This window comes from Melanotaenia boesemani, chromosome 17 (assembly GCF_017639745.1).
Source record: "Melanotaenia boesemani isolate fMelBoe1 chromosome 17, fMelBoe1.pri, whole genome shotgun sequence".
Lineage (NCBI taxonomy): Eukaryota > Metazoa > Chordata > Actinopteri > Atheriniformes > Melanotaeniidae > Melanotaenia > Melanotaenia boesemani.
The window spans coordinates 10114555-10402912 of NC_055698.1; the positions used below are offsets into that span (position 1 = coordinate 10114555).

General features: G+C 38.5%; 9 protein-coding genes across 17 annotated transcripts; 3 read left to right on the forward strand and 6 right to left on the reverse strand.

Moving 5' to 3' along the window:
* Positions 1-1293: 1293 nt before the first annotated feature.
* Positions 1294-5179, reverse strand: heyl (hes related family bHLH transcription factor with YRPW motif like). Its single transcript, XM_042011346.1, has 5 exons — positions 4687-5179; positions 2942-3008; positions 2780-2863; positions 2565-2646; positions 1294-2387 (listed from the first exon to the last, which is right to left on the reverse strand). The coding sequence occupies exons 1-5, from the start codon at positions 4764-4766 to the stop codon at positions 1708-1710; spliced, it is 993 nt and encodes a 330-aa protein (XP_041867280.1). The 5' UTR covers positions 4767-5179; the 3' UTR covers positions 1294-1707.
* Positions 5180-21447: 16268 nt separating this feature from the next.
* Positions 21448-27169, forward strand: zbtb8b (zinc finger and BTB domain containing 8B). The gene is made up of 5 exons (XM_042012449.1): positions 21448-21548; positions 22046-22239; positions 23919-24843; positions 25793-25971; positions 26511-27169. The coding sequence occupies exons 2-5, from the start codon at positions 22066-22068 to the stop codon at positions 26823-26825; spliced, it is 1593 nt and encodes a 530-aa protein (XP_041868383.1). The 5' UTR covers positions 21448-21548; positions 22046-22065; the 3' UTR covers positions 26826-27169.
* Positions 27170-28016: 847 nt separating this feature from the next.
* Positions 28017-34445, forward strand: LOC121657080 (tissue alpha-L-fucosidase-like). The gene is made up of 8 exons (XM_042012450.1): positions 28017-28533; positions 28632-28766; positions 29489-29626; positions 29747-29852; positions 29964-30164; positions 30345-30535; positions 33776-33875; positions 33977-34445. Exons 1-8 carry the CDS (start codon positions 28193-28195, stop codon positions 34109-34111), a joined length of 1347 nt encoding a protein of 448 aa, XP_041868384.1. The 5' UTR covers positions 28017-28192; the 3' UTR covers positions 34112-34445.
* A 4196-nt stretch (positions 34446-38641) lies between these two features.
* dlgap3 (discs, large (Drosophila) homolog-associated protein 3) lies at positions 38642-126960 on the reverse strand. Of its 2 annotated transcripts, XM_041967099.1 has the most exons (14): positions 126879-126960; positions 102199-102265; positions 58812-59968; positions 53200-53414; positions 51195-51297; positions 50901-51117; positions 48355-48366; positions 47722-48257; positions 46902-46996; positions 45767-45986; positions 44571-44865; positions 44396-44487; positions 44158-44301; positions 38642-43566 (listed from the first exon to the last, which is right to left on the reverse strand). In XM_041967099.1, exons 3-14 carry the CDS (start codon positions 59892-59894, stop codon positions 43252-43254), a joined length of 3327 nt encoding a protein of 1108 aa, XP_041823033.1. In that variant the 5' UTR covers positions 59895-59968; positions 102199-102265; positions 126879-126960; the 3' UTR covers positions 38642-43251. The 2 variants fall into 2 exon arrangements, with proteins under 2 accessions (XP_041823033.1, XP_041823034.1); XM_041967100.1 differs by lacking the exon at positions 48355-48366.
* A 60167-nt stretch (positions 126961-187127) lies between these two features.
* Positions 187128-191969, forward strand: gja4 (gap junction protein alpha 4). Of its 2 annotated transcripts, XM_041967394.1 has the most exons (3): positions 187128-187517; positions 188347-188494; positions 189678-191969. In XM_041967394.1, the coding sequence occupies exon 3, from the start codon at positions 189687-189689 to the stop codon at positions 190794-190796; it is 1110 nt and encodes a 369-aa protein (XP_041823328.1). In that variant the 5' UTR covers positions 187128-187517; positions 188347-188494; positions 189678-189686; the 3' UTR covers positions 190797-191969. The 2 variants fall into 2 exon arrangements, with proteins under 2 accessions (XP_041823328.1, XP_041823327.1); XM_041967393.1 differs by lacking the exon at positions 188347-188494 and having other exon boundaries at positions 189678-191968.
* Positions 191970-200231: 8262 nt separating this feature from the next.
* Positions 200232-202674, reverse strand: smim12 (small integral membrane protein 12). The gene is made up of 2 exons (XM_041967372.1): positions 202558-202674; positions 200232-201313 (listed from the first exon to the last, which is right to left on the reverse strand). Exon 2 carries the CDS (start codon positions 201289-201291, stop codon positions 201016-201018), a length of 276 nt encoding a protein of 91 aa, XP_041823306.1. The 5' UTR covers positions 201292-201313; positions 202558-202674; the 3' UTR covers positions 200232-201015.
* A 2957-nt stretch (positions 202675-205631) lies between these two features.
* On the reverse strand, positions 205632-211177 carry pef1 (penta-EF-hand domain containing 1). The gene is made up of 5 exons (XM_041966884.1): positions 211072-211177; positions 208792-209026; positions 207605-207760; positions 206820-206963; positions 205632-206739 (listed from the first exon to the last, which is right to left on the reverse strand). The coding sequence occupies exons 1-5, from the start codon at positions 211090-211092 to the stop codon at positions 206510-206512; spliced, it is 786 nt and encodes a 261-aa protein (XP_041822818.1). The 5' UTR covers positions 211093-211177; the 3' UTR covers positions 205632-206509.
* An 882-nt stretch (positions 211178-212059) lies between these two features.
* gjb9b (gap junction protein beta 9b) lies at positions 212060-217758 on the reverse strand. 7 transcript variants are annotated; one of them, XM_041966883.1, is made up of 4 exons: positions 217656-217746; positions 216470-216565; positions 213176-213574; positions 212060-212910 (listed from the first exon to the last, which is right to left on the reverse strand). In XM_041966883.1, exons 3-4 carry the CDS (start codon positions 213563-213565, stop codon positions 212476-212478), a joined length of 825 nt encoding a protein of 274 aa, XP_041822817.1. In that variant the 5' UTR covers positions 213566-213574; positions 216470-216565; positions 217656-217746; the 3' UTR covers positions 212060-212475. The 7 variants fall into 7 exon arrangements, with proteins under 7 accessions (XP_041822817.1, XP_041822812.1, XP_041822815.1 ...); XM_041966878.1 differs by having other exon boundaries at positions 213176-213665; XM_041966881.1 differs by lacking the exon at positions 216470-216565 and having other exon boundaries at positions 217656-217758.
* A 12013-nt stretch (positions 217759-229771) lies between these two features.
* LOC121628055 lies at positions 229772-231102 on the reverse strand (the record flags this gene model as incomplete). Its single annotated transcript, XM_041966954.1, has 2 exons — positions 230655-231102; positions 229772-230334 (listed from the first exon to the last, which is right to left on the reverse strand). Coding segments are annotated over exons 1-2 (900 nt in total), but the record flags the coding sequence as incomplete, so codon positions are not given.
* Positions 231103-288358: the final 57256 nt, after the last annotated feature.

Below are 288358 nucleotides of genomic sequence, written 5' to 3' on the forward strand. Positions count from 1 at the left end.
CTCCTCATTGCACCCGCCTCACCTCCCCTCCCCCGTGGGAAACCCAGTGCAGTGTGACTGTGGTTGTCCTTCCTGGAAGCTGTGGTGGTGACACTGGCTCCTTCACTCAGAGGCTGGAATAGAGCTAGCCAGATTTTGTGTGTGTGTGTGTGCTGTCTGCGTGTGCAACTATGTGCGTGCACATGCACCCTCCACAAACATTCCACCACCATACCGTCCGTCTGACCGCCGGCCGGCCTCGCACGAAAGCCACGCCGTCACCGTGGTTCAGTCCTGACGCCAGCCCTGAATACTCGCATTACACACACGACATAAACAAAACACTCAGTAAGGCACACACACACACACAAAGAGAATGAAAGCGCATGTGACTGCTTCAAACACACACTTGCACACTCACTCAAATAAACAATATGCACTTGCGGAACACACACATTTTTGGACCACAGACCACAAGCATTGCATCCTGAAGTAGATCAAAGCGCTCGCCTGCAGTAAACACAAGACTCTTCTCTCATCCCTGGCGAGCAACTTTGGTGAATACAACCCAATTACAGTCATCTTCTAGAGGAACAACTCTTTGCAAGTTTCATTCATCACCATTATGGGGTGTGTTGTGTGCTCTATGTGTGCTGGCGAACTTTTCATGATTCACACCATTTCTTAAACTTTCTCAATTCCTCTATTCTCTGTGTAACCCCGTCTCCTTCCTCCCACCCCCACCCTGTTATTGAACATCTACACTGGATCAGTCACTCAACCACAGTCCTTCAGATCCTTTTCTTTGTTTCCCCCCTCTCTGCATCCCTCCCTCTTGCCCTCGTCTTTACTGTCTGTCCATTGTTAAGGAGACAGTGGCGCAGACAAACAGGGAGAGAAGATATCCGTTGGTGTACCACAAGATTGGATAGAAAGAATGGCAAAGAGACAGCGGAGAAGAGAAAGATACATGGGCTGATATGAGGGTGATGTTAATTACAGGGGAATGCCAATTAGAGGGCGCAGTGATAGGTCTGTTTGCCTCGCCGTGGCATCCCAAAAACATCACCATCTCCCACCATGTTTATCCTCCGCAGCCACGAGACCACAGCTCCCATCTGCCATCACTGGAGACAGCTTACATGCTCAGAGGGGTTACGGCTGGAGAGCATGCAGGCAATGTTTGCAGACATGACAGATATGGACAAATGGGAAACATAGTGGGATTTTTTGTATCGATGGTACCTGCAAATACATGCTTATATTTGCATCAAAAAGTAAAAATAAAGACAGAATACATGAGTCAAGGTAAAGGCATGTTGTCTTTAAAGAGCTTTTATCAAACAATCTTCAGAAATGGAAAGTGTGATCAAATGTATAAATGTTTTAGAGAAAATAAAAGAAATATCACAGTTCAAAGATCAGTAAAAACTCAACCTCACAATGTTGAGCTTATTACTGTATGGCTCTGCTGGACACTGTGTGTATAAATGTCAAGCAAGAATATGAAGCATTCTAATCTATTCCTTTACATTCCTTCATTATTCCATCATATGTGATTGTAATCATGTGAAACTTCACTCATCCTCTGATATGGCTTTTAGTGCCCCTTAAAAGCAGAGACAGTCATCAAAGTTCAATGTCCCCCATACTTGCTACATAGGAGCACATTGGAGCTCCATGACCACTTTAAAAAGTTTGTTTGGAAAAGAAAATTAAAGTTGATCCTCAAAAAGCTCCAATCTCAGTCCCCCATCCTGGACCAGCCTTGGCTGAGCCACTCAAGCCCCTGCGTTGGGCTGTGGGAGACCCCAGGGGTGCAAAGGGCCTGAAAGAGACTTGTGGAGGGGCAGAAGATGATGATGTAGAGGAGGGTGTAGAAGAAGAAGAAGAGGAGGGAGTTTGGGGAGGTAGAGGTGAGGCCCTGGTGGTGCTGTGAGGAGACGGTTGAGTTGGTCTGGAGGAGCCCAGGGATGGAGACGCCGTGAGGGAGGTCACCCTGTGGACAGAGGCCAGAGCTGCTGGTGCGAGGAGCGGTGGTGCGCCTTGCTGGCAGCCAGCCAGAGGGGCAAGGCGGAGGGAGGCAGGTGATGGGTAGCTCCCCAGTAGGGCGAGCTCTCTTCGCCCACCAGGGAATGGAGGCGAGGACGGGGCTGGCGAGCCTGGGGCGAGCTGAGGGAAAGGGGCCCACGGCCAAGGAGAAATAGGCATGGTGGAAGAAGGGGCTGACTGTAGGAAGAGGGGGTCTAGCTCACTTGCACAGTGGGAGAGATGGGAAACGAGGCGAGCTCCAATCGGGTCTGGGGATTCCCCCTCCATTGAGCTAAGGTACCGAACCACCTCTCCAACACATTCTCTGAAGCCCAGGGTTCTGTAGTCGACTGCAAGAGCTCTCGCATCAAAGTATCCTGAAAATAAAAAACAGAATCTAGTCACACAGTGATGAAATGTTATAGTATGTCACTGGTCATAAAATTGACACCATCTTTTGTTGTTTATTGAAAAGAAAAACAATAAAAATGTGTTCTATCATAGGTTTTAATGTCCCAGCATTGTTTTAAGGGATTTTGTTTCTCTGATTGTACCTTTTCCTCCCATGGCATGCAACAATTTGAGATGGTCCACAGTCATCTGCAGAATCTCTGCTTTCTCCAACTTTGAGGAACCCTTCAGGAAAAATAAACAACATTTTAATCATTGCCATGCTGAGTTATAGCTGTTCCATTTCTTTATATCACTATCTAATTGTGACAGACTTCCTGGATTATTTCCAAGGAATGCTATACTCATAAGCAGCTACCTGTTTCTCAAAAGCACTGGGTACCAGCCTCCGCAGCTCTGACAAGCTGTGGTTGATTCGGTCTCTGCGCCTTTTCTCTATGATCTACAGAAGGAAAAAAGAGCGTCAGAAACTATCAAAGAAACAGGACTAAAACAGATGAAGATCCAAGGTTCTACTTACCCCTCTTCTCTTCTTTCTGGCCAGAATTTGTGAGGCGCTGCCTGGAGACATGGACCCAGTGACTGGGCTGTATCGTGGAGACAGAAGAAAAAGAAAAAGAAGATGAGAGCCTTGCATTGGCATAAAGGGAAAACGTGGTAACTTTGAATCTCCTGCATATTGTTATTATTACCCTCCTTAATGTGACACAGAGACAGGATGGCACATCAGCTCCCTTCAATCTAATTTGTTTTTGGGGCACAGAACAGCGCAGGAGAGGAGGGAAGATGAGATTGTTTTTAGTTTAATGCATTTTTGGAAATTATTCTCAGTGAGCTGACATGCTGTTCTCCTTTCCATCTGAGGAAAAAGCACTTTTAGAAAGATGATTATATAGCCTCTGGGCGATGCTTTTGTTCGCATAGGGCTCCAATATGCAGCATGGGAGCTGAGCTCCTCCGAGTACAGTCATTCAATGTGGATTGTGTTTGTTTGTGAACTCTCATCTTACAGGCCTGAAAGAGCTTGACAGCTTGGAGTTTCCTTCAAACTGCACCAACAGAGACTTATTGCATTTCTATTAGATTTTAACATGAGCACTGCCAATTCAGCTGAGTGTTTTTGTTTAGGTTTATGTTTGATGGGTCTGACACACAGCAATTCAGTTTATCAAAACCGTCTTCAGCCTTACTGGCTTGCCTAGAGTTTGTGATGTAGCTGGTGAGCGTCTGTGAGAGAGTTTTAGTTTTTGTATGCCAATACATGTTCATGAATATTTCCTAGAATCCAGATGTTTGCATCTCTAGCCAAGGAATGTGACTAATTTGCCTTAAAGTTAAATGATTTAATTACTTTTAAAGAGAGCGTCCAGCATTCACTGTAATATTTTAGTCTTTATCAGTCGTTTTTCACACCTCTGAAACAAGTTACATATAATGGACTACTGTTAAATAAGCTGTTTTTGCAGATCAGATTTGTGTTCAAATGTTCTTTTTCTGTAAAACTTCTGAATTTGTGCCTTTATGCACAGAGAATGCAAACATTAAATATCCATGTTTTCTGTGTAATCTTACAACAAAACTGTCTACATGGTGGCATCACATCATTTAATGTTTTTTAAAAGGATATTTCAAAATATTCTTGATGTAGAGGTTCTCCATTTTTTATGGTTTTCTGTTTTATGAGAACTTAAAGATATTTTTTAACACAAAAATAAGTTGTAAAAGCAGGTCAACCCATAACATTTAATTAATAAATCGCAAAGACTTTACTAATGTATTTGATTTATTGCCCATAGTAAATATAAAGACAATGCAATTTTTCCTGTTCTCATCTTTTCTCCATGTTTCCCACAAAACAGGCCTCATATAGATTTTAACTTACACTTTTGTAAAGCATTTCATTTACTGACAGATGTGTACTTGAATAGATTTTTTTATAAAAGTAATTTGAAAAAAATCTCTCTAGATAGTCTTTGCACTTTTCAGATTATCGCTACTTGTGAAATTCTGCCGGGCATATAAAAACTTCAAACAATATGGAAAACATTGCTATAAACACATGTTTTTATATACATGAGTTTGAAGGAGCTTTAAAAACGGACTCTTTTCCCTCAGCCTTTGAACTTGCATGGTGATGTGTAAAACCCACGTCTTGCAGACATGTTTAGAGTATCTTGAGCCACTAAGTGTGGCAGTGTAATTTTCCTGTAATGTATGATTGGAGGCAACGTGTTCCAGCCTCAGGTGTGGTTGGTGGATGCTCACCAATAGCTGTCTTCTTGTCCCACGTCAATGAACTCGTCTGTGTCTGAGTCCGGGGAGCTGTAGTCATGAGGTCTCTTCATTTCTCCGGCCTTTCGTCCCTCGTTGGATGGATGACGATCAGTGCTTTATGTAGGATGGATAGATGTATGGATCTTGTTGGTCACCTTCTCCGCTTTCTTGAAACCTCTGAGACTCAGTGGAGCGTCTCCCCCCGTGCTCCTCACTCTGGCTCTCTTGCGCTCTTATGTATAAAAAGCCGTGTTGCTCTTTGTTACTTCTTGTCGCTTGTGTTTCTTTTGTTGTTTCTTCTTGGGTCTTCTGTCCTTTTCTGTGGGAGTCAGTTGTGCCACTTGATCAACCCCCAGGGGCCCATGACAACTAAGAAAATTCACAAGCTGCTTTAGTCTTTTACTCCATCAGTGGCATCCAATCATAGTCTATTTCCCTGTTATGTCTCTCTTGGCTCACTTTGTCCGTCACAGCCACCCAATGACAAAATAGGACTTTGGCAGTTGGGGCAGGGTTGCCAGTTTCGGCTCCCCCGCCTCCTCTCCCTGTCCCTCCTCCCTCCCTTTAATCTACCCTTCCCTGGCTCGTTGCCCTCCTTCCTTTCCACCACACCCCCCTCAGTCCCATCTTTCCACCCCTTTGCGCAGTCATCCTCAGTCAATTAGCCTCCAATCTCATCCTGCTCTCCTTCCTTCCTATTTTTTATCCTACTTTCTTTCTCTCAGCTCCTTTTAATTATGCTGCTTTGTTGAACAATGGCAGCAGGAGGGAGTAAAGGAAAGAGGTGAGGACTGTGGGAATTATGGACTGTGAAAGCACTTCAGCATCTTCAGGGAGTGTTGGGATGATGCACAAAGTCGGAAGCTCACACTGGTGACCCAGAAACCAGAGATCTTAACTACTTTCTGGAAGTATTTCAGTATTAAAGAAGCAACAGGTATTAGTTTTCTTTTTCATTACCCTGAAGTACCCAAGTTCAAAGAAAAAACCAGAAGGCTTAATCATGCAATAGCTTTATATTGGCTTTGGAAAATGCAGATTTGGACCCAGACTTAGCTGCATTTTCTTTATCCAGAAGTACAACATCAAGAAAGAGCTGAACTAAGGCATTTAAACCCAAATTCTTCCAATATGTTTCCCTCCATCCTGTGTGGCTGCCAGCGTGATCAGAGATGAGGGCGAGTAGCAAGGGGTCAAGTGTGGAATCAGCCCAGTGAGTGTCTGAACATCTGTGCTCTTCGCCGGACAAGATAGCGCTCTCTATACAATCACACTCACTCGCACATACGGCTCCTCGCAACACTTAGCACTGGGTTCCGCTGCCACCGTGGGAAGATTGCTGGTACAGATTGCCATGGAAACATGAGACCCAGGCGCCGGTTGTTAGGAGCGATGCCTGACTGACCCAGCACTGTGCACATATGTGTATGTGAAAGACGGAGAGAGGCCAAGTGGCATGCCCCCTTCCACACAATACCCAGCTGAGTGTGTCTCTTCCTGCCTGGCAGACTGGAAGGGTGTGTTAGTTTAAACATACTACAATGCATGAGTGCAAGATCTTTGTATAGACTTTTTGAGTAAGTAAGTTGTCTTTTTGGGACATAATTTGTTTCTGTAAGTTCTAATGAGCTCCTACAATTCCAAACCCTGATTGTAGAAAATTTGGGAATTTTTTTTATAAAATGCAGCAAAAACTTTATTGTGTTATCTTACCTTACATACCAACCTTACCGTGTAAATGTAAACAGATGAACAATTTGACACTACTGACACATTCAAAAAGTTGTCATAAAGGTGTGTTTAACATTGTGTTAGATCACTCTTTAAACTACACTTGGAAACTATAGATAATAATTGTTTGATTTTGACAAAAGACATTTCTTTTTATTATTGCTTATAACAAGATTCCAGTCCCTCACCAGTCACTTTCATCATGACATGTAGCACATTTTCACTTGAAGACAGATCTGAACTGCAGGCAGACCAGTCATGTACACGCATTCTGTGTCTTACCTTAATAACTACTGATCTGAGAGTAAAAGACTCTTTATGGCAGAATTTGTCGCATAAAATGTCCATTTCTGCGTTAATGGTACCCAAACACATATATGAGTACAAAATGTCATGGACACCGAAGCGCCTACCTTCACTGATTTTTACATCTTGCACTCATGACAGCCTTGATGGTCTTTTCCATGTTTGGTACATAGAACTAGGCATTTTTTTATTTTATGTGGTGCCCACACCAGTTTTAAAATTTGTTTAGGTCTCTTTAAATACAATGAGTGTTAAGGCCAAATAAATAAAGTATATATAATTAAGTTGGGCAATGAACACACTTGAAATCATTACCTCTGTACTTGTGTCTCTTAAATAACAGCTCAGTATAATTAAGAAATTAAAGATTTTAGTTTTTGTTTTATTCTAGAAAAGCTCCCAACTTTATCTGGAAATGGATTTTTTGGATGTTTCAAATATTCAAATATTATCTTTTTAAACTGCATTCTCTTCCTTGCTTTTTACAAGGCGTCTTGTGTTACTCCAGTTTTCTCTTCTTTTTTCTTTGGTTTATGCTTTGCTTCTTCTTTATTTACAGCGGTTTCAAGTTTTCCTTCACTACCAACATATTGTCACATCACGTGTAAGACAGTAAACTAAATTAAAACATGTGCATGAGCGTGTGTTTGCAGAACTCAAGTGTGAGTCATCAGTGGCCATCATTAGACGACGGGTGGGGGCTCGTAGCATGGTGAAGTGTGAGTCAGGACAAAGAGAAATCCCTTTTCTTCCCCCTCCCACCCCATCCACATATCCTTTTATTACCAATCGCTCTTTGATTCAGATCTGGATCTCATTTCAGCATCAGAAAACTGGAAAACAAATAGAGAGAGAGAGACTAAAAAAAAAAAAGACATCGATGAAGTCAGGCCTCAGTCGTCTCTGTTGTTATTTTTATCACAGCCCTTTTATCACTCCATCTCTCCATCCCTTCAGAGATTAACTTTCCTCTTTCTGGTTTCTGCTCTTATGATGCTGTGGATGCCTCTCAGCTGTTCCACGATTAGGCAAGTTCCATGAAAAACACTTAAGAAGTGGAATGTAATTAAGAAGATGGATGAATAAATAAATAGATTAATCGTTAAAATGGTTTCATGGTGAGGGGGTATGGAAAGACAGCGACAGAGACCAAGATGAGGAAGAAAGAAAGAGAGAGATGGACAGAAAGCTGGCACTGGATGGTGGGATGGAATTCTGAGAGATTTCTGGCGATCTTTGGTCGGCCACTTCAAGTTCTCTCCCTCCCTTCCCACCAAACCACAACAAGACGAAGTCCCTTATTGAAATTAACAAGCTCATACTTTTACAATTTGTGCACACACGCACAGCTCAAGTATGAACGTGTGAATGTTTAAGAACATATATGCACACACAAGGTCTCAACAGATTCATGCAAGCACACACGCAACTCCCTCACACGAATATGAACTGTGCATACCCACAATTTATAAGGCCCAAACACTCAGCTGCAATTATTGTTTCTGATGCATGACTACTCCTATTGTTTGAAAGTCTGTGAGGTGGAACTAGCTCAGTAGAGTATGTGTTTGTGTCTTTTTCTCTGCATTCATGTCGAACCAAATAACTGATCAGATACAGTGTCTTACTGCATAGTTTACTTTATTTGTTCTCTGTGTTTCAGCTACAGAAAACTTTCTTTTCCTTATGGGCAAAAGTGGGTGAAATCTATTTCTTCTCTAAATTGTAGATATTTAATTGTCAAAAGCCTTTTTTGTGAGCTCTTAAACATCCAAATGAGCCTATACAATACCCATCTCTGCAAAAGCTTTCTAAAATGAAGCATTTGTTTGAATTTTTAAGAGACATAATACAGTACAAAAGATTTGTTTTTAGGGCTTTTACTGGCCAACTTACTGTGACTGCAGAAGAAAGTGTTAAACACCGTGATCATTGCAGTCACATCGATCAGGAGTATATGTTGGAAAACCATTGTCACTCAGCAAAATCCACTACTGCATCCAGAGATAGATCCTGAAACTGTATCAGACAAAAAGGAAGTCAAATATCAACTTGGCAGAAGCACTGCTGAGTTCCCTGTGCATGAGCTCATCTAAGATGAACAGACAGTGAACACGTGTTCTGTGGTTAGATAAGTCCACGTTTCACTAGCTTTTAGGAAAACACTGACATCTGCTTCGTTACACCAAAGACAAGAAAATAACCATCAAGTGTGTAAAAGCCAGCATCTGTGATGGTATGGAAATGCATCAGTGTTCATGGCATTTGGTAACTTGCAGTAATGTCAATGTGCATATTGCAGTTCTGGAAAAATGTTTGCAACCATCGAGGAAGCATCTTTTGTATGGGTTTATTTCAGCACACTGACTTATACCAGCGTTGTTTTACAGGCACAGGATTTGTTTGTGTTTTACTGGCCTACATGAATTTAATATCTGTCTCTATTGAAAATGTATGAAGCAGCATGAAGAAGAGAATCAGACAGCAATGACTGCAGACTGTTAAGCAGCTGGAATCTTGTATTCACTTGTACTTGTGTCTGTTAAACAAAGATTTAGAAAAAATTAAGAAATTGCAGATATAGGCTTTTGTTGAAAAAAAAAAGAACTTCTGAAAACAGATTTGCACAGAGAAGCAGACTTTATTTAACTTCTCATAAAAGTGCAAATTACAAAATTCCTGATTCAAAAATGGCTCATAAAAATACTAGTGATATTATTTAAATTGTGAAATATAAATTTCACAGTTTGTCTGGAACTGAATGAATTGTAGCAGTGTCTGTGAACATGCCTTTTAAATTATTAGGTGTCTCAAAATATCACCAAATGCCATGAAATTGCATTCAGCCAATGAAATGTTTGTTTACTGTCTAGAAGCCCTGTCTACAGGCCAAATGTGGTCAAAGAAGCTCAGCATGCTGCCCTGCTGCATGCAAGTGCTACTGACAAATACCCTTATCATCAGTTGATTCCTTGTTAGTATGAATTCATTATAATAGTCGGTCTGTGGCAAGTCGCTCGGTCACTGGAATCAAGATTGGACTGGCATGGGAACTGGCACCAGAGTAGTTTGGCGCTCTCCAGGCTGGACCCATGAGGGAATTAATGTCCTCTCCAGACACATAAGGAATGCCAGGGACTTGTGGCTCTGGCTGCTTGGCTGTTTCCACCAGTCCTGAAAAATAACCTGAATATATGAGGCATTTCTGTGGAATGCTGTGTTTCTCCATTGCATCCAATGAGATGCATTGTGTTTTAATGATCAGACTGATCCAATATGTGGAGGGAGTAAACCATCAGAGAGAAGCATGTTTGGGGTAGTGGCTGGCTGCTGTGATTTGATGTGTCAGGAGGACAGGAGGGCTGCAGCCATGGTTCATGCTGTTTGTAAGAGAGCGAGAGACACAGAAAGAGAACAGAGAGAGGGAGGTCTCCCTCTTCAATCCCTCTCCTCCCCTCTTCTCTATGAAAAGATAAATAAAGAGGCTAAAAGCCGAGGAGAAGAAGCAGAAAGGAGCTTTTGTGGCTTCCGAGTGGAGTCTCTTTCATGGCGGTTCCCACAGCACTGGGCCTGTGATGACATTCACCATGTTTCACACACACGCTGATGGACCCTGTGACTGCGGTGACTTTCGCTGGTGCCGGGCCCCAGACGGGACGGCGAGGGCCCCAAGAGCCACAGGCAACCATTGTGCTGTCGCCGCGGAAACCAGTCTCTTTATGTCAGACATGTTTTTCTGTTTGTTTTCTTTTTTATGTCTTTAATGTGGGCAAGGGGGGAATGTTTCCCCTCTCCTCTGCCCCCTCCCCAACACTGCTCTGTGTTATTCCCCCCAATACTCATCTTCCTTCTCCTCCCACCGATCCAACTAGATTTGTTTCTCCTCTTCACCTCCCCTTCCTCTCTTATGTTGCCTCCCCCCTGTTTTCCCCCTGGAGATCATCATTTGTAAAGCTCTTTGCTTAGACAGCCCATATCTTTGTCGTAGTGTTGCGGCCTCTCTCTCACTCAACTCCTTTTTATCTATACTTCATGAGGTTTTGGCACAAACCAGCACTTTTTTGGCCTCTTGCTTAAAAAAAAAAATGTGCACAACCCCAAAATAACAAAACATCTCTCCAAATGACTGCTGCCTTTCCCACGCTGCGCCAATTTTCTTCATAAGATTAAACAAACTTACCAATAACAAAAATGAAAGAAAAAATGACGAGGAGGGAGTTCAGACAAAAGAATCTGGATATGATTTAGGTCTCAGAAAAGCTAGCGGAGGATGCCCTAAAGTCATTCAATGCAAAAAAACAAACCTGAAAAAGCCAACTGTTACTATTTTTAAGCACTTCAAGAATGTAGTTTGGTGCCATGACTCAAAGGCACGCTGGCTCTCCTCCGTAATCAGTCCTTTCTGACTGCACTCCTCCGCCACATCACACACAGGATGCAATCTTTTATGAACCACAGAGCAAGTGGCGGGGAAACGGGGGAAAGTGAAAAATAAAAGAGTTCAAGGCTAATCCGCTCTGTCCCCTCCCTGAGCCACACATGTGACTGTGTCTCAGTTGATGAGTAGGGGGGTTAAAGATTCAACTTATAATAGCAACTGTTAAACTAATGCTGCTCAAGATTTTTTCTTTTTTAACTTAGAAAGCTATAATTCAAGTTTATGGAGGAGGAACATTTTTATAGCATGCTGTCATATGATGCTGACTTCCTCCATCAGCAGAGTCGAAGGGTGAGTTTAAAATAGAAAAGCTAAGCAGCCGCTTCAGGCATGTACATGAAATTTGGAGGAATGAGCGAGAGGTTCAGAGGAGTCTTTTGAATTCATCAACCTTTGGACTGCAGCTCTTTGACAGCCTCTCACTTTGCCAAATCCCTCATATAACTTTACACCTCAGATTACATCCCTATCAGGGAAGGCATCCTGCCGACACCTCGTTCTGACGGCAGCTCTAAAGAGCGAATATAAGCCCTTAAAAACCTGCACAAAAACTTGCCGCCAGTGCACTGCTGGGGTCATTTTTAGAGTTCCAAGAAGGGGATTATGGTGAGTGTGGTTGGAAAGAAAGGAACACTTTGATGAGTGAAGGATGTGATTTATGACGGACATAATTTTTATTATTTTTCCCCCCAAAGTCTTGGTGGTAGCATTTATTAATAAAATTTCTCCGAACTCATAGAAGGGATCCATTGACCGATGATTATAGATCTCTTTTGTTTTTTCTTCTCTTTGTTTATTGACTGATGCCAAACTATTAAATTAGATCAAATGGGAAAAATCTATTAAAAAAAGCATGTAAAGGGGATGTTTCTATTTCATAAGCTTAACCAAATATTTCTTATTAAATAAACTTGCAGTCCTGATAACCTTAAGTCTATCAACACAACCAGACTAGTGAATTTAATTCTAAACTATTTATTAAACTACATTAATATATATTTTTATTTGGACAGTGAAAATATGGTTTGTAGTGATTCTTGACATTACATTTTAACAACACACCCCCCAAAAATATTAGCATATGAAAAGTTACGGTTGTATACAACAGTTTTCACACAATTTCACATTCGCCTTTAAAGGCTTTATAATGTAGGAATGGCACCGATGAGCGTTGAGTGAACTGTGGTCAGTGTCCTGGAGCAATAGACCATCTCACACACACACATGCCAGAACAACAACAACACACAACACTTAGACTTGCAAACAAAAACACATATTTTTGAGAAACAGATTTCTTCCTTCCTTTGTTGAAAAAAAAAACATGCTTCACAAAAACATCTCCTTCCTTAAAGAAATGCAAAACAGAACCAGAACAACGCAAGTTACACCTTGCCAGCTAACTGTGGGCAGCGTTGGGCACAAAGGGTCCATATTTGCCTCATTATTGTCCAGACCGCTTGTATTGACAAGCCAGCGTCATTTGTTGTCATACTTGACCTTCCCTTGCAAATATTCTGTGTGCAGCAACTTTTCTGACAGCACCAACAAGCTGCTTACAATAGCCTTCCTCTCATTATGTGGGTGAAGCAGCTCACTCAAATACAACAAAGAAAACCATACAACAACAACCAGTTTATTCTCAAGGCTGTCCCACAACTAGAGATCTGATCACATCTCATATGAAACCAGTGACAATGTCAGCTGGTTCTGTGCTGGAATATTTTGAGGGGAACTCTATTGCATTTCCTAATGCCTCCATTTCTTCCATATAGCTAAAGAGTGACTATACATTTATGTGTAGACTTTTAAAAGGTCTGGTTGACAAGGTCAGCACAGCACTTTAGCTGTTTGGTCAGTATTAAGAGCTATTTAGATGACCCACTTTTAAATCAATGGGTTCAGATGTTGTGATGTTATTTTCAACTAGTCATTGTACGCTCATTTTGTCCAAACCAGCCGTTGTGAGGTTATGTTGTCTTGACTAGTCACTATACAGCTGTCTAAGATGTTCGCACTTCTTCTGTGAAGCTGAAGCTTCACCTTTAACCGTTTGGTGCATAGTGTCCACTACAGTGGACACATATTCAAAGGCTATTTTTAAATGTATGTATGAGTGTGGATCGTACATTAGCAACTTCATTGGACATTAGTGAGTCACCAATACTCTGCCACGTATAAAGAATAACTGCATTTGATATAGTATATATACATACATTGTAATTACAAAGTTTACCTCAGTGATAAACAGGACAAGAAAATGATCCAGGTGTTTTTGTTTGAGAACACTATATAAAATAAATTTGTTTATACAGAATATCAAACTATGGAAACTAAACTCTGACATTCTGTATGTCAAAGTTTAATTTCTATAGTGCTGTGTCATGAAAAGATATACTAAAATATTTGCAAAAATGTATGGGTTGTACTCACTTATGTGAGATGCTGTATAAAAACTATGAAAAGGTTCAGTTAGCATCTTATATGTGACTATAATTCAACTAATGTGTTGTGAGTCAGTTCTTTCTATAAATTAGGTCCAAAAAGTATTGCATGGTGCTAGTGGTGTCATGGGAACGGAGTTAAACGACTAATTCCTTCAAATTTTAATGTAAGGATGATAGATTTCACTCCAGAGCCAATTACTGGCTAAGTACTGTATAAAAATGTACAGATGGGTTTAATGACATCTACATTAGCTTTTTATCTAGATTTCAAACTTTTAAAACGTTGATTCTTAGCAACTGTGCATTAAATTTGTGTGTTCTTGTAGCAAGAGGATGGTGTTATACACTGGGTTGCTAACTGCAAACAAAACTTCTAGGAATAAGAACCTAAAGATTCACCTGGGCAATATCTGGTCTCATTGTCCCAGCATCTTGTCCCAAATGCTCACTGACTATTTTGCATCACCTTTTCTTATGCAAACCTTCACAATAAGAGCTGGATAGCTCAGTTCAGTTACCAGGGCATCCGTCTCCCATCCGGGAGACCTGAGGAGACCTACAGGGGACGATTATTAAAACCTTCCAGCTGGGTCCTTAGGCAAAACCATTAATGCTACTGCCTAACCACCTTCAGATGTAAGTCGCTTTGGAGAAAAGCATCTGCTAAATGACTGTAGAACAGAACAAGAACAATATGTATTTTAAAAAAAAAACTGTAATAAAAAAATTAATTCATAAACAAATAAATTAACATGTACGTTACCGCACATTCATCAGTACTTAACCTTAAGGCTAACTATAAGTTACAAACACTAACCCTTGTAAAATTGCAACACATAGTGTTTGTACTCCAATCAAAATGGCAATTAAAGTCATTCTTGTGAAAAAGCACTGGCTGAAACTTTAAAAGATCATTCTGTGCTCAGTGAGAACAATAAAATGAATACAACACTGTTTGGTCAAACCTGTGAAGGCTATTTTGTCCTTGCTACATGGAAAACATCAACCAGCCACTCGGAGCTGCACAGCAATGAAGATTAAATAAACAACCTTGAGCTCCAAAATCGAGACTTTTCTCTGGGATTCACAAACTCAATAAAAAAAATAATAATAAACAAATAAATAAAAAGTTAATTTTTAGTCACTTACAGTATAACACTTATGTGAAAGAGCTTTAATGTCTTTAATGTCCTATTAAAACAAATATCAGCAACTACTTATTTTGATTTAATAGAAAATAATCACAAATAAAGCTTCATTATTCTTTCATTATACTCAGTGTTGTGCAGGCTACATTTGGCAGACCATTACAATGAAACTAAAAACAAATCTTATGAAAAACTTGACTCAAGCCACAATGCCACACTGATACATTAATGTAAAAAGACATTAAAGCTCTTTCACACATTCAGAAAGGCAAAGATGCTCCAAGTTAGCTTCAAACACGCTATGCATGCTTGGGTACAAACACACGCTGCTTTTCTCAGACATGAAAACTTGTTTGAGGTCAAAGCTCCAGAAGCTAACTGTATATAGTACAGGAGGCTTTGATCTTTGGACTTGGCTGTGGCAAAGACATCCAGCCAGCGCTGAGGCCCTGCGTTACCGGAAGCTTGTGGTCTAGTACAGCACCGTTTGTCAGTCAGCTCTGGGGCTATATATACAATAAAAAAAAGTCTTGCAGATTTATTTCAGACTCATACATTTCCTCTCCACTGAAAGAAGAAAGGACCTAGAAAAAGACAGATGTCTACAGAATCCTGAGGAACATTAAGTGATAATTACAGAGAGATAGGGAGGCAGGGAGAAATGAGGTTTCTCCCTCTTGCTTTTCTCTTCCTCTTAATCTGCCACCACAGAGAGTGGCGTCTCCAAACTTAAGAGGGGCGCCCACTGTATTAGACCTCCAATGATTGGCTATGATTGCATTATCTGATCCCATGAGGGATAAAAGGACAGCAATACACTCACCACATGCCTGCATTTCATTGCTCAACGATCACTGCCTCCTCAGAAGTCAAACATGTCCTTCTTTGAATACTTCTTTACACTTGAAACCATACAAGAAAATATGATTCAAATTCAAACATTGTCTTTATCTTTTTCAAGTTAGTTTTCTTAGACATTCAATCACGTACACACATATTTACACTCATACTCCAGTATGTACTCGACTTCACCACCAGTCCACCGCACTCCTCTCAAAACTCTTTGATCCACGGTCGAGGGTCCTCTCCGCGGTGCCTCTGTCTGAATTCCAGAGATTCTGGGATAATTCAAACGTTTCACGACACATACTTGGTCCCCCCAGGAGACAGTGGCGGAGATGGAAAATGCCACCATGGTCCCCGGCTCACTCTCCCTCCATTGTCTCTACTCTTTAATCAGGCCCTCTCTGTGGCTCGCGCTGCCACCGTGGTGTGTTGTCTCAGCCTGGGAAAATGCCGCCCTAAGTGGCTGTTATGTGCTGAGGCACAGACCACAGGGACCCAGAGGGGTGCTGCTGGAGCCCTCTGTGCCAGCCGTGGGTCTCAGAGTGGCTAACACGCACAATGAGTGAGGTCCCGAGTTTGGATGCAACCTTACATAAAGGCGATCGCTACATCTATTTACTTTTTGTCTGGGCTTCCATCAGTAAATCATACACCATCATAATCATAGGCATGACCCAAAACCCAATCATAAATCATCAATGTTATTTGTACTTAAGGGATTGCTGGGTGTAAACCAGCATTAAACTGTCACACAGAGATGGTAGTATTGTAGTAACTTCAGTATGATTGCCTGGCTGTGAAAGGTCTGTAGAGAGGGAGTTTCCTGCCATGAAGTCAACAAATGACCAAAACAAAGGCCTTATGTTTCCCTGAGTCACCGCGAAAAGAAGGTCAGTACCCAGAACTAGCACACAGTTCAACCCATTTCAGTTTTGTTTTGGGACAGACTCGTGTCAGGGATGGGCAGCTTGGTCAACTCCCATGTGGTCTTGCATTCAGCTGGACACAACGCTTCCATCAGGTCAGGTTTATAAGGACTGAACGAAGCCCTGCATTTTTTCTTTCTTTTTTTTATAAGCATGAATAGAATTTTTATGAGGTGCTATAAATTTCATTTTCCAAAAGAGAGTGAGTGTGGAGGCTCATGTACGCCTATCCTGTGGTTTCTCTAGGCCAACACAAAGCCTTTGTATTTGCTCTGTTCGCCATGGGAAAATATCTGAAACAAATAAGTTGCCTGGTCGGCACCCATCAGTGTAAAAACACTTCTAAAGACTGTGGATTGTGCTGAGAGGGTGTGGTGCCCTCTGAAGGAACTACTTGTTTACTTTTACTGTGTCTGAAAATAAAAGAAAAGAACTATTTTCTCTCTGAGAAAGCCAAATAAACAAGTATTCTTGAGCAGACAATATAGGCAGGCGCAAGCCGCCGGCGGTTGGACAGCAGCAGCCTGGACTGAGCGGGGAGGGTGATGCTTCGCCTCCAACTTCATCATCATCACAGCCATTATCAATATCAGTGAGTTTATGCAGGGAAAGAAAGACTTTGAATGCCTTTTTTTTTATTTCCACAGATAAAAAAAATTCTAAGATTTTCACTTTTACGTTTATTTTTTCTAAAATAATAGCTGTTATTATAGAAGACCTCCCTAGCACATCCATCCTTTCATTTATTCATTACTCTGAATTACTGAGACATTGGTCAACTTAATTATGGCAGCTGATGTTACATATTACACTGTACAAAACACTAACATTTAATCAATCAAAAACTCTATTATTAAATTCACAACGTTGGCATTTGAGTTGTCAGTTATGCATTGCAAATTATACACTTCATTTCATAAATCTGCATCCTTCATGGGAGCATAAGAGGGTAAAATTCATAAGCATGCTGTCAAAGAATTGGGCTCCCTGTGTAAGGTGTAAATGAGAAAGGTAATTAATTACTTTAAAAATATTTAAAACCATTTGAATTAAAATGAGGCAACATTTATTTCAGCTGCCCCGTATACAGAGGCTGCACCGTCTTGAAACAACAGAGCCAGGTTTGGATCCCAGGCTGAAGCTGTGCATGCATTTCCCTTCTCTCTCTGATCTCCTTTCCTGTTGAGCTACTGTTAAGGATTTTTTTTTTCATTGTTAAATTGTTTGTCAATTGTTTTATGAAATGTACTGTTTATCTATTCTGTATTTACTGTTACCTGCCCAGGGACTGCACATGTAAATTAGCTTTTAGCTAACTCTGGTTAAATCGTGATTGTGCATTGTACCAAATAAACAATAAATTCAAATTCAAGGATAATAAATAAATAAAAAGCTGCATACAATTAAAAAAAAAGTAAAATCTTTAAAAATAAATAAAAATGTGCAAAAAGACCAGATAAGATGTTGAAACTCAGACTGCTTTTTAGAAAATTGTGACCATTCAAGTTTAATGCCAGAGGTAGCATCACTTCTTCTTTTAGCACTTTTTTCGATTTTTGTTTCACTTTTGTTTATTTATTTATTTTTTACCAACACTCATAAGCATTTGGGTGCTTTGGAGACCAGTTTCTGTAAGAAATGTTTCCATATTCATATTCATGTGATATAGGATTTTTTAGCTTTTCCACTCTTCAGGGCCTCCTTAGTCATATTTCTATTTTATAATGCTGGTAAATTGTTTCCATCAGAGACACATCTAAGCCATTGTTTATCAGCCTTTGTAGAAAATGGTAAAAAGTTCATCTTATGAATAAAATTTAGAATGTGCATAAATAATCTGTAGTTGTCAGACATGTGCAAGCCAGTCATACACATATGAGTAAGAATGAACTGCTAATAAATCCCACATGTTCCTAAGCACAATGCTTGTGTCCGTTCATGGTCATTTGCATTGAGGAAATGCCCTGGTGACAACACAGCTCTTTAGAAATCACATAGAAATCTGCACGGTAACTTTTTTTTAACTTATCTTGCTTTTAATAATTTTAATGTAATTTATTATTTTATTGTGATTATGTGTTGATGCCTTTTACTGTTCTAAATATCTGTAATGTCTTTGTTTTATGTAAAGCACTTCGAATTGTCCTGTACATGAAATGTGCTATACAAATAAACTGCCTTGCCTTGCCTTGTGCATCCTTCCTGAGGTAATGGAGAGGAAAGAGAGAGAGAGAGAGAGAGAGAGAGCGAGAGAGAGAGAGAGAGAGAATTATTTTCTGCTGAACAAAACATCGTTTCAAGTCATGTTGGCATTTATTTATAAGGTCTATTTCATGCATGAGGCAACACCATGCTTTAAATAAATTAAAACAAAGATTTGAAACACACTTATAAAAGTGCAAGAGAAGAAAATAAGCAGAATTTAACAACTCACTTGTACAAAACACTGCATTTAAGTAAGAAAAATATAAATGGTTTAATAAACAGAAGAAAAATACAGGTTGAATGTTGGATGACAGAAGGAAGCACAGTTAATCTTTTAGGCTCAAGGGAATGAATTAAAGAAATAAAAAATAAAAAAAAAGAAAACCCAAAAGGTTAGACATCAAATTCAATTAAAAAAATTGTGCCACTTTGATGAGCTATATTTACAACCGAAGGATAAGACACCCACCCCCAAAGCATGCACTCCTGATGAGGCTCTTTCCCATTTGATTTCAGCTTGCTGTTTATTTGTCTGGGTAATGGGAATATATTTTGGGCCCAGAGAAATTATAGCATTCCAAAAAAGATGGCATAGCTTAGTGATTACTGGGAAATGCCCAAATTTGTGTCCCACCTCAGGTTGGTGACCAAAAACCTTCTTGCATTTTCACTGCAGTATTTTCTGTGCAGTTAATGCAAGAAGGTTTTTAAACTGTTTAGTTAAAATCCCTGCTTTAAATTTTCAAATACCTGTCTGTTACAAGTGTTTTGTGTATGTTTTTACACAAATTATCCTGGAATTAAAAGCAGATTAAGCTAGTTTAGCTGTTAGTTTAGTCCAAAACATTAATTTTTTATCAACAGTGTCTCTTCACAGATGTGCAAGTTATCAGGAGTGCTGCCTTTTGAAGCAGACTTAAAGTCCAAGCAGCATACGCAGAAAGGCTGTACATGTGTTGAATGTTGATACCAAAGTCAAGTGACTGAAAGAGCATCACTATGTTTGTCTTGAAGTAGTATGTGCAACTGTGTAAAAGGCTGGAATCATTGTATTGCTGTGCAACAGCGTTATGACCTATTAAATTAGTTCTTTAGAGTAAGAAGCAAGTTAAATTCATAATAGTTGAGCATGCACTTGATGAATGTCTCAGATCTTTACTGTAGTGGTCTGTTTTTAACTTCATTCATTCATTCATTCATTCATTCATTCATTCATTCATTCATTCATTCATTCATTCATTCATTCATTCATTCATTCATTCATTCATTCACTCATTCATTCATTCATACATTCATTGTTTGTTCTCATTATTCAGCTTCACTATTACTGCTAATCCCTTATCAAGCGGGGTCATTTTGGCAAAAACGCCTGTAATATGACCTCTCCAAATTAGAATTACTGCTGTTATTGAACCCTCTGGATTGTAAGGCTTGGGCTCTTTGTAAAGGTACCACTCTCTAGTTTCAGCCGCTGCAATCAGAATCACTGTAAGTATTATTGATAAAAAAAGTTATACACTTTAAAACACACAGAAAAAAATATTTTTTTTGTCCTTGCCTAACCTGTAGGGACAGAATGAGACCAATCTTGATAGGAAATATTGATGTTTGACCTATAGAGAGCCCTCAAAGGTAAGGAAAGTCAACATTTAAACTTTCTGCTTTTCTGTAAAAAATGCTTTAGTGTTAGCGCTGTGGTTGTTGCGTGTCAAAATGGTTTATATCATTGGAAAGACGAGACTTTGAGCTTTCATTTGATGTGTATATTGTGGGCATTCATGACGGAGGGGCTTGCACACATGGCTGCAATGTTGTTGATTAGTAGTCATGTACCGTGACCGGTACGTCTGCATCGTAAGGGGTTAAACAGGTTCTTTGCACAACATGATATATAATTAATTTATGAAAGCAAAAAATTTTAAAAAAGCACAAAAAAGAAAATAGTTAACATGTTTGAAAAAGAGTGAGAAGAAGCATAGCTTGTTGGCTTCCACCCTTTCGTAAAACTAAAATGTAACACGCACATATATACATATGTATATATATGCACACACACACACACACTTAACACATTCATCCCTAAAACTCTCAGAGTCATTCTCTCTATATTGCAGCTGGTCCATGGTCTTGGAGTTAAAAATAAATCAATTAGTTAATTCAGAAACCTACTTAAAAGTGACACTGGCTATCAAGGTAGCTGTTTAGTCACTGATATGGTGTTACACTGAATCTGTGTGTTTTGTAATATTATATTAAGTACTTGTGTTTCAGCGTTACTAAATATTACTGTATAAGGACAAAATTGCTTTAAAGCTCAGAAATGTTTTTAGGTTACAGTATATAAAATAATTCACAGAGAGATTTTGACATTTTAGAGAACCCATTCCCATTTTTTTCTCTCCTGAAAAACTAACTTCCATTTATACTTGATTTTAATTTAACATTTTAACCTTTTGTTCTTCTTCTTCTTCTTCTTCTTCTTCTTATTATTATTATTATTATTACTATTATTATTATTATTATTAATTTCCATTTCAAACTGAGGGTATAAATTAGTTACACGTCATTCATTTCTGTCTTTTGTTTTACGTTAAACTTTTTCCAAACAATTTGTGATCTACTTCAAGGTCTACGTCATCACGTTCACGGGTGACTCTTCAGTCGGCCGCTGATTGGATGAACAAACAACGTTGCTCTTTACTGAAAGCGGAAGTTTTGGGTTGTGGTAGATATGGAACAATAAGCTTTGCTAATCGCTATCTTTATTTTACTGTAACCTCGTTGTTTTTTAGCAGCGTAATTACACAGGTGAGTAATAATTGAGTGCCTTTTATTTCACGATGTGTTGGAATGCTTTATAAAGTACACTTTGTCTAATATATGTACCTTCTCTTTTGGTGATGTTAGAAACAAGGTACATAACGCTAGCTACAGTTGTTAGCTTGTTAGCAAGCAGAGCGAACCCCATTTTCCCCCTTTGTGTTATGTTTGGGCAAATGTTTTTATGTGAAATCCGGAGCAGCCTGTCGCATATTTAAATTTTAAATGTTGCCTAAACTCCACAATTAAACCTAATGAGTATTTGCTATGTTTACTCACTGGAAGGTCTTCCAAGTAACCCATTATTCCTTACAATTACTGCAGTAACATTTGAATACCTAAATTATGCTGATTGTCAATAGTGCTACTGAATTGTGGTTTTAATAGTTATAATTTAAAAATTGGCACTAAAGCGCTAGATGTTCAGTATGTGAAGTTTTTGTTTCTCATGATAACCCTCTACGTCCGTCACTTTTTCATGACAGAGCCAAGTGGACGTGTAAACATGGAGGTGCCTTGTTATCTACCCAAACTTTTGTGTGAGCTCAATGAGCAGCGAAAACGCGACTTCTTCTGTGACTGCAGTATCCTTGTGGAAGGCCGTGTTTTCAAAGCCCACCGTAATGTGTTGTTTGCTGGGAGCGGCTATTTTCGGGCTCTTCTGGTTCACTATCTGCAGGTGAGGATGCCAGTGGTTTTTAGGAAATGTGGGGAACTAGCTTGTTTTAAATATATAAATCAAACAATTTGCTTCATGCACTTTACTGTTACTTGGTAAAATCATTCTTCAAGTCCTCTATTTGGTTCAGACCTTGAGTTTTCAGCCATACTTTGAGAGCATAAATCAGAAATTGGTGGGTAAGTATTGATCATTAATCCAATCCTGAATTAAAAGTAAGCACATTGTGATACAATGAATGAATGAATGAATAAATATTTATTATTGTATCTGGCTGTCCAACACAGCCTGTCTCTTATGGTATACATTTGCAAATAACACATTTTATTCCTGTGCGATCACGCCAACACACTAATACATAACAATAAACAAACAATAAACAACATACAACTTTGAAGTAACACAAATAAATAAAAAAAAAGTAAATATTTAACTATGATATATCATCAGAGCCACAACTGTGCATAAGTTGCCTGTTTTCCTCTATTCCAGGCACTTTCAGTTACATCACTATCTAAATAGAGACTTACATGTGTTGATACTTTGGCAAAGAGTATATTTTCTTTGCCTGTGTGGTCCATCTATTTTGCTTCTGTCCATATTTCCCAGTTCTGTGGGAATCAATTGGCATACTTTTTTCATACCATTTATCCAGTTCATCTTGCTTCTAAGCAGTAACATCTAATTTTCCAATCAGTTTCTCTATTGCCTTATGAGCCATATTGAAGTTTTAAAAAGACTCAGGCACATCTCTCCTAATACGTCTTTGAGAAGCTGGTATATGACTGTTGCGATACATTTTTAGTTCACTATTCACCTGAACAATCTTTGCATATTACAGCATGCAGGATTTGCATGTTTACCTTACATATATGTATGTTGCCAAGCTATTTCTCAACCTGTGTTTACACAGAACATAAAAAAGAAATCCGTCTGTTTCCCTGCCATGACTGTCATATTGTTCTCTTCTACCCTATTTCCATCAAAGTGATTCCGGTGCTGGTTTGAAGCCAGTGTCAACCTTTAAACCAGTTGGCTGTCTGGCTTTTTGCCTTTAACCACCAAACAAACTGGTGCTAAACTAACATGAATACTTTGCTTGTCTAGACCAAACAGAATTGAATATGTTTTCAACTGAATTTATAAACAGCATTTGTAACTAGGTTTTCAAATATGGTCTGTGTTTTAATATCTGGAAACAGGATTTTTCCAGATCTGGCAAGCATTTGGAAACTAAAGAGCTTTCAGAAACACAGACTGTTGTTTGCTACAGCATTTAGAAACTTTGTTTTCAGAGAAAACTAGACAAGGATATTGCAAAGATAAACTGTGGTCATCTGTAGGAACACAGAATACATCAGAGGAAGGATCAAACAAGGTATTGGAACACGTATAAAAAGATGTAATGACATGGCTCTGTTGTGACTGCCTGTGGAAAGCAAAACCAAAACAGTCTTTTGACGATTTTTAAGGTCAAACCAGCTCTGAACTGTCTCCAGCTTTAGCCCAGCACAGAGTTCAAATTGCTTGAACAGGGGTGTTCATATTTTTTGTGTTAAAGTTCTTCTGCAGAGCTTTTAACATTTGGTGAACTCTGTAAAGAAAAAATGAAAACAGGATTTGGCCCACATTGCGGTTTTTGTGTTTTGTCTCAGACTTCTAAATGGATGTTTTTTCAGGACAATGGACAGCGCTACAGCACAGCTTCCTTGGACATTGTGACCGCTGATGCTTTCTCTATCATCCTGGACTTCCTCTACTCTGGCCGCTTGGCCTTGAACAGGAGCAACGTCATTGAGGTGATGTCAGCTGCCAGCTACCTCCAAATGACTGATCTGGTGAACTTCTGTAAAGAATATATCCGCTCATCTTTGGAAATTTGCAGTAAGGAGAAAGAAAGGGACACAGAGAAAGAGAAACAGGCAGAGAATGGAGCAGTGGGGCCTGCGGACAGTGGCACTCCTACTGCAACCATCTCCAGTGGTGCAGGAGTTCCAGAGACCCATTCACAAGCTGCAGAGGCAGATAGAGGGTCAGGTTTAGGTCCAGGATCTGCAACATCAGCTAGGACCTCTCTTTCTGTTACTGTAACAACCCCTCCAGGCTCCAGCAGAGACATGGACAGTGCCTACTCTTCTAGGGAGGGGTTTGCATCTGGAAGTGAAGGACAGAAGGGACATATGGATCAAACTAATCTCTCATCTTCCTCATCCTCTGCTTTGACTCCAGAGTTGGTGAACCCTAAGATAGAGTATGACCCTGATGAGGAATTAATGGAGTCCCCCGACACTAAAGACCTTACCTCATATCCTGGTCCTTCTCTGCATAATACCCATCATACTAGGTTACTTGCCACAAGTCCCTCCCCCTCTAATGAGCGCTCCCTTTCAGGATACAGCCCTTCCTTTAATACCAGGCAGCTTATGGAGATGTTGGCCAGAGGTGAAGGCCCCAGAGGCCCCAGCCCTTTGGGAGACAGAGTAGCTCCACGCTTTACCCAGGGACTGGGTAGCAGTGCAGGAGCAAGCAGAATGGATGAAAGTTTAAGCTTCGTGGGATCATCTATAATGGAGATCCAGTCTGACTGGCTTGGAGAGGAAACAGGTAATTACCAGGGTCATTCTGACCCTATAAAATAAATGAGCATGGACAGCATTAACACTAGAGTTCGGACTGATCCGATCTAAGGTCGACATCGGGTACTGATATTGACTAGATGTCTGAATTGGATATCAGATTGAATTCCCTAAACTACCTCACCGGTCCCATGTTTACAAGATTTTACCATGCACCTGCATCTCCAAGTCTGATTGGGAATGGGTTGGCTTTGCTAATTAAGCGTGTCTCTAACTTGTAGATGTTTTAGTCTGGAAACATTAAAAACAAGACAGCAGATTGTAATGTGTGTACAGCCACATTTTGCAGGGTAAAAAGTTGTTTAGCTAGAAAATAAACAGCAAACACTGGTTTGAAGTGTAAACTTCCAGCAGACAATGTGAAAACTGAACGGATTAGTCCACCGAAAAGTTGCCCCAATTCATCATTCTGACCAATCAGTCTGTCAAGGGAAATCTGAAAAAGTCCGCCAGCTAAAATACTGTATTCCTGCATGACAATGCAACTGAGATGAAGAATGTCAAGGAAGATGTGGTCATTTTTAACTTGGGTTGTTTTGCTCAAAGACAGCAGCTTGTTTAGCATGACAGGTTTACTTTACAAAGGTTTTTCTTATAAATAAATTTTAGACATTTAAATTGGATTCATTTTTCTTATCAGTTGCCCCCTTTTATAAGTAATGCATGGTTCACTACAGCCTAAATAAACCTCACACAGTAACAACTGCAATAATAACAATAATCACAGTAATGTTTCCATAAACTGATAGGAAATTATCGTATCAGCAGATATCCAATTTCAGATATCCGATCAGAACCCTAAAAACGCAGATCAGTGATCGTCAATTAACACCTCTTCTGTGCCAGATACATGAAATAAATTCTTCACCAAAAGACTGAACTGAATTCAAATGAAAGTTATCTTTCTCCTCGTGCAGGTGATGGCTTGGTGGTGCCAGTGAAACTCCACAAATGCCCTTTCTGCCCGTACACTGCCAAGCAGAAGGGGATCATGAAGAGACACATACGCTGCCACACAGGAGAGAGGCCGTTCCCCTGTCCCATGTGTGGCAAGAGGTTCACACGACAGGAGCACCTTCGCACTCATGCCCTTAGTGTAAGAACGTGGTGTAGATGTGTCATTTGTGCACTTTGGTTTTGATTTGTCAGCCTGCAAGTTCCCATACAGATAATGGACATTTATTCAGACTTTTTTTTTTTGCTTTACATACTAAATCATATATCATCTTTATTTATTATGATTAACTTATAATTTTGGGTAGCCAAACTATTTACAGTAAATATATCAGCATTTTCAAAGATTGCTTATCTTTAAGTTGTGGTTCAAAACTTCTAAACAAGGTTTTATCTATTTATAAAAAGTCACATTCATTTAATTTATCTAAACACATCAGAAATAGATCTAAGTTACTGTAGGAGATGCCATAGCGATACTTGCATGTTTACAGATTAATTGCCCCATTAGGTCATTGCTCCAGGGGATTAACTTGTCTTAAATAGGAACAATAAGATAGTTGACTTAAAATGGTGTTAATTCAGTAACTGTGAGCAGTTACGTGTAATCTGTAATTAGCCATCTCAATGTCTAATGTGCCATCAGAATGTTTTTTATGCCCACTGTGTTGCCATCTACAGGTCCACAGACACTACTGGCCAGTATCATGCAAGAGCTGTAGGCGAACCTTCACCGGGTCAGATGTTTCACCGGGACTCAGACGCTTCGGGATCTGCGACAGCTGCAATTGCGTGACCACCACTCATGATGACTCTGCTCCGGTTCACCCCTCCAGCCAACCTGAGCCCCTGGAGCGTTCTGAGGGGGGGACAGATTGGTCCAGTTTTATGGACGATGTGGATGAGGTGGAGGTGGGCCGAGTGGAGGACTTAGTGGAAAAACAGATGCTTGAAAGACAGCTGGCTGTCTGCAATGATGTAGGTCACACACTGTGAATTCACAACCCACTTAAAAAGCCTTTACATGAATGTTTGCCATCTTACTGATGTTAAATGATTACTGTAAGATTACTTATTTATTGACCCATTTGCATAAAAATATCCAGTCCATCTGATTCTTGACAATAATGTGTTCTGCTGATTTACCTATAAGCAGGAGAGATTCAGGATTTTTGACTTGAAAAATTAGCCAAAGTGATGAAAACCACATTTGTCTGTATGTGTTGTAAATAAAGAGAATGTGCCTGCTAGTTGAATAGGATAGAGGAAGTAGCCAGTTACATGTTGTGTGCACAATACAATTTGTACATTAAATAAAAACTTTGTTGGTCAACTGTGAACAAAGAACTGACTTTGATTATTTTTATTTATTTATTGCTATTTTTCTTTATTTAATTCACTGATAATCATGACTAAATCGCTGCCCTCACATGTGACTGCATGAAGCATAATGTTTGCCTGTGCTGCCCTCTAGCGGCGGACACCCTACTTTTAATTTATTTTTTTTATACACCCTGTTTTAATGCAGGAATTGAACATGATCCACAAATGAATTACATATCGCAGGATATTAATTATTAATTACATATATTGTGCAAAATATGATATTTAATACGCAAAATGTAAAATGTGGCTGAATTGTTTTTCTTTTTTTTTTATTGTAAATGTAGTTATACAAACATTTAGGCATGCAGGATATGTTGGGCAAATAAGGAAGTATGTTCAAAGCACAAGGCAAAACTAAAACATGCATTCATGCCATTATGATTACCTTAAAAAGTCTTCATTTTATTTTTATTTATTTTTCATATTTCATGCATTTGAAAGCAGCTAGATAATTTTCTACAAGGTATCTTTTGAACACATTGAAAAAGGCTTTACTTTTTAAAATTAGAGCAACGAATGAAATATTTTGAGAGCAATAGCAAATTATTTATAGCATAGTCCGCTTTTCAGTCCTTCAGGTTGATCCCAAATATGTTGTCCAAAATTAGTTACTTAAGATGAAATCAAGTCCAGCAAGTCACCCCAAAATGTTTTTGTGCGGATACACTGAAAGAAAAGATGGTTCGTGGTTTCTGATTCACAGAAAACACAATTGTTGTTGATGTTTTCAGTTTATGCACGTCGAACATTTTTTTCCGCATTTCTCGCAGTTAAACAAAGTCACGTGATAGTCCATGTGATCGCTATCATATGATGAGGAAATAATTTACCTGGGTATTAAAGTGTAATGTAGCTGCCTGGGTGAGAAGACTTGAAAGTGGAGTTTCTGGAGGTATATTTTACTAAACTGCGGCACCTCTTTGCGCCATCAAGTTTCCCAAACGGCTGAAAGAGTTCCAGGTGGACCGACTTGTACAATGATCGCCGCTTTTCTCTTCCTTGTCGGTTTGGTGTCTCAAACTGCGGCTCACTACACCCCGGACTGGACCAGTTTGGATGCCAGGCCGCTCCCGTCGTGGTATGATGAAGCCAAGCTGGGGATTTTCATCCACTGGGGTGTGTTTTCTGTTCCGGGCTTTAACAGCGAGTGGTTCTGGTGGCACTGGCAGGGCCAGCAGCCTCCAGACTCAAAGTGCGTGAGCTATATGACCAAGAACTACCCACCTGGGTTCAGCTACCCGGAGTTTGCCCCTCAGTTTCACGCGCAGTTCTTTAACCCAGAGGCGTGGGCTGATATTTTCAAAGCCTCTGGTGCAAAGTGAGTTGCTATTTTCTGAAGCTATCATCCTTCTGCTGCTTTATTACACCTGGACAAGCAGAAATAGAAAACTCACGTTTGTACCATGTTTCTTACAGATATGTTGTCCTAACTGCCAAACACCATGAGGGCTTTACCAATTGGGGGTCTCCAAACTCTTGGAACTGGAATTCTGTTGACACTGGTCCTCACAGGGACCTGGTGGGAGATCTGGGAGAAGCTGTGCGCAACAGGTGCGTCCATAGACAAGTTTACTGTTGGCAACCATGAGCTGTTTTTAATTGCAGGCTCTGACATACAGAAATTACACTCAGAAGCACATTTGTTGCATGAACAAGTGCTTTCATGTTTATGTAACTGCAGGAAATCAAATAATTTTTCATACATTGGTGTGAACAACTGATTGGTGAGTTTTACATACCAGTAAGACAAAAAAAAAAAAAAAAAAAAACTTACTAAAAAAGGTACTGGGTCACCCATGATGCAGAGCGAAGATGCTTTTCATTTGCAAACTGGAGAACAGAGCTTGAAAAATGTCCACTAGAGGTGTAGCAGTGTGGTGGTGCTGTTTCTGCATCTTTATCTACAACAGTTTATTCTGCATGCAAACAGGGATCAGGAGGAAACTGAGGAATTGTGAGTGATGGATTTCTAGATTCAAGAAGGTGGAATACTTCAACTACCGCCTTGAGCTTTTTAAACTGGTTCACTGTCAAAGAAACGTTTCCTGTGAACATGTACAAACTCTAGATTGTCAAAAGACAGATGTGTCAGTGTGAGATAAACTTTAGCAGCTTTTTTTGTGGATACAAGTAGTAAACTGCTTTTAGTGCACCAAGCCATTCAGGATAAATTATTCTTCTCTGTTTTGGTAATCTCTCTGCAGGGACTATGAGGTTTAATGAATTCATAATGTTCATGTTGGCAAATTTTAAAGGTTTCTTTCTGTATTTAGGTCTTTGCACTATGGACTCTACAACTCCTTGTATGAGTGGTTCCACCCTTTCTATCTGAATGACAAGAAGAATGGATTCAAAACACAAGATTTTGTGATGCATAAGCTGCTTCCAGAGCTTTATAACATGGTTGTAAGGTATGTAATGTGCAACAGAAATGCAGCTGAACACAGCATTTCTGTTTTTATTTCTTCCAACTTGCGTCTCTGTGATGTTAGAACATTTAAAGCATTCCCTTTGAACCTTTCACCTTGCAGGTATCGCCCTGAAGTGATTTGGTCTGATGGGGATTGGGAGGCACCTGACACCTACTGGAACTCCACCAATTTCCTGGCCTGGCTCTACAATGAGAGCCCTGTTAAAGTTAGTGTGTTTATGATTAGGAAGTAATGGTGCTTCGTTTAAAACATTAAATCAGAGTATGTTCGTTTTTATGGTTGTATTGTGCACCTACCTTAATCTTCCCTGTTTTAGGACACTGTTGTGACCAATGACCGATGGGGAGCTGGCTGTGCCTGCACACATGGTGGCTACTATAACTGCCAAGACAAGTACACTCCAGGCCAGCTGCCAAAGCACAAGTGGGAAAAATGCACATCTGTGGACATGTTGTCTTGGGGTTATCGTCGAAACATGAGGCTTAAAGAACTGATGGATTTGCCTACTATCATTCATGTAAGGATACAAGATATTTTCTAATTGATTACTAAATTTTAAAGCATGGTTAAAGTTTTTTTTTTTTTTTTTAAACATATGGGTGTCATATGTATTATTAATTTCTCCTTATGAGTCCAGCTGTTATGAGGTGAGTAGATGCACATAGAAAAGTTTGAAGAATCTTTCCATTGACTGCAGGATCTGGTCAGCACTGTGGCTCTTGGAGGCAACTATCTTCTCAACGTGGGTCCCACAGCTGATGGGATGATCCCAGCTGTGTTTGAGGAGAGGCTCAGGGGTGTTGGAGCTTGGATTGAGATCAATGGTGAGGCTATCTATGCCTCCAAACCCTGGAGGGTTCAAACAGAAAACAGCACAGTACCTGTCTGGTAAGAAAAGTTATACCCCCGAGCCCTAATAATCTGTTTTTTTGTCTGTTGGTGTTGTGTTAAACTGATTGTTATAGTTTGGTAGAATTGATTTATAGAAACATTTTCTTCAGTAAATCCATCTTCTATTAATCAAATTAAGTTAACAAGTGATTTTTTAAAAGTACAGTCCCATTTCCAAGACTATGCATGCCTCTTGTTGTTTAATATATTTTGAGAAAATGCAAACTTCTGTATCATTTTAGATTGTTTTTGTGATTTTTAAAATTTCTAAAGCCTTCTGAAGTTAAGACCATACGCTGACGTTGTCTTCTATACAGATTCTAGTCAGTTGTAAGCCATGGCTAAAGCCAGAGAACTTTGTGAGGATGCCAGCTTGCTCATTATAGCTGCTTATAAGACTGTGAAAGGTTATGAAGCCATGTCAGTGGGTCACCAGGTGACAAAGAAATTCCACACTATAAAGATCTTAAAGGGAAAGTTGGGAAGCCACAGATGTGGTTTCTCCTCGTACATTGGACTCTTTTTTTTTTAAGATCCATTGGGATGAGTATTCATGGCAATAAAAAAAATGAGTGAAATGGTGAAATTCTATACTTATTAAAAAGAAATCAAAGAGGATGCAGAGGAGGAGCTAAGCAGAGATAAAAAGCAGAGCATATTCAAAATGTTTTTCCAATCACTCTGTTACAAAATAAGAGGTCATTAGCTGACAAAATGGACAAGCCTTAAACACTAACAAGGACACAGAAGAATACAGAGAAAGCAGCATTATGTGTTTAGCTGAGACCTGGCTTCGAGAACAGCAGAAAGCTAAAAGGAAGAAGTATTGAAGTTTTTTTGTTTTTTTTACCTGGACATGTTACAGTAAAGAAAAGGTCTGCACACTGGAGATCAAACTGTTAGCAGTCCTTTTATTTTGCAATAATCAAGATAAAAAAGTTGGTTCTGTAATGGGGACTGATCTAGAGCTGCTTGAGCTGATTTTACAGAGGAAATGTTGCACAGATGGCAATTCATTACACTGTCTACACAAAACAGTGTGGAGACTGTGTTCAGTCAGAGGCTTCTTCAAGTATGCTGCAAGATGTAAAGATACAGGAAGTCATTCCTGCTAACAGCTATTGCCCTCAGGAACAATATGATTGATAATTAATTCTTTCTAAGAAAGAAATCAAAAACAACAGAAAAAGATTTCCACTCAGTTAATTAAGAGTATTTTCATTTAATGTAACACCTTAAACTTACCTTTCTAGAAACCAACTGAGGACTCCACTTCTTCTAAGCGGATGCAGAAAATGTCAGTTAGTGTTTTAGATGGTCAATTGGATAAAGAAGGAAGGAAGGATGATGTGTGAACACTGGTAGATGACTTGTGTTATGCTGAAGACCTAAGAAAACTGTACTCATCATTGAAGAAAGGTTGTGTGGATCTAATTCTCTTTGAGCTCTTTGTGTCTAGTTTTTTACTTTTTCAGCCACAGGGCCATGCAAACGTTTAATGTGAAGGGCATTGTGAGAATAGAGGATGAAATTAGGATTTGAGAGGAAGGAATTGGAAAGTCTATAGAAAAACTTCTGCTTGAGCAGCACTGCGACATAGTTCATTTATGAGTTCAGTCAGAGGCTTCTTCAGCTTTGCTTTAATAAAAAATGGCCCCGGACAGTGACTACTAATAATGAATACTGGCTTTTTAAAAACACAGCAGTAACAATTTATTGTTTTTTATGGATTGATAAAGTAAATTTAATTTCATTCATTTATTTCACTGGACCATACAAGAAGAAAATGACTAGAAAAATACAACTTTGTCAAGAGTGTTAAGAAATGGTGAACAAAGAAGATGATAAACTTGACAGATTGCTGCAGACATCCCGGACCTGAGAACAATACACTAAAACCTGAGGGGTTTACAATAAGATGAGATTAGTGGCTTAATGAGGTATATTAAGCTGAAAGTCAGAGTTTAGTGTCACAAAGGTGGTTGTCTTTTATAACCTCACTAGATCACAAATTGCTGTGGAGCAGTTTCTAATCAGTTTAAATGGTCTGAAAAAAGCAATATCTTTCATCGCTTCATGAGACAGACAGAAAAATCAATGTCAACTAAAGTTCAGCTGTTCAGGTCCAAAGAGTGTTAAACATTGTTAAACCCTACTCTATATATCCAAACTTATCAAGCCTGACATAGTGCATCGAAGTAGCTTTGAAATAACAGTATAACAAGTAGGTTATTTTACATTACCATGGTAACCACGCTTTTAGATACTGAGAATGACATGACATGACACAGAGAATGAGCTTTAAGGCCGTATAAAATACCAGTTTTTTATGGCTGATTTAACTAACAGATTAGAAAATAAATCATTCCAAGCTGATGTAGCAGAGAATATTTTATCACTAAAACTTGACTGATTGATTGAACCATTGATTTGGTCATAGTGATGGGAAGTCTGGCTCTTTTCAAAGATTAAACTCTCTTGGTTGACTCCTAAATGACTTTTCATGTAGTTTCACACCCATCTTATATTTTAGCATAATTTGGTGATTAGAAATGACTTGTGTATTGTTTAGCTTTATTTTTATTTTTATGCTTTTGTTTAAAAACTAAAAAGATAAAAAATGCTTGGCCCAGAACAGAACTATTTTGCAGGGTCTGTGATGGGTGGGGGATTTTTAGATGTTTGTGGATGTTCTGCTCTGGTGAATATTTTAAAATGACAAATTCTGCACTTGGGTTTGCAGTAGTATAACTGAAAAGCTGCCAGATGCTGCTTGTCAGAATTTCCTCATTTCTTAAATTTTTTCAGACAAGCTTTCATTTAAATCCAACCCCCCCCCCCCCCATCTCTGTTGCTTTGTATGGCCTGTACTACTACACTCAACTTCTTCAGAGCTTTTGTTCCCCTGCCTTCTTTCAAATAATGGTATGGTCCTAGTCTGTCCTTGCATGTGATTGGCTGCAGGGTGTGCCTAATAAAATAAAGTCCCACCCCTCTCTGCATGGATTCTCAGCAGAGCTGAGCAGGAGTGGCTGAAGATTCACCTCTTCCCGATGGGAGTCTGCTTTTCATGGTCATTAGAAAGAAAAATAAAAATAAAAGAAAAAGAAGAAAAACATAGCTTAGCAAAGAAACATTATAACCAGATATAGCAGTACCTGTTACATCTGAGTTCAAAATTCAAAAGTAAACAATGCACAATGATGATTAATGAAGTGTTGTTCTACATTTTTCTAGGTATACATCTAAAGATGCCATTGTCTATGCCATTATGACGGCAAAACCACCAAACCTCACAGTGCAACTGTTGATACCCAAAACATCAGCAGCCACAAAGGTAAAAGTTGGGACAACAGTTCGTTTTGACTTATACTTTGGGAGTGATATGTCATATTTAAGCTATTAAGAAAAAAAATCACTGTCTTTTCTCCCATCCAGGTGACCCTGCTAGGGACTCCTACACCTTTATCCTGGGGTCCTCTTAACCCCGGAGGTGGCCTTACCATCCTTCTTCCCGAGCTGCCTTATAGTCCTGGCCAAGCATGGACACTCAAACTGGAGGGTGTCCAGTGAGGTTTAAACTCCTCCAGTGTTGACCAGATGAGATTTTATGCTTTGAATTTGGTAAACTCATGTTATTTTTATGTTTGTAGGATCATGGAATAATATAAAGGGAAACTTTTGGTTAATGGGTTGGCATTTTTGAATGAATGGGATGCTCCACTTCAGTGATTTCTCTGTTAAGGGCTAAATGATTCATGCATCACCACCTCTTAATAATCTTATTATGAATGAATGGAATCTGTTGTTCAGCTCGTGTTTTCTGTTGAAAATGAAAGATCACCTTTAAAAAAACACAATTTTATAAATTTTTAAAATGTTGGAATAAAATATATTTTGAATTCTTTTTTTGTTGTTGTCATTTTAATATTAGAAACTAAATTTCTGTCATCTTGCCTGACATTTAGAAACCTCAAGCGCTTTTTGCATGAGTGAATAAGTAGGTGTTTTAGATGCAATCACATGAGAACAAGATACCATGAGTGCTACTACATGACTACTCTGATGTTCTGTGCAGCACTTGTTAGCTTTTGCAATAACCACCTCCCCCCTGCTGTGCCTCTGGAGGTCATTTCTCATTCATCTTTTACTCTTTGATATATTTTTTAACTACTCTATTTTACTGAAACATGCTACTATTACCCTGAGGTTACTGCTGCATGTTCTTAAGTCTCAACTGGATGCCTTATAATTAGCAGTTGCTGTAATGTGAATAGGCAAAAATATCAAACCCTCAGTGTGTCAGTTACTGATTAAACCTTTCTGATTTAAGAATTCCCTGAGGGATTACACATTCCACCCAAAATGGAAGCATTAAATAGTTCTCTCTTCTCTCCTCTAACCTTTCTTATTAGGTGTATGAGGTCTGTATTTTATTTGCATTGCAAATTCCTCCAAGTAGAGAGAGCGAGAGATGCACAAAGAATGCAAATTTGCTTTAAAAAGTCCTTTTTGACCTCAGGTTTGCATTTATTGACAAAAGGCTTTTAAGTTAATTCATCAGCACACTAAAGAAATCCATAAATAAAGAAATTTACTCATTGGTTTAACCTGTCTGAGAAGTCTCTGTTTCTAAAAACACTCATACAAATATATTCACTCATTTGTCTATATTTCATCCAATAGTTATTTGGGGGGACTGCAGCTAGCCTGGATTAGTAACGCCGCCCTCCTACCCTCTACCTGCTCCCCTAGAGTTAACACACTGAAATGTAAAAAGAGAGTTTGCTGTGTTTTAGGTTGGGGGCTAGTTCTTATTCATATCTGAGAATTAAAATCTTGTGAAAGCTTTATGGCATATTCAGGTTTTTATAGTCAATACAAACTGAAAGAAAAAACAAAAGGTTTTTGTTTGTGTGCCATAGGTTTAAAAACATGTAAATTATTGAGCTATTCAGAGGAAAAATATCCAGCTTTCCCATCTTTTTCTTCTCCCAGCTTCATCTTAAAATCATGAAGCATTGGTTCTTACTTCATTTGCTTTACTAATGACAACAATGTCCTCATTGGTATTTACACTCCACTACACCTTGCTAGTACCAAGATGGACTTCCTTTTGCCTTTAGAACTGCCTCAATTCATGGCACACATTTAACAAGATGTTGAAAACATTCTTCAGAGATTTTGCTCCATATTGATATAGCGTCACACAGGTGCTGCAGATTTGTCAGCTGTACATCCACAAAGACTGTTCCACCACAACCCAAAGGTGGAGATAATTTCACATGGTGCATTATCCTGCTGCAAGTAACCATCAGAAGATGGGTATACTGTGGTAGACATGGTGAGCAATACTCAGGTAGACTGTGGTGTTTAAATGATGCTTAGTTGGTACTAAGAGACCTAGTGTTCTAAGAAAATATCCACCACGCCATCATGCTACCACTAGAAGCCTCAGCTGAATATACAATGCTAGATTGACCCATGCTCTCATGCTGTTACCACTACATTCTGACCATCTGAATGTTGTTGCTGAAATGGAAATGTATAATACCAGGCATTGGTTTTTTTTCTATCTTCTGAACCTGTATGAACTGTAGCCTCACTTTCCTGTTCTTAGATGACAGGAGTGACACTCAGTGTGGACTTTTACTGCTGTAGCCCATCTACTTCAAGGTGCTTTCAGAGATGGTAATTGATTATTTGAGTTCCTGTTTTTATTCATCTCTTTTTTTTCTAAAATGCTCAGATCAGCCAGTCTGGCACCAACAACCATGCTACCTTTAAAGTCACTTTAAAGGGGGAGTACACTCAAAAATGTTTTTTTTTTTGAGCTATTAACAACACAGTATTAATCAATTGTGATGAAATCCCATATACTGTGGATGAAATTAGTATTTTTTTAAATTTATTTTAAAAACGGGATTTTGTGGGTAAAAAAAATAGCTCATAACGCCCTCTATAGGTTAAAATAAGGTTGTTTTTTTGTAACATAGAGAGGTTATTTACGTCACAAAATTTTTTTAAAAACCCCAAAGCCCCCTTCCTCTAGATGCCTACAGACAGGTCCTCGCCTAGCAGGCATAGAAAGCCATGCCCACCGACACATATGAAAGGAAGTGAGTTTATCTGGTGTAGATTTACTAGCTTCAGACTTCTATTCTTTCACAGAGTTTCTGATGAAATATTCCTGCAATGGGACAGCTTTGTGCTTAAAGGGGTGTAAAAATAACACCGGACTTGATTCTTTACTTGCTGATCCTCATCTGGTGACAGACAACAGCTCAAATCGTAGCAGCGGCAACTTACAGCACTTCCTGCAGCTGCCGCGAGTCTCCACAGCTTTCCAGTCTGCTTCTGACAGGCCAGCACAACGATGCTAACCAGTCAGACTGATATGGTTCAGGACCACCTCGTTCTTGTGTAGCTGAGGGGATTCAGGAGGGAAAAAGTCTTCCACCTCAGTACCACTCTGTGGCATAGGTGCTTTGTGAATCTCACTTTGCATCTTGCCAGTGAGCTGAGCTGCTGTCTGTCAATCATTTCTGCCTGTATATCCTGACCTGCCCACTCTTTGCTCAATGATCACCCCAAACCTCCCACCCCAGCCCTTGAGGTTTTAGGCATTTTTCAAATTCAGCAGTGGATGGAGTTACAGACAAAGTAAAGGTTTGTAGTCACCCTTTAATCCCCTTTCTTTACTATTATGATGCTTGGTTTGAACTTCAGAAAGTTTTCAATTCAGTGCATTGAGTTGCTGCCATGTGACTGGCTGATTAGCTATTTGTGTTAAGAAGCTATTGCTGATGAGTATGTTGTCCACTTAAGAAAGAAAAGAGCTACTAATGCCACACCATCACAATAATTCTAGATTTTTGTATATTTGTTCTGGAAATTGAGTTCTTTTTACCTGCACTATTCAGGATTTATGTTCTGTAAAATCATTAGAGACTAAGTGAAAATCATTTAAATTGAGATATGTAACTGACTCATTGCTTAAAACATTTAGAAGAATCAACACACAAGAAAGACAAATGAGACACAGCACCACCCTCATTTCACTCGCTAAAATAGCTTTATAATAATCATATTAATAGTAATAATATAAGCCATTAGAAAATGTTTAGACAACGTTGACAGTGTTACATTCTGTGTTGGGGTAAACCACGTCACAGTGTGCCATCTCTCTGGGCTTCAGCGCTATCAGACGTGCTCCTTTTGACACATCCATAGATAGATCCATAAAACATAAGAGATCAAGAAATAAATATTTTTATGTACAAAATGAGGAACATAATCATGATTTACACCACGCAGTGTCCTCCACCAACATCTGGCATGTATTCAGACTGCACTCCTCCTGGTCACCACTGGTGCTCTCATGCATTTTGTGTATATGGTTGTGGCTTTATGAAAGTCTGTATACTATGGTGACTCTATTGCTATGCTCCAGTCAATTCTTTTAACAGGAGAGATTGAGAGAAAAAAAACAAAACATAACAAACAAACAAAAAAAAAACATATTGTTTGTATTTACAATATGCTGTCTTGGCACTGAGTCGAAGGTGTATAAAACAAGTAAACTCATGAATAAAACTGAGCTTAGAGACAAAAAAGCTTCTATAACAAACCTGCGCGATTAAAAATCTGGAGATAAAAGAGGAGGAGCGAGAGTGCAGATTGAGGGGCTATTTCATCATTGCTACATTAAAGAACAGAATAAAGAGGTGGAAGTGTCTGTATTGGTTTGATGTCCGACTTGATTTCCTCATCGGGCAGCACTAAGAGTTCAGAGTGGAAAAAAAGCACATGGAGAAAGAGGGTATGATAATTTTGGATCTACCATTTTACAAAACTTACTTCCCTCTTCCTTCCTCTGATTGAGTGTGCATCATTTATTCCAGAGAAAAAATTTCTTCCCAGAGTTATTGTCAATCTGCTTTTCTTCTACTCCATCTCCTTAGTAGCAGCAATTTATTTAACTCATCATAGATTAATATATTTTTTGTTACTGTACACAAGACTTGCCCTTGAATAGCCTACAGAACAATGTTTACCCATAGCTATAAGTGACAACACCATTTTGATAATGAAAGCAATGGCAATAATTAATCCTTTTAATGACAATAATCATACTTATAATAATCATATTTGTAATAGCAGTATATGTAATATTGAGAAGAGCAATGTTCATTTGTAACAGGTATTTACAGTTTTGGGAACATGGCGATGACAGGGTATATTTATATATATATATCTCTATACTTTTTTTTTTTAATTACACAGTAATTGTTCAGTTGTCTCTTTCCCTCATGATTAGCTGTGTGTGTCCTGTGAAGCCACAATATAGTGTTAATGCACACATACACGCACAAACAGGATTACACTTCAGTGCTAAAGGCACATTGGAGTTTCAGTTTAACATCTGCTTGGGATTTGAGCTGCTCTGGAGCCAGAAGGGGGGCAAAACATTTCAAGTAAATTTGAGCAAAGTATTAATGATCTAATTCTCTATTCGTTACATTAGACAGAGTCTAATTATTCTCCGCGCTTGTCATGAACAGCCACTAAGTGTGTATACAGTGAGTAATTCTCTGTTAATGGTGTAGTCTGCCATTAATACACTCATTCAAGTCTTACTTACTCACAGGGGAGATTATGCTTGTATGCAGTCCTGCACAATCTTATCTAATTGATATGAGACCAATTAAACAGGTTCCCATACATAATTTAAATCTAAACATTTTCCATTTGTGTGTTTTAATGGCACCTGAGTGGACACTAAGGCTTCCTCCCTTTTCTACAAATACGTAGGTGGAATGAGGATGCTGTTAAATGAGCCAAAGCAATTTTGTGGAAATAGCATATAAAATATTGTTTAAATATGATAGCTATATAATTTTAGATGAGTGAATTTAAATATTGTTACAGGCTCCTAATCTCTCACTGTAGCTACCATGTGTATCAGCTACTGCTAATGCTACCACACTGCTGATGCTACTGTTGCTAATAAATAAAAAGTCACTGAAATGCTGCTAATGACGAGTAAATGGTCATAAAATAATATCTACTGTAGTAACTGGACCATGTTTCTGAGAGTGAATCAGTGTTAAATTTAAAAATACTAAAACAATGATAGTAAATGCTCAAAGCTGTATGTAGCGTGAATTAGCATGAACTAGCTGCTTAGCTTTCCCAACATTGGAAAGTTTTAGCTTTTCCCCCAGAGCAGCTCTGCCTCACAGGCATGGTAAATTAAAACTCAAATCTGCTGCTGCTACACCCTTCAAACTCAGGTCTGTTGCAGTTACACAGTATACAGCACACACACAATTCGGCTACAATTAAGTTGCTGCCTCGGCCATCATCTCACCGCACTCACCATTCTAGGAAAAATAGCTGAAAGCAAATTTGGGCTCAAATGGCGAGCGAGTTTCTCTTTGTTCCTGCAGCACTGATTTGGCCCTGTATTTTCAGGATCTTGTCATGGTGTTAGGAGAATCCCCTGAGGACAGAGGCCTGGGTTGGGTTAGGAGACACTGCTGCTTAGAAAACTGAGGTACTCAGAGTTGACTTGTCTGTCTGGCTGTCCACTTGGGGTTCCTGCACTTCTACAAAAGAGCAGAAAGTGTTGAGATAGTAGTCTGTCTGATGTGTTGATGAGTGTTCGGGGTTTAGACTTTGCGGATATATGACAACAATATACCATGGAAATCACAACCACAAAAACTGTGTTTGCAGTGGACCTGTTTCAAGGCAAGGTGGCTGACTGACACCTCAACTAGTGAAAAAAGTATAGAGGAAAAAGTCAGCGAAAATTAAATAGTTGTTGTTGCTACTGTTGATAGATGTCCAACAAATGCCTCCTTGATTCCTGGAGTCCCTCAAGGCCATCTTGTAATGGAAAGACCTTGCCATCCCCTTGAATAGTAGGACTGAGGATTGTAAGGGTGGAGTCAAGAGTCCTTCACAGTGGCATAACAGTATTAAAGCAGTTCTTTGTGCTTTGTTTGGTGAGGGCTATGTCAAACACCACTGAGATGTCATCAAGTTTGCGGGTAAGAGAGAAGAAGAGGTGATGGGATTAAAGGCTGTTCTACAACCCACACTGCTGCAGATTCACCACGCCCTAACTTTTCCCATTGTCAGAGCAGCTTGTTTTACAAGGAGGTTGTTGTATTGATCTGTGGAGGTTCAATACAATACATCGGTTGTTGTTTCCAAGGATGTTATTGTCTCTAAAAGGATAAAACTGTTGTATAAACAAGTGACTCAGTGTAATAACTGCTCTGCAAAATCCTGTCAACTTTTTTTTTTTCAGTCACAAAAGAAAAGATTAATCAGCTAAAAAATTTGCCTCCCTTGTGTCAGTTGAAAACGAGATTCTGCTTAATTTTTCAAAGGAGGCTGTCACAAAACATGCAGTATTAACAATAAATGTACCAGTCTTGTGTGTGTGTGCGTGTATTGCAAGTCAATATTAGGGAGATAAAGAATATCGGTACAATAAAAAGATTTTCTTTAACAATATTTTCTGCGGATTTCATATTTTTCTATTTACATATCTTTTTATATAGTCATATTGTAAACCGTGTTAAAAGGAAACCTCCACATATAGCTGGTTAGGCACATGTAGTTGGTTCTAAAGAGGAAATCCAGAGAGGGGATACAGCAGTACATGTTGTGAGAACCACAGACAGATAATATAGTAGGCCTAAGAAGGATCATACTTGGCAATTAACGTTCTTGCCAGTTATACCCTGTGAACCTGACACACAATTTCAAGATAATAATAGATGTTTGAAATTCTTTTTCACACGTCTGGATATGTCACACAGCTTTAGTATAACACAATGCTATAATCTATCATCATAATACTGCAGTATTTCACATTTGATATATGATTTTTGTACATATACTGTACTCAATAATCTCTACTAATCTAGAAATGTAGATTATATTATAAAATATACATCTCCCATTAAAATATTCCATTTGGCCAACATATTCCATCTCTAAAAACAAACAAAAAAAAAAAAAAAAAAAATGAAAAGAAAGAAAAAGGTCATGCTTAAAAATTCTAATATTGTGTTTTCTCTCTTCAAAAAGGCAGATTCTGACTTTTTAGAATTCACTGGGCGTTACACAGCTCTTCACATCCAGTAATTGCAGTGCATTCACACACAAGTTGTTACACAACAACCATACAAAATACCTACACTTTGAATGACCTGCTCTGACATACATCTATAAATGTGACCCTTTAAAAACTGATAACTCATGCAAAATTCTATAAGAAATGCTGTGTGGTGTGACTTCAGGGGGTTAATTAACTGGAAAGGAAACACGCAAAGCAACAAACAAACACAACTTCATTCAAATTAAGTGTTGCATCTTTTCTATAATTTCCCCACTGTTGGTGTTTGATGGGCTTTGGTGAGCTCTTTGGAAGAGCTCTGGAGGGACTTCTTTCAACCAAATAAATCGTTTAAAACAAGGTTGAGCCTGCTTAAGACTTTGGCAGTTCTCCCTCTTTGATTTTGTTTTCAAATGCTTTCTTAATTAAATACAAACGCAGCAAGTAAAGTCCACTCAAGCAATATTCAAGAGCAGGAGAAGAATTAGGAAAAGAGATTCATTGATCTTCTTTCATGGCTGTTTGATCGAGGAGTTTGTTAATTCCTGACTGTACAGACGGCTGTTGCTAGTATGGATCCTTATTTGACCACTTGGTGGTGCTTCAGTCTCACAGTGAAAAGGAGGGCTCTTAACTTAGTCATGAAAATGCAAAAATGCATCCCCCTACAAAACTCCCAGAACCCCCTCCACTGAACATGTGAAACTTCAGAGAGACTACATAGGAAGCAAACAGCTCTGTATATTCTTTTTGTCTGTGATGCTACTCTGTTGGCCAACATGAGCGTACCCTCCACATACAAATACCACGTATGCTTGAAAAGCCTCACTGCTCCTTGCTGAGGGTAGTCAATGTATACATAGAATGAGTGGAATGAAAGAAAAAGGCAAAATATTTTAATATTCTTTAACTGAACATCTGTGTGGACAGATGGTGCCTGGGTATAAGGTGCCATTTGTGTTTGGGCTGTGGATGTTTGGGGAAGATATTCTTTGGAGGTAACCCAACCATCTGACTTTAAGAGCATTTTAAACTGATGCAGAGAAATCCATGTCGATTCTCCCATACTGGTGGCATCAGTGAAAAGTATGGATTGTGAATCAGAAATCCCCACAAATGTCACATGGATCTGTTTTTGCCAAACAGCATCAGGGATCCACACAGGGAGATATTGTCAGAGGTCTTGTGCCTGTTAAGCCCTTTATTTTCTGTGATGGAGATGTGCTAGGTGAACACGCACAGGCATGCTACTACTGCGTGAACTTCTGTTAAAAAAGAGTGGACTGTTTCTCGTCAGCCAAAATGATAATAAAAAAGAATCTCAGAGACATTAAAGATGTCTGTAGGTCTTCTGCTAGCTACCATTTAAAGTCTAGGCCTCTGTGTTGGTACAACGCCAGAATTTCAAGACACTAAAATGGCTGTCATTGCTTGTTTAATAGGTGATAACTGAATCTAATGGAAACTGCAGAGGGGAAGAGTATAGCACATAAACAGCAATGACTTGCAGAAGATCTAAATTTTGCAAACGTCTAGGGAGGGAGGGAAAGACGAGCTTGGCACCCGAGCTTTGTATTCAGAGTCGAGTCTGAGCTTCAGGGATGTAGATCTCAATACTATCAGCGCTCTCTGTGGCTGAGTTCTGCCTGAAGGAGGCGGTACGCTTGGTCTGCAGCAGCCTTCTTCTCGCCTCTGTCCTCTGACGGTCCACGAGGTCCAGAGACTTCTCCCTGATAGGAAGGGTGTGTCCTCCTACGCGTGGCACCACCAGGCCTCCTGGCCCGCTTCCTCCACCTCCAGCTCCCCCGTCTCCTACGCTATCGGCTCGAAGGCTGCCACTCACCCCGCCTGCTGGCTTCTTTGGTAACGGGGGAGGAAGTTTCTTATCCTCCTAGCCCATCAATGATGAGTTGTAGATATAAATGTAGATGAAATGGACAGTGGATTTGTTGTGATTGGTGGTTTTTTAAAAAAAAGGTGATTTTGTATAAAAAAGGAAAAATGTTGTACATTTTGGAAGGAAAAATAAAAAAAATAAAAACAACAAGAAAATGGGAAACATTACCACAAAGACAAACACAATGACAAAAAATATTTCAGCATGCATTGGTGTTGGATGAAAGGTATGAAAGGACATGAAATTGGAGAAGAAAACAAAGGTAAGGTAAGAAAAGAAAGAGAACAGAAACAATTTTTAGTTTGTTATACAGAATTATCTTGTTGATCAGAAAATAATAGACATTCTTTTTCCCAATAAAATGAAAAAAAGAAGAAAAAAGCAAAGGGGAAAAAATTCTACCACTTTAACACCCTACAGTCTTTTAGGTATTTCAGTCCAGTTCCTTTTACTGTTCTGTATTCTTACAGGCTGCAAAGGCTTGGAAGGCACAACCATCTGTGCTACTCGTCTGCAGACAGCCGTCTTAGCTCTGTGAGAGCACTGCAGGGACACCAGGGTTGTCTGAACCCCCGGGTCTCTCACCTTCTTCTCAGGAAGCCTCCAACCAGAGTCTTTTAGCCTCTGGAGATCCTGAAACTTAACCCTGACGTCTTCTATGTTGAGCTGGAGCAAGTCCCAGAAGGCTGCCAGGTCCTGAGATGTGGGTTGGGGGTAAGCTGATGGGTCCTGAGTGGGCAGGGAGATGGAGCATAGCATGTAATGCCTGGCAGATTTATACAGTCTGTTGTCATGATTTTGCATGCAATCGAACAAAACTTACCACACTCTGTTGGCAGAGGCGGAAGAACTGTGGCACTTTATGAGACATGAGCATTTGGGCACTGCCAACTGCATTTCGAATAAGCTCAAGAACTAGGGAGGAAACAGTCCATTTAAGTTCAGAAATCTGAGAATTACTTTTTCATATTTATCTCTGATCCTCTGTGGAAACTTACTCTCCTCTGGAAGTTCATTCTCCTCTGCCTCTCTTTCCATGTTCTGGCACCAGCCCTCCATCCTTTCCACCTCCGTCTGCAGGAGGCGTAAAAAGAACTCTCCATCTCTCATGCATGGCGAGGCTCGGCCTGAGTCGGGCAGACTTCTCGGACCCTCCAGTGACGGTGTCCCTGCCCAAGCTCGCTCAGAGGGAAGGGGCAAAGGAGAATGGGACCGAGGAGGCAAGTGTGGGTGCTGGTGGGGCCTTGGGTCTGATTGGCAACTTTCTGTAGTGTAGCCACCCTGAATAAAATCCTGGCATAAAATATGACAGTTTATTTTTATATATTACATTTGATCCCATCCTTATTGAGTATTTATCTCATAAAGAATTTTCACTGAAACCCATAAAACCCCATGAGAGTGAATCAGAAAATTTACATATGCTGTTTCACTAATGCAACATGGAATGAATGTGGACACAGATGTTATTAAACCACAACATGACCTGAGAGTACATACTTGTGACTCAGTTATCATCCCATCTCTTAATAGATTTAGAAAACCCACTATGCTCATTTAAACCTTTATTTCTGCGACGCTGCATGGCATTGCAGCCACGTTTTGCTTTATCCACTGAGTCACATGCCAGAAAGCTGATATCAACACACCAACCATTTTGAAGGCACAACGTGGCTGATTCAGTAAAGAAACACGAGAGGACATTATCAAAGAAAGAGAGGAAAATAAAGAGAGAAAGAGACAGAGCAAAAAAACAAACTTTTCCTGGCTGGAAAGAGCTCCCAGTACTTGTAGGACGCAAGATGGATGCCCAATTAGCCTTCAATGGAGGGCGTGTCACTAAGAAAATCTGCAAAAGTTCTGCAGTGCATCCTTAATATATGAGATGAACAGGTTTTCCATTAATGCATTTTTTCTATTTTTTTCCACCTGATGGAATATGACTTGTTCTAAGATAACAATGCCAGGATTCATCAGACTGAAATTGCGAAGAGAGTGGTTGAGGGAACATTTGTTCACTTTCTTCTTTTTTAATTCATCCACTGAATTAAAGCATTAATAGGAAGTTAAACATTGTTCTCTGATAAAAAGTATTAAACAAAACCCCTTGAAAAAGATACTTTAGTTAATTTAAAAAAAAAGAAAAATGGTGAAAAGCATTAAATTTGAACACTTTATCTAGGAAAGGACCCACCTCTCTGTATGCCCACTGTCCCTGTGTGTGGACGGTGCGGAGGCTCTCGGTGTACTGGCTCACAGACTCAGGCTCTGATGAATGCCTTTGGAATGAGCAACCAAACTGGAGACTCTTGTCCTGTGTTGGCACAGCAATGCTGAGCCCTGGGAAGCCCTCGGGGTCCAGGTCGGCTTGCACGCTCGCTGTCACGCTGTTGGAGCGTTTGACACGAGCCCGTCTGCAAGACAAGAGAGTCATAGGAGGCCCGGAGTCATGTAATCACACAGAGCATTGCACAAATAAGGCTTTCTCAAATGTTTTTTTTTTTTCTCCTCTTAATTGCACATTCTAATGTGAGCAGGCCTGTGCTGTCCCTGCCATCACTACCACTTGCTCAGCTGTGATAATTCCTGCTAAATCCTCTGGCATATGACGCATCAGTGTGTGCAAATATCATGTCAGCAGGCTCACTGATGAGTGTTTACTCTGTTGCAACTTTATAACCCACCTTCCCTCATCCATCTTTGCAGTCTGATGAAGGAGCATGACTAAGATTTACATTACTGACCTCCTGTTTTCCCTCCAGATGTCCTACTGTCATTTTTGATGACTGCAGGAGGTGGGGGATATTATTAACAGGTGCATGATCACACACTGTTAAACATTCAGGTGTATGTAATCATGTGTTTGCATGCATGTGTGCAAATCTGACTCGTAAGCACAACTGGATATAATTAGATAAGCGCTGAGTCACGTGTAAAGTCGTGTTGGGTGTATAATTTGCAGTAGTCATAGTTACTGTCACTAAGAACGAAAAATGAGACATTCTTTAAAAGAAGTGTGACTGAGTTCAAGCTGTGATGCCTGATGAAATGTTAAATTAATTCATAGGAGCCAGAACAGAAATCAGCTATGGATTGTTGCACTGTTGGGTGTTCAGGAAGATGAAGGCTTTTTCACATTATAGATTAAAATTATTCACATAAATAAGCATAAAAAGATAAACAGTTTTTGACAAAATCATGAATTTCGAGGTAAAAAGCAAGAAAATAAACAAATAACCAACTTAGTTAGAAGTTATGCACATGCTAAAATGTCAAGAACTCAAGTCAGAGAGAATTTATGAAAATGAAGACATTTTTGCTTCTTTTACCTTTTCTCATCTTCCACTTGGACTCCTATAGAGTGCACCTCTGTAAGAGCCTTGCCCTCTGCGTCTGAATCTGACAGAGTCTCTGAGCTGTCCACCTGTAAATAAGAAACACCTACGACAGTCAATGTTGAAACACACAATCTGAAGATATAAGCAAATGTATTATAGTAGTAATGAAATGTTTTGGGAAAAATGTAACTCAGCCCACAGCTTTTTAAAATCTTTAATACACAATTGATTTTCAAAATGTTAATATACTAAAAAGAGCTGTAACTGCTGTGTGTGTGAGTTTTTGTTAGGTATGTGTGCAAGTCTGTTAATGCAGATGATTATTCATAGAGACTTTGGTAAATCTCAGGGGGAAATTTTGCAGGTCACAAAACTGTGACCATTAAATTAAAAACATCTTCAAGTGAAAAAATAAAATATTACAATGGCTCTCTGAGTGCTTCTAGAGTCCTTTATCTTTCAGCTGAGTCTTTAGCTTTCCTAAGCAACTGAACTTCTTTTCTTTGGTTCTTGAAGACATTTCACCTCATCCGAAAGGCTGCTTCAGTTCTAACTAGGTGGTGGGGGATATTTGACTTTTGCCTCTGAAGAAGCTGAGAAGATAAAAGTTGAAACGTTTTCAAGAACCTCAAAAAAAAAAAAAAAAAAAAAATTCAGTTGAATTTGAAAGATTTATAATTTTACTTCTTTTGTTATATTTTTGAGGGGCGCAACTGATTGTCCTTAGTAAATAAACATAAATAAAACAAAAAACAAAAACGAGGAAGATATTTGTAAACAATTTTAATACAGGAAAACTATTCACTTTCACCTGCACAGCTATGGATGGCCTCCACTTTCTGCCCCCTCGCCCATCGTCCTGTCCTACCGGTTTGCTCAGCATTATGCTGTTCTGAGGCATAGATGTTGTCTTCCCCAGGCTGCCTATGACCCTGTCTCTCTCCCGAGCTGGCCTCGGTGGCCCCTCCAGCAGGCTGTCAGCCGAGCAGCTGTGTTTGGCCCTCACGCCAACACCTGGGCCCCCTGCGTAGGGCACCAGCTCCCTCGAACCCCGGATACCATCTAGACTCTCTGCAGAGTTACTGTGCTGACGGGAACGCCCTGGACCACCAGATGTGTAGTAGCCTCCTCTGGAGGTGCGTCCTGAGGGTCCATCAGAGCTACCGAGGTCCACGGAGTTGCTGTGCTGCTTCGGGCGCCCGGTGCCAGAGCCTGGAGCCATCTGTCCGCTGCTCTGGAAATAAGCATCCTGGGTGGATTCAGTGCTGCTCTGGGCTCGCACCGAAAGTGAAGACTTTGACATGCGAGGTGGGAGTGGGGGAGGAGCACCTTTACGATAAGGAAAGACTGAAGTATAAGAAGAGCAGGGGAAGAGGAAGACACAGGTATAGATGGCAGTTAAAAGAAATTATGCCAACAAGGAGTGGGGTTGGCAGGTACTTACAGAAGGGACAGACTAACAGGAGAATGTGACAGGAGAGTCAAACAGGTGGAAAAAAAGAAGAGATTTGTTGAAGTAAAAAGGAAAACCAAGAAGAGAGAAAACATCCTAAGTGTTAATGAAAATGTCACCACAAGATATAACAGGCTCAACTCAAATGAGGTGATTTTGTACATTAAAAAAAATCAGATTTTGGATTTAATTTTAGCGTGAGAAATAGCGACGTGGTGAAGGTAACAGACATGACAGAGGTGACAAAAGCAAACCTCTTCCCCTGAGCCAACTTAACTCTGCTTCTTAAAAAGATAAAGCAAATTCCTGAGAGAAACACTGAAGCCAATCTGCAGAAGCTGTCTCTTCCTTCTCTCTCACAGCTTCTTAAAATCTATATAGGCCAACACAATTTATTTTCAAAATATAAATATGCTAGGTAGTGCTCTAACTCCCATGTGTGTGACTTTTTGCTGGATGTGTGGGTGTGTGTGTTAATGTAGATGATCCTTCGAAGAGACTTTAATAAATCTCAGGGGGGATTTGCAGGAAACTAAGAAATGTGATACCTGCAAGGAACCAAATTGGCTCCACTGTACAAACAAATGTCTACAAATACATACAGTCCCACACATACACACACACATTATCACTAATTCACAGTCTTGTGAAAAATAAAGCACACTGTCTTTTTTTCAAGGGTTTTCTGTATCAGGACATAATGAAATATCATCTGTTCCTCACCAGTTCTACAACCTCAGAGAACCATAAACCCATAACATACCATGCCGATTATTGTCCACTTCACAAAAACTAAGCCAAAATCCCAAAGCTGTGAGTGAATTTGCTGCTTCCATAAAAACAAAGAAGATCAGAAGCGGTACATGCTGCTAATCAAATGCACTTTATTAATTGATAATCTTCCGTGTGAGCGCCTCCATAGAAGCAGAGGTTTTGACAGTTTACTGGTTTTTGTATCAACACAGTGTTAAAGAGGGAAGACAAAAGCAATGGGCCTCAATCACCAACCGTTCTTACAAGAACGGGCCTAAGGTCTTGGCTAGAAACATTTTATCAAGACTGTGGTAGCCATGAAAATCTGTGTATTCTAGATTTGTTCTTCGGTAAGAACAAAGTCTAAAAACAGAGGAGTACTCACAAACTTTTAAGTGTCGATGTGCTTGAACAAAGTCAGCGTTTGAGACTTGTTCAGCTCATAAAATACTTTAAAATATTTCATTTTATTACTAGCCATCTATAACATCACTGCTGCAACACACGTGTGCACTAAAGCACTTTTGCCAGATGTGTTTCCTTAACTGCAAGAAATATCACTCTAATAATGTCCAAGTCACTTGCAACTCCCAAAAACAGCCCCATAATGTGGTCTTTAATGAATAAAATTTATAGCAACAGTGATTTGTTTTATTAGAAGTTGGAGGTTATGCCCTGACCCTTCTGGTTAATAACACCACTTACCAACCTTCAGACTCATCTGGAGGTTTTATTTCATCAGATGCACCACTCGCTCCATCAGCAGACTACATCTTAAAAGGAGTGTGGATGTGTTTGAACACAGCAGGTGGTAATTTTCTTTACAAACTGTAGAAGGGAGATGAAAATGTATGCTATGGTGTACTACTTCCACCTTTAGCCACTACATCATGAGAATGTGCATATTCTGACATGCTAATGGGACCATACTGCAGGCTCACTGTCCAAGTTGGGAATAACTAATGTGACCAAACACAGTTTAGCAGCACAAACACCTCATCACATTGTCAACAAACACGGTGGTGTAGGATTGATAATTTGGACTTGTTTTGCTGCCATGGGATCTGGACATCTTGCAGTCATTGATTAACCATGAACTCCCCTAGATACCAAAGTATTCTGGAGTCAAATGTGAGGCCAACTGGTTTAAACTAGATCATGCAACAATACAGTAAGTCCAGACATTGAGGTGTTCTTTTTGTTCATGACTGTATATATTTTATATACAAATAAACAACAACAAATATATATATATATATATATATATATATATATATACATACAGAAATGCAGACAGAGAGAGAGAGCAAGAGAGAAAGCAGCAGGAGATCCTTGGCTATCGTATCTATTACTGAGGCTGAGAAACTTGCATTCACACAAGAAAGAGATGAGACAGAAAACAGAGAGAGAGAAAAGAGAGAACAAAGAGCATGAACTATAACATACATACAGATTTATGCCAAATGCATGCAAACATATACCAAAACTGAGAAGAAAGCTACAGTAATGAAGTGAGATCATTAGAGACTGAACAAACAGAGAGAGGAAAAGAAAGACTGAGAATTAAAAATGGATGCACGCGTTGCACATTGCATACAGCTGTGCAGTGAGAGAGAGTGAAGGTTTCTGCATAGATTTGCTTTTGTCAAGGGGACCAAACACAGGCTGTCATAAAATTCCCTCTCCCGCTGTGTCTCCCACCAAGTTCCTGCCACATAAAAAGGCACTGCACATCATTCCACCACATAATCAAGCATACCAAGGCGACTGTACTACACACTCACCGGCCCCACCCTTGATGCTTCCCTGGGGGCCAGACATGGAGAAGACAGAGAGGCAGTCGTCGTCCTGGGAACAGCCAGCCTGGATGGCGCGGACGTAGCTGTGGCTGCGAGTGCGAAACACACCTGGAAGATCCAGAGCTTCGACGGCTTGAGACTCCACCTCCCCAAACATGGTCTCACAAACGGCCTCAAACTGATGGTTCAGTGTGTCACCCAGCTATAGAGGTGAAGGAAAGGAAGATATTTCTTATGTCATATTTAAATTTCACATCTTCAAATTATAATGTAATTTACCTGTGAGCTGGTCAAAGACCGGGTGTAACTGCGAGAGCGGGTGTGGGTTTTGGGTGCAGTTCTGCTGTTAGGGTAGGAATCTGTACACTGCTTGCAGGAGTACCTGAGATTTACACAGAGAACATTATCAAGTTACTGTGATACAGCGAATCAACAATTTTTATTCATTTGATGCTACACTGGCAGTAAAATCTTCAGCCATTTGGTTTACTATTTTAGTCAATGTTTGTAACACACACAGCGCACCATTTGTTTAGCCGCAACTATCACGTAAAATTTCAATGAGTCACGCTGTATCACCAGCTGGGCTTTTACTGCATTCCTATGACATTCAGGGCAGCAAAATGGGATTTTTTAAAAATATTTCAGCAATTTATCATAATGTAATGCAAGTGTATGCAAGTGTAGATAGATACACAGATTACCTACAGACACACACACACACACACACACATATATATATATATATATATATATATATTGTGTTATATAGTGTGTTTTCTCCATAAGTAGTTACAGTTTGTTGCAGAAAGAAGAACAAAGTGTGACACACTCAGACCTTACAAGCATCTGTCTTTCATTCAGTTAACTCCTTTTCTGCCCTGGGGCTTTCAAGAGCAGCCTTTTCCAGACACAGAAATATGTTTCTTAATATCTTAAACAAAACAGATGGTCAAACAGGTAAGCAGCATCTGGTGAAAGACTACCAAGATATTGGAAATGTAGAATGCAGGATTTATTTGTTAATTTTTTGTAGCTTCACTCATACGAGAGGACTAAAAGTAGGAGATAAGGATATGTGTAAGGATACAAGTAAGGATGCAGGCATTGGGAAATGATGCATTAAATACTATTGAAAAACATTGTTTTTGAGGTTAAAATACAATTTTAAGAAGCCTGGAAGTCACCTTTATTCTTCAATACAGCCTAAATACTTGAAGACATTCTGTTTTTTTTTTTTGTTGTTGTTGTTTAGAAATTTCTTTCATTTTCAGAAACATTCTTGAAGGACGCACTGCAGATGATGCTGAGATATGCCAATTTTTCAGATAAAAGCCCTACATTGTTGGTGCCATGAACACTATTTAATATGTTTAACTGTTTTTTTTTGGCCACTAATGTAAATAGAAAAACTGGAAACAGAAGATGCATCCTTTGCTTTTGTTGTCTGTTATGTGTAGACACAACACTGGTCCATCCCTTGAGTTTGGTGTCCTCAATGCAAATGTCAATGTTAAGTGGATTCACAGGATAAAAGAACACATCCCTCTGGAAATGGTGATTGGCAAAGAAGCAGACTGAGTGAAAAAGTAGCCGATTTTAAAGAAAAACTTTTAAAGAACTTCAGAAAGCCTGAATAACGATTGTTAAAGAACATTTTAAAAGATGAAAAGAAAGTCTGGCTCCTTAAGCGTAAAGCAAGCTTATCACAAAACTTAAAAACGTGATTATTTCTCCTCTTTAATACCAGCAGTTGGTACGATGACACATAACCTGAGCAACATGCCTAAATGTGTGGGGAGAGCTTTTATATAGTATGTCTTATTTTTTCAATTAAGATAATAAGCAAACATTTTTATCACCGCAGGTTTAAATAGTTTAATTTTGTTACACTAATTTACTTTCAGTTTTAAAGTTTTAAAGCAATCAAAGACACAAGTCTGGAGCTGCTTTAGGCTTGTCTTCCAAATCTACGATATATCAGTGTTATGTAAAAATATCTCCATGGTAAAATGTAAGGTCACTAATGAAGAAAACCACTTACCTTTTTTTTCTCCCTGCAAGTTTGTGTTTGTTTTTCTTTTGTACAAATACTTACACATTACCATTTGCATATTCTACCATCACTACTTCTAAGGCATCTGAGTAGTTCCTATTAACTATTTTGTCCATGTTCTCTTTTTTTCACAATAATTTAAACTTTTATAGCCGAGATTTGTAAATTTAATTGGAAGCTTTGGGGCTCTGTTTTGCAGCAGTAACATTTGTATTTGTGGCCTTTGACCTTTGATCCATGCTGATAGACCGTCTGAAGGCTTCCCTCTGGGCGATCAGCGTGGACTTAGGCGACGCTTTGGGGCTTGTGTCTGAGTCGGCACTATCGTCATCCCCCATGGCCTTGATGTAGCTGCCGCTTCTCATCCGACGGCATGGAATTTCCCCTCCGCTGTCCATTGCTCCGCCCCCACCATATCCACCTCCCCAGTCTTCTGAAGGGACCTGAGACACATTCAGATTCACCCAAACGTTCACATAGTCAAAAATGACCAACTTATATTGATTTATCAAAAAATACAAAATGTAGTGAGTAGTGATATGAGACTTATGAAGATTTCTAGTAGGATTCTGTAAAAACATGTTAAAAGGGTTAAAATATGTTAAAGTAAGTATTCATTCCGCTTTGACACCAGTTAGCCACAATGGAATATAATCAGTCTGGAGATATTGAAATGTTTTCATTGCAATTTTTTGGCAGTTTTCACAGTTTAAAGACAGAAATATGTTTCATTGCTGAAAAATATTTCACACATCAGACGTTGGATTGTCAAACACACACACCACCTCGACCAGCCATGCTCGTGCACACAATGAAAGCAGAAACATGCACAGATGTGCATACATGGAAAATGATGTCAGAAAAGGGAGAGAGAAAATGGACAAAGGGACTTACAGAAAGAGAGAAACTCTGACAGCTGGAGAAACACTGACAGAAAAATAAAAACAGAGTAAGCAAGAAGCTGACAGATGGAGAGCAAATAAATAAATATCCAGAAAGTCAAGTAAAAAGAGCCGAGAGGACTGCAAACAGAATGTAGGGAGGTAGCAAACACTGAGAGCAGACATATTGTACAGGGCAACAGAATATGAAACAGAAGAGCACAATGACAGACTTCAGAGCGCTGAGGGCAGGAAAGCAGAGAAAATGATTTCCTGCTGGGAAAACAAAATGAGACACACATGTACACATCAAGACAAAAAAATGAGAAAAGAGTCAAAATATGGAAAACTGATGAGGCCATGAAATTAAAGAACTACGCAAGCAATGAAGCAATCTTCAAGTTACTTAAATGTTGATTTTTGTGACAATGCAGTTATGATATCAGGGTTTTAATAGAGCAAAGCGACACTCTGGAAATCCTTTATTCATCTACAAGGACTCACAATCAGCTGCTTTTTAATCACACACACACAAACATGAGTGAAAAAAAAAACATAAAAAGATTATTCATAAATCATGCTTCAACATTGAGTGGCTTTAATGGGTATAAGACATGCAGAAACCAGCCAGCTGTATGTGGAATATGGGAAGTCGATGGATGTTCCTGTGAGTGAAGATATGTATTTACACCCAAAACAGGACAAAGAGTGTTTGTTTTTCTTCTTTCCATGACATCAGCCTGTAAACACAACGATTTGATTTGAAACAGAAGTCATGTAAATATCTGCTTTCTGTATCTGACTGTGTGGATTGTAGTAAGACAACTGCAAAATGGGCAGTGTTGGAAAGAGCTACTGTGCATGCTGAAAAAAAAAAAAGTATGTGTTAGAGGTTAATGGGTTGAATGAAAAAATGACTAACCACAAGAAAATAAAAAGTCTCCAGAATCAGGTGATGGATCTCTGTGCATTTGTTGTAATGACTGGCCCTCTCTTACATCTTCACAAGTGTATCTTTAATCAACAACATTTTAGATAGTTACACCTTTTGCCTTGCACTTACAATTTATTTACTTTAAGGACCATGTTGTTCAACATATGGGTGTACATGTGCATATGTATTCCATTGAATCCCACTTTTTGTCTTGTATCACGAAAGCAACATAGAGTATACACAGCTTCTTATGCTTTTCAGCCTTTCAGTAGTTGCTTATACGGTGAGTTTTGCTTTTTCACAAAACCATGTGGCCAGATGAAAACACCTACTCATACTGCCACACACAGACAGTCAGGGCCCTGGGCTGGCGTCCAGCTGAGTGTGTGTTTTTAAGGTCATCACTTAAAAGATGATTCAGCCTAATCTCCTGATTCCTGTGGCCTTCCACTATCTCTCTCATTTCCTCATTGAGTTCTTTCTCTCCTCTCACGTTGCCCCTTGGCTACCATCACCTGCTTTATCTCTTTTCGATTCCTGAGCTTGCTTTTGTTATCTCTGCATCCCCTTACCTTGCTCTCCTTGAGCCTCTATCTTTTCCCTCTTTCCCCTTTACCTCCTCTGCCTTCATTTCCCTCTCACTACATATTCTCATTTTTTTAATCGTTTCTTATCTATCACTCACAGGCCAAGGGGAATAGGAGGGGAGAGGCTTAGGGAATTGGAGTGTCAGGCTCTGATGCCACACATTGTGATTGGCGTTGACGCTGCAGGAGAAGACCTTGCACATGTTACTCTGCATCTGACCAATGTAATTCAAACTTGTGAAAATTCACTCAGTTTCTTTTCTTTCTTTTTTTTCTTTTCAGAAAACCTGATTGACGATCTAGGGTAGAACCTAAAGTAAGGACATGCTTATATGTAACAAGAACTGTCCCAGACTAGCAAGAAAAATCTCAAGCAGATCTAAAATATATTTCAGTGTCACTTTGTGTTTCTGCACATACTTTTTTAATAAAGTGAGGTGTAAAGAAATCATTGTTAAATAAAGTTAGAATATTTAAACAATGAACTTATTATCAGCTTTTCAGATATTGGGGAAAATTAATGAATGCTTTTCTCCAGACACAAATTAAAATAATACATTTTGTACAACTTAAAATAGCTTTGTCTCATTTAGCATTCCGGATTTGTGACTAGGCAAACTGTATATGTTGCAGGGGTGAGAAAACACCAACCATGGTCCACCAGAGAAGACACAACACAGCTGGGCATACACTGAGTGCAGAGGGAGACGTGTACAGTACAATAGAGGTACCACACTAAAACCACTGACAAGCCTAACCACTGATGAACTGACTTGTAACTGACAGGCTACTCGTTTGAAATGAGAAAGCATCTATTCAACCTTGGGAGCAACTCGTGCATCTGAGCAACACCCGCAACTGCCTTGGCTGGGCATTAGCATGTAAATCCATCAGACACAGAGCTGTATTAGCATGCATTTGAAATGTTTAGTGACCTGGTGAAGTCACACTGTGTTCCATTTGAAGTCAGAACTCAGAGCTGGGAGTGATGTGTTCCAGTTAAGCATGTTACAGTCGTAACTTGGAAAACCAGTAGAATTTATTTTGTTGTACTCTGTAAGTTAACTATTATTAGCAATGCAAGCTATTAAGCGATACGCTCATTTGACATACAAACAATAGCAGCCACTGATAGAGGTGCTAATAAATGGTATATTTTTACCAGTTTGTGTGGGGCAGCCATGTTGGATTTTTTAAAATTTGGGTAAAGGCCCATTTATGCTTATAACTGAGCCTTAATGATTTCCAATTTCATATAGAACACACAGCAACAGAGGACTCTATTCCTTTTAGAGAAGTTTTATGTTGAACTATCATTGTAACAACCATTACAAATATCAGGCTCTTTAGCTTTTAAATTAACTGCAATCACCAGTAGGTTATTAGCTTTGTCTTTCTACCAGCTGATCATAGCTGTATCAAAACAGTATAATTGAAGGCAGCTGAACCTCTTCGAAGAGCTGAAATATGATTAAAAAAATTACTCAAGAAAAGAGAAGTGACGCTAATAGTGGGTCCCCCCTCAATTTTCTGACTTTTATCATCTTGTGAAAGGTGAATCATTGCGACAAAAAGTCTAATATTATATATTACATGGCTCTGTGTTAAAGGGAAAAGTCTTTGTTAATTGTCATTACAAGCATCCTTAAAGAGGTATTGTAGTGATAGAAGTTATTTGATATATTTAAGAGAAAGAAGTTTTCAATTTTGAATTGTTGCTTCAAAATTGTACCTGTGCTGTTGTTTCTCCCCAGGTCTCGTCCTGGAGGAACAGATCTGAACAACTCTGCATCTGAAGTTCAAGGCAGCAGCCAGCTCTGAAGTCTTGGTTCTCTCTGGCTAACCTCAGCACATTTAAACGTAACACAATATTTTCTCAATACACCGTCTCTCGATTCCTCCCAAGAGTGATGGTGACGCCTAGAGATACAAGAAAAGCTGCAGAAGTGAAGTTCATTTTGTGTCCTGAGGTGTGAATGTGATGCTACCCTAAAGTACATGGGCAAATTGTGTAAGGTTTATCCTTTGAGAACAGCCACACACACAACAGTCTCTCTCTTCTATCAGCAGACCTCAGCTGTGTCTAAAGGATGAGAGTTGGAAAAACACCAGGGACTCCTGTGGCTACCTGCTGTTTCTGTAGAAACACAGTCTGCGTGGTAGAACTACCTCAACACAGTTGGAGGTTTATGTGTATTTTTCTGTGTGTTTGTGCTCTCAGTGGCCTTTTCAGGTGTACTCTCTGCTACAGCATTTTGCTTTGTCACTTTAGAAAGATTTGCGTCTACAAAAGGCATGAGTGGGAACTGGAAAAATTCCAGATTTTAGATTAACGCATGCAAGTTGGAGTGGGAAACAGACTTTTTGGAAAACAGAGTGGTTATTTTTATGTTGATGATCAATCTTATCAAACAGCAAAATATCAAGACAGTCAATCAGGTTCCGTGAGGTCAAGTATTTTACATTTAATGCTTTTAGCTAGGGGGTACTCTTATTACACATTGTGTATGCGCAATTTTCCTCATTTTTAAAGAACATGCTGTTGTTCTGAATTTTAAAGCTATTAACACAGTAAAAACCTGTGAATAAACTGATGAGGGGTGCCCTTATTGCAGGGATAAAGCCATTGTGCTTAGGTTAAATAGATATTTTGCAATGACAGGCTTGTTTTCACTGCAGGATCAAAATTGTAGTATCTAAGCACCCCAACTTGTTGGCTATTTGACACAAATGGAAATACCAGTTAGTTTCAAGGCTGGTGACACAGATACTGCCCTTGTAGGACCTCTTTCAGCCTTGTTTATGAGAGAAAAAGTTCCTATCCCCAGCTTGTAAAATTGCTGGGTTGTGCTTGACCCCTATTGTTTACCCTTGGAACGAATGTCATTTTTCTATTTGAAGCAAGACACAGAAAGGCTGTAAAGCCCTAAACACAGTAGATTATATTTTGGAGGGGAGCACCACTTCCTGAGTTCCAACAAACAGATTGGTACATTGGCCGCTGTGTTTTTTGCTTTCTTGGCTTAAGGTAGCGGCAGCCAAACAACTTGTGACTTCAAGATGATAGTTCACAAGTAAGAGGATTTTTCAAGTTCCTGTGGGGCAAACATAACCCTGACTTGTGTAACTGTAGCAGGCGGACATCCAGGAGAAAATTACTGAATAAATGTGGCTTTCCTCTCCTTGGTAAATTGCTTTTTAACACTGCTTCATTTTTTTGGCCATACCCATTTAACCCATATTGCTCTTTCAGCTTACCTGAATGCTCCCAGCCAATGGGTCATCCCATTGGAAAGTGCAGATTATGGATCAACCTGCGGATCATTGCTACTATCAATGACGAGTGTCAGACAGTTTACTTGTACGACACTTTCTCTGTGTCTGAGGTACTGAAACTGGATATAGTTTACATTTGTTGATATGTAGGTGTACACAAACCTGGAGATAGTGGAAGGTTCTCTCCTTCATCTTGTTTTCAACGGGTACCAGGGCTTTGTCATAACCTCCTCCCCTGCTTGAAGGATAAACCTCTCTGGCCTGACTCACTGTCATGGCCGACCAAGTGCTCCTCTTCAGTGAGTGACCTTGGTGCCCATGAGGCCCTCCTCCCTCACTCCCAGTCAGAGCCAAAGTGTTGCAGGCCATACATTCGCCTGATCCGGGACCAACACCTCGCTCCTTAGGTTTCTTCATGGTTAGCTCCTGAATGGCAGCATCCAGGCTCTCGTGTCCACTGGGATACCCCCGTCTACCGCTGACCAAGAAGCTGCTGTCGCTGTCCAGGTTGTCGTCAGAGCTCCACCAGCCTGCGGTCCTGCTGCGATGGCGTCTGCCTGACTCATGCCGTGAGTCTCCACTCTTGCTCCGCTCTCGAGACTTGTTCCTCCTAGTTGAGCGAGACTGGTGGCCCGAGTAGTGGCTCTCTTCCCCTCCACTTCTGTGGCCTCCCCCTCTCTCCCCTCGGTATTCCCCACCACCCCTTGTGCCATTGTACTCCCGTTTGGATGGTGCTTCCAGAGAATGGGACTTGGCAAAGAGGCGCTGCACTGAGTTGACCAAATGGCGGATGCGTGAGGGGCTCTCGCTGCGTGGCTCAGCACCCCCGCTAGCATTGCGTTGGTACTGCAGTGTGTGGAAGCCATCAGGATGGAAGGGCACCTGCTTTTCAAACTGATCCATCAGGTTTGGGGGAATGCGGTGCATCTTCCCTCCATGGCCTGAGGATAGGCACTCTTCACAAGAATCAAACGACTGGAGAGGTGGGTGCTGACTGGGGTGGGATCGAGGAAAGGTGCCACCTCCAGAGTGGCTATGGGAGTGTGAGTGTGCGTGTGAGTGGGAGTGATGCCTTTCCAGTGCCAGAGCCTCAGCTGGACCTCCTGGAGGGTAATAGTGACCATCACTGTGACCATGGTAGTAGTCTCTGCCCGGGCCGTCACAGTCCTCTGGCGTGCAGTGGCAGGGGCCTCCACCGCCGGAGGAGTGCTGAGACATGCTACGGCTGACATGGTACCCTTTCATAGGCACCGGGGCATGGTGGGCCGTCCGGGCCGAAAGGGGGCGCTGTGGGCGTGACAGGGCTGCACCGGTCTCACCTGGAAAATAAGAAGAATTATTTTGGCTTTATAAACATAGTATTCACGACTTATCATTGCAATGAGTAATATTCTGTTGTGTCAATAGACAGCACAACTGTGAGATAACCAGGAAGCTTGGCTGACAGTTATTTTGAGAGAAAAAATGATAAAAGACAAAGAGAATACAAAGCATAAAGGGAATTTAATCTGCATTTGAAAGTACATAAAAACAAAAGTATGATTCTTTTAAAATATGATTCCCATGTGAGTACAGTTATCAAAAACAGTTTCTAAACTGTATCTGTTTGTTTGAGTCGGGGAGGTGCAGTGGTGTGAAACTTGTGCTTTGACTTAAAAATTAATCACAACACAAAGAAATGAAATTATCTGATTGATGTCCACAGTGCCTTCTTTTTTTTTTTACATAAAGTGGGTCCATGAATTTAAAGTGACAACAAGGATGTTATTTTTTTCCCTGATGAACATTTTATTGATAGTACACTAGTACACACATAACAAAAGACAAACAATGCCTGGATGAGTGTTCACCCCACAAGCCGCAAGATGCGATCACCGATACCTTTCTTCTTCACATTCATCTTACAGACTGCTTTGCTAATAAGTCAAGAACACAGTGTGTTTTCGTCCTTCTCAGTGTCTTTTCTTTAGATTCTGCCTCATTCTCTTGTTTAGCACCTCTGGCTCCTCTCTGCTTTTTATTGTTTCATTCCCATCCTTGCGCTCCTTTTTGCCCGTCTTTACTTCATCCAGGTCTGCAGGAAGTGTCTGAGCATTTTCATGATTTACAGCTGAGGTGTGTTTATTGATCACTTGCATCGTAATGTAAAGAAGATACGAGTGTCAGAAACCTTCCAAACTGACACATAAATGTCTGTACAAACCATTACAGGGTGATTACTAAACTGCAACAGCTATGAAGTGCAACACACAAAAACACAAACACAACAAGGAAAATGTCTAAACTTCACAAAATAGTGACATTTTCAAAAAAATGTGTTTTTCAGAATGATGCTTTGTTTTTATGTTTTCTTGGTGTTTTTGTGAGGCTGTCTATGTCAGAAATATATCTGACAAATGTTGTAGTCTGTTTTTTCTTTGTTTTAAGTTATTTTAAAAGTTGGTTTAAAAATGAAAACTGTGTTTCTTTCATTTTATATAAACTTAGCACACAAAGTAAGGATTTTTGTATTTGGGTAATGATTTCTTCACTTTTATAATACCAACTGGCGTTGTATTATACATCATTGGAAAGCCTGATTAGTCATCTTTACAACCAGGTATAACTTGTAAGGATCTTGCTTCTGCTGAATGAGCAACACAGCTAAATGTGTGGGTGTGTTGTACACACAAGACTGACGAACACAAACATGCTAATAGTGTTTTAACAGCTTCTGGTAGAGGATTGGGAAACCATCCCACAGTAAAATGTGACCAAGCTGGTGACCAGATTGAGAAGAAGATACCCAGCTGTTGTGGCTGCATTTGGATCTTCTACACTCTACTGATGTCCCTGACAGTGTAAAATTAATTAAGTGTAAAAATGGCCAATGTCTTGCTTTTTTCTTATTGCTGTGGGAAAATGCAATCATTTAATTCACAAAAAATCTCATGAGACTGAATACCAAAAGGAGAATTTTGGAAGGGATTTTGCCACATTTTTTGGGGGGAATTACCCACACATTTAGCTGTGTTGCTCATTCCACAGAAGCCCAATCCTTACAAAATTAGACCTTGTTTTAAAGGTGACTAATCAGGCTTTCAAATGATGTATACTACATCACCAAAGAAATAATAGGCCAAACACTAATTTCCTTAATTTTTTTATGCTGTTTACATTGTTGTGTGTTTAATTGTGTTACTTAACCTGTTTTTGATTTAAAGAAAAAGTGCTTTTTAATTTAACTTGTGTTTCTCAAATGCTGTGTTTCATGAAGGGCTGTTTTGTCTTTTTTTTTTTTAAGTGTAACTACACCCTCTACTTTTTGCCTAACTCCACCCACTGTCGAATTTGAAAAATGTCTGAAACTGCAAATTTTGGGGTGATCAGCGTGCTGAGAGTGTGCGGGTCAGGGTACACAGGCAGAAATGATTGACAGACAGCAGCTCAGCTCACTAGCAAGATGCAGAGCAAGGTTTACAAAGCACCTACGCCACAGAGCGTCTTTGAGGTGGAAGACTTTTCCCCTCCTGAATCTCCTCAGCTACACATGAACAAAGTGGTCCTGAACCGTATCAGTCTGAGCTGTTAGCGCTGTTATGCTGAAGTGTCAGCAGCTCCAGCAGACTGGAAAGCTGTGGAGACTCGCAGCAGGTTGTGGCAGCTGCAAGAAGTGCTGCTGTAAGTTGCTGCTGCTAAAATTACAGCTGCTCTCTGTCGCCAGATGAGGATCAGCAGGTAAAGAATAAAGTCCGGTGTTACTTTTACACCCCTCAAAAACTCAAATCCGTCCCATCTGCGGAATATTTAATCAGAAACTCAGTGAAAGAATAGAAGTCTAAAACTAGCAAATCTACATCAAATAAGCTCACGTCCCTTTTATACATAGGCGTGGTTTTCTATGCCTGCAAGGTGAGGACCCATCTGTTTGTATTTAGAGGAAGGGGGCTGTGGGGTTTTTAAAATGTTCTCATTATGTAGATAACCTCTCTGTGTCATGAAAAACATAACCTGGTTTTACAGTGTAGAGGTGTTATGAGCCATTTTTACCCACAAAATCCTGTTTTTAAAATAAACAAAAAAATACAAATTTTATTAACAGTACATGTGATTTTTATCACAATTATTTAAATCTTGGTTGTTTACTGCTCAAAAAACACATTTTTGGTTGTACTACCCTTTTAACTGATATCCTGTTTTGTGAAATGCTGTAGCTGTTTTCTTCCTGCTTTTAAACATTTTTCCTGCAAGCTTTTGGGGTTTTATTTTAAAGGTATTTTGTTCTTTGAAAAAGTATTTTTCTTTAAGTTTGGTCATTTGGTTTTGTTGTTTTCTTTAGTAAAAAATGAATGAATGAGTCACAGTGTCCAGGTGACCAAGATAAAAGCAATCAGCTGGTGCCTGAGAAAAATACAGGTAATGCAGAGAATGTGATCTTCCCCACAAAGCAAACACATTGAGTGAAATCACCACAAATTGTCAGGATGCAGCAAGGATGTGGCACAATGTAGGCCTTATCATCCCCATGATCTGGCTGCTGTAAGTACTAGTAAGTGGAATGTAAACAGGACAGAGATTACTTTTGGATTGCTTTCTCCTCAGCACATTGATAACAACTGAGATTACATTCTACATGTGGTAATCATACTTTATTGGGCTGACATTAAATGCCTCTGATGTAATCACATCCTCTATTAACCACCTCTTCACTGACTATATAATGAATCACAGACACACAACTGGTTCATAATGCCTGCAAGCATTTCCTGCCATTTCTAAATTTGATTAGATTAAGATGAAATTAGTTGATGAGAGCCAAAATGGAGCTGTTCAACTGGATCAGATTCTCTGGGCTCCTGCGAGTATACTTGCACATGCTTGCTTTCACATAGATATGAGAGTTTGGGGGGGACAGATGCTGGGATAATCATTAAATAAAGCATGGCCTGTTTGCCTTGACTGGATGAGTGAGAAGTGCAACAGAGAAAGCTCACCCACAGCTAGCTGTGTCATTGATGTGGCCGTGACGATGGGCCTCTTCAAGTCTGATTCCTACCGTGAACTGATTTCAGACAGCCGTAGCCCCTTGGTGGACCGTGCCACCTCTCATTATTAGAGTGTATGTTTCTTTGAAAAATATTTAATCAATGAGGATTTGGCTTTCACTGGTCAACACTAACTGCCTGAAACACCTTGTTTGTGGTTAAGCTTCTCTTTCCACTGCTTATTTACATCATCATTAATAATCTCCATTTAGGGATTAATAAAGTATTTGAAGTATTTTTTTATTTTAATTTCATCACCATAATACAGCTGCATATAATCTGCTTGGAGGCAAGTTTGACTCTGTTCAAATAAACATTTGAGCTGACTAGCTGACTAGCGTTCTATCATCGTGGTCTAATCAGAGCAGAGTGGCCTGACTGGGAGGCCAACGGTTAATGCTGCCTTGCAGTGGTGGGTTAGTGGTGATTGCCTGGGGCACTGGGGTGGGTGATGATCATGTTGAGTGGCTGTCTGCAGGGTGGGTGGTTCTCAGGCTTAAGGGGTCCTGGGAAATGGACCCTGCCTGCCTCTGGGTGGCCATCACCCAACCACCTGGGGACTGTGCTTCATGGCATCAAAAACTCTGGCTGGGGCCTTCCTCTGTCATCTTCTGGGCACATGCATTATCATCCCTGTGGAGGCTGGCTGGGATTCGTGCTCCAGGGTGGCTGCTGGTCTCCCAGGTCCTTGGGGTGACCCTGGTGTGCCACTGATATTTGCAGGGGCTCAATCGTACAATAACACTCATCCACTAATCATTCCTGATATTTTGGCCCCACATTTACTACCCTGCTAATTTGTTGTTGTAATTCATGTTTTTTTTCCAGCTTGTCTGTCTTTTTATAGGTGCTCCCGATTATTGTCAGCTTTGTTTTTATTGCAGATGCCGTAGTTTGTTTTCTGTTTCCTTACAGGTGTAGCAGCTGTTTGTCTGGATTTTCTGTTTTGAGTAAACAGCTGATGTTGTTGCTTTATTTCTGGTGTATTTATGTCTCCTTTTTTTAGGAGCGCCTTAAACATTTTTTTTCGTGAAATGTGCCATCTTCATTTATTCTTTATCAATAACACATATACTGAAATTTACACATCCTAACAAATTCCACATGTATTCCCTTTACAATGTTTCTAACAGTATTCAAACAGACCTTATGGTTGCTAAACATACTACAATTTTTTAACAGAAGCCTAAAAGAGAGACATGGTGGACTCAAGAGATTAACATTATGTCTCTAATTAAAAGCAGGTAATTTTTTTTATAGTTTGTGTGATGGAGCTAGCTAAAAAGTGCCCAAACTGGAGATATGATGTGGGTAGGTATTTAGTTAAACCAACATTGCCAGCAGTGTCAGTGGATTCACTGCCAACTCATAGACAATACTAATTAAATATTTTAAATATATACTGAGGAGCATTAATGTGAATGGTGCTGTCTCTGTATATAGCAAATAAACTTAAATTCCCTCCTTATAGGTCAGAAAGTTGATGTATTTTCAGATGACAGTATATTTTTCAGTGCTTTAACAGTGGCTAAACTTTAAGTTTGAACACTATATATAATAAGTTGTTAAATCAGAATTTTTGCAGTGTATGTTACCAATGCGAGTGTGTCTTTATGTATAGAAAGCGAAGTGAGCAGTGCTCAGCCTGAAGTAATAAATTAAACCATGTTTTGTTTATTATGGAGTCTTTGGCTTTGGAGCATGCTGCCAGCTAGGGGGTTGTCAGTCATTGTGACACACATACCGTACACAAGCCTGAATTTATGACTGTGCAGATACTGACAACAGGCACATACGCACAGATAGACAACCAAAGGGATATAAAAGACATGAATGAATGTTGGCTGTCGCTTATTTTTATGTTCTTCTTTCTGTCATCCTGTCTTCTTCCCTTGCAGTCTTTCCTCCTGACCTACTTCTATCCATCCTCCAGTCATGTCTCAATCCGCCACAGCTCTCATTCGTTCATCGTTTTATTTATTTATTTTTTTCACCTGTCAGTCCGTCTGGATCTGCGCCTGCCATCCTTTTTCCTGAGTTAATTAGAAAGTTTGTTTCCATTCTATGCATCTTGAACTCAACTCATCAATCAAACAGTGGTCTCTATTATGCATTTCTTGATAGACAATAGTGGATTATAGTTTCAAGTTTACATATTTTTTTCTTTTGTTCTCTTTCAGCCTCCCTTGCTGCTGCAATTTTTGACATCTCTTCAAACAGAGAAAATTGCAATGTGATTGCACTTTAATTATTGGAGCTGATCCTATATCCCTCACTTCCTCTTGTCCTTCTTTCTTTCTTTTTTTTTTTTTTGGACATTTATATTGCCCTTTGCTTTCCTTCCTTTCTCAGTGTCACTTGAAATGTTGAGAAACGGCTCAGTCGGAGCTGTTCAACATGCTTTTGCTGTTTAACAATGCTTGGAGTCGATGGGGATTGTTACAGAGACTTCAGTCTGGAGCAGTTTCATTTTAATATTCATGCGATCATGCCAGCTGCTCTGACCCAGTTTGCAACAGCTGAGTCTGCCTGCTCTTTGTGGTCTCTGTGAGTACTGGGTCAAAAGGTGTTTCGCTTCAGTGGAATACTGTAAACTCAACATCTGGAAAAGCGGACTTGATTAATGCTTTCTGATACTTGCTTTTGTTCTTCTGGAAGCATTGCTCAAAGAAATTAATAGTAGATTTGCATGAAGATCAGTGGGCAGGAACTTACAGAGCTAATTACTGAGCCTTTTAATTAGATGTAAATGATAATCCAGTTCTATAAAATACAAAATTTGCAGCAATAATAATTTTGCCAGAAAACACTTATGCTTTACATTTAACAAAAAGACTCAGCAAGACATAGGACATATTAATTAAGAGTCACACAGATATTAATGGGTGATTTTGGAAGTATACGAGCTACATCTTTGTCTCTCCCGATTGATTTTGGTTTAGTACAATAGATATTTAGTACAATAGAATTTAGTACTATATATATATATATATATATATATATATATATATATATATATATATATATATATATATATATATAAAACAAACAAACAAAAAAAAAACACAGGGTTTGACTTTGAAATAATAAAATACACTGAGTTTTGTAAGCTTGAAATAATCTTATCTCTTGAAGGTTACCCTGTGCTAACTAAAGACAGCACTAACCAGTAACACCTCACAATTTTAGAGGTTTTGCTCAATACCTGTTCTACATTGAGAATAGGCTATTTATTGTCTCAGTGTGAGACAATTAACTGTAATTATGTCTTATTTGAAAACTAAAACTAGCCAAACAGGGAATCTTCAGTTTAGCTAAACTTAGCTTAGCCTAGCATACATACTGGAAAAAGCTGTAGCCTACAGATTCTTTTTAAAAGTAACTAAATCAGAATCTTATTCCTTTAATTCATAAGAAAAATAAACAAACAACCAAAAAATCCCTAAAACATTATATTCAGGGGGTATATGCAACTAACTAGTTAAAATTAATGCAAACTGTCAGAAGTTAGACCTTAGTATCATTATACACATGTTTATGTACTTTGCTAACAGACAGCAGAGCTTAATAGGAGACAATAGCAGACAATAGTTGTGATGAGTCATTATTTTTTTCTAAATGGGCGAACTCTGCAAGGTGGCTATTGTGTGTCTGAATACTGTCTTTGTTTGACTGCAGATACAATGAACCTTGCTACAGCATGGTCAAAAGCAGATATGTCAACCCATTTATGAACACGAGGGTAAACTGCACAAGATTCTTACAGAATTGTGGTCAAACAATAGTAAAGTTTTCATTAGCATGGTTTCTATCTATATGTGCCATTACAGAAGACATCAAAGATACAATTAACAGCCAGCACACTGTGAGCCCAGAATGGAGAGCGGGACAGACAATAGTGAGATGTGTGAAATGGGTTTGGCTCATCTCTGTGTTTGGCGTACTCCTCCTTCTGTCCAGGCCAAAGGCATGCATGCTAAGAAACATGCAGAAGAGCCTGAGTTGCGTTTCTCAGCTTTTTGCCATGAATGATCTATTTTAATTTATCCACAGTTTTTCTCTGACAAGGACTCCCACACATGTCACACACGCAGTATGCTCTTCTGTAGCAGCTGGGCGACTGCCATAGCTAAATCATCATGATCTAGGGAAAATCAAGGATGATGGGAAAGATGAAATATTTTAAGGGTGACCCATGAAAGAAAAATAAGAGTGCGACACTGAGTGAGCTGCAGCTCATCAGCTGTGAACGTACAGAGAAAAGGGGAAAGCAGATATGGAATAAGTAAGAAGAAAATTAGGATACAGATGTGTTTAATGGTTTGACATATTTTTGGACATAAATTTGGAATGACACAAGCAGCAAGCTCTTTGCTGGGAAGTATCAAGTGAACATACAAAGATGATGGTGCAGACATGTGACCTTACACTTAGGTTAGCGGTTGGTAAAGGTAGCCGTCATCTCAGTGAGGGGGGGAAATATAATCATAATAACCATAAATAAATAAATGAAAATGAAAGAGTAAGGGAAGCAAAAAGCCACCAAGAAAGAAAAAAGGGTAATGTTGGGAGTTTGATAGTAAATGTGTGTGGATCTGTGGGATGGGGTCGCCTCATGGCGGTGGGTCAGTGGGCCAGATTGTTCTGGGGTGGGCTGGGTGGGGGTTGGGGGATTGTAGAAGGAGCCACTGGGATAGGGTTAAGGGTGAGGCAGAGAGGTTGGTGTGTGCATGTGTATGTGTAGGTCTGTGTGTGTGAATATGTGCCAGATTGAGCGGGATATAGGTGAGTATGTGGGGAGGGATCACATGCATTTGTGGAGAGGCCTGGGTGGGCCCGGGGGTAGTGGGTCGTGGGTCTGGGCTCACTGTAGTGCAAGGCAGAAGGGTAGGGGTGGCTGCCTCTGGGCTCTTGGGGCTCGGGGTCCTTTGCTCTGGCCTCCCTGGGTGGCTGGTGCCTCACGTAATCATTACTCTTTTTTTTTTCTGTCCCCTCTGGACAGGTCCAGCAAGATTACATAAATTCCATAAATCAAGATAAATAAGATAAACAATATATTTACATAAATAAGGAAATAAAAAAAATCTGATTATCAAGAGGACCCTTATACCCATAATGGCAAAGTAAATTTACTTGGCACAACACAGCAGCCAGATCATATTGCTACAGTGCTGGACAAGACGAATTTAAAAAAAAGGATACAGATGTATTCATTGGTTTTATACATTTTTAGAATAAATTTAAAATGACACAAGCAGCAAGGTTTTTGGTGGGAAGTATCAAGTTAACATACAAAGATGATGGTGCAGATATGTGGCCTTACATTTAGGTTGGCTGCTAAAGGTAGCTGTCATCTCAGTGAGGGGGGAAATATAATCATAATAACCATAAACAAAGAAATAAATAAAGATGAAAGAGTGAGGGAAGCAAAAATACACCAGGAAAGACAAAGGGAAATGTTGGAATGAAAAGCAGTGGAGGGTTTGATAGTAAATGTGTGTGCAACAGGGATATAAATGATGGGCACAGCACAGGGGAAATCTGCTCCCATCATAAGGGCAGAATTGAATAGTGCCTAGGGGGCATTTCCTGTCAGTCAAACTCCTCCTCTTGCCCTGTTTCCCTTCTCTCATTCTTCCTACATTCTTCAAATCTTCTTTTCCTTCTTCTCACTTGACACCCTGTATTTACACTTCTACTGGATACTTGAGTAGAAACTGGGTCCAACGCTTGCAGGGTTGGCACAGTATTTTTTTCAATAGCATATTTCAGTTAATTCTCAGGGTAATTTTTCTTTGTCTGGGATTTTTTATGGTAGCAGTACATAATATTTGCAAACTTACAAACATAAAGAAAATGTAAGTAAAAATCAACACAATAAACTTAATACCAGAATCCTGTTATTAGCATTAGTCTCATGTCAGGCCCTGCAATGAACTTGCTTTTTACTTTCTGCTAGGTTGGTCTTAAACATGACAAATGATGTGGCTAGGTTTAAGAATCGCAAATGAATGGTTAGGGTAAGGTAAACTTCATGGCTTGTCTCTCTCACATCTATTGCTACTACTATTTCTTTACTACTACTATTAAACCAGTATTAAGGCTTATTCATGCTCCCTTTCTGTACGTAAATTTATATTTCTGTTTCAAATGTTGTCAGATATAATTGCACACATACTCCCACGCATCTTTTATTTTGTCATGGTTCTTTGACAATACATCCACTACAGGGCAGTGCAGATTTACAGTTCATCTACACATTTCAATGCTACTTTCAGACAAAAACATGGCAACGGTAAAGAAGATTATGATAATCTAATGCCCATTTACAGAAATATACATATAAAAAAGCAACAGACTAGATAGAGCAGTTTGTGTGGCCATAAAATACACGGCGACTTCTACTTCTTTGTTCCTTTAACACTGCTGGCTGTTTTGACTGCACACCATAGTTGGTTCAAAGAAATACAATGAGACATTATTGGAGAAAATGAGGAAAAGAAAAAGAGAAAGTAACAGCGCAAGAGCCAATATTGGACTCATATTTTTGGCTGAGGAGAGTTCAGAGCAGAGACAGATGCAAGACCAATGCCAAATTAGCTATTGTTGGGGGGCACCAAAGTGCAAAAATCTGCCAAGGTTCAGTAATGCCGCTTTAAGACCCAGCTGATTCAAAGTTTCAGCCAGCTATTCTTCTTTTAAAGGCAAAGTTGGCCCAGACAGTAAAACCCATCATCTAGAAGCAAGGCTGTAGTGAAAATATCACAGCAGGGAAACAGTCTGGAAAATACTTACAAGAATATCAAAAGCTGCTTAAAAGCACAAGTGAGTTAGCGTATATTTCCTGTCCCTCTGATGCTACTTCTGTGGTGTAGCAGTGCCCTTTTCTCAGGAATTAGACCTTCTGTGTAGGAAGAAGACCACAGCAAGTCCAGTTTGCTTCCTGCACTGGTAAAAACAGCTGTGGAATGGGTCTATTAATTTATTCAATAATAGATGCATTGAGCATAATCAACCATTAACACTACCAATGTCAGTTTTGTGCTTGTGATATAAAATTCTTTTTAATTCCCTATGATCTTGCCATTGTAACTAAATCACACTGATTATATTATAGACATTAGTCCTATTCATTACAATAAAGCCAATTGGCTGATTTTTTTGCACTTTGGTGCCCCCTAACAAAGTATTTTGGCATCTATCTGTTAGTCTTGTCAAGTTTGTTCTGTCTGTCTTGTCTGTTTCCTGTTCTGGCTTGTCTGCTTTATTTTGAAATTCCTAACTCTCCTCTCGTTTCAGGTGCCTTTCCTTCCTGCCATTATGTCTCCTGTTGTGCGAGTCTGTCCAGCCCCGATTGATTTCACCTGCGACCCATTATCACCCATGTCTATATTGTCTGTGTTTTCCCCTGTCTTGTTGCCAGATTGTTGTTTCATGCTTAGAGTATCTTGTCCAGTATAATCAAACCTGTTAGACAGATCCAGCCATTGGGAAAATTGTGTAAATAAACTGATAAAAGATCTACCTTTTGCCAGTTGTCCTGCTTTTGGGTAGCCTGCCTGAGCTACTCATTACACTATTTTGCATCCTGTCTCATATTTGAGTTCTCTCCAGCCAATAAAAGTCAGTCTGTGACTGACTCTTGCTTATCTTTTACTCTGTCATGCTCTCTCTTCCTTTCCCAGTTGTCCTGTTGCATTTCTTTGCTTAGCCATGTGTTGATAGGCAGCTGCTGGCATATGAAGCGGTGCCGTAAAGCAACATAAAGCACTCTAAGGTGAGGCCCCGTGATGGAAAAAAAAACGTGCTGAAGAGTAGTTTCTCTATCTAGGGACAATCAGTCACAGAAAATCCTGTGATTAGGCTGCATGGCGGTGTGGTGGTTAAAATTGTTGCCTCACAGCTAGAAGGTTCTTGATTGGAATAAGTAGGTATAGAAATGGATGGATGGAGTCCTGCACAATTAAAATTTTTATCGTTATCCAGCAATAAATATAAGAAATGCTTTTTTTAAACTCATTGTCCTCTTACTTTCCTCCAAAGTAAAAGCTATCAAGATGTCTTACATTAATCAGTTTGACTCTTTAAACTTGATGAAAAAGACACACTTCATATAAAGATTAACATTTATACTAATGATAACAGCCTCAGAAGGCTTCTAACTGTGACTTAATGAGGGAAAACACCAACACTGCTTAGCAGAGTGCTGCTCACTTGTGCTTAGCCTTTTTTACTCTATGCCTCAGATAACATGAGAGGGGTAAACATAGATCCAGCATGATGAGAGAAAAGCCTAACAGACTATACATCAGGCCCTCACCTTCTGCTGGAGAGTCCTCCAACACACCTATGTACAGTAGATGAACAGTTAAGTGGAATTTGATTTTATTGTTCGACTATTGCAGTCTGTGATGCAAAAAAACTCAAACCTAAAAGCAGGTTTTTTTTCCTTTCTCAGGGGAATTTAGAAGTTATCAATTTTTGGGGAACATTAGGTGTCCAAGCAACATGTTTTGCCACCTCATTTGAAAAGTGAACAAAATCTCTGGTCAATCAGGAATATTTTATTATCAGTATTTTTTTTAATATCACCCTTCTTTTTGAAAACTGCCTTAATCCTATAGTACATGGAAGCATTTGCCAAATCAGCTACACGTACAGCTCCCATAATTCTGTTCGAACAGGTATTCATCTTCTCTTGCTTTAAATCTCACATCTGAAAAGGGCTCACAAGTCCTGAGTAGGTTTAAGTCCAATGTAGAAGAAGAATTATGCTGTCATTTTTCAGACATTTGATAGCAAAGGCACTGGAGTAATCCAAAGTAATGGGGCTTTGTTCTCCATGATAATCATGACCTTATCTAGCTATCAGAAACTGGAAAAGGGCTTGGAAGCTGAAAAGTCCAAATAACTTTGCATTAATGATAGCAACCCTTCGCAGTGCTCCACGTGACCCTCTCTTCACCATGCTAGAGCCTGATTCAAGTGGCAGGTTTGTTTTGGCTCAGTATCAACACTTGAGATAATTCCTGACTCTTATTCAGTGGTAGTCACGTAAAAGCCTTCTTTATGGTGTCTTTCATTACTTTATGCTTTGTGCTGCTAGACATTATAGGTAAGCTCAATTTCTTCACTATGATGATAATGGGTGGGTGGGGGAGGGGTGGGGGTGTAAAAGGCTCTTGATAGATTGTTTCCAGCTGTTAATCTAAAGCCTTTTAATCTCCTTTCTTGTATCGCCTCTCCTCAGTTCATATTTAGGATGCTTTTCATTATCATAATGGTCCTTCTCTCACCCCCAACTGGGATCTCTTCCTTGTGTTTTGGCTTTAGGATGTAAGACAGATGTGAGGAAGGACTCATCAGGGTTTCTTTGCTCTAAACTCCTCCAGAGACATCCTTTCTAGCTTACTTCACTGGATATTTTCGTAATTGTAGGATTCTCCATTGTGGCAAAGGGGCAACAATATGAGGAAGAAGATGCGAAAAAGCACAGTTTAGTTTAGTTTGAATTTTCCCTATCTCATGATGAACCTTCACAACAAGTACTAAAGTCCCAAAATGTTTCTGTTTTAAAGAATGAAGTCAAAGTCTTTGCCTTAACTTGTCAATGTTAAAAGAGAATACATTTTCCTTGGAAATGTGAACATTTATGCTCAAGTTACAGATGCACAAAACTCTATCTACTGAGGATGAATGTTTAATATTATCAAACACAACAGAGGAGAATTTTTGCTGACTTTAAGGATTTTCAAGACAAAATAAGGAACTGTCAGTACATCTAAATAAAGGTGGGACTGACAGTTTCTCACAAGAAAGCCTAATCCACAGCAAAATGTATGAGAGCAAAGAAAAAAATAAAATAAATAAATAAAAAATAAAACAAAATCTGAAAAAATACTCACAAATGCATTGCTGTGGATTACTCTGGTGGATTTATACACTGATCCCCGAAACATTACATTTCAAGCTCCTCCAAATGCTGCACATATATGTTGAATACAGCTGTGTCCAAGGATGCAAATCACAGACAGAGAAGTGGAGGGTTGGACACATACGTACTTCTAATCAGCTGACTCTAGTGTTGCTAGGTAACTTGGCAAACTGGGTTACTACATGTGGAACGTATTTGCATAAATCTCACATGGGTGTTCATACACCACAAGGAGCTGATAGAGATTGAAAGGCTGATTGAATGACAGCGTATTGCTGCCTAGAGGGATCAGTAAAGGTGATCAGCCCCCCCATGTTGAAACAATGCTAAAAATGCAACTTGACTTATTTGTGTGTTAAGCTGGAAATGTTGGGCATGAAAATGGAGGGACATTTAAAATGCAAATACAGTATATTTGCAAAACGTATATATATGTATATTTGCATAATATATGTACAGTATGTTTGTGTGTGGCAGCTTTTGTTGGTGCTTTGATGTAGGATTGTCATTTACAATACCCTGAGGGCAAAGCCGAAACAGAGCTAGCAAACTTTATTCCTTTCATTTCCCTATTTTTACTTCTCAGTATTATCCCTAGTTCACCTCCGCTCTTCCATCTTTCTCTCTTATTCTCCTCGCAACATCTTATTAGGGATAATTAATATCACTGGTTAAAGTGCAGCATACAGTCTGGAGAACTCCAATGATGAACATATGGAAGAAGCTTAATAACACCTAATCTCATTAAGGTGCAAAAAATAAATAAATAAATACAATAATAATAATAAAGTGGAAGTACTGTATATACATAATTCAGTTAAAAGATGGGCTTGGCTTGTTATCCAATTTTTCACATGCTGCACGACTCAATAGTTGGATGGATTTCTTGCATGCATGCATACTAGTTTAAGACATCCAACACAAAAAATGTATCTCATGTGGAGAGGTGTAGCCGTACAAATAGGTGCGAAGTGACAGGCAAGGAAAACGCTGCTCTCTGGTAGAGATAGTGTGTACTGTTTTCCTCTGCTATCTTGTTACGCTAGATTGTCCCCATCCAGCAATAGAAGCAGAGTCACCGAACAGTACCATCCCCAATGAAAACACAGGCACATACACACCAAAAACAGCTCCACAGGGCGAACACAGTGCCTTCGCCAGGTATTGACTGAAGAGTTCTAATTAGGTTTAACATTTAGTTTTGTACTCTAAACTTGATTTAAAAAGGATTAAAAGTTCTTATTTTATAGAAACCAAAGATCTAGTTCCCTAATCAAAGTAAGGTAAGTAAATTTATTCTAGCACTTTTCACAGAAAGAAGCACAAAGTACTTCATAGTGAAATATCTTTAAAAATGTAAACTAGATGAGGTATTTAGTCCCAGCTTGCACTTATATTTAAATATGTGACTTTTATCTAAAGTGTCATTATGTTGATACTTTGACTATTATTTATTTAATTTGTTTGCTGTGGTTCTGTGTTCAGTTGTTCATTTAAATTTTTGATTAAAATGTTAAACAATAGTAGCTGTATTTCTTGGAATGAAAAAAATAATGGATAAAAATAGGGGTCTTTAATACTGAAGTAAAGTTTACCAACACACAACCCATTATAATCGAAAAATTAAACCAAAACAGAAGCTCAGAAAGAAACCAAATGAAAAACCATTTGGTAGCTATAGGAGCCAAATCTTTTAAGGGACTCGAGGAAAACTAGTAGAGTCTTTGAAAAAAGTCGAAATTCCCATCACTACTCTTTTAGGGCACTGATTTGTGTTATGCTAAATGCTCAAGTTAGTATGCTAACATCCTGAGACACTACTTGCTAGCATGATGATCATTAGCAAGTAAAATCCTTTACCTGGCTTAGGTTCTAAACGTCTACAAATTAGTATTAATCACAAAGGTACGATTTATGTTTTATTAGTTCCATTAGTCAATGTTGTGCAGGTTCATGCTTGTCATGAACCAGTTCAAAGGTTTGTTCATTCAGTTTAAAATGAATAGTTTATGTTCATAGTTCACTATTTTAATTTTGAACTAGTTCAAAGCTCAGTTCATTACAGTAGTTTTAAGTTACAACTGGAAATGAAAGACTGAATTTAAGACATCTGTGACTAACAAAGTAACTTGTTGCTAGGAAGTCATACCCCTGAAGGCTGCAGGCAATGTGATCTGGGTTATTTGGGCCGGTTGGCAGGGGGTCTTGCCCTTTTCTAATGGAAATGACGAAGACTTGCAGACATCCTCTCAAACTGTACGGATGCTTCAACTCCACAGGTCTCGTCAAATTAGTCAAGGTTGACGTTCTAACTTGCTTTTTAAGTGCAGGAAAACATAACTTTTTTCTGTTGGAATCTTCTGCAGACGATACTTAATTTTCCCCTAAGTAATCAAAAGCACACCAAGCATATGATGCCTACGCTGCGTCTGCAGCTTCCCTCCTTTCACCTCCACTTGCCATTTCAGAGCGGGACTGCACAGATGTTGCATTGCCTGTTAGTACCTTAACCAATTTTACTCTAAGGTTGAATCTGTGAATTATGTGCATTTGATTTGACTTGGGGGTTGGAAGTTGGAATTAGCAGCCATCTTTAATGGGCAAAGTTGGAGTTAGTACTGAGTTTTCCCTGACTTTCCGAGTGAGATATCCAATTTCAAAGGGTGCTCTTGTTGCATTTACAACTCAGAAAATCCAACTTCCAAGTACATATCGAATACGCCAGCTAAAGTGGACAATGCAAGATGTCTAACGTAGTGTGAAGTTGGTGTAACACCAGTGAAAATACACAGAAAATTGAACGTGTTCACTGAATGGTTACATTCATGCACAACACTGCCGTTAGTCATGCATTAATTCATACTCATATGTGAAACTTTTCAAGAAAATTCAAGCAATTGTACAATTAGAAGATTTTATTTATAGAGACATCCATTGAGTGATATAGTCTGACTACAGCAAAAATGCACCTTAATGAGGTAAGATGACTTAAACTCTTGAAGATATTTTAATTCTTACCTCAAGGCAGGTGCAGTGCTTTTTGGACTGCTATAGCTTTTTGAACAAGTAAAATGTCTGCAGAGTTGCAAAGCTTTAAATCTACACCAAAGAGGGTTCTGACCTGAGTAAAACTCCTAAACGGTTTAAATCTAATAGGGCAAACCAAGAAGAATAAGCAGCTACGTTAAAATCTACCATTCCTGCTTGATTAAACAAATCAGAGCTGAAGATTTCTGGGGTAGGCCTTAAATAGACAGGAGCTAAAACAGGGTGTTTAAACAGAAAAAGATTTTAAAAAGTTATTCATTTAACATTAAAACATGTACTCCTATTAAAACTTAAATAAAATCAAACTTACTTACAAGAATACAAAAAATGGGTTTTTACTGGGCCCAAAAAAAAAACGTACAGCAAACAGCTTTGAGGACTTTGTCATCAAACATATGGCACTCAGTGGGAATTTTCCCAAAATATTTATACATTTCTCTTGATGTGAGAATGGATTCGATTTCAGGTGTTTGGAGGCAAATACAATGTACTCTACATGGATAATAACTCCTTGAGAACATTGTTTATGCCAGTTACTGAAAATGACCTGCTTCCTATTTACAAGCCTCCAAGGCATTCAGAATATTATACTTTATTTACTTTTTTTTTTTTTTTTTGTGGAGGTGAGAGATATATGTAGCTCCATTACTGCATCACTTATGCATGGCACTGCCAGACAAAAGTAATCCTATTCACTTAGTGATGAATTTGTTGCTGCTGCACGTGGCTGGTTCTTCTTATTACTGCACTCTTTTGTGTCAAGTGTGTGACAAAGTAAGGTTTGAAGGAAGGGGGGAATAGCAAATGAAGGCTAAAAAAAAAAGAAAAAGAAACTTTGAAATGCAGCTAGTATAACACCCAGAGGCTGCAGCTGTGCGCCAAGTGAATGTATAATATTTCTCACTCAATTCATATTCAATACTCAACATGGTTCTATTAGCCTAATATTATCCAGATCAAATTAACTGAGGGTAATTTCATTCCTGTTTTAGATAATATCAAACAGGATATGACTAGTTCCATGTAGCATTACAATCGCAGCTCTTTCAGAATACAGAATGTCATCCAACACAAGCAAAATGTCACGTTAACTCACGTCTTTTAAAATCACATATGCACAACAACAGCATTTAATGAATAGGTGTTTATAGCCATTTACAAACTACACACAGTGAAAAGTCAGCTGTGTTATAAATAGAAAGGTCTCTTCATTCATTTCCCTCACCATTCATAGTTAAGAATCAATGCGAACTTCTTGCACAAAATGAGGAGAAAGACCTGAAAAAAAAAGTGGCATTCACAAATTCAATCTTTCAGTCATTTGGGGTGCTGACAAAAGAACAAGTATTGCTGCATGAAGGGGGGGGGGGGGGGTTACTCTCCTATTGTACCAGTCTCATTATGAAGTACAAAATAGCTGCAAAAGCAACCAGACAAGACCAGGCAAGCGTGTGAATGCGATTGCATTCAAAAAAGGGGATGGAAGCAGAAGATGATGAAGACTTCATTGATCAGTCCTGAAACAAGACCCCTCCCCTCCCCATTTGTCAAGCCATTGTTGGAACCAATTCAGATTTCTCCACAGAAATGTCCTTAAAAATGCTCAACTGTGGAAACTTTTGCACTTTCTGCTGCATTAAAACAATCAGTAGAATGCACACTGAAAAAAGGCATGTGCCAGAGGCGCAATCAAAGCATCTTTACCCACTCACATGGTGAAATTAACAGGTGGTATGCACTTTAGACTTGCAATCAATTCAACCGAGGAGTTCTGAATATAAGAGTGAATGGAAGAACAGCGTCTCCCTGCTGTTAGTAGCTCACTGTGACTTTGATTTTTATGGCAATGAAAACTGCCAGTCCAATAAAATGTTAGTGAGATAAAATTGTCAGACATAATAAAAATGAATCTGCTTATCTAATAAAATTGTCAAAGAAAAGATCAAAGAAAGCAGCAGGTTTTACTGTGGGTTATGTAAAATGAATAATGCAAGACAGCTCGTTTTGTTTCTGGGTGGGTTGCTAATAACAGTGTAAGCAGTCTGAAATGTTCCCCTGCAGTTATGTGATTGTGTAAAATATGTTTCTTTTGTCCTCACAGGAATAAATCAGCTTGAATGAGATGCATGTAACTTAATGAAAATTTATAGAATATGAAACAGTTGGTAATTCTCACTAACGTGGACAGTCTGACAGCAATAAAAAGAAGACAAACTGAGGCAGTATGGGCTGGAATTAGAAACCACAATAAAGACAGATACTTTCAAAGATGATGCATCTGCTTTCATCTGTATTGCTTCAATCCACTCTGACATATTCTGTGCTGGCTTTTATAAAGTCTTAATGCCACCGCAGAACTGTGTTATCTAAATCTAAATCTTCCTGCTTCACTGGAGTAAAGCTGGCACAAACAATAAACTCTAAGAATCTTTTAATTGTTTCCATTCCGTGGGGAGATGGAGTGAGATTTGTGGGCTTTAATTACAGTAGATAAAGACAATGCTTATTTATTACTATGTTAAAAAAACAAAACAAAACAAATAAAAAAACAAAAACAAAACTCAAATTAGTGGCAAATGTAACCAGCGTGTGGAAATTTATAAATTTTGATGTGATCTTTACTGCATCAGTTCCATGACACCATAATAGAGTTTGCATCTTACAAAAAATAAATAAATCAGTTAATTAAAGAAATAGCTGCTGACAGCTGATTGACATTTTTCTGGTTGCTATGGTAGTGTTAATTTGCAGAGCACTGAAAGAAATACTGCATTAACATTATGTGTTAGTATCATGATGTGGCTCCAACATTATTTTGCGTTTTTAAACATATTCATCAAAGCGTAGCTTAAAACTAATAATTCAAAGATGGAGTTGCTCGAAGAAGCAGAATGAGAAATTAGGCAATCAGAAAATATATCTTGCACAAGGTCATGCAGCTCCAACTTAGTGGAGCCGTACAGAGAGGTAAACTAGTGGTTTCTGAAACAGGCTTAACTTTAATAAAGGTCCACAGACCTTGTTAGAAGGAGCAAAACTCAATGAGCACTTTGTAGTAAGACCATCTTTAGCGTCATCTGAATTGAAGCTCGACTCAGAATTGTGGACTAATCTTTGGACTGTACCTAAACGTATGAAATGGTCCATTCCCAGCAGGTACTTAACTACATCATGAAGCCCTTTTATATTATTTTTAAATAGTTTATTTTAAACGCTTCCAGTGCAGCTTTTTCTTAAATCCTTCCTTGTTGGTAAACCACATCTATCAAACTGAATGTTCCCCTAATCAGTGTTAATGGTCGCTTCAGCTCACTTCATATCAAAATTGATTTCCGTGTAAGGAAAGCTGCATGAACCTATTTCTTTAAGAGGCTTCTCTTCTTGTTGAGCCAACTTCTTCATATCCGCACATACTCAAAATCAGGATCGCAGAAGTAGTGGAGTGAAGAAGAAAACACTAATGAGAGCTAATGAGGAAAAAACTCATGGAAACAGACATTTGATTACAAGTCTGACTCACAGTAATGGAAGACAATGTATTCATGATTAATGTGTTTCCAACAGTTAAATTGCGTTTAACAGTTAAATTTGCAGTTTCTTTGTTCCTTGTGTCTTTTCATCTGTCAACAGGAGTTAGACTGTGTGTTGACTTTTTGCTGCCACACAGTTTCATAGGCCTCAGATGTGTGTGTTTGTGTTTCTGTGTCACTGAAATAGCGGGGATGATCTGTCCATTGGGGCCATAGAAAAGAAATACCCATAATCATCAGGGAAACATAGAGTTAGGATGACTCATATGGACATATTTACTAAAACTTTTTGAGGGGTTTTGGATCTGCGGTGACTTGGAGACTGAATGACTGACAAGCCATCTGTGCAAAACAGATGAGCGCCAGTGCTATAGCTGAGAAAACTTTCTATAAAGAATAAATCCGCATTAACTCAAATGTACACATTTGCATAGACGTTGTCACAAGGGAGTGCAGCTTATTTTCACTGTCAAATTTTCTCCTCTAACAGGAAGACTAAAAAGAATAAAGATATTTAATGAAGTGCACCAAAATCAAACAGCAACAACTTTGCACGGATTTAATATAAATCAGTGGTGCTAATTTTGTTACTCTTACATTGAACTTAATGCATATGATGAAGATGAAGTTTTACCTTAGTCATGGTTTCTCTACATCTCTGATGGGAAAACCAGCAGGACATATGACATTTGGTCAAAATGAGAAGGAAGGGAGGAAGGGAGAGTAGTTATATAACACACAACTCTCGCAGACAGCCAGGTTGTGTATGCTGTGATGAAAATTGTTTACCAGTCATTGTATTACTGTATTTTTATGTTTACACTACTTGCCCTTAAACGGCCCCTGAAATCCCAGAACCGCAGAGCAATTTAGCCTTGTATGAGAAACACCTCATAAAAGTTAGAGATAATTCATTTAAAGCTTCAGTTGGTCCAAGTTCAGATTACAAGTGGTACCACTTTCACTAGAGAGTCATATTTTTGGACAATTCTCAGAGAGTGTTTTACAGAAGAGTGGATACAGCTTTCACCACTTGCTTTATAGCTAAATAAGTTTTCTCTTTTAAGCCATAATTTACTCTTAAGCCTGGTACATACTCTGCAAGGACAGCGGAATTTGTTTTCTTAGCGTTGCAAAATCAAGAACATTTCCAGGACATTTCATGCTTTGTGAGAAACTTTGTCGCAGTGCCTCGCAAGGCATGGGGTGGGGTCTGCATGTATTAGTGATGGGTTTTTCCAACCCGCGGGTCCTGCATATATAAAATAATCTTGAGTGCCCCAACCCGCCTCACACAACCAATTTTCACAACCCACCTAGCCATTATTACATACATGAATAAATATGCAACTTCATGCTGATTTTATTTGGTCTGAAAATGTCCTTGAGAACAGAGTGGAACTGGCAATTGGCAACAACAAAGGATGCACATTGCACATGTGTATTAATGACCCACTCCACCCGTCCCGCAATTAAAGTGCATCACTAGCGCATCACTAGCATATATATATATATATATATATATATATATATATATATATATATATGAAATGAAATACAGAGTCCTTATCCACTTTTAAGAGCAAACTAAAGACTCACTTGTTTAAGGAGCATTTCTGCACTTAGCTTAACTCTTCTACTCGTCAGAATGAGTTAGGAAAATTTGTCCGGCTCTTTGGCTTAACTCAGCTCTAAATAAGCTGCATGTACTTACGCCCAAGATAATATTGTGTGATGAAATTGTGATCTTGTATTTAAACAAAGGACTAAAAATAAATAAATAAATAAATAAATAATAAGTTATGCACTGCCTCTAGGACTACATGACAGCACTTGGGTCCAACTGGACTCATATCCATCTGACTATTACTTAATTATGATGTCCCATCTTGTTTGAATTCTTGCTTGTGTTGTTCTTACTGTCAGATGTAAGTTGCTTTGGATAAAAGCGTCTGCCAAATGACTGTAGAATTGAACAGAGTTTGCATTTCCTCAGAACCTCAGCCAGCTGTGTATTGGTCTGTGGATTCTTGTACATTTCTGTTGTCCTTAAGTTTATTGGCTTAGTAGTATTTCCTGTTCATTTTGTAGAGCCCTCTTGTGTATAGCTTACTTCCTGCTTCCTGATTCCAGTTGTTAAATATCACACCTGCTTCTTGCTTGTAATTAGACCCTAAGTATTTATGCTCTAGGCTTTCCTGTGTTTGTCGGCAGTTCATTGTGTTATGTTCGCCATGTCAGTGTTGTGTTGCTGTTTCAAGTTCATACATCCAGTCGCTTTGGTTTACCTTTTCTAACCTTAGTTTTTGGGAACTGTCTGCTTGTGCAGCAGTTTTGGTTGAATTAAATCATCTTAGTTCTTTCATCCACCTCCAGTGTTTGTGTCAGTCTTGCATTTGGGTTCTACCTCTTTGTTTCCTGCTGCCCTGATGAATGACAAGCTGTTACCAAATTCATGACTGAATGAATCAATGAATGTTCATGGATGAGTGAATGTTTACTTTGAGCATATTAAAAATTAAATGAACAGCAAAATGTGTTGTCACATCCAGTCATGACAACAACAGAATCAAACTGTTGTTGACAAATCATTGTTCAAAACTGACCAATCACACTGTTGTTGGGCACAGCATGAGGAAAATGTTATGATGATGTATTAATACCCAAACAAGACGTGAGAACTCCAAAATCAGAAAAAAAAAAAAAAAAAAAAAAAACTTTTCACAGCCCTGGAGAACTAATTTCTCTGTTCTTGCAGTGTATGTACATTTCTTAACTACAGTTTCATCATAGAGGGAAATACTATACCATCAACAAAGCTGCCTCGTGTGGATTAAAAAAAGACAAACTAACACACTCTTTATGGGTACCTTTGCTGCTATAAAGCTGTGCTGATCATAAACTTTTACATGAACAATGTTAAATTGTGATGAGTAATTAGCTTCCTAACTCTTCCAAACTGATCTACATAGCAACAAAAGAAAATGGACAGTTCAGCAAGCTGTTTTGGTTTGTTGTCCCCTAAACTTTGTTAAGGCAGCTGCCCACTTTTTTCAAAGTAGAGTAGCTAAGCTTACTTGACAAGAAGCCAATTACCCTATAGATACAAGGTCACAATAATAGCCTTAAAAGTTATTGTTCAGACTGCAGGAGAATCAGATTTGGTTTTTAAATTAGATCAAAAAAACAGAATGGCCACGGTTACATGGTGTTTTTTAATTCTGAAATAATTATTCAGAATTTAATAATTCGGAATTAAAGCATTCCCCTTCGTGTTCAAATAGAAATAGTAATTCCAAATTGAAGTTTACATGGAAAACACATTTAATCGCCTTTATTAAATTCCGCTTAATTTAGCTGATTGGATAGACCTATTTACATCTACCAGAAGTATTCAAACTCCAGTTCCTGCTTCCTTTCTTTTCGTCTACAACATGGAAGTCCACATAATAAGAACCATATTTGTTTTGATTTTGATTACAGTTTTGAAGCAGCAGCTCTACAGCAGCATGCTACTACACTTTCGTTAGCTGAGGAGAAGGGAGATAAAGTACCATATTGTCATTGTTACAGGACAAGGGAACAAGCATGAGAAAAACGACCAGAATTTACTTAAAGTGGAATGAAAGTATAGGTGATCAAAGAAATATTCAATTCAGATTTAAAATCAGAATAAACCAGCCACTTACTTCAGATTTAGGTTAAATTCGGAATGGCCATTTTTAATTCAGAATACGGTCATTTTTAATCTTTTTAAAGAGGATTTAAGTTTTGTTCTTATTTAAACGCTCATGTAAATGGCCAATGATAATAGCAAGTGATCAGATTGGATTTGTTTAAACCCATCTAAACTAGTTCTTTGCTGGAAACATCAATTCCACGCAGCACTTCAATCCCTCTGGATCTGACACCTTGTGTCAGATTGTTAGTAATTTCAGTCCGCCTTTGAGCATCAAGAAATTGCTTTGAAGTCACATTTTAAATCAATTCCAGATGTGATGTAACAATTGGATTTTATGTGTTTCTTTTATGCTACGTCCATACACAATCTAGATACAATCTGGACAAGCCAAAAGCTGAATGACAGAGGCAGTTTTGAGCAAAGTTTAATTTACTGTTTTCTTTACATGCTGAAAAGAAAAGATCCACTTATTTCTGACAGTGAAGTGTTGACACATATCCAGATCTGTGGGAGACAAGTGCAGACATGGTGCAGACGCATAATAAAGCTTGGGGTTGAGGTTCATGAGCCTTGTCAGTTCTGCCTCTCACGCGAAGCTTATCTCTCTAATCAGAATAAGCAGCCAGTCAGAGCACACTTATCATCATCTAATTAATTACAATCAGAGAGGAATCGACAACACATTAGGTCTACCTAGACCTCCCACAATTTCACATACTTGTTGAGATCTCACACATGGAAAGCAAGTGGCCTCGCCTCATTCTGGCTTGCTGCAATTGCACAGGCACCTGGGGCGCGACCTTGTAAGTTTCAAGGACGCCTTGAAAGCTGAACGATTTGTGCTCATCAAATCGATGCTATCCCTTAATGGCCTTAACTTCTCAACCAGCTGTGACTAGGGGGAAAAAAAATCAGGACTCAAACTAGCGTTGGATGAAGTCACATAAATTGAGACGGAGGGATGGAGAAAGGGATGGATGAGAGTGACAGAGAGGAGTCAGGAGAATCGCTCAGGTAAGGAGTGATTTAAAGCAGACTGTCAACCACTTGTTCCCATTTTTGACTCCTTGAGGATAAGAGGAAAGGTTGGTGTCACTCGCCTGTCTGCTCTTTGATGTGTACTATCCGAGAGCCAAAGCTCCCAGCCTTTCATGTTGTACTTTGTATTCAAGCTTCCCATGTCTGGCAAGAATTACAGTAAGATCAAGTCATTTAGTTCAAGCTCATCACACAGCCTTTTTGCTTTTTTTGAGTCCACTGTGCTAATATGAAATCTCAGCCCATTTCAACAAAGAACATCTAATATGTGTAAAAGAAATACTAAAAAAAAAAAATCAAGTAGCTTAGCATGTATATTATTTATTGCCCACCTCTGTGTCCTGGCCACAGCACAGCTACTAGTATTCATGAACAGCAAAACTGTTTTTGCCATATAAGATCAGTTTACAAAACACTGAAGGATATTCACTGATTTCTTAAATCAAAAATACATATTTTGCAAAGCTAAAAGTTGCTTCTGAATATCAGTGCTAAGTTCTGTTTATAGCTCCCACTCAGTCAGAAACTAAACTGTAACATTAGCAATCATTAGGAGAAACATGATCTTTAAAACTGAGTGGTATCATGTAGACTCCTGTGGTTAAATGAAGAACAACAGTATGATAAATATATCATTTTGATTTGCCATCCAGAATCAGAGATCAGAACCTCATCCTTCAGCTGTGTCATATAAATTGTATTATTAAAATTCCTCTGCTACAGTGATTTAACTATATAATATTTAAGATTTAATTTGAAATGTTACAGATTTTCTGGTGCCAAGAGCCGACGCTGCTCTGTGTTACTCACTTAATACTTACACTTCACACAGTTTAAGCACAGTCTGTCAGTTAATGCCAATCATGAGCCTGCTTATAATCATCTAAGAGCTGTTTTTCTCACAAATGTTAGCCTTCACATGTAATATTGTCTCTTTTACTGTTACTGATGGACATGCACATTCTACCATGGCAACCTGTCAACCACAGTGCATCCTCTTATGACAAGTTAGACACCCCCCTGCAATCTGCAATCATGATCTTGTGCAGAGAACAACTTGCACTGTATAATACTGGACACTTGTAAATCAGCATTTAGAAATAATAACACTTCTGTATGAAGAAATTTCCATGGCTGCTATTATCATTGGAATAGAAAAATGGCATGAGTCTTGTTCTCTTCCTCAGTTACATTTTTCATCTTAATCGATTGCAAGATGCACCACTAGATCTTCTGTAACATGATAATACAGCAAATGATGGCATGGTTTTATTTAGCCTGGCTGTCTGCACAGATGAATGTTGCTACTTGACACTTATACTCCATGACTTATGCCCATGCTGACAATCTGTGCACCACCTCAAGGACAGAAAATAACTTTTTAAAGCTAATAAGTCTGGAAAAGCTAGTAAGGCTGGGTCTTGATTCATGGGATAGATTCATCAATCATCTTGTCAAACTGCCAAAAGAAATAATAAAAGAAAAAAAAAAAAATTTAACTTTAACTAAATTCATTGATCTACTTAGCAGGCACGGTGTATTTGCTGCAGTAATATCCCATATTCAACCAGAAAAACTTGACCTTTGGTATGCCCAACAACAAAAAGTAGAGAAAACATCTCTCTGTGTGTGTCTGACCTGCACTTTGTAATTCAGTGGAAAGGTTATCGAGCAGCAGGCTGACTCATGTCCAAAACCCACCAAAATACAAACACCCACATGTCTGCGCACTAGCACACTGACAGGACTGAGCAGTTGGAAAGCACTCTGAAAAGGTCAAGGGTTGTGGATCAATTCTGACAGGGCCACCAGAATATGGACACAGATGGTGCATAATCTTCCATCCCCTCTGAATTATGCAGCGTGACTCCCCATCTCGTCTCGGGCCAGCATCGCAGCCAAAATATTCACTCAGACCTAGTTAGACTCTAATAAAAGTCCTTGTTAGTTGTGATAGCAGCTCCTAAATAAACTATCAAACTGAACATATAGTAATTTATAAGAAATCTTTCTATTGCTTTTTGGCTTTAAATGGATCAAATAATGTTTATTTTTTAATATGATCACACAACTCCTATTGGATGTGACCAAAACATAAGTGAACGTTTACTTGTTGTTTTTATTGAATTATTAATACCTGTAGTATAGTTCAGGGTTAAAGCAAAGTACCTTTTGACATTTTCATTGTTGAAGAAGGAATTCTGTAAGAGCTATAGGAAATATATATTAATATAAATTAAAACCTCAAAACTGTTTACTCATCTTAGAGAGGGCATGTTCAAAAATCTAAATTAAAAATCACTAAGTTGATATATAAATGTGTAATTTATCACTTAAATCAAAGCTCTTTTATGAGGCCAAAATGAACAGGTATTTAAAAAACAATCTGAAGCATCTCTTTGAGAGTTTGCAAACCATTTTAGTTCTGTTCATAAAATGATTTTGCAGATACATGGATAGATTTTCCAAAAAAGATTAATACTACAACAGTAATAATGCACACAGATATAAGGGTTATGTACACAAAAGGAAAATAAAAAAGTCTAAGAAGAGGACATACGATGAGCTCCACTGCCTTTCAATTACTGTCCCCTTTCTCCTTATGCTCTTTCAGCTATCCTCTGAGACGGAGGAAATTGAATTGCCGAACACATCTCGACAAACAAAGCAACTCTCCACCTTGCTGGCAACAGAGGGAAGAATGAGGACTGTGACAGTGACAACGCACTCATGTCAGAGCCTGATAAGTCCACTAAATGTTGGAAAGACAACAAATCCAGGGGCTTAAATCAAAAGAGCATTGGAACAACGAATAGTCCGGGGATTTGGTAGATGTTGGTATGCTGTATATGGTTCAGTGCTCTAAGACACTTTCTAAAATGTGATGTTTTAACTGGGTTGAGTAGAAATATCCAGATTCCACAATGCATGAAGTGTATTACTGAATCTGGATAAGTGACTTCATCTTCATTTTACAAATGCAGTTTGACATTTTGGGAAGGGATGTTATTTACTCTTCTCCAATATTTAGGTTACAAGCCTGATGTCACTGCATGTAGCTACAGCTAGCAGCTGGGTTAGAAGAGGGTCAAACAGCTACACGGATTCTGTTTAAACTAACTAAATATACCTCCTTAAAACCCAAAGGACTAACCACCTATTTTTTTTAACTTTTCAAAAACAAATGTGTGAACATTCGTCAGAATGAGGCTAAGCTAACTTTTCTTTGTAGCATTACATTTGACATTTTTATAAGAGCTCCTTTCATCTCACGTGAAATTCTATGTAATTAACATGGTCAGAACATTAAAATTGCTTCAGGGTTATGAATAATGAAACAAAAACTAAGTTATCCATTGTACCAATACTGATTCCACATTTAGTAGTCTAATAAAGATTTAGAGTGGCAGCAACATCCTCTATATACCTATATTGCAGAATCATTTAACATTTATATCTGACACTGAACTGTAAGTGGCAGACAGCCAGCCTGACATCTGCTGGTTGGAATGTATTGACTAAAATACAGAAATAGCCCATGCAGCACAAATTGGTCCCTGAAGATTTTTTTAGATGTTACCATGTTGCAAAAAAACATAACGTTAAGCACTCTTCCACAGTGTTCTCAGTTTATAATTTACAAAAATGATCTTTAACAAGAAACATTTTAGCAAACTTGTACACACAAACAAACAAACTAAGAAATATAATATGTGTTTCCAAAGAAACACTAAATGAGAGTATGTTTTGTCCGGAGGCACCCAATGCTGGTTCTAGCTAGTCTACAGAAACTCCTGAGTGCTATGGCCTCACAGCCATTGCTAAAACCTACCAAAGCTGCAGTTTGTGGATTAATTTTCTACCATTAACATTATCAAAGCTGGTAATAACATTTGACTAGCTAACATGGCTACGTCTGTGTAAATTATTGGAGAACACTGCACAAAAATGATCTTAACAAGAAACTTTTTAGCAAACTTGAGTGTACTCTGTTATCTTTAACAATAATAAATACTTGGACCAAACAGGTTTTTTTGCCCTGTGGCAACTAATACTGGAACACTACAGTATGATCATGAAATTTATGCTAAAACATTTATGCTAATCTTTATTCTTACCCCCTTAACTTGCATGCTAGCTTGCTGCTCTGCAAAGATTGTAGCATGCTGTGGCCACACTGCCTATGCTAAAACCATCAAACTTGCAAATTAGGGATGAATCTTCTACTCCTCAGACACAAATACTGAGATGTTCAACTTGTTAGAATTGCTAATTCATGACAATCCCCTAAAAATAAGGGAGAAATGTTGTGCCTCAAAGAAATTGAAGTGCTTAAAATTAAATTATGGACTTAAAAGTAATGTTCTAGATTGATTGATTTAGCTGTTTTAAAGAGTGGGCCTGTAATGAAAATTTTTCTGAATTTGTGCATGTTGCCAACATAAGAAGTTAGTTTTTGGTTAATTAGATGTGTTACAATAAATGACAGAACTATATTCATCCAAAAAATTACTCTACTCAACCACACAATTATAGTCAAGTGGCTTCAAAGCTCCACAAAACTGGGGAGAAGTGTGGAGAGCTGTTAAAACTCTCTCTGGAGTCATTGCTATAGTACAAGTGACTCATTTCATGTCATGAGAGCAACATTTTATATAGTTACTTTCAAAAGTGTTACATTTCAGAAATCAAGTCATAAAATTTCCTATCTATGCTGTTTTTTTTTTTCAGTTTTTAAAAGTGGCTGCAATTTTTGTACAGAACGTGTACAATAGAGAACAAATGGTAATTCAGCCACTTGTGATTCAGTCTCATTGTATGAGGAAAATCAGTGGTATCAATGGTATACTATATATAATTGGCCTCTACCATGCCCCAAAGGCGCAATAAAACTGTTACAGTCCCCACTGTGTTGTTGTTGCCCTGAGGTGGACAATGCACAGTGGACAGGCTGCTTAGTCCTACTAAGCTTGAACCCCACCACCCCAGATGGCCTGAGGTGCCCCTGAGTCTACCAAACTTCCTTGGGCACACAGTTGGTGATCTAGTTTAACAAGCTGACACATATGGGATCCCTATATTATTCATACTCCAGGGAGGTGGAGTATTGGAGTCTTGCTCTATGGTGACAAAGGGGCGGAGGGGTTGTTGCTTCCTAGTTTCCACATCGCGACAGAGCGTGTATGTGTGTCTGCATGCTCTTTATTTCTGGATAGAAGAGGTGTTCAATTTTGACAGGCAGTTATGTAACATATCAGATGATCCCCATAAAGCGTCAGATTGTGAATTACATAGTGACTCTCTCTCTCTCTCTGACACACACAGACGCACACGCAAACCTACACACACGTACACACCAACGCATACATATACACAAATAAGCACACAAGAAGTATGGCTGAAAGAGTTCATACTCCCCCATGTAGAAAACACATTAATCCAATAAAAATGCGCAAGCATTGAATACGTATGAATAATAAATGCAATCAAGGGGAAAGAAGCACACACATTCACACACAAAAGCACATCATTGTTGCTGAAAAGGTAATGTAAACTCAACAACATGCACACACACACTCACTCACACACACAGATTACCCTTCTTCTTGTACATGAGTGGACCTCTTAGTAGCAGAGTGGAGGTAGGAGTGAATTACAGACCATTATCCATTACAGTAAAGCAGTTACCGCTGAAACCTGAGAGCCCTTGCAGGATGGAAGAGATGGAGAGAGGGATAAGAAATAGCAATGGAGAGAGTGAGGTTCATACAAATGGAAACGTGGAGAAAACGGGTGTGGAGAGGGTGACAGAGGGATAAAATGATGAGGAAAATCACAGCGAGAAAACGCACATCACCATGTCTCTGCCACTCTGACGTGGACTTGGATACTGGTGCACTTTTTCAGCATTCTTTATTTTTTCCTCTCTCCTTACCCACCTCTCTTCCCATTCACTTTGTCACAGGTTCATGCTTTCCTTAGAAAGATGACATCACGTCAGTCACAGTGTTTAATCAAACGCTATTATCATTTCACAGAACTGTCTCTCTGTTTGTGTGTGAGCATGTGTGTCAGTAATGTCACTTCTGGTTTTGGAAGGGAGACATGACGTTACTCTTTGGGGAGTCATCTCACAGCTCTCTGAGGGAATCTGAACAAAGCAGAGGGGGGAAAGGGTTACAGAAAACTCCAAAAGAAAGGAACATGAGAAGATGTGAGTAGTGAAGATCAAGTGAGTTAAGGAAAAAGTTTGACAGTAGTTCAGGAGAGATGATGCTGGAGGAGAAAGCCCAAGAAACAACAGATGCGCTAAATGAAAGACGAAGCAGCTGTCTGTAGAAAAGATGAGGACCGGAAGTAGAGGGAAGATGTGGAGCAGCAACGTCCTCGAGGGGTGGGTGTTGGTTGGTGGTGGGTGTGAGCTAGGGATAATCCTTGTATGCCATTGTCTCCTATTTTCAAACCAATTATTGTCATCTGCAGCCCTATAAAAGAAAGTTAATGAGGGGAGCAGTGCTTTGGAGTGTCAGGGCACAGTCAGGGGAAGGGAGATAAAAAAAAACAGAGGACGGAGAGAAGAAGGGGATATGGGAGAAGATGTGGTGGTGGTGAAAGGGACAGAATGTATAATAAGAGAAAGAGAGGAGAAAAAGTCAAGCATCGTTGGGGCAGGTGGCTCAGTGATGCGTTTCATACACCCTATACTCTCTCTTCTCTGTGCTCTGTCACGTCTCGACTTAAAAGAAATCCTCACTCCTTCTTTTTATCTGGTTCTTTTTTTTATTTTGAGCCTCCCATAAAAGCAGCTGCAAACACGGAGTGCAAATCATCTGCAGGTGTCCACACGGCATAATGAAAAATGCCAGTTTAGGAAGCATTGCCTGATTTCATTGTCCTGCTCATGCAAATGCAAATATCCGTTGACACATGTGGTCTTGTTCTTTAATAGTCCCTAACACATTTCCTGATAATGTGCAATGCAGTTAAGTGCACCAAGGTGTTAACTTGTCCCATTGTCTAAACTGTGAAACAGAGAATAATAGTTGGAAAGCTTGCCTTAGAAGCAAAGTTAAATAATTTGATGTATCTGTGGCAGTAAATTTCAAGAGAGCTCCGCTGGCAAAAACCTCCATTCTGGTATTTGCATGGATGTTACTTTGATACCTGTCGTCTATACCTAAGCATTTTTGCAGCAAAGTGACACCCCGAGCGCTTCCCCACCCAACAGAACAGCAGAAGGACCTAAAAGGACTGCTTAAGAAAGACTCAAAGAGCATGACAACTAGTGAGGTGTTTACCTTGCCTCCAAACTCTCAAGTAACTCATTGATCAGATTGTATCTATGGCAAGCAAGCCTAAGTCACAACTATTCCATTTTATAACCCAAAAGATCCAGTCCTAATATCCCAATACCAGAGACTCAAAGACACCCTCTGATGTTCTTTGCCTATGCTCTTATTTATCAGTACTCTTTAGAAGACTCAATCAGTCAATGGGTGACAATAATATTGTGGCTAATTGATTTAATTCTGTATAAATAATATAGACACCTCCCAAAAGTTAATGGGGATGTGCAATACTGTAATTACAGAGAATGCTACTGTTTAAAATAATTCATTTTTATTTGATTAAACTAGCTGATTCTGGTCTAATGCTGCTGAGCAGTAAAGAAGATATACAGTATTGCAACCTGTCATGTGTTGTACAAAGAGTTGGCTTGAAATCTGGCTTTTTTGTTGCTCTGTTGTCATGGCAATAACATTACAAGCTGTCAATATAAAAAGAAAAACCTTCAAAAATCCTTATCCTTTCCTCCACTAACAAGGCTAAAGGATATCAATTTCACAAAAGCTATTGTTATAATGAATACTAATTCTGATGGGTTATGCTCTGGCTTACACAATGAAGGACAAACTAATATAGCAGTAGTTAAAAAAAACAAACAAAAAAAAATAACAACAAAAAACCATAAATCATGACTGGTAAATGAACTGTGACCGCTCAGTGTCATAACAAGTCAACATTAACAGATCGAATAATCTTAATCACACATATTTATTCAGTTGCGACAAAGTAATTTATATAGACATTTAGACATAAATATAGCTGCTAAATTTCTGTTTTTTATATTGACTGGGTCTTCGTTTGATCTGTTTATCTCTCCCTGTTGACTACCATTTTTATCATAAAAGTGAGATATTGAATCAACTTCCATGTTTAGGTGCCTCATTGTAGTGATTTTGAATTCCCAGTAGTATTTGCTTTATTCCAAGCTACTCAACATTAACATACTAATATTTCCTGTTTCTCATGCTCTGTGGGTGTGGTTTCATTTTATGTATGTGTACAGCACATATGCTGAAGGCTACAGAAAGGTTTCTTCCTGCTCTCACTTGATAGGTTGTCTAATATAGGCTGCTTTCACTATGGTAACCATGACTACAAATGAACCATTTTAACCTCAGTCCTTTTATTTCCAAGGTCTCTGCTTTGTGCCATACTGTTTGTCTTTTGTCCTATATCAATAAAGATTTATAGGTTTAAAAAGACTTTATAGGTCAGAATGTAACACATAGAGGATCATTTCAGTATCTGAGAGCTAATTCCTAAAGTATATACACTTCAGTTGCGAGTGCAACTTCCAGGTTAATTCCTGGACTTGGATAAAACAGTGATGCCAACTTACATTAACTGGAGTGGGATTTAAGTGACAAAGTATTCTTAAATTCTTCTTTGACCAATAAATTCAATGGATGCTGACACTGTGCACATGTCCTGTTTGTGTTTGTTGCAGTGAAGTCAGCACATGCTTTTTCATGCTGGTCAGGTCAATGTGGGGGCATAAATGCTGTGTCTGACAAGAATTTTCAATGACACCCGGCCGCCCTCCCCCCCCAAAAAGGATACATAAATAAATAAACAAACAATGCACAGGCACTCATGTATGAAAATCACAGACACACAGTTGAAGATGAACAGATGCACGTACACTATTTTGAGCACTGCTTGAATTTGCTGAGATTTACAGCCTTGGAATTGCTCCCACTTCACTTTACCAGCTGTTTTTTTGTGACAAATGCAATCTGTTTTAGGCGTGGGCCATCTTATCACCTGCACTGACAACTTAGCCACAGCTGAAAATGAAATGAAGCGAGAAAGACGGCATCTTAAGTGGAGATAAGGTGATAATGCTAAATGAGGATGAGATTTTCTTTTTACTTCTTTTTTCCCTGCATGTGTGACTCTGTTTATTCACATACTAGAAGGTGGCAGAGTAAGGGAAAGTGGTAGACATGTTGCTGCCAAGCAAGACAAGAAAAAGTCTTTTAAATATATATATATAAATATATAAGGGATAAAGGAGTAGGCGCATGGTGCAAGGAGCATGCTTTCATTACAGAATGAACACATTCATCAGTCAGTATTGTTCTAAAATCCTATAATGATTTTTAAATCTGCTGCTCCTCCTCTGCCTTCTCCTCAAATCAACATAAAAACAAACGTACCATCAAAACAGGATCACTCAAGGCGTAAAGGCTGCTTTGTTGCTTGATTAAAACTAACACAATAACTACACATCTTAACAGGATTATTGCTAATCTGCAGTTTAAATACATATCCTCCTTTGATATGTATGTAATTGGCAGAACCCTTATAAAGTGCCTTTGATAGATTCATTGAGGCTTTTGATGATTGGTGGTAAGAACACTGCCAGATAAATGCACCACATTTTCTACCTAAGATAGTTTGTGTGAATTATTGTCTGGATACTGGTCAATGAAGTTATCACACAGGAGAAAAGAGCAGCTAAAAAGTTTTTACTTGCAGTTATTTTTGTGTTATCCCAATGTTTGAGTAAGACATTTGAACCCTTAAAACCCCGTGCCATTTTTCAGGGTTCTGCTCTAAATGTGGTACAATATTGACATGAGTACATCTCTGCAACCACAAGGTCTATTGAATACTTTTGGGGAAATGGTTAAGTCAGATTTGTTGAAATGTGTAAATATCTGTATATGTGTGAAGGCTGAAAAATAAATGCAGATGGTCAATAGCACAAATGAAAAAAGTTTTAGGCTTGTCTGAAAAAAAAACAAACAAACAAAAAAACAAACAAACAAACAACCAAACAAAAAAAAAAAAACACTTTCAAGATTAATATGAATATCTCTTTGGATTAATGCAGCTGTAGCTTTAAATCTCTATCAAATCATTGTACAATATGTGAACTTTATCTCTGAAAAGGTCAACTCTGATTAAATAAAGCAGAACAAAATCAGAGATTTTAGTAGAAAGTTTAAGCGAGGTTACCAAAATGGTTATTTACCATAGCCAATTGGGCCATTTGCTCTCAAAGTACCCAGATGGGGTTTTAGAAGATTGAATAGGTTTTTGTGAATCTGAAAATTAACCATTATTAACCATGCATGGTAGCATGTCAGCTCATCTAAAATATATATGATCTACTATATAAATGTTTGCCTGGCCTGGTAATGTCATGTTACAGGAACTACAACCCGTAACAGTTACAATGGATATTTTAGCATGTAAGCCATATCCATCCATCCATCCATCCATCCATCCATCCATCCATCCATCCATCCATGTAAACCATATCCATCCATCCATCCATCCATCCATTCATCTATGTAAACCATATCCATCCATCCATCCATCCATCCATCCATCCATCCATTCATCTATGTAAACCATATCCATCCATCCATCCATCCATCCATCCATCCATCCATGTAAACCATATCCATCCATCCATCCATGTAAACCATATCATCTATGCAAACCATATCCATCCATCCATCCATCCATCCATCCATCCATCCATCCATCCATCCATCCATCCATCCATCCATTCATCTATGTAAACCATATCCATCCATCCATCCATCCATCCATCCATCCATGTAAACCATATCCATCCATCCATTCATCTATGTAAACCATATCCATCCATCCATCCATCCATCCATCCATCCATCCATCCATTCATCTATGTAAACCATATCCATCCATCCATCCATCCATCCATCCATCCATCCATGTAAACCATATCCATCCATCCATCCATCCATCCATCCATCCATCCATCCATCCATCCATCCATCCATCCATGTAAACCATATCCATCCATCCATCCATCCATCCATCCATCCATCCATCCATCCATGTAAACCATATCATCTATGTAAACCATATCATCCATCCATCCATTCATCCATCCATCCATGTAAACCATATCCATCCATCCATCCATCCATCCATGTAAACCATATCCATCCATCCATCCATCCATCCATCCATCCATCCATCCATCCATCCATCCATCCATGTAAACCATATCCATGTATATTAAGACTGTTTTGGATATGAAGAGAGATATATAGTTATTGAGAGGAAAGCATTGCAGATGTTTAAGTGTATAAATAAATCAATAAATTGAATTACTAATATATTAGGATAACATATTTTTTTGTGTACTTGTCATGGTAAAAGCAAGATATTATTATTAATACATACAAGCTGTCTACAGATGTGTGAAGGCTGACCAGCTCCAACAGCTCCCAACCATCTGTTGATCACTTTTAAAACAGTGACAGTTTTGGCCCTCTGACTGCTAAGACCCTCCTCTCTCGATTTCTGGCTGTGGTGTATTTGTGTAAAACTAGAAATGAGAGTGAATGTGCATGTGTGTGTGTGTGTGTGTGTGTGTGTGTGTGCTCTAACTGATGGGCTCTGGTCATGCGATCCATGCTACTGTCTAATTATCCAGATGTGATGGATGGCATTGATTAAATCATGTGAAGTCTGAGACAGCTACTGGCTCGTCTTTCTCTTTTTTCTCAACTCTATCTCTTTCTTTTCTTCTGGCACACACACACAACTTCCAGTCCCCTCCTTTCTTCTTTTTTTCCCTCCACTATGGTTGGGGACTTAAGTAGTTCAAAACAGATGAGCCCTGCTTTCAACAGTGATAAAAGATATCCATAAATCATCAGGCAAGAGGAGAGAAGGAAGTAACTTGACAGTCAGAGAATGAAGTTTGAAAGAAAGATAGACAGAGTTAGTGATGCAGCGATTCAGAGAGAATTGAAAAGTGCAAAGTGATGATACTTGTTTATTATTGATTATCACAAAAAATAACCAGTTTTATTTATAATTCTCAGCATTTTGTGGAGCACTTTGAAAAACATCTCAAATCCAGCTGTGGGATGAGTTCTAGTAAGTTTGTCTCCAAACTGAATTAAAGCAAAGTGAAATTTTGAAAGTTTCAAGCCTGTAGATGCTAATTGTTTATTTATTTCTAGTTTCTTTTACATGTTTTATTGCTTTCTTTTACTGGATCAGTTTCACTTTCAATAATACAAACCAAGTGATCTTTTAACTGATGATCCTTGGATATGAATGAAAACAAGAAACGTATCTGGAAACTGCAGGACTCTCTTGGAATAATTAGTAAAACTTATTTTGTGCAATCTAAAATTTAAAATTGTTCCAGTATTCCCAAATGATTTCAATATTAACTTGATGAGAAAAATGTTGGCATGCCGTGACGCTACTGAGAAAACAAACTAATCTGCTCCTGATAAGCTGCGCTGCACATAATCAAAAAACCCACTCGGTGACCTGTTCTCCTGCAGGCTCAGTTCTGTTTACTCCATCAAGTTTAACAAACCAAACCACACACACTCACACACATCCTAATAGCTCCTAACAAGATGCTGCCTGTCATTCTAGAAAGCGTATATGTAGAAACCATATGCTGACAGCAGAAAAGCTGGGCAAAGAGCCACATCCAACACTGGTGGATAAACACTGATTCAGAGGTGAAACATGCACCAGACTCAGCAAAATGTCTTTCACATGACTTCCATTGAAACATTATCTTAGAGTTTACTGCAACGTTAAAAAGCCAATATGAAAAAAGTTATTTCACTCATGTGGCACTGACCTGTTGGTTTTCCTGGTAAAAAGGAGGTAACACTGGTTTTCTTTGAGTGCAACTCAAAAGAAAATCCCAATGGATTCATGACCTTTACCTTTACTCATAGATGTTATAACAATGCTTAAAATACATTCTTTTTATTTTATTTATTTATTTCACCTGCCTGTCTTCCATTCAAAGCCTTAAATATTTTTCAAATCTCTCAGTTAACTATTTACTAGAGGTGGTGCCTCAGGTGTTTAGCATCAGGTTTCATCAGGTCCAATGGGATCCCAAACTCAGTGCAGCCCTCTACCTAGGAGGTTAGTTGTATCACACCAAATTGGAATCAAGAATGAGTGGCCACAAAAGGGCAAACAGCTAAAAATGATGCTGTTTTGGTGACTGAAGAGAAACTAATGTTTCTCACAGGAAACACATTCAGTGCTTTACAACAGGAAGGTTCCCCGGTCCAAACTTTGCCTTTTTGCATGGAGTTTACATGTTCTTCGTGTGCATTCATGGGTTCCCCAGGTTCTCCAGCTCTCTCCTGCACTCCAAACACATGCAATTTAGGTTATTAGGTAATTGTAATGGACTAGAAACCTGTCTAGGGTGTACACTACCTCATGGCTGCTAGCAGGTAGCCACCCTGCAACCCTTTTTGTCAGATGCTAACAAAACTCCACAATTTGACAAAAAAAAAAGAAAGAAAAAATTGAATCAGATTGAAAACAATAAAAGAGACCCCTACAGAAGTCCCTGTGTTGTATAGGAAACAATGTGGTCATGCACTGGCGAATTTCAATAAATCACTGAGATCATGACTATTTATCTAACAGTTTGCAAACTTGATCATGACATACAAATGCCATTAGCTTGCGTTTCCTTTAGCATCTCAGATTTGCTCCGACCTGTGGGAACATACTAAATGTACTTGTGAAGCATCTGTAAATACAGGATTTAAGCTGAAAAAAGCCCAAACAGGCACCTGATTGTCAGCATGTGGGATATCAGAAGCTCAAAGCAAGAGCTTCTCTATTAATGCCAAACAGCTTAGTAAGAATTAGTTGTTGCTCTTCAGCAGAGAAGATTTGGCAAGTTTTTATGGGTGCAGCCCACACACTCAGCTCAGCTGCTCAATGCACAAATACATTTTCCTTACAAATATCCACCATTTAAAAGGGAAATAACAAAGCTTTTATACGGTATAAGATTTACTGCCAAGATGCATTGTTACAACAAAGAATAACTGACCAAACACAAAGTCCTTTTCTTTTTGTGCCAAGGTTATAAATCATCCCCCAAAAAGGCTGCTTAAACAGTAAACAAAAATGCGTTTTTGTTATTTTTGATCTACTAAAATAGCAAGTTTAAAGAAATGTTTTTATGTTTTTAGGTGAATCTGGAAAGTGTCTTTTTTTTCCTTTGTGTGTTGTTTTTCTCTGCTATTTTAATGACTAGATGATGAATACAAAGTGGTTTTGAGCTTCTGGTTCCCTTTTCTGAACAACAAATTAGATAAGCTATCCCAAACATTCTGTCTCAGAAACACCAGTCTTTGACTTTGGTGTGTCTTTAATGTGAAGATTTTCTGTTTAGCTGCAAGTTTTGACTCATAATGCCAGAAAAAGCACAAGCACACTTAATAACATTACCACTGGCTCCATTCTGTTTATATGTTCTAGTTTGTAAGACGGAAGGTTGACAACTTTCTTTATTACAGTAAAGGTGCAATTTGTTCAGATGTGCAAGACATATTAAAGATAATTAGGAAGATTCAGTAGCCCATTATTATTTTATATCAGGATTTTTGAGTGTGCATTATTTTGTCCATAAAATCACATCAGATAGAAGTATTGGAGACACTTTCCTGTTAGAGTGTCAAAGTGCTGAAAAAATATCAGACTGCTCACCTGTAGAAAAAAAAAACAAACAAAAAAAAACAAACAAACAAACAAACAAAAACAAAACAAAAAAAAAAACAAAAACAAAAGCTAAACTGGCCCTTTAAATAGGAGCAAAGGGATTTGTGTTGTTAAAAAGTTCACTCTTACTCAAGCCCTCAACACTTGCAGTCTGAAATGTAAAAGTGTGTGCAATGGTAGGATTATCTCCATAAAAATAATAGCAATGTCCTGACAAGTCAGATGAGGATTCATTCATCGAAAGACTGTTTTAGATAGTTCTACTGCATTAACGTGGATTTGACCTATCAGAAGAACATCATTTACCATCAGGTGTTAATTAAGGTTCCTCTGCTGGGCTACGGATGCCACTTCTGCCCCCGTGTCTTGACATTTATTTCAGTAAAAAAATAAATAAATAAATAAAAAAGTATCTGAGGCAGAGAGTCAGCCTTCAGCAACAAACCTGACTTCAGGTCAACTAATATTCCTGCAAAATCCTTAATTATATTTACTGACTATACTCAGTGACAGCTGTGCAACATGCTTTAAATCTGCCCGAGCCTCATTAAGTGCTTTGTTTTGACAGGCATTTCAGTATATTATGTAACAGATTCAATACACCAGAGAGGTAAATAATACATTCAGAGTTAAATAGTTGTGTTAGAAAAAGAGTCCAATTCATCAGACATGTCACATTTCTGGAAACCACATTATGTTCATTCCTGAACCAAATGAGCCTGGTGTCTCTACCATCACCTGATGTAGTAATAGTTTGTGAGGAACATGAAGTTTATATAAGAGCCTTTTATCTCTAACTTGTTTTCTAAAATAAAAGCTTAAAGCAGAGTGAGAAAACACAAGTGACAAAGCTTACCAGAAAGGGATGTCCAGAGTCAAACAACAGTTTCCTGCAGGATACAAACACCAGTCTCTCAGGCAAAAGCAGAGTTTTACAGGCTCCACCACCCACTCCTACTGCTCCTAAAGGTTGTTTGTTACTTGATAAAGCTGAATTTGGGCAACATTTGACTGAAGAGTCACTCATGCATGTGTGAAAAACAGGAAACTAGCACGTGTTGAAACACATGTTTTGAGGACCAGCTGCATATTAAGAGCAAGGAATCAGTATTGTGACCAGGAAGCTGCAAGACTAATGTTATGCTTTGGACATTGCATTCCCAGCTGTTATACTCACTGCCCCAAAGACGAAGGGTTTTGGGGAATGATTTGTTTTAATTGCCTGAAAGTTAACCACCAGCTTCCAGATATTCTTCATCTGTGGCTAATGTATATGGCAGAAAATGAACCAAACCACTGACCAAAATGCGCAACTTTGTGTTTATAATCATCCTAAATACTGTCAGTGAAAATTATTATATAATTCAAAATCACAGAATTGTGTTTACACTAATGTATTGGGGTGTGTGGACCCTCATGCCCATGTATAATTTGTGCATACCACTATAACAATGTTACACATACTGTAAAAGGTTCACAGCTCTAACAGCAACATTTTGATATACTTTTACCAACACTGAACATCCTCAGATGAAAAATACAGAAACACACACGTAAACACACACCACATTTAGTCTTGTAGTGACTATTTCTGTTGTTATTAAGTGGAAGCTTGAAAGCCTGGTAAATCCAACTCTGGACCAAAATGAGTGCTCCATGACTGCATCAGTTGAGGTAGTGATGGATGAATAAGTGAAGAGGGAAAATAATTACATTAAAAAATGGATAAGAGGTAAATGGATAAAAGGCATTTAAGTGCTTTTAGCATATTTAAGTGAGGTTACATCCAGAGGATTTCAAGACACCAGATGGAGTGTGGAGCACTGACGTCACAGCGGTAACACAAGACTCAAGAGGAAAGAGGGAGGAAAAGGAGGAGACCAAGTCTAACAATAGCTGAACAACCTCGGGCCTGCACAGTCGGTAAGCCCTGACTGCTATTTTTTGCTTTACTACTGTGTCGACCAGCTCTTTTCTGACATCTCTCTCTTCTCTTCTTATTTCAATCTCATTTTCCAAAATATAAGGCCAAGAGTATGTCAACTTCATCATATCAACATGCCTCAGCCTCTCCACCCCATATCCACTGTTATGTACAACTCAAAGCTTTGCACATAATCTTTAGCCATGTGGGAAACAGCATCAAAAGAAAACAAACATCAACAAAAAGGTTCGTCAGTCAACGTTTTAAATCTGAGATCAAACACACAACACACTAAAGATCATGAATTATGCTTCTTATTGCTACTTTCTTAAAGCTTTTCATTGACGTGGGTTAATCCTTGAGAGGTCCCACTTGTGCACCATTACAGGATATGGGTTTGGAGGATGTATCAGACAGAAGCGGGATTTACGTGGGCACAGGTGACAAGTAGCTGCAGGACTTAAATTTCTGCACGTGTGTGCTTGTGCACAAACTACTCACCACAGTCTCATCAGGAAAAGGTGCTCCATGTCTTTGTGTAGAAAAGGGCAGCTCAGTTCCGATCAGTCTGTAGAATGGAAGAGACAAATAAAAACATGAGGGCTGCTTGAATTAGACAAAAAAAAAGTTCACATCTGCACCATACTGTCTTATACTGTACCTGGCAGGAAGAAACCATCTCTGTTTCTTTTATACCTCAGCTCTACAGTAACCTCCCTCCCTCTGTTATGGGAAAAGCACCCCTCCCTGTAAGCTCTGACCTGTAAATGGGTCCCTGGCGGCGCCTGCAATGTGGTGGAAAATGTGCGGCTGTGCCTTCTGGTCCCAAACAAGAAGCTCCCCTGACTGCCTGACTAATAGTTCGGCTCTCCCTGTTTGAAGTGCATTGTGGCCTCAGAGCCCCAAATGGAGGGATGATAGGAAGATATAAAGAGAGGAAGGAGAGGGAACAGTAGATAGAGTGAAATTAGCCATGGAGATAAAGGTCTGTGCGTGAAGGACTGGGAGAAATAGAAGCAAAAGAAAAAGAAAAACAAAGAGAGAGAGAGAGAGAGGAGGGGGAAAGAGATGACCAAAACAGCTTAAATGAGTGAGTGCTGTATCCAATTACCTCCTTAAGGTAGCAGAATGTGTGAAATGACTTCAGGAAAGAAAAAAAAACAAAAAACAACACACACATAAACCAAGGCAAGCAACAAAAATGATACTGTGTCAGTTGCTGTAAGAGCATCTGTTTGTACCTTTGTTCATTCACATGGAGATAATAAGATAAAAGCTGGAACACTGTTGTACATCCGCTTATGGTATGTTTGTGTGAGCTGAATGCTAAGTGCTAGTGAGCTAACAGAGGTTGCATTATAGGATGCCACAGGGTTCCACATGCTTTATTACCCTTCCATTAGCCTTAGAATTAGTGCAGTGATTACTGTTAGCTGTTAGCGTTAGCTCCCTGGGCTTTTTTTCATTCTGTGCATCATTAAAGTGAACAGTCAGTCTCAGCGTGTGTTAGTTTTGGGCACCATGGCAACAGCTGCTAATATACAGTCTACATTTACACTGTTTGAATTCATGTGAGGACTCATCTACAACAAGATGTATTCCTATGATTCCCAAATGCCACAACAGGAGCCTGATTTCATTTTAGCTGGGATTGCCTGATAATTGTGTCTTGCTAAACACAGAAGAGCTGTTTGATGTGCAGTTGCAGCCCGTGGCTGAAGGGTACAGTCATCACAAAAAGGTTTTCATACACTCTGTGAAACATAAGGTGACACATTTTTGCCACATATGATCTACCGTTGGCCCTCATCAAGCAGAACACGGCAGATGCTCTCAGGAGCTCCCATTGATTTGTACGCAAGTGTGTGTGTTTATGCCAGCCGTACACGCATGTGCGGGTGTGATGTGTCGCTAGCTAGCGGCAGAGATAATTAGAACACAACTCTTTTGCTGTCCCTGCAGGCCACTGATCCAGCTGCTTTCATCTAATATAGGTCAGCTGTGACAAAGCCCTCAGCGTGGACACTGATCGGCTCTGCTGGCTGTCATACAGAAAAGATGAAGTTAAACTCCTACGAAAACACGAACAACATGGAGAGATATGGTCTCTTACATGCATGCTAATGGTGCATGCGTGTAGAGCACAGAGTGTGCAGATACACACATGCAGCAGGCCTGTGCTATGGCCCCAGGTGTGTTCTAAACATAAATCAGTACAGAAAAATAAATAATTTAAATTAAAAAATGTTGCCAGATATAGTTGATTAATATTTATTTACTTGCTTTGAGATCAATGCCAATGTGGAGATTGCTACAGAATTAGTGGATGTGCATCTAATAGTTAATGATGTAAAACTTCAGAAAAATATAGATATTTGTACTACTAAAAATTATGGATTGAAGTACCAAAAATTACTGCAGCATATCTCTCCTGTGGTTACAGAGCCATACTAGAAACATGTTGAGTAAAACTGTAGCTTGGTTTACTGTAATGCTGTTCTCTTTTCCCCCAATTTATTGGAAGGGCATACAATATACTGCAGAATCCTGCACACACTTTCCCAGTCTCTGACTAAATGTTACTCCTTATTTTTTAGACATATTCAGTCTAGCCTCTACTTTTTCTGCTTAGACATATTATAAGGTTAAGTAGACTTTTTCCATAGTGTATATATATATATATATATATATATATATATATATATATTAATATAAACAGAAAATTTCTGTAAAAGGCTTAAATAAGGCTTAGGCTGAAAACCTACTTGCTTTTATTGTCATGTAAGCATCATGACTGTCTGTATGTTGTCATTGTCTGAAGCATAATTTCTACACATACTCACACTGAATCCTATGGTAACAAGCGTAGTACACAAACAAGTATGTGAACAATGACGCTCATAACAAAGCTGATTGCCTTCACAAATGTGAGGTTACAAAAGTATGTTCTCAGCCTTTGCGTGCAGTCACACCAGCCCTTCTTAATCAAATCCTAGTTTGTTTGCTCAGAAATTCTGTTTCATTGAAGTCAGTCATAGTCGCAAATTACAACTTATGTGGCAGAAATGGATGTTACCCTGCAGTTTTTTCTTGTTTGTTGTTAGACTTGTCTTTTCTTTCAGTAATTGTTGATGCAGCAGCTCCTCACACTAAGATGAAAATGTCATTTAAAAGGTTCAGGTTATTTCACTAAGTGCAGTGTTTAGCCAAATTCAGGACCGGTGTAAAAATATTTTTTTATTTATTTTTTTTCTGAACTTAAAACAAGTTGCTTGACAGAGTCTCACACAGTATAACAAATATAAAAACACAAATTGGTATAAAACTGACACAGTTAAAGAGGTAAAGACATATTCTTGTTAGTAGTGCTATTTCCACAGTGATAAAACATAAATAGATTTAGCTAGCCCAGTTGAACAGACATTATTTTCTTTTCAAAATTTTTTCAAGATACAAGTCCGTCTGGAGTCGAAGGTTCGCATTTATGCGTTCCATCCAGTTTACATCCTGAAATTTTTGGGTCCACTACTCCAGTGTAGGTGGATGAGGCTTAAGCATATTTACTGTGACCATTGTCGCAAAAAACCCCTGAGCATAAACACACTATTTAATCTGTTAACGATAAAGCACCTAAAATTAGTTGCTGTGGTTTCGATGGTCTATTTAAATTCACAGTCTCTGTTATTTGTTGCTTCACATTATCCCAGAATTTTTGCAGTTTAGGGCAATCCTAGAAGATGTGAGAAAGTTCCCCTATCATTCCACAACCCCTCCAACACAGGGGGGACTGTTATTGTCATAACTAGCTATTACCAAAGAGGTTTTGAAATATCTGTCAACTTCCAGCTAAATTCTCTTCAAGTTGGGCTGCTTAAATATTTCCGCCAGGGCTCTCAGGAACTCTCCCACTTCTCATCAGCAATTATGGTGTTAGCCTCAAGTTCCCATTTACCTTTCACATGAAGCGTATCCACTGATCTATCCATGCAGATCCTACCATACTGTATATACAAGAGATGCTGTTTTTAGTGTTCATTTTATTCTCAGCTATCCCAATCCAATATTGTTTAAAATGAGATGGAACTTCATTAATATTGTCCCACTCTTTGTGTGACATTAGATAATGTCAAATTTAAAAATATCTAAATAAATCCTTCAAATCAGTGCCATACTTTTGCTGAAGTTGTGAGAAATCCCTGCGAGTCATTCCTCCGAATAATTGATTTATTGTAGTGAGGCTCGTCTCCACCCATTTCATGAAACCACTCTCCATTTTTCTGGCAGGAAGTCAAAGGTAGTAATTATTTTTTTTGACCTCGATAGAGACAGAGGTAAGTTCAACAATTACCTTCCAAACCTTTAATGTATAATTAACCCATTTGCTTTATATCTTAAGTTTATGCCATACTTTCTAGAAATGGAAGGGTTGAGATCAACATATCTTTTACTGATCCTTGCTCTTTATGTACCCATTTTGTGTCCATGTCTAATCTCATCCATGAAACCAATTTTCAAAGTTGTGTTGCCCAGTGCTAACTTCTGAAATGCGGCAATGCTAATCCATCCGCATCCTTGCATGCACAGAGGACTGTGAGTCTCTTTTTGTTCTACCATCTCAATTTGGAAACAATCTCATCTAGAAATGTTAAAGTAATTAATAATATTTTTTACATATAAACTTAATGGTTTGCATTATAATTTAGTTGTGCTCATTACAATGACAGAATATTCTGATGTTGGAATATTTGTCAATATGTAAAACTGACTTTTCAAAATTACTCATAAATGATATGTTGGCCAAGTGGTCTATGAATAACAGTTGTACAGACTTTGCTCATTTGTCTGCAAAATGACTGAAAACTACCAAGTCTAAGACGACACTTTCCTTAAAATCTTAAAATTGATAAATATGACATTGGCTTTAGCAGAGGACAGTGTTCAGTGCACTTTTGTAGATTACCAAGTATTTTGTTTCCTGGGTATCTTGACTGGCTTGGTCTGTGAGTTTTGTTGTTTCTTGTCTTTATTTCAGCATAGCTGGACTTTAATGTTCTGTCCTTTGATAGCAATGATTATAATAGTGAAACTCAAAGCTCTCCTCTGCATAACCTCTAATATGCAGAAAGATCCACAACTCAGCTTTAAACCCTCATTATCCTCATAAACACAGGCTGATCCAGAGGCAGAGGAAGTTGTGCCTCATTTTTTTTTTTTTTTTTTACAGCATTACCTTCAGCTGAACTCAGGAATTGATGACAGCTTGTTGCACGGGAAGGACAGCATGGAGGATGTTCAAGTATGTCAAAGGTCAGAGCTGAAATTTTCATATGATAGAGAAGTATCATTTCCTAGTTCAACTTATTTTTTTTTTTTTTTTTTGAAGACGCTGACTATGACAACTTACCAGATTCATAAATTGTAGCGTCTTTTCTTTCTTTCAAGGAACTAAATGGGACTCAATTCTCGGTAACTATAACAACAATAATTTCTTAAAACATTGTGTCTCAACTCAAAAACCTTCATGGAATTAGAGAAAATCCTGAATTCAACCCTTTTTGTTTGCAAAAAGAAACAAAAAAAAAAAAAGTCACAGATGGTTAGAAATACAGAAAGAGCAGCAGGGATGGAAAGGGGTCATAATGGGAAAGAAACAGAACACTGTTTTTGTCTTGTCTTGCACTGCATTCTATTGCCCTTTCAAAGGCTATATTTATGGGCAGTCAAAGCTAATATAAAGGCTACGACTGAAGTGACTTCATCTCCTCAGGTGTTGTATCCAACCTATTATATTGATGTCCAACTCAAGAGAAAAGTATCATTATCTTCTGTCGCCCTACAGTGGTCTTACTAATGGAGCAATAATTGGTGCAAATTACAAAGTGAACAAGTTGTGGCGTAGCCTTTGGGACGGCGAGATTAAGAAGCCTACGCTATGTCGCATTGCAGGAGAGCCATGCATTCTCTTGACTTGACTAATCACCTCTTTTCTTCCTCATTGGGTCTGTCTTTATTTTTCCAGGCAAGTGGGGTCATGCAGGGCTTTAAACAACTGCGGCAGTTTATGCAAATACAATCAATATTTGATTTTCCCTTTTTTTTTTGCTCTCTCTCTTTCACTTCCTCTCTTCGTCTGCTGGGCAAACAAGGACTGCAGTGAAGGCATTAATTAGGGGCAGACATGCACCAAAGGCTCCCCACTGGGCTGTGCAGTGAGGCCAGTTCATAGCAGGTCAGCAGTGGACAGGTTAGGCCTGACCGACGCAAACATGACACAGCAAGAGACCATAGACATGGCAGCAAACCACAACAGCCCTGCATGACTTTAATAACCCTGAAACTAGCGCTTATTGATCCTGAAAGTAAAGGGCATAGCAATGCTGTATGCACATATATATATATATACATATATACACTCACTGGTACAGTTTTGCTATTACCAGGCTGGACCCTCTTTTGTTTTCAGAACTGCTTTAATTCTTCATGACATAGTTTCAACATCCCAAAGGTCTTTTATTGGATTGAAATGTGGTGACTGGAGGCCACTGGAGTACAATTAACCCGTTGTCATGTTCAAGAAACCAGCTGGTGAAACATGGTGCATTATTCTGCTGAACGTAGCCATCAGAAGATGTTACACTGTGGTCATAAAGGGATGGACAAGGTCAGCAATAATACTCAGGTAGGCTGTGGTGTTGTGGTTTAGCTGGTACTAAGCCATGTTTAAACATGTTCAGTACAATGCATGTTTAAAAATGTACCAAGAAAATATCCCCTCACTACCAACAGCAGTTTTATCTGTTGATACAAGCAGGATGGGTCCATGTTTTTATTCTTCACACCAAATTCTTACTCTACCATCTGAATGTTGAGACTCATCAATTGGATATCACAGTAGATCAGCAGTTTCCAAAATACTCGGGCAATACAGTCTGAACTTCAGAAGTCAATCCATCCATCCATCCATCCATCCATCCATCCATCCATCCATCCATCCATTGTCTACACCCAGTAGGGTACAGCCTAGACAGTTTGCCAGACCTCTGCCAACACAAAGAAACAAGCAATTATTCACCCTCACACTTACTCATTCGACGACTTTAGAAACACCAGTTGTGTGAGGGAGTCAGAGTGCCTGGAGAGAACCCACGAATGTAAAGGAAGACCATCCATACTCCACACAGAAAGGCCCCAGCTAAGGTTTATACCAAGAACATTTTTGCTGTGAGGAGCAGTTATAACCATCATAGCATCTCAGACCCAGCACTACGGGAAGGCCCAAGTGGGCAAGGCCCACCCATTCACAAGCCAGGCCCTGCCATCCAGCCTTTTCATTTTGATTTATATACTTTTCACTATCATCTACATTTATTAGTTATTAGTTGCCTTTCTCTAAGACAAACTGAGGCAAACTTGTGCAGGTAAGTAGCGTACTGAGTGTTCCACCGTGGTTCCTCTTTGGCTGGGATGTGGAAGTTTGTTGAGTGGCTGGAACATGATTGACTATTTTATTCATAAATTCAATGCTCAATTTTCTGTTAAACCTGTCATGTTACATCTGATATCTGCTGGATCTGAATTTAAGTGTTGGCAAAAATTATTATTATTTTTATTTTCAATAGTAGAGAAAAAAAACTTCAAACAAAATTATATTCCATACCTAATCTGCTTGGACGTGTGTCAAATATTGAATTATTAAACTATAATTTGTCCTCTTATAAAGTCAAAATTCATTTCATGAAAGGGGCCCACCCACAGTAATCTATTGCCCACCCTGGTTCTCTGTCCTGGCGCCAGGACTAAAGTATCGTATAGTTATTTTTTTTTTTTTAACAAAAAAAACAAAAACAAAAAAAACAAAACAGCAGTTGGCAGATTTCTATCAACTTTAACATAACAATCCTCACCAGTTAGTAGTCAGTGTACCCCTATCTTGTTTTGAAGTGCAGAACTAGTATTTTCATTCATATGCCTGCTAGTTAAACCCTAAATTTTAATTAAGTTTTTTGAATAATGTTTAAGGTTTATGTGTTGAAACTGAGAAAAAAAAAGTGTTCCTAATAAAAGGTCCTAATATCTAGAAAAATTAAGAAAATCAGTACAAATCTCTAAACTAATAAGGCAAGGTGGAAAACCAGTACTAAATAACCATGTTTTTGTTTCTTTTGTTTTGTTTTGTTTTATTTTTTTAAGCAGACATAAATCTGTGGTGGAAGTCACAGCTCGTGCTCACAAATACTTCTGATCCAGAAACACTGCTGGCCTTTCTGCAGCTAATTTAAAACATATTATAGCAGCACTGTTTTCCTGGAAAACAGCCAAAAAAACATAACATCTATTGAATCGATGTTAAATTCTTATCTTGAATGTTACTTAAACAGAACACAGACATATCTACAGGCATGTAGCTTTTCTAAAACATAAAAATATCAGAGTCACTAAATGAAGATGTCGCCTTTGTGCTATTTTGATTTAGATTCACAGTTTAAATTACTTACAAAATCATTACATTTTGTATTTATCCACATGTGGAAAAAGTCATTGCCTGATGGCCCAGCTCATGATGCTAAATCTGTCATGAACAGGAAAAGAGACCCGTAAATATTCATAATGTTAAAGTTATTTTTGCCCAACTTTTGAGCTTTTGTCAAAGGCATTGTGGTTTCATATGCTCAACTTTAAGGCTACTGTTAAACCCAAGAGTCTGAAAGATTAGTTCAGTTTGCGAACCAGTGTCCTACATTTAGGACACAGCACATAGATTTTTAATAACTTCTTAAGGATTTTCACAGGATTAGCCTCACACAACCCAAGCAACTTCTTTAACAGCAGTCATTTCCAATTAGATGCTATTAACAGAACACTGACTTCAGCTTTGCAAACACTATCTCTTCCCTATTTCTATCCATCCACCCTATAGGGGAAAATCTGTTAGCTTAAAGGGGAAAGATGAAGAGTTGCATGTATGTCTGGAAATACAGTTTTGGATTTCTTTCACTGTGAAGTTGTGTATAAGTCCTAACTGTGTATTTTTCAGTGAAACATATGGGTAAGAATAATACCCATCACACACGCTTCCTGGCAGAATCATGCTATTAACAGCAGATTGTGCATACTTTTGATGCACCCTGCCTGCTGCACAGCGTCTGATTAAGCTGTGAGAAAAATGACAGAGCTGTTCAGACTGTATGGGAATGGCAGAGTCAAGATATGGAGAGAAGGAGGAATGCTGACTTTTCCCTCGAGATGTACAAAGGCAGATGTAGATGTAAAGGAACAGATGATGAAATGGAATGAAAGAAAAAAAATGCTTTAAAGCACTAGTTTTTAAAGAGGAGGCAGGGCTTGGAGCTGCTGCAGGGGGTGGGGGTCTTGATGACCTGGGGGAAAATATAGGTCGTTTGCTGCTTAAACATGGCTTCATACCGTCAACAGATAAGTTTTTAACCTTTTAATGAACTTGTGATCCTAAATCAGCAACGGTGGACAAAATTTTTACCCTCTGAACAATGAGAAAAAAGTTATGTTATATGTGACACAAATTTATGAATATTTTGACCTTTTCACACACACTTTATGTTCATTTCTTCTTAAAAAATATAAAATAAAGGTCTGGAATAAGGATTGGTCTGACCAAACTAACTATACATGTCCACTTCAAGCCCAGACAGGACATTTCTGTCTCTGGACAATGTTTACATACAGTAAAGTATTAAAAGGAATCTGTGAATGCAGCCCTATAATGTACAGCATGACCAGCATTTCCAAACACAATCCTTTGCCCCTGTGGAAATTTCAAAAACTGATGAATGAAGGTTCTTGATGCAGCGTCATCTGAGAGATTGGAGCTCATGGAGCACATTTAACTATTGATAAAGTTCAGCTCCTCTGCACATATTGACCCCTCAAATACACAGAATTAAAGCCACACCACATTTTTAAATCAAAAGATAATTGCAATCACCTTTTTGAGTGAAATTTCTTTTTTTTTTTTACCTTACTTTAAATCCTAAATTTCTCCCACCCCAACACTTGTTTTTTTGTTTTGTTTTATTTCGTTGTTTTTTTTTTGTTTTTTTTTTTGCTTCTTTTTTTATCCCTTCGAATCCTGAGACATTTTTTATAGGACTTGCATGCCAATAATGAAATGAGTATATCTTGGCAACCATAAAGTCTATTTAAATAGCCTTCAATTTATTTCAAAATGGAAAACTTGCGAGACTTGTTGAGATGTGTAAATATCAGTAAATGTGTTACTGGTAGAATATGAATGAGGATGGCACATAGCACAAAAAAAAAAAAAAAAGACTTGCCAAAAACAACAATTTTAGGAAAAATATGAGTATGAATAAAGTAAGTTTCTTTTCCGATGTGTTCAAGCGCATGTTTTGGCAAAAGACAGCCTGAACACAAACAGGCACCTGCATGTTATCCAAGCAGCCCTACTCTCTTGTTTTAATAACTTTTAGATTGTATTCTGACTGTACACAAATCAGATAAATGCACTAGTTCAGGCCATGCCTGGAGACATACTGCACATCAGAGAGATGCTGTAGTGATGTGGTGCTTTAAAGCTGGCAAAACTGCATGCATAAATCAGAGGCAGCACAGCTGAGCTGAACAGAAGAAGAAAGAAGGGCAACGGGTGGTTGAAAGGTTGGTAAAAGGGCCAAACGACACACCAGCAGATGTCTCAGGGAAATGTAAAGCCATGGTAATAAAAAAAAAAAGAAAGTAAAGACTCACATTTGTTATGTGCATGTCATTTCACAGATGCAGCTTTTTGCTTCACGGTCATACATCTTTATGGGTGCACTCACACACTCACACTCCCAGTGGACAGAGCAACACTTAAAACCCCACTTTCCCTCCTGTACTCAGCTGACAGCTTACCATTTTTCAGAGTATTTCAGCTGCTCTGCCCCACTCTCTCCCTCCCTCTACACTTAAAGATCCCTTGGTTCTCATTAAGTGATTCCTTTGCAGCAGCTGGACACAATAAGTGAGTGTTTCTTCTTCTTTCAGTCCACTTTCAATCAATCTTTAACCATGTCCAATACATGTCCTCTGAACCCATCGCTTTGTCTTTTCCCTGCCTTTACCACCAATATTTGGCCTTTTCTTTTGCTGCTGTGAACATTTTGGCTCTCCTTGTACACAAGGAGAGACCAATGAGTAACAATAGGGCAAAACATGGCTACAGTATTTAAAAAATATATTTATATATAAAAAACCTGGAATCTAATTTTGTCTTTTGAAAAAGAATAGGCCTGTGCTGCATTGTATGGATAGCCATTTTGGACATTTTCCAAGACTAAACTTGCTAATGGTGAATATAGTTCCTTGTCTCTGCAGAGTATCCAAACAAGCAGCATCTTTTTGATTAGTCTAAGTCAAAACTGTAAAAGAGTTGTTTTGTCCATATAGGTGACAGAACACAGTTAAAGTGTGCACACACGTGATTTTTTAAGTGTAATTTTTTTATTCCTGTCTCTTCACCCGAAACCCAGATTCAAGCTTGCTAGTGCGTCATGGATCATTAGACAAACATACTGACGATGAACTGATGTCAGAAATGAACAATGAGTGCTGTTTTCCCCCATTGTGTGTGTGTGTGTATTTAATCGTGTGTCTTCAGATGCTCGAGGAGAGGTAATTTCAGAGAGTCACTCTGTAGGCAAGAAATAGGATGTCCATTAGAGGCACAGTATTGGTAATATGACACAGGGATTACAGTGCCATCCTAAACCTCCTCATCAACTCACACTCAAGGTTAATTGAACTTCAATACTGGCAGAGAATCCCAGTTTTTGCAACAACATTGAGTAAAAATATATATATTTTCTTAACCTCTAAGATGGGTGATGGCTCTACTTGTACTTCTTAGACTGCAATTCTGAGTTGTTTTTTCTTTGCTGTTTAACCTTCAATTTAAACATGCAAACATACATTTTAGTTTCTGTTACTGAGAAATGATCAAACTGACCCTTTAGAAAATTGTAACACTCATAAACCATTTTACTCCTGCATTCCATTGCTCTCAGTGATCTCTCTTCAAGTGATGAATAAACACTCATCTCATTGCCAGAAAAAATGCTGTTATTTTACATTTTTAGTTTCTAGAAACTATAATCATGCATATTTGCTGTTTCACACAATGTTTCAAGAGGAGCATAAAGGCTTTTGAAAGGTTACACCTATAGTAAGTACAATCTTTGACTAATTCTAAGCATGTTACAGAAGGTTAAAGTGCAAATTGCAAGTTGTATGATTTACACAGTACTGCATTTAGTCAGTTTTTTTTTTCTTTTTTACTATACATACAAAAAAAAACAAAAAAACTCCAGCCTTTCAGGACATAGAATTCCCAGTTTTTTCCTCAGTGCTAATATATGTTCATACAGTTTAAGAGTTTAAGCTACCAGGGCTGTTACCCCTCTAGTGGAACATTCATATTAGCCCTATTTGTACCTCTTGGATAACATGATACGCTGTGTATTTGATCATTTCAGGCGCCTTTCAAAAGGAAATCTCAAGAAACACACCAATTTCCAAGTGTGCCTTGGATTGCTTTTAGGCTAAAAAGGATGAGCCGTTGATTTTCTCTCAAAGCATCAAAATCCTGTTTTCTCTGCTTGACTGACCGAGCCACATCCCAACTGGCAGACTGTGAGAAATCCCGACATTAGTTCTCCTTTCACTCTATCTGGCACAATAAGCATCAGCCAATCAGGAAAGCAGATTTCCATGGGGGAGTGGAGTTGGTGTAAGGGGAGGTAAACAAATCAGAGCCAATACTAGGGAGGAGGTCATACCGAGGTCACAGATGATCTCAGTGAATCTCTTCACTTGAAGTCATCAAAGCCTCATTATTCCTTTCACTCTGGTCCACTTGGGCAAATTAGCTTCACCAATCAGGTGTATGTACATGCATGTGTGTGTGTGTGTGTTTCAGTCTAATTTGTGGCATGGTGAATGATTTTTTTCTATGCCTGTGTGAATACATGTATGCACAGGTGCTAATTGAGCTTAAAGCCATTCAAAGAAGCAAGCAGCACTTGTGGTCAGATGTTCTCGAGGAAAAGGGCACATCATCAAAAAGTGTATCATCAAACAGACGCATTACAATAACAAGAATTAAGAAAGAGGCAGAAAGAGGGAGGGGAGAGAAAGAGAGAGATAAAGAAGAAGAGGGAGAGGATGAGGATAAAAACTGTACTTACACCTGGTTAACTATTCTTACATTTCTACATCTTTCTCATTTACGTCAGCGACAGACAGAGGCATAGAGAAATTGATCTTTAGTTATTTAAAAAATCATCGCTGGCACTAGCAGAACCACTGGGTGTCACAGTCGTCATGGACTGACTGTCTCTGCTGCAATTTGCATATTACTGTTTGCATAATGCGCGTAGGTTTATGCGTCTAATTACAGTTTAGCAAGCATCAAAACTGCCCGCGTCTCTCTCCTGTTTGGGGAGTTGATTTAAACAGTCATTTGCAGTGTGCCCATATGGATTTGTCTTTTTATTTGTGTGTTTTTATGAAAGCATGTGAACCAGCTGACCTTTAAGGCAAAGGAAGGAGGGACAAAAAAGGGATACCACATATAAATGCATGAATCACAGAAGAGGATGTGAGGCATCACATTGGGTTTGACTATTCCTTTTGCAAATTGAAGGCTCCCCAAATCAGGGGAGCATGTAAAACACTCAATCACAAGCTCTGATAAAGGCCACTGTTGCCACTGCTTTGGGAAGTCACTAGTTAACTGCTGCATTTTCAACATACACCCACATGAAATGAATCAACAGTGAGCCTCACAGATACAAAAACACCCAGTGCATCTCTCTCACGGGGTGTGGCCTGCTCCTCTCAGATAATCAATGTTTCTTGACTGATGTGTGGAAGATAAAATCAAGCTAAATGTGATCGACTGCCAGCATTTTGGAAACTGATCATATTTAAACTCACATTTTCAAATCACATGTATATTCGGCATTTTCCAATTAAATGGGAAGAGTCTGCAATATCGCAGTGTAAATGTCAAGAAGACCTGCACGGCTCCCAGCGGAGAGAAAGGAGAAGAGGTGAGGGACAACCAAACACTAATTGGTGGATGGGTGCAAAGAGCCACTAACAGTTTTGACAATGAGAAAAATGTAAAATTTTCCTCTCATCTTCTTTCTTCCCATCCTCTTCCACAACATCCCTCGCACTAATTGCCTGGTGTAATGATGTCCTGGTGTGTGTTGGTGTGACTGTGTGTGGCGATCGTTGACATCAAACCACTGTGGCCCGTGTGTTCACTCCCGGCAATGACATGGTGATGCTTTAACCTGCACACATACAAACTCTTTGTCTTTTTCCTCTTTTTTCCCCCATTGATTCCCCTCTGCTTCACCCAACCATTAACATTTCAGACATTTTTTTAATTTCACACTCATTTTTCTTTCCAGCTCTGCTACCCCTAACATACACACACAATAAGGGTCAGGAAATCAGGGAAAAGTATGATAAATGAATGAATGTGAATAAATGTGAAAAATGCCACTTGAGTAATAGTGAAAGTATGAAATGCCAGTGTCTGTGCGTTAGCTGTGTGTGCTTTGTATGTCTGCTTATAGGGCTGTTAAAATTTAGAAGACACAAAAAGAGGAAGATAGAAAGTCACCAAGACTTCACACAGTCACACAAAAAAGGACAGAGATAATAAAGAAGCAAAGTCAAAAGAGAGACAACTTATTTTCTCTCCCACTGGGGCTCATCTGCAAGCTGTGCAATTGTTTTATGCCGTCTTTACTGTTTGGCTTGTAGCCCCAAAGCAATACAGGGATTAGTTTAGAATTTGTTCTGTGATGCTCCTGTTGTAATATGTGGTTGTGATCTAAAGGAATCTATCTCAAAGCATTAAGACCGAAGGCAAAGCTCTATTAAGAGCTGGAAAAAGACAAAAAAAAAAACAAAGAGATAAAGATATCTGATAAAGCTAGCTGCTTTAGCATTCTGCCTGTTAAGTCATGGTGTTAGATCTCACCCAGTCTTTATAAAATGGCAACATTGGTGTCAAAAAAAGGGCTGCTGTTACCAACATGTTACCTGGCAACTTTGATAAGGCGTTAAAGTTGCATTCACAATTGCAGCAGGTGCGGAGGAGGGAGGTGGGGTTCATAAAGATTGTTTTGGTGTTATATACTTTTTTTGCTATTATGCAAAGGCTGAGTAAGGGCATGTTTTCTCTTAGACACTGTCAGATGCTACATGCAGCTCCTACCTTGTTACTTAGTAACGTGAAACTTTTGCTTTCGCTTCCTCTGTGTTTTTAATGAAGTGTGGCCATTATCTACCTCTTGCCTCTGTTTCTTGTTTTCGTTTTTCATTAAAGAGAACATATACCTTGTTTCCCTTCTCTCTTTGTGTGAAATCTGAATTACAGAGTCCAAAACCAAAGTCTAAAGAGAGACACTCTGTCAATCCAATCACTGCTCTGAACTAAACCACATTTGTTGTCCAGTCTTTCATTCATCACGTGTCCCCATCATTATGTAGCATATTCTTTTTTTAATGCTTACATAGAAACTAGTCTGGCATCTGCTTTAACAAAGCTAGTTAGAATCATTAGCTGCCTCACAATCTTCCATAATTTCTTTTCTACAGCTGTTTCTGCAAACACACACACCAGACCAGAGCTAAGTCCAAATTGCAATGTTGCTGGACTTTTTGTTATTGTAGAAGCAGTAAGTCTGATTTAAAACCAAGGATTTTGTCTTCGTTTCTGTTTCAATACAATTGTGCAACCTAAACTCAGCTGACTTTCAGCTTTTAGATGGGTGCCTATGTATAAAATATACAGTCATGATTCAAGTTTTTTAGAAATGGTAGTACCTTAGCCGGAAAGTCTTGTGTTTTGTGTAAAGTAGGGACTTCTGTTCTATTGATATAATCTCTTGCTAAAACAGAAAAATATGGTTCTTAATGGTAACCTTAAAGATAAGCTTAGTTAGACTATATAATTTGCACTCGAGTCTAAGGAACTTAAATTGGTGCGAGAATTAGCAAAGCCAGTTGGTATAGTTTATTTCTGCTTGCTTTCTGGACCACAAGCAAGTCTCTGCATTATGAAAAAGTCTGATGTGCTAGCAGGGTGCTGAAATTTTGAACCACTGTTTTGGCACTCTTAATCTCATCCCGTGATGCTGTTTCTCATTATCTTACTGTGTTAATCCAGAAATCTGCTCATTAAACAGAGCTAGAACATCCACACACTGTCAGCTACTCCACAGGAACAAAGTGTCGACACACCGGGAAACATTCACACACAAAGAGACACAAACGATGTGTCATTCCCTCCCTCCATTATTTCTGCCTCAAACACTTTAAATTTCCAACATAATGACATGTGGCATTTTACTAATCAATTTTTTTATACTTGACAGTGTGCATGTATGTTCTAAAGGCACATTTTTACAGTTACACATGCTGGTCTGACGTGCCATTGCATGTGTGTATGTGCGTGTCACAACTCATGAGAGTCTGTGTTTTATTCCAGGGCAGAATCTGTTTGGGAGATTAATTATCCCTCTCTAGAAACAAATACAGAAGGTTTGTTTGGCTACAGAAAGCTGTCAGGACTGATTGTCTATGCCTGCAGTGTGTGTTTGTGCATGTAGCCACTTGTTTTAAATTCATGCTTTTCTCATGCCCTGGCAAAACTTGCCTGGAACAGTTATCAACCCAAGCCAAATCATGTACTGTAAAACCCTTGGAGATGTAGCCTTGCATAATATGGTTTTGCTTGCTGCCCATCCCCAAACACTAACTTGCAGTCTCCTCAGAGCACTCACTGACATCCTTTTTGCAAGAGAATCTTCCTCTGAAATGGTAACACAAACATAGGGTACATCTGTACGACCAAGCAAGTTTGTATAAAATTATGTGAAACAACAAAAGCGTCTTAAAATCATTTTACGTGATGGAGGCACATGAGGATGTAAAATAAACAATGAAAGTGGAAAGCCAATTAGCTTATTTGTCATGGTGGACACACAAAGTGAATGAACTTAAGATTGTATAAAGGCTAATACTGGTCAATCATTGAACTAGCAATGGAAACTTCAAAGAAAGAATATATATATATATATATATGTATATATACAAATATTTTTAAACCTGTCCTGTCCAGCATCATAGCAAGCTGAATGATAGTCTGGTTGCAATGTTGTGCCCAACAAGTATGCTTTGTAAAGGCGAGGTTTACGAGTATAAGGCTCCTCTTGATAATCTGATTCATTTATTTATTTACTGTTATTTATTTACTTTGAATCATGGAATCTATGTAATCCTGCTGGACCGGACCAGAGGGGGCAGAAAAATGGAGGCAGAAAGCAAAAAGAAGCAAAAAGGAAAGCAGAAAGAACAAAGAGAAGACAAAAACACAACAGATATACTGCAACGACCTTTCAATCCAAGCTATCACCAGACAGCCAAAGATAACAGACAAAACAAAGATAATATTTAAAATCACTGAAAATGATTCTACCTTCAAAACTTACACAATATCATCATACAGCGTCTTCATTCTTGTGCTAATGTTTTTTTCTTGACAGGACTGTAACATAGGGCTTAATAAATTCCAATAAACCTAAAATAATCTTTACTTCCAACAAAATGAATTGAAGCATGTCTTTAGTTCCCATCTTTAAGAATAGGACCACTATTTGCTCTTCATTTCTAACATTAGATTTACTTTGTTACCAGACAAAGTAAATGTCCGAATGAGGTTTGATGTGAGGGTCTATCCAGGATCATTTCTCTATTGCTTTATTGATCCCTTTTTTTTGTTGCCAACTGTTACTACATGTGGTAACTTGGTGATGTTTAGGATAACATCACAGTTTAGGCAGTCCAGCACTGACATAGAACAGTGCTGAATGTTTATACTCATATAAAAAAAAATGGTGTAAAATCTCTGACCTTAACTCAAAAGTTCAGGGTGGGACCTATAACACTGGTTACCATAACAACAGAGATGCTTGTGTGTTTCTTTGTTCCACACAAATAATTTTCTGACACATAAAGGCGCCACCGACATTTTATGTTTACTATCCTGGTAACTAGATAAATGTACCTAAATACAGGCCAAATTACTGAGGAGATATAAATGCAGCAGTTCCAAACAGACAACAGATCTTTGCTTAAATTTGAAGCCAAATACCTTATTTGCCTGAACCTTATCAAACTACAAAAGAACACCCCATAAAAATTTATTATTACTAATTTAATTATTTTTAGTTATTATTATTTTTTTATATTACTTCAGTTGAATGAGTAAAAATCCACCACCAACAGAGAATGCAGTGTTTAAGAGGTTGTTATCCTCTTATGAAAAATACAATCAGCAACACGATGATGAAGTTATTAAGTTCAGGTCTTGAAGCATGCTGCACAGAAAGCCTCCCCCCTTCTTCTTTTTTATTTCATTGAATGGAAAGCAAGTCCCACAAGCAGCACAGACCACAATTTACTATGCAGTGCACAAGGGGTGTATCTCAGCGTGACATTTCTACTCTTCTATTCTGTTTTTCAAAAAAAATAAACAAATACAAATGCTAATCGGTTTGGAGAAGAGAGTGAAATCAAGGAGGAAAAAATAATCCCAAGTTGTTGGCATGAGAAAGAGACAATGATCAGTCTATAAAATAGCATTTAGAATATTGCAATTTCTCACAGTGTATATTTAAATAAAAATCATCTTTCCTCTGATTCTGCCCTTTTTTTAGTGACTTTCTTGCCTCCCTTGCCCTGAGGTTATGGGCTGAGTGCCAGCAGAGAGTATGCTTGTGGATCCCTGTAGAGAGTGTGTAAACTTGACCCATAACTTACCCTTGAGAGATCCAGTCCATCAAATATACATAGTGCAGGAAGGGTCAAGCAAGGCATAAGCAGTGTCTGTTTTTTCTAACTCAGGCCCAATCCTGCTTTCAGATGTTTTGAATTAAAAAAAAAGAAGAGAGAGACTACCAGTGGACATTTCAAACTGAGACAAGGTTGCTCCTGATGAAACAGGTTCACATAAAACTTCACCAAGGACACCCTCATAGAGCCAGTGTGTGATGATGTCAGTCTTCCTCCCATCTGGTGAAAATGAATTGCAGTTCCAGTCCGTTTACTAGGAAAAGTATGTGACAATGTAGACTAGTCAGATGGAAGAGTAAAGCGTGAAACACCACCCAACATCCTCATTTGGGGTGCAGCGCCAAAAGGAATTGTTATTATTCCATCAAGGTACTTTCTTTAATGGAAGCTATGGGTGCTCTCAGACACAGTGATGGAATCCAGTGAGACAGATCTCATCTTGAAGTACATTAAAAGGTCTTTCTATTAAAAGCCTAAACACAATCCTGTCCTATTAGAATCAATCAAATCTTAATCTCTGAATCTTAAATTCTGAACAAAACTAATGGACTTAGCATTGCTAAGCAAATGTTTTCTTTTCTTTTTTTTTTAAAAAAACTCTCCAAAAAGTTGCCCTAATTTTATACAGTTCAGATACACAGTCAAAAGATCAAAGACTTAAGCTTCAGACTCAGTATTACACAATCCAAAGACGCCTCCAGAGATTTGGTGTTTTAAGTATACAGACTCCCAACATTGGATAAGCTCACTCTTGGAGGTTAAAGTGAGTGATAAAAATGACTTTAAGCAAAATTGGGTTCACTGAAATGTACATTATGACACCTAACCATCTTTTGTTTTATCCATGCACCCCTGACCCTGATGCTTGAAAATGGATATACAGTCTTCTGTGATATAAACTATGGATTTCAAGTATACAGACTAGTTCATATTCTGACTCTACGGTCATGTTATCTCCTTCAACTCATTAGCATAACAACAAAAAAAGACAAACAACTTGAAGCAAGAGCTGCATGCAAATAAAGACCCAATCATAACTACGGAGCAGTAAAACAACACCCTGAAAGAAATGACCAAGAATCAAATCACCAGCTACAAAAACTTGTTTGGATAACAGGTTATGTTTGTCTTGGCACATCCACACATTTCATCCGGATTTCAGATTTTCAGCATTTTTACTTGATATACAAACCCCTTCATTTATTATCCCAGTTAACAGCTGCATCATCATCACCATAAACATTATTATGCTGCCAATGTAAACATGTAGGAACGTCGTCAGCAGTGCCAGAGGAGACGTAATGAGATCATGTTGGATCATTTTCCAGTGAAGAAACATATAATTGATTTATGTCCTCCCACCTTTTGTCAGTTATTTGCATTTTACTAGACGATTGCTATTTTTGGCAACATCATATTTCTACTCAACTATCTCAAACACAAATAGTGTACTTTCTAGTGTATTTTTATATGAATTTCGCATACATTTTATTTGAAAAGTACTTTTTAATATTTCTGTTTACATATACAGGTATAAATATATATATATATATGTATATATACATATATATATATGTGTGTGTGTGTGTGTGTGTTCTCCCACCGTCCAAGGACATGCATGTTAGGTCAATTGGTCACTCTAAATTCTCCTTAGGAGTGAGTGTGAGTGTGAGTGTGAATGGTTGTTTGTCTCTTTCTGAATTGACCCTGCGATGGACTGGTGGTCTATCCAGGGTGTACCCTGCCTCTTACCTGATAAATGCTGGGTTAGGCTCCAGCTTCACACAACCCATAATGGACAAAGTGGTACAGATAATAAATTAATATATATTTATTAAGATGTTAAATGTGACAAAGTTTGATGCTCTGTCCTTGATGAGGACGTTCCATATGTGACTGTCCAGAGACGTGGTCTCACAACAACTGGGTTCAGATCTCAAAGGTCCCATTGAGATGATGAGTGGAACGAACACTCTCTAGCGTTTCTATGAAAGAGGCTCCTGCAACCATGCATGGATGACCAGAAACATACACTTAAGTCCAGTGACATACTCATAGTCTCTAATTAGCAGCAATACTTTGTTGTAAAGGGCAAAACTGTCTGCTGGCTTTTTAGCGTGACACTCTTCCAGTAATCTCCCAGTCTTCATGAGGAGGAGGGGTGAAATGAAGAAATGGAGACAGACTTCACACACTCAAACTACCAGAAAACAGTTTCCTGAAACCGGCTTTGTGCTATGTTGTAGGTGAGACTGGCTTTTTGTGTGCATTTGGTGTGTTTATGTGTGATGGTTGGCTGGTCACAGTTTTTCATTATATAACACTGTGTGTGGGTCATCTGAGAAGATTCAAGCATGTTGGATGCAAATAGAGCAAAGTACGAATGAATAATAATTAGTCTAAACCGTGCAGTTTACTTACCATCATATATACTGTCCCCTTCTATAGGTCCATTCTTTAATAAAAGGTGGCATCTACTGAAAGATAAGTAATTTCTGTGATTTTTTGATTTATTTATTTATTTATTTTGCTTGCAATGCAATGAACTCTCGGAAAAAGGCCAAAATGTCTGAATGAAACGATCAATGGCAATTGTGTCTTGAATGGCTGTCGCTGTGTACAGAGAATGGTGGGACATGTAATAGAGATGAAGAGGTAGGTAGGCTGCACATGTGCACGGGGAGATGAAGATGGTGCCACAGCGAGTTAGAGAAAATTGACTGTGTGACAGTGACAACGCTGAGGGATTTTCAATGAGAAGAGTCGAATGACTTCATATCAACTTCTGGGAAAACTACAACCTAATGCTGCAACTTATTACCATATTTGAAATGATGGTCAATCTAATGCCAGCGGTATAAACTGGGAAGTACTCAGCGGTTTCTTCAGCAAACATGCACACACAGCCAGGCATGCACAGGCATCCTTCAAGGTGTCAGTGGAGCGAACACAGTAGGTGAGCTGAATGCTGTGATTGACTCGAAGCTCAATGAACCGCGAGGCCTCCACTCTTTCTCTCTCGTGTCGAAACATATGGCAACACAACCAAGAGCCACACTCATCTATCATTCACCATTCATTTAACTGGGAAGAGTATAGGTCTCTGTGTGTTTGTGTGTGCTTTTGCCCACAGTGTACTTTTAGGTGAGGTGACAACAAGGCTGGCAAAAACTATATTTTGAAATATGCATGTGTCCAAAGGTTGTCACACATCTGTTGAACAGAAAAATGAGAATATCCAGTGGGTTCAGCAAATTGTGAGAGAAAGTGTATGGGTGAGGCATTTCATGAAATGATGGATGCCATGTGTCAGCTGTGATTGTTGTGAACACTGCAGCACAGTGATGGTGATTCCTGTCAAAACTCCTCAAGTATTCTCTTTACTCTCTACCCCTCCGAAGCACTGGAGGAAAGAAAGTACAGATGTGTAGTTAATGTTTCACCTCTGCCCATCTCTCTTCATCCTTGTAGTCATTTCTTTGAGTATAAAGTGCCTCGGGCAAAACGCTGAAACCATCTGCTCTCTTACAGTCTTTCTCCGTTCAACATTTGCTTATAGCTCCTCCTGCTCTCAATACCATCCTTTTTCTCTACTCCTTCATCCTCAGAAAGTCCTTTATTTGCCCCCTTTAACTCTACGGAAGTAAAATGTTGCTTTGTTTAGCTTGTCCAAGTTAAATTAACCCTGAATTCAAAGCAAAACAAAACTGTTTTCGCCTTTTCTGCAATTAAAATGTTCAGTGTTGTTTTTTAGTTAAAGAAGCTGCAAACACTTTGAAGCCCTGCTGACTTTGATGAGGGAACTGCAGACATTTTTTTTCAGAATTCATCTCAGAGATAGTTGATGAATGTTTCTACAAGTATCATCTGTTTCTATGCCAAGCCTTTGTCTTCTGGACCATCTGCTTGCAGTAGCAAGTAGTGATGCTCTAAAACGTCTGAGAGGACGCAAACTGTCTTCTTGGTTCTTGTTTGAATACCAGTAAGACAAGATTGTACAGCACTTTGGTACAATGCTGTTTGTTTTAAATATGCTTCATAAATAAATTGGATTAGATTGGAAGATGTTACCAGCTTCTTATATCTCTTTCCTGACATCAATACTAAAAAGAAAAGCTGGTTAAATATTTATGCCTACAAGCTTGTGCAGCAGACGCCTTCCTTATTTCCCACCTGTCATGTTTGAGATTCTCAAACATCAGCTTTCTGTTACCTCTCCAGCGCTCCGCAACAAATTCAAATGATAATATCCCTGAGAGTTAAATTGATGTCAATCTGATGTCCACTTTTGGTGAATCTGTGTGAATTGTAGTTTTCCTGTTTTTAGCGGACAGGAGTGGAACCTGGTGTGATCTTCTGCTGTTTTAGTCCTTCAGCTTCATGGTTGGATGTGTTGTGTATTCAGTGATGCTATTCCGCATATCTTGGTTGGAACAAGTGGTTATTTAAATTTTTGTGTTGCCTTCCTGTCATCTCCAACCAGTAACCTCATTCTCCTTTGACCTCTGACATCAACCATACATTTTCTTTCAGGCAACTGCCACCTGCTGGATATTTTTTCTTTTTCAGACCATTTTCTGTAAACCCTAAAAATGGTCGTGTGTGAAAATGATCTTGACCACTTCTGCATGCCTAAATACATCTTGTTTCCATGTGATTGACTGATTAGCTATTTACATGAATATGTAACTGATCAGGTGTAACTGAAAAAGTGGCCAATGAGTGTATGGCATCTCCTTATACATCCAGCATTTCAAAGAGCAAGTACTGGATTTTGGACGCAGCCTAGATGTAGAGATGAAACACATCCCTGAAAACTAAATCAATTAACACCAAGACATAACTAAGCAACAGAGAATTTCTGGAGACAGCTACAGTTGAAAGTAGAATAAATTCCAAAGAACCTAACTCTGATTATGACTCATTTAATCTCCTGCTACATATTTCTCATAACAGTACTTGCCCTTTGCCAAACAAATGCTTTCTCAGTAGGTGTTTCTGTGTAATAACCATCTGGTGCAACAGATTAAAGAATCTCACACATTCTTGTCGCTCCCAACCCTGGTATGATGCCTCACCTCTATGGTTAATAGAGTTATCCCTGTGATCCTCTCCATGCACCGTGCAATGCAGGCAGAGGCAGATTTAACAGTGGATCATAAAGTTTGATCCATTTCAACTGGAAAACAACTCTCTAGTAAACCCTTTCTAAGCATGATAAAGTCATCCAAACCATGTTAAACCCATTTCAGTTGACAATTCATTAGCTTATCAAAACAAATGACCAAGAAACACTCCCACAAAGTCCAGTTCCCTCCCACAAAGTCCAGTTCCCTCCACATGGATCACAGCACTTTGCAGCAATAAGCTAACAGAGGAGCTGAACAAAGTCAGATCTTTTCACTTCGCTTTATGAAGATTTTTGTTATTTTGGGGTTTATTTTTAAATTCACAGATGCCTTGCCTGGTTAGTCACGTTAGTGTAGTACAGACACACGCACACACACACACACACACACACACACACACACACACACACACACACACACACACACACACGCAAACACACATATACAGTACACAAACATTCAAGCAAAAGTGTCGTCATACCAACGAAACCTTCATACAGTGCAGCCTAGACCAGGAATAGAAATCAAAGGCTTTGGCATGTTTTTGCCAGTTCTTCAGCCAATGAATTATTCTGTTTAAAACTGCATTTTATTATGCATTTGAAAGCCACTGTATGACCAGGCTGTAGGGAGCCCTATGTGAGAGCATTTAAATTCATACTGGAAAAAGGTTACAAACACAAACCATTCAATTCAGTGCATAACAGTTTTTTCAAAGGCATTTGCAGGAAGAAAAGGAGTTTTGTGTGTATGTTTGTGTGTTCACATATATGTTTTTGAATTTACTGTATAAGAAAAGCAGTCCACGTTGTTTTACTAACAAATGGATTGTTTGTAACTACATAACCCAATGATTTTATATTCATATGTACTCATCTCTGGTGTTAAGGGTCACAGACATGATGAAATTACAACTCTGATGCAGTCTATAATAAATAACTACCATTTGAAAGAACTCGTATGGTCAAGACTCACATTTGGACAAGATTCAAGAGAAACCAAGTAAAATCAAATATTATTGGACATTCCCTTGCTTTTTCATAAAAAGCTTGAGTAAAAAATTTAGCCTAGATGTCTGACTTCACAACTTTTCAGCAGTGCGTTCAAAGGACACAGCTATGATGTTACTCTGTCTCACACCTGCTCTGTGTGGTCCCATTTACAGGTAAGAAGAGCCTCAGTGGTCTTTTTCAGTCCCTCTCCGCTGGTTGCACCTTTTTTTTTCAATCTTCCCACTGTATTTCTCCTTTCTCCTAACAGAGAAAAATGTCAGGTAAGCTGTGGTCTACCATATGAACAGCAGATAGATGATGACGACAAAGTGCCTTTTTTCTACCACCTGATTACTTAGTTGGAAGATTTGTCAACTCTACAGTGATCTGGTGGAGGGCTGAGTAACAATTGTTACAGCTCAGAGAACTCAGAAAAAAATCCAAAACTAAAATTTTGAATTGTGAGATGTCTTTGCATGGGATAAATTAAGATCACTTGCCATTTATTTTGCACATTTTTGTATTATCATCATGTAATGCTGAGACTAGTGTCTCATCACAAATCCAAAGCAAAACATTCAAAATGTCACACAGGATATTACAAATGCTCTGAGTGGTTTTGGGAGATTTTAAATGCTCTGTAAATGGCAGCAGTGTCAAAGCGTGTTGCATGACAAGCACTTTTGCTTCCTCCGTTGCTACGCTCCACATCTCTGTCCAGAGAGAGTGCTATCTGTTTTCCCAACTGAGCAAACAGACCAAAGCACAGAAAACACATGTGTAGAAACAAACATAATTTAATGAAAATGTATGTGTATACATAAACACATAATGCATGTAGGTATACAAGGCATGTATCGAAAATATTCTTGCACAGTTCAAGCTGTAGCAGGGGAGCTGTAACACAGAGATTGGTAATAAAACTTTCCCTTAGTCAATGGAGTCTGTGAGCATGCTTCTGCGTGTGAGTGTGTGCCATTTGCTGCTCTCAGCGGTGTGGGAGGTCTGATTTGTAGCTGTAATATCGACAGTCAGGGCCTTGGAATGAGTCTTTCCTACAGGGAGCCTTCCTACCCTTTTGTGCTTCTGCAGAAACACACAGAAATAACTACAAAAACTAACTTTGTGTTCAGATGCTGAGACTGTCATGCAATCAAATCAACACCTAACATTGCTGTTGCACACTGCACAACCCTCTAGAATGGATTGTGAAAGCATTCAAAACACTGATGTCCTATGTAAAATTATTTTATTTTGTTTTATTTTATTCAACTTTAATAAACCTAGAGTTTACTATCAAGCTGCTCATGTTATGTTTCTCTTTCAAGGAACAGACAGTTTCAGGGACGGAGAAATTTATCAGGACTAACTAACCATTGTCATCCATTTAATTAACAAATCACAAGCGTTTAGATGAAGATAAGAGACCTTTAGAATAAACATGGTGAACCAGATATCCCTTTAGCACCTAAGTAACCTCATAACTAAAACCTTGTTAACAGCACATTATCAAAAATATTACCTTTAACAGACTTTTACTCTTGCTAGCAGAACATTTTTGAGTTTGACACTATCTTTTATTCATAATCCATTAACATTTGCAAACATTTATTAAGCAAAGACAGAGGTTTACTCATTTGAATAAACCTTTTGAAACCTATTTTGTCACAAGCAACTAATTTAAGTATCTTCCTTACTGAAACCTTCCAAGCAGGACGTTGTCAAAAACATTGGCTGTGTCCTAATGTGCACCCTACTCCCTACATAGTGCCCTGTATAGGGGTCACGCCATTTTGTCAGAGAGTCTGAATGTCCAGAGAGAAAAAAGTAGGGCACTCAAAATTACCCACAATGCATCTTGAAAAGTAGTGAGCATTGATGGTCACTAGATGGGTCAATATAGACCACAATGCATTGCGGGCAGAAGCTCAACATGGAGCAAGGAGGTGAAAAAATTGAGCTGCGCGAAATTACCTATAAGCAAACAAACAAAGAATAAAATACAACATAAGGAATAAACATAAAAATATTTACACACAACTTTGGGTTGGATTTGGAATGACATCTTGAAGTGGGTTGAGTCACTATGTAGTGTGCTATGCAGTGCAGCCCTATGTAGCAAACGAGGGGTTAGGAAGTATAGGGTGGACATTCGGACACAGCCATTAGCTTTGCTAGCATGGCGTTGTCAGGATTTCAATGCTGGCACCATCTTTTTTTCACAAACACAGACATTCATGAAATGGAGATAGTGTAACAAGATTTTAACAAACTGTGTAACGGTATATCTTACTAGCAACAAAATTAACTTGCCAACTAATATTATCTGCTTTTTATCCCCCTTCAGTAACATTTACAAAGTGAAATGATGCTAAAGACTAAATAATAAAAGTGCTTATCTTAGTTACTACTGCAAATATGCAACTCACCAACAAAAACCCTCCAAATCTTTTACTAGGCCCCCAAAACACAACAATTACCACTGACAAAATTAGAAAATTTGACCTTTGTCTCTTTTTAAGATTTACCTTCTTCCTCACATAATCCTTGTAGACAAATCATTAGATCTAAAGATGAAATAGAGATCATTATGTTTTTAATTGAACGAAGTAGCCAGGTATTAAATAAAAGAGAATAAAGTTTAATATCTAGGACAAGAAAAGGCCCTGAAACACAGCTTTCTCCCCCCTTGCATGCAACACTGAACACTAAAGGTGTACTGATAATCAGACAACACATCTTTGGCTGCGACATCTCTTAACATCAGAAGAAGCTTGGAGGGTGATGGTGCAGTTTCTCTCGCCAGTTGTCCACTCATCCTCACTCCTTGTTCTACTGCTGACACATGGCCAATTAAACCTAAAGCTCCAACACTGAAACTACCTTTTTTTAGGTATAGGTGGGCTATTTTGCGGTCAGTGTGTGTATGGGGGCAGATGTTCATAGTCTGGCATTTCTGTCAGTCAACAGACAGGCTCCAGTTTGATTCTGAAATAGCAAAACTCTTAACAGGTACGAGACAGCAAAATAAACTGTAAAACAGAAAAACACAACAGCACACTTCCCTTCCCTCTATCCACGCGCAATATGGCATGAGGGAGTCTTAAAAGATGGCTTTCAAAGCATTTGACTTTGACTTCAATTTACTTTGGAGTCTTTTTGAAACATATTGAGCTTTGTTTTTGTCCACATACCAACATTTTATCCATGAAGCTCAGCCAATCTACAGTACAGAGAGAAAATAAAATATCTCTTGTGTAATGCCAAATGGCTCATTCTCAACCACAATTAAGCTGGGCAGAGAAAGAGAAAGTCACCTCTAGTGAAGTAAACAAAGCGAGTCCTTCACCGCATCTGCAACAAAGCCTTTAACTAAAAAAGTTGTTTAATTGTAAAACTATTCTTGTTTCCAGTTGAATGATGGTAATCTTATAATATAGAAAAAAGAAGGCGAATTGTGAAAAGTAGAAAATGATATTGTGCAACTTTTCATGTGTTGTGGGTGATACTTTTGATTAAGTTTAACGTTTTTTTGTTTGTTTTTGTTTTTGTTCCTTTGGTTTTTTTTAACCCACAACCAAGAGTAGGTTTAATAATGAGTTAATGTTATTTGAAATCCATCTCCCATTTTAATAACACTATTATGTAATTATAATTGCTTGTATACTTCATTCCACATACATAAACAGCAAATCCTAATCTTACACAAAATTATTCATACTTTTAATAATTTTGTCTGCTCCACAAATTGCAAGAGTGGAAGGTAGTGCAGACAGTCATGTCATGTCCATGTACAAAGGTAAGGATAAATAGCAGTTCTGTTTATCTTATTTATTATTGTTTTGTTCAATTTTTAAAAGAATGAGGCACAGTTAGAATAAATTAACAAAAAAAAAACAAAAAAACCAAAAAAACAAAAGAGGAACAAGCCCATGAGATGTCAGAGACTTTCAAACATTCAATTCACATGTGACAAATCCTGCCCAAAGTGGAGCCATAAAGATCACAATAAAGACAGTATATGATTGTCACTCACTGACAGACCATTTACAGGTACAGCCAGGTACAGCAGGTAGATGTCTGAGTGAGTGCATTTGCATCTACACACATGTCAGATGTCAGTTTGCACGCGTGTGTAAGTGGATGCTTCAGTATCCATGCAGGATTATGAAAACACTGGATTATTTGGACGAAGAGCTTTTAAATCCTTAAATGAACAGTCAAGGAGAGGACAGCAGCTTATAAAGGATGTGGAGATGAAGCGGTTTCTTCTGAGCCTTTCTTAGTGATTTAATGCAGCTACAGCAAAACTGACCTCTAGTTTTCAGAGAACAGATGTTTTGTGGAATGAAGCAGTCAACCAGTAAAATTCTCAAATCCAGTGCCTGTATTTGTCAACATTTCCTTTGCATCACAGCATTTTTCTTGTTGAATAAAATGTCTGCTTGCAAGTGTGTGTTGTAGCATGACCAAAAAAGATGCATACACAAACACCCATTTGGTCAGAATAATGTTGCAACTTTATGCAACACACACTCTTATTACTTCTTGAGTAAGCTGAGATTTTACCTACCTATTCTTCAATGTCTTCTACAAATCTGTTGTGGAAGGTGCAGTCTGTTTTGATGCCATCTGTTGGGGCAGTAAAATCAGAGCTAGAAACTTAAAGACACTGAACATACTAATCAAGAAGGCTGGTTCTGTGCTGGGGCTAACTCTGGAGCTGCTGGAGATGTTTGTATGAAGAGGAATGCTGCACAAACTACTGAACAAATATAACCATTTTTACATCATCTACAACAGTGGCTCCCAACCTGGGGTCTTGGACCAAAATATGTTCAGTCCCTGAGGCTCTGAACATTCAAAGCCACTCTGAATAACATCCACACATTGTCCCTTTTTTAAGTAAAAGAAATTAAGGTTAAATGTTGGTAATTTGACTTTTTTGAAGGACAGGACTAAGAATACATAAATATTATTTATAAAACCAACCATGATTTTAGCCCGGGGTGGGGCAGGATGTCCATGGCTTTTTAGTATTTGCATGAAGGGGTCGGTTGGTTGGGAACCACTGGTCTACTACACAGTAAAGAAACAACAAGGAATTTGTCATTAATTATTTCTAATCAGGAAAAAATAACACATTATATTATATTATATTATATTATATTATATTATATTATATTATATTATATTATATTATATTATATTTAGTCATTTAATCATTTTGACATAAAAAATAACTTTGGTTTAATCCAAACTTTCAGCTGCTTTTCAGTCTATGGTCATGCTTTCCTGACTGTCTGAGAAAACAGTCTGAGTCTATAAAACCATGCTCTTGGAAGTTATACAGACCGTCTGGTATTGTTCTGCTTTAATAGCTAAGGACTTCCTGGAAAAGGTGTCATCTTGATGGTTGTATATGTCTATAAAAATTCCAATATGTCGATCAATGACTCTTTCACAGTTTGAAAGTGACTTCAGCTGAATCTGTTGACTGGCCATACACCAGTGGCTTCTTCACACACTGGCAAGTCACCAGTGTAATGAACACGGATACACCTATTTCACAGTAGTTGCTTTTGGATCTTTGTCTGGTAACAGTTTCAATGGTCTGTCTCATCTTTGTAGATTATAAAACTAGACTTTTTTTTCTCATTGACCATCTGACTATTTGGGCCCAGAGAACACAGCAATGTTTCTGCTTAGAACCAATATATGGCTTCCTCCTTGTGTAATACAGTTTCAGGTTACATTTCTGGATGCAGCAGCAAACTGCATTGAATGGCAGTAGTTCTCCAACCTTTTAAAAACCCCATGTGGCTACATTGATCATGGTGGCATGATGGTTTCTTATGAAATGCTGCTATAGTCCTAGAAAGGTCAGGATTAGTGGGTTCTGTCCTTAAAAATGAGCAAATTAGTCTTAAATATTTCAGACTCTTGCTTAAAATTTACACACACTGAGCCATGGTAGCTACATGTTAGAGAAAAAGTTTTTCATTGGGAGTTAATAAGAGAATTTGTTTTGGAAAATTAGTGAACATCAGATGAAAAATGTGTAGAAGCACCAATAAATTTGCAGGGGTGGATGGGAGTTTGGCACCCTATCAGAAAAACAGAGCAGCTGTTTTCCACAAGACATGAAGTTCACTGCTCTTGCTCCACAATATTCACATGTTCAAACGTCCCAAATTCATTTCTAGTTTTAATTAACAGAAAAACAAAAATCGTAGTTCTTTGTTTTAAGATGTGTCTGTATGAAAATCAGAGATTGTCCAGGAAAAGTTTTTAATATTTTGCCATAGACAGATGTGTATTTTAGTTAAATGATGAACGTTTGATAAAAATAAAAAGATAGTTCAGACTTTAATAAAGCTTCCAATCAGATTAAGGAAACAGCCATTAACATTTGTGTTACTGAGTTTAAGAATTCATTGAAAAGTCTCTTATCTATAAAGTTTAGAGTGGCTCAATTTGGTCTTACACCTGTGGAGTTCTTACTGAATTTATGAGTACTTTTACTTTTACTTTCTTCATGTAGCAGGTTAATAGAAAAACAGAGCTTAAAGTTTTACTTTAAAACTGCGCAATTTAACCCCTAAAATCCTTGAACTTTTGCTAAAACAGGTTTTTATGGATAAAAGACTTGTTGTGGCCCAACTAATTAAAAGGACCCTTGCTGATGTAGCAGGATAGTATATAATTGCTGTATCATCTAATACTGGCGTATAATATGGCTTCAAAGATAAATTTCATTGGTGACTGGTCAGAAATCTGTGTTTACTGAATTTAAGATTTTAATTGTAGCCTGGAATGGTATACATCAATAAGAATCTTAGCTTTCCAATAGTGTTTAACATGTGGAAGTACTTGGAAGAGGGACTGAGTAAAATACATTTGTCACAGGTAATGCTACCTCAGCCTCTTTTGTCAGCAGTGACAAAACAGTAAAGAGCATCCAAAAAGTCCAAAAAAAAGTCACCTACAGATGAAAAAATATGGGCAAAATGGAAAGGGGACAAATGAAGATATGAGACTAAATGTGCTAGACTGTGATTGTGTGTTTGTGAGAGACAGAGAGGAATTTGGCGAGCGTTGCATTTTGGCTTTCGTTGAGAAATTGATAAATCCACAGCCGTTTGACTCCTGCCACACACACACACACACACACACACACACACACACACACTACATCTCCATCTGTTTGGCTTGTGCCAGTTGCTCCCTTTCAATTACCCAGCATGCCTTGCACAATCAGAAAAATGAGGCTATTTAGTGAGTGCTGTGAAAGGGAGACAGATGGACAAACATAAAGTACAGATAAAGACTTACAGAGGGAACAACAGGTGCCATAATCATCTTCTCAATCACCCAAGTTTATATTCTATCTAATGAACTTGTAAGTTGATTCTAGATAAGCAGTTCAGGTTCTGCATGTTAGAGATTAAAAATGGAAAATTGGAAAAATAAATACTGATGTCTTCCTATTTGTAATGTTTTATCAGTGTGTTTCCATTAGCCAACCTCTGACTAATACTACCAAAGTAGATTACCGATTTTGGTTTGATAATGCCTCATTTTACTCTGAATCAGACAGGAAAAGGGTTAATAAAACTGGACTTTTTACATATTTGCTATGCCATTATTTTCTGGTTTATGTAAGCTGATTTCAGTGATGTGGATACTGATGACTATTTGTCCATCTGAAGAGGACACTCTGGTTCTCGCTGTTGGGGAATTAGCATGAAGCCTACGCTTATTGTGATGGCCCACTCACACATGGAGACATAAAATACCATGCATTGTTATTTGTAAAACATACCAAGTCAATTCTTATGTAACATTTTCAAACAAAACTGTGAACTATGGCTGCACAATATTGGATTTTTTTCAGATATATGAAGCACTTATATGTCATATTATAGCTTTTATCTTCCATTGCCAACACCATGTGTTCACTTTGGCTAAAAATATTGCTCAACAAATATAGACAACATTCTTTAAATGTTTGATAAGTTTGCATTTATTTCGTAACACTATAATTTCATCATCCCAGAAAAGATGGTGTAAGAATTTTAGTGGCATACTGTAACCGAAACACCATAATTAGTGAACTGAGTGCAAACCTGCAAGGCATATAGGAAAAATGAAGTCACAGCAGGATGCTAGCTGTGCTTATTTAACACAGTCCCAAACCACAATGACTGTCTTGCCAGGATTAGCTAAAATTTTTCTGTTTTAGATTATCTGGCTCTCCAGTCCCTGTATGGTAAAATCAGTTTGAGATCAGTGGAACTAAAAAAGTTAAACTAAACATAAAAATTTGACATGGGTAGCTTTGCCACGATCATTTACATGGCCGAAACCCTGGCTATACACCACTTTTGACACATAGATCTGTCAAACCAACTACAGCTTTCATGTGACTTAAGAATATTAGCTAGGATAGGTTCACACTGGCCTAGGCTGAAGTGACCCAAATCAGATTTTTTTCCCCAGTGCGATATGTATCTGATCTTTTCATAACAGTCTGAATGACACGGATCCAATTTTTTCAAATGCAACCCAGGCCGCTTGGAGATGTGGTCCTAAATACAATACATATCTCATCTTTTGCCATGCAACTTCAATCTGAACGGCCATGTCGCATTAATCCAACCTACATGTCATACACAACATTGTTTATAAACTCTTTATCTGTAAAGGCACTCACAACACTCTGTCACCACTCCTGGCTGCAACTCTGTACCCAGACGTTGCTGCCACTGCATCACAAAATGCCATGGCCAAAAATCCGGCTCTCCTCTTTTGTAATCTCCTTCTTAAAACAATGCCATTGAAAATGTGCTGACTACGGTTGGACAATAACTTTAAAATTGCAGCATATGCTCCGCTTTTACTGCAAACACGAAGATGTCACACACATGCTTACTGTCACGTCATCATGTCTTCTATGCATGCTGGACACTTTTGGTGCGCATAAGGTTCATAAAGGAGATCACATACAAGTTTAATTTAATTGGAACTCTCAAAAACTCAAAAAAATCACATTTCACAAAAAAATCCAAATTGAGCATTATGCCCTGCAGTGTGAACCTATACTTGCTTCCTTTTAAATGCAAAAAACTTCAGTTTAATAAGTTATATTTCAGCTGACACTAAATGGATTTTGTCTCTGTGACCACATTATAAATTCTATATGCTAAGACAGTATTATGAAATGCTGGCACATGTTTTAGATCAGCTCCATGGTAACATCCAAATGCTGTCCTGTCAATAAAACATGAATATTTTATCTTTTATAGTTCTGAGAGGATTAAACATCAAGCCAATAGGGGAAAAAACAGGTAAAAAAAGATAAAATGAAAACAACAGGGCCTGATGTGCAATTTTTTATTTTTAAGTGGCAAGAAAATCCAATGGTCTTGTTTAATTGATATAACCATTTTAAAGCACCTTAACTTCCTTAATTAATTCATACCGATCTGAACTGTGAAAAAATGAGGGTTAAATGCTAAGAGCAAGCTTTGTGCGCGAGCAATCTCAACCCTCAGGTGAGTCATGGTCACTACACTGCATTAAGATGGTTGCTGAGAACAGCATAAATTCAAAGGCTCAACACTTGGTGGCCTGCAGTGTAAACCCCCATAAATCCTTTTTGGTCATTAAGATATTCCTTGGAGTAAATGGGCTAAAGCGGCACAGCTCCTTCGTTGTTCTTTTGTGGAGTTTGACAGTGTTGATTAACGTGTAGTGGTTTCCATTTTGCTGACTCCTTCTGGGACTAGGATCCTCTGATCCTCCTCGTTTTAATAGGAGGGCAGCAGATAAAGGGCTCCACCTGGTTAAACATTGCCGAAAAGCACGATATGGACTAATGAGAGTTGCATGGCCCAGGCCTCCAGAGTGGATCGTGTGCGGCAAAGAGAAAAATCCTTTTTATTTTGGCTAGTTTACAGCTCAGCCTGCAAAATTGATAGGTCAACAGCAGCACGAAACTGCTAGTTTAAATCACACATGCAGACATTAAAAAGCAGGGCAACAAAGCAGAGGTGCATGTTAGCATGACATAAATGAGTTACAGGCACACACACACACACACACACACACACCCAAAAAGTAATTGGCATGATGTAATGCATAAAAGAAAGGGGAAAAAAAGAGAAAAAAAAAATCTGACATCATTTCAGCCTCCCAGCCTGCTGCTCCTGTCTCTGCTCAGCTGCTGTAAGTAGGGCACATCAATTTTTCACACTGTCTCTGTCTCTCACTCAGTCTATAGCTGTGACCACAGCACCTGTGTATAGGCCTTGATATTTGGTCCTCCTATAATGTCCCGCCCATCACTCCAAAACAGCCCTCATGTCTTTTCTCCCCTCTGTTCCTAGGTGGTTTGTTTTGGAACACTTCTCCATCCATCTTCTTCATTTTCTTTGTAATTCCTGCTTCCTGAGCCATGTCTTTCTTACAGTAGCATGCCATCCATCCTCTGATGCATGCAATATGTAATAATCATGAGAGAAGAAAACTAACAGATGTGTGCATGGCATGCAGGATGAATCTGTAATAACACAAAGATATTATGGATGCTGCATGTTGCAAGGACTCACCCTTGCCCCCTTTACATGTACAAACTAAGGCACTATGGAAGAAGCTTGTTCCACCAAGTCTCACATCTTTGAAAACATTCTTTTTGCATAACATTTGATTTTCTGTATCATTATGTACTGCTCTCCTCATATACAGAAGATGGAGCAGCAACCAAACACAGCAAGTGGGAAAAACACATGTGTACCTTAAACAAAATACTCAGATTAAAAGGTTTCCTTTATCAGTAAAGCTCATTAGATTGTTAGTATGTAACATGTTAAGGTGAGAAAATGCAAGACTATTTGGCTGGATTGCCTACACAAACATGCACCAATGGATCTCTACAATGTTATGAAACAGATATTACAACAAGAAATTAAAGCATAGACTGTCACATTAAAAAAAAAATCATAATAATAGACTTAATAACATAAAGCTTTCTTATTTTCTTTTCAAGCTGTTATCTGAACACAGAAAATGTTACACATCCTTTACCAAACATGGATAATGACACATCTAATCCACAGAACCATGCCACACCAGTGACATATGATAATTGTTGCTATATATTTCCTTATGAGAATATTCCACCTGTCTGTGTCTAAATTGACATCTGGTACTCCACCCTCAGCTTTGTTTTGACATCCTCTACCACACAAATTTGAAACTTGCATTTTCGTGTTTGCAGGATTCTTTTAAAAACTCATCATCAATAAAAATAGGTGTATCATCTATCTTTTTAGCTGTAGAAACAAATAGAAAACAATGCATCCTCCATTGTATTTGACTTTCTTAAACTAGTGCACAACAATTCCTAAACAGCACCATGCATCACTATAATTGAAGATAAGCAAGCTAAGGACATGTCATGTAGGGGAGATAATTACGTGTAAAATCCTTTAAAAACCATATGATATTTATGTCATATTTCATTTAGCAGTGCAAAAATTATCAAAACATCCTGAGTGTTCTAAGGGTTGTTGGCAGGTCATTTTATAGACTGATATGTGTTCTCTAAAAGTTCAAGGTCAGTTGCATGTTTGTGTAAGTTTTGTACCTTGATATGAATAACGTGCATGATGTCAATAACCAACATTGCATTAGCCTCATAGCATAATTTCCCAAATTATTAATTAATTAACCAAAGTGCAATATCTGCCTGATTCAGTTCTCTCAACACTGCTGAGTCACTGAACATAATTCCATATAAAACCTCAAAATATGGCTTAGGCAATTATGCTATGAGGCTAATGGCTAGTATAATATGATGCGATTTGAGAGTTGTGTTAGCTGCTAATGCTAACATTACCTTCCTTTCGTCACCCAGTTCTTTGGTAAATTTTATAGTTGGCACACAATTCACCTTCCTAAATGTATTTGATAATCTATGATGACAATGTAAAAACAACATGATGTGGGGGTACCTGAGGTTTTGTACCTGTTTGTAGCCTATTATTTAAATCTACTGATTCACCTAGAACCTTGGGACGTTTTAACTCACTGTTTGCTGCATAGACTTTACTTCTGGTACATTCTCACTTTTGTCATTGTGTCATATTTGACTGGGCACTACGTCTGAGAGAAAAAAAAAAAGAAGAAAAACCTTTATAAACACTCATTACTTTAACATCAAAGAGCAGTCAAAGTTATTAAATAGTAGCCTAAGCATAGTGGAGCATTTAACAGCTACTCAGTTAGATTTTCAAGGGAGCCAGCTCCTATTGTCTGGTCAATAGCAGTCATAGGAGACAGTTCAGGAGTTTTAATTTTACGGTTTCTTTTATTTGTTGGTAAAGTAGGCAAAACATCAGTTAGCATCATTAGGTTTAATACAGTTGCTGAAAGCAGTGACAGGGAAGGAACAAACTTTCACTATCTAACAAAACTCATATACCAAATGAATTTCAAATGTGAGAAAGGCAATCCCTCTACTGACATGTGGCAACATATTAACTGTGCAGCACGGACGCTCTTTCACTAAGGAAATATAGCCTAACACCAAACAATGCAGCCATGTTATGCAGATGTGAACCTGTGTAAAAATCTATTCTAGCTACAGCATTTTCTCTAACCACTTTAAGTTCATGAGGTTTGAGATGTGCAGTACTTTGTTATATTTAGATGGAGAAAATTTGCTCTTCTCCAACACCTAATAAATTCTATTTTGTCTTTTCTGTCAATCCACTTTCATGCTTTTCTAAACTTGTGCTGTAACTGAGCCATAAGTGCCAAGAGTAGCCCAAATTGGGCCCAAATGTGCCCATTATCTTGGATCTTGCAAAAGCAACATAAAAAAAGAAGTACCACTGGAGGCTTCAAAATTGTACAGTATTACACAAACAAATGGGTGACACCACTGGCTTTGTCAGCTTTTATAGGAAGCCTGTTGAAGGCAATACATAGAGCCTCGAAGGAACAAATGCAGGGATGACATTTGTCAAAATTCAATTCAGTATTGAAAAGTTGGTTTTTAATGTCTCATTTAGTGATTATTGCAAACATGTGTAGCTTTTTAATCTTTACAGTCATATTTTATAGCCTTTAAGTCAGATATGGTGATACCTCATATATGAGAAAAAAAGAAAAACAATATAAAAAAAATCAATAAAAACAATCCATAACAGGTCACAAGTCAAATCTCTGATGTCACTACTTGTGAAATTGGTCTTTAATATACCCTCTTGAGAAAAATGAAAGGTCAACTAGAGTCAGAATTTAAGTTAACAGGCAGGCTACTTTTTTTCGGAGATGTCAGTCATGTGTGACTGACCTGAAACTTTTACCAGAAACTTAAAATGGGAAAATGATCATTTATTTTACAAAAAGCATATCTTAAAAAAGCACCTGACAATCCTTCCAATACAGTCATCAAAATCTGAGCCCAGATTGAATGATATACCTTCATTTAATTCAACATGAAAACTAATATATCTGGAATATGAGAAGTTGCCAACTGGTGAAACATTTTGGAGAACACAGTGCGTTAAAAATTTTTTAAAAGGAAGTCAAATTATGGTAATGTTAATCACTTGTGATTGAAATCAGACAAAAAATGAAACAGATGAACTTCCTTTTAACCACATAGATCTCATCATTAAAACACACAAGAGTGATGATGAGCCATTTGGATAGACACCTAAAAAAAAGGAATCAGCTGTTGCAAAAATACAGTGTGTATTGCCAGTAACAATCTGCAAAAATGACAGCTAGAAAATAGCTTAAGCTGAAAAAATAAAGTAGTATGGAGAGGTTTATGTGTGTCTTTGGAGAGATAATCCATTTGTAAACCACGCTCTGGGCTAGGGACAGGACCCAGCACACAGTGACAGACGGCGAAGAGGAGGCAGGGATAACACTTGGCCGAGAAGGTGCAAACATAGAGGAGGGGCTGGAAATAAGAAATAAAATACAAGAGGAAGACAAACAGGGAGAGAAGACTGAGTGGAGACGATCAAGTGATAAGACAGATGGAGGGTGTAAACACAGGAGACATGGAAAGAAGAAAGTGAAAAAAAACTGAGTACAGTGGCAAAAGATAAAACTAAGGAGATCGTCCAGAGAGGAATCGACAAGCAAAGACTAGCTGGGGGCCTTGAGATATTGTATAAGGCAATAAAACAAGCAGGCATGACAAGGAAGCCAGAGGGAGCAAGGAGGGCAAAAGGGCAAATGACATAAAGGGGAAAAAATTTTAAAAAACAGCACAGAAACTTAAAGAAACTGACATATATGTGAATAAGAAAGTACAAAATGAATAAACAAATAAGCAGAATGGGGATGCAATTATGGGAGAAAAGGCAAAATAACCGTGTAATAATAGAGAATGAGATACAATGAGAAACGATAGAGACATAAAAGGGCAGCAGAGCGGCAGAAATCAATTCCCTCTGGGGGTCACAGGATCGGGCCAGTGAAGTGCAAATGCTACATCATAAACACTCAGTAGGCTATAGCTGCAACACAAGCCATCAATTTGTCCTGGATGTGCAGTGAAAAATATCCTTGCCGCTTCCCTATCAACTATTTCTCACATGAATGGCGCTGCTGTTACCTCACTGCATGTGGAGGCAGCAGAGCTTACTCCTCAGAAGGCCGCCATCGAGGGTATTTCATGCTGCTCTTGAGACATTTCCACCACTATTGCAGGCAGACTTTCAAGTAGTAAAAAAAAAGTTCTCCCAACTAAATAACTTAGAGGTGTTTTTATCTTGTATCACTCCAAGCCACGACAGTGTTAGTCCTACTTTTTTAAAAGTTTAATTTCTAAAATGTGTATCATCGTAGGGGAAAACTGGAAAAAATATATCTTCTCTGAAAGGCTGCACTGATACATATACAGCATCATCAACAAATGGAAGGTTTCACACACTTTCATATTTCCTAATTACGCAAGTACTGTTCGTTGTGCAATTTCAAACTTTTAACTCTCTCATGCTTTAGTCTGTATGCTTGATTTGTCCTTCAGATTTTTTCAGATTTCTGGAGCTTGTTGCTGAATTTGTGAGGCAATTGCAAAACAGACACTACAACACTACGCTGTTACTACACTGGAGCGCGAGAGCACATTTCCCAAGCGTCAGCTACGCTGGCCCACCTGTACGCAGGGGCCACATGGAGCATAAATCCAGCTTAAGCAGAGTCTAGTTTAACCACCCATAGTAAAACTACCTTGCAGTTTGAGGGGGATGAAAGACACTGAAGACCATATAATTAGCTACAAGGTCAACTTGCAGGTAGAGAAACACTAAATGACCTGTTGGGTTTAAGCAACTATACTTTCAACTGATGCAGCTAAATGGTTCTGTGTTAGCAGGAAGAGCTGTGGCTGACTGAGCACAAGAAAAAATGCTTTGCTAAAGCGAAGGTTCAAAATACAATGTTAACAATATCTTATGTTTCTAGAAGTTAGGACATGTTTGAAAATATGTCTGGCTGATTCTAAAAGAGGGGCAGGACAAATTGAAGGATAAATCTAAATCAATATAAAAGACTGACAGGTTATTGAGAGAGCAGCAACCTAACTCTGTGGTTACTTTTCATCTTTCAGCACAGAAGTTGCCCAAAGCATGTAGCCCAAACAAGGCAGAAGAGGCTTTAGGACAAGTCTTCAGCGGTCTATGAGTGGCTCAGCCAAAGCTTAAACCTCCTACAACATCTGTAGAGACCCAAGTATGGCAACTCAAAGGTGCTTCCAAGTCTGACAGAGCTTAAGAAACAGTGCCAGGAAGAAAGGGATAAACTGTGCATATCCAGGCTTGCAGTGCCTGCATAGACTTACCTTGGAAGAATCAGAGCTGTTATGGTTGCTAAAGAAGCTTCTGCAGGGCACTGAAAAAAGCATTTGAATCTTTAGTAACTGAGAGAGCATTTGTAAAAAGTAAATAGTTTTACCTCACTTTGGATTAATAGGAGAACTTTGTTGGTTATAATAATTCAAGATTCACTCAACCGAATGTGTGAAGCATTTTCTCAGAATTTGTTTTTAAAATAAAATATAAAAATAGATACAATAAACACCAACAGAAGATTAACTTGCCATGGTGGCGACATAGTGGTAAAGCACAATATCTTCTCTTGACATAACACTTTAACCATGAAAATAACTGATACTGGAACACATAATTGTTAATGCTAACTCGTTACAGTATTTATTATCAAATGAAAACAAATGTGGAACAATAGCTAAAACACCATGTCTCATTACATGCTTAACAGGAGAGTTGTGGGTTTCTGGTTCAGGAATCATTAAAAATGCACGCCTCTTTTCAAACACAAGTGCTGCACACAGCATGGGTATGGTTTAAACTGATCATTTAGATGAAAGACTAACTGTCATATGAGGCTGCAAATCTTGTGTCTACCAAAGAAATTGAAACTCATAATGACTAGATGTATTGTGTTCTTTTGCACCTAATGGGCTTAGATTGGACTTGAGAGGATTGCCAGCAATAAAACTTCAGAGTTCCAAAGGTTTAATTTCATTGATAATATCACCTTGGCAGCTTGAGCCAAGACTCTATCCCCTCTGCATTGATGTGAATTGAACTTTATCCTTCTCATTCTCTTCCCTTCTGTCTTGTCTTCAAGTATCGCTGCTATGTGTAAGTTTACATTCTGTGGTCTGTAGTATCTAAATGTAGCCTTTAATGATTCCTTTTTTTGCAAATACCAAAATCTCATGAACATGCCTTGCCAGCAGCATTGTAATTAATAAAATTCCCGGACCCAATGTTGAGGAATACACACCTCCCCTTAATTACGCCATGCAATTACTGACACACTTGGTCTCATAATGGTTGGTTTTCATTCATTCAGCTGTGTTGTTTTCCTTACGTCTGTCTACTCTCTATTGCCATTATTTTTCATACTCTGTGCCCTCAAACTGGCTGCCTCAAAGCCTCTCTAATTGCATTGGGGATCGGCCTTTAAAGGGTTGCTATGGTGACCGGTAGAGCCATCACCGTGCCACATGCCTTACTTTAGCTAAAGCTTGATCACAATCTCTCTCAGTCTTTCCCTCTTTTATGTGTCACTGTACTTCCTACCTCATCTGTACTTTTCTACTTCATACCATTCAACCCTTAATCATTTCCTATTTTTTCATGTGGCTTGATGAGAGCAAGCGAGGCTTCCTAGAGGATGAGAGCTCTGCAGATGTGGGAGGGAAACATCTTGCCAATAAACACTTGATGTGTAAGCATGCATGCACATGCATACACACGCCCACATGCAAACCCCAATCCAACCCCTAAACACACACAGGGTTTTGAAAGCAATCCTGCTGTGTTGGCTAGTGGTGCAGTATTGGGGATTGAAAGGAAGCCCAACAAGAGTGTTGTGTGTGTATCATCACAGCTGGTCAGTATTTAATGCAAGCTGCCTGACAGCTTTCACTATGTGAATGTAACACTGTCAGTCAAAGAAAAAATACATTTTGAGAAGCTTTGCCACACATCCACATTAATCAATGAAGGGTATTGGTAAACAGTAACAGCAGGATAAACATGGACTTCTTCTTTCCAGAAATTACCGAATAGAATAGGGTAGAATAGGCTTCAAAATTGTACAACAACTTACTGATAACTAGATGTTTTGTGTTAAGTAGCGATGAGTTAGGTGACAAGAACCATGACCATTCACTTTTAAATTGTGTATAAAGTTTTCTAACCACAACCATGTATATTTAAAATGTTTTTATTTCTTATCAACTGCCAACATCACATCCGCATCAACTTTTTATTTTAAAGCTAGAACGGTCACAATTCTATATCTAGACTACTAATATGGCCACCAGCGGTAATTTTGACCTACATGTAAACTTCAATTCCCTTTATAGCTAAAATGATAACTAGCGTATGATAGCTTATAGCCCTGTTCAAATAATGTTTTACAAAATGAAGTATGAAGCAACATTTGTAGCCTTGCCTTTCACAGAAACAAACATAATCTAAACTTCAATTTGCGCAGCCTGATACAAAAAAGGGGCGGGGTAATAAACCTGAAGTGATATATCCACACAACATTACAAAATTTAGAGTGAGGCTAGACAATACTGTCATGACAATCTACACTTTTTACTATAGGGCTAAAACAACTAAATAAAAGTCATTGCAGCATCTGTGCATGGCTTTGCCTGCTGCCGGTGTCAGACTTTTCTTTCTCTTTTATTTTTTCCTCCAGCCTCTCCATACCTCGTGCAGCCTCCTTTCGGGAGTTAGAGGCAGCTTTGAATTCCTCTGCATGCTGTTGGAAAAACCCCTGTAAGCTGTTTGGGTTTCAGTGCACTTCTTGATGATGGTCCAGTATGTTGTAAAATACAGCATCAATCCATCTCTGCATCCACCCTTTACAGCATACTTCTACATGATCTAATCCAGAACGTTGGGAATAGAAGAGCGCAAAATCCTGTGCGTCTAAATCATCACCTTTGGCTGACGCAAGGTAGAAATTATCTTATTTACTCTGTTCTTTACATACTAAATATTAAAACTAGTTTTAATGAAAAGTCATGAAATCAGGGGCCAGCAAGGCTTTATAGGCTTTATTTGACAAAGTTATTAAATATGCAAATTTCAAAATGGTCAAAATGTCCACCTTGGTTGTTCTAAAAAAATAAATAAATAAATAAAAAAGATCTGGTCAGATTACTAGCAAATGTACAACTATTTAATGTCTGTATTATAACAATTAGGCTACAGTCATCTAAAATTTCATTATTTACACACTATATCCTCATCACAGTATCAGGTAGGCTAAATATTTCAATTTTAATGTCATTTAAATACACTGCTATGACTTCATTTGAAAATTGAGTTTAAATAAATTACATTTACAAACAAATAATTTATTTGTAACGTATGTAACACAGGATAGCAATCTGTTCCCCTGCTGTCTGTTTTCCACTGCTGTTGTAGCAGGCATGTTTGCCTGTCCACCATCACTCTCCGACTCAGTCAGACTCACTGCAGGAGTTCGATTCAGTCCTCCACCATATTCCTCAGCATCACCAAACTCTTCTAAACTGGAACTGGCTGATGGTACCACCACACAAACCAGACTTGATGTACTGGAACCATCATCCATGTTTTCAACCGCTTCCATCAGACCTGTAGATGGCCAGCTAGCTGTTCTCCCGCTGACGTCACAACATGGTCGGGGGGTTTTCTCAGCCACAGGCGTGGCAGTCTTATCAACATCAGATATTCACGTGAAAACAAGCCTGTTTGACTTATGACTGCATAGAATCACTTATTTCAAATTGCAAACTTAAATAACGTCTAAATGATGTCATGGACACTTTAAATTACAATTCAGAAGCATCTTAAATAGTCTAGCTTCTAAACTAGCCACAAATATTAAAGAATGCCAGCCAGACAGACAGACAGACAGACAGACAGACAGACAGACAGACAGACAGACAGACAGACAGACAGACAGACAGATAGATAGATAGATAGATAGATAGATAGATAGATAGATAGATAGATAGATAGATAGATAATAAAAAGAAAGGAAGGAGTATAGAGGGGAAAAATAAAAAAAAATAAAAAACTTTTGTGTATCACACTCAGCAGTCCAAATGGCTCCAGATTAAGTGGCTGTTATCTGTGCCACCTGCTGTTTAAACTGTAAACAAGTCCAAGTGTGTGTGTGTGCATGCGTGTGCATGTATGCTTATGTGTGTGTTGCAGAGGACATTGATCCACAGCCATGTTCAGCTGAGTGCTACAAAGCCGGCACCGAGGGAAGTCAGTCTCCCACTAGATTTGCCAGTTTACAGCACACAGGCACAAATACTGTACGGAGTCCCTCTCTCCACTCATACAAAGTACACATGCACAGAAAAGTTTGCAAGCATAAACACTGACATGACTAACAAAGCAAAAGCAAAAAGCCCCACAGCCTTTGCAGCTCTATTGAGCTTTGTAACCTGAGCAAGAGGAAGATATTAGCGTACATTCTGTGTTTTCTGTTCTTTTCATCTCTTCCAATCCCATTGGGCATGTACTTCTATATATGTGTGCCGTGCCTGTATTTCCAAAACTAGTTAGACTCTGTGTAGGTAAAATCTCCTGCTGATCTAGCCATTTCTTCTTTACATCAGCATGCAAACAAGCCACAGGGAAATCTGCAAATTCTACTTTTCTTAACCTCTCCTTCCTCCCTTATCTTCCCCTCACTGCCTCTTTTCGCATCTCCGCCCTCTCTTCCATTTCTTTGTTCTGTAAGCTCCCTCCCAAAGAGTCTCCTTCCCTCTCACCACCACCACTTATGTTCATCAACTTCTTTTTATCACTCCTTTATGCACAAGTTCCCTCTTCACTTTTCATCACTCTTGCCGCCTTCAATAATTCAAGCAACTTTTCTCTTGGCATACACTATACGAGGTAGGTACTCTCAGAGCCACAGGCAGCAAACTGGAGAGCTTGAACATTACTTGCTTGTTTTAGGAGTGATTCTTGATGTTTAAAGATGAAAAAATTGTTTTCCAGGGCCTTAAATCTATTTGTTTGTGAAGTCTGAGTATGTTGCATTGACAGCATCTTCGTTGGTACAAAAAAAAAGAAAAGAAAAACAATAGGACATTGACTTTGACTACACAGAGTCCATATATAAAAATAATGCATCTGCCTGCATAATGGACAGGTGGGCGATGGATGGATGGATGGATGGATGGATGGATGGATGGATGGATGGATGGAGAAAAATTAGAATTAGGGTGCCTCATTTTTTTTTCCTTTTACACCATTACATTTACCATTTTGTTTTCTGTTGTCTGGCAGTCTGCAAAGCTAGCATTAGCTCAGTTAGCTAACATTTACTGACCAAACATGGTTAATGTAAGCTGTTTGGTGGATTTGTAGACATCAAAAGAATAAGAGGCAAGTTAAGGGACTACTCCTGTACAAATTTAAGTCCACAAACCTTCATTGGAGAGGCACAAAAAGTTGCTCAACTCAGCCAATTGTTGAGTAAAAAACAGAAAAGTTTACATGTCTATTATTCAACATTTCTCTAACATTTCTGCAGTAATTCTGTAAAACCAGAACAGTACTTCGCTAATGAGTTTTCAGCAAGCATGTATAGAGTGAAGATTCTGCAGCGCTGGAGGAACACATAGACATATACGCTTATATATTTGATTTTTAGTCTTTAGAGAAACAGACCTTGACATGAACAATGCTTTTAATAGTTAATGATGGCTATCCCAAGCCGAACTATCTTGAGACTTGTGGATGGTCTGAATATGCATTCAGAGCAATGAGCAACGGAATTTGAAAAGAACTGCGTTGAAAATGCAATCACATAATTGTCAAATGCAATTAATGAAGGCTTTAAGACAATAATACTGCTTCAAGTTGCCCAACCCTTAATATTATTACAACTAATTCCCCAACGAAGCTGCTCCCATTCACTTATTCCCCCTATTTTTATTTGTCAGGAAGCATGACAACAGAAATTGTGGCTGAAAATAAGCCTGTTTAGACGCTATGACAACTTCAGGCTATATTCGTTTCCACACTGTTGCTTTTATCATCTGATAAATTAACATTTGAGTAATTTAAGTCACCATCTGTTCAGCTAATCTTGGCATTACATGCAAAATGATCTTTAACAGAGAAAGTTAGAAGCAACAGAAGGCCTTGAACTTTTGTTTTAGTCTATGGCATGTTGGCATTGGTGAATAAATTGATTATCCACCAATGCATGTATACTGGAACAAGGACCAGGTTGAACTTTAATTGTAGATTGACTTAACAGTGCATCTAATCATGCTAATTGATGGTGTAATTTCATACTAAAAAGTAATGTCTTTAACTAGTTTGGATAATATATCCCTATTCATTTAGTCATGCAGTAAATCTTTATAACACAACCAGATGTGAACTAACTTTGCAAAGAGTGGTACAACAAGCTCAAGTTTTTAAATAGTTGGATGCTACCTAAACCCCTGACAATTAATATATTTGAAAGGAGATTGAACGTAAGGGTAAAGGCTTTAAAAAAAATTGCACTGAGACACACATGTGGATTTAAGTGGCCAAATACTGTGTGCGAAGGTAAATTCGTCAAATCTTTGTCTGTCTTGAGGCTTCGAGAGTCTGAGAGAAGAGCATGATGGGCATGATGCAAAAGGATAAAGCCTGAAAAGAAGAAAGGCTCACACTATTTCCTCCCATGCAAGGCAGGGGAATTTTAGGTCAAGTGGGAAAGCAGCTATGGAGTGCACTTGTACCAGCCTTCAGAGAATTTTGAATGGGAAACCATTCGACTTGGCAAGGACATTAAATTCCAATATATTCACATTATGAGGCTTGCACATTTCTGATGTTACTTTGGACAGCTCTTTCCCATAAAGTGTGTGTGTGAATGCACATTTCTTTGTGAACATAGGACAGTTATTCTGGAGAGTCATAAGCAATATTAATTGGAATTTCCCACTTTGGGCACTTGGCTGCGATCCCAGTGACAGTATAAGCCTGATCACTCTTCGTGACTGCTTGGCATATACCAATGTCCATTAAATGCAAATTGATTTGAAAGCTTGATTTGAAAGCTTGGAATTGATGTGACTACATAAACACACACACACACACACGGACGCTTGTGGATGTGCTTGAATACACACATTTCCTACTCTGAAAGTGCTCAAATGGTACATGAAAATGCATCATGCATGCTAAAGCACGAACCCAGTGATTAACATGAAATGGTCGATGATCCTTGTTTACCATTGATTTAGGAAACATCCATATGCTTGTAATGAATGACATTTTAGTGCAGGTTGCACTCTTATGGGAGGGTAGCACTGACATTTCACCAGTCAGAATATTACTCCAACAATTACCTCTTGACATTTCTGCAGCAGATTCATATTTTTGCCTCTTTCGCTGGATACCGGTAAGAGTGAGTGGACAATTACTTGACTCCTTGTATTCACATGCACTGTAAACATTTCCAGCTGTGATCTCCTTCTCATTTTCTGTAAATATAGAGGTGTTCTTATACCTTTTATATATTTTAAATCTTTTTACTTATTTATGTGTGCCTGTTATATTTTTATTTTCTTATTTATGTGTGCTTAAGCCGAGAGCTCATCAAAATTTAGCTATGGTTGCATAATGACAATAAAGATCTTAAATCTTGAAGTGAATATTAAGTTGTCACTCCTGGCTCTGAAAATTTATAGACTGAGGGTCTGTCAGTGTCTCAATGTGGCTGCAAACCCCCATAATGGCCACAAAACCTAACGTAACTCAGACAGGACCCCTTTACCACCTCGCTCTCATTTGAATAGGAGATGGGATTAAATATTTTTCCAAGTTTCTCTTTTTCCCTGTCACTCAGTCAAAAGAATGTTATGTGTACAATCACATGATGGCAGTGTATCAAAGGCAGTTTGAGCTGCATTGATAGCCCCTTACTTTACAGAGCTCTAAGAAAGCAGTTGCTCTGCATGTGTGCGTGTCTGTTCATGTGTGTAGCAGCTGCTTTTTCTACATTGCCCAACTTCAAAAGCATCGTCTTCACTTTAATCTTCTCTTCTCCTGCACTGCGGACCCAAAAGAAAGACAGAAGAGAGAAGCCCTGGCTCTTTCTGCCACTCCCATCCCTCCCTGAGATGCCTTCGTCTCTCTGTCTGCTGTACTCGCTCAGTTTTTCTCTGTAACATATGGATCATCCACACATCCCTTACCTGATTACGCTCTCACACACAATTATTTAGATACCTGTTGTGTAAACACTGAACTCCTAACACTTACTGTTACAATAATAGTCTTTTGTTTTATTTTTTTTTTTGTTTTTTTTTTTAGCTCCTTCTTACAAGTCGTATTGCATTGCAAAGCATTGCCGCAGTGAGGAGAATGTATCAGGCATATTAAGTCGTACCAGGAGGCCGCTGAGCAGTGAAGGAAAGCTGGAACTGACACCTCGCGATTTCCACCACTGATTTGTCAAAAAATTGAAAAGCCAATTCCAATTGGACCCCGGTAATTAGAACAGACCTGAATTGCTGCACTGAATGTGAAATGAGAGAGAAAGAAAAAAGAGAAGGGTAGAGTGGAAACAAGGACAAATGACCACCACTTTAAAAACTATTGTTTCATTGGAAGGATCTAAATGAATCCCATGGAGACTACCTGTCCTCAAATTGACCATATGATTATGTTTGACAGCCACGTTGGCTGCGGTCACGAGCACATTCACGTCACGGTTGAAAGAATAGCACAGGTTTGAGAGAAAAGCAGTTGTGCGCTTTCTATCTTTGTTTTGCATAAAGACTGGAAACAACAGTGAATAGCTTGTCTGGCTTGATTTAAAATGAATTTATAGAAAGATTTCTATGCAACGTCAAAGAGGTGCGTTTGCAGTCAGGGAGCATAAAGCAGTGCTCAGCCTAGTTTGTTTGGTAGAGCCTAGCTCCTAAACGGAGATGACAAGGCAGTTAACTTTCCCAGTCACCTAAAAAGATTAATGGAAATTGTTCAAAATTCCATGGGGATCACCCTTGGCCAAGAGCAGAAGAAAACTGTGGAGCCAAGTAAAAGAGCAGACGGAGATCCTGTGCAGCGCTCACTTCATTAGTCAAAATGCAAAACTGAGATTTTGTGTCATAAGATCTATCTCTTAAAACCTCACAGAGAGCATAAACATATATGAGTCAAAAGATTTTACCGCCAAAGATTTGTCTTTGAAGATACATTAGCAGTTCAAATTTGTATCAGGCCAAGCCATTACTCACTTGGGAATTTAGCAGTTAGCCTAATGTGGCACTGTGACTGGAACTGATTACATTGTTAGTTTGGACCTTGATGTTTACATCAACAGCTCTATCATCATGGACTACAAAGGTCATTGAACTTTGTGCCGTCACAAAAAAAAAAAAAAGAAATTTTAAATAAGATATGGTATATTGAAAAATTGCAATATCCAGATGCAAATTTCTCTACAAGACATGTCAAACCAATAAATGTTCTGAATGAATCAAACCCTTCATTCCTGTAAATAAATAGTATGATGTGTCTTTATTTTAGAAGAACAAAATGAGAAATAGTTTGAGTTTATATTCCCCTCAAAAAACTATATCAAAACAGTTTTACTATGCAATAGCATGCTATGATTCAAGTATTTCATTACTGAGTCAATTTTTTTTTTAAATCATGACAACATGAATTTATTAAAGAAGTTGATTAAAATCTAACGACTATTAATTGCCTTTTTGTCCCCTGGTCATATGCATATCCAGTTATCTTTGTATGTGAAAAACTGTTTAGCACATCTAAAGATCTCTGCTGAACATATTTCATTGTATATTAACAGAGTTGTGAATCTAATACAATACCTAAATATCTCAGTAGTGGTGCATGTGCAGTGTAATCATACTAGCGCATCATCCCTAGGCTTTCAGCTAGTTTTGTTCTACATAATCATTTTCAGAGCTAGCTAATGAACCTTAGCATTAGCTACTGCTAGTATAGCTCCAGCTTGTAAAATTCACCATTATCAAATTGTGCATTGTAATTGTGCTACATTCCCGACCAAGCAGAGGGTTCAGGGATATAGCACAACGCTTTTATAAAGGCTAAATATGTCATGTGTAGGTGGGCGGCATGGTTCAGCAAGGCAGAGCAGTGCCTTGCATCCTGAGGGTTGCTGGTTCGATCCTCGGCCAAGTCAAGTTCATGTCACGACGTCCTCGGGCAAGACACGAACCCCTAATTGCTCTTGAGGGGTCGTGGCAGCTTCCGCTATCAGTGCATGAATGTGATGTATGATGTAAAGCGCTTTGGGTATCATTCCAGGTACAATAAAGCACCATATAAAGGAAGACCATTTACCATTGCCTTGTTAAAGTTTATACACCGCTTTTTCTCCTACTAAAAACAATTGTATGTAATAATTGAAAATGTTGAATTTCAGATTAAATTATTATTTGCACATATTTGATTGTTTGTTGTCTTTATTTTTCTCTCCAATCATTTACTCTTCTCACAAAAAATATGTCCAGAAATTTTAGTCCTACTTTTTGTTTGTTAGAACAGGGAAACAAGGCTGATGACTGGAAATCAGATATCATTCCTCCTGAGTTCAGAACTAAGGCTGGTTCACACAACTTTGAAATTTATACTGCTGGTTTGTTACTTTCAACAAATAAATTCTGAATTTTTCATCCTTTGTAATGCATATTTAATTTCATTACATTCATGTTTAAATTGAGATTTACAAGAAATATTTTAATTACTACTGCTGGAAAGCAGCTTATTCATTTGAAGTGTTTGTGAAGCAAAAGTTAATGAATTTCTGTTAATATAGCATTACATGTATAATAAAATACACTACTTCTGAATTCATTATTGAATGCTGCACATAACAATAGGCTGATAGGTTGAGTCTGTAACTTGAGAGTTTTGAATTTGTAAGCTTTGCAGTTATGGTTGTGGGACATAAGTCTAAATAACATCATGTTCTCAGCTGAATGGTCTGTTCAGCTGTAATTGTGCTGTGAGTTATCTGTAAAAACATCAGTAAGTCTGTGTGAATGTGTGTTAAATGCACTACATGAGCACAGCTAATTGGTTATTACCTTGTAAACCTCAGATAAATAGAAGGAAGGAATGGAGGACAAAAAAGCAAACCTAAAAAATTAAAGAGATGTATTTGACAAGAAATCGAGCAGGAAAAAAGAAGACTGAGAAAACGCTGAAGTAATTATAAAAAAGGTGCGAACTTCAAGTACAGACAAAGAATTTACGACAAGTAAAGAGGGAAATTCAAGATGAACTGTGGGAAATTCATAGAAAAAGATATCACAGAAACAGATGTTGTTAAACATTCAAAGTTTAACCAGAGAATTGGAGAAGACAAACATAGTGAAGAACCAATTTTGGGAACACATTCTGACACCTTTCTGATCACTGAGTTTGCAGCATTTTTTTGCATACTGGTTAATGAAATCATTCCCACGGTAAAATAAAAACATTTCCCAACTAAAATCTGTGGTTAGATGGATTTATCCGCAATGCAACCATTGGATGTGGTTGGTTGTAATGCTGGACTCAGCACTTGTGATACAGCCACATACAAAGCTGCATCATACAGAGAATGGTGCATGCAGGAGTGCCTCAAGGATGTGTACTCAGCCCTCTGCTCTGTACACTCCATGATAGCATGGCCATGCAGTTCCAGTTTTACTGTCAAGTTTAGTGACAACACTATGGTGCTAAGACATTTCCAGCAATGGTGAGACAGTCTACACACAGGAGGTGGAGAATGTTGCATTGTGGTGTGAAGAGAACCATCTTTAGTTGAATGTCAGCAAGACCAAGGAGCTTCTGGAGGGTTTTAGTAGGAAGCAGCAAAGGCCATACAGCCCCTCATCATAACTGGGTCTGCAGGTGTACAGCTTCCACATTTGGGTTTTAACATCCCTGAGGACCTCACATGAACTATACATATACAAGCCTTGTTCAAAATTAAACAAAGAACAGTTGTATTAGCTGAGAAAGCTGAGGAAGTTTTGGCTCTCTTTGTGATTAAGGACTTTATACTCTGGTGCTGTGGAGGAAAGTGTCTCACCTGGCTGTGTAACAGTTGTGTCCAAGATATTAAGGGACTATAGAGAGTAATCCCAGCAGCGGAAAGCTGCACCAGCTCAGCTCCGCCATCTCTGAAGGACATTTAAACCAGGAGATATAGGACCAGAGCAAGTTGCATTATCAAGGACCTGTTCTACCCCAACAACTGTCTATTTAGCCAGATTTAAGAGGATTTTTTTTTTTTTTTTTTTTTTTTACCCTCAGGCATTTAGGACTTCTAAATCAGGACAGACAATTACAATTCTACCTCACTGTCATTCACTGCTGCTGTCTTACATTTCTGTTTGTCTACATTACCAATACAAAGGGACATGTTTAGAATTACAATTATTATACATTATTACATTGTTACAACACATGCTACTGTGCAGTTTGGACAGTTGGTTGGATTGTTTGTTTTTTTTATGTTTTTATAGATAATGTAAAGACATGAACACCTAGGTGATGACCTAAAAGAAACTAGAACAGGAAAAAAATAATAATAGAGTAAAAGAAGAAGTCCACTATGGGAAGAGAAATATCTTGAACAGGAGAAGAAAATGCTAGAAAAGGAGAAAAAAGAAATGGAATAGGAGGGAGGAAGTTTTAAATTAAAGTGGAAATTAGAAACTTTACATATATTATGCAATCGAGAGAAAGAAAGAGACAGACAGAGAGAGAGAGATAGAAATTCAGAGAGAGATTAATTATTTGGAGCAGGAGATATAAACAACTGGAAGATTAGATTAATCAGCCAGAACAGGAGAAAAGAAATTTCATTTGGATAGAAATCAGCTGTCAGAAGAGAAAAAAATATCTTAAGTTAGAGCAAAAGCAGCTGGATAAGGGGGAAAAAAAGGATTTGGAGCAAAGAAAAGTCAGCTGCAAAAGGAAAATGTGCAGTGTGAGAAAATGCAGCTAAGAAAATAAAAAGGAGGGGAGGGCGGTGTCAAAGTTATGAAACATGAGAAATGTCAAATTCAAGTCTCCACACTTACTCAATACCAGTCTGAATTTTCTGTTGTATCTAGATTCCTCCCACGATGTATCCTCTAAGCCTGCCCCTTATGCTACCTTCAACTCTCCACCCTCCTCCAATTATCCTTCTGATTTTCCTGTGTTCTATCCAGATTCATCCCATGATCTCTCCTCTGAGCCTGCCTCTTATTTCTCCTTCAGCTCTCCAACCTTGTCTAATTATCCCGTTGATTATTATCCTGTATTTTATCTATATTCTTACTCCCATCTCTCCTCTGAGCCAGCCTCTTATTTCACCTTGAGCTCTTCAACCTTCTTTAACTATACCGCTGATTATTATCCTGTGTATTATCCAGATTCTTTACCTCATCTTTCCCCTGACCACCCCCTCTCCATGATCCATCCTCCCCTCATATTTCTTCCTGCTGCATCTAAAATCACTCACTGCCTCATAATGGAGTACGCAGTGAGTTAGCCATTTCCATTAAATTATGCAGTTATTTAACAGAGGACTCAGTCTGATAAGTCCATTGTATAGTCCGCTAATACAGCTAACTGATGAGTATCATTACTGTGATTTCAGGCACTGCCTCTGTCTCTGTCTTCACCTTTCCACCTTCTGCCTGTTAACCCTACTTTAACTGTTCTCTCTCTTCTTTGCCTTTACCCCTTCCACTCAACTTTTCTTTTCTCTAAAAATAACTATTAACGATGAAAAAACATATGTTTGATTTAAACATGTCAAACATTCTTTTTAAATTGCTAGGTTTACTGACGTAGAAACCATGACAGTGAACTGATGTAAACAGCACACTGATCCTGGAGCTTTTGTACCTAAACAACATGCAAGCATTCTTTAGGTTATTGGGTGCACCACTACATTTCCTGCTGTGATAAGCTAAAAGGTGTAAAATCTTTATTGTTTTTGCTGCTGATGCTGCTGCTGTTATTGGTGTTATTATGGCATTTTATCCCCACCTCTACCCCCAGCATCCACTAAAGTTACCTTTCTCTTGGGGGAAATTTAATATCATCTCTCTCTATCTGTTCTCTAATGCAGTGAGCTCAGAGTTATCGAATGTTGGGGGTGACAAATTCAGGGCTACAAGGAAACATGCTCAATACTACATATTCATTTAGATGGAGTATGTTAATTTTAGATAAATCAATTTTTGTTAAACTGACAAGAAATGCTGTAACGTCTTTAGAGAATCTTTATATTAAGCTGGAGTCTGCAAATAAAGTTGCCTAATAAAATGAAGCAATCACTCAAAACGTGTCAGTTTGTAATTAAAATTTCATTTCGGCTCAGATCATTTTAATTGCTCATCATTTCATTTAAAATAATTATTGCCACATAATTAAGAAAGAGACAACAGCTCTTTATTGTCTACTAGATACCATCAAAACATCATGTTCCCAATCTTGTGTTCTCTTTTTCTTCTTTACCTCTTCACATTCAATGTCTGTCACCCTTAAATCACACCTATATTTCCCTTAAGCATGACACATCTCTCTACAATCCTCTAGATTCATTCTACACCTCCTTTAAATCTCTAAATACTGAGCTCATCCCCCATCCCCCAAGCTTTCCGTCATTCTGACCCTTACATTTTGCTTTTTCTTCTCATCTAACTGTTGTTTTTACCTTGACCCTCACCTTGTCCATCTACTTCCATACCCTTCAGAACCAACTGGCCGAATCAGTGACCCTGACGACAGAGTGGGAAAAATGAGCAGAGGAAAGAAAAAGAACACATGGATCGACAGGGCACAAGTACAGAGTGGCAAATTTAAAAAAGGTCAACAATGAGTGACAAGGGAAATCTACATGTTGGAGGCAGAGCTACATACAGACATGAGAGACATGAGTATGGGGATTTAATTTCAAAGTACACACAGAGACACACACACATACAGTTAAATACAACCCTTTCAATAAATTAACTCCTGGCTGCGTTCACAAAAAGAAGCATCACAAGCAGCAATACACTATTTTTAACCTGTGCAAACCTAACAATTTGAGGAAGAAGTGCTTTTTAAATTCAACTGAATGATTAAAGAGTTGCAGAAAACAGCTTACTGATGTGGGTGTGCTCTCAGCATGTAACAAAGAGCTCAATCAGATAATTCAGCCCCTAAATACAACTGAAACTCGACTAAAAGACTATTATCAGCTTGAATATGTGAGGTATAGTGCATTTATTTCAACAATTTGTCATGATTAGGGATTTAATAAGGATCTTTCACATATCCAGGACCCTAAAATGGCACATTTTTTCTTTTTTCAAGACAAATAACATTCGACCAACTGATTCACTAACTGATTATTAAAATTGTTCCTTCAAATCTTCCTTCAGGAAAGTAAACTATGGGATAAGATGAACAGCCACTGAATGAGCTGGGGCAAATAACTTTACAGGAATGAGGGTGTGCATTCATTCATGCATTAAGAGGTATGTGCTTAATGTGCTGTGCAGTCACATATACTGTACATACACTGAATGTTTTTCTCTTGGGTAATAGTATATACACATTAAAATATAGAATGTGCTAACACACAGACAGTCACACACACGCACACACTCTCCGGAATGGGGTAATGTATTCTATTAGTGGGTGCTGCAGCTACCAGAACTCTGCTTGTGCTTAGTCTCTAATGGCCACAGTCCTGCAGCCCAACAGTGATCCAGTGAAAGCAACAAACTGTCAAACTGGTAGGAATATGAGTGTAACTGTGTGTGCACCTTGCTAGGTGGTGACTCTGTGAAGCTTGTCTCTTTTTATTTATTTATTTTATTTGTTTATTTATGTGCCTTTCGGTTTCTCTGCATTTGCACCAATGTTTCTACAGTAAGGGGTCAAGTATTGTATTAAAATCTGCTATATTATTTACAGTGTATGCTAGAGAACCAATAACAGAATTTGTCTTAGACAAAACAAGTTAATCTTTGTTAAAGTGTCTGAATTTCTCACTGGGTTCATATTCACTCCATTTCCTCATTAGCTTTAACCATCACGCCCCAGCTATAGGTCAGGGTCCCTGAAGTATCATGTCAGGCTATTGGACCTTTGCTCCACTGTATGTATTCAGGTCAGAGCTGTGTGACATCTGTGGGCCCCACCTGGCACTGGCTCCTGGTTCTGGTCATCCACCAGGAGAGATTAATTCAACCCAAACTTGCCTCAAATGAAAATTTGACTTGCAGTTACTGTATAATCAGGGCCGTAGCAGGAAATTCTAGACTCTATGTACAAACCATCTTGGTGCCCCCCCCAAGAGTCTGATTAAACTGCACTTGTTATTTTAAGTTGGTGTCAGCCAGTCAGTGCAGTCACTAATGTAGCATTACATGTTTCTAAGGCTCAGCAGATGATGGTGGATGATGTTAGGTAAATATTAATGAATGCTAGATTTAATGCTAACTATCACTGGACTCCAAGCTAACAGGAGAATCTTTTAATAGTTTGCTAACTGAATAGAGGATGTTTGAGAAGGTATCCAAATCAAACCAAATAGCACATTAATGGTTTGCAACAGATCCAGTCACTTAAGTGTCTCTTAATGTTTCTCCTGAATAGAGCTCTACATTTTATTTTACTGGATCAAGAAATTCAATGTCTGGTTAAAAAAATTGCATTGAAAAACTTTATTTGACCATTGACACATTATCAAATAAACATTTAACCAGTTTTTTATTAGAACTGAATTCAGTACAGAGCACAATTATTAATACCTTTTTAATAAAAAAAAACTGGCAACACACTGGTGGCGAACTCCTTATTTTTGCATCCTATTGCTGCTCTGAAATTGTTGAATCTATACGGGCATCCTTATATGGAACACCGGTAGATAAAATCTGTATTTTGACAGTTTAATGCTAATGTTTAATATTCTTTTATTAAAGGTGTTTGCTTAGAAGTACATTTCAGGTTATACAAAATATTAAACTAAAATAAATATTGAGTATATGACCTGTCAATGTCATGTACATCAGCTGACATGCATAACAAGAACGTGTGACACTGTAATGCAACCCAGTGAAATATGTACAAAATGTGATGACGAGGAAGCAACAGCATTATTAGTAAAGTAAACGTGGGGCTTCTAGCCCCTCATTTGTCAGCTTCTAAGAACACCGCTGACAGCTAACACTTCTGCATACACTGTATCACACCTCTGACGGCAAAATATGACAGAATTTTTGCCTCTACTACCTCACAGATTACACACAGACTCAAAGACAGAGCCTCCCCCATCCCCAGAGAGAGACAGCAGGGAAAGGGAGAAGAAGAAGACAGATATTGTACACATGCGCCTTCATGTGTGATTGACACCTTAAGAAGAACAAGACCGCCAAGCCATTACTCCTATAAACTTTCATTTAGTCACAGTCTTGTTGCCTTCCTTTCTCCTGCTTTCTGTGTCCTGTCACAAAGTCCCAATCTCTCCATCACACCTTCATGTGACTCAGTACCCCACTGATCAAAATGTCTAGTCTTACCTTTCCTCCATTTTCATCTCCCATCTCCCACCCTTCTTTATTTTTTCTGACAGGCAGTTAAAGGCAGCGACACGCAAACAGCTCCCTAAAATATCCCCCTGAGGGACCAACCCTGTAACTTGAAACGTACTGAGCACTCACAAGGAGAAGGCTTTGGAGGAAAAGAAATTAATAACAAGCCAGAGAGAAACTTATATGATCACAAACAAAACTCCCTTGATCTTCATTTTTCCCATCTCTCCACTAGAATCTGTGCATATGCAGCAGGATGCAATAAGACAATGGGACATAATTTTCTTTTTTGCAGCTTCACTCATTCTTCCTTTGAAGACCATCCCATTTTTTTTCTCAACAGTTTCCAATAGACTAAGACATTAAAAAGCTGGAAGACTACAGAAAGTCACTTTCTGTCAATCATGACTCATAAATGCATTATGTCAAGTTTTTTTTCATTCTCTTAACTGAAATGACACGTTGTAATGGGGCTGGGCAATAAGACAGAAAAAAGAACTGAAGCAGTGTTGTTCCATCAACACACATTTTCATGCTTTCCACATATTTACTTGGGTGATACCTTTTAAGGTAATTAAATTAATTAAATGTGTTTCCTAGTTGGATGTTGACCAACCAACACCAAAGTTTACTCACTGTATTAATCTTTTCGTCATCATTTTTACTGAATCCAAACCACTTCCATATAGCTAATGTAGTCTGGCCCTTTATGACAACTACTTTGACAGTTTGGGAAGATATATTATAATTTCAGTCACCACCAGTTGTATGCAGCCTGCTAAGGGATACACAGCTGGCTCTGTAGATGGATTGACTTACAATGTGTCATGCTTATCAACAGAAAACTAATTGTAGTTTAATTTTGGGATTGTTTCATCGCCCAGCCCTAATTGAAAGTTACATCTGAATATTCTAATGCTGCCAGTCACAGATGAGATGAGCAGCCTGCCAGTCCAGAAAAGTAATGATCCTGGCAGAATGGACGGTGCTAACAGTCATCAGTAGGATGGCTTGCTGGAAAACGATGCAGCTAAACAGTCACTCCTGTAATTATGTGTAATAAAAGCATAACATGAGATCAAATGACAGAGTTATTTAATAGGTAGGTAAAAGTAAGAAGCTAAGTTCATCCACCGCTTGCTGCCAGCTAGAAACCTGCTGCAGAGGCTGGACAAGAGAGATTATCTTCTTTTCTCTGATTTATGGCTTTAATGGATTTTTATCTACAATACACAGGAAATAATACTCCTTTCAAGTGCAAACCATGGGTTATTTGTTACTATTAGAAATAGAGTAATGCAACTCTTCTTCTTTTAACTATGATTTGTTGGCAGCACTGCAGACCAGATTCAGACCATTCAACTGAAGCACCCAGTTCTCCTCCAGAAATATCTCCTGTAATAAATAATTCCTTCAAATTGGCAAATTCATTCAAAAAAGAAAAAAAAGGTCTTTTTGTCAGTTCATACATACAATCTTTTTATATACTTGCTTTATCCTGCTGACACTGGGTGAGAAGCAGGCTACACCCCGCCGGATGGGTCACAAGTCCATCACAGGGCTAACACATACAACAGCGAAGCTCACACTCAAAGATAATTAACAACCAACCAATCAACCCATGCAGGTCTCTGGCAGAAACCAATATGAATCTGACCTGATTGTAGCAATAATGATATAATTTTAGGCTATAGGGACCCATAGTTTGAATAAAAGGATTCATATATGGTTGCTGGCCTTATTCTAATTCTGCCTTTAAAATCCAGTTGAATTTTGCTGCAGATCCTTTACAGAGTCAAACAAGACTTGGAAGTCGACGTCAGCGTAAATGTCAGACTTGGTTTGCATCATTATATAACTGGCACATACCGAGTTAGTGGAAACTGCACACCATATGCCCTCAGAACAGTGGAAGGGGTACATATAGCCACACTTATTATTGCTGGCAAGATAAAAACAATTATCTGTTAAAAAATGCTAACACAGTTTAAAATGCACCATGAAATCTAAAGTCTAAAAATCTTTTGGTTTTCATAAGGACAGAACACTGGATGCAAGTCTGTCAAGTATCAGATAAGTACAATAGTAGCATCTGAATACTTACCTGGGGACACTTTATGATGAATCCTTAAATGAAAATACAGCTGGCATGAGCATAAACACAGACAACACAAGATAAAGATGAGGATACTGAAGACTTTTTTCATCCATAACTTAGCTACAAGTTGTTTATGTCAAATATACTAACAGCATCTATGTCCCAATTTATTGCAAAAGATTTAAAAACCTAAGGTGTGGGTAAGAGATACTGCTTAGGTCACATGATACTTTACATTAGAATAGAGAGGTGTAAATAAACACCTGCCAGACGTGCATATCAAAATAAAGAACAACGTGAAACAGAAATCATATCAAACATTATTTTCTTGTCTTATAAAGAAGCAATGATTCAGCAATTCTTTGTTTTGTTGTTAAACATACCTGGTTGAAAGTAGCTAAACGATGCCACATGTACAGAAATAGCTTGTTCTCATACACAATAGAAAATAAATATCTATTTTTAATTTATGTTTAAAACTGTATTAGATGGCATCACATCAGATCAAACCCAACTCGTAAAGGTCCATTTTTGCTTGACGCAGAAGACGGATACGCAGACAGACGAACTGTTTCGTTCGTCTTCTGCATCGGTTATGCACGTAATTTGGTCAGTTTTCACTGAGCTTAGCTATCTGTCACTTGACGCAGAAAACGGAGCAATACCAGCGGAAATCGCGGGGGCATTGCTGAGCAATATAGCTGACATGCAACCAGCGAAAGAAACAAACCAAGAAAGAAGACGAAAAGGAAGGAAAAAAAACAGTAAAAGAATGAAGACGAGGACAACTGTTGAAATTTTGCGAGTTTTTGATGAAAGCCTATTCGAGTGTTAAGGGTGAGTTGGGCAGTTGGAAATAACTTTAAAGCGGTCCATCCCAAATGATGTCTGTAACTGATGTCGGATCTCGGGAGTGAACTCTGAACTTAGCACTGCCCACTAGTGGAAGAACTGACTTAACAAAAGTGGCAACATAAAAGATGCATGGATGTACGAGCTTGTTGACGTATGACAACGTTTGAAACAGACGTCCCTTTTTACCTTTGGAAGGGAGCATAAATGGGCCTTAAGCTGGTGGTAGGGCCATCACACCCTAAAAAACAGTAAGATACACACCACTAACGTATATATACATAATGAATGCTTTCTTGAACTAACAATCCACTGTTTCTGTAGACTCATAGCAGTAACATTGTCTCACATCTTTCTCCTTTGCTCTTAAAGCACAAGTATCACATTGCCTACAAGAACTAGGAATCTTTGTTACAAAACCTGTAGAAAAAAATGCATCCTTAATGGACATATGCTGAAACAACTAAAGCTTCCACTTTTCTTAGAATGGCAGTCAAGTTGCCAGTAAAAGTCAACTTTAAGTGCAAAGTAAAAGCCGGCTTATAAGAGGATGGGGGAGGGAGGGGCAAAAAAGGTTCCCTCTTCGCTCATGGTATCAATATTGCAAGCTTGTGAGCTGGTTTATACATGTCACCATCAGTGATGCCTGGCAACAATGCCTTCAGGATCTCCTGCATTATTCAAAAGGCCCAACAAGCAGTAGGCTCTGCCATTATCTATTTAAATCTGAGCACAGGCATGTCCCACTGAAAGCATGTACTCACTGCCACCTGCCCCGCTTATGAGAGAGAGAAGGAGCTCCAGAGGAGGCAAGGGACCGCTTCACATAAGAGAGGTAGAGAAACATGAAGAGGAAAAGTATTGGAGTGAAGGAAAGGTTATTATTGGAAGGGGGGGTGCCAAAGAGAGAGGGAGATAGAGGTCACGATGAAATGAGGAAATAGAGAAGGAGAAGGAATTAAGCTTGACGGCTAGAAAGGCAGGGAAGTTAGACAAATGCAGTACAATGAAAATAAGAGACAAAGTCTGGTAAGGCAGGGTAAGAGGTGATGGAAGCACATATTATGGCACAAGATGAGATGGAGAAATGAGATGATGAGAGAAGAGAAAAGGGAAGGAAATGGAAGGAAGGAGGGAGCTTGAAAGGGGGCTGCAAAGTGCAAACTAAAAGCCAAAAGACAGGAAATGTGGATGTTCAGACAGAAGTCAGAAAAGAAAGAGAGGGTATGAAAGAAGGGGTGAATCTTGTAAATGTTAGAACTCAAACTGAGCGTAAAAGGGAGGGAACATTCAAGCGCTGGAAAAAAAAAAAAAAGATGCCCTTTGAGGATAGACCTGAAGGTAAATAAAATGAACAGCCACCAGATGATGTAGCTTTCAAAGACTACTCCTCTCTATCATCTTATGTCTCTCTTCCTCCCACTTCAACCCCTTCCATCATCCATTCATCAAATGACTGCCACCCCTTTATCCTGACTCATCGATGCAGTTGCTCATCCACTCCATTAGGCTATCATCCTAGCCTTCTTTATCTCTGCCCCCACCCCTGCAGGTAAAACACATTCCTCTTATGATGCAGTCCATGAGGAGAAACCATGTCTAGACCACAAATAAATCCAGTTAAACAAGTAATTTAATCTGACATGAAATACTCCATAATGCCATTTCCATTTCCTAGCCACTGGGGATAAATAATTTCACAAATAATCAATCAACTTGTTTCAAGGCTTTCCATGAACCAAATTAAACTCTCTCACTGCTGTAGCTTTATTTACAATAGAAGAAAAATGCTGCTCCTTGTTTGCACATCTTCAGCGTGGACCAGTATTCGGTGGGAATGATGACTGTTTCTGAAAGACAGTCCAAATTTACCAATCCTAGCGAACATAAAGATTCACTCTACTTATTGCAAAATATAGGCATTAAAATACTTTTTTAACATTCCCAGCTAATTTCTTTAAGAGAGGCATACATTTATGTTGAAGGGGTGATGGATAGACTAAGACCCAGGACTTGGGGTCTAACTATTTCATGGTCATCAAAGTTAGGTGATTGGATTTTCAGGGCAAGTCTCCCTTAAAAGGGGAACACAATATGAAGTGTTGTTTACTGGAGTGCTGTGGAACAGGTTACAGCTAACAGCCCTTATACACAAAACTAAACATCACCCACTGCCGCTCTAGACATTCCTGGAGTGTCTGGACCATTGGTGTCATCTGTTTCTTCAGTTTTTTTTTTTTTGTTTTTTTTGTGTGTGTGTGTGTACCAAACTATCCAACTGTCTGCACTATCCAACCGTGGTGACTTTGTTTTATCCAACTCAACCTGCTTAATCACTATCTGTTCTAGTAGTGATACAGATCATTCTAACAGGCTGTTCAGAGTACAGTAGCTGAAGAATTCATGATTTCACCCACTTAGTATGAGTTGTCCTTCTTCTTCTTTTCTATCTCTGCTGCTCCTGCAACAATGTTCTTATTAGCTGTATCCTATTACTACACACAGTATTCTTAGATGAGCCACTGATAATGAAAAACATGGCTTTGTTTTTTCATCTACTGGTGTCCCATGCTGAGTATGTATTTAGATGTGGTCTGTGCCTTGAGTTTAAGGGCTGTTTTCTTGTGCAGTAAGGAACCCTTTCCTCATTGCTTGTTCTTGACTTTGGTTTGGTGTATACGAGTCCTGAGGTCTTACTTCTTTATGCTTACAGGTAGATGGGATACTTCTAGAGTCTGTCTACCACAAGAAGTAGAAAGATTCTCCCTGGATGTATCTAGATTTAAAAAAAAAACGAAAGAAAATGACAAGGGGGGTCTTAAAAAAGTGCCAATAAATCTAGTAAAACAGATGCTAACTTGCCACAGTGTGTTTCAGGTATCCTTCCTTCCTTGTATCAGCATTTTCATTTATTGTAAGCATGCAGAAAATGGGCCAATGTATGCATATAAAACAGAATTGGCTGATACTGACTGAATTAAGGCAAGGCAATGTGGCACTATGGCAACACAATGAAGGAAGGTCTATGTTAAGGAAACACTACAGATGTAGACGTCCTTTCATCAAGCAAAATTAAGAGTTGCTGAGCAGAAATGCGAAGTCAACCTCACAAGTAACCTTCTACAGTGACTAACGGTATAGATTCCATTCAATTTAATGCAGCTAGACATTTACATGGCATCTTGGGATCGACAGGCCTGCTTCTGCACTCATTGTCAATGTTTTCAACATATTTTCATGAAATCTGCAGTTTTTATTGATTAAATCATGCAGAAAACGAATATGCATTTCACAACTGGATGCCAGCTGCCTCTATTATTTCTCTCCCTAACTGTCATGGCAAACATTTAACAGAATTTGTGCACTTCCTTCAACAATCACTAAAAACTACTCAGCACAGATGCAGTGCAAACACACATCTATGTGGCAAGGCTTCATCAAGCACATAACACAGCAGGAAGAAAGTTGGATTTATTCTATTCTGGTTTTGACAGGGTTTATTAACTTATGCCCAGAGAAATGCTGTCACATGCATGAATAGAGTCATAATTTTCTCACTCTGTGACTTGAACTATAATGTTTCCAGTGCATCAAATGGCAGTGACTCATGGTCATCTACCCTGGAATTAACCAATTCATCAATCTTGAAAGGAAGGAAGACTGAAAACACACACCACACACTCATCTGTCAATAAGTGAATGATCATATGCTAATGTGTTTTCTTTCCAGAAGCTCTTGAACCACAGTACTCTCAGTTCTGTCTCTGATCTCAGCACAAAGTACTCAGTGATCATTCTGCCGCAGTTCTCCATACACCCCATAATAACTGCAGCACTTGCACACTTATTCTGTCAGTCAGCGAGGAATGAAGAGGGCCCAGCTGATGCCCAATATTCACCCACCCTCTGCTCCCTCTAACAAACACACTCATCAACAAACACTCAAGTAAACACTCACAAAGGCAACCAAAAGCAAACAGACAATCCTGGTGTACAAAGCCAAACATGCATGGAGTTAGGACACCTTACCAAGCCAGAGACGAGAAGTGGACTTAGGCTTGCGGATTGCTAGGGTGGAAAGGGGAGCAATTTCATGCCCAGCTGCATCGGACAAGAGTACGCTGGGAACACAAGCAAACATTTTTCCATCCAGATAGGTCACAGTAATCACCATCACCTCTTTAACCTTGCTCCTCGCCTGCAAGCTCTTTCAGGTCCCATCTATGAGATGATTTCGACACAGGGTTTATGTTGGAACACTGGAGGTTGCACAGGTCTGTTTTTCTCCATTACATTATTGTGAGCGTGATAAGTGGTCTCTAAATCAAAAATGAGAGTATACTGTACAATTAATGTTAAGATGGGGTTGACCCGCTATCCTGCGATAACAACAGCGGGTGTGATTAAATATGCACCATCAAGGGGATAAATGTGTCAAGACAAGGTGCTAACACTCCACCAAGAGTAGCTCCACTGTGGTTACAACAGTGTGCAGGGGGGTGCATGCATCTAAATAAGCAGTGTGAGGGATATGAATGAGCATTACGTGTTCAAGGCCCATGTTCCAGCAAGCCTAAATTAACGATAAACTGCCTTTCTAGTCGTGTGTCTTGTTACCAAAATGTCCTTTTTGCCTAGAAATGATGAGAAAAAGCCTTTTGCCACAAGAGACAAATATAAGCATGATAAGCACTATATATAAAATGTTAGGGTCACGCTAAGCTTAGATGCAAAAACCTTAAGTTTTGCTTATGCCTGTTTTAACTTATTGCTCAATTACTGTGTGTGTAGGTTGCACAAGTACTTATAAACAGCTCTTTCTATTACGAGTATGCTTTTAATTTCAGAACAAGCAAAGCTTATCGGAAGTTAAACTAGGAGGACTGTATTTCATGATTACCCTCTCTACATTTTATATTTATGCTTTTCCTCTCTCATTTCCAACTCAATCAGTTGACCGGGAAACAAAGCAATTAGGTTAATCAGTGGGTTGCTTATTTCCGGCATTGTTTATTAGGAGCAACGTTTTGCTGACACATATATGTTTTCAGCATGTTATTTCTCTTAATGCACTATGTGGGAGCAGTAATTGATGTCACAATCATATCTATATTCTAAGTATTTATTTGGCGTCTTCTAAAGGAAATATATTGAAATTCACAGTAGATGTGTGAGGATCTATAAATCTAATGCAAACTACTCTGTTGGGGGTGAAACTAGTGAGCAAAGCCGTCTTAAAACAGCATAGAAATAATTTGAGAAGCAGAGCTTGTAAAGCTTTAATGGTGTATGCGGTACAGTATGTCAAATGTTCAGCACTGTCTGGTTTACCAGCTGCTAAGCTTAAAACTCCACTTCGGGGTTTGGATTTCCTACAGATTTATTCAAACTTTATGTATAAAGTTCCTAGTCAACATGGTGCTTAGAGAGCATAGTCATCAACCAGAACCGTAAAAGGTACAGTGTACATCTTTGGACAACCAAATGGTGTTAAACTACAGCAGCAAGTTCTCCAAGCAGCTTGTAGTTTGGTTATGTTGGGGTAGAATGGGTCTGGATCCCCCTAAAATATTCTTAAGTGTCCCCTATAAATTCATATATTTATTGATTTGGGGTGGCAGTGGCTCAGGTGGTAGAGCAGGCAATCATTATCTGTTGTTGTGTCCTTGGGCAAAAGTTTCATTCTCCTTGCCTCCGGTGTCGGTATCACTGATGTATGAATGTTTTGGTGGTGGCTGGAGAGGCCATTGGTGCACATCCCCATCAGTCTGCTGCAGGGTAGCTGTGGCTTAGCATGTAGCTTGCCATCACCTAGCATGAATGAGGAGTGAATGAATAATGGATCTAATGTAAGCACTTTGAGTGCTGAGCAATAATAAATCTTATTATTATGATTTGATTATTGGCATTAATGATTATGGTGTTAGTGATGGTTTGAGCTGTGTTCAGGGATGTCTGGAACACAGCGCAAATCCTGTCCATTTATCATCGACTCATTTTTTTTATTCCATCGTTTCACTCTGACTGCATCTGCAGCTGCAGGTAACACCATAAGTTGGTGATCGAAATAGATATACGGGGAGTATTTTTAAAAGATGACTGTAAGTAGTACTCACTAACTTCAGCTAGTTAACAGCAAAAACATGGTGATTATTGATAAAATAGCCGCTCTCCCCATTTCTTTTTTCAAATAAAGCATTTGCTAGTATTTTTTTGGTTAAACTAGAACTCATTTTTTCTCTTTCTGATATAGTCAGTGAAAAAGAAAAAAGTTTTAATGATCACTCCATCACTTCTGTCAGCTGTATACAGACTGAGAGAGGACAGGGATAAAGAGGACAGAGACATCTGCTGAGGAGGTGCGTCTGAAGGATTGAACAGGAAGTTTGACCCTAAAAAATGTGGAGTTCTATTATTCAAGCATTTTAAACAACTAAAATTACATTAAGCTGTCTATACAAAGGACATGGAGATCCAGAGGCAGAGAAGATGAAGCAGATGCTTGGAGAAAGAGACCAAACAGATCCAGAGATAAAAGATGCAACTCCTTCTTCTAGTGACTGTGATTTAGGTATCAAAACCACAGGATCCCCGGATCCAGACAGATGACACTGATGAACTGCCCACAACATAGTTTTAGTTTATAGAACAGAGTTTTTATCCCTTTCTGTGGCAAAAATAAAGGTGAATATAGATCAGATGAGTTTGGAATTTAGAAGGAGTAAAAGAATTTGATCCTTTTCTGCATTTTCATCTTTCATCAAATTTTACTTTGAGCTTTAAAATATCATTCTTGGATTATTTTACTGTTTTTCTACATGGAAGTTAAACTATATCCTGGTTGAATCAACCTGCAGTGACGCAATGGTGGAATTAACTTTCTTTAGACCTGCAACAAGCTGTTCGGTGGTTAGTTTCCTCAGAGCAAAACGGTTCCTGGTTTCATCTTGGCTCAGACCTTTTTATGTGGACTTTGTGTTCTCACTGTGTATGAATGACTTTCTCTTACTGTCCCCCAAAAAAGGATTAATTAATTCATTGGTGATTCAGTGGTTTATTGGTGATTTTATATTGACTCTAAAAGTGAATGTGAATGACCCCAAATAGGATAAAGGAGGTATAGAAAATTGATAGAAGAACAGACCTAAAGTTATTTATTTCATTCTCTGTACCGCTTAGTATCCAGAAGAACGGAGCATAAGGACCATGTCCCACACAGCTTTGTGTATAAAATAACATTTCAGTAACTGGAGGACATTACACAACTGTTCTTCAACATTGCTTTTAACTACTTGTTATCACGATTTCACCACTGTTGTAATATGGTTCAAAATATCATACCTTAAATCTTTAAAGAAAGTGATCCAGAGAAGGTGTTCCTTTGGCATCTTCTCCACTAACTTATGAAATTCAACATGGACAATAGGGAGTATGTCTTGGTTCTTGACTAATTCTATTATATTCACAGGGTTAAGGAAGTTCTTAAATATTGTTAATGTATTAAAAAGTAGTTAACTAAGTACATTTGAAAATATAATAAGATTAAATAGTTTTTTTTTTTCAACTAGTGTAACAGTAAGACTCCTCTGTAGACCTATTACGTTGCTTCTGAATTTAAAATCTGCTCATCAGTATCAGGTATTATCCCCTTGTGGTCGGACTTACAGAACCCAGCAGCTGTCCGCTGGGTCCATTTAATAGCACCTTTTCGCATTTTCTGCTTTGACTTCCTCAGGATGTATTTCTTATATTGCACTTACATCTGACAAAAAGAGAGGAAAATGAAATCAAAGCAGCAGAAGCAAAGATAGTGAGTTTTGACTTTTCCGTGATGTAACCTGAGGCTTATTTTTTCTCTCTTTTTTTTTCTTTTTTTTTGCGTAGGATTGTGTGATACCACCGTAGATGTCTTTTCAACTCAATACCCTAAGTTTTCAAACAGACTTTCCCATCATAAATTTGTAATCATCAAACCTAGACCAGACATAAATAACCTTGATCACGTCAACAGTGTATTTAGATTTTAGAACTGCAGATAGCGCCATGCTAATCTATTTACATGTGAAGTAGGACTGTTTATGCTGAGTAAAGTGGCATTCATGCACAATTAATCAACATCAAAGTAATATAAGTATTTCTCACAGCCCGCCTAATTGATGACAACAAAGGAAGGTGTGAGAGATGAAAAACTTCCCTTTAGCTTGTTCGATTGGACATAATTAATGTGACTCATTCCACTTCTATAAGCTGGTAATAAGGTCTGCAAAGCAAGCATTGTGTTTTTCCTCTTTTAAAATAAAGCTTTTACAAGTCTGTGGTCGTGACAGATGTTTGTCTGGCAGATTTTGTATCTACAAAATTTTAACAGGTAAAAGAATCAGTTCTCCACTCCACAACAGAAAAACCATGAGTGCGCCTCCTCTTTTTTAGCTTCAGTCGTGTCTGCAGCATCTAATCACCTCATCTCTGGCTGCCTGTGTTTCGTAACAACAGTAAATCCCCCTCCTTCCTGCTGTTTGTCTCCACAAAGAAGACACAGCTGCAGGACAAGCAACATTTTAAATGAATAATGTTACACCTGCTGATTAACTCCAAGGTAAACGTTATACTGTTAATTACCACTGCAAGATATTAGCAAGAAAGTCAAATTAGATCCTGAATCAGTCATGGTACCCCTCTCATAACCAGAGCTGTGTATATTACACCACCGAAAAAGTCAACATGACGACTGCTACAGTTATAGGAACTGACAAGGGGGTGAAACACTCATATGACCAAGCATGGTGTGCTTCTATCATGCACTCATGGTTGCCAGTCTGTGCGAGCCCCCTAACAGCCCCAGCACTACAGTTAAATGCCTTTTAATGATATGCAATATGTAAAAGGGCCTCGGCGTGGGTTGTGAGAGTCGGGGATGATCAGAAAAAGACAGATAGAAGCAAAGAGGTGATGATTCTGTCTTTATGCAAATATACTTGCATGAACTCAGACGCATATGTGTGCACTGCTTTCCCATCAGCAATGACCATTCGTGTAGATTTTAAATGGTTTCACTGCTTCCACATTGAGAGCTTTTTTTGTTCTCTCAAATAACACAATCTGCTGCTCCGTGAATTTTCACGCAGCAGTAGGCTATAGAGGCAGCTGTAATGATATAAAAACACTCAAAGCCCTTCACCTCTTCACACGGACCACTACTGCGTCCCTCCTGCAGCACCGAGATGATAACAGAGCTTGAAATGGATATTCTATTAGTTCCAGTTTATATTGTGGAAGTAAAGTAGTGGAAAATCTGAAAGGTTGGACTCCAAAGCAGCTTTTAATGGCAAGTAAATCTGATATCATGCCATAATATTTCAAATGTGGGGTACACACCACTTCATTTTTCCTGGGTATGGTAATAAATAAGAAATAAGGCTCTGAGTTTTCATATTACATGTGGAATCATTTGCAGGGATTTAGTAGCGGATCATGAGACTCATTTTCTGATGTCATTAAAGTTTGGAAGCTTCTGATGTTGAGGCAAGCTTGTGGCACTTGAAATGATATTTTGCCAGCTCATTATGGACTGAAAATTATTATCAACTATTAGACATACTTCGGTTAAATTTATGGTTCTCATAGGATAATTCTGGCAAATTCCTTGATATTTTCTCTGACACCACCAGAAAAGTAGCATTGTATGGCTTATATATATATATATATATATATATAACAGTTTGGAGTATCTCATTCTACGCTGACAAAGGTGATTCACTATAAGTGGAAAGCATTTAAAACGGCTGTCAATCTTCACTGAAGTGGATGTCAGAGCAAGTTCAGCCCAAGGTCAGACTGGGTAATATTCAGAGATATTTTAAAGAGACCAAAAGCTTCATCCTAGACTCTGTTGGCCTCACTTTGTGTGGTGTTAAATGTTGAAACTAGAAAAAGAAAAAGACAGAAAAGGTATGTCTTGTTTAAAGGGATGTCAAGAGCATGGCAGCAAGCTTAGGTTTGGAATTTTGCATCTCAAAAATACCCTCAAGACTTCTGGAGCATTGTCCTTTAAATAGATGTGACAATGCAAAGTTCTGTTTTTTTTTTTGTTTTGTTGTTGTTGTTGTTTTTTTTCTTCTTTTTTCGTGCTGTTTGCTTTCAACGAACCCTGGTCCACAGATAATATAGCTTGTTTGAAGGAGTGAAAACCCTCATTTGTGCAGACTAAGGCAGCGAATTCTGGCCTACATGAAAGCCTGGCTCCTCATTTCACTTGCAAGTGAACCCTGGTGTGGTTTGTTTATATTGTGAATGCAAACAGACCATCCAGTGAACCAAAGAGAGTAAGTGACATAGAGTGCACTGTAATGCAACATATTGGATATCATGCTGCCTCTCCTGCTGCTCATACTGGGCAGTTTCTTGTGAAAAAGCTCATAAGTTTTAATAATTGGGTAAAAACAGAGACTCCAAGATGGCATAAACTTATTGCTCCATTGTTTATTTGCAGCAAACAAGCCATTTTCAGTCCAGGCCAATCAATGAGCCAGATTTTCTTCTTCCTCCTGCTTTTTCTTCTTCAGCGGTGATTTCGGGGAGTATCACCTCCTAGTGAGCAGTTGTTGTAACAACATAACGTTGTCCAGGCGGTTTGGTCTTGAGTGAAGTGCAATGTGAAAGTAAACCAAACTAAATAAAGGTGCAATTTTTTCACCCAACTGAACCAAGTCTCTCAGACTATCCTGGAGTGAATGCACCCTGGAACTTGACTGGAGCTGGTTCATGCAACAATCTCAAGCAAACCAGCACACTGACAAAAGAATGGTTGAAAAAGAAAAGAATCAAGGTGTGCAACCTCAACATGACTGAAGGCTGAGCATAAACAAATGTTTCCAAATGTCAACCAACTAAAGCAACATGAATGAAGAAGATTGTGGCAAAATGCCTCAAAAGCAATGGGAAAGATTGATCACACAGAAAATGGTTACTTCAAGTGAATTCTGCTTAACGCAGTGCTAAAAGTTGTTGAATCATGGTTTGTACTTTTTTTTAACACACTGCTTCTTTATTTTGGCTTTGCTGAATACAAAATATTATGGTATTTTTCATCTAAGGATGAATTCACTTCATCCTAATACCTGATTCCTAAAGCCGTACTATTTAAAGGAAGTGCACTGTCTTTTCCACGTGACTGTCATTCTGCCATATCCAACAGGCACCTCTGTGTTTTTGAAGTTATTATGCAGAATAATTACCTGATATATGTATCTTATTGTCTGTGTTGTGTTTCCCACTTTCCCAGATAATTTATTCTGGTGAGAAAGGAGGGTGCAGGGGCCTAAACAGACGCCAAGATGAGCACTTAATCCTGTGCCCATCAAGATGGAGCATCTCTACTGAGCCTCTTCCGGACTGAAGAAAAGAACAGAAAGGAATGCACCACAAACAAGCTCTAAATGTGTCTAAGTGTGTGGTTCAAGAAAAGAAAATAAATTCTAAGCCTGAATGAGATAAAGAAAACATCATTGCAATGGCATCTTGTTTTCTCAGTAAGCTGTTTTCTTTGGTTAGTTCTGAAAGTTATAAAAGAAATTGAACATTGTATGTTAACTGTATGATTTCTTAGGCAATATTTGCATTTTGTCTAATTGTGTGTCATGTCAGAAGTCATTGTTTGTCTCAACCTACTGTATAACTAAACTATTTTGTTCATTTGGGTGGCAAATTGAACACAGTGTACTGCAAAACAAAAGAACCAACTGTTTCATCACAGCAGTTTCCCATTTGACAGATTGTAGGGGAAAAAAAGTGATTTATTGAGGCTGTTACACTGGAGACCATGTTCATTTTGCAATCTGCAATCAAACATCATATTGTTGTTTGAATCCTTTTAATGACACAGTGTGTTTAATAATCAGAGCAATGTACAGAATTTACAAGGAAGGGAGTCTGATTCCCTTCTGTAGCATTAATAATTCACTGCACAGCCATGACACTAAAACCTCTATCAGTCAACACTCCATGCAATAAGATTTTAAAATCATTATGTGTCAGATGCAGGGACATTTGCTTAATGCATACAGCACATACAGTAATATAAATGCCCTGAGGCTGCTACTCCCACCTATACACACAAATGCACCTGCACACATGCTATCCACTGCAACCTGGAACCAGTAAACAGAGAAAATTACTCAGTTGCATTCAGTCAACTTCATATGGATTCCACTAAAGCTTATATGGCCATCTCCATTCCCATCACACAGCACAGGACAGGGTATCAAACCCACCATGTCCCGTGCCTGATGCATCTGATCTTTGGGCACATTATCCAATTAAAGACAAAGATAGAGCGAACGAACGCCAAAAGAGGGGCTGTATTGCAGCAGCACGGCTGCAATAGAGGAGGAAACTGAGACAATTCATGTGAAACTCGATGTTAAAGGCGGGAGAGATAGTCACCATATTTCAACCCAACACGTTAGAAGGATGTGGCTGCGCTGCAAAAAGTCCTTTAATCACCCCATTGTGCGGGTATGATGATAGATGTACAGCATCCTAAACGACCCCACTTCGCAGTCCGTAACCCCCCTTCCCCCCGGGTGATTCCTAAACCGGGTGGTCCTGAGGAATCATCTTCTCGCTTTCCCCAGCGCGTCGTACGCGACTCTCGCATGGTTCAGTCAGCTGTGATGAACCTCTGCTTTGCAATCTAAACGCAGTACTTCTGGAGCCAGCTCGAATTCCTTCCCGGGACGCACACATATGCATAGACTATAGCCTACCACACACAGGCGAAGCGCGCTTTCACGGTCAGCGAACACTTACGCACGAATGGGAGACGGTGATTGCCAACATAGCTGATTGTTTTCCGTGTACATTTAGAATTTTCTGCCCAAGACTCTTTGGAGCTTTTGTTTGTTTGAGCGTCTGCAAGCGAAGGGGGTCGTCCTGCGCTCGCAAATGGCGCAACTTCTCATTTTTCCTGTCAAGTTGACACAGCTGGGAGCCCCGCTGGCAGCAAACCTGCAGCTCCCTGATGTTTAATGGAAGACTGCGCCAGTAGAAACCAGTATCCAGCGGTTCTCCCCACCGTAGAGTAGGAAAACGAGCTACATGACAACCCTACTTCCAATGTATATTGTGAGTTTAAAGACCATGAGCTCAGACGCACCTGTACCTTCTGCTTTTATTTTTTTATTATCTTTTTAACCTCCTATTCAAAAGCTTTATGAGTCCGCTTACCTTAAAGTCAAGCGACTTCGGTGCGACGTTTTCACTGCGTTTTTATGCTTTAGAGCAGCAGAAACACACGCCTATTCCACAGCTCCCCGGTCGCTGTGCGGAGAACGAAGGATGGAGAAGCAATAGGGACAACCAGCGGTGTCTCATCCTCTCACTCTCTCGCTCTCCACTGAAATATTACCGTCAACCGATTGGTCCATGGGATTCACGGCTGCCCCTCTCCACTTCTCTAGGAGGAGCCAAATTAACCAGCAGAAATCCACAATGTTAGCCCACTGCTAAAGAATCAGTCTGAATGATTTAGCCATGCTTGTGTGAAACAGAAAGATGATCCATCTTTCTGTTTAGCTGAGGCGGATAAGAAGCCCACAACACCACGTGTCTCAGATGTGTTTTTGCAAAGTGTTTTAGAATAGTCATGTTTTGGCTTTAGCATCTCATACCCTAAACTGGTGCAAAGGTTCTTGAAAGTTCGTTAACTTTTTGTACTGTTTTTATTTCTAGTTAATGATATTAACTAGAAAACTAGAGTAGATAAAGAGAATCAAAGTAAACGATAATACATACAGTATAAACATGAGGTTGGTGAATCTGCTGGACTGTCCTGTCCAAAAAGAAGAGCTTCAACTATGGGAAGTTTATGTTTTTTTTTCTTTTCTTTTTTTTAATCATTATTATTTTTGTTGTAGCATATTCCCTTGCTTCTGGGTCGTTTCCTCTTTTATTTGGTAGAGTTCTTCCCTTTATTCTGTGCCACCTGATCTTTATTTGGTAAATGTCACATCTGCTCCTTGTTTGTGTATTTGCTCCTCCCTCCCCCCCAGTATGAATACTCCTTGGCTTCTTTTGTTTCTTGCTTGATCCCTGTCAGTCCACCTCTGGTTTGTTTCTCCCCAGATTATTTTAGTCGATGTTTGTTCCTGGATTTTGAGTTTGTGCTTTGCTCGCCCTGCCATGCCATTGTTCTTTCATTGTTTTGTTTTTTTTTTTTGTTTTTTTTCCTAGAACTACTTGCCTTCTCATTCCTGCATTTGTGTCCTCTTTTTCTGGACAATTTTGGGTTACCTCCCTCCAGGTTTGACTTAATTGCGCTTTTATCACTTTTTGGCAGCTTTGTTTGCTTACCAGTGATTCATTACTCTTGACATCCAGCTCTCCGACAAATGACTCAGTTTGTGATGTTAACTCACTGCTACCACACTCCCTTGTGTAAATATAGTTTCTCCAAGTCATTTTTTCCCTGCAGCTATCAGGCTACTGAATTCTTTGACTGATCCATCTTCCTTTTAATTTATTATTTCACTGATGGTTAATATTTCTTTTTCTTTTACAGATTTGTCATATCTTTTTGTCTGTTGAAAATCTGGTGCTGATTTGAACCACTGTTGACTGATTTGTTAATATGTGGTGAGCTGCAAATAAAATGCCCTTCTAGATCAATAAAGTTGTCTGGATTTGAGCTGTGGTAAATATTTCCTAAAGCACTCAATGCTGTAATTTTAAAAACTGTTTTTATCAGTTGAGTCATTTTGGCCCATGCACAGCAAAGCAGACCCGCACCCTGATACGTCACCACCATGTGACGTAAAAACAGTGTTTTCTTTGTTTTTTTTCCCTCTCTAAACACAATGTGAAATCAGATAATTCTGTCTTGGTCTAATTTGTCCATACATTTTCCTGTCACCATTTATTCTGTGATCTTTAGAAACTGCACATACAAGGCAATGTTTTTTTTTTTTTTTTTTTTTTTTCATGCCACAAATGTAATAAAAATCTGACTTTGATAGATCACTATCTTGAAATAGGACAGCATCCTGATTGTTACTCCACTGACTGAAAGTTTTTCCTTTTTTTGTCTTCCTTAGGCATTCAGTAACCACTTCCTCTCAATAATTTATCATAATTTTCTCATTGAAGAATTAATAAATGAACAACATAACACTCATGTCTCATTTATGTGAGTTAGGACTTGTGTTAAAAAAAAATAATAATACTAATTAGTTAAAGTGGTACAACCAAACTGTGGTGGATATTTGTACTTTGGCACCCTCTAATGAAGTCAGTTTTGACATTTGTTTTGTCTTTTGTCATCCAAGCTCTCTGCAGCAAGTAAAAGTCAGTCTGATGTCGACTCTTGCTTTATAATTTTCTCTCTTTCTTGCATTGTTTCCTCTGATAATGTCTTCTTGGAGCTGAATCAGTCAGGGTGCATATCCAAAACAACCAGAGTATTGATATCGAGTTGCCAGCATGTAATGGAAAGTCAAAAAGCAAAACACAGCTGTCATGCAATGCTCTGGGCTAGAACACAAAGCTATGAAATACGATTTTTCAGCACCGGGAAGCTGAAGGGCAATGATGGCTCCAGGAATGTGCATAATGAATGACAGTTTGTCTTTAAAACAAGTCAGAGCAGAAGCGCAGAGTTTGAGGTCCGAAACTACAAAAAGTTGAATTTTGCTTCAATGTATATAGAAAACCATACCAAGTGATTCTGAAAGTTGCTGCACTTTGCAAATACAGTAAGTAGGTTTTAGACAGAAATTGTATAAGATAATTATAACTGCTGTAACTGTTATATAATATTTTTTTGTTGTAAGGTGAATGCAGTATTATGATGCAGGAGTCAAATGAATTATATAATCTTAAATGTTACTTATTTAGATTTTAGCAGCATTTTTGGCCACATAATGGACTTAACTTAAACAGCCTGATGTCAGCAATTAGAGGAGATGAGCAAAGACTTGTTTTCAGTTATATTTAAGGCCATTTCAGAAATGCATGAGTCTTTCATTGTGTACAGATTTTTCTATGGTTTTGTAATAAGATGAAATGTCCTTTCATCAGCTATGTTCCAACATGGTTTATGTCAAGTCTAGCTCTTATAAAGGCTTCTTGTATTAGCCAATTCTTTATTTCTTTGATTAGTAATTTCTTTGTTTGTTTGTCCATTACTAACCTTATTGCCTTTGGTGTTCATTTCTAATCATGCAGCAGAATTTAATTTGCTAAAAGATTATCTCCTTAGGTCTTGATACTGTGATACACACCTACTGTATACTGGTAATTTACTTAAAAAATCAAAGCCTGTTTTGCTACTGCAACCATCACATGTACTTTTTTTACAGTACATAATAGTGCGGGGACCTCAAACTCCAGTCCTCGAGGGGCGCTGACCTGCAGGTTTAGATGCATCCCTGCTCTAACACACTCATTTAATAATAAATGGATCCACTGGCTTTTCATCAAGTTCTGCACAATAGTCCATTAATTTGAGTCAGATGTGCTGAACCAGGGAAATGTTTAAAACCTAAGGGACCGTGGCCCTCAACTTCTGGAGTTTTCAATCCCTGTAGTGTTTTTTATGCTAAAAAAAACGTCTCCATTCAGCTTTCCTTCTTTTGTTTGCAAAACAAAATTCTCCTCTTCCAGGGATGATGCTGTAAATATTCATTATATATGAGTACTTTCATATTTAATATGTGTAAGCTTCGTAAAATGAAAATATGCTATTTTTTTCCGAAAACGTGATAAATTATTCCACTGCATAACTTGCTGTTTTCTTTGTGATTTGCCCCACTGGCAACTGTGCAGCATTCCACCTACCCTTTAATTTACTGCTGCAGTACTTCCAACAACAGCTCAGCATTTTGCAGTTAAGAAAACTTTATTGCTGTAAGTGAAGTGCCCATGCAAAGGCTGTAGTTATCATCATTACTGATGATTAAATGCTTGCATAGAAAAAACAAAAACTATCAATTTCTAAACAGCATCTGTGGAACAGAAAGAGCGGGTTACACAGGCAGCCTTTAGTTTCAGCACCATGGTCAGTGACACTGACAGAAGTGTGCCGTGTGAAGCTGTGAGCACGAGCATGTGTGAGTTCTCACCCCACTGCTGAGTAAAGTCAAAGAAGTGTTGCCTGTCAGGATAAAAGTGTTATTGGAAATATGATCAAAGACAAAACTCTGCTTTTTGTAAGATTCACACTGTCTGCCATATAGGGCAAAGTGTAATAACATCTACACATTGTGAGGGTCGTTTGGAGCTTTTATAGTAGAAGGGCAAGGATCTATATGAGACATGCAATACAAGACTTCAGGTTTAGCTCTTAAAAATGTATTTTCTATAGGTTACTCTAATTAAACACATCATACTTGGATGCTCAACAGCCAACACTTACCCCTGAGCGTTGCTGTAAATGTGTGTCACTCATTCAGATTTCCATTAATAATAAAAGGGAGTATTTGAAGAAGAAGAAGGGAAAAAAAACTAATTATTTAATCTATTAGCCTCATTATGCTAGTGGTGCACGTTCACTTCTAGGCAATTGCATTCTCAGCTGTGATACACCTATTTCCTGCATAACAAGCACCACTGAAGTGTCCATACACTCTCTCTTTCAATGGAAGGCAGCCTAATGAATATTTATTGGTTTCACCAGGTCAAGGTGTAATATCCGCTTTTTCAACGCGGTACAACATGAGCCTGCGCCTCTCATGTACTTGGCAGGGCATTCATCAACAGGATGGAAACAGATACAGCTGAGCCTTGCGCCAGATGCTTCGCAGCCTGTCTGCAGATCTGTTTGCATCTTCATTACAACTGATCTGAGCTTTGCTTCAAGTCAGACATTAGAGGCTTTGACATCAACTTAGAGCCCACTAATTTAAATTTGATTTTAAGTATCAAAATTTCACATTCTTTTGCATACTGTCTGCATTTAAAAAAAAAACAACAAATCTAGTCTTAAAATGAGATAAATACAACCTTGAACCACACATAATATATTACATTGTATTATTATTTATTTGAGGAAAGTTGAGTTTCTATGTAAAGGCTATGGGTGAATAAGTACTCTCACTCATTCATATGCTTGTTGAATCACCTTAAGCAGTCAAAACTTGAAGTGACCACTTTCTATTTGATGTTATCAGTCTCCATCCTCATTCTGGAAGAGCTTTTTTTTTCTTTCTTTCTTTTTTTCCCTTTTATTTGTTTTTACTGATGCTTTATTTAAATGAGATTTGCTGGTATATACATATTAATAGCTCTTATAAGGTTGTCTTTGCTTGGCCCTTTTTTATTTTCAGACATTCTGCTGTAAATCAGCTGCTGTGCTTGGGACCATTGTACTGGTTCATAACCAATTTCAACCAAACTTTAGTTTACAAACAGATGACCTCATATTCGGCTCTAGAATATTGAGGACTTAATGGTCAATTTAAAGACTACAATGTGTCCGGGTCTTTTTCGCTGTAATAGAGGCCCAAATCATTGAGCTCTCACTTCCGTGCTTGACAGCTGTCATTATAGTTGTGCTGAAAGATAATGTTTGGTTTGCTTCTGACCAAGTATCTCCAATTTAACCCTGTTGTCCAAAGGATGTTGTTCCAGAAATGTTTTTGTTTGTTCAGATGCAACTTTGCAAACCTTGTTGTGCTACCATGTTCCTTCCATACATGTTAATTCTATTTTTATTGAACTATCACAAACTTTGAATTTTAAAATGTTAACTGAGGCCTGTGGAATCAAAGAATTGGCTCACAGTTTATTAAACTTTTTATTGGATTACAATAAAAGTTTCTTTAACATCATTTCTGATGTATTTCCTCCTTGCCATGGTGTTAACACACACCTGAAGGCTGTGGAGCCATACGCCAAAGTCTCTGCTTTTATAAAGATGCTCACACTTTTCAGTTTATCACACATTGTTTTTGCGGTTTGGCTTAATTTTAGTTCAATAAATGATTTTTTTTTAAAAATTGTGCATCATGTATTGTTCATCTGTGGTTGTTTTCCCTCATTTTCAGAACTGATGAGGACTGACATTATTTTTATCCCAACACAAAAAACTAAAAGAAGACTTTCTTTTTCAGGACTCTACCATTCTGTACTTTTCCTGAAGATCTTATGAGGACAGTTATTATTGTCATGGTATACATGGAACTGTCATTTTCTGCACCTGAAATATATTATTTGAAAAATCTACAGTCCCCTTTATGTAACAGATGGTTCTGCATTGGCAATGCATTTCCTGTAAGGACTCATCTGTAAAACACCACAATGGTTAAAGGAAATAACACCCATGTTTACAGTAAGTCAAGATTAAAGTACAAATGATCTTTGTGCATTAACAAATAAAAAAGATATAAATAAAAATAAACATCCATGCATCATGGTGGAGAGAATCTGTGTTTCCCATCATCAAGAGTTGGATTTATGTATTGGGTTTAAATCTGCAGGGATGCTAAAAAGTACAATTACTCTGTAAGTCAATGAAAATGTGTTTTTTATTTTTTCATGTGCATGATATTCATGTGCATTTCATACATTATATTTATGATTTTGTTTCCAACTGATTACAGCCCCCAGTAAAAATGTTAAATATCATGGCAGATTTTCTAAGTAACGAAAACAAAGCTGTTCTTACTTTACAGTAATTCTTTCAGTAACGGAAACCAAGTTATCAACATTACATTGCATTTCCCCAAATGTTACCTGCTAGAATTTTAATACCCAACAGAAGGTCTTCTCTCTTTGATAGCTTACCTGTGGTCAGAGTTCATTATCCCCACTGGAAAAAACACATTGATTACCTTCTACAGTCCAGCCACTAAACTGATCCCCAACCAAACATGATGAGCTCAATATAAGGTTCATCTCCTTTGGGCCTTTTGATGTGGGGAAACTTGCTGATCCACCTTATCCTCCTTTTCTAATAAAGCTGTCATCAGTTGCTTGTGTACTTCTGTGGCCTTGCTCCAAGACGGCTGATCAATAGTTTCTGTCAGGGAGTGGTCCAAAGGCTTAATAAGGTCGGGAGACACATGAAGAGCACATATGGATGTAGAAAACATTCTTCAGGTACTTAATTTACAAGTGGATTGAGAAGGAAGACTCCAGTAGTTTTTATAGTCATTATCAAACCAAATGAACAGGAAAGAAGTGAGATACAGGATATAGTTTAGGGTTATCTGTTTCCTGTTGGCACTGTGCTAATCTTACAATTCCTGTTTATATCGTGTGACACCCAATCACCCCTTTCCTATCAGCCTTCCAGACTTGCAGAAGATCTACAACTCTGTCAGATCCATGCATATTTCATCAAACAACATGCAAAGCAGTGGAGCCCAGAGCCCATCGCTCATTTGGCTTTGACGTCTTTTCTTACCAAACAGTGCTGATAAGAACCCCCCCCCCCCTTTTATTTATTTATTTATTTATTTTTTTTTTGCTGGAAGGGTAGCATTATAATGACAAACTGTTGGAGTGAGAGACATTTCCAACACTGTCCCCTGAAAACACACCCACACGATATAGACTGTCACCACTATATCTTTTAATGCCGAACCCAGATGTAGAAGCAACATGTTTATTTGACGCCTTCCTTACAGTTAAATATTGTTTGATATGACATGTGACAATGATACATTCTCAGAGACAGTTTGTAAGGAAGAGCTGAAAACTCCAGTTGAGTGTTTAAAGAATTTGCAACCAAATAAATTATTGATACTGAAAGAAATTTGTTTAATATATAAAAGCAAGTTATTTCAAATGAAGTTCTTCCCAAGTATGAAGCCTGACTGAGGTGAACCTTAGAAGCGAAATTTGAACAACAAACTGTTGAGAATAAACATGTTAAAGATCTGCTAGAAGCTCAGTAACTAAGGCGAGGCAAGGCAGATTTATTATAAGCACATTTCATACATAAGGAAACCCAAAGTGTTGTGTATGATCAAAAATAAGAGACAAGAGAATACATACAGAGAGTTACATAAAACAAATAGATGTTGACGGGAAATACGTCATCATCATCATCAATAAATGCCATTATTGTTAACAGAAGATGAAGGGTTTACGAAATCTTTTATCAATCCAAAACATGAAATGGATTTATTCTGTTAAAAAGTTTAATTATATCTTATTTTACTCTGTTCAGTACTGTACAGTGTAAATTCAGCTGATGTCTTAGGTATCATGTGTTCTAAGGTGACGACCATATCTTGCTATTCTTTTTCATTTCCAGATTTATTTATCTATCTGTTTATTTGCTGTATGGTAATGACGTGGATATTTCTAACCTAAATGTAAAGTTGTAAGATTCGTCACCCTTCAAATTTCCTACAGTGACCAGTGGTTTAAAGGAATTTAGATTTGAAAAACCTTATTAGCATACAGCAAAAAAAAATCTAGAAAAAAAAACAAAAACAAAATGTAGTAAGAACTTTACAAATTACACAATTAAATGAAGAAATATGCAGAGATTAAAAACTGAATTAATTTATTTTTTCAACTTCATAGAAGTATTTCATGTCAGATAATACAGACAGAATGTGCACAGCCTGCAGCCTCTTTTCAACGGGAAATGCTTGCACGTAATCATTTAGCAAAGCAAGGGTGATTTACCACTCCTGTTATTATTTATTCATGTAAAAAAAAAGCACAACACAGGAATGATTTGTAAGCCGTCAAGGCTGTTTTTTTCTAAGGCAACCAATAATGTCAAGTAAATGGATCCAGTCATTTTAATACAGGTTTTTTTGTTTGTTTTGTTTCCTTGTGTGTTTTTCCAGTTGACTACTGAAAAAAATCTCAACAATCTCGCAATTTAACATTCTAGCTCATCTTTGAATTACTGTTGCCACTCAATATTTATATTTGCATCATTGAGTTCACTGATGTACTCAGGACTAAGTCAGTCATGAAATACAACAGTGAATGATCAGACGTGTCAAACAGAGAGGAATTGATTGAAACTGAAGCTGGCAATTCAGAGAGGGAGGGGGGCACTCCCCTAATCTCCCCACCACCAGAACACAGGAAGGCGTGACACATCTCCTGCATAGAAGCAGTTCCATTACTCTCTGTCGGCCATCCTCACTTCCCTCTGAGTCATTCATCTACAGATGTAATGAGCAAAGAAAATAGCAAGAAGCTGATCTGTCAGAATGATTCACTGTCAATTTACAAGGCTTGATAAAGGTTTGCTCTGTGCAACAGCCGGGTACACCGACCCAGGCTTCTTTTATTTTGCATATTGACACATAATAATGATACAGTGATGATTAGGAATAGCTGTGAGGACATGACTCTTCTACCGAGTTTAGAGGATGATGACTGGCCTGGCCATATGTCACTGGATTGTTGCACACAATGACACATGTACAAACGGACTGCCTTTAAATATGTGTTATCATGGAGTAAATCTATTTGAACGAGCTGCTCATTAAGAATGAAACATAGCATCATATTTTTGTTGACATGAGAGGGTCTTTGCATTAAATGGTTCTAAAAGTGTGCAGCCATAGTTTGTTTTACCAGTGACCTAAGATGAGCACGATCTACCAGTGATCTTTTATGTAAACAGTTTGTTTGCATAGTCCAAGCAAGAAGGGTTTGCTTTCAAAGCATCTTGTTTTTCTGTTAGTTTGCTTCCCCGGGGTTTAGTATTATTACCTAGAACTTCCACTGAGAGGCAGAAGATCTGTATTATATCAACATTTTTGGTTTATTCGGGGTGACTGCATGCACACATCTGCAAACAAAGCCAGTCCACTACCAGCCAGCCGTGTGAGCTTTGACTGATGAGAAGACCCAACAAAAATAGACCTTCCTGAAGTTTAATCTAATCCAAGTGTTGAGAAAGGTGTAGACAGACTCAAGACATTTTGATTTCGAAAATCCATTTACAATTTACTGTCATCTTCATGTAGCTCAGACAATGTAACAGCATTAAAAGGCAAACAGAGCTATAAAATACAATCTGGCATCACCATGTAATCAGACTATGCAGGACTCAATGCACATTACTTCAAGTTACTGTTGCTAAATGTTATTTTACAAGCTACAAAATAATAAACTTGAGCTTAGATTTGTCATACTGCTGCTATATTTTGGCTTATTTTGTTGTTAAATGTATTTCCCCTTAAATAATGACAGTGTAATATGTAATGTATTGTTGTTATTTGTGGTTATAATAATCTAGTTGTATGACTTAGTAAGGACTATATGGTTTTACTATAATGATTTGCTGATTCTTCCTAAGTAAAAGTTAAAAGAGGGTGTGTTTTTTTTACACACTGTTGTTTAAAAGTGGTACTTTTTTAATCCCAAATGAAGAAGGGGTAATTAAAGACAGATGTGAGGTTGAAAACTATTTAACTCCCTTATGGGGAGTATGAGGGACTCTAATAAAAAAAAAGAAATTAAACAAAATGATAATACTTTATTAATCCCCAAAGGGTCATTCTAATTTTGTTTTAAGTTTATTTATTTATCTATTTATTTCTGTTCATTACTGTTACTAATCTTACTAAATGCCATCAATAAAAATCTGGATAGTTTAATGTGTTTATTTTTAAAGAAGACAAAAAATGAAACATACACCTGTGGTTTTTATTGAAACCAAAATAAACCTGGGAACTTTCTCATCTTAACCATCACAACTGAATGCCTAAACCTCAGCCAAAACCTACTATGACTTAAACCAAATAGTAACACTCAAAAATCTGATTTTTCTTCCCCATGTTTAAAAAAAAGCCCCAAACGTTGACAGATTTTTGTTGTCCACAGCATCAGGAAAAACAAACATACCAAACTGAAAAGTAAAACTGTTGGTTTAATTCTAATTAAATAAAGAAATCAAATGGAAAAACTCTAGGTATACAGAAACATTTCAGCAAGTGGAGAGGGTTTACATAAATCATGTGCTTGCTGGGGTAAAAAAAAAAAAAGGGTGATTGGCGCCATTATGTGGCACAATGGAAAATTACAGGAGCCTGCAGGGACATTCAGATAGAATAGTAAAAACTATCTCTAAAGTTTTACAGCTATGGACAATGAAGACACACATTTGTTCTCTTCAAAGCGTCAGACAACAATAAAACTTTTAAAATCCTACGTTAGGAATAAGGGTCTGGATAAACGTGGCTGTTATGTTTCATTTAAAAGTGCACAATGGCTGTAACCGCTAAAACTGATTAAACACGTTAAATTTTGTTTATCTTCAATTAAAGTATTTATCCTGCTTCAAAACAACATAATTGGGCATTTGTTTCTTACATCGTGCCTGCTCTGCTTCCTAAGTCACCTCCAATTGTTAAATAACCGAAGGCAGAGCCATATTTCCGAGTAATTAATGCAAACCGTCAGCCTTTAAACAAAGTTAAGAACCCTGACGTCCGCGCGCAGTTACCCAGAACCGCTCTGAGTTCACTCATTACGTTTCCTGGACGAGGTTCCTGAGGGACGGCCCGAGAAGCAGGCATGGGAAAGTTCTCCCTACATTTTCCGATTACATGGGATCTTTTTTGAAAGAAGGCGAAGCAGCTGAGCTGCGGTGCGATCCACCACTGGAAGGAGCGGACTGACATTAAAGGGGTACACGGAGTGCTGAGGCCAGGGAGACTGGAAGGAGATAAAAACCCGCTTCACGAGAGATAAAGGTTTGTCCTGGAGGGGGATGATCAAATTGGGGTAACAACATCATCTGTAATGGGACTTCTTAGTAGTGGTGAAAGAGGCATTGTACTACTTTATTTATTTTAGTCTTTTTAATCAATTTGATTAATCTTTGGTTTTATTAGCTATGATTTGCTTGTTGTTGTTATTTAAATTATTAAGAAATCTATTAGGCCTACGTTTATGCATCATCAATAGGTTACAGTAACAGAACATATTTTTCTTTCTCCATTCTTTAATAACCTGGCTCTAGTCTTTGAAGACTTTGTGGTATGTTTTGTAGAAACAATAGCAGTCCCAGGGAAAACCAAAAGGATCTGTTCAGTTGTTCCATTATTATCATAGGAAGTCTGATCCACTTGTCATTATTCTCCTTGCAGCCCTTTGTCTGGTCACATCCTGTTAGAAGAGTTTATATTTTTTATGACTGAAGAGGGAGTTTTTATCTGAGAAGGGAAGAAATAACAGAACAACATTGATAAGACAAACAAATATACAAGTGTCACAGCAATACACAAACTCCCACACACAGGATGTTTACGCAAATGTGTGTTGAGCTTCCCCACAAGCTGCTGTGTCATATGTTATCATGACATATGACACCGCCCCCAACCTTTTTAAAATTAAACAAAATTATTTAATAAAATCAATCACATTGTATAATCTGCAACTGAATCATTCAGTGTATAAATGGGTTGCCTGTTGTGTAAAAGTGAGAGTGGCCTCTCTTGGACACTGCTGAGAACAGTTAAAGCTGCTCTATTTCTGTTCATATTAAAAAGCTAACTTCAGTACCATATGTTTTTGTTTTAGTCCACTTTGGTGTTCGGGGGCCTTTTCTCTTGATGATGAGGAGTTAGAGCCCACCCTAACAACACTGTGAGCTCATGGAAGAACTAATAGAGGGCTGCAGCCAGATACACATGTTCCTCAGCATAAAAGACCCCATTATACTGTAAAGGTTGGAGAAACTTAGCTCATTTGTTGCATATAGAAAATAAACACTTATGTGTTAGCTGCATACATTTGAAAGCTCTTGGGAAATTTTCACTGGAAACTAAACATACTTGTTGAGTTTTAATATATGTATGTGTCTTTCAAATTAGCTTGCAGAACATTTTGGAGAAATAAAAACTATAAAGAAAAATAAATACAGTTGTGCTAACTTTAGGGCACATGACAACTTTTGTAGAAAGTTTGTCACATATTTGGATGTTTTAGGGTAATTTTAAAAGTGATTCGTTTTATGGTATTTTTCATAAATCTGTCTACTCGTACTGTGTTTTGTTAATTTATACGGGACATGTTATACTTTTTTGGCTCCGTTTCCTTAACTTTGATATGTAGCTTTGTAGTGTGTGTAAAATTTCTCTATACACAGCTTAAAGTTGACAACAAAGTGAGTCGTTTTCTCACTTTTTTCCTCTCAGTTTACAGTCCAGGCTTTTCATCCTGAACGTGACAATATCACAATGAAACACATTTAGATGTATGCTTGGTCATTGTTGACTTTGGCCCCAGCAGCTTTCTTCCAAAACTGCAGCAGAAAAACATCCCCACATAATGATGCTGCCATCACTGTGTTTGACAGGAAGGATGGTATTAAGGGTGTGATGTGGTTTCCTCTGAATATATACCTTTTAATTTTTTAAAGATAGATTTATTTTACATCTATTTCACCATACTGAAAGATTTACCTCATTCTTATGCATTTTGGAAAGTTATCAGTGGTTGTTCACATGCCTTTTATTGATAAAAAAAGGATATGTATGGACATTCTACCATGATGACTTAATTTGTGTCCCAAGAAGGTCTTCAATCTCCACAATGGAACTCTGGATCTCATTCACAGTGACAACAGGCCTGTTAGTTACCTGTCAGATTAGATACATTGTCAATGAAAACTCGTTTGGCAGGCTGGTCTAGGCAGTCTGTTGGTAGCTCCAAATGTCTTCCAGCTTACAAAGATGGAGGCTTCTTTGGTTTGAGTTTTCAGACATTATAAGGATAAAAAGGATGTGATCTATCTCAGTAAATCAATGTACTGTTTAGATATTCTATCCATATGTTATTTATTTTTATTTATGTGTGTTAAAGTTCTCTTTGTGTGTATGTGTCTTATATCTATCAATTGTCCCTCTCAGGAGCAGAGGATGTCCAGAGCTGATTGGTCCTTCCTGGAGCACCTGTTGGAGGAGGGCCAAGAGTACTCAACAGCAATTGGCCGTATCTGGCTAACCGTACTCTTCCTGTTTCGCATGCTGGTCCTGGGAACTGCTGCAGAATCTGCGTGGGATGACGAACAAGCCGGCTTTGTCTGCAACACCAAGCAACCTGGCTGCACCGCTGTGTGCTACGACAGAGCCTTCCCCATATCCCACTTCCGCTACTTTGTCCTCCAAGTCATCTTCGTCTCCACGCCGACCATCTTCTACTTCGGATACGTGGCTATAAGGGAGCGGAAGGGCAATAAAAATGAGGAGGATGGTGGTGGGATCAAGGGAGGTGAAACTGTATTAGAAAAGTACAACCATGCAACTAAAGACAATGCAGAGGAGAAGGCGAAAGAAAAAAGGGGTGGAATAGACAGAAAACCCAACAAGGCGTCTCCTGACGTTCCTAAACTGAAAGGCTGCCTGCTGGTTGCATATACATTCAGCATCCTGTTAAAAGTCCTCCTGGAGGGTGGATTTATTGTTGGACTTTGGTTCCTTTACAATGGCTTCTTTATTAAAGCAAAGTACGAGTGCACAATATCCCCATGTCCTCATACGGTGGACTGCTTTGTCTCTCGCCCCACAGAGAAAACCATTTTCACCATCTACACTCAGGCGATTGCTGCCATCTCCCTACTCCTCAACCTTATTGAACTCATCCATCTCATCATGCTCGCAATTTCCCAACAGCTGGAGAAACGCTCCCGTGCTCAACATTACCTACCTCGGTTTGAGCAGGTACTGGCCCGGCAAGAGACTCCGGAGCTCCAAACGGAGGTGTCACATGCTTACAGTGCAGGGAGCCATATTACCTTGCCCATGCAGGGTGAGGCTGAATTACATACCAACCCCTGCGAGACTCAGAATGATACAGCAATAGAGGTGAACTGGGAGCCTGCAGAGACTGGGGGTGACCTGCTCCCCAGTTATGTGAATTGCTTGGGGGCTATGAGGAAGACAAATTCCCCGAGATCTCATCATAAAAAACATTCATATCACAACGGGAAAAATCCAAAGGCACCCACAAAACTAAAACATTATGTATGATGCAATATACTGTTTGTTCTTTGAAAGGCTTTGTTTGGCTCCACAGTCATTTATTTTTAATAAATACTATCCTGCACATGATACTTGACTAACAGGAGTGCACACTCAGAGCTGAAATGGGAGGAGACAATAGAAGAAGAAAAAGAGGCTCCTCTGCTGTGAACTTAATGCCTCAGAGGCAAACACGCAGAGATTTGCCAGATAAATGGATCTATTCAAAACTAAACATTTTGAGAACAATCCCCTAAAGGCAAAAGAAAATGAGCCTGCACAACAAGATAAATTCTTAAGTCATAAGATGCCTTCCTGCTACATTTAATGGCTTTGAGCTAAATGTGACTTGGGGAAAAAAAAGGATAACTGTAAGGGGGGGGGGGTAGACGCTACTGTGTGAGTGTTTATGTGAGTGTATGCAGATCTAAGCATATTCCTCTGAGATTTGCACTGTAACCCCTTAAGTTGTTTGCAACCCTCTGCTCCCTGTCCTCATGGAATGTACTGGTCTCTGGATCCAGCTCAACTCCCGGGAGGATAATTGCTGCTGCGTGGAAGCAGGCATGCATGCATGCACACACACAATATACTGTTCCCCTTTCACCCAGTGAGTTCTGGTCACTCGAGTTGGGGATATGGACTGGGGAAAGATGAAGCTTAGTGACTGTGGGACTGAGTGTGACTTGTCATTGCCAGTGACCATAGTATTTCAGCTATGAATAGCGAAGGAACGGGGACCACTGAATAATGCAAAGACCAACATTCAGTTTGAAACAGTTTAATGAGTGATAACAAGAACTCAGTGGCTGCACAATGAGTGGGCTGAAAACGGTACAGAAATGTACTCATTCAGTGAGAGAGAGAGAGAGGAAATTGATGGTTATGTGAAAACTGTGTTTAACTGTATTTTTTTAAACTATTGTGAAGAAAAAGCTTGTCTATATTTATTATTTTAAGGAAAATAAAATTTATGTATTAACAATTACTTTGCCAGCTCATAAAATAATTACCACATGATCAGACCTCTGATTAAGAAAAATAATTCTGATTATGCCATTTATTTACTGTAAATGCAAATCTTGGGCCATTTCCTCAGAGACTTTCTTGTGGTTCAGAGCAGTAGTTCAACCAGACACTCTGAAGGTCTCTCAAAGGTTTTCTTTGGACATTGGCTGCTATTTTCTTTTTTTTTCGACTCGTCCTGTAACTGACTTTTTTCAGATGAACATGTTTCTTTTTGGGAGGGTTGTAAGGCCACTAAACACTTGAAAATGCATCAAACTCAATTTATGAACCGGTTTTGTGTCCACATAATCGATAACTTAGCAAAGAACATATCTTAATGACGTATTTTAGCATTTTGTTACTATCAGCCTGTCAGAAAGACCCAATTTGTTCCCACTTCTTAGGTTGCATCTATAAAAATTCCCAAAGATAACAGAGTTTGACAGGCATAAAATAATATCTTTGCTTGATCATAGTGATTTTTCAAGTGTTTTAGCCAAAATTAGTAACATGTTTGTATTGTTTCCCTTAAATAATAAATAACTGGACCTATTTCCCACATTCCATTCAATATATAAAGAAATCAGATGGGGCTTAGGACTCTATTCCCTTTAAATGAATCACCTAAGAACAAAACAGGATGGTTTTGACACTGTTAATTTCTAAATACAAGTATGAGAGTTCTGTTTGAAGCAAAGAATCTCTGAATACAGTATTGCTTCTTTCTATCCAACCACTGCCACAGTACAAAGGAACAGAATCATTCAAGATAACAGAATAAATAATAAAAAGAGATTCATACGGAGGTGCAGATGAGCACTACATGGTATCATGAGTGTAGCCTCCTGGAGGGATATAACTTTGATTTAATATCTGTTTTCAAATCTTTGCTTCTGGCTATGCACTGAAGGAGGGCATCACTCATGAGCTAGTATAACTTCATAGAAGCTGAAGCAGCAATTCAGCTTCTGTTTAATATCTACTGAACAGAACTGGCTGTTCATGCTTTTTTTTTTTTTTTTTCTGAAAAAATCCAGAACTGTAGACCTTCACCAAGGGTCCGTGCCCATGCTCTGCACGCATAAAGCCGTATGTCTTTTTAAAGACAAAGCTGCAGCGCTCAGCAATGCTGTATTCATCCCTGGTAATTTACAGAACTGTCTCCATGACGATAAGCAGTAATCTATAGTGGGAAAAAGGGATAATGGGAAATGTAAGTGATGTGAGTTCTCCTAGCACAAACCATTTGAACTGTGTGTGAGGTCAAAGAACTGTCACAAGCAGCTGAAAACCAAAAAATTTAAAAGAAAAATCTGGTATTATAATTTGTTTTCCTGTGGTTAACCAAAATATTTAATAATTTGATAATAGTGGGAAGGCCATATATCAGTCAGGAGAGTGGAATGTGTTTTTATTGCAGGTCCGTGTCAAGGATAAATTGGCAGGTACTGTTGAGAAAACAATCCAAACAGCTGCCCACTTCAATGCCTTCTTATGAGAACTTTGCTGGCATTCATTTGCAGTCTTGTTATCTCAGTCTACATGTGCGTGAACGAGTCCATGTGATTTCTCATGCCTGTGTTTTCACAAAAGGCCAGCAGGGTCACGGAACAGATTGCACAGGGCGACCAGTATCGGCCCACTGCTGCCAGCTGAAGCCAGCAGCAAAACAACTGAGCTGTCTTTTGCATCTTTTGTACTAAAAGCCGATCCATTCAGAGAAGCTAACGCCCTGTTCCATTCTTCCTGCAGACTAAACTCTCACCTCCTGTGAGAAAACCTAAACTTACAGGTTAATAACGATAGTGAAAGGAGGTCATTTGTGGCCTTGCAAGCTGTTTTGAGTCATTTCAAAACCATTAGCAGTGAAAATGAAAGTATTTTTTTGGTTCTTCTGTATGAACAGTACAGAGAAACCAAAAAAAAACTGATGACTACCTATTATTTTAGTCTACACTGTTTCCCATGATCAGTGCAACCTATCAGACACAGTGTCTTCAACTGGATTTAGTTTGTTGTGCATTGCTGTGAAAATAAAGTGAAAGGGAGTCAGTTGTCAGGAAGCATTCTATCTGTATCTGTCGTTATCCTCAGCAGTTATACTGGGAATGCCTTGGATCAGACATGACTGTGACTGTATTTCCTGACATTGTTGAAGTCACTGCAGGTTTATTTCCTCTCTGCTGGTGAGCCACATGCTGTTGATCATAAACAAAGAGAAGCAGTCTTTCAGTTTGGTGAATCCAATACTGGTGAATACCCAGCACAAATAACAGACATTTAAATTGTAAAGCAGCTTGAAATGTCATTAAACACTCTCCTTTTGGGATATTCTCAGTGCTATGCCCAGCACCAATCACTGAACAAACTATAAAGGGTCCATCTGCACCATCTGTCAGGCCTGGCCAACATTCTCATGCCAAAAGCCAATGCACGTCAAGAGGAAGCATCCTAAAGAGGGAGACAACTCACTCATGCACTGACTCAGTTCAATTTAAGGAGTCATGAATGACCAGCATGACCCTGCAACGCTCAGACTTCACAGCCACACAGATCAACAAGAGAACAGAGGGCCTTAAAATAGCAGCTACAGGGTGGATGTGGTCACAAAACTTATGTAATATTTTGCTATTTGGAAGTTAGAAATCATGTTCTGATCCATGGAAAGCAAGGAATGTTTTTTTGTGGTTCAGTGTTTATGTCGGAGTGTGCTTATTTGGGTAAAAGGCAAACATGTGCCAACCCCCTTTGTTTTTTTTGACATCCATTCAATAAATACCCACACGCGACTCTGCCTGTATCCATAACAATGTCATATTCATGCCCCATGTCTTTCATTTGAGTACTTTTCTCTTAACAAAACAACACAAAAAAAGGAGTGCGAGCAGTTCCTAAATTTAAATCGTGGGCAGGAAGTGGCTCTGTATCAGTTTCCTGTTCCAGTATTGTTTCTCCCTAGAGACTGGTTGATAGGGATTGTTCACTGTGACAATGGTGGTGTGGTGGGCATTGTTGCATTGTTTTTCACTTACTCTTGACCTAATGCCATGACCACCCCATCAAAGGGAGCCCGATGGGGCGGCAAGGTGCCAGCTGTGTGGTTAGTGTCAATAAAGAGGACCAGTATGCCAGACATTTATATGTATATTAACAAGAAAGGGGCTGCATTAGCTTACATGGTGGTCCTGCTAAATCTTTTGGTCATGTACATCACTTATGATAAATAGGAAGTCACAACCTTTTAAGGTTTTAACGTTTTAAAGTTCCATCTGATAATCATTGACAGTTCAGTGCTTCAGATGACTCAGTTAATGTGAATGAGATGCTTGTAGTGACTAATGCTAAGGGTGTGTTTAGTGTATTAGGGCACTTCCAGATTAGGTAAGCTATGATTAAGTTGTATCATGCCCAAATGCAACTGCCTCCTTCCTAACTCTCCTGCTGGCTGACACTGACACAACAATGTTTTATACTTGAGTGCACTCACATCTACTTTTATGCTTCACTTGTATATAAGTTAAAAATGTGCATCAAATATCAACTGGTTGCTGACTTCATCTTATTGCTGCCTTCTTTGGATACACAGACAAGCAAGTTTCAACCCTGGAGAATCACAGTAGTGCAAGACCGTGTTGTAATGCTGACATGTGTCTATGGGTTTTGGATCCATAGCACATAACTTTGATATTTTTGTTTTCATTTACAAGGATGCCATATTTTTATTATTATTTTACTGTTTTTCAAAATCAGAGTCAGATGTGTTTGGAGAAATGTATTTATGTATTTGCTTTCATTAGGCATCCCTAACATCATTTAATCCAGAATGCTGCTCGAGTCACAAAGACGAAAAATGGGGGAAGTTATTTCTCTGGTTATCAGATGTTTCTGCTGGTGTACAAGGCTCTGGGACAAAATGTATTAATGATCTGCTGACACCATGTCAGCCACACAGATGTCTAAGATCATCTGAGGTCAAGTTTGCTTTCCATCTTGAGAGTTAAAACTAAACAAGGAAAATCAGTATATAGTTTTTCTAGTGGGTCGCACCGCAGCCTCATAGCAAGAAGGTCGCCGGTTTGCGCTTCAGCTGGGGGGAGGTTCGAACCTGGGGGGCAGTGGCCTTTCTGTGTGGGTTCTCTCCGGCTTCCTCCCCCTGTCGAAGGTTAATCCTAGGAGTGAGTGTGAGTGTGAATGGTTGTTTGTCCATATCTACGTTGGCCCTGCGACAGACTGGTGACCTGTCCAGGGTGTACCCTGCCTCTCACCTGTTAAAATGCTGGGATAGGCTCCAGCTCACCCGTAACTCATAATGGACTAAGCTGTCAAGATAATGAATAATCCTAAATTTAACTTTTTCAATTTATTTTCTTGAATATCTACTCTGATGATGATGAACACAAAAGTCATTTTATTCCACCAAATATAGTATCTGCAAGTCAGCCAATGCACTGACAAGTTACCTGCTAATATGACTAATATGGTGGACACTGTCAGCCAGTCTGTTGAACTTGCTTCTTTTTAAACCATCCCTCTTTTGCTCATTGACCTATTACTAGTTATTTTTCACTTACTATGGTGACCAGTACTTTCCATTCTACCTGCCTGAGATATGAACTAAGCTTGATCTTAATCAACCAAGAGAAATATGATGGTGATCAGCTTTGTCTTTGTGGCTCGACACAGTTTATTTATTTATTTATTTTGGACAATGCATAGTGATCAACATATGAGCAAAAGCTTCACAGTAAACATGCCAGTAGGTTATATAAGTAAAAATCATTGCATGCATTGTAGTAGAAATCAGTTAACAGCACATGTTTACAAATATTTACAAAAATACAAAGAATGTCCATAAAAAGATCTTATTTGGGTAGAATAAATATGTTTATACTACCAAATATTTTACTACTGCCAACCCCTTAGTCCATTCTCCTCAAGTAGGAAGAGCTTTTACAGTAAAAATCTGTGCTTGCTGGTGTTGTCAATCTGTTCTCTGTCTCCATGGCAATGGTTGCTCCCCTTTACATCAGCAGGGGCTTGTTGAACCACATATTACATGTAAAGTAACAGCGAAAGATATGAAAAAAAAAGATTCACCTCCTGCTGATAACCTTGATCACTATGATGTGAACTTCTCTGCTGAGCCCCAGAACATCACATATGTTCATTTACATGTAAAGATCCCCTCTCTAGCTTTAGGGTTGTTAAAGCTCCTCCATTGCGTTGCATGTGACGATGTAAGGCAATGCCCGCGGCTCGTTGATGCTGCTTTTAGAGTTTTTGACAACTCACTGCTCAGTTTGCAGCCACATGTTTCGGTGTTATGAGTCTTGATTTTAGCTGCAACACTCAGAGGGTAGAGTCAGAATTTGATGTAAACAACATGAAAGCATGCATCCACCCTGCCTTGTATCTACGACTCAGGCTGCTGGTGGTGGTGTGATGTGTGGGAGATATTTACTTGACACAATTTGGGCCCCTCAGTACAAAGGTCACAAATGCTGAAATCATCTCCAAATGCTTTCTTGAACATGATAATGAGTTCACTGTGTGTGTGTGTGTGTGTGTGCTTATCTCCTGTTTTTGTGATTCACCCAACATGTTTGCAGCTTTCTAAGATGATTAAAGTATAAAAGCTTGTCAAGAGTAGCATTGTCCACTGGGGATTTAATGAACAAACATTGTATTTGATTAACTCAAGATGCTTTTCACCCAGAAAATGTTTCTTTATATGATTTCACACTCAAATATAAAACTCTTCATTAATTTATTTTCCGATTTTTGTCATTTTACATAATGTACATTGATACCTGCATTCCTGTTTTGTGTGTGTGCGTGTCTGTGCTTACACAACAATCTTCCTTGAAAAAACCAGTTGAGTTATAGATTATTATTATTTGGGAAAATGAGGACATTTAGATTGGGCCAGGTTAGAGAAAGGAGAATGTATTATGTCAATTAATGCCTCATAAAGATAGCCAATACAAACATTTGTGTCTGTGTGTGTGTGGTTGTTTAATAAGTGGATGTGGTGCCCTTCCAGCAAGCAGACAGCTCTATTGTTCATGCAGCAGAGAGAACACTGTCTCCAGCCTGTTCTCTCAGGATGTTGGACTGGACCTCCTTGAAAAAAAGAAAAGAACAGCCAGCATCACCCTCACCCATTATCCCCATCATCCAGCTAAAACAATGGAGCGCCTCCCTACATCCCCCTCATTTCCCAGGAGCCTCAGTGCTCAGTTCCCACAGTACTGTCCAGGTCTGAGAGCTGGGCCATTTTTAGAAGGCCAACCTGTCCTCTGATTGTTCCTAGGAGGATACACACACACACACACACACACACACAGCTTTAGCACTCCTAAACACACCACGCTGTTTGTTAACTCTTAGCATAATTTCACTGCAGCCTCACCGCCACTTCCCCGTCCTCTCTGTTTTTAAACGGAAACTTTCACCAGCTTGAAGTAATTGCTTCTTTTAACATGCACAACCGAGGTTGTTGTAGTGGAGCCGGTCATTTCACTGATAGCAAACTTTAGAGGGGAGTAAAAGGCTCAAGATGGCTGCAGATAGCACAGTATTTACCACTCCGGTGCCAATGTAAATCCGGACGTCGTAATCTTTCCCATTTGACTAGCTTGCAGGGTAACGTAGCAGAACTAATCCTGGCACAATGGAAATGCTGCCAACCTTTCGGTTTTATTACAAGGAAAAGCCACAAGTTTGTTTTCTATGTGTATTTCTCTGTTTCAACTGGGAATGAATTCCCATTCATTTTTCCAAATCTCACAAAAATAATTAACATGGATAAAAGATAATAAAAGACACTGCTGATTGAAAATGTGGGATTTAACCTGTGATGTCACAATACATAGATCCTTTGAGGACATTATTTATAAATTAATGTCATTAGAAAAGTCTTTTCTTCCTTTAATAAGTCCACATAGTGTTTACTGAAAATTGTTGATTTTTATTTTTATTTAGGTAATGTTAGGATTTATGTTGCAAGCTTTTTTTGTGGATTCTTTTCTTTAATAAGATGTAACATCACCAAACAAAGCCAAAGGTGAATGAGTTGGTAATAATACAACAATAATCCACCTTCTTGTAACTGAAAGAGGTGAGTCATGATGTCCTTCCTTCCACTTTGATGTTATTTTCTCAAATTGTTTCGTAATAAATGGCAGCAGGATGGCGGAGGAATCTGAATAAATGAGAAACTAAATTTAATCTCTAAGTTTTGTTCTACCATTTTGTTGTATTGTGTTTTTCCTGAACTACAGCTTCTTTTTTTCCACCATGTATTTACAAATCTTTTCTGACCAACTCCACCTTTGTCTTTTGTAGGGTTACCAATTATTTTATGTCCTCACTAAGACCAAGAAAGTGGATCATATAACTTCAGTCTTCAGATAGCCTCCAAATACCACTGTTAATTTGCAGTTCTTCGTGGATCTTTGTACAGAAGACCCACAAATAAGCAATGCCAAACTGTGGCTCAAAATCTACTTTCTGTTCCTATCGTCAGAGCTTAGCATGGAGAAGCAGCTTTCAGCCAGAAAACTGCAGGTCTGATTTTAAAATAAGGTTAAAAGCTTTTCTGTTTGCTGGGAGTATCTAAACAATTAATAATTCCTCATTTTGTAGCTGTAATTTTTGCTTGTTTCTTCAATTTCCTTAATTCTCTTTAGTTTAATTCTTGTTTTTAATGTACTTGTTAATGATTCTTTTGCATCTTGGTTTTAATGTTTTACATAAAGCCCTTTAAATTGTCTTGTAAGTGAAATGTGCTATACAACTAAACTTGCTTTTTATAAACAGATTCACTGATCATGTGTTGAACAAACCTGTGTTGTTCGTTTCACCCAGCTGGTCAAAAATCATGTTACATACTGACCTCATAAACCCTGACCTTTATCATCAGTCCTCTGCTGGGTTTTGTTTTAAACTTTATTGTTTCCAGCTTATTTTTGCACTTCGATATGGTGCCACATTAAAAGACGAACGTAAAATCTAAATTTTCAGCCTCCAATGGACAAAAAAAAAAAAAAAACATAAATATAAGTAACCCTAATTGCCTAGTAAGAATACAAAACAGATGTTATAGTTGAGCATTAGCTCGCCTCTTTAGTTAAGTATACACTGTATCTGTAGCTGGCGATATTAACCAAAGCCAAGCAAAATTTGGGAACAAGAGTGTCAACTTACCACTTCGGAGGTCCAGTAATGAAGCATAATTTAAATTTGGATAAAGAGGCTGCAAAATTCTACTGTGAACCGTGTGACACTGAAATCCACTCTGAGCATTGCCAGCTCACTGCATGAGATATTTTCAGAGCCAAAGTCACAGGGTTGATTTTTCAGAGTTTTCAAGTTTGTATAAATATGCACTTAATGATGCCAACACTCACACTTTAGTCAAGTACACGCTTTTGGCACAATATAATTTTACTTTATTAAGCACTTATTTCTAAAACACACATAACTAAACATTTCAGTGTTTGTTTACCATACAGACTTTCTAAAATGAAAGTATAATGAGGACGTTCCAGACAATATGCCTAAGCAGCTTATCACCTCCTGAGAAACCTCACACTCTGCTGGCGTATTTTGTCATTTACCATCAAAGTTAACACGAGATATAAAGAACGACAAATAGCTGTCTTTCTTCCATGCCGGCATGTTCACAATCAGAAGTTATTCCTTCACATACAGAAAAGATTAAATCATAAACTCTGTGGCAGGTTTGTAACTTCAGAAATCCTTTATGTGAAATAACAAATGACTTTTGAATGACTTAATACCAAAGTCAGAAAGTTTCCTTTATGCTTTCAACCCCAGAAACTTTAATTTTTTTGCAGACAATCAATTGAAATGAAACCTAGTCACTACTTAAACATCCAAAGATAAAATAAATACAGTGTAATTACATATCAATGCATTATCAAGTGCACCATTGACTGCATTAACAGATAATTCCATACATCATACATAAGTTTCACTTGAACTGAAACAAATAGTTTTTTAAATCATGTTCTAGAGCTTAAAAAGTGTCCAAAGTTCATCCCGGTAGGTTCATGCTCTCAGGTAACCACAAGTGAGGAAGTGTAGTTATGGTGCAAAGAATGAGTGATTTTACCCTCCAGTTCACCCCCTTGTTCCCAGAGCACCATCCTCCTGGTGAGAAGCTGCTAACACAAGTCTGTTCCACCGACACGAGTTAGCTCTTTTCAGGTCTGTTTCTGTTCAGAGCTGCTTTAGGTGTGAACTCCAGTTTTTCTTTCAGGCTGAGCACCTGGGTGCTGTCCTTGCCCTCCTGTTCTTGCAGCTTTCTTTCCTCCCTCAGTTCTAAAATACTCTTTTCTTCCTCTCGAGGTTTGGGGGTACCCCTGATAAACCACTCCAAGTGATAGCCCACTGCTCCTACCACAAAAGCCACAGGGAAGGTGACGTAAGGCGCATAGGTCCGCAACGCAGTCCACATTACAGGCCACATGACTGCACACCACTTTGGCTTCCTGGGGCCACACAAGGTGGGAATAACAAAGAAAACAATGCAGAATAAACTGATTTTACTTCACATCAAATGGTAAATTGTTGCACAATCCATAACAATTACTTTAACCAAACATCACCAGCTATTATTTCTTTAATCATGGTAAAATAGCTAATCTACTGGCTCCCTCTTGTGGATAAAAACTGATCCTGATGGTTAAAGTAAAAAAAAAAAAAAAAAAAAAAAAAAAAACACTATTACAAGCATTATTATTATTATTATTTTTATTATTATTGTTATTATTATTACTATTATTATTGTTATTATTTAACCACAATTAAAATACTGATTCAAGTTTAAAATCACATTGTCTGCTATGTTAAGCTTTAAAATATTTACTATGACCCAAATAAATAGAAGTTGCTTTCTCTCCAATTAAAAATCAAGTAATGTACGAGATGAGTGTTAGTGAAAAGTTTCCAAGTGTGTAAAAAAGACTGAGCCTAGACAATCATTTCTGTAATCATATGGCATTATCAAGAGCAAAGCAAGTCCCTAATTGGTAAAATTAGAAGCGCTGTCTGTCCTTTCTACGTAGTCTTAATTTTTACCGAAGACCAAACAAATGGTACAAACAACAGTTAGCTTAGGTTAAAACAAGGAACCAAGGAAAGGCTGGAGTGTTTGCATAAGATCCACAAGACAACCTTGAAATGACAGCCTCAAGTTAGCGTTAGCTACTCCTCGCTTTTTGGTAGGTTTTATAATTACTGAAAGTCCAAATGTCGTGTTTAAACGTTAATTGCACATTTAATGTTAGCCGAATTAAAGAGCTAATCTCAGATATTAGGACAACAATTTAATTTAGCTTCGGCAGTGTCATATTTGCCCTTTACATAACTAACAAGCGTTAAATGTTATAACTTTGTAGTGAAGTTCAATATATCGTTGATTAACTGGGCACGATTCAAGACAAATGGCTACAAACTGGGCTCAAATAATATGACACTGCGTCAAAAACTACAACATTTCCCATGAATGTTAAAGCAAAAGCCATTTATTAACACATCCCAGTCCATTTCACAAAACTATATGTAGTTTTAAGTAAACAGTCAATCAGACAGACATGTAGCGTTAACAGTCCGGTTAGAGCCATTTTGGAGTTAAACCCACGACTCGTCTTTGTTTGCCAAAACAAATACTATATTATTAACTTATTTGATAATTTCATGAAACTACATTTTAATTTCGTAATTTTATACTCACCTCTGCCGTTAGCACGTTTGTACTGCAGTGACACAATTTCCGCGTGCTGTCTCGTCTTCTTCCAGGTTAAACGTTATTGGCTTCATCTGTGATTTTATCGCCGCCTACTGGTAGAGATTGTGCACTACATTAATCTGTTTTTTTTTTTTTTTTTTTTTTTTTTTTTTACAAAAAACATTCAGATCTCGACTGTTATTAATGGTCATAGTTACTTATAAACCGAGTAATAGTTAATAAAAAATAATACTCAGTGAATCAGATTACATGTTTTCTTTTAACTGAACAGCATGTGCTAACATAGTTGTAGTAATACAACAATCTGTACTCAGATATTTTCAGTTATCAAACAATTTAATACTTCATACTCAAATAACAGTGCAAATAAATCCAAATGTTTTTTTTATGTGACTTTGAGAGGTATTTGTGGTCTTACATACAACCATGAAAGTCACCAGGTGCTGATGACAACACTCAAGTGCTTAGATATTTATCTTTAACCTAAAAAGCATTGTTTGATACACTCACCCAAAAACCCTACTACAGCATTGCAGTTTCCCTCTGGGATTAATACACATTTTATTTCATTTTACATGTCAAACCCTGAAGCAGATGAGTAACAGCAGAGCTCCACACCGGGTGCCAAAACTTTTATCTGAGAGCAGAAAACTGACACTACACTTCAAGCAGGATCACCAAAACTCGACACTGAAGATTGAAAGAGCATTGCATGGTCTAATGAGTCTTGATTTCAGCTGCCACATTTAGATGAAAAGGTCAGAATTTGATGTAAACAACATGAAAGCATTGGCCTGTTTTGTATCAACAGTTCAGGCTAATGTTGGTGGTGTGCACATTTTCTTGGCACACTTGGCCTTTTAGTACCAACTGAGCATCATCCTAATACCACAGCCTACCTAAGTGTTGTTGCTGACCATGTCCGTCCCTTTATGACCACAGTGTTCCATCTTTTGATGGCTACTTTCAGCAGGATAGTGCACCAAGCTTAAATCATCTACAAGCTGTACACAATAAAGTAGCTGGTAAGTGTATATAACTGTTTCACGTAATATGGCTTGGTGCAGTGCTGTATAGAGACTCAGCTTAAGGAGCTTTATTTTTTTTTTTTTTTTTCATTTCAGTCATCTAGTTGGAAGACGTGTTTTGCTAAATTATGACAGAACAGCTGTCTTGTTACAACACTCTGAGGGTAGTGAGTTAGTAAAGGTTCTCCCCCATCTCCCCCGGATGCTTTCGGGGTGCGGCATGGTCACAGCCCTCTTGCAAGCACAGGTTTCATCCTTGTTGCATGGTCACACATGCACGTTCACGTTCACACGTGCATGCTCACGAACATGCTCGTCTCTCCATCCGCTTCCAACTAGATGTTGCTGATGTTTGTGTGTTGGTACGTTTCTCTACAGGTATGTTTGATTTCATCATTATCCTAATTTCTTTATGTATCATGTAGTACTGTGGTAGTTAATATTGTTTTTGTGAATACTGATGTGACTTAGGCAGCCTACATTTCAGTTCTGTCCTTTTCTCTTTTTAACTCTTCCTCTGTCTCCCCGTCAGATTGGGCACCAACATATCAAGACTAAAGAAAATAAGATTATAATAAAAATAATAAAAAATATTCCAAACATCAAGGTCAGCCATTTATACAACATGTCTGCCTTGGTAGAGCAAATCTGTCCGGCAAAATATGGCACACAGACTGCCGTTCTGTATGTTAGGATGCTGGACAGGACAGGGTTTAAAAAAAAAAAAAGAAAAGAAGTAAAAGTTCTTTGCAAAGCTCTATGTAACTGATGACGCTTATTATTTGGCCCCTGGTGCGAAAGGTTTTCCATTAGAATATAACAACCCTGGGTACATAACTGATCTATAGTAATGGGGGTGCAACTTGTCATGGAGCAATCACCAGCTCTGACTCAGTGGTCCCTTTCAGTTCTAAGATAAACAATAGATAAAAAATAAATAAATAAATAAATAAATAAAATAGGCATTTTCAAAACTGATATAAGCAGATGAAATTGTTATAATTAGAATTTGTGGGTGATTATGTTTGGAAAATCATTCTTTTAAGCTCTTCCTCTCTCTGTGCTGTCCATCCTGCAGTTGCCAGGACTGGCATGTGATCAGTGCTGTCAAATCGAGAGAAATGTTCTCATCCCCTGCAGGCTAACAACATCATTTGTGCCAGTTCTGCTTTAGCCGTAGACCTGGCAGTGCGGGGATTATTTAATAAGTTCCTGTTTATTCGTAAATGAGATTTAGAGCTGCACTTGCCAAAGGTTTATATGTGAAAACACAACCCGTCTTATCAATCCAAATCACAAACTATAGCTGACTGAGTGGAGTGTCACGGCCCCCTGACCCTGAAGCCCTGTAGACCTGCTCTATTTGCAAAGTTAATTACAGATGTCAGGCATGGTCAGTGTAGGGAAATTTCCTCATTATACACACACACACACACACACAAAGACTGTCAGGACTTAAATTAAATCGTTGCTAAATCATCTGAGCCAAACCAAAAAAAATCTGCTGCAGCCCTGTCTGTGGGCTACTGCACTTCCATCCATGACTTGCAATTTCCCAAACACAATGTCTTGAAGGAGGTCCAGACAGCTAGCATGCATTAGCAAACACGGTGTGGAATAGAAAATACATGTGACATCCAGAAGGTGGACGGACCAGTGACAGTTCATTTTTTCCTCAAATTAAAATATAAGAAGAAGGGCAAGGAGTAGATGGACTTAGAATATTAACAAAAAAGATTCACAAGGGAATTTAATGACCTGCTTGAGATTTGGCGTAAAACTAGAGGACTCAAAACTTTGATAAAGCAGAGCAACAAATGGTGAGGAAAAGAAGATGTAAATAAAGGTAAACTTGTAGGATAAATCATATTTTCAGCACCAAAAAAACTGAAAAAAAAAACTTTCACTGTAGTACTGATGTAGTCATTTAGACTTCATTTTCACATCAAATATATCTTGCAGCTTTTCTTTAGTAGTCATCTTGCTACATTAAACCTGCTACTAGTCAATAAAGAGTATTAATCAGGAACATGAATACAAATAGTTTATTTGATTTCTGCATTACAAACCATTTGGCATGTTCAATGATATCAGAATACACACACCTTAGTGGAACGTATCATCCATCAACCCCAGGAGGAAACAATACTGATGATCCCATTTAATTGGATTGGAAGTAGAAACATAATGAGGCACAATTTCATTTCTCCCTTAGTCACATTTTTTTTTTTTTAAATCTGGGATTTGAGTGCAATTAGGAGAAAGAAAAAGAAATAAAAACATTATATAACTATTTCTTAATATACTGTAAATTGAACTTCAACAGCCTGGTAATAATATTATTTTAATATAAAGTTCAACAGTTTTAATGGCAAAAGAGTATGTTTATCCTGCATGTGAGCAAATTAGCCTGAATTTATAGTTCACACTGATGACTGTAACAGAGGAGCAGCTCTTGGGCTTTATTTATTTCTTATTCTGTCACCCATCATGTTTATTTTAAGTGCAATTTTCTTTGATTGTAGTTTAATCACTCATAACATCATGTACTGGTTCTAGTTAACATGAGCTGTGTTAACTAGCACTCCTAACAAGGCATATTTGGTCAAATTGTGACTGTTTAGAAAGACAGCATATGGTGACAGAAAGCCACAGTCACTTGCAGCCTGCATGCTGGCAAAAGTTAACAACCGAAAGCTTCTGTTATGACTATTCAGGTGCACAGTGCTAAGCTTTCACCACTCACAGCAACTGGCCTTAGAACTGTGTGTACTGGCTGCTGCTAATCCGTATGTGGTGCAGCATGTAGGGGCACTTACGGCAAAGCGCTGAAGGCTAACAAATTATAACCTGAACATGGAATGATGCTGTGCATATACAGTGCAGAGGGGCTGCTGGTAAAGTGAGGCTCACATGAGCCTTGTGATGGCACCAGAGAGGAAGTCCTCATAACTGAGGCGGATGTTGCCCGTCATGCCAGTGTCTCTCTCCCTGAACGTCTGCGTCATGCTCTGGAGCTGTGTGCACACCTGGATGAAGTGGTCCAGCTGCAGGCCGGCCCGCCCTCCTCTCATGCTGAATTGCTGAACCAGCTTCTCAGAAAACTGGGGGCTGAGATTATAGCCCATCTGAGCTAAGGCTGAGGAGAGGGGAAATTGTTAAGAATAATATCACAATAAGCTGCAGGATTTGTTTAAACACACGAGCAAACAATGATACCTTGATGTAGCTCCATGCCACTAATAGCTCCTGAGCGGTCTCTGTCATACTGCTGAAACAACCTTCTCCACTGCTGCATGTAGTCCCACAGAGCAGAGAAGCCAAACAAGTCTATCCGACCTGATCTTGTCTTGTCAAACATATCTGACAAGAAATAACAAACACAACACGCTCAGATAAACAAGCATCAAAGAGTTTTCCTCAGTCACTGTTCTACTTTCTTTTAGAACAAAGCACAAAAGTTCCAGCATGTTTCCACCAAAGCCCTCGTCCATCATCACAACCCTTCTCCTTGTAGCAGTAGTCCACAGAGGTCACACATTTTCCATTATGGTAATAGAACACATTAGTCACTGCTGGGAGACTGCAGCTGGAATGTAAGTATAGTCACACAACAAACACGGATGCAGACAAACATGATTAGATTTTTTTTAAGCCTAACTCCTTAGTTTCCTTAAATTCTCTGTTCAGCAGGAGAAAAGTTTTTTGTTTTATAGTTTGTAAACCTTAAGGGGGCTACTCACACTCAGCTTACCTTCTTTATTCTGCCACTCTTTCATCCATTTGTTTCTTTTTTTTTTTATTTCTTTTTTTCCCAGGTAACTTCTCTCAACTCCCCCCTCCCTTTTGCTGTAGCTATTCAGGTCACTGACAGCATTGCACAAGTTAAAACTTGTCTCATTCGGTCTCAAGAGAAGTCTAAATACAGTATGAACTTAAAAAAAAAAAAAAAAAAAAAAACTACTCAACACAGATCTCTCTGTGTTCAGCTGCAGTTGACTTACTGATCATCATGAGGCAAGTCTCATCGTTAAAAGTGGACCAGTTTGAGTTGACTAGCGCCTGTTTCAGCTCCTTAAAGTTGATGAAGCCGCTTTGGTCCGTGTCAACAGTTTGGAACCACTGGTACGCTTCTGGGTTAACACCAGGAGGAACGTTACCTAGACCAAAGAAAAACATGCCTGATGAAAAGATAATGTAATCAGACTTACTGGCATTTGATTTCACCAAAGTTCCCTGACTTTGAGAAGTAGCACACATGGATGGAGTAAAAATAAGGAGACAATAAAAGAGAAAATCGTCAGAAATAAGGCAGCTGCTGCGTTCCAGAATTAAAATAAAAACAATAAAAAAAAATCATTGACCGATTAAGAAAGGTTCTCAGATTTTCTGATAGTTGAAACTTTACTGCTTCTACTCAAATGAACCTTAATCATAAAAATATGTCTGTGTTTGAATCTCATAATTAATCTTTCTACAGTTTAGAAACCTGCTGCTGCTGAGCTACAGACTACCTCTCCAGCCTCTGCTAAACTTCTCTGAGTTTCAGATGGTGAGGTAATGTTGGTAAAGGATCTGGGAAAAGTCATCTCAGCAGGAGGCAGATAGCGTTAAGGCAAGAGGTCATTATCTGAATACATAGTTGAAAAGAAAATGAGTCTTAGAAAATGTGGTGTGAGAGGAAGGGAGGAGTAGAAAGATGACTGATTGTCAGAAAAATGAATGGGGAGAGAAGGACAGGTGACATTTCAGGCCAGACCCTGATGGATTCTGTCCCTGTGGGGAGTGATGGTTACATACACTATCGGGTTCTGACTTGGGCTTAGTTGCTGCTGGAAACAATACAACCATGCATGCACACACACACACACACACACACAAAACACGCTGTTGGCCCATCTGTCTCTTACTCTGTTTAGCCCTCACTCAGTATTACCAGAGTCATCACTCCAGCCGTGCAGTCCTGCTGAGGGGCACAAACTGAGCCCTGTCTCTACATGACTGCCTGGGAACGCAAGTCGTTTTATATCCATCATCCTACCAGAACGCGAGGGAGGAAGACAATGACTGAAGCACAGAAGAGGAATGAGAGACAATAAGCGGTTTTATTGTGAACTGTATGGGCCTGTTTAACATCTATTGGCGCAGCGCTGTTAATGCTCATAAAGCTCCTGCTTCAGTCTGTCATTACCTGGAGGAGCAAAGTGTCCATTAGGTCCACCATGAGGATGACCTCCATAACCTCCATAAGGCCCACCAGGGGCACCGGCAGGTCCGGGCATGTATTGACCACCATGAGCTGGGGCTCCATAACTCCCATAAGGACCTGCAGTACCTCCATATGGAGCTGAGGGAGGAGCACCATGGGGACCACCCATACCGCCACCATACGGAGCCCTTGGTGGTGGGTTTCCTCCTGGATAGCCCTGAAGTGACAAGAGTTATTAAAACTCTGATAACTAGTACACAGACTAATGCATACATGTTCACATTTAGTCATTAGATTCTGAATACCGCACATACACAAGCTACTTGAATTTTATGCATGAATATTAATGCAAAGTAACAAACGGGGAATTTAAATCTAAAACGTCACAGAATTTAGAGATTATTTCAGCCCTCGGTTTTCTGCATTTCCACTTAGGTCTACAGTCGAGGGAAGATTAGGGAAATTAAGTCAGCTGGCATGTGAATGCCTCTCGCCGATAGTGTCAGAGCTGCAGTGCTGGTAAGCAGCCTAAACAGACAGTTAAACCAGAAAGTACACCTTTACTGCATTCACTAATAGTCAATTCATGTCATTTTCTGGTGTGTAACTGTTCTGACTTGTGTCTCTGAATGTGTCATTATCGGTTGTCTCTCTATTCAATCATTCTCAAGCTTGCTGCAGAGGCGTGCAGTGTTTCTCTGATGAATGAAGGCATCAATGTCTGAGTTTGAATGTTGTGTTTACAAACAGAAGCTATTCTTGCTGTCTAACTTAAAGCTGACCAATTTTATGAGCTGCAGTGGATATTAAACATGAAACGACTGAGATAAAAGGCAGAAACAAAATGATGGGAATAAATCGATGCCGCAAGCCCTGCTCTGAAGGCTCCTGGTGACCTCAAAAAGGATGACCTCTATACTAAGAAGTCATTGTTTTTAGCCCACGCTTCTTGCAATATAAATGTAAGGGGTTGAGGAATGACTAGAAAAACGTGTTGGTGTGTTTAAATTATTAAAAGAAAATCTATAAAATATAAATTTACATAAATGTTCAGGCCTTTGATTCTCACAGCTGAGCTCTGGCCTATCCTGTTTCTTTAGCTGCTTTTACAACAGACTGCAGACAACTGGGAAGCAACACACCTGCTTATAAAAGGTTTGATGGATGGTCTATGTTAGGCTGAAAACCAAGCTATGAGGCTGAGAGACCAATCAATACACCAGTTAGACAGGATTGGTTGAAGGCACAGATCTAAGGAAAGATAAAATAAAATTTTTGAGCAGGTTCCATCCTTCTAAAGGTTTAAGATGTCAGAAATCCCCCCACCATATTAATGGTACAGCCACAGTCAAAGATGACAATGAGAGCATCATGTGGGGGTGTTGGGTCTTTGAAAATAGTTGTAAATCTAGTCAGGATGGTTTAAAAAGAATATTTCTATGTAAAGCTGAAGCAAAGGTTTAAATTTCAGCAAGACATTGATCAGAAGTGATTCAAGGAAATCTCTGAATGTCTTGTAGTCATATCCAAATTATGGACCTGAACCCAGTAAAGAACCCACAGAGACCTAAACTTTGAATGCAACAACACTCCTGGTCCAATGAGGAGAACCCTGAACAATCCCTTCTTCCCAAAAGTAATAAGGAAAGTTTAAATGAAAAGAGTGCCATTCATGAAGAGGGTCTAGTTCCAGCCTTGAGATAATGTTGTGTTTTTCTCTAATTATCTACATAATATTCAAACTGCATTAATACGTGAAAACTAATACTAGGGAATTTAGCAGCAATTAAAAGGTAAATGTTAAAAAATCCAAAGTAATAAAACTTAGCACTTCCCATTTACCTACAACACTGATCAGTAAGTAACACGGTTTAAGATTAAATGGACGCTTTAGCTTAAGCGAGTAAATGATCTGATTAGCCAACTTTCTAACGATGAAGGAACCCAAATCCACACTGAAACTGTAATTACTTTGTCCATCAGTTAAAATTTGGAGCAGTGTAATACGTACAGGAACTCTAGTAATGTTAGCGTAATATGAATTCAGTATATTTCATTAAAAGAGTTTACCAGTAGCTGCCATCGCTGAAACAGCACCCTGCTAACATTAATAGCAAACAAATGAATGGCTAACGTCTCTCATGGTTCCGTGACATTGAGTTACGTTGAACCGAGCCAATACGACAAACTATACATTAATAACAAACAATTCAAACATGTTAATAAAACTACCACAGACAAAATACACAGAATATTTTATACCTGGCCGTAATGGAAACTCATGTTTGACAGACTTCACTTCCTCCAACAAGCTATCCCGTAGGGCGGAAAAAGAACCGGTCTGTCCAAGGCGGCTATTGGAGTATTTTACTGCCCATCAAAACCGCATCCGCCAGCTAAGCACCTGATTGGCCAGGGGAGTGGCAAAATGATGACGACAGAGCAGCCAGAACATAACAATCGTGTCCATCCTTCTTAACACAGAACACAAACAAGAAAGCCTTAAAAACTGTCGTCTTTTCAAACAGTTTAATTTTATTTCTATAAACTGGATGTACTTTCCTTTATTTTTTAAATAAACCGTTGGCAATTGGTGTTATGGTATACTCAAGATGTATTTATTTGTACTTTGTCCTTGTTTTCTTTTCTTTTCTTTTTCAACTTGTTGTATCCCATGTTCTGTTATTGTTGTTTGCTTCGAATAAAGATTTAAAAAAAAAAAGAAAAAAGTGTCCATTCCTCTCCTCAAGCAAAATTTGACAGTCACTGTTGAATCCTATGAAAAATGCAAGTATTATTTTCCAGTTCCATCCCACCCCTTCAGATAAGACACCATGTAGTAATTACTGATAAAACTGTTTAACATAAAGTAAAATAAGCTTTTAAATAGATCATGAAAAAGTTTTTGTTGAAGAAGAAATGGCAAACACTGATAGTTGTGGGAAACCAATTTATACAGGTTTTTTTAAAAAAAAATGAATGTAAAGTGAAATATACGACCTTCAATGCTGCATTTCCTTTCAAATGATACACATATATTTATGCATAGAACAATTCATTGTACCCAATATTTTTCAGTGGTGATAATAAATTCACATATACCTCGATCACAAAGTTAAAATTAAAAATATGTGGCAAAATAACATGTAAATTAAACTAATGAGAATGTTTGCTATAAAAAAATCTACTGATGTTTTAAAAGAGATGCTTTGGTTTATCTTGCCTTATTCATGAGCAGGTAGTGCATATGTTTAGTTAAAAGGGTCCACTGTGTTTTCTTCATCTTTTTTTTTTATCATCATCATTCTACAACATACATTTAGTTTAAGTGTAATAGCTTAAACTTTTTTCTAGCAATAATAAATATCCCAAAACTCAAATATAGATACAAATAATATATAACACAAAAAAATAACATACAAAAAAATAAAATAAAAAAAATAAAATAAAACAACTCTAGCCCCCTACTTTCTCTGTAACATAAATTAAATGCCAAATTTGTGCACTCATGTCTCTGGGATTTAATATGATGTGAAAGTCCGTGTGTCAAAACTCCTTGATTTGATGGGTGTCTGAAGCACTGAGCAATTGTTCTCCATGGAGTCTGATGCTTGCATTTAGAGACCTTAGCTCAGTTTTTCTACACAGTCCATTCTGTACTGTTCATTACTTTTTCCCAGATGGCCCCTCCTCAGCCTTGTTGTTATTGAGGTTCTGAGTAGAGGCAGAGGCAGTGGGGTCAATTCTGACAGAGGTTTTGGACTTGGAATCGAACCTCTGCTTATGTAGTGGCACCATCTCGTGACTATCTCGAAACATCTTTTTGTCTGCATCAATCTTCCTTTTAATGCCTTTCTTGATACGTTTACATATTAGGTAAATCATCTCACAGATACACATGAAGATGCAGACAGCAGAGGAGATCACCATGAACAGGGTGAAGATCTTTTTCTCTGTGGGCCGGGATATGTAACAGTCCACTGTGTTAGGGCAAGGCTCCAGGGAGCACTTTGACAAGCGAGGCAAGTCATAACCGTTATAGATGTGGTGCAGGACGTAGAGGAAGCCAGCATCAATGCCTGCTTTGAAGATCAAACTCACCTATAGGAAAGATGAATGTGGGTTAAACAAGGAGAAACCAAAGCAGTATTTTAGTTGCAGCTGGTCATGGCTGATGACTTGAGGTATGCTCAATTTTAGAAGATGATAAATTTAATATCAGATAAGATCAGATTTCATACAGAATTACTGCAGTTTGGGGAAATAAAGAAACTTATTTGTCATCTTTTGCAAGGGCTTGTGGAATTTCTAACACCAGTCTGGTGTTAGCAAGGACAAAAAACACTTTCACATCCTTTTTTCTTACCAGGTACGTCCACCACAGCCCTCCTTTTCTCTTTCCAGGGTTTGTATACAGATGGTCACCCTTGTGGGAGGCGATGTACTTCATGTCCTTCCTCTCTCTATACTTTACATGACCAACAACCATCAGCGACGGGCATGTGACGAAGATGAGCTGCAGGGCCCACAGGCGGATGTGGGAAATGGGGAAGATGTGGTCGTAGCACACATTTTCACAGCCCGGCTGTTCAGTGTTGCAGACAAAGTCTTTGCTTTCATCACCCCACACCTTCTGGGCTGCAATCACAAACACCATCACCCGGAAGATGAAGACCATTGAGAGCCACACCCGACCAAACACGGTGGAGTAATTGTTGACTCCACTGAGGAGGGCCTGCAGAGAATCCCAGTTCATGACTGCTGCCTGAAAGGTGGAGAAGAGGACAGAAGAAGCTGAAGGGGATGACGGAGATAGTCAAGTGACTAGCTGGAATGAGGGTGTTGTTGTTCTTAACCTAAACAATGAAAAACAGTTGATTAGATCAGAACAATCATTTCAAAAGGAGTTTATTCCACAGAAAGGTGGACACTAGAGAAACTGAAAGACTGCTGATTAATTTGCATGGTGTGTTTTTCGGATGTTGGACACTTTCCACAATGTAAAGAATGCTGTGGAAAACAGGGGGACAAGGCTCTTTGGTAACTATAACGATATCAACACTATGAAACAAAAGGTGCAAAAGCCTTCAGCCAACTCCCCAGTTCTTTAAAAAAGTCTTCAGCAATAATTCTCCAAATTTTCTGAAGGTGTTTCCAAGATCTTCACCTTAGATTGGCTTTTTCACTCATTTTTAGCCTGGACTTGACCATTTTCAGACATTTGTATATTTGTTTTTATATATTTGATTGTTTTAAAAAATGTTAAAAAAATGTTTAATATTTATTTTTATATGTTTTTATTGTTATTTATCTACACCCCTATCTTTGTGTTGTCTTCACTTAGAAACTTACAAAAGAAACCATTTTAAATTGTATCTGTAAGCACTTTGTTATCTTTGCTTCAACAAAGGGATTTCCAATTAACCAGTAGCCAAAACTTGATATATCTTAGCAGCATCTTCAAAAATTCAGAAGAAACTTGACAGGTCGAGAACAAAAAAGTAGTAAAGTTAAAAAATGAAAAATAAAAGACTTCACACAGGACCTAGGTGATGCATCTGGCCCTTCAGTTGATCCATCTACTCTTCCATGAAGTCTTATTGGAAATAGCAAGAGTACCTGCCAAGGGTGGATGTTACATTCTTAAATAACTAAAGAAAAAGTAGAATGGGCTGAGGTATACCAAATTAAAAAAGAACTGGGCTGAAAATCAGCTGTAACAAGTCTTATGGACTAATGAATCCTCCCAGGACCCAAACCTCAACCTTACTGAAGTAGTGTGGAATCATCTTGACAGAAAATGGAACAAAAGGCAGAAAATATCCAAAGAAGAGCTTTGAAATGTCCTTCAAGAAACCTGTAGGAGTAATTCTGACAACTACATAATGCAATTAACCAAGCTCATTAGAAATGTACAAACTCTGGTAATCTAGTCTTATGTTTTGTATTTTATTGAGGTTTTCCGTACATCAGTGCAACTATGTCCTGCTTTCTTAGCAATATTAAAAAAAAAAAGTCTTGGGATTGCAGTGCTCAGCATTACACACACTGTGTTTGGACGTATCATCTGTAATGACGAATAACTGGAAAACATCATAGAGACAAACAGAATGTAACAACGATTACCAGCATGCTCACACTGATTGGGATTTATTTTGAGAGACATTGCTGGATAAATTCTGCAATAAAAACCGATATATCAGACAGGACTGCTGGCATAATCAGACGGCTACTTACAAAATATCTTAAAACTATCTGAGCTGCAGTCAGTGTGTGATACTGTATGTACGTCATAATAGACCAGCTGAACAATATTCTTTGGCACGGCCTCTTCACTGGGTGAACTTACATGTTTGGGAGCTCTGAACAGTTTCTAACCAAGTGCAAGCTGAAATAATCACAAACTCAGCTAAGCTCCACCAAGACTGCACTAAAAGGGTAAAACATGTGGACTGTTCCTTTAAAGATTTGCACATTTGCAGTTCAAATGAGCTCATCAGTAGTGTCAGTGTGATTATTTATTTTATTCACATAAACACAAATTATTCTATTTAACACTAATGCTTAAGTACATAATAGAAAAAAAGACAAATAACTGAATACATTTCAATGCAATATTAAACTCTACATTTACAGACCAATGAATTTCAATATTTCATGTCTTCATTTTCCCATTTATATCAATCATACTTCAAATACTAAAGTCCTTTCATTCCCACTCTGATGTTATTCCCCCGCTCGATGAAGCTGGATATGCAATCACAAAACCTAAGCAGTTATATAATATTAATCAGTTGCAAAGAGACATCATTTCCACAACTTCATCCCCTGTTACAGGTGTTTACCATGTGCAACACAGAGCTGCTTTTTCGATCCTGACTCATTATACATGAATGTGGGTGAGTCATCATCAGAGCCTCCCTGCTGTGAAAAGAAACCAATGCCCACGACTCTATTAGTCAGCTATTTGAACAACAGTGTGGCTAAACAAACAGATGTGGCCATCTGTGTGTAATCCCACATGTCTATTGCAGCCTTACTTTTCCAACAAGATGACAGCCTTTCATTTGTGAATATGAGCATGGCAGTATCATGGGAGTTGTGCTCTGACAGGCAAAAGGGAATTTATTAAATAATAGCACTAATAATGTGGATTTAATTATCTGATTGTATGCAGACTTTAAAGATTGTGTTCTGAAGCACCTGCAGCTTTCTTTTTGTTTTTACATATTTATTTTTGGTATATAAGTGTAGACAGAAGGAGTCTTTTGTACTTCACAAAGTTTAGGTTTTCTCAACTGCTCCTTTTAAAAAACAGAAGAAAAAAAGGACAAAGTCTCTTCTCTATTGCATTTACATCTCAGTCTGACAAACGTTTGCAGCCTGACAGGAAAGAAGTTGGATAACAGCCTCGCTGCCCACTGTTCCATTTCAACTCTGTCTCGTCTAATCCCGACTATTTGAATTCCGAGACGCTTTCTGTCACCATTTCAGCATCACTCTAGACATATTGAGCCGTCAAATCAGTTGCTATTTTCTCTCTCATCCAGCATTCCTGACTATTAAATTACGAAGCTTAAAAAGACTCAACATTGAGTCAAAACATGGGCTATCTAAAGCCAGACATGTTCAATCACTGCAAATCTTACCCGCACTTTACCTCTGCTTCTAAATGGATAATACAGCCAGCAGCATTAATCTTGAAGCGCGCCTCGGCCTGCGGCTCTTGGGGGAGTCAGATGTTCTGAAGCTGCACCTAAAGAACAGATTTGACTGTAAATCTTAAGGCTTACTCTTGATGTATTCACAAAGCACATATGCTTTAACGCAAATGTACAGTTGGCTTTTTACAAATGTAGAAAGTATCAAATGTCTTATCAAATGCCAGGCAAAATTTTGGGTGACAGACAATCTAGATAAGAGTTAACATCTCAGAAATGACAATACATCTTTTCTGACAGAGATGGCAAAGCTGGTCCACAGTTTGTTTTCCTACTTGCTCTAGATTGTAACATCGCCTTCCTGGCCGACAGTAGCTGCCCTCATCCATCTCTTTGCTGTGGCTTTGTCCTTCTAGTTGTTGTGAGATTTCCTAAAATCTGTGATGCATTTGATACCAGCATCCTAATTTAGTTGGATTCAAATAAAACTTTTAGTGCAGGTTCGATAACATTTGCATGCAACAGGTGAGGCACAGGTGTAGTATGAGTGAGACAATATTTGTATATCCTATCTAACTCTGCCATATTTGTGTGGGTCTTGCTCTGCAGGTTCAGCTAGTTTGGAAATACCTCCCTCTTCACCATGAATACATCGTATACCTTAAAGTTAAAGCTCCAAGCTGGGGCTTACATTGACATGTATGACTTTCATGTCCAATCCCAGCTTTTTTTTTCTTTTTTCTTTTTCTGTTTTAATTTTCTGTGATTTACACTTCTCACTTTTTTTTTTAACCATTAATCTAATCTTCTTTCAAGGTAACGAAAATCAGACATAAGTAAGAAAAGCATAAGGAATCCGATTATAGTTTTATTCAAACCCCTTCCAGTTACCCGTCTTTAGAAGTTTCATTTCTTTATACAAGCCAGGGCTGAACTTACATCCCTTAACATAATCCCACCAAGCTGTATGATAGAAAAGCAGCAAAATAAGAAATATACTTGCCCTTTTTCCTGAAACTATCTTTAGTCTGTTCCCTTGGAGGTTTTCTTGCATTCAAATGAAACTAAACTAAAATCCGTCACAATCAATATATACAGATGAATAACAATTAATTTGAGTTACATTTTTTTGTTTGTTTTTAGCCATAGATTCATATGAATATAGACAAAAATAAAACACCTTACCCAAGAAAGACGGAAGCACTAAAAAACAGACTTTTCCTGAATGGGAAGGGTGTCAGTTCCTTCATGTGCTAATGTTAAATGTCTGTGTTTCACCTGGTGGCTGGCAGTAGGCGGACGAGGAGGAAGGGGGTGGGGGGTGTAGAGGTTGTCAACTTGCAGGAAGAGTTTAAGACAAGGAGGAACCTACCTGTTGGAGTGTGACGTGAAAGGGAAATTACACTGAACGGTGAACATTAGAGAATAGAGATTTAGAATAAATGGTTAGCAACAAGCAGCTGGAAAAACAGGCAGAACTGGTTTGTGTTGCGTAAGAGTCGAAACTGATGCAAATCAGCATATTAAAATGCAAAGTGTATTCTGTGTGTGAGTGCTGATTTCAGATGTTTAACCTTTAACTCCAGTGTTGTATCTTCTTTGCCTGCTTCCATAGTGGCCTGTTTGTGTACACAGTTGTGATTGCAATGCACACAAAAAAGTGCACTGCAGGCTGCTCTTTCTTGTCTCAGTCAGTAAATCTAATACACACTTGACTCAAGTTTAGACTAAACACAGGGGGAGTTGTTTTTAAATACATCTGAAGGGCCAGATGCATTTAACAACAGCTTTAAAGAGAAACGTATAGATCTAAAAATACAATGCAAACAAAGCATAAATAAAAATATTTTTGGAGTCTCTTATGATATGATATGTAAATCACATTTCTTTCTACTCAGCACTAACAAATGCAAAACGATCTAAACAGTCCAACAATCAAAATCCTGTAGGAAAAGTAATAGCAGATGTATTTTTTCAGAGTCCCATGTGTTTCTAAGGAAGGAGCGAATTCTCTCTGTTGTGTTTTTTTTATTATGTGTTCATCTGCCTTGTTGTTTTTCTTTAGTTTCAGTTTCCATGTGAATTGCTGACACACCCATTTGCTGGAAATGCCCTGAATACAGCATGTACAGTAAATGTAAGCACTTAAGTTGTCAAAGATGTAGGAACACTTGAAATAAACAGGGTATTACGTTACTGGGGGTTTACTGCTTATGTGGGGTTGCTTCTATGTGATCAGGTGGAAAAATGGAAAGAATGAACTTAGGGTAATTATTAAGGTTATATAGGGTGGATCAAAGTGATGGCACACAACCTTAAAAGCCACAAGTCATGCAGTCTCCTTTGGTTTCTGTTTTCACATAACACCCGTCGGTACTTTTTTAAAAAAAGAGGCGATTGTTCCCAGCTTAAAATAGAACAGTCTGCAGATAGCTGAGTCCTACAATAAATATGATACTATCTTGCACTGAGGCGACGCAGACAGGAGGAAGATCAGACAGAGAGAAAGATGAATTATTTTCAAAAAAGAATGTTATTCCCACTTTTGGCCTCTAGAGAATGCTGATGCTCCATCGTCCAATTCTGCTCTTTTTCTGTTAAGCCAACAGGAAAATGGAGAGAAAAGCAAGAAATGTTGAGTAGTCGGAGGACAAGGAATCTCATCTCTCCTGTTGCCAAAAACGAAGCTCCACTGTGTGTTAGCAAGGCTGGGCAGCCTGGTATCTGAGAAATGCCACGTAACTAGTTGCCATCAGTTGCACAGCTGTTCAACAACAAGCTTTTCTATCATTTTAAGGACCAAACATTTTTTTAAAAACAAATGTGAGATGTTTTCTGTTAAAACAGCATATTTAACTATGTGATCTCTTATGGTTCTATATACTTTGTCTACATGTAATGGTCACATAGAAAGGCTCAGCCAGTCAGAGTGAGACTGTTTAATTAATATAGCTCTGCTCTAAATAACACAGTGGGCATAACGTCCTCCACTAAGCCGTCACATTGGAATGAACATTACATGTGAAGGTGTTTGACAGGTGAGTCTGTGAGCACAGGCCGACTCACTGCTGGTCACAGTGATGCAAAAGCACCCAGAGGTCATTTTTATGCCTGGTTTGTTTGTTTGGTTGAGTCTGTACTTGAGCTCGATGGTTCAACATTCCTGTAACCCTGCTGCTCTGCTTTCACAATTATGTTTTGCAATGTCTGGGATGTTTGCATACATTTTCCCCTAATTGTAGTGCAGGTGTTAACTACTGTTGCCGGGAAATACTGCACCAAACAAAGCTCTCTTCTTTTAGAGACCAAAGTTATATAACTTTAGATTGTGGTTATCATCTGGTATGTCTCTTTGGCCTTTTATTCTCAGTTTCTTTTTGCTTTGCAGTAGAAGAAGAATGTTGCTAATGACGACCAGTGGACATGAATTCTCTGTCACAAAGGATTAAATGCATTTAAAATCAAGATAAATATGAAGAAAAATGAAGCTTTGAACTTTAATCAAGACATGAACAGCGCACTAAAATCACGTAAAAATCTCTGAGGTGTCTGAATAGTTCAGACTTCTGGTACCACTCGGGTGGCTACAAAGAAACTGAAAGAAATAAGAGAGCCTACCTCAGTGCTCGGGACTATTCTAGAGGCTTTTGAGCTGATTGTAACAGAAAGAGTGTTGCACAAATTTCCCAACATAATGGACAGCACATCACACCCTTAATGCAACATAATGATTAAACAACAGAATATCTTCAGTCAGAGGCTTCTTCATGGCTACTGTGAAGGTCATTCTGGCCCACTGAAATAACCTTGTACTGTACAATGACGTGCCAAGAGAGGAGATTTCTATAGGATGAAATCCATCATTTATCTGCCTCTTTTTTCGATACTATTTCCAAAACTATATAGACACATACTTTATCAAAGTTTTTATGACAGACAACACACAGGAGTCTAACATAACAAAGTCACTGAGGCTGCTTTCAGCTCAGATTCACCAGCCTTGTCATGTCTGCTGTATGAGCCTATAAATGGGGCCACATAATGCAAATAACAAATGCTATTGTACAACATGAGAGACATGAGAAATAATGCTTCTCCTTGTCTTTCTCCTTATGTGTAGGAAGGCTAATTCATTTTTGACCTACACAAACTCCATGGAAAAAAAACAGCTTGCACGGCACTTTCAGCTTATTTAATACCTGCCTCAGTTAACCAACCTTGTTGCAACCATTCTTTATCCTCCCAAACACTTGTCTAAATACATATAAATGCAATGAGCCAATTTTATAAATGAACTCTTAAGGTTTTTGAGATGAGCTTTTTGAGCTTGAAAGTGATATGATTCACATCATATCCTTTTATTAGATACAAAATGCACACATACTGCTATAAATCAGCAGGGCAGACTTTGCAACAGCACTTTTAAGGGAGGCTTTTCTAGAAGTGCAAGCTTACAACTCTTCTTTAGGGTTGAAGAATGAAAATGCAACTCCCAGTGTGCAGTTGAAGAATATATCACAGGATGTTTTTTTCCCCAAACACCTTACAGAACACATTTAAGGTGAGGGGACTATAAAAGAAAGCTTTCTCCAAAGAGTCTATGTGTGAGAAATATGAAATATGAAAAGTGAACCAAATGAGCAAATTACAGAATCAACTCCTCTTCCCTGACATTACAAAGAGAAGCAGGGTATCTTGAGATGGTGCAACCTGGGCAGTATGCAGAATTATTTGTTGGTAAATTTATAGAGAAGTCTGCTTGGTCTATGACTAAAAAGGTTAAATAGGCTCAGAATGATTGGCTAAGCATGCTCTGAACTCTCACAATGCAGAAGATACTAAATAAGTGGCAAAGCCCCATATAAGATAGAAAAATACAAAATAATTGGAACTAATTCATTTTCTTGCATTAAATTATTAACATTAGGATTGTCACTAATTAGTCTGCTTGGTCCTGTTTCAAGCAAATCTAATGTTTACAAATCCTGCACTTCCCTTTTTTAACTGTCAGATCTGAACTTCAAACACCCCAAAACACTGTGCTATCCATCTGCATCTTTGCCATCTAGCTTCTTACTAGTCTTTTTGATCATCCTCAACAAACTTCCCTCCCACAATGCCTCCCTTCAAGTTTTCCTGCTCCATCCTGCCTCCCCTTTTGACTGTTTTGCTAGAGACGGGTCCCATTACCGTCACAGTCATTGCTCCGGCTTGGGTCATTCCCCAGTGTTTCACAGTTGATGACACCAAGCTGGGTCCCCCTCCTTTCACTGCATGTTGTGACAGCACCGTGTCTCCACCATCACTATGGATGATATCAGGATGCCCCCTGAAGGAGGTCAGCATATTCTTTCTATTCCTTTCTATGTCCATTAGACTGACTCCTAAGGGAAAAGTAGTCTTTCAAAATGTCAGAGTGTAAAGTATATCATCAAAAAAGAAAAAACAAGAAAAAAAACAAAAACAAATGACAACAACCAAACATAAAAAAAACAAAAGCTGTTTTATGCTCTTTTTCTCTGAGAGGAAAAATAAAATAATTTTGTTGTCCTTTATTGTAAATCAAAACACAATTTACACATCATTAAAACCACATGTAACACCCATATATGGCTCTATGAATTATCTTAGGGTGTAAGGATATTATGACTCATGTACCATGAAATCTGCAACAATCTTTATTATTTTACCTTGAGAATTATTTGTCTTATGCGATTGGATTATTTAATCATGCAGCCTTTCTTTGAGTGACAAACCCCTCCTCATTTTTAGGTTGTTTTTATTAGCTGCACAATTTGTCTCAGTCCCATGCTCCACTATCCTCCCTCATCCATTTATTCTGCCCCTCACTCATCCATTTATCCTTACTTCCCTTATCCATCCAATCATCCATCCATCCGTCCGTCCGTCCGTCCGTCCGTCCGTCCGTCCGTCCATCCTTGACTGACTTTTACTGGCTGCACAAAGGTCAGAAAGGAGACAGGATGCAAGATGGATGCTGAATTAACCTTCATCTTCCAAAGTACTGTTGTGCTGCTTTTATTGCCCATTAACCTGAGTCAGGTGTGCTGAAGCAGGGAAATATCTAAAACCTGCAGGACAGTGACCCTTCAGGACCTGAGTTTGTGACCTGTGCTGGAGAGTTAATGTTTTAAAGACTTGGAACAGATTTGTCCCAATAATCAGCCAATAATGAACCACTTCCACCCAAGGTGGCTGGATAGCTCAGATGGCAGGGCATCTGTCTCCCTTGCGGGAGACTTAAGATTGAATCCCACAGAAGACATATTATAATAGGGCCAATATTAACACTTTCCAGTTGGGCTGTTGATGCTACTGCCTACTTTGAGATGTAAGTCACTTTGGAAAGAAAAGCATCTTCTAAATGACTGTAATGCAATGTAAAAGAAAGCAGACCATTAGGCAAAAGTAAATTACAAAACCAACAATCAAATAAACTAAAAAGAGGGTTAATCATAAAGTTTATTTATAGGCTTCTAAATGTAAAAATTAATAAATTAATCCAAGTGTAGGAGTGTCAACAAACTCACGACTCTACTTTAGATTTAAACATCATAGCTCATATCAGCCACCTACAAATGATAAAAATAGCTGGTTTTTAATTAAGTCCACAAAATCCACATCTGTTGTATGTTTTTCCATCCATCCATTTTCTATAATGTTTAGTACAATTAAAGGTTGTGGAGAAGCTGGAGCCTATTCCAACAATAGGGAGGGAAGGTACACCCTGGACAGGTCGCCAGTCCATCGCAGGGCCTTGTATGTTTTTGTTTGCTTCTATTTAAAAAATGTAAAACATAAAAGTTTACTTATTTTTATAATACATGCAATTGGTATGTTTTACACTACGGAACAACTACACAACTTTCTTTTAAAGATGGAATAACATGTGAATGTTAATGTGTAAATTGTTATGAAACATGATTTGTGGTGGTGTGTGCCATTCATAGACTTTTCTCTTCACTTGGGTAGGTCAGGATTTGCTATTCTACAGAGCAACAATTTATTTTTGTATGGGGGGTCTGGTAGTGATTGTGGTTATTTCAGTGAGCTGTGTGCTGCATATTAAACTACACTACTTTGTTTTATTGTCTGCCAGAGCGTAAACAATTTCTTTTTGTGTTTATGTGGTGTATAGTTTGTGATGTGTATAATATGTTGATAATTGGAGAACAATTAACTTGATGTTCACAACGTAATTGTTGACTTTGTTAATGTAGCTCTTAAAATCTAAAGTCTTTTTTTCATTATTTATACTTTAGTTCCATGCAAAATAAATTACACCTTTTATTTGCATGTCTATTATCAAGTAACTTCTCATTTTATAAATAATGCATGGTATTATTCAGAAATTATCTTCAATTATCTTGGAGACTAAGCGAAGTCTTCAGTGTGTTCCCCCATAACAATGAAGTGTAGTATGATGCTGCATGCACAACAAGTAGCACTGTGGGTAGATGTCCTGCAGATTGGTTACGAATCCCTTGTGGCTTCTACTTCCAATCTATGGAGCAATTCACTGCTGGAACTATATCCATCATCAAGTATCCAGTTTATCTGATTACACACCTTATTATCGGACAACTGCTACCCTATTTGACAGTGCATATAATCCTTCTGATCTCTTTAAAGCTGAATGGCAATTTTAGTTAATTACAAGTGTTTTAATATTTTCTCAGTAACGCTAAACACATAGCACAGCTGAGGCTGATGGAAATGCCATTAGTCCTCCAACTCATTTGACCTTATGGTCTGTTAAATACAACTCACATTTGCATGCCCCAAATTAGCAGGCAGCAGGATCTGACCTAAATCACCATGTATGGTGTTTACCTGCACCCGGAAATATGACTCATCCGAGTGTTTCCAAGATGTTTTATTACTTGCTGACTGTAAGCATCATTATAAAGTGTTTACAAGCAACAAGATTCAAGGAAGATGGGCTAGAAGGTAGGAAGAAAGGAGAGTGACAGGATGAAAAAGTAGAACTTGAGTTTGAGATCATGACACAGAAGTTGCATTCTCAATTCTTTTTTTTTATTTTCTCTTTTCTCAGTTTCAATAGCATAACAATTTCACATTGTTATGCTATCAAGTCTTCTTGGTTAGTGTTTGGTAGCACTGCGAGTTCTTAAGGTCAGGAAAATAGACTACACAGTGAGGTTAGAAGTCCACTCTGAGGATAGCAATGAGTGTCTGAGTGTCATTAAAAACCACCATCAAAACCATTCTGTCTTAAAGCTGTTAAGATCGTCTTCACTGTGCTTTGAGCAATAGTGGAAAGTCAGAAAGTCTTGAGTTTACCAAATTTAAGAGGATTTATATGATCATTATGCACATCTCAAGGCAAAAAGTAAAATTGGTAGAAAATGAAAGTAGTTTTATTTGTCCTGGACATGAGTTGTGTGGCAGGACTTGGGATGGAACAAGAAAAAAGGCATTTCTATGCCATAGATGTAATAAAAATGTCTTTTTTTAAAAGGTAAGTCACATTGTTTTTACAACTTTAAGCATTTGGCTTTTATAGGCTCAAGCTAACCAATTAAATAATTACTTTATGAAGCTGATATTTACTTCTTTTAAGCCTGTTATTTTAATACCTGCGTGAATGTATATCCTGTACTCAGCTATTTCTGTCATTGTGCAGAAAGAAAAAGAGACATTAGTGTCCTACAACACAAGCCAACCAATACACAAGCTTACTGATGAAGCGGAAACACAGATGGAGCAAAATGACAGCAGCCAGATGGTTGTGCTTTTTTCTTAAACAAAATATATTTCAAAACAATTTATTTGAAAGAGAGATGATGGCTGAATGGTTTTTACCCAAACTTCCCATTATATTCTATCATTTCTACTGGCAACTTGGCTGTACTTTCATCTCCCTGTTAGGGTTTTCATATAGTAAAGCTACACATTTGGCCTGTGTACAACAGATTTGATTAAATGGCAGCTGGTGTGTTTTGTCTCGTTTACAAAAATCCCAGAAGTAAAACTCAAGCAGCAAAAATCCAAAATGATCTTCCCAATAGATTGTGAATTAAACTGAAGCATCTGTGGGTAAAAGTCTGAATATTCTCTTGCGACCACAGTATTTGAGGATATCTTTTCTTATTTCTTAGTTTGTTTTCTGGAAAGCATTTGGATAAGGCATTGAGCCCAGAGCCAGTTTGTATCTCAGCAGACTCCAGTTCAACTTCTAAAATATCCCCAGTTATTTATTTTTTTTTCAGTCATATTAAAGACAGTGTTTTGCATGTTTTGCTGATGCCATTTGAAAGCCCCCAGAAAAGCAAGCAATAAAACAAATATGCAAACAAGCTTGTTCAGTTTCAAGCAACCTGCATGGAGCATGAAATAGCCCTGCTTCTATTCTAAATACTAACTTAGTCTAAGCCAAAGAATTTATATGTGCATACAGACGTACATATATCTGCAAACTGCTGTTAGTGAAGTCCTGTCAGTCAGCGCAGGGACTTCTAATTACCATGGCAATTGGAATGACATGCTCTGCAGAGTTTGGTGATTATGCCTTCTACATAAGATTGTACGACTAATGGCGTGTGAGTATGTGAGCGAGCTTCACCCTGCTCTGATATGTAAAAATTAAACTGATTGGCGAGGGTGAAGCGCAGCAGTGACAATGCACTGGAGGTGTGTGTGTGTGTGTGTGTGATGAAGATGAAAAAAAGAGAATTTCTATGAAACATGGCTCGCAACTGAAATCAGATGTGCAACTGCAGTCATGGTGGGTTTCAGAGAGATCTCTACATGACTCACTGCAGCACATTCAGAGGACTATTAAATGTGGCAGTGGTCTGAGTCATGAGACTGACCTTTTCACTGTGTAATGACATGAATGTAACCAAAAAGAGAAGGCTTTAAAGAATCATTAATGCAGCAAGAGTGTTAAAAAACTCATCTCTGCTGCTCAAATGGACATGGACTCATTGTCAGCCATGAACAGAGCAAGGACAGCGACACCTTCCCACGCCTTGAAGATGTAAAATAGCATGATGAAACATCCTTACACATTATGAGTTTTGACCACATCAATGTCTGACAAAATTTAGAATAGAATATTGCTTTTTATCTTTTTTTTTTTCTTGCAAGAACTTTGTAATGACTTTTAAAACTTTTGCTGCTAATGAATTTTGTCTCTCTTTTTATAACTCATGTCAGGTTCTCCTATATTATTTTTTTTTCTCTTTTCCAGTGGTATTATTTATTTATCTTTTTTTTTCAAAAGTAGTTTCAGCTGTGATTCTTTTTGTTTTTTTTAGTTCTGCAAGCTAGTTCAGCTTCCATCTACTCCATTTAGCTCTTTTTGGGTAGTTTTATGCATTTAAAACAGCATCTTATTTATCAACACATTATTCTGTGTTTGTAGATGTAAAAGTTGCTGCAGGATGATCATCCTAATTTTCCGACACTATCAGAAATTCACCTCTGGTAATCTTTGGTCACAAAACTGCTAGTATAGTTATTTTTGACTTGTTCTTACTGTGCAACAGCAGCAGTCTTGTCTTTATGATGTAAAGTGTGGAAAGTTATAACCATATAAATGCATATTTGAATAAATGTTATTTTTATTAGTCTGTCTGCTTGTAAAACTTTGCATTAACCTGATGCTCAGAATCTGTGTTGATCTTCACATTTGCAACCTGCAACAATTCGGCAGATAGCATCCTGCAGTCTGCTCACATCAAACATGATTTTTAGCCAGATTTATTAGATGCTGCAATGTAATTTGCAGCAAACTTATAAAAGGGCTAAAATCAGAGTGTGTTGTCACCTTTAAGTTTAAGTGTTTTGATGTCTGTTGTAGTTAAAAATAATGCAGCACATGAGGAGGAGTCTGCACCTATGACCACTAAAAGATTTAACACTACTTGTTTGCCTTTTTGTTTCTCCTCCATATGCTTGCTGTTTTATACCTTATTGCTGTATAAGTGTTTAACATCTCATTTAGGGACAATAGTAGAAAATGAGTCAACTGAATTACAATGATGTTGATTAATGTGTTCTGTCGCTGACAGAAAGCAAATAAACAGTGAAGTTACTTGCAAGATTCTATTGAATATAAGAAGACTACAGCCTAAGACTAATAAAAAAGCCTTATTCAGCCTTCATGACAGCTGTCAAGGTCTGCTCTTAAGTGCAGTCAACCACTGATGAACTCTTTCACACACACTTTTCAGGGATGAACATCAGGGAAAGAAGACATCACTCTTGCCTAGTTCTGAGATTAAGAACAATTTTCTCTTTAAATACATTTGCACTGTTATCTGTGTAGAAACTCTGGACAGAAGTCCACTCTTGCATGCTGGTTTTTGAGAGGTCATTGTGGTAAGATTTAAACACTAAAAAAGTTTAGTTAGAAAGTTTTTAAGTTAGTATTATTTGTTTTATCAATTGTTTATGGAGTAGAAACCTTTAGTGGAATTATAATTCTTAACATAACATTGTTGGTAAACCTTGGGTTGGGATAGAATTCTTCACAATACGATGAAAAATGACACGTAAAAAACAAAAATAACAAAACAAAAACTAACAAAAAAAAAAAAAAAAAAAAAAAAAAAAAAACTAAGAAATATGGGGTTTTCTTTGTTATGATGAAAATTGTGTTTGTTTAACACATTTTTTTTCCCTAGAGGAATGTTTCCAGAAGAATTTTTTTGATTTTTTTTTTTTTTTTTTCAGCTGAATCCGCCAGTGTGTGCGTGCTAAATGGCCAGAGGATTGAAATGTGGTTGCTAGTGTGACACTGTGCTACAAATCAAAACAGAGCTGTCATGAGATGACCCGTGCTGGAAAAACTGTTACTCGTACTGTTATTTTCTGTTTCTGAGCCCTGGGACGCTGCAGAAATGTGTAAGAATGTGTATATATCAGTGTGCCATAAAAATGAGTCAAGAGGTTGTGAACTTACACAGTGTAGCTTTAAAATAATTATTCCACATTAAAAAATTAAAAAGAGAAATTCTACTCAGTAGATTTAACTAAGAGTGGTAGGGGTTTTTTAAAACAATGTTCCTGCCTCTTCCTCTTTTTTGTAGCAATGAATCAGCCCAGCAAACTTTTTGAGTAAGTCACGATAATTCAGTGCTAAGCAAATTTAGAAGCCAAGTCACTCAAACTTGAACTATTTTATTTTACACTGATGAGAAATACTACAATTTCTGCACCAAAATGACAGTAAATACAATTTTTGCAATGCATCTTATTTCCTGATGCACTCTCAGAACTTCCCAAAAGGCATAGCACTGGCATATCACCAGTGATTGCTCCTTTTCTATTCACCTTATTCCGCCCCGCCCACTTTCCATGCTCCGCTACTTCCGCATTTTGTCATACGACTTCAGGGGAAAAGAAAGCGAACTTCCGGTAATTTTCCGGTTAACAAACTATCACTGTAAACCAAAATAAAATAGAACATGGCACACAACGCTACTCCTTTGAAATGGGAACATACAAAGACGATGCTCAGAAGGTCGGATGGCATCACATTGCCTCATCCGTCATTAATTTTATCATGGGAGGACGATCTGAGGAAGTGGCCGGCCGTAACGTATGGAGACATCTTCAATTACTTCGTCCTGTCATTAGGGGTTGACGGAGCTTCTATGAAAAACTATAAAAGTACTGAGGCATATCAGTATTTACATAGTGGAAAGGTGGGTCGTGTGCTGTCACACAAAGACGGGAGCTTCACGTTTCTGAAGGCAAGCGTCAGTCCCAGCCAGTCAGCGTGCGCTGACCACTCCGCATGGGCGTTACTGAGCAGTGACGGATCGGTGGAGACTACAGGCTGTTCCTGCATCGCTGGTTTGGGGAGGTCTTGCAGTCACGCAGCCTCAGTATTATGGAAGGTTGGATAACACTTCTTTTATTTTATTACTGCTCACAGTAGAATACTTTGATTATTTACTTTAAGTAAAGAAGAACAGAAAATACAAGTTTGTTTAACTTCACAACTATTCATACACACATAAAAAACATTTCATAGACCTCAAAGGGTGAATTATTTTAATATATTACATTTAAATTAACTTGTCCATGTAAATTGTCAGATAATAGTATTCTAATTTCTGTTCATTATCCATTTTGTACTTCAGATTTTGACAGCTAATATCTTGCAGCATTTGTATTTTTAATGTTAATATTTTACATGTATAAACCTACATAAATTAACATGTTCATATACACACAGATGCTGACCAGATGAACATCTGCAGGCTAAGTATCTGGTCTAATCTCTCATGGCACAATGGAAAAAGGGGAGTCTCTGAACAGTCAATCACACATGTTGTTTTTGGATAATGTTCTTTGAAGGACTGAGGCATTGTTGCTTGAATTGTTTCCCTGGGAAGCCATGGGATGTAACACCTCATGTTGTCCTCCATGAGGTCAATCCAGCAACTGATAATCTTGCTTATAATGGTTTGGGAGACGCTAAACCGTTCAGCAAGGTCACCCTGCAATAAATTCAGACGCAGCTTCATCAGGGTCATCAGAAGCTGATCCCACGGATGTAAATGAAAGCTACCGCTGTAGACTTTTGTGAGGTGCTCAGCAACAGACTTAAATGCATCCAAAGATAACCCTGTATAAAGCTGAGAAAGGTTGTCATTCCTCAGTAAAGTTATGTACAGTGGAACTTGCTCAATGCATTGTGTTCCTTTGTCAGATGTACTGGGCTTTGGTTGCAGTAATAATTTTGAAGAATAGCTGTGGTCATTGACAGACAAATCTTCCCACTGTGTTTCCCCATCACAGTGTGTAGGTATGTCATCCTCATCCTCACAGTTCTCTACTGCGTTGCTGGCACCACCTGATGTACCTGTTGAAAAAACCACAACATTAAACATATTAACAAACTTGAACAAATAACTTAAGACAGATGGATTTAAGACTGTAACTACTCATCTTACTAGCATCTTACAGGTATAATGTCAGCAGTCAAAGTACGGTAAAGCTTTTGATATCTAATATTTAGTATATTCTACTTACCGGTGATTAGAATTTTAGTTTTGCGAATTTGCTGTATTTGGTGAATTACTCAACACCAATTTTTAAATATATTACAAGCACATATTTTCTTTTACATGAGTAACGTCATATTAACACGCTGCTGCCATGACCACCAACACGCTTGCTCACCTGAATCCGGCGGTAACCTCTTCAACACCCGACGTGGCTTCTTCACCGGAGCATCATAGCCGAGCCATTTCTCAGGATAAGGGTGCTCATCCGTCGGCTTGCCGTCCACGAAATGAAACGAACAAACGTATGGTCGCTTGGGTGGTCTCTTCAGGTTCAGCGCCTTTAGCCACAGCCTTAAATGCTCCTCATCTTTGGGAGGGGGGTGCAGGTTGTATGCTGCTCCACAACATTCCTGCATCTCCACTTTATGTTCAAAGCACTGTTGCTTCAACTGCTGTCTCCTCTTTATCCAGTTGTTGTGGCATCCTCTCACAGAACATGATATGCTAGACATCGCTAGCTGGCTAACGTAAGCGATGCTCTACGTTAAGAACAAAACAATGAAAACTTACGAAAAACAGTAACTGTAAAACACAATCACACTGATAGTTATATGTAACACAGGTACAAACTCTAAAAACTGTAAAAACTATCTAAAACACTCTAACACTTACTCTAAAACACTCCAATCAATCAATTTCTCTCCGACCCACAACAACAGCACTTCCGCTCCAGAACGGAAGTTAGATGACAAAATCACTTCATATGTCGGCACCCTAGTTACGGCAAAAAATAAGGTGAATACTTTTCCTCTATAAATGACAATATAGTGAAAACTCTGCATCCCCCCCTATGGAATTTACATCTCATTTGTATTCTTCAATTGTTTTTTTTTCTTTTGCAGTTGCTTTTATGTCAATCCATTTTTTTTCCATTAGATATGTCATACTTCTTACTACACCTTTCTCCTGGCACCATGCTGTGTCCTTAATGTCTGAGATATGCTTCCTGTGAAGTGCCACATGCAATAGCTTACTCTAGTTCACCTTTTTACAACAGAAGCATACATGTTTGTGAAATTTGCTCTGTATGACCAGGGTAAGCGGATGCTTTTGCCACACATTTAGGTTGTAAAAGTAAATCATAAAGGTAAATGTGAAACAAGAAATTGATAAACAAGGTTGGTCTAAACAGTAAAAACCAACATCCCAAAGCTTGTCAAGCTCGCAAACATCATACCCAATTCAAGCTGAGTTGTTACATTTCCCATCCCATCAGTACAGATTCTTCCATTTAAATTATAAATTTATCTCATTAAATCCCTCCTGGTTCATACTGGTAATTGTTCTGTTGATGTGTTCTTAAGAAAACAAACAAAACAGTTTGCTGTAATGTACCAGCCAACCAAATAGCTGTGATGTGTAAAATTTAAAACGGAAAGTAAAGAATGAAAGAATGAAAACAAGAATTTCCTGTTCCAAGCTGGAGTCTCCGAAGTGCGTCATTCACACCCATTCATCTGCTTAGATGAATGGAAAGAAAGTGTCAGTGGCAGTTCAAAGCATTTAAAATCAGACCTATCTGATTCTTATTTGTCTAAAATCTGCTTGAATTATTTTTAAACCCAACTCATTAAAATTCAGGTGATTTTGCAGTTTATTTCAAGCAGCATACTTTAATGTTTTTCTTTTGTCTCATATCAGTACAGACATTAGTGGACAGCTATAACGGATGTTGTGCATATCGTTTCGTATGGTATTCTATGAACAGGTAATGACGATACGTCAAACCAAGACAATAAGCTTCAGGTCTTTTTTTTTTACATAAAAAATCTGTCTGAAAAATGCAGACCCATCAAGATGAATAAGTCAAGGTTTGAGTCAATGTGAGGACTAAACATATGGCCAATGGACAAGTGGACTACAGCAACAAAATCATTAAAACAATTTTATTCATTCCATGAATGAAGCTCCCTACCTAATCCATCTTTGGCTCCGTTCACACTGCAGACAAAAGTGATTCAAATCTGACTTTTTTGCTCATACGTGATCCACATCAGACCCTTTTTTATACAGTCTGGACAGCAAGAAAGCAATTTTTTCATACTGGTAATTGTTCTGTTGATGTGTTCTTAAGATAACCAACAAAACAGTTTGCTGTAATGTACCAGCCAACCAAATAGGTGTGATGTGTAAAACTGAAACAGAAAGTAAAGAATGAAAACAAGGATTTCCTGTTCTAAGCTGGAGTCTCCTAAGTGCGTCATTCACACCCATTCATCTGCTTAGATGAATGGAAAGAAAGTGTCAGTGGCAGTTCAAAGCATTTAAAATCAGACCTATCTGATTCTTATTTGTCTAAAATCTGCTTGAATTATTTTTAAACCCAACTCATTAAGATTCAGGTGATTTTGCAGTTTATTTCAAGCAGCATACTTTAATGTTTTTCTTTTGTCTCATATCAGTACAGACATTACTGGACAGATATAACGGATGTTGTGCATATCGTTTCGTATGGTATTCTATGAACAGGTAATGACGATACGTCAAACCAAGACAATAAGCTTCAGGTCTTTTTTTTTTACATAAAAAATCTGTCTGAAAAAAGCAGACCCATCAAGATGAATAAGTCAAGGTTTGAGTCAATGTGAGGACTAAACATATGGCCAATGGACAAGTGGACTACAGCAACAAAATCATTGAAACAATTTTATTCATTCCATGAATGAAGCTCCCTACCTAATCCATCTTTGGCTCCGTTCACACTACAGGCAAAAGTGATTCAAATCTGACTTTTTTGCTCATACGTGATCCACATCAGACCCTTTTTTATACAGTCTGGACAGCAAGAAAGCAATTTTTTCATACTGGTAATTGTTCTGTTGATGTGTTCTTAAGATAACCAACAAAACAGTTTGCTGTAATGTACCAGCCAACCAAATAGGTGTGATGTGTAAAACTGAAACAGAAAGCAAAGAATGAAAACAAGAATTTCCTGTTCTAAGCTGGAGTCTCCTAAGTGCGTCATTCACACCCATTCATCTGCTTAGATGAATGGAAAGAAAGTGTCAGTGGCAGTTCAAAGCATTTAAAATCAGACCTATCTGATGGTAATGACCCTTTTTTTATACAGTCTGGAAGGCAAGAATGCCATGAAATGCAACATGATAATTTAGTCTGCGACAGACATCACAATTCTGTGCAGGGCGGGACATGGTAAGACTGAATGGAAACAATGAACAGAACAATGTCATATCATAATTTTTTGCAACTTGAAGTGTGTGGCATTCATATTTACCTCTGCAAACACAAAGTGCTGTGAATGACGTCACGTTTTCCTCTGCCTTGTTTACATTTAAATGTGATAGACGTCACATTTGAATGATAAGCTGAACAACCCCCCCCCCCCAAAAAAATCAAATTACAGCAAAAAAATAAGAAAAAAAAAATGGATTTGAGCTTTAAAATCTGCGAATTCTTACCCGATTATTGCTTCTAGTTGATGTCCTCACTGTAAAATTACCTAATATTTTAATAGTTCTGAAAGCTCCTTGTTCATTATTTATCTTTCCATCTAGTTCACAGGCTTAATGGCACTCCCTGTTATTGTAAAATGGAGTGTACCTTTATTACCGGACCTATTGTGTGTAGGAGTGCTTGTAAAGACTTTAAATCTTTTGTGGACTTGATTTGATAAAGTGTTTCTTGAAGACAATTATAGAACAAGTCCTTATTGTATCTCTTGAAGACCAGACCATAATGCAAGAGGACATTTGCAAAAGCAAAGTAAATGCCACTTTTGTCTGCCTTGCTGTTACTGACAGTAAATGTGTGAGAACAGACTAAATCCTTCTTTAGGGCACTTAATTAAATAGCCATCTGTTTATGTGTGCGACCAAAGAATGCTCCTTGTTTGTTAATGCAATTCCATCCCCTTATCTGTAATTTCTTTGTGTGTTATTAGTGCTTTGTCTGCATATAGTACAGCTGAAAGCTCAGTAAACACAATCTTCTTCATCCTAATAGATGGAGACGTGTACATATATACATGCATTCATCCAGTGATTACTGAGGGTGGGATAGGTGGAGAAAATAAGTGTCTTGTCTTTCTTCCAACTTCTTTCCGGGCAAACAATCAATGATGGCCCAGCAAAAATTGAGTTACAATCATTTAGTGTTTTCCGGCTCAGCTTTGATGCCATCTACCTCCAGACAAGGCTCGATGGAACAGGGGTGGGGGATTGAATTAACTTAAGTCACAAGGGGAGAATGGCACCTGAGAGCTTTGGTTATATAGTGAGCTTTGGTTATTCAATAAACCACCTTTGATTCACTTGCTCCCACCCCTTGCTTCTTTCTAACACACTCTCCCTGATGAGCATTAAATACCTGGCTTCTTTGAGACAAGAAAAGACAAGACAAACACAAAAACGCAAAAAGACAAACAAACGAAAAAAAAAAAAAAAAAACCAAACAAATCTCTAATCCATGTCCTCCTCAAACAAGTAAATACGTCTTGTATTTACTTGTTTGCTTTTGTTAACTGTAAATTATCTAGAGTTGTGTTTAAAAAAATCTTTAAATGATTACATGGGTTTATCAAACAATTTCCTTGACTGAAAGCTTTTGCTTGCTGGTTTGTTATTGCTCTTGTCAAGCGCATTCTGCTCAGTAATTGAATTGGGTGGAGTAATTATACAACTCTCTTCAAGAGCAGAAAACTCTCAGCAAATGTACCGAAAGCTGGAGATTGATTAAAATGTGCTTACACCCAATAATGTCTTTATTTGTTCATGAAAATTATAAAGTTACATTGCTCGGTTATTATACACTGTAAATAACGGATGTTGCAGTGGTTTAACCATGGCCACATGCTACTGAATCTTCTTAAGAAAAATGTTTATTAAATGCAACAAAGATTAATGAAATGAATAATAAGAAAAGAATTAATAAATAATAATAAGGGAATTTGTATCAGTGTACCTGTGGAAGCTGAGTACAGAGAACTGGTCAGTCAGTTTGTGAGATGGTGTGGGAACAATCACCTCATCTTAAGTGCAAACAAAACAAGAGATGATTGTTGATTACAGGAGGAATAAAAGCAAACAAAACACTGTTTACATGCCGGGAGAAGAGGTGGAGGTGGTGGAGGAATACAAGTATCTTGGAGTTCAGCTAGACAACAGGGGGGTATTCCAGAAAGGAGGTTTAACTAATCCTGTGATAAAGCCTGTGCTTGAGGTTCTTAAATCCTTTGATGTCTTAACCTGGTTGTCGGTTCCAAAACACTGATTATGAAGTAGCTATCACACCCTGTGTTGGTTAAGCCAGTGCGTGCATGTCCACAGCAAACCTTTGAAAAGCAGCACCCACTGAGCTGCGAAATCATGATGAAAATTACCAGAAAAGGAAAACAGCTGCATCTGCGACCACCTGCTGTGACGCTTGGGGAAGGATTTCCAGCAAAGTCAACACATAAGTGGATGTTAAACACATGGTGGCCTACAGTTGACATGTTTTATCTAATTACTAAATTTAATAAACTTATTATATTATATTATATTATATTATATTATAATATATTATATTATATCATATTATATTATATTATTAGCAGATGTAACCCATTCATTCCCAAGTGTGCCTGGATTCAAGTGAAAGCAACATATAAAAACATTTTTCAGACTAGTAAGAATTTCTTATCTGTACCATAGAATAAATTCCTACAGTAGGCAATAATTTCCATAAATATTGCTTTAGGCTCATTGCAAACAGGTATACCTATTTCACAACCAATAAGAAGGAGTCAGAGGACAGGTTCAAGGCAACCCCCTCATCCCTGTGGAGGAGCTCGGGGTGTGCATCAACTGAGACCCCGTGATGATGAGGGGCTTCCAAGGCGTGTTACATCATCAGAACAGGGCCCAGATAACTGCAAAGTAACTATAAAGTCCACCACCAGATCACAAAGACGGACCTGGAGATGGGATACTTAAAACTAAGGATAAGAAATCCATGGAGACATACGTCAAAATGTCGATGAATGATGATGTTGTATGATTAAGTGTTTCAGGCAATAAGGCATTCAATGGGGAGACAAAAATTTAAATAAAAAAATAATTGAAAGTGGACTTGTCTGTTCATTTCTTTATATCAAAGAGGTTTAGACAGATTTGAGGGTGACCTTCCCTCAAATCATTATGCTAATGATATGTTGGGCAGAGCCTGAACAAAACCTTCTCCGTACCTGGCTATGTTCACAGAATATGTCTTTGTATTAATTTTGAGACAGAAAACCCAGGATTAGGAGACAGTTTCTGATCATCAGTTTTCAGTTGCAGAACAATTTTTACCAAAGCTCTTTGATTAAAAAAACGTGAGAAGTCGTACACTTAAATAAACCTACATGCAGTGTAGATAGAATGAATATGATACAGAACGGATAAACCATAGACAGTTGTATAATGATGTTTAACTGGCAATGGTCTAATTAAATGTATCTTTTATCAAACATGTCTGAGAGGGATGTCCCTTGGATTCCCTCTTCTTAATTCTTTAGAAAAATACATAGTCAGTTAAAGCATAAGTACATTATACATTTCTAACATTAAAACTCTGTTTCTAACTCATTTTGATCATACAATGACATTATGGTGCACATTCCTGGAGCTGTCATTTCCCTGCAGCTTCCCATGGCTGAAAAAAAACGCACTTCACAACTTTTGCTTCTGGAACGCTTTAGAGCTAAGTTTCCCTTCATGCATTGTGTCACAGATATCACTGGCCATTTTTAAAAGCACACCATCAAAGAACCACAAGAGGACATTATCAGAGGGACAGAGAAAAATAATGATAGAGGTACAGAGCAAAACAGATTACCTTTTACAGACTTGAGAGAGCTTAGAGTACAGGTAGGACGTAAGATAGATGCTGAATTAGCCATCATTAGGGGGTGCCTCACTGAGAAAATCTGGCAAAGTTTAGTAGTGCTTCTTTAAAGAATTCAGATGATGCATACTGTAAATAGAAACCAAAAATCAGAGATGTTTACTCACATTGTGTCAACCATTGTGTCAGTATTTGTAACTTTTGTGATGATTAAAACTTCTTTTCTTTTACTCTTAGTTTCTGAAGAAGTAGTTACTTGGTTTTCTCTCACTGCTTCTGAAGTTTGGCTTAGTTTTTATTGAATAAACGGCAGTGTAATATTTCATGTGTTGTGCGTTTCAACTGTGGTTGCATTTGTTAAATTTTAAGAATTGATGAGGACCAGACAATTTTCTTTCTATCCTGAAACAACAGAAGAATTTTCTTTTTCACAACCTGACTTTCAGTCTACTAGATGCAGCGCCACATCAGTGTAATAGACACTGAAAATAACCTGCTATAATGGCAGAATTCCCACGTTATTGCAAACAAGAACCCTACTTGAATAGATGATAGGCTTCTGCCTCTATCGTCTGTATTCGGAAGTAGGAGCTTGCTAAGAGTACTTGAAGGCAACCCCACCATGAGGCAATTTGCAGTGAGAGAAATAGCTATACTTAGCTGGCATCATTTGACAATGATGAAATGTGAGCTCTACATTTTCCTTGAGGTGCTTGAGACAGTGCAGAAAAGTATAAGAGGGTGGTGGAGATTTAACTCCTTTCACAGAATTAGGGTGCAAGTCCAGCAAACTGGTGTTTGTATTTGGAAGTGCACGAGGGTAAGTCTTTTTGTGTGTTCATGATGTGCATGTGTGTGTGTGTGTGTGTACAAAGAAGTCCTTTATCAGATGTTGGCAGAGTGGAGCACAGGCGGATCGATAGAGCTTTGGCCTGAAACATGGAGACAGTACCTGGATCTCGGCCGGCCTCCACCTTTCCTCTCATTGATCTTCATTACCTCAACAGACTGGAGCTGGAAGGAGCTGGTCACACTAGCTAATACACATCAGAGTTAAAGCTGTACACACTCTACACAATTGTGCACCACTTCTACAAACAGTCCCAGTAATCTCCATGACTTCGAGGGGATTTGAAGCATATTCAGGCAAGACAGAGAACTACCAAGCTACTGCATGAATGTGGGCTAGACATTATAGGCAATGTAAAAATTCTGTGTGTTTGTCAGTTTATGACATTGGCTAAACTTTGCCAGCTAGGGGTTACAAAGGAAGTTTTTTTTTTTATTTTATTTTATTTTATTTATTTATTTATTTTAAGGGATATGCTATTTTAGGAGTACATCCCTGCTTTTACAACACATAGCCAAAGACAGGATATTGCATTGATGAGCAAAGATAAATTTAAATTCCTCTCTTTGTTCTCATACTGATATATATCTAAACCACAGAAGGAACCTAGCCAGAGATTCTTTCTTCGTAGATGTGATAACCTTAGAGGCCAACATGCACACAAATGATTTAATACCGATCCATTCAGCTTTATTTGCATCGCAGCAACTCACAACAAAGTCTAGTCTAATACAATACAATTCATTTTAGTCCAATAATAATTTGATTAAAACAAATCCATTAAAATCCACATTAACCCAATTTATAACTGAGTTAATATAAGTCAGTTCATATAAAATATTATTGCCTAGCCAAGGAAATCAACACATGGCATCGTATCTGACTTTGAGTCGACCCTCCATCCTGAGGATACACGGGGTGGCAAGCAACAGTGGAAAGGAGAAAAGCTTCCTTTTAACAGGAATGAAACCCTCCAGCAGAACCATGTTCAGGAAGGACAACCATCTGCCCTGACTGGGGGGGATCAACAGCACCCTTATGTAGGGATACCTGCTGAGAAAGATAAAGAGAAACTCATGAGTGACAGTAATAAAATTTTATATTTATTCTAAGAAGAAAAGAGAGTAATCAGAGAGACAGGAGCAGCTGACAAATAGTTGGAATGTTGGTAATATAGCAGAAAGGGAAATGTTTTTGAAGTCTCCAGAGATTGCGATGAATGTGTCAGGATGAAGTGTTTGTAGCCTAGCAACAATGATGATGATGACATCACGGGCTGTGTCTGCAGCGGTACCAGGTATGATATAAACCGCTATCAAAATAACACAAACAATCTCTTGGGGTAAATAATATGGACAAAAACACATGGCTAACAGTCCGATGTCCCTTGTACAGATTGCCTCCTTTACAGTGACATGTCCAGGATGGCACCAACGGTGGTTAAGAAGCACTGCAGTTCAACCTCCCTTTAGCTTTCTTCTGATTTTCTTATCGCTGTCTGCTCATGAAGCCTTAAAGCAACGTAAAGACACATTACACAGTCTGGGATGTGCTCATGCAGCCATGTCTCGTGAAGCACATAATACTGCACTCCCTGTATTCTTTTTGAGACCTTGAGTTCATCCATTTTGTTAGCCAGAACTTCTCTGAAACTTCTGTAGTTTCAACAAAACGTTTGCTGAAACTAGTTCATCAACAAAGCAGATTGCAGCACAACCTGAGGACAAACAACAAACAAGTGACAGTGTGTTGTGTGTACATAAAGCAGAATAAATGCTGAAATAGTTTCACTCACCAACTCTCAGTCCAGGTATGAAACAGTAGTTGAAAAACTATCTATGGTTTGAGAAACAAGTCCAATCAAAACTAATAAATAGGTCCTTTGTTCATAACCTTAAAGCAAATTTCATTCTCATCTATTTCTTTTTCAAGCCACAAAGTCCTCTTGCAAAGAAAGGAGAGGTTGGAGAACTAAAAAGTGAAATTATACTTGGTACACATCACATGGACCATGAAATGGTCTGAGTGGCCCGGTGCAGCGCGGGTGGTAGGAATTATTTAATTTTTTGTATGACATAAATATTATGGGGATGGGGCTTTGATGGTGATTAAGGTTTTAGGTATGCCAAAGATTAGCAAAAAAGAAAAAATAAAGTGATTTTATGTCATTAGCATTTTTTATGCAAGTGTGGAAAAAGTACAGAAAAATTGTAATTAAGCTAAAATATCTTTACTTTGCTTAAATTCTACTGAAGTAAAAGTAAAAAGGACTAAATTTAATTGAGTAAAAGTTACTTAGTTACTTTAAATTACCTGAAACAAGAGTCATAAATCCAATCCAACACTGTTTTTAATAAACTTTTAAAACACTACAGTAAAAGAGAGAAAATAAAACCAAATCAAAGTATCCACGACAGTGAAATTTTTGAGCAATTCCTTCTTAACAAAACTGTGCTCTATTTTTCTTTATATCACAAACATAAATAATCAGTTGTCCTAATTAACAAACACTGACAGCTGATCTAAGAAATTAAATAAAGTGCCATGCCCCACAGAATATTCTTCCAATTGAATACTACAACATTAGATTGTAAAGCGCTTGTTCAGCTTGAGCAGGGGTTGATTTTCAAAGTTTCTAGTGCTAATCCACGCTTTCTTCTCTGTGAACTACAAATCAGCAGAGCTGGAAAGACGCTTGCAAGCGGCTGAGGCCAGAAGGCTGGTGTTGAGTTTCAGAGGCAGTTCTTTTATTTTTAGAAAAGCGTTCAGAAGATCCACACGTTCCAGACGCAGACAAGGTAGCCTTTCTAAATCCCCTCTGACCTTCTGGACTTTATGATAGAGAAGAAATCCTCTTCATCTGATGAATGCTGCTATCCTTTTCCAGCACTGACTGCCATTTGGTTGAGGTGATGTCTAACATAGAGAAGATCTGTTGAATGACAAACAACATCTGACAATCAAGCAATTATTTATCTGTCATTAGAGTCCTACAAACAGCTACAACTTCAGATGACAAAGATGTCATGAATGGCGGCAGAGGTGAGGACCCAAATGCAGGCAGTCAAGGCAGGAGGCAGAATCGGTGCAGGTAAAGGGTTTATTCTCTCAAAACTCAGGACAGGGAACCACACACGACAGGGATAAACCAAATAAGGATCTGACAAGGGCAAACTGAAAACCATGGGGTATATATACACAGAGGAACAAATTGAGAACAGGTGAAGTGAATCAAAATCAAACCAGGTGAGTTAATGAGCCAGGAACAGAAAACACAGCACATGGGGGAAAACTACAAACTGAACTAAACATGACAAAACCCAAAAACCCAAACCATGATCTTAAAACATAAACTAAACATGACAAAAACCAGAACTACAAACCGAAATCATAACTAAAAAACAACATACATGATCATGACACAAAACAGCCCATAATCATGACAAAAGATAGTATTCTGTATTGTCATCTTATTACTACTAACTTACTGTTAGTAAGAAACAAATGAACAAGACTAAAATAAGCTATTGATGCTACTTACCGCCACATGCTTTTGTAGATTTGATGTGGAATTTTTGAAAGCCGACTTCTCTGTCAGGCGAGGCAGGCACATTTTACATTGCATGATAAATTTATTGCTTTGTTTGCGTTTGAACACAAAGAGCTGGCTGAGATATGGCCAAGGATTTCAATCCCTTTCCGATTTATCTCTTCCCCAGGCATTCAATGTCACTGCTTGGCAATCCTCAGCATCGGCGTCCCCCATCTACATCTCTTGCTCGGCACTAGCCATCATCAGTGAGAATTCTGCCTGCACAAACCCGCACACGTCCATGTTTGCCCGGGCATGCACGCGCATTTTCCTTTCAGTGGGCGTGGAACGTGACCGAAGTAGATTAGGAGCAAAGATGGACAATTCATCAGGCTGATGTTTTTTTTCCCCCGGCATTTTTTAGTCAGTAACAGGGGAGGCTTCCTATACTTGTGTCAAAATGCACTTGAGTAAAATTACTCATTTAAAAAAATTCTTGAAAAAATTACAATTTACTCACAAAAACTACTCAGTTACAGTAATTTGAGTAAATATAATTTGTTACTTTTCACCTCTGTTTTTATGTACTAATAGATGCTTCGTCTCGTGACCTTCTCATGGAGAGTTATATTATGGAGCTTTGGGACCACATGGGAACACCAAGATTTTTTTTTTCCGGTATATGTGTAAGACAAGTTTGTAATTAACATCGAAATCACCATGTTAATAATGAGAAATAATACAATAACACAAGCAAAGCAATCACTATTAGCACCCCCTGGTGGGTCCATGATGCCATAACATCACTGTAATTACAATTAAATTAAAATATAGTTGTAATCAAAATCAATAAAAACAGTTTACCCATGGGAAGTCTCAAGAAGAAGCATTTGAAACTACAGTAAATATACAATGAAAAAAAATATTTTCCATTTATTTATTTATTTATTTATTGCTATTCTTGGACATCCAACACTCCAATTGTTATATTTGTTTTACATAAAAAAGTGAATAATTAGTAAATAAGTCATTCAAACAAAATGTCATTTAAATGGTTAAAAATGGACGAGGATCACCAGAGAGGGCAAAATTAAGTCGTGTACGAGTTAGGTTATGGGATTTGTTATGTATTTTAAAATTTATACCTAATGCCCGATGACGTATCCACATGGAGGCGTTCGCGTCAGACCATTTCTGATATTGGACATCTTAAAAAGGCATTATCCCCCTTATGCCATGGTCACTTACGAAATAAATAAATATTAAATCAATTATTAATACGTTATTGTTGTTTTTTACTGTTAAAATCGTATGTTTTTCACAAGAAGCAGCTGAGTGGACTATTTAATATCGCTTGTTGTGATGCGTTGCCAAGATAACCGGCTCTGACACGGAACCTGCAGCTTGGTTGGCCGCAGTTGCGTGACACAAACATAACATTTCAGAGGGCGGGTGCAGCTCTTACAGCTTGTGTGTGTCCAGAGGATGATGCAACATCTTGTTTCAAACAGTCAAAGTCCAAAGATAGTTTCCTTCATCGTCCAATAAGCCTGCAGGCTGCTTTCACAGCGACGCCCCGTCACAGACGTGATCTGGCGAGTCTCCAGCAGTGACTCTTAACTGGCTCTAACACAGAACCTGCAACTCGGTCGGCCGCAGCTGTTGTATTAGACCTGATCAGTGGTGAGAAGGGAGATGATTGCTTAATTATGTTGCGTGACACAAACGTTTCAGAGGGCGGGTGAAGCTCTTGCAGCTTGTGTGTGTCCAGAGGATGATGCCACAATTTGTTTCCTAAATCATTTTTATTGCAAGAAATATTATCCACCATTCACTCTGATCATTAAATGTGTATTAAGCTAGTAAGTCTATCCTAAATCGTTTTTATAATGTTGTCCACCATTCACTCTGTATCAAGCATGTAAGTAAGGTAATCAAGACAGAAAGACAGGTGACGACCTATTTAAAATTAAATGCAACATTGCCGTGGATCGTGACATTTCATAGATACTGTCGCGTTCGAAGGACAGAGATTTAACGTTTGTGGACACTGACCGCTGCTGGTTGGGACACTGCGGGACGACAAAATGTTGCTCCATTCTCATCTCTCCTGGACTGACGGAGCCCTGCACCTGCTTTCACAGCAATGCGTCACAGACATGATCTGGCGTGTCTGCAGCCCGGCGTCTGAGTTTCTGTTGCCACGGTTATAGTGAATAATTAGTAAATAAGTAATTCAAACAAACTATCACTTAAAGGGGTAAAAATGGGCGAGGGTAACCAGAGAGGGCAAAATTAAGTTGTGTATGAGTTGGGTTACGGGATTTGTTACATACGTATGTATGGAGGATCTGTCACAGATATGAATACAGAGAATATGACGTAGGATCTGCGACAGATGTGTATAAGGAGAATATCATACACTAGGATTTCTTAAAGTTATGTATATGAAGGGTATCCAATGCTAGGATCTCTCACAGATGTGTATCCGCAGCATATCCTATACTAGGATTTGCTATAGATGTGTATAAGGAGGGTATCCTATAATAGGATCTGTTACAGACCGATCTTCCCGTATGTCCCCAAAACAGTCAGGTATATGCCACGGATACGGAGGCTTGTGTCCTCGTGGATCTCTCCGGATCTTAGGTCTTTTTGTCCAGTGATATGATCCAAGTCAGACACTCAAATGTGATGTCTGCCTTGTCACTTGGGTTAAACTCAGTCAATAAAACAACAATACATAGACTCCGCCAAGGCTGCCCTTTGTCACCGATTCTGTTCATAACTTTTATGGACAGAATTTCTAGGCGCAGCCGAGGTGTTGAGGAGATCCAGTTTGGTGGCCTCAGGATTGGGTCTCTGCTTTTTGCGGGTGATGTGGTTCTGGTGGTTTCATCGGGCCGTGATCTTCAGTTCTCACTGGAGCGATTTGCAGCCGAGTGTGAAGCGGCTGGGATGAGAATCAGCACCTCCAAGTACGAGATCATGGTCCTCAGCCGGAAAAGGGTGGAGTGCTCTCTCCAGGTCTGCAATAGGGTCCTGCCCCAAGAGGAGGAGTTCACGTATCTCGGGGTCTTGTTCATGAGTAAGGGAAGGATGGAGCGGGAGATCAACAGGCGGATCGGTGCAGCGTCTGTAGTGACGCGGACTCTGCATCGGTCTGTCGTGGTGAAGAGGGAACTGAGCCAAAAGGCAAGGCTCTCAATTTACCAGTCGATCTACGTTCCTACCCTCACCTATGGTCACGAGCTGTGGGTTGTGACCGAAAGAACAAGATCGCGAATACAAGCAGCCAAAATGAGTTTTCTCCGCAGGGTGGCCGGGCTCTCCCTTAGAGAAGCTCGGTGATCCGGGAGGGACTCAGAGTAGAGTCACTGCTCCTTCACATCGAGAGGAGCCAGATGAGGTGGCTCGGGCATCTGGTTAGGATGCCTTCCTGGTGAGGTGTTCTAGCCCCGGTGAAGTCCCAGGACATGCTGGATGGACTACATCTCTCGGCTGGCCTGGGAATGCCTCGGGATCCCTCCGGGTGAGCTGGTGAATGTGGCCGGGGAGAGGGAAGTCTGGGTTTCCCTGCTTAGGCAGCTGCTCCCGACTCCGGATAAGCGGCAGAAAATGGATGGATGGATGGTATGTTATGTATTTCTATATAAGTGTATAGTCTTCATCCCTTCTGAAAATACATCTGACTGGACAAACTGAAAATTTGTCACGTTTCAGTCGGCAGACTTTTTGAGTATTGAGTATTTCATTCTCAACAGTGGCTTGAATACATGTAGTTTTATCAAGATACCATTACATTTACAAGTCACCAAATGTGAGGTAGTGGATTCACATGTTTAAAGCATCATCAGCTTAACCAGAGTTTACTATTACTTTAGACTAAATAAAATAATCATTAAGATTATTTGCAATTTCCTTAGTTGGATTAATCATTTGATTTTTTTATTTATTTTTTTTTGTTAGAAATTGAGTTGGAGTGTCGGCAGCCTCGTTTACCTTTTTGGTTCATTTATTTAAGACACTCCATGTGTTTTTTAACATTGATTCTATTTTGATTTTAAAGCAACATTAAAATAATTGATTTTACTTCATTTCATAATACTTATTTAATACATGTTTTATAGACACACTGCCTCTTTTGTGCTTTTTTCAGGAAATCTCCACACATGTTCTTTTTCTTGCACGCTTTTTGAATACCCTTTGTTAGCCAAGCTTTTCGGCACATTTGTCATTCTTTTCTTTATAGACAAGAGGACAATGTTTTTTCATAAAGAATGGTAAAGATTTTCAGAAGCCATATTGACATTATCCACATAAACATTATGCGATTAATTCTCTTTTAAATGCATGAATAGCCTCTTGAGTGAGATACCATGTCACCACAATGGGTTTGTTTTCTTTTGATTTGATTACCCTCTTTATCACTGTAAAGACTGGTGGATGGTCAGACATGTCAGAAATTAAAAGTCCACTTGATATTGCAATTTCAATAACATTGGTAAATATACTATCAATCAAAGTTGCACTGTTTCGTGTTATTCGAGTTGGTCTTGTTATTGATGGACACAAGCATAAACTATACATGGAGTGGAGAAACTCTGTAACTGCATTTTGTTCTTGAGGATTCAGCAGGCCAATATTAAAATCCCCACAGACAAAAAACATTTTCCTATAGTTTATATCCTCACACAGGTCAATCATTATTTCCTGAATTGTAATACATGACCCTGGTTTTCGATACACACAGCTTATCAATGCATTTCAATTTCAACAGTAACACATTCCATGACTTGTTCTGAGACTGAACACTTATTACTGACAATTTTACTTCTCAAATTCTGATCAGTAAATATAAAGCCACTCCTCTGCCATCTTCTTTCAATCAATGAAAGATTGCTTTAGCTGAGCTGGATGTTGTCTTATTTCCTTGACATGGTTAGGATTGTGGAGCTATGTCATGTCACCACATCACATCACACTACACATGCAAGCAGCAACAGAATATATACATTATATTATTATTATCGATTATGTTCTATTAGGGCATCGATGCAGAATCGTCCACATCCACATCACAATGCATCATAGAAACGATTAAATTCAACACCCCTACACCCTGGTTCTGGTTCTGCCGGAGGTTTACCTTCCTGTTAAAAAGGAGTTTTTTCATTTCAACTGTTACCCTGTGCTCAGGATGGGGGATTGAATCGAAGTTTAGTTTCGATGTATATTAGTTTCCTTAACTAGACTATTAATTTATTGTGAACGACAATGGATTGGCTCAAATTGACTGTATGTAAAGTGCCCTGATATGATGTTGTGAATTGGCGCTATACAAATAAAGCTGAATTGAATTGAATTGTAGGCAGTGACAGTTGCGGGACCTCACCTGATCCAAACAAGGTCGCATTTAGTTCCTTTATTTACAAATGCGTTGCATTCAGTTAGGCGTTCACAACATATTCAATGAATGTGTTCATTCATGCACAACGCTGCTAATTGATACAGGAACCATTTGACACATACTGTTTAAATGTAGTATGTCTTAATGTAAGCCTGTTCATTACTTTCAGGGAACGTGATTTCAAGAGCTACTAGATAAACTTTACATTAGCTGTACAGAGATATTCAAATTAGTCCTTGAAAGAATGGATGCCCCAACTATACTCTTTTTCAAATAAAAAGGATGGGAGGGATATCACTGTATTCAACAGCATTGCCAAGTTCTAATTCAAAATCCTCAAATGATCTTATTCTCCCTCATTGCCTTTTGAAATTTACCCAAGACCTAATTTAATATGTTCTAAAAGGTGCTAATTGTCTTGACTTTCCCAGAGCTGCAGAGTTCAAGAAAGATTAGATAAGACTTCTTTTCAGGCAAACAGCCCACCCCCCTCCTTTGCTTTATAGCATTTCAAGCTATTAAAATACTTGGTGAATGCCAAAGCCTGGCTCACTACATCTATGTCATTTAAATGAGCAAGCCACAGAAGCTTTTCCTCAAGTGGGTGGTAGCTGGTCCCAGGCCAGTTTGACACATCTCACTCTGATGAGTAAGATAAGGCCGTGGAGGAGATGGCCATGCAGTGCCCGTGTCTGAGCCAAATAGTGGTGCCTGAGCATATATTTACTCCCCGCATGCAATTAGCATGACATTGCTGTGTGAACTGGACCAACTGCTCCTTGATGCCAAACATGTTTTGGATTATTTTATCTAATTAGCATAGTTATTTAAATAAAAAAAAGAAAAAAAAAGAACTGGCTTTCTGGGACTGTGGCATTTTTATTTATATCTGTTAATTTGTTCTTGTGTGTGTGTGTGCATTGAGACAGAGAGCAAAAGCTGAGATTTACTAAAAAATGTAATCAGGCAGGCGTTAGCTTTGGGCAAATGTTAACCTAAGCTACCCTTTGTTTGCATCTCCCTCTGCCAGAGGGTATTTCTCTGCCACACCAGACATTTCACGTTCCTGCCCCCTTTAAGTGAGAGAATGAAACAAGAAACTGGAAGACTCGTGAGCATCCCCTCAATCCAAGCAGTAAATCAATGCATCCCTTCATTTCCCTGTCCCTCTCTTTTTTTGCTCATATCTCTGGTATTATGTCTCCTAGGCTCAGGCAAAGTTGACTATAGATAGGCAGCGCTTTCAGATGGATGATGGATTGCAGATGGACAGACAGGAAACACTTGTTACACATTAAAACAGAAGAGAATCACATTACTATACGATTCGTGTGGCAATTCTTCCTGAGGGCGCCTTTTTCCCATTTCTCATTTCAATGCTCAATCCACTTTGTGATGATGAGGGACCATGTGTCACATTCATTGCTGCATGTGGAAAGAAAAATCCCAGGGGAAGCAGTCACACATCCATGCTGCAGGTCATGCCTGTGCATTTGATTGTTTAACTGCATAAATGCAAACCTGCAGTTAGTTTAATGATGGCAGTGGCAGTTTTTCCATTTAAACTCATAAATGTCTGCACCTCTAATATTTATAGTTCCTTCATATTGCTCAGATGAAATGGCAACGACTGTACGGACAGCACCCACTGACCAAAAGTATAAATGATTGGCAGAACAGTCAATCTCCTTCTAACCTCAGAAAATTTAAATCATGTTTATTGTTGACATTTTGTCAAAGTTAACTTTTTGTCTCAGGTTTTGAAGCAGGTTTTAAGAATTAATCATGTGCATTCACATTTTTTATTTCCTAATGTTAATAACAAGTAAAAATTCTATAAACAGTATATAAAATGTGATTAAAATTATAAGGAACAACATATAGCTGCATTACCATTACCCCTAAAATTGTTCAAAACCTAAATATCACAATATTAATGGTAATGGAAACAACATTTGAAAAAAGATAACTCAAATATTGTTAGAAAATTTTTATGCTTACATGAGGTGGTTTTTCAGATGTGTCGAAACAAAAGTGTAATAGAAAGATTTTTTTTTCAGATTTACACATCACCGTATGTGACGTAGTGGATCACGTGACCAGTTCATGTCAAGTAAAGAGGAGACGGAGGTCTTTTTACAAATAATTAAAAAGAAAAATATAATGGTCATTCTTGATCGCAAACAACAGCGAAACACAGAGTTTTACAAGGAATTAGAAATCTCCATCCTCTTCAAAGTGGAATGAATTTTTTTTACGAGAATTACGACTTATGTGCTAAACACACACAATGTCAATGAAAACACCTGCAAATTTCAATTGCACTTTGTTGATGTTTTAGAAATATCACTTTTATTTTGTGAAAACCTGTAATGGAAACTCAGCTTATGTTTTCATAAGCTGCAATTATTATAAACTAATTGTACCGAGATGCAACTTGTGATATGATGACGGTCCAACAGTTTTTGGACTTACGTTGAAATAAGAGACAGCTGCGTGTGTTTATTGGCAGTGTAAACATATGGCACATTTCGAGTGGGCCACTTTTCATTACAAATCACCATGTACAGTATTATGGCTGCTTCTCATATTTTGCATTTGTTTAAAACATAGTTTCTACATTATGCCAAATTAAAGGCTGAATAAGTAGCTTTTTTTTTTTTTTTGTAAAAATAATTTAAAATGTTCTCATTTGTTGTGGGGGATAAATGGAAGCTTCCCTATAAACAATCTGTCTCTCTACATCAACAATAGGGTTGTCAAGCTTTTCTACTTTTAAAATCAGAGTTACGTGATGGAATAACTTGCACTGTGTAGCTCCTTCCTACTTCCTGGTTCCTTAACCAGTCATATCCCCACGATTGCCAAACAACAATGCAGCGTTTGGTATTTTATGTCAGCAAAAGAGCAGCAGCCTGCAGGTATGGAAGCTAGTAAAAGAAGCGGACCAGAAATAGTTTCAGAAAAACCTAAAAAGCCTCTGCATCCAGCTATAAAAGCAAACGACCAAAAATGGAATAAAACGAGGATCAATATTGGAGAATCTTTTGAAAGGTGGAGGAGTCTGAGAGACCAAATTATTTTCAAAATGGATGCAGAGCTGGCAACGTTTCTCCTGGACAGGTAAGCACAGGAATTTTGATTAAATTAACCGAAAAGTTTATCTTGATTTACAAAGATTTTAGTCTAATTTATTTCTCGGCACTCATTAAATGAATTTGTGTGACTGTATGGATATAGTAGTGGAGTAAACTGATGGTCTATTAGTTTACAACAACAAATGTAATGATGTTTTGGCCAAGTGAATAGTGTTTGTCCTTATAAACTTATGAAATTAATATCAAATAATTTATTAAGTGAGGCTAAGGGAAAACAGCCGCTGTGTGGCATTTGTTGATTAATGTAGATTTTGTTTACACTCTGTTTTATGCTAACGTAAATTAGCATGTGAAATTAGCGCTAGCATTGCAAAGCATAGCAACCTACTGTGTGTGAACCATTTTTGCTCGTTATTATGATGTTTACTGACGCTATGTTTTCCACCCTCCATAGACTTTATATAAAAGAGTCTTCCTCTCACAAACCAGCAACCTGTGCCAAACTGTCCGAGGGAGAGGGGGGAAGGGAGGAAGAACGCTCTCAGCGTTTTTCTCTTTCGACTGCGGTTCTGATTTGAAACACTAGGTGTCAATGTTACTTATTTCGCTTTAAACATTACACATTGGTCCAGGTGCCATACAAACCATCTATGCCACTGCTACTGCCATTTTTTTTTTTAACCAAATAGAGGAACTATCGTTGCCATGTTTATCAGTTTGTGTATATACTACAAATTTGGCAATTCTATCCAGTCTGAGTTCTCTCATGTGTCCTATAAGGGAATCCTAACATGTGTAGTACACAATCAAGTATGTAAACAATTACGTTGATACTGAAAGTGATTGCATACATGAACCTTAGGTTAAAAGCAAATATATTCTTGGCCTTAAAAAGTGGTGGACAGTACCTTTCCACTTATGATTCTGACACAAGAAACCAAAGGATCAAGACCCTTAGATGTTTTTACAGTTCTTTTTCTTTTCTACTTAGCTCTCATTCATGAATGTTGAGAATTTGGAGTTAAAAGGACATATATTAAAGTTGGATTTCATTAACTACATGGCCAGGCTTAGGGAAATTGTGCTTACAGATTTTCAATAATGATGTATTGCTGTTGTGCTTATTTTACACTAATACACTCCTAAATACAGCAGCTTTCAGGTATTTGACATATGTATTGATAATGTTTGCTTAGTCCAAATCTGTAACAAAACAAATACAATGGCAAATACAGAAAAATGGGACTAAACATTGGACATTTTCTTCATTAAAAAATAAGACTAAGATTATTATGAAAGGTAAATCAAACTAAGCATTTCAGCTGTACTTTTAAAATAAAATTTCATCTATAGCAAATTGTCTAAAATTGAAAAAAAAAATAATACATTTTGTAAGTACAAATGTTATTTTGCAAAGTAACTAGTATTTGAAGCTATCAGGTAAATTTAGAAAGATTATTTTTTACTTAAAATTGGTGAATGAAAGTTTGCAGTAAATCACAGATTCCTCAGTTCTGTAGTTTAGAGCCTTAATTGTAAGTTTGTTCTTCCAAATATTATATGAGGCTTATTAAAAAAAAAAAAATAAATAAATAAATAAAAAATATTCTTAAGGGCATGACCCCTGGACACTGTTAACTTATCTGGGTTTATAATTTTATGCTTCATACTTTCTTTCACCCACAAGCTGTCAATGGGTGATGAAAAATGTAATTGAATTAACTCCTTGTGTGTAAATGGGAAAAAAGAAAATGTAGCGTAAGGCATGACAGTGGCGGAGTGTCCTGTTTGGTGCCGCTTTACTTTCTCCAATAGACCTCTGCTCAAGCTCTGCACACAGTCAAGTTTAACACACTACTGTTGCATTATCATAAAGCACACAATACAATCACAGACACGGAAAGCTAAGACCTGCTGTCATGCACAACCTCTCAGCATGGTGATGGTGTTATGCATTTTTATGTTGGGACAAGGCCTCTTTCTAAATAGTGGTGTCACGGGTTTGAGGTTTGGTAACCTTGTGCTTTTATTATCTCAGGGCTGGAAAATGGGTTTTATTCCAGGCTGAGGGTGAGTAGGGCTCTGTCAGGAATACTGGCCTTTCTGCCTCTTACCCTCGCTGCTGGGGGCTTATTTCAGCAGATAGGACTAACATTCCATCTCTCCCTCGCTCTGTCTCGTATAGATTTTTCCCAACTACCACTTTCATTACATTTGCTGCTTTCTTTTCTGCTTTGACTTTCATGTTCTCTAACTCTTTCCTCGCACCCTCAATTTCACCCATCTTCATTATGCTGTCATTAAACCAGTTCTGATTTCATTGCAATCATTTATCATTCTGTTCCATGGACTCATTATCAGGATCTTTATTACTTTTTTTTCCCTTCTAAGCTTCTATCTTTTTGTCAGCCCTGCAGTGAAATGGCTCCAGTATGTTGAGATTATGCTCTACTGTGTGTGAGTCAGAAAAAAAGTAGATGGAAAAGAAAAGCACATACTCCTTCTTTGCCCTTTTCCTTCTCTATAGAGCGATGCTTTGACCATGACTATCTGTTTCCCTCCCTCCCCCTTTTGTCCCTGTACAGCCTTCCCAGCTGGGATCATGTCCTGTGGGGTCACATATGGTGACAAGCCTCCCTTCTCATAAATTGCTGCTACTGGATAAATTTGTGTGCAGCTGTTAGCAAGTGCTCACACTTTACCTCTAAGTGCCCCCCGCTGCAGTCCAGGTTTGACCAGTCATCAATTGTTTCAGGCTTAGAGGCATGAGTGTGCAGTGACTTTGGTGCTTTCTGATGTTGTAACATAAACTCTTATTGGGATGGTAGACTTTATAGGATAGTTTACTGGGGGGGCATTAACTTTTTCCAAAGAAGTCTTCAATCACGAATATAAACATACTGTATTTCTTTACGAACCAACAAATTTATGGTTAACAGGTGCTTTAAACCTGTTTTAAAAAGATGCATTACATGCATGTTTTTGTTATTGGGAACTCTTGACATCTCTTGAATCTCTTGAACTTTTCTGCTGATTCATCATGTTGTGTGTTTATTCTTTAACAATGAGCTACAGACCCAAGTTATTTGCTAGTTAATAACAAGCACTGTAATTTGAGCTAGTTTTTTTTTTTTTTTTTTTTTTTTTCTGCTTTTAGTTTTGGTGCAGCCACTCTCGCAATAACAAACAATGGAAAATAATTTCCCATTGCTAGCAGTACTGTAATTACCCATGGTGCTTAGAGATCGGCAAAAACACAGAACTGGAATTAATGTCAATTAACTACAACAACCTCCTACAGGACATGGCATTACACTTTATCCTGCTAGTTGTGTTGGACCATGGTTCCTGATAAATATGACTTTAAGGCTATTTTTATTATTTTCAATGGAAAAAAAAAACATGTCAGTCCACACTTGAGGACTCAGAATGAGGTACCAGCTCTTTTGTTGGCTGGTAAAATCGATCAGTCTCTTCTCTTTTTGCCCTGGAGTTGTTGGTGTCAGTTTCAGAGCCTCCATATAAAATGTTACATTCAGTAAACATGTGTTTTTGTAAAAGTGTTCTACACACTTTTGTAACCCCCAAGTGCAACACATTATTGAAAGTTGAGATGTGCACCTGGGTATGATGCTGCCGTCCATGCAAATCAGAATCAGAGCAAATGCATACTTACAACTAACGCATTAGTTTGATGTGGGATGAGCACTGACGACACACTTTCCCATTTCACATTAAAGCTAAAATATTGCAGGTGTAAAACAGACTTGAATTGCAAGGTCTTTTGTCTTGTCCTTTAACAAGCTAAACAGTTTTTAGGAAAAAAACACAGTTATTTTTTCTGATTGGTATATGCTGCAAGGGCAGCAGCTTGCTGTTTGTTTACTCTCTCCTGTGTCTACTAGCTGCTAACCTGCTAAGCCTGGTACACACATAATGGTTTTTGGGCTGTTTTTGTCCCAATTTTGCCTCTTCCCAACCTCGGACAGCAAATGCTCATTGTGAGATTTCCCTGTACAATTATCATTTGGTCTGAGGTGTGTCACGAGCAGATTTGTCCCGATAATCCACTCTGAAACGGGTCGTAGCCGATAATTGGAAATATTGAACATGTTCAATATTTCAGAGCTGATTTCTGAGGAAAGCCGACAACTCGTGCATTGTGACTGCATGAATGGTGACGTGGTACGGAATGTAGCCAATCAGAGAGCGAGCTGGCTAGTGAACGAGGAAGTAAATAAAGTCTGTGTTCACGCTGTCTCAAGTCTGTTATTTTTTCAGTTTTGCCTTTTTCTGTTAACAACAGTCCCAAGACCACCATTATACCCTCGTCCTATATATCCTCTTCCATGCTGTGTGTTGTGTTTTCCGATTGTTGCTATGTTTCTTCTTCTTCTTCTTCATTTTTTTGCCAGTTGTTGCTATGGTTCTTCTTCTACGTTTCGATGTTTGTTCGGCGTTTGACTAGATTGCAGATGAGTTGCGGGACAGCATCGTCATGTATGTGTTGTTCTGTGATTACATTTTCAGAGCAGACCACACACAGTACGATCGAAACTGATTTTTTTTTCTTCAAGTGTTAGGTCTCGACCAGATGAAAAATCTTGAAAGATTAAGAAAATTGTTATGTGTGTACCAGGTTTTAGCAGGTGCTGTTTGACCTGCATGTTGTGGCTGAACTTGTTTAGCTTTGGTTCTTGTTTAAAACATAAGTTTTGCTTTCATGTCTGAGCTTAATTTATAAGTAAAATATGAATGTTTCGGTTTCTCTAATAATTAAACATAATATTTATATGCTGTATTGTTGTCTTTGCTGTTGTTTAAAGAACTAATATTGTCACGATTACTTTTTATCTCAAGACTTATTGACAGCTCATTCATATTTTCCTGTAATCCCAACTTCACAGAAACTATGAAGATGTTTTTTGCATGTAGGACAAGTATTTGTAATTTGTTTTCCCAATAAATTCAGACTCCTGCTATGTTTATTTAATGTCATGCATAAAAGAGACATTTAATCTCAAGCAAACAGGCTTACATGTCAGCTTACTTTACTATTTTTAATATCATAATTACATCTGAACTTCTGAGCTCCCCTTCCACAGCTGAGAAATCTGCTACACTCAGCTGCACTCATTGCCATATTTAAGCTTATATCCATATAGTGATTCTTATCAGTGATACACAACATTTAAACAATCGCACCAAGCCATAAAAGGTTGTGTTTGATATAGCTATGTTAATTGTTCCATATTCTGCATGACTGAGGAGCCTTAGCTTACAAATATTGGTTAGTTCAACCAATGCTAGATATTACATGGTATTTTAGTGCATGCATTTCTGTTTGAAAAACCAGTCACTATGTGTCGTTTATACATTTTATTTGAGCTATTTTAATGCTATGGTGATGACATTCTGTGTAAAAGTTGTGTGCCAGTTTCATGGAAAGTGACCAACTGGTCTTCAGTTGTCTACATTTTTAAGTAGTGCTGCTCAATTAATGCATGTATCTAAATGATTGCCCATAGTCAAGTCTTTCTCTTCCTCTCTCTCTCCATTTTACTTTCTCCTGCTCTCAGAGAAGTGTGTAAGACTCTTTACTCACCACCTTGGCAAATACCTGGTCACTTCCTCCACATGGCTTCATATTGTGAGCTTGTAAACATAGTTTGTATTTCCAGGATGCTTACCTCATTTCTCTGCTGCATATAGGTCCTCTGGAACCACTCTAACCAAACTCTGGAACTTTCTGCTACAGCAGTCAAGCCTGGAATGAGAGTCAACAATAACAAGCATCATCAAGCCCCAAAGACATGCCAGTAAACTACACACCCAGCCAGACCAAGGTCCTGATTTATTGAGATGTGCTAATTAGGGCGGGGTTGCAAATCAGAAGCTTTGCCATTGGGAGTGTGTAGTTTTGCTCTTCCTTCATACACTTTCTCCGTCTGCCAGTGCTGCACAACATCAGCGCTTCCTCTGTGGAGCAACAACCACTGCCATGTCAGGAGCAAAATTTAAGACAGGCTTTTTTTCTGTGGTAAATAATGGTGAATGGTGAAGTGCTGCAGCAAAGCTTTTGCAAATCAGGTGTCAGCAATGCATTTAATTATCCCCTCCTACAAATCTGTCCTGTAAAAGAGAAACTGAGGTGTATTTTTCACCAAACCATGATAAATCAAGGCCCAAGCTTCACCAAGCCCCAGGCAAAATCAGATGAGTCTGCTTCTGGATCCAAAGTCCTATATATATATATATATATATATATATATTTTCTTTCTCTGAATCCAATGACTCTATAGTATTTGTGAAAGAGTTAGAGATGTATTCATACTGATGTTTGCAAGGCTTCCAAATATTCTCACAACTTTGAACATGTGTCTTCCTTAAAAAATAATCATCTCTCATCACATTATCAACAAATCTAAAATAGTATGTTGCAACACACTTTGTGTTTGTTTTACATTTTCTGGTGGGACAGATTAAAGCATACTGCACATGTTTCTGGCCTTAACGGTACAGCATATAAGAATGAGTGACATCTAGCGGTAAAGCTGGACATAAAAAAGCACTGTTGTGAATGGACGGTGGCAATCAGTGGCCAAAATTCTAGACATAAGCATGTTTTTATCTGTGAGTGAATACAGTGGTAAAAATGGCTCATCCTAAGAGAATAAAAAATTAAAGTTATGTCACTAAAGTGTTAGATATTAATGGAAACACAGTTTTCATTGATATATTAATTTTTTATGTCATTGATCTTTGATTTTATTGGACACTGCACCTTTAAGACTCTGTGCTTTTGATTCATGTTGATGGTACGGTGTCATTCATTATGCAATTGTTAAGGGGAAGTTAGTGCCAAAATTCAGTAGGGCTGCTTTATTGTATTTTTTAGCTTAAAAGTGATTCATCTAATATTTTTATTATAAATTTCATTCCTTTTTTTTCTATAGTAGCCAGTTTTCTTTTGAGACCTGACCTGCTAAAACACAGTATAAAACACAGTGGAGAGGCAGAAAGCAAGAGGTTAATGTAACAAGCAGATATAGTGGAAATAGACTCTTTCATTGAAGCAAGAAAATGTATACAAGATCTGAGCTGTTACCCTCTTGGCCTCAGTAACAATCTCTGTTAATGCTATAAATCTTCACAATGTCAAAGGAAGACAATGGGTTTAGCTGTAATTAATGTCATCACATGTCTCAGTACATAAATCACACCATATCAATGTTCAATGTGTTGCTTTTAGTTTATTTTTTTCTTTGCTTGCAGTTATCACTGGTGGCTTGGCTAAAGGGTGCATAAGCTGTGCAATAAATCAACCCACTTGCCCAAAACCAAATACAACCAGAACGCCAACTTTCATTCCTTTGTGGACACAGAGAATAATAATTGCTTGGACAGAGCTGCAGCCTTGCTCAGTTGTTGGATTTCTGAAGAATAATAGTCTGAAATGCCCTGAGAAAACTAAGAACTTACAGCTGTTATGGTTTATATTTGACAACAGGGAAAAATAATTTTTAATGTCTTAAAATTCAAACAGCAAGTGACACATTTTAAACTTAACGACTTCAAAATGAAAATGATTGTCTACTTTAAAAAATTGTATAGACATACATTAAGTATCATTTAAAAAGACAGTCTCACCTCAGACAGCTTTAGCTTCAAACAAGCAAATGAGGTGGCTTAGCTTTGACCATTTTTGATGGGATGCTCCTTAAGTCCACCTAATCCCTGAGCATTAAATTACTCCCATTGAGTTTAAGTCAGGGATCATTATCAGCCAGTGAATAATTTAGTTAGAAGATGCTTAAGGGACAGGCCACATGTTTATTTTGCACAGTGGAGGGAACCTGGGGTGCAATTAAAGAAGTTAATTTGACCCTTTCGTGAGGAGTGAAGGATCTTTTCTTCACAACGTCAATATACTTGCTTGCTTGATTGACCTTTTAAGATAATATGTGCTGGAGTGTATTTTTGTGAGGTTGTGACTAATCTGTGGTGCAGCAGTGAATGACCCTCCTTGGATGCATCTCTACTCCTTCTGGCCTTTTAGCCACATCACAAATGTCATTTCTTTGCCGTATCTTAGCAAGTTACAAGTTCAAAAATGAAAATGTTTAGTTTAGTAAATTAGTGTTTACAAAGTATGACTGGGTTTTGTAAGACCTCACATGCATCTTGTAAGTTGTGCATAACATGAAGTGGTGTCCAACCAAGCACATTGTAGACTAGAGCTTGTGTGGTAAATGTGTACTTTATTGCTGGAAAATACCATATATTTGCATGTTCCAGTTGCTTAAATCATGAAACTGATCAAACTTACTTCAGGGTTTCTTGAGAAGCCATAAAAGGAAGAGTGAGCCATGGGTTTTGTGAAAATACATTTAGAAAAAATGGCTTGTTGAGATAGAAAAGAAGTCAAAGCATGCCAAAGTTTGCAGTTATCATTCGGTACTTTACTTCAGCTGGTTGGATTCCTTCTCTGTTAGCTTTTGCTATGTTGGGGGTAAGCTCATGGGGCAATGAAAGCCCTAGCTGCATTCTTGTTTTCATCATGATTGTGGTTGCTAAGCAACAACACATGAGTTGACCTAATTTTTAACATGAGCTAATGTTTTGGCCTCATTCACCAGGATGTCCTGGCAATCTATGATAAAAAACAATATAGAGTGAAATCAGCTGGTTTCAATTTGTTTAAACTGAACACATGTAGAAATGATGTAAGATTTGTCATGATTTTAATCTCTACTGCTTTCATCTGTCCACACATGATGGTGTTATAGTCTTCCAAGCTTTTCCATGCTTCCATTTCCTTCACTGTGTAGGGGCTCAGGTGATAGTTCAAGATGTTGGGAACTCAACTGACAGGCATTTCTCGATATCTTTGTTGGATAATATAAAATAATCTATGCTATCATCTAGCCCTACTTTTTTAATGTATCTACTGTGTGAACTTGCATCTGAGCTGTGAAAATATCTTACTGCATCTTCCTTGCACAACACTGGCCGCTTTGGTTTGTTTTCCGTAAGTATGTGGGCCTGCAAAAGTCACGTGATTAAAAACTAGGCATTCTTTTAGCTATGTCTATTTTAAATACAGAAAAAGTTCTCTATCAATGAAATATGGCAGCATTTAGGTACTCTTTGAATTGTGTTTTAAAGAAGCAGATTAAGATGTATATACATGCATGGCATTTGTTTGTAAAGTGTATCAAGTTATTACTATTTGAACCACTGGGAGCTAAGAAACAGCAAAACACAAACAATGAGACATCAGATTATTCAGAAAATTGTTTTTCAGAAGGCTACGGTGAACTTTTGATTAATACCAGCCCTCATCCTGGAGTCACGGTGGTCTGCAGCCCCTCTTCAGTTGGTGGTCTGGGGGTGTTGATACTGAGCGAGACAGTTGCCTTGCTTAGTGGAGCTAAGCGCCAGCTCCTGGATTCCCCCTCCTTCTGTCACCAAGCAGAGTCTTAGCGCTCTGTATCAGTGCTTTTCTAGGTCAGGGTGATCACAGCACTGCAGCAGCACACTCGCACACAGTGGCGGAACAGACCAAACATGCAAGAAAATGTGTTTATGCAAACATACAAAAAGCAATTTGTTATCATGTCCACTTCCGTTAAGCCTCTGATGTGGTTTTCTAGCAGAGATAAAAACAGCTTTGTTCTAATGTTGCAGTTGAAAAGATCAGCATAAAAACTATTTATACAAGGTCAGTGAGGGTGGACTCAAGTACAATTGTTCGTTTGTACTCTTGACAACTCCTGCAGGGTGCAGAACAGGGTGGAATGTACGTAATTTTTATTTTTTTGGATTAAGGGTGTGATTTCACCTATGGTAGCTTTTGGTTGATTTGACTGGTTGGATTTAGCCTCTGATAAACAGGTGCCTAACACAATCCCTGTATATATATATATATATATATATATATATATATATATATATATATATATATATATATATATATACTTTAAAGCCTGCCCTTTGCCATTGGTTTAATCCTTTAAACCTGAGATAACTGTATCTAACATAGAGAATGGCAGTTCACGAATCAATGGTTTGTGAAATGTCAATAAATTCATCACTGTATTAGTCTTTTTGGAGCCAGAAGTAACCAAATTTGAAGCAGATCAAGGGGCTGGAGAATGATACTTGAACTCCTGAATGGGACAAAAACACATTTTTTTTACCTTTATGACAATAATATAAAATATCAGTTTTAAAGACCATCACACACTGATCAAACGCAGTGAATACAGCAACAACACTGTGACGTGTGGTGACTTATTTTAGTAATTCTAATGATTTGTGGTTATGATGCATAGCAAATAATGCTATAACATAATGCTATGATAACACACTAATGATTTTACCATTTAATATTATACAAGTACTTTACATAAGTATTACAAGTATTTCTCATTTAGTTTTGTGTTCATCTCATTTGTGCTTATATAATAGTTTGGTAAGTGTAAGCAGTAAGAGTAATAGTTTCATTAGCATAATGTGAGTTATGCTTGATACCCAAGGAGAAGCTACAATTGTTCTATGTTTCAAATGTTTCAGCTGTCTATCAAAAAAGTGTAAGATAAGCATATAAATACTAATCCTCAATTCAGATGTGTGAACAGCTGATCTGTGTGACCTGTGTGATCTATGTGATCAGTTCAGCTTTTGTCATTTTTTTTCCCTAATTTGGTAAAAAGAAAAAAATTCACAGCATTGACTTGTGTGAAAAAATTTATTGACTTTGTATGAGAGGCTGAAATGTTTACAACTGGGGTCTTTTGCAGCATGAGATGTTTTGGAGCAGGCTCCTAGCAGCGCTCTGTCGTAGTGGACAATAAAGCAGGATGCAGTACTTTAATGCTTGATGGTTATGTTATGATGTTTGTTTATGATGAAAATTGTTACTTCTGTAACAAAATCAGAAACAATGTTAGTCGACAGTCCAGATGCCTCTACTGCAGCTTTTTTCAACTGCTGACAACTTTTTACAGCATGCTGTGCTAGCAAGGAGACGCAAGTCAAAAATTCACAGTGAGTAACTACATCCATCCTTTACAGTCTATGGCAGGCCTGTTTATTTAGTGGTCCATGGCTTTAGCATGTTGTTGTTATATATATATATATGTATATATATATATATATATATATATATATATTAACAACATGCTAAAGCCATGGGCCATTAAATACTGTATATATTGTATTTAAAAATGAACCTTTCTTACACTAAGTTCTTTTTAAACGCTGAACACATGCTTTAAGATCCAGGTTTATTGTTGTTTATGTGATTATTAGCAGATCTTTATTTCATTAGTTGGCCAATGAGCCCATCGATTAGCCATATCTGCTGTAATGCAGAGCTATACATCTCATATCAGAAAGTTTTAAAGCACTTTGTTCAAGCAGAGAAAATGTGAGAAAATCAGTCTTGGTAAAAAAAATGTTACATTAAATCAAATAAATGCTGTGTTTAATAAAACAGTAGTCTAATTTTATAGTTACAAAACTGCTCTTCTCTTTTATTATTGCACACATGCTTATTTGTGAAAATATATGCAGACTGATGGGGGAAAAAAACAAAAGAAATATGCATGATTTAACTATTCTTATTATATTTATAGCTTTACAAGTCAGTCATAATACACTTACAGTAAATAAGTAAAACATATAAAACATATAACAAAAGGGACCCTTTGCATCAAAATATAATTAAACTTATTTCTGAAGAAGTAACTGAACAGGCTTGGTCTTCATCAGAAAACTACTTGCCGTGCCACTTAAATAGAAAAATGCTATACTACACATTTTTCTTGTAAAGAGGATTTTGTAGCTTGAATGTACATTTGTGAAAATCTGTGTAATTTATTGAGGCATTGATCTCCAAAATGACACTTCAAACTTGATGGATGCTGGATGCAATGAACTGAAGTGCTGAATTTTACATTATGTGGATGTTCTCATATTTTATTGAAGGATTACTTTCATCTCTACCAATTCTCTGCATGGGATGCATTTAGGGAAGACTGGGAAACTACTGTAGCACCAAAAGTGAGGCTTTTAGGAAACATCTATAAATTTTATCTACTGTCTTATACTCTCCCCAAATGCACACAGCAGTAGATTCTATAATCCACTTTAGTTTAAAAAATGCTTTGATGTCACAGGAGAATTAGGACTCTTCAATCTGCGCTAAATTTGTACAAGCAATTACGTAGACGTCAAGAGAGTTATCTAAAGGATGTATGCAGACTTTTGGAAAGTTTGAAGAGAAAGTGACATAAAAAGCAACAGCTAATTGTTTCACAGCTGTCTTGGAAGGAAAATCGGAAGAGGGAGAATTTTTCTCCAAAACTTTCATCGTGAGCTGTTTGAAATGCACCCTAGAGGCTCAGACTGAAATAAAAACAATACTAAAGATGGCACATGGATAACTCTGTCCTTTTTTCTTTGGACAGCTCAGTTGCCAGGCAGCCACAGAGGCCTAATGACGATGAACCATAGATGAACGCTTCTTAACAGATATGAAACAAATAAGTCTTTGATCATTAAAAAAAAAAACAGTGTTCATTTTTCTTTTATTAAAAATGTGTGATGATAAGTGTGTTATTAGAAGAGTTACAGATTCAGTTCATTTACTGGTTGAAACTGAAAAAGCATCTAATTGCACTTTGCTTTCCATGTGACTTTCCAACTTTTTGTTTGTCTCACTGGACATGAAGAATACTTCAGCAAAAACTAAAATAAAAACCTTTTTTGCTGCTTGTTGTGTCAGTGATGGTATTTCCATGAGACCAAAAGATGTGCAGGCAGCGAAGTTGAGCTATGGTTAAGGCTTCATTAGAGCACTTAAATGCAATAGTGTCCTTGTCCCAGTATATTAGTATACAAGAAGAATTGATTAGTTGACCAAGGTAAGCTGATATGTGTTAATATGTCCCCTTTCAGCTTGTTAATATGAGTTATTTTTTTATTGACCTATTATTTCATGGATCATAACAACTGACAAGCAATTCCACTGGCGACAAATTAGGCATCTGTACTATACATTACGTATGTGCTATTTGTTTTTTGTTGTTCTTTTTTCCTCTTTTTTAAACACATGAAATGCACTCTATCTTTAGTGGTTACTTTAATGGCTTTTTCTGTGTATAAGTTTCTTCTGTTACAGTCAGGACTTTCAGAGCTGCTTCATCTGGGATAGATAATGTGGCTGGCCTTCTCACCCTTATACCTTGTTGCCGAACCTCAGGTCTTCTACCACTGTCTAGCTTTTTATTCCCACACAGTGGACTTACAGAGACAGAGCTTTCTGTGTCATAACTCCAACTCACTAGAATTTTCTTCCTACCAGTGTTAGTGGCAAGTCAACCCTACAGTAGCCAGAATGCATCTTACCTAAGCTCCTGGACTCATGTGACTCTTGGAGACTGTTGCATCTGTGACTGTTTCTTTTTCTTTCCTTTTTTAATCAAGCAGTTTGTATAGTCTTCACCCTCATGAGTAGCTTTTGAAGCAGGAAGTTGCAGGAGCTAGTTTTCTTTGAGTTGTATTTCTTTGCGTCCACCAAGTATGATCTTTTGTGATTTGAGTAGCCAGTTAGTACTTATATTCTCAGTATGTGGCTGCCTTTGACCATTCCTTACCCTACTTCCATTAAAATAGCTGTTTTAAATCGTTGTGGTTTTTTTTTTCAGTAAATCAAATTGTTTAATATTTCCTATGTAATTAATAGAAATATTAGTTTTAATTTTTTTTCTTGTAACAAAAAGTAAATAATGTAATCCTGAAGAGAATTCCTTGGCTCACTTTCAAATTAGCACGCCAATAGTCATCTCAGTTAGTTTGTAGTTTGGTTCAAACTAAGGCCACAAATACAATGACATTTTTTGGTCTGCTTTAAACAAACTCTGTTCCACTTCCATGGATATGACCTTTCGTTTGGAATAATGAGAATCCTCATTTGGATCCTGGTGTGGACCAGAGAAGCAAAGTCTGGTGTTTGAAAACCAGGGGTCTTGGTTCACTTGCAAGTGAATCCTGGTGCAGTTTGCTTACAGTGTGAATACAAACAACCCATACAGTGAACCAAAGAGAGTAGGTGACGTAGAGTATGTCATAGAGCAACATGTTAGACAACATGCTGCTTATCCTGCTGCTCTTTCTGGACATATTCTAGTGGAAACTGTGTAAGGTTTGAACACAAAAGTAAAAACACAAACCCCAATATTTAATACTTAATTGTTGCTCCATTATTTACTTGCAGTGAACGACTGGACAGTTGATGATTTCTTAGTGGTGGTTTCAGGGAATATCACCCCTAGTCAGCAGTTGTTGTAACTGTGTGATGTTGTTCAGAAGGTTTGGTCCGCTTTAGTAAAGAGCAGTGTGAAAGCGAACCAAGCTGAAGAAAGGTGTGAAATTTCTTTAAATTTCCTGGCGAAATGAGATCTGTCCCCTGGACTATCCAGGTGTAAATGCACTCTAACGCTCAAGATTCTTTTAGCCAATGACCCTGCTTGAGTTGGTTACATATCCATCAAAGTTTGCAATCTATTTTAGATCTACTGCCTTTGTATTAGCTCTTCTATTTTTGTTTTTAACAATCTAAAGCATTCTTGGGCCTGTATGTTGTTATTATTTTTTTCTGGGTAAGCTTGTTGGACTAAGAAATGTGTTTTATAAATATATTAGTTGGACTGACATGGTTAATATCCAATAGTTTGTGGTAAACTATCACACTTGATTTTTCACTCCTGTCATGTAAATGTAGGCTACTGACTCATACTGTAAGATTCATTTTGAACCAACTAAACTGGTATGCATATCAAATGGAGAAGAGTGCAGTATTATTGAGAGATGAACAGCCCCTCAGATGAGACAACACAGTTTGCAACTGAGAGATAAAGGGGAGAAAAAGAATTTTGGAGAACCTTACAAGCGAATAAACAAAGCAAAAAGCACAATAATGAGCATTCCCCTGACTGATTTGATTGCATAACTCATCAGCTTTTACCACAGTCTTCTTACCACTGTCCCTGGAGTACTAGCTGCAGAAAAGTTGGCAAGCAGAAGTTTGGTTGTTTCTTCTGTACTGAGGGACTTGAGAGAGTAAAACATGGTTTGAAGATTGTCTGTAGTGTCTGAATGTATCCTAAGAGGGTGGAGGAAAGGGTTTAGAGCACAAGGGTGGTAAAGTTTTATTAGATCACAGCTGAATGGGTGAAAGGTCAGTTGCAGAAGGGATATGGAAAGAGACATGAAATGAAATAAACATCTCACTTCAGTCATTTTGTGCATAACACATTCTTTTTTTCCTTTGTCAGTGAGTCTCCTGTTTTATGTAACAGATATGCAAACATAAGAGTGTTACAAACTGAAACAGTTCCGGTGATGTTGTGTGATGTGAGGAACCCTGTCATGTATTATCATAAGAGATGCATTAATTACATTTAATCTAATGGCAACTGAATCTGTGAGTAACGTGTGAATGACTCCCATAGTCAGTTCATTCGTCTATCCATTTCCCATACCCTGCTTTTTTCCATTGCTGGGTTGCGGGTGCTATCCATGCATTTACCAGGTGAGGTGAAAGGTATACCCTGCGCAGCTTGCGAGTCCATCATGGTGATTCCCAGTTTTTCCATAACACTTTTACTAAAGCAATCTATGCACAATCCAAATTTATACTATATGTGTCATTATCAACACAGTACAAGAACTGCTGCAGTCATATAAGTGGATATGACACAAAGTTCTGATGAGTGTATTTGCCTCATGCTCTGCTGATTAGAGAAAAAAGACAAACAATTTTCCAACTTCATGATTTTACAAATTCTTTTTTTTTAAAAAACACTTCTTTGAAATATAATAACATGAGGTTAACATGGGTGTTACATCAAATGACAATACAGTTCTCTCCAAGCATAATGGTACAGTATCATACTATTCTGAACAGGGTACACAATCTATTTTTCCCAATAGTCCGTATATTTCTCCAACTCAAGTCTTAAAGCAAATGTAAGTCTCTCCATACCATTGAATTTTCTTTCACTGTCTCACGCAACTGGATCAGTTTTGGAGGGTCAACTTGGAAACACTTTCAGGTTATTGCTTTCCTGCTACTTGCCAAAATTATCTTCAATATGTAATTGTCCTTGTGTGAGAGAGTTTTAGGTTTCTTGCCAAGATATAAGGTAACAAAAGAGTAATCTAGTTCCACCCCCATTATTTTGTTTATCTTGTTAGCCACTCCCCCCCCCTCCCATGGTTGAATTTTTGGGCAAGCCCAGAAGACATGATAATAATTAGCCATGGATGTACCCCAGTTCTGTATGCCAGTTTGCATTACTATTATTTTAAAAGGGATAAAAGTTCTCCTTACATTTTTCCAGCTGAACTTTTTTAATGATTTCGAGTTTGCAGTGATTGCTTGAGTCACACATATCTCTATTCAGGTCTCCTCTGATATTTTTGTTTCTGAATCCCTCTCCCATTTTTGTTTGATGTGTATTGTAGAGTAATCTTTTGGAGCTTGTATATTTTGTATATTCTTGAGACCAACTTTTTATTAGCCTTGTTTTTGTATGCATCATGAAATGTAAAATTGAGGTTGTATTCATTTTCCTCTCTGATTTGTCATTTTTTAACATAATAGCCTCTGACTTGCAGGTATTGATGGAAATCCTGCTTCCCCAGTACGAATGTCTCTGAAATAGTCTTATAACTGAAATTCGCTGTTAGAGATGAGAGAACAAAAAAGAAGTGATTCCTCTCTTTGCCCACTGTTTGAAGAACCTGCCCAACCTAGTGGGTTTAAATTCTGGATCATATGCTATCCAATTCAAAATCCTTGCCTGTTTCTTTATTTTTAACTTCCTCAAAACAGTAAACCACAGATTAAGAGTGAATTGGTTCCATTGATTCAAGCTATCATAATAGCTGGACTTTTGTTACCCAGTATGGATTGTATTGGGGTATCTATCTGTATACTTTCCAAGGATTTCCTTTTAGATTTGTAGTTTGGGGCACACCAGTGTACCAAGGGTTTCAATTGTGCGGCATAATAATAATCTTGTAAGCATGGTAGCTTGTCAGCTGCAATGTCTTGAACTGTACCCTAGGTCTTCTACTGTTCCAGATGAACCTTGATATCCACCCATTTCACCCATCAAATTGTTTTTGGGGTACCTCCAGAGACAACACCTAAAAAAGATAAAGAAACCGTGGCAAGACATTTATTTTGATTATTTCTATTCTATTACTCATATCTAGTGGGAGAAGGGACCACTGTGAAATTTCATATTTGATCTCTTTATTAATTGTGGGGGAGTCCCATTTAAAATTGAATTTCTTTTGTATATCTAGGTGGGGGTTGTAATTAACCCTTTGGTGCATAGTGTCCACAACAGCAGACACATTTTTTTTATTGTTTTTAAATGTATGCATACATTAGCAACTTCATTGGACATTAGTGAGTTACCAATACTCTGCCATGTATAAAGAATAACTACTTTTGATATAGTATATATACATACATTGTAATTACCAAGTTTACATCAGTGATAAACAGGACAAGAAAATGATCCAGGTGTTTTTATAGAAAATTTATATTATATTAATATGACAAGATATTATTTTATAAATATTTTCATAGATAAATTAGAAAAATCAATGCACTGAGTAAAAGGTAATATAACATTAAAAAACAGAAAAACATCAATGTGCATGTCTGTAGAAGTAAAATAATTTGTTTAAAAAAGTGTGGTACTGTTTTGTAATAATTCATTCACCAGAAGGTTAAATGTAAGAGTTTGAGTTTTTTGAAAGTTTAGTTTGTATCTAGAATATTAACTGTAAACTTTTACGAGGGATATCAGTTTGGGGATACTTGAGTCAGGGGTTGTAATAAAGAGAAGTACGTCATCTGCGAACATATACGTCTTATGTTCTGCTCCTCTGATCCTACCCCCCTTTATTTTAGAGTCCTCTCTAATTGCTTGAGCCAGGGGTTTAATAAATAAGGCAAACAAAGATGGACTCAGGGGGCAGCCCTGGTGTGTCCCTCTTTTCAGATTTCTATTCTGCAACAGCTGTCCAATAAACCTAATCCTGGCTGTTGGAGAGAATTACAGTGCCTTAATACATTAAGTATTTAAAGCCAAATCATGCAAATACCCAGTATGGATATTGCCAACCCACTGAATCAAATGCCTTTCAACATCTAGGCTGATCAACATTGCACTAATATTTTCTGATGTAATATGGCTCATCAATTGTAATGTTCTCCTTAAATGATCTTGGGTCTGTCTATTTAATACAAAGCCTGTTTAATCTAAGTCTACCAGATCCAGGACAATGAACTCCAGTCTTTTCGATAGGATTGCAGAAAATAGTTTGTAGTCCACATTCAGGACTGATATTGGCCTGTATGAGCTGCATTCTTTTTTATCTTTGCCTTCTTTCGGGATGACTGAGATTACCGCTTCCTTCCATGATTGTGGGGCTTCCCCTGTTTTCAGTGTGTGATTAAAACAATTAAGCAGTACTGGTGTTATTTGTAGATTAAATGTTTTGTACCATTCAGACGGATATCCGTCTGTGCCTGGAGCCTTATTAGTTTTCAGTCTTGAAATGGCTGTTTTCAGTTCTTCTACTGTTATCTCATCTATGGGTTCTTCATTCTATTGCTCTCCTACAGATGGTAGGTCTAGTGAACTAAGAAAAGTTTCTGTTTTTGTAAAATCTGCTATAGCAGGTTGGGCATCCAGGTCTTTATAACATAGCAAAAATGCCAGTTAAATACCCTTAGGTTTACTGCAAATTTTTCATGACTCTGTATTCCTAATTTTATGAATCTTTTCCTGTTGCCTTTGTACCCTCATTATACCTATTCTGATTAGTAACAGGACTAATTGACAGTGTATGTAATTGTATTTCAACCAAGTCTGCTGCAATTTTGTTGAACATAAGGCTTAAGGCTTATTTAAGCACCATCATGCCTTGCTGGAGTAATGAAAGAAATTCCAACCTTGAACCTACAGGTGGATGCTGGAGTGGTTAAGCGGATAAGGAAAAAAAAAAGTGTGCAGCATGCAGTGCTGAGAAGCAGCAGCAGAAATAACATTAAAAATAAGGAGCATTTCGTGTGATGGTGTTTGGCAGAAGTCGTGAAGCAGCAAACAAAACAGGAATTCTGCATCTTACATATTCGCTCGACTTGGATGTGTACGTTTGATATGTGACATGTAGAGTGTGAGATGGAACACATGGGAAGCAGCAGAGCAACTGAGATGCCTGCCTAAACTAGCTCACAGATGTTGCTTCATTAGGTTGAATTTTTTAAGGCAAAACACAAGATTGATATGAAAAAACTAACTTTTAAAAGACTTGGGGTTTAAGTCATGCTGCAGTTTCTTCTCTGTCAGACAGCAGTGACAATTTCGAGAAGGTTATTTAAGGTGATATAACAGAGATAATGTTTTTCTCCTGTTGATAAAAACTGAAGAAGACAGCAACAACAAAAACAAAGAAAATGGTTGTTCGTGCAGTGCAATTTAACTCTCACAAGTGTAACACAGTATGTTTACATGACCATCAAAATCCAATAACTGGAATCATCAGATCTGACGCACACGCACTTCTGAAATGCAATATTTGACAAACGATTATTTACATTTTCCTGTCCATTTTTGGATTTCTTTCAAAGTATGCATGCACGTTGTAATGTGACTTCGTTATTTTCAAAAATTGTTCCTGTTAAACATTGTGGCACCCACAGTCTTAGCGTTAGCGTCTACTGCAGTAGCTAATAAGCCTGCAAAACAGATTGCATACAGTATGAATGTTTTACTTTGTTTATACTATGACTTACTGCTGCTGCTCACCATCATGTTTCTCTTTTGTGTTTCCCTAAAGCTGTGACTGCATTGCATCTAATGAACATTTTCTTAACAAGACTTTGAAAAAAATGAAAATAATGATTTTTTTTGTCCATGCATAGATTTAAAAAAATAAAAAATAAATCAGCTATAGAGGTCTATAAGACATCAGAATTCTGGGACGAAATGTCCTTGTGATAATTTGATTTTTCCATAATAAAATAGCTGCCATTATCTGATAAAGGATATCATATTAAACTGTTATAACACAAAAGTGCTCAGTCCTTGCAATCAGGTGAAATGAAATACAGTTGTAAGAAAACAGTAACTCTGTAAAGACTTGTCATGAACCACACTTGATGTACTATCTAATCTGCATCTGATGGCAAATATTTTGCACTTCCATAAATTTCACAGTCATGTCTGTATGAGGAACATTAGACAAAATGTCCAATGTTTTTAAAAGATTGATGAAGCCATTATTGTGTTGTATGTGATGTTTGAAAGGGGCTATAGTAGATGTGACACTGCAGTTAAATCCATAATGCTTTAGACCTTTCTAGCTCAACAATGCTTATTTCCTAAATGCTTATTCCACTGCCACACATGTGCACAATGATTTACTGAACTAGTCATCTGTTCATTTCTATTCCTCCACCTGCCACAGTGGAGGTTGATCAGTGTATTTGTGTGTGTGGGCAGATGTGGGTCTTCTTGTTCCACCGTGGAAAGCCAGAGAGACCTAACAATAATGTGGCAAAGTTGCTCAACATGGCGTGAAATGACTTTATTGCGTTTTTACATTAAAAGCATGATAGAATACATTTCTAATAAAAGGACCACAGCGCCCTGGGGAGCAGGCTTGGGGTCTGCCAGTCAAGCATGGTGACGTGCAAGTGTGTACTTTTGTGTGAAAGGAAAGTATAAATGGGAAAAAGAGCATAGTGGCAGGCTAATCAAAAAGGCACAGGAGCTAAATGAAACATGCTAAATTAACATGTGACATTCCAACACACATGGACACCCTCAGAGATTTGTACGCATTTGTATTAATGCTAATAAGTATTATGTCGTTGACATAAAAATTGACATAAAGTTTCCAGAATGATGGGGTGATGCCGGGCTGAAATGGATGGTAGCTGTACTTTTCTTCTTGGCTCTTGAAAACATTTTTTTTTCCTCAAAGAGCTGTTCTGTGATGAAAAGAGTTGTTCTTATGATGCTCGAAGAGCCTCACTATGTGCACTTGGGAAATCATGCGCGTTTCACGTGCGTACACGTTTCTGTCAGGCACCCCTGCATGAGGACGACTGTGTCCTCAGAGGTGGCTTCACTCTAAGTAATTTTCTGCACCCTTACAATTGCGGGTGTAGACGAAGGACTGCACCGGCCTTCTCCTGGTTGGTCCATTGTAAGCACGACAAAAGGTCATCCTGAGTGATTGATAGCTAGGAAAAGTTGAATCATCCTAGGACAACGGCAGCTTCAGCAGCATTTTCAGCTCATGGCGTAAGTCTTTTACTGTCTGGATGAATTCTCATTAAGAGCCTCTATTTCTGAGTAAACTTTAGCCCCAAAACACTACATTTCATTGGTAAAAGTACATATGTCATGAAGAGCTAGCTAGCTGTTGACAATTATTAGGCTAACGTGACATTTCTGTAGATGTCAGCTTAAAAGGTTCCTGTTTCCCAACTGGTCAGCAGAAGTCAAGTTCGCTCAAAGACCTAATGTTCATACATTTCCCGTATAAAATTTAAAACGCTGTCTGTGATATTTTTTTTATTAAATATCATGTTTTAGAGATGAGTTATCATGTGCTGCAAAGTATGTGTCTGTTGTTTAACACATTTCTCATAATTTACCAGCAAAATCCACAATCTAACAGCAGTCTGATACTGACAGTAAAACATGTTGAACTTGAAAACTGTGTTAACATCTGGGGTAAAAACTCTCTGCACAGTTCTCTGTTATACAGCTTATTGTTAATATTTCTCTGAAAAAGCCATCCAGCCCACTGCTGATACTAATAAACACACCACATTCCCACAATGTCCATACCTTTTAAATTTTACAGAATATGACTCATTTCTGCTGATAATACTACAATATAGTAGTAAGTGGTTAAAACTTGGTCAGCAAAGCAGCAGTAAAATACAGCAAACATTATAATTCAGCACTGATATTCACATAAATCTTTATTTGCAGCTGAAACAAACTGACCATTTAACTATTCTCATTTACTCATAAATCATTTTCACACTGAAATTTGCTAATTATACTGTTAAGACTGCTCTTGTGTATGTTTTATGAACTTTAAAATGCATTAATTTAAATCATACTGCTGTATTTTTACAATAAGGTGTTGTCAGTGAAATTACCTCACACAATATTTAGCTGACTGACAACAAAAGTGTCAGTATATACCTTTTCATTCTCAAGGTGTTTTTTAGCAGCGATGTCTGCTGACAGTCATATAATGAGCTTACAGTCAGGTGCTCAGATTTTCTGAAAGATTTTTATAAATTTACAGCCTGTTTTCTGTCTTTCATCTCTTCATGTAGGAAGTTAAATAGGTTTCTATAGGGACTGCCTATTTAGGGAAGAAAAACATAAACTGAATAAAATATTTTGAATAAGATTGTTCGTTTTGTTCGTTTTCCTTGCTTTTTTTTTGTTTTTTTTTTTACTACTGACAAAACTTTGTCCTAGTTGGTACTTTGTTTAAAACAACATTCTTTAACTGTGGACCTTGAGGGCCATGGCCCTGCAGGTTTTAGTTGTTTCCTGCTTTAAACAACTGATTCAAATGAAGCAGCAGGGGGGTCTGACAGAAACTCCTGACAGAGCTGCTCTCATGTGAAGCAGGCCGATGCTAGTTTGCATGACGGTAGTGAGCGTGAGTTTATTTTGCTCTCCAGGTTAGATCATAAATGTAACACAATGGCAATCATGTCACGTACAAGGTGTGAGATGAGAAGGGTGAAAAGCTTCCTTGCAAGTTCAAGAAGTTGAAAAAAGTCCAGTCACTTTTCATTTGTGCACTTAGAGCCAATTTTACTCTTGCATAAGCATCTGTCTCCACAGCTCTCAGCGCCCTCATCACCTTCAACTACGTTCTGATGGCAATCCACACTTTTTAAGTACTTTGTTTTAATATGTGTACTTTCTTCACAAATGCTAAATTTATTTAACATGCCAGAGCAAAATCCAGCAACAGATTTTAAATTCTAAATTTTAAATTGTTCCATATTATGAACAATGCCCCCTTGCGGCAGTGAGCTAAAACAGGCAATTGGATTTTGTTGCACTACACAGAGATATGTTCCAGACCTTGGTCCAGGTTTCCGTAATCCTGAGAATGTACACAAACATAGTGTTGCTCTGCAGAATGACGTAATAGAAGATGTCAAAAAATTTGCAAATTTGGATGGACAGCCTCTGGTAACTTTGAGAGAGTAGATTTCTGTTTTTTTCATTATCAAATATCTTAATGATTGACCTGGTCCAAGCTATTTGAAAGGGATAGAGGTTGCCCATATCAAATATTTTGATGGGACACTGTACACTGAGTCAGTCTTCAGTCAGTCATCAGTCACTCTGGAAACACTACCCTCCATGTCCTGCTCCAACACACCTGATTCAGATGAAAAAACTTCCTCATCAAGTTCTTTGCAAGCCTGTTAGGGAGCCATTCATTTCATATAGGTGTGTTTAAGTAGGATTACCTCTAAAACATGCAAGGCAATGGGTCCTGAGGACCAGGATTGAGAAACACTGATTAAGAGTATTACCAAATGAAATAAATTTTGGATGTATCGTGAATATTCAACACCTATTATCAATCCCAGCGATGGGTCCTCAAAGGCTGCAATCCTGCATGTTTTGAATATTTCCTGCTGCAGCACCTGAATCAGATTAATGTTTGGGCAGAGCTTGACAACAAACTGCTGCATTTGAATCAGGTGTGTTAGAGCAGGGAAACATCTAAAACCTGCAGGACACAGGCCTCAAGGACTGGAGTAGCCCACCCCTGATCTTGCCTAAGAGTCAGTGAGTTACAGAAAACTCTAATATTCACTTTAATTCATCAGAAAAATAACTTGATTTAGTTCTAACCAATTAAAGCTCAAACCTGCTGATTTATGTTTACTTTTCACACAAATATTGATCTCTGCACACAGAGACCATACCAGTGTTTGCATGTAGCTGCAAACATCCGGATTAGACGTAGCTTTTACAAGGCTGACACTAAAATATTTAGAAGTATTGGCATGGTGACTGAGAAAGAGTTCAGAGCACTACAACTAAAGAAAGCACATGCAAGTAGAAGAAAACATTCAGGCAAATTAAGAACACACCATCATCAGTTAGACACAACTCACAAAACCTGCAAAGAAGCAGAAGAAAGTTTCAGTTCTATGTAACAATTGGATGTACATTTTAGCCTACTAGTCTAAACTTGTAGAGTTAATAACATCAAAAATCACATAGAACTAAAAAATAGTGTAAATCATTGTTTACTCTTCTTCCTCTCACTCTTTTTTGAAATAGTGTGTACGCAGTCTAGTCTGTCGTTTGTTCTCTGAAACACTTCACCTGTAAGCTGTTAGTTTTGGATGCAGCTGTGAGATTTATTGTATGAGATACCTGGAGACATTAAAATATTTAAGGTATTCCAATATTTCTAAAGCACAGTGGAAAAAAATAGATAAATATTCTTAAATAGACCTATTTTCATATTCTTTTTGTTAGCATTTTTTTTTTTTTTTTTTTGGTATTTCTTTGGTGTCACAGCTAGTTCCTTAAATTTGTCATCAACATGAAAATAAGTAAGTGATTGGCAGTGATTCTGTTTTTCACAATTCAGCTTGAGAATTCAGAAAATTAAACTAAGATAGACTTGATGAGGGCATGAAGGTGTGTTTGATTTAGACAGTGGTAGGGTCCACAGAGTCCCCTGAAGACAAGCTTTGTGCTGCACTGATGATAGATGTTCATTTGTAGTATTATTTATTGGATAGGACATTTGGACAAGCAAAAGTTTTTAATGCAAAATAATCAGTTCAGTGATTGACATTAAGCTTTTTTTTTGTCTTTTTATTTCTTTGCTAAACTGCAGGATTATTTTAAGTAATGACTTCTGTGATTTTATGAGGTGACGACATCTGTTGGTATTTGCCTCATATCAATGTTGTCCAGACAAGAAAGTCACTTCTTCAATAGAAATGTACTTAAATCACTGTATGAGAAATCCACTACTTATATTCATAACTTAATGAAACATTGATGGGAAATATCACCATGATGAACCATTGCTACAAAGCACATCATCATCCATGTGGTAATAGCTTTGGAAGGGAAAATTTTTGTGTGATCATTTTGACTCATTGTAATTGCACAGAAGTTGTAATGTTAGAGGAAATGTTCTTTTTAAAATGATAAATATTCATGTTTTAATTAAAAAAACACATTAAAATGATCATGGTCCATTTTTTTGCAGGGATCTGTGCCAAACAAAAAGGACATTTTTCATCATTACGATACTGTGTGAAGATCAGACAAACATTTCACTGTGCTATGTCATGACTTTGATTTTCAATTAATTATGTAAACCATGTAACAGCTCTGTCTCAGGCTTTCACTCTGCCTCTCCTCCTTCCTCAGCATCTCCGCCTCCTCACTCCAAACAACATGGCAGCTTGGATTGTGTCACCTGACAAAATAGTACACTGATTTCATTTTATTTTTTTAACTTAGTATTATTATCACCTTTATTAATGACTCAATACCACTGACAGGTGTTTGAAAGGATTTAGATGTAATGAGAGAAATCATTTATTTAAATCCCATTTCTAGGACAGTTATTAGGAAGTTTTCTGAAATGCAACAAAACTTTATAGTGGTAAGATTTTAGTTAATCTGAAATTTAATCAAAAGACATGACACATTATTTCCAGTATATTCAGCCTCATTGCTATAAGAAAAAAATAAAAATCTAGCATATTATTCCATCAACACACTCAAGAAAGGTTGGGCTGTATTTCTCATTTACATTATTTGTCATATCTTGCTCTGTTTTATCATCATTGTGTCATCATCACTGTAAAAGCCTTTAAAAATGTGATTTGATTATCCACTTTATTGCCATCATTAGTCCTAGTCTGCTGATATGAGTAATCAAACCACAACAACAAAACCTGAGCATATGTCCCATTTATTCTGTTCTCAACAGACACATAGTGCTGTCACATATTCTTGTCTGACATGTGATAATGCTGCCAGCTCTCACCTAACACCCCAATGTCAGACAAGCACTTAATAACATGGCAGCATGTGTAAATGGTGCATCCTCTGCTTGAGAACAAGGCTAATGTGAGCTGAACCCCATGGCTGGAGGGACTCTAACACATAAGGTGACTTATAGCAGCAACATCAGAGTAGCTAAACCAGCCGAATGTGTGTATCACACAGAGTGAGGCAGAAAGAAGGGATGACTAAAAGTGACAAAGTAGCAGAGAGAGGGAGAAAGACAGACTCGGGTTACATTTTTACTAATAGCTAACACCTGCAGTATGTACACTGTACATGAGGTATATGCTTCTTTGTAGTATATGGGCAGATTATTTGATACCAAAGAGTCAATTGAGGGTAAAGACAAGTAAAGCAGTAAACGTAATTTTGGGAAATGGCCAAAAGACCAACCAACCAACCAAAGGCTATCACTCAAAAGAGGCAAACCTCTTAAAAGACTGCCCATTGGAACAAAATTGATTTTTTTTTCTTTACTCCTCTCCCTAACTTTTTATTAGTTTCTATCATGTCAGTCACTCCTTGTTATGGGACAAACAAGCAAGGTTGCCATTACAAGTGTCTCAGTTTGTTTTTTTTTTCCAGGTATCAAACAAAGGCACACCTACACTCTAGTCCCGGATTAGTTGAGTTTACTAGAAATTTTCAAGAAAACCCGTTGATTTAAACCATTCTAGTTTTTACATATGCTGAAACTAAACATGTCAAGTTGTAATAACATGAGCGACCATTAGAATTTACTTAAACCAGCTTGCAAGCTACTTATATTAAGTCAAAATTATCTACAATAAAAATGCAAACGGATATTTATCTATACTATATTGTTATTTTATAAAATTATTATTATTATTGCATATTCTTTTTGTGTTTTAGGATAAAGAATTCTTTCATTGAATTCGAATTTGATCTATAAAGACATATTGGTGTTTCTTAAATAACTGCATTAACTCACATTGCACAATTCAACTCTGTGCATTCTTTTTCCTTACCTTACTCTGATGACTTGCACTGAGTGGCATCAGCCAAGGCTGCATAGTACAGACAGTAGCTGCTAATAGCCAGCCTCAAGCACGTCATCAGATGATCATCAGTCATGGTAGAACAGTATTTGGACTTAATAATCTTCATGTGGGAAAACGCTGATTCGTATAAATAAGTGGAACCAAATAATGCAGGCAGGGAGGTAGCACATTTCCTCATGTTGGGGTACTTTTTCTCTGAAAGTAAGTTCCAGAACTGTCTTTCGGGTCGTCTTCTCAAGATCCGGCCTTGGTCTAATCACCCTCTGGGTCGTCCTCTCAGGATCCGGTCATGGTCTGCTTGTCCTCCCGAGATCCAGTTCTGGTTTGCCCATCCTCCAGGACGACTGCCTGAATTGTTTGCAGTTGTCTTCCCCTTGTGGTCGTCCGCCCGAGATCCAGATCCTGCCGTCTCAGCCTTCTGGCCGTCCTCCCAGGCTGTCTGGAATCTGGCCCCTGGAGGGGGGGGGGGGGGGGGGGGGGGGGGGGGGGGGGGGTACTGTTACATCCTGTCATGCCACATACAGCCTGTCATGCCATTCCTCCACCTGCAGTTCCCTGATCCTCACACTCCAATCAAGTCAACCTGTCACACCTGTTTCCTATGGACTCACTAGCCCTTATATTTCCCATTACCACACTCACTCCCTGTCGGAACTTGATGCTCTTACCCTCATGGACCCATCTCCTCTCCTGTGAAGTAAGACGATTCCTGTTTATTCCCTATCCAATAAAGACATGTTAACTGTCTTTAGTCTCTGTGAGGTCCATGCGTAACACCTAGACTTCAGCTCAATGTCAGCTTGTAGAGTCAAAATCTCATCCTCTACACTAGACGAGTTCAGATGAAACAGCGTTGCAATTTTTGATACAAGTGAATCAACATCCGCATCTTCCCGAAAAGGGTAGCACATGAATGTAGCAACTGGCTCCAGTAAAGCAAAGTCTTGAAAGTGTCTGTCAAACTCTGACAGACAGTTTTCAATGTGCTCTGTGTACCGTGCACTGTCAAGTTGTTCACATGTCTTCTCCTGCATCTCCAGCTTTGACGCAACATTCTGGAAGTTCGCCAAATCATGGCGCTGCAACTTTGAGGACAGATGCTGCATCTTTCTTTTGAAATAACAGTTTTGTCTTTTCCTTGCAGCTCTACATTAAGATCACTCAACATGTTGGTCAGATCGGTTAAAAAAAGCCATGTTTAGAAGCCACTGGTCATCATTAAGGTGGCTGTATTCTGCGTGCTTAGCTTTAACATTGGAGGCAAATGTAACCTAGTGACAGTAAGACACAGGGTTATTTTTTTCTTTTTTTTCATAAATGAGGTAATGACAGCATTAATTTTTTGTGACATTTCTATTTTTCTTGAAATTGGCCTGCAATTAAATGTAAACTAGTTGTAACAAGTTTATAATAAAACAAAACATAATTTTTTGCTTGAAAGTTCTGAAAGTTCATCCAAGATGTATTTTCACAGAGGTGGACTCTTTAACTGAATAACCTTGATTACTTGAAAGGATAGACTCACCAAAATACTCCATCAAAAATCCTTGTCAGATGCTGGAATGGCTGCTGTACATTTTAATCTTCTCCAGGTGCATTTATTTGAATGTTTCATAAGACATTTCATTTAAATTCACAGATGTGCAAAAAAACAAACAAACAAAAAAAAGAATAATTCATCTGTATTACTTGCATTACTCAGTGTCATACAGTTGTTCAGTGAGCTCAGCATTGGTTTTGTGCTCCTGCGGATGTGAGTCTATGTGGGCATTTGTGCAAATGTGAGTACAGTTGTGAGCACTTGTGCTACTGAGCAGACGTGCACAAAAAAGAAATGTTGCATTAAAGTTAGTAAAACTCGCTGCAACCTCTAGTTTGGTGACTGCTTTTTTGTAGTACAGAATCATTTTTATTCCAATTTTTTTCTAAATTCTTATACAGTTTCTTACTTTAGTGGCTACATCACCTGAAACGCTGCAATGCTCTGCAAAAGTTTAGATTTAGGGTTGTCAAGACAGGAGAGGGACTTTTAGGCTGACATTACACAGAGATTTAGAGAGTTAGATATTATATTCATCCCATCAAGGCCATCTCATTCTTAAAGATATGAGAAAAAACTGTTCAGCAAATGTAATTGTAGTGAGATGAGTTAGAGGATATTGTGTTGCTGATGGAACAAACGATTACCAGCTGTAAATTCTCACATGGTTGTCTTCTTGCCTGAGCAGTATATGGTTTTTTTTTTTTTTTTACTTTGGCTAAGCTTAAAGTAAGATTACTCAGCAGGACCTCTGTGCCAGTTGTGCTTGGAGCAGCCGTTCGACAGTTATCAGGGCAGAGAGTGTGAAATTATCTCTCACTGTGGTGATTGTCCACTCCCTCTGTCCCATGCTCCACTGCAGCATCTAATTAACACCTTACTGATGTCCCTGCCATCAAACAGATAGCATAACAGCAAGGTGAGGTTTGACGATTGTAACCAAAGCTGTTGTTGCATATTCGTGTTGCTGAACGGGTAACACGTCCAAACTGAAACACTTTAGGTCCACAGAGAGGAAAATAAACCTTCTCATCAACATACTCTAGTTCCTGAGGATGACACCGCATGTTTATGTTGAAATATTTATGAGAAAGTCTACAGCTTGATGGATATCTCCTGAAATGTGAGAGGACAAAATGATTTACAGCTGACACAACAAAATGGGTGAATGGCATAATAATTAGAGATGGAAGCCCATGATGATCTTGTGCATCATGCATTGGATGATAAGTTTCTCGTGAGACAGTCTTTAGCTTTGTAATTTTACTTTAATGAGAATTTTTTTTCCAGTGGGGTTATGCTCTCTGACATTTTGAAAAATAAATGATATTGTTTGCTAAGAGAGTCATTAGTAAGTAACCAGAATGTAAATTGGAAAATAACTTGAGATTTAAATGTGCAAATAAATGCCAGCAGCATGACCCTCTAATACCTGCAGTACCGTCCTGGACTGCAATCACAAGATTTAGAGCAACAACTTAAGGGTCAAGTTCAGCTTCATTATTTTATTTTTAATAAATTAACATTCTGTTGAAGATTCATCTACATTGCTTTGGCTGTTTTTCAACACAAATAAAAAGAAAGCTGAGGCAAAGCCAGGGTAGAAGTAATATTCACATTGTATTTGTATGAGTGAATTTTTATTCAGGTCAATGCACCGATGCGCTGAACAATTCTCTATCAAAGGTAAAAGTGCTGTAAGAAAAACATCTGAGTACATAATGCATTGTAAACATTGCATTTAAGAATTTTTATTTAAATTCAGTTTAGGTTTATTTGTTAATCACCAATTCACATAATGATAGTTTTACAAAGACACACCAGTTCACTCCAGTTCATTGTAGTACCATCATAATCCAATTACAACAAATGTCAAGATGCACTTTAATTTATTTTATAATAATTGAGTTCATTTAAACCAATTTATAACACATAACTTTAATTCATTTCTCCACCCTGAGCCTGTACGAGGGGGAAGGAACAAAGCAGCTAACTCAAGTTGCTCACTTTCACAAAACAGATGAGACATTTTCTTTTAAAATTTAATTTAGTAGAATTGTCCAGAAACAAGAAATTAAACAGATCAAATGCAGTACAAGCAATTAAGAAAGGAAGTCTAGGATAGTATTGGGATAAATTAGTGATTTTCTACCACCACAAACTACACATCACTACAATGTCAGGATACACACAATATGAAGGAAATAAATCATTGCATTTTGACATAAAAATAATGTTTTGGGATATTTTAGATCAAACTAACCAAGGCAACCAAGAGGAAATGGGAAGAAAATCAGGCCTTACAAAAAATTAATTCATAGGGGAAAAAAAGGCAAAATCAGCTAAAGGACAGTCAATGAAAACACAGAATACATTGGTTGGTAGTAGAAGACCAGTGGAAATATGTGTCACGGTGGTTGCCTATAGTCGGAATCTCCCAGCTGTCCCTGAAGGCATCCTTCCTCCAGTGCGCTCCTGATTATTGATGCGCTCCACCTGCGCTGCGTGCTTTATATACCAGTGCACAACACCACTCCTTTGCCAGATCGTCTTGGTTAACTCCCTGCACGTTTCCAGCCCTGAATTCTGCCTGCCTGCCTGTTTTTGATCTCTGACCCGTTTCTGACCTGGATATTGGATTTTTGCCTGTCCCCTGTCTGGTAACTCTGATCTTCTGTTATTTGACCCAGCTGATAATCTGACCCCTGGACTGTCTATTTGGATTTGGATTTGGATTTGGATGTGGATTTGGATTTGGATTTGGATGTGGATTTGGATTTGGATTTGGATGTGGATTTGGAATTGGATTTGGATGTGGATTTGGATCTTGGATTCGCAACCTGTTCTCTCTCTCTCTTCCGCTGGAGGAACCATCCGGACCCCCTCCCCTTCTTTGAACACATACCCAACTCAAAGTCTCAGTATAACCATCATCTTCCCTTGCTAACCCATCCTGTTTCAGCAGCCCCGACAGACGCAGCGGATCTCCTCTCTGTTATGCAATACAGGAATTCTACCGGCTCGCTCCAACTTCTCCCGCCGGTACGTAATCATCTGTATTCATAAATCCCCATTTTGTCACCTGTTCTCACCTTGGCTCTCCTATTCTCGCAGGCTAGTGAGCAGCGAGACCAGACCTGGTTTTTCCTGGAAGCAATTCACAACTCTACAATAAATCTGTTTCCTATCCAATCCTCTGTCCTGACACTTATTGTGGTCCAGTTTGCTAAAACCATTACAGTACGATCTGGCCAGCATAATGGACCCATCAGGAACAGAGGATTGGCGTACCCGAGTCGAAGCTGCCATTGCTCAACAGGAAACTAATCTAGGTGATCTTATCTCGAACGTAAAGGAACTTTCCAAACACGTGGCTGCTGTAACCGACTCAGCTAGCGCAGGAACGAGCCGGGCTCCTCTTTTTTCTCCTCCCTCTGTACTCCCAGGGCATGAACCCCGGATGACGCCTCCAGAGCGGTATGCCGGAGAACCAGGTCAGTGTCGGGCCTTTCTGACTCAGTGTGCCCTGCAGTTCGAACTACAGCCTTCTTCGTTTCCCTCAGAGAGGGCTAAGGTGGCCTACGTGCTCTCGTTGCTCTCCGGAAAGGCCAGACTTTGGGGCACTGCAGAATGGGAGAGAGGATCTTCAGCACTGTCTACATTCCAGAGTTTCTCCAAGGAGCTTCGTCGGGTGTTCGATCCCTTGAGACCCGAACGAGAAGCTTCGAGGGGGCTGTTCTCCCTCTCTCAGGCTGGAAGGTCAGTGACGGATTACATTATTGATTTTCGAACCTTAGCTGCTGACAGCACATGGAACGAGGCCGCTCTCTTTGACGCTTTTTATCAAGGATTGTCTGAGCAGGTAAAGGACGAACTAGCCGCCAGGGACCCCCCTAAGGATCTCAATGCTCTGATGGATGTGTCGTCCCGAATCGACCAGCGTCTTCGAGAGAGACGGAGAGAGAGAGGCAGAACCGTCGGAGGGAGCAGATTCAAAGTTCCCGACAAGTTCCCGATGCAGACAGTCGTGGAGGAATCCCCTCCAGTTACCATCACCCCAGAACCCATGCAACTTGGCCGCTTTAAGCTGTCGTCGGTCGAAAGAGCTCGGAGAATTACAAACGGACTCTGTTTATATTGTGGTCAAGCAGGACATATCATACGTAATTGCCCAGCAAAAGGCAGGGCTCAGCAGGGGACGGGAGGACCCTGCTGAGCCGGACTTTGTTGGATTCTTCCATCTCCCGTCCCGTTTTCCGGGTTCAACTGACAGCCGCTGATGACGTACACACCGTGGCCGTGTTTATTGATTCTGGATCTGACGCTGAATTCATTGATCGACAGGTGGCCGAACAGCTGGGAATCGGCTTCTCCCCTCTCCCTAAACCCGTCTCTGTCCGAGCCCTGGATAATCACCAGCTACACAGAGTCACTGTGAAGACCCAACCCGTTCCTGTCACCTTTTCTCCCAGTCATGTCGAAACAATCAGTTTCTACGTCATTGACTCTCCACAGATCCCCCTCATTCTTGGCATTACCTGGCTCCAATCACACAATCCGCACATTGACTGGCGGGAGGGAAAGATAATTAATTGGGGGGTAAACTGCTTAACCACCTGCCTGCGCTCACTTCCCGCAACAGAAACTCAGAGATCAGACTGTACAGAATCCGACTACCCCAGTCTCTCACAAGTCCCCCTTCATTACCACGATCTGAAAGAAGTTTTTAACAAGATTCGTGCCACCTCTCTGCCCCCGCACCGTTCATACGATTGCGCAATCGAACTCCTCCCTGGCGCCATGCCACCCCGTGGCAGAATATACTCCTTGTCCGCCCCAGAAAAGGAGGCCATGGATAAATACATTTCTGACTCCCTCTCGTCGGGTCTCGTTCGTGCTTCCTCTTCGCCAGCCGGAGCAGGATTTTTTTTTGTTGAAAAGAAAGACGGCACGCTCCGCCCCTGTATCGACTACCGGGGTTTGAATGACATTACTATCAAGAATCGTTATCCCCTACCTCTCATGTCCTCAGCCTTGGATCTATTGCAAAAATCCACCATCTTCACCAAACTGGACTTACGGAATGCTTATCATCTGGTGCGCATCAGGGACGGCGACGAGTGGAAGACAGCCTTCAACACACCATCAGGGCACTACGAGTATCTGGTTATGCCATTTGGGTTGACAAATGCACCAGCAGTATTTCAGGCATTAGTAAACGATGTACTGAGAGACATGCTCAATAAATTTGTTTTCGTCTACCTTGATGATATTCTCATTTTTTCTCAGAACCCTGATGAACACATTTTTCATGTCCGTACAGTTCTACAGCGTCTTCTCCAGAACCAGTTATATGTGAAGGCAGAAAAATGCGAATTTCACAGCTCCACCGTCTCATTCCTGGGCCATATTATTTCTGCCGGAGGAGTCCAGATGGACCCCTCCAAGGTTTCTGCTGTCCGAGACTGGTCTACACCCACTAATCGCAAGCGACTCCAACAATTCCTGGGATTCGCTAACTTTTACAGGAGGTTCATCAAGGGGTATAGCTCTATTTCTGCTCCTCTGCATCGGTTAACCTCTTCTAAGGTACCATTCTCCTGGACTAGCGAGGCTGAAGTTGCCTTCACTTCATTGAAACAACAGTTCACGTCGGCTCCTATTCTTCGCATGCCCGACCCCACCAGGCAGTTTATTGTGGAGGTCGATGCATCTGATTATGGAGTGGGCGCTGTGTTGTCTCAACGGTGTTCAGATGACTCGCGGATTCACCCTTGTGCTTTTTTTTCCAGAGGTCTGTCTCCTGCAGAACGTAACTACGATGTTGGGGATCGTGAACTCCTGGCAGTTAAACTGGCGTTGGAAGAGTGGCGTCACTGGCTGGAGGGGGCGTCTCATCCATTCATCGTCTGGACGGATCACAAAAACCTTGAGTACCTGAAGTCAGCCAAAAGGCTAAACCCGCGCCAAGCCCGTTGGGCTCTATTTTTTCACAGATTTAACTTTTCCCTGGCCTACCGACCCGGGAATAAGAACATTAAACCTGATGCTCTGTCCCGACAGGCAGCTCCCCAGGAGGCCGATACTGATGGCTCTGACAACTACATCCTTCCCTCTCATGTCCGGTTGGGAGTCAGCCGCATCCATCTGGAATCTGAGGTCAGACGAGCACACCAGTCCGCTGTGGTGCCCGCGGGATGCCCGGATGGACGCCTATACGTACCACCTCGTCTCCGGTCCAAGGTCCTCGTCTTGTGTCACTCCTCTCGGTTGGCCTGTCATCCTGGTGCGGCGAGGACTTTCTACCTGCTTTCTCAGAGGTTTTGGTGGCCTGCCTGCCGCCGAGACGTTCGGAGTTTTGTGGCGGCCTGTCCAGTTTGTGCTCGATCCAAAACTTCCCGTCAACGCCCAGCTGGGCTCCTTCATCCTTTATCCATCCCTCGCCGACCCTGGTCTCACGTCTCCATGGACTTTGTCACTGGTCTTCCCCCTTCGGATGGCAAGACGGTTATCATGACGGTTGTGGATCGCTTCTCTAAAATGGCCCACTTTGTGGCGCTCCCTAAACTGCCCACGGCGAAGGAGATGGCGGCTCTTTTATCGGATCACGTGTTTCGGCTGCACGGGCTTCCGCAGGACGTGGTTTCGGACCGCGGTCCCCAGTTCACTTCTCGGTTCTGGGCCGAGTTCTGTCGCCAGATGGGGATTAAGATCAGTCTCTCGTCAGGGTTTCATCCCCAGTCGGATGGGCAATCAGAGCGGGTGAACCAACATCTGGAGACCTGTCTGCGCTGTCTCTGTTCCGAGACCCCTTCCAGTTGGGCCAGGAACCTGACCTGGGTGGAGTACGCCCATAATTCGCTTCCTTCTTCTGCAACTGGCCTCACTCCTTTCCAGATCGTCCAGGGGTTTCAGCCTCCATTGTTCGAGCCCCAGGAGGGGGAAGTACGGGTTCCGTCCGCCCATGCAGCTGTGCGTCGGTGCCATCGCGTTTGGCGCCGGGCTCGAGCTGCGTTGCTGCGCTCTTCCCTGCGGTATCAGGCGGCTGCTAATCGTCACCGCTCTGCGGCCCCGTCCTACCGTGTGGGACAGCGCGTGTGGCTGGCTGCCAAGGATCTCCCTCTACATCTGGAGAATCGGAAGTTGGCTCCTCGTTTCGTGGGGCCCTTCCCCATTGCCAAAGTGATTAATCCGGTGGCTGTTCGCCTGCGCCTTCCCGGGACTCTCCGCATTCATCCCACTTTTCACGTGTCCAGAGTTAAGCCTGCTCTCTCCTGTCCGTTGGTGCCCGCCTCCGGGCCCCCTCCGCCCGCCCGGGTCGTGGGTGGGGGGCCTGTCTACACTGTGCGCCGCATCCTGCGCTCTCGTCGTTCTGGTCGCTCCCTTCAGTACCTGGTGGATTGGGAGGGCTACGGTCCTGAGGAGCGCTCCTGGGTTCCGGCCCGCTTTGTGGTGGATCGGACCCTTCTGTCCCGTTTCCATCGGGGTCACCCCGATCAGCCTGGTGGGGCGTCGGGTGCCGCCCCTTGAGGGGGGGGTGCTGTCACGGTGGTTGCCTATAGTCGGAATCTCCCAGCTGTCCCTGAAGGCATCCTTCCTCCAGTGCGCTCCTGATTATTGATGCGCTCCACCTGCGCTGCGTGCTTTATATACCAGTGCACAACACCACTCCTTTGCCAGATCGTCTTGGTTAACTCCCTGCACGTTTCCAGCCCTGAATTCTGCCTGCCTGCCTGTTTTTGATCTCTGACCCGTTTCTGACCTGGATATTGGATTTTTGCCTGTCCCCTGTCTGGTAACTCTGATCTTCTGTTATTTGACCCAGCTGATAATCTGACCCCTGGACTGTCTATTTGGATTTGGATTTGGATTTGGATGTGGATTTGGATTTGGATTTGGATGTGGATTTGGATTTGGATTTGGATGTGGATTTGGAATTGGATTTGGATGTGGATTTGGATCTTGGATTCGCAACCTGTTCTCTCTCTCTCTTCCGCTGGAGGAACCATCCGGACCCCCTCCCCTTCTTTGAACACATACCCAACTCAAAGTCTCAGTATAACCATCATCTTCCCTTGCTAACCCATCCTGTTTCAGCAGCCCCGACAGACGCAGCGGATCTCCTCTCTGTTATGCAATACAGGAATTCTACCGGCTCGCTCCAACTTCTCCCGCCGGTACGTAATCATCTGTATTCATAAATCCCCATTTTGTCACCTGTTCTCACCTTGGCTCTCCTATTCTCGCAGGCTAGTGAGCAGCGAGACCAGACCTGGTTTTTCCTGGAAGCAATTCACAACTCTACAATAAATCTGTTTCCTATCCAATCCTCTGTCCTGACACTTATTGTGGTCCAGTTTGCTAAAACCATTACAATATGTAAAATCAAAGTGAGTGGGGAGTGGAGGCAGAGAAGGATCCTTTGTAGTGAGGGAAGAAATGGGTGTAAAAATTTAGTTTCCATGCCAAAAAAGCTGTTTTTATGTTTGATTTTTAAATTTTGACTTAAAATTTTTTGCATCATGTGCTAACAAATGGATATCAACACACCAGCCATTTTAATGGCTGACTCAGCAAAAACAACACAAGACATTATCTAAGGAAATGAAAAAAAAAGAAAGAAAGAGAGCATTAAAACCAGTGTCTAGATAAGACCGGCTGGAGAGAACCCACAGTACAGGTAGACTGCAAGATGGATGAAGAGATAGGAGGTCAATGAGAAAATCTACAAAGAATCTCTAGTGTGTTTTTCAATTATTACAGAAGTAGTAGACATATCATTTAGAGTACTCTTTTATTGTCACAGAGGCAAGATGGCGGACCCAAAGAGCAGACCGAGTACTGGAGCTGAGAACAAAAAGGATTTCTTTAGATGAGCAATAGTCGTGGTTAGCTGAATGGGTAGATGGATGAGAGTGGAATCCGAGGCAGCGATGTGCGGGTGGGGACTCTGGAGCGGAAGTGGTAGTCTGTCCAACTGGCCTCAAACTGAGTGAGACTGGAAAACCGGATTCTCTGGAAGGACAATGCATAAATTAACCTGGAGCATGAGCAAAACAAGATTCTTTGACAAATACAAAGGCCACATACCACTTATAGAAAGACCAATGCTCTGATTGGGAGAATGGCAGCTGCAGCTCATTAACCTGTCAGGAGAAAACAACCATGCCAACACACACACACACACACACACACACACACACACACACACACACACACACACACACACACACACACACAGAGGAAGAGTCCAGAGTCCCATGACATTTATTCACTTAAACCATAATGTTAACACATGATGAAAGAGAGAAAGAATGCAGAAAGCACTGAGT

Coding starts and splice junctions, on each gene's coding strand:
- heyl (XM_042011346.1), bottom strand. CDS start 4,766: ATGAAGAGACCTCATGACTACAGCTCCCCGGACTCAGACACAGACGAG. Junction 2,864..2,941: donor CCAGAAAGAAGAGAAGAGGG/GTAAGTAGAACC, acceptor TTCCTTCTGTAG/ATCATAGAGAAAAGGCGCAG. Junction 2,647..2,779: donor CCAGTGCTTTTGAGAAACAG/GTAGCTGCTTAT, acceptor TTTTTCCTGAAG/GGTTCCTCAAAGTTGGAGAA.
- zbtb8b (XM_042012449.1), top strand. CDS start 22,066: ATGGAGGTGCCTTGTTATCTACCCAAACTTTTGTGTGAGCTCAATGAG. Junction 22,240..23,918: donor TTCTGGTTCACTATCTGCAG/GTGAGGATGCCA, acceptor ATGTTTTTTCAG/GACAATGGACAGCGCTACAG. Junction 25,972..26,510: donor TTCGCACTCATGCCCTTAGT/GTAAGAACGTGG, acceptor TGCCATCTACAG/GTCCACAGACACTACTGGCC.
- LOC121657080 (XM_042012450.1), top strand. CDS start 28,193: ATGATCGCCGCTTTTCTCTTCCTTGTCGGTTTGGTGTCTCAAACTGCG. Junction 28,767..29,488: donor GGAGAAGCTGTGCGCAACAG/GTGCGTCCATAG, acceptor TTCTGTATTTAG/GTCTTTGCACTATGGACTCT. Junction 33,876..33,976: donor AAACATCAGCAGCCACAAAG/GTAAAAGTTGGG, acceptor TCTCCCATCCAG/GTGACCCTGCTAGGGACTCC.
- dlgap3 (XM_041967099.1), bottom strand. CDS start 59,894: ATGAAAGGGTACCATGTCAGCCGTAGCATGTCTCAGCACTCCTCCGGC. Junction 46,997..47,721: donor GGCCATCCATAGCTGTGCAG/GTGAAAGTGAAT, acceptor TCTTATTTACAG/GTGGACAGCTCAGAGACTCT. Junction 45,987..46,901: donor CAAGTGGAAGATGAGAAAAG/GTAAAAGAAGCA, acceptor CTTGTCTTGCAG/ACGGGCTCGTGTCAAACGCT.
- gja4 (XM_041967394.1), top strand. CDS start 189,687: ATGTCCAGAGCTGATTGGTCCTTCCTGGAGCACCTGTTGGAGGAGGGC.
- smim12 (XM_041967372.1), bottom strand. CDS start 201,291: ATGTGGCCTGTAATGTGGACTGCGTTGCGGACCTATGCGCCTTACGTC.
- pef1 (XM_041966884.1), bottom strand. CDS start 211,092: ATGAGTTTCCATTACGGCCAG. Junction 207,761..208,791: donor TGGACACTTTGCTCCTCCAG/GTAATGACAGAC, acceptor TCTTTGGTCTAG/GTAACGTTCCTCCTGGTGTT. Junction 206,964..207,604: donor GACTTGCCTCATGATGATCA/GTAAGTCAACTG, acceptor ATTTCTTGTCAG/ATATGTTTGACAAGACAAGA.
- gjb9b (XM_041966881.1), bottom strand. CDS start 213,565: ATGAACTGGGATTCTCTGCAGGCCCTCCTCAGTGGAGTCAACAATTAC. Junction 212,911..213,175: donor GGCTGTGGTGGACGTACCTG/GTAAGAAAAAAG, acceptor TCTTTCCTATAG/GTGAGTTTGATCTTCAAAGC.